Source organism: Salvelinus fontinalis, chromosome 25, assembly GCF_029448725.1.
Source record: "Salvelinus fontinalis isolate EN_2023a chromosome 25, ASM2944872v1, whole genome shotgun sequence".
Classification (NCBI taxonomy): Eukaryota; Metazoa; Chordata; class Actinopteri; order Salmoniformes; family Salmonidae; genus Salvelinus; species Salvelinus fontinalis.
In genome coordinates, this window is record NC_074689.1 from 15,321,005 (window position 1) to 15,609,362 (window position 288,358).

The 288,358-nt window shown below is 43.6% G+C and overlaps 4 protein-coding genes across 13 annotated transcripts in view; 2 read left to right on the forward strand and 2 right to left on the reverse strand.

Moving 5' to 3' along the window:
* The first annotated feature begins 23,229 nt into the window (after positions 1–23,229).
* On the forward strand, positions 23,230–212,084 carry pde1ca (phosphodiesterase 1C, calmodulin-dependent a). 8 transcript variants are annotated; one of them, XM_055881372.1, is made up of 19 exons: positions 23,230–23,775; positions 36,785–36,835; positions 37,625–37,790; positions 148,586–148,699; positions 150,432–150,614; positions 152,207–152,273; positions 157,616–157,732; positions 158,214–158,354; positions 179,161–179,261; positions 179,729–179,857; positions 186,410–186,511; positions 189,623–189,743; positions 191,205–191,286; positions 191,735–191,855; positions 196,276–196,302; positions 200,986–201,161; positions 201,613–201,912; positions 202,454–202,531; positions 209,752–212,083. In XM_055881372.1, exons 1-19 carry the CDS (start codon positions 23,682–23,684, stop codon positions 209,931–209,933), a joined length of 2,352 nt encoding a protein of 783 aa, XP_055737347.1. In that variant the 5' UTR covers positions 23,230–23,681; the 3' UTR covers positions 209,934–212,083. The 8 variants fall into 8 exon arrangements, with proteins under 8 accessions (XP_055737347.1, XP_055737350.1, XP_055737351.1 ...); XM_055881375.1 differs by lacking the exon at positions 209,752–212,083 and adding an exon at positions 203,452–203,710; XM_055881376.1 differs by lacking the exon at positions 158,214–158,354 and having other exon boundaries at positions 209,752–212,084.
* A 1,523-nt stretch (positions 212,085–213,607) lies between these two features.
* Positions 213,608–215,465, reverse strand: ppp1r17 (protein phosphatase 1 regulatory subunit 17). 3 transcript variants are annotated; one of them, XM_055881382.1, is made up of 4 exons: positions 215,160–215,430; positions 214,619–214,733; positions 214,059–214,235; positions 213,608–213,795 (listed from the first exon to the last, which is right to left on the reverse strand). In XM_055881382.1, exons 2-4 carry the CDS (start codon positions 214,689–214,691, stop codon positions 213,725–213,727), a joined length of 321 nt encoding a protein of 106 aa, XP_055737357.1. In that variant the 5' UTR covers positions 214,692–214,733; positions 215,160–215,430; the 3' UTR covers positions 213,608–213,724. The 3 variants fall into 3 exon arrangements, with proteins under 3 accessions (XP_055737357.1, XP_055737356.1, XP_055737358.1); XM_055881381.1 differs by having other exon boundaries at positions 214,619–214,769; positions 215,160–215,281; XM_055881383.1 differs by having other exon boundaries at positions 213,724–213,812; positions 214,619–214,769; positions 215,160–215,465.
* A 12,423-nt stretch (positions 215,466–227,888) lies between these two features.
* On the reverse strand, positions 227,889–252,611 carry itprid1 (ITPR interacting domain containing 1). Its single transcript, XM_055881384.1, has 16 exons — positions 250,585–252,611; positions 246,131–246,176; positions 245,818–245,858; positions 243,599–243,652; positions 241,706–241,754; positions 240,610–240,687; positions 240,137–240,339; positions 239,184–239,704; positions 238,927–238,987; positions 235,018–235,130; positions 233,063–234,796; positions 232,041–232,168; positions 231,646–231,757; positions 229,671–229,973; positions 229,461–229,515; positions 227,889–229,160 (listed from the first exon to the last, which is right to left on the reverse strand). The coding sequence occupies exons 1-15, from the start codon at positions 250,703–250,705 to the stop codon at positions 229,468–229,470; spliced, it is 3,612 nt and encodes a 1,203-aa protein (XP_055737359.1). The 5' UTR covers positions 250,706–252,611; the 3' UTR covers positions 227,889–229,160; positions 229,461–229,467.
* Positions 252,612–286,798: 34,187 nt separating this feature from the next.
* neurod6a (neuronal differentiation 6a) overlaps positions 286,799–288,358 on the forward strand; it is a 3,360-nt gene continuing 1,800 nt past the window's right edge. Inside the window, exons 1-2 of the mRNA XM_055881385.1 lie at positions 286,799–286,932; positions 287,393–288,358. The exon at positions 287,393–288,358 is cut by the window's right edge and continues 1,800 nt beyond it. Coding sequence (XP_055737360.1) covers positions 287,397–288,358 — 962 coding nt within the window. The 5' untranslated portion in view covers positions 286,799–286,932; positions 287,393–287,396. The remainder of the gene's footprint in view (positions 286,933–287,392) is intronic.

Here is a 288,358-nt window from a genome sequence, read left to right on the forward strand (position 1 = left end):
TGACTTGGAAACTCGTTGAAAGACGAGCACAGATTTTCCCACTTGAAAAGTATCAGAATCAACCAATAGTAAGCTCTACACGAACAACATAAGCAAATTTAAACTTGGAGGTTCCGAGTTTCCGAGTTGTCTTGAAAGCACCAATAGAATTAGGCTCAACTATGAGGGCTAGGTTGATGTCATGTCAACCTTGTAGAAGGCTTCACGGGGTACAAACTAATTCCTCGTTCACCGGAAACTCTGACCCTATCAGAAACTCGGAACCTCCGAGTTAAAATGAACATACGTTATTTTTTCAGAGCTTCCTATTAGTTGATTCTGATACTATCCATTTGGGAAACTCTGGATATTCTTTCTACAACGAGTTACAAAGTCAGACATTTCTGAGTTTCCTAGTTCCGACTAGCATGTGAATGCCGCATTAGTATGGCTAGAATTCCCAGAACTCCACATATTTTGTGATGACCACTGCCTTAGTTTCAATCCTTTCAAGCCTCCTATTGCTGGGCCAACCTTATAATAGCACTCAGTAGGCCTAATTACAGTTCAAGGTATTTTATCACAGCGAGAATTATCCTTGATAGCCTGCCTCTTAAAATTACTAGTATAGCCTATGCAATCTTAATTGAGGGGGGGCATTGTTGAAGCAAGGAATACCAAACTGGCAACATTATGACATTGTTCTTCAAAAGTTCAGAAGTTGCAACCTTTTTATATCATCCTTCATCCACAATAATAACATAACAATTGCATTTATTTACTTGGATCTCTGGGAATAACAAAATAAAATACATTCACCTAATTTACTAATGTCTATAATCACGTTTCCATCCACAGTCATCCCTTAAAATAAATAAATCACTACAGCTGTGATGGAAACAGGACGTTTCGGTACAGTTTTATAAATGCTGACACGTAATTTGTTCTTTTGACATGGTTGGATCTTTTTGTGTCTGTAAGATTAATTATGTGAGAAATGGCAGTGGAAATGCCTTTATGCGCAAATATTGATATAATAACCATCATATGGAAGTAAACTTGGAGTGAAGTGATGACATGTTGTGTGGTCCTCCCACTACTACTCGGAAAAGCATGCAGTTTATTAGGCTACACATGAAATAAGTCATGATGAACTTCACAGGGTGGTGGAAGTGTATGGTGCTGAGCTTGATGCTGCTTTCCAATAAATATCGAGGGTCTTATTTTGGTTACTTGATGATCAATGCTTGGCTGCCATTTGACAAATAAAAAGAATATTGCTCTTATACATAATAATCTCATCATGTACTCATAGTAGTTTGCGCTCGTAGTTTGGAGGCAAACGAAAAATCCACTGTATTGCAGACGGCTATATCGGTCTGCTAATTAAATGTATTTTTATTTTTTCCCCACATTTTTCAGCGGGTGCTGCGGCACCATTACTGTCCGTGGCTATGCTGTAGGCTACTGTAGGTAGCCAATCTGTTGGCTAGAACGCATGTGCCAAGACTAGTCTGGGCACATTTGCTATATAACGCAATTTTTGGGGAACGAAACCACCAGTAGAGTTGAAAATGCGATGGAAACCCATTTAACTTGTATTTTTTATTCGGTAGACTTACATGGGAATTTAACTGCAAAAGTTATTTTTATGCCACTACGTCATCATGTACTGCCTTGTATCCACAACAGGTTAATTTGATGGAAACAAATCTCTGATGGGAAAGGTTTTATAGGTTTCATCCTGATTTTTTAATATTCGCATGAAATTCTGTCGCAAATTTGATGGAAACGTGACTATAAAGTGAATAATTGAACGTGTGGAGCTTTTAACCGAACTTGAACGATTCTGGTTGCGTCAGTTCCTTCCCCTAGGAGTTTTATGTGGAAAACCGATGGAGAACTTTAGTCTTTAGGCTATAGACTAGACTACATTAATTGACTTTTGCAAGAGAAGCCTTTAAAAACAACTAGTCAGTCAACAGAACAGTCTGTCTGACTAAAGCTCAGTTAGTTTGGTCTCATGAGTTGGACAGGAAGTTTTGGCATGACAATTTTCAAGTCGACGAAGTGAAAAGTACTCGGGAGACTTTGAAAGTTTTAGAAAAATAGGCGGTAGACTTATTAGGCTAGATTGCTGAAACAAGTTTATAAAGTTAACACTGCTGCCATGGGCTCCGTTACCTCGGCGTTGACAAAAACAAGCAACACCATCGTGCAGGTGTCTTCATCAGTAGAGCCCGAGCGAAGCCAGTCCGTCCGGAGCGGAAGCAAGCGGAGAAGTCTCCGATCAACCATGCCCCAGTGTCAGAGAAGTGGACAGAGCACGCGGAGGTCGCTGTCCGAGGTGCTGAACGCACAGGACAGTAGAGGAGCCGCGAGAGTTGAAGAGACCGTGTCGGAGACTTTTGGTGGTAAGCTAAAAAAACATTCAGCACGCGTTTATGCATAATGAATAAGAATCGGATGTCTTGTCTCTCTGTAATGTTGTCTTTTGGTATATGAGTATTGTATTATTCATACATGTTTTTGTTGTCAAATTCTGCCCTTCTTGTCACTATGAAATATGCATTTTCCCAGAAAAAAAGACCATGCTACTTTGTTTTTGGAATGAAAAGGAAGGATGTCTACTAAATTCTGTCTGTGTTACCACCACCCTAACTAAGCACATTACATTAATGAACACATCCATTCTGAGAAAAGGCAATAATCAATGGTGTGAACCGTACAGATTATTCCAGGTTCAGCGCTTTTTGAGTCTAATTTCTGATTGAGATTTTAATTTTGGACAACGAAAATATGATAACAAGCTTAAACTAAAGTGTTATATGGGTATGCTATATAAAATAAAAAAAACTCCAGGTTGTTTTGCTGCAGTTGTAGTTAAGTAATTGTGGATTCTGTGAAGTCCTGCCCAATCAACCTGACAACTCTAGCAATTGATAGAACCCACAAGCTATCTGCAATATTAAAGCTGATCTAGAAAACAAAAGCCTTTATGGGGCAAAATTCCACAGACTCTGTTTCTCCTTTTCATGGAATGTTTCCAGTTTTTAACAACAGATCTAGCGTCCTGCTGCCTCCCAAGACAAACACCAAAATATCCTCTATCTGTCCCCCATGATGTTCTCACCAAGGTTACGTTAATGCTTCCCTTGGAACATAAGTGGGGAGAGAGGGGCCTTGTGGTGTTGTGCTGTGTGCCTGTATTCGCTCAAGTCTCTCCTGTAGGCTACAGTCCTCAGATCATATTGTATTCACAGTATGGGGCTGTTGTCATATTAGAGATGAAGTATTGTGTTGATAATTGTATAAAGATTGATAGATGATACTGTACATGAACAGTGAAAACAGAGAGTACGCTTCCAAATACTGTAGGACAATTATCCAAAAAATCATGCTCTTTTCTGGGTATTGCACAGTTTAGTCAGCTGAACAATTGCAGGAAGTGGATGTTTAAGCCCAGTGGGGTTGATAGATTGTAGAGGATTGTAATTACACAGCATTTCATCAGCATCTGGTTAGTTGTTCCACACTCAATCTTATCATCAAACCAGAGGGCCTGAATAAGACAAACACTGCTCTAGCTGTCCTATTTGGCCCCATGGAGATGGTTGGTGGCCATTTTGCAAAACTGCTGCCTTAGAGTGTAATCGGTTTAATCTGCAACGGTGCAATAGCTGGACATCTTTATTGAGACATATCCTGGCTTTTTGTAAAAGTTGTGTGGTCTCACCATAAAGGGATTTTGCTAAAATGGCTTACCCCTGTCCCTGCTGGACATTCCTATGGGATTTTAGCTAGAGTGACGTGTACAGAGCAGGTTTCCTGTCACAAGTTTCTCATAAGTAAATAACATCATATTTCATAGAATTTTAATCAGTAGACGTCAGGGAACACTTATAAATATTTTTAGAGTGTCAAAGGTAACTTTTTATTTAATACATCACTTCGAAAGGGAAAATATCAACATTTTACTGCAATTTCTGATATTTTTTCATAATTGTTATGATCATAAAGGACAAAACAAAGGTCATATGGTTTTGGTTGTTGGTTGAATGTGTTCCCCAAACATTTTAAGCAATTTTGGAGCCATGTAGACCCAAAACAGGGGAAGTCATTACCCAAAACGTCAACATAGTTAAAAGCATTTTTACCATTGGCCTGTAGGGGGCACTACAGGTCGAGCCAGGGCTTTGCTTAAATGGCACTCTATCGGCTTTTGCTCAGCATGAAAAATGATACAAGTGTGCCAATTTTCAACTTCTATACCAAATCAAACTATTTTAAAGCTTATCTACTGGACTATGATCTGATCCCAGCTGTGCAAGGCCTGAGCATTTACCCATGAGCCTGTGCACTGAGGAGCCATTATCGTAAACAGGAAATTGTAATGTGTTGAAATTACATGTATTACTCCAATAGCAGTTTGATGACTGCAAATTAGATTGTCACAAACCCACTTGTTTACATCCTAATCCTGGCTGAATGGAGGCGTTTCATGTGTAATGGGGTGAAAAGTCACATACTGTGTAGTAGGAACATGGCAGTTTAGCCAGCAGGAGAGTGGCTTCAGACTAGTCACATAGTGATAAAATACTGTATATCACTCTACATCAGCATATGACCATGGTGCGTAATCTAACATACAGTAATGAATGTTACAATAATACTGTATACAGTTGAAGTCGGAAGTTTACATACACTTTAGCCAAATACATTTAAACTCAGTTTTTCACAATTCCTGACATTTGATCCTAGTAAGAATTCCCTGTCTTAGGTCAGTTATGATCATCACTTTATTTTAAGAATGTGAAATGTCAGAATAATAGTGGAGAGAATGATTTATTTAAGCTTTTATCTCCTTCATCACATTCCCAGTGAGTCAGAAGTTTACATACACTCACTTAGTATTTGGTAGCATTGCCTTTGAATTGTTTAACTTGGGTCAAACGTTTCGGATAGCCTTCCACAAGCTTCCCACAATAAGTTGGGTGAATTTTGGCCCATTCCTCCTGACAGAGCTGGTGTAACTGAGTCAGGTTTGTAGGCCTCCTTGCTCGCACACGCTTTTTCAGTTCTGCTCACACATTTTCTATAGGATTGAGGTCAGGGTTTTGTGATGGCCACTCCAATACCTTGACTTCTCTGTCCTTAAGCCATTTTGCCACAACTTTGGAAGTATGCTTGGGGTCATTGTCCATTTGGAAGACCCATTTGCGACCAATCTTTAACTTCCTGACTGATGTCTTGAGATGTTGCTTCAATATATCCAAATAATTTTCCTGCGTCATGATGCCATCTATTTTGTGAAATGCACCTGTCCCTCCTGCAGCAAAGCACCACCACAACATGATGCTGCCACCCCTGTGCTTCACGGTTGGGATGGTGTTCTTCGGCTTGCAAGCCGCCCCCTTTTTCCTCCAAACATAGCGATGATCATTATGGCCAAAACAGTTCTATTTTTCTTTCATCAGACCAGAGGACATTTCTCCAAAAAGTACAATCTTTGTCCCCATGTGCAGTTTCAAACCGTAGTCTGGCTTTTTAATGGCTGTTTTGGAGCAGTGGCTTCTTCCTTGCTGAGCGGCCTTTCAGGTTATGTCAATATAGGACTCCTTTTACTGTGGATATAGATACCTTTGTACCTGTTTCCTCCAGCATCTTTACAAGGTCCTTTGCTGTTGTTTTGGGATGATCCAGACTTGTGGAGGTCTACAATTCTTTTTCTGATGTCTTGGCTGATTTCTTTAGATTTCCCCATGATGTCTAGCGAAGAGGCACTGCGTTTGAAAGTAGGCTTTGAAATACATCCACAGGTACACCTGCAATTGACTCAAATGATGTCAATTAGCCTATCAGAAGCTTCTAAAGACATGACATCATTATTTTCTGGAATTTTCCAAAGTGTTTAAAGGCACAGTTAACTTAGTGTATGTAAACTTCTGACCCACTGGAATTGTGATACAGTGAATTATAAGTGAAATAATCTGTATTAAAACGATTACTTGTGTCATGCACAAAGTAGATTTCCTAACAGACTTTCCAAAACTATAGTTTGTCAACAAGAAATTTGTGGATTGGTTGAAAAACGAGTTTTCATGACTCCAACCTAAGTGTATGTAAACTTCCGACTTCAACTGTATATGAATTGCAAATAATACCAAGATATGGTATCGCCGCAACACGATATTATAGGAAAACATCATCTTGGCATATTTTTGCTAAAAGGTAAAACGTCACAGTAGCTGACATTTTTCTCAATACATTACAGTCAATGGGAAAAGATGAGTGTCACAGGATTGATGTTTTTGTCAATACCTTGCAGTCAATGGGAAAAGATGAGTGTCACATGGATGACGTTTTTCTCATTTATCTCATAGCTCTCTACCTCCATTTTATATCTTCTATCTCCCTCCCCTTATTCCCTCCCATCCTCTCTGTCACGTTCGTCATAAGGAATGGACCAAGGCGCAGCGTGCGTAGAGTTCCACATATTTTAGTAAATAGAAACTCACCATACAAAACAAACTAGCACAAATGAAACGCCTTTTGGGCTACTCACAGGCAGCTACACAATCACAAGATCTCACAAAGCACGAAGGGGAAATGGCGCCTAAATATGATCCCCAATCAGAGACAACGATAAACAGCTGCCTCTGAATGGGAACCATAACAGGCCAACATCGACATATAAACGCCTAGATGACCCACCCTAAATCACACCCCGACCTAACCAACATAGAGAATAAAAGCTCTATATGGTCAGGGCATGACATACACCCCCCCCCCCCCCCCCCCCCCCCCAAAGGTACGGACTCCGGCCGCAAAACCTGACTCAATAGGGGAGGGGGGCGGCTCCGGTGCGGGGCGAAGTACCCACTCCACTCGTGGACACGTCATTGGATGAATCGGACAGTGGCTCGTCGCCGGAGGAACCGGACCGTGGGTCGTCACCAGAGGAACCGGACCGTGAATCATCGCCGGATGCTCCGGACCGTGGATTGTCGCCGGGAGCTCTGGGCCGTGGATCGTCGCCGGAGGAATCGGACCGGGAATCGTCGCCGAATACTCCGGACTGTGGATCGTCGCCGAGGGCTCCGGGCCGTGGATCGTCGCCGGAGGAACCGGACCGTGGATTGTCCCCGGGGACTCCGGACCGTAGATCGTCGCCAGAGGCTCCGGACTGGGAACCCTCGCAGGAGGCTCCGGACTGTGGACCGTTGTTGGAGGTTCCGGACTGTGGACCGTCGTTGGAGGTTCCGGACTGTGAAACGTCGCTGGAAGCTCTGGACTGGGAACTGTCGCCGGAAGCTCTGGACTGTGAAGGCGCACTGGAGGCTTGATGCGTGGGACCGGTACAGGTGGCACCGGGCTGATGACACACACCTCAGGGCAAGTGCGGGGAGGAGGCACAGGACGTGCTGGACTGTGGAGGCGCACTGGAGGCCTGATGCGTGGGGCCGGTACAGGTGGCACCGGGCTGATGACACCCACTTCAGGGCGAGTGCGAGGAGGAAGCACAGGACGTACTGGACTCTGGAGGCGCACTGGAGACCTGATGAGTGGGACTGGTACAGGTAGCACCGGGCTGATGACACGCACCTCAGGGCGAGTGCGGGGAGGAGGCACAGGACGCACTGGACTGTGGAGGCGCACTGGAGGTCTAGAGCACAGAGCTGGCACAACCCGTCCTGGCTGGATGCTCACTCCAGCCCGGCAAGTGCGGGAAGCTGGCACAGAACGCACTGGGCTGTGAAGACGCACTGGGTATACAGCGCGTAGAGCCGGCGCAGGATATTCTGGTCCGAGGAGGCGTACTGGAGACCAGGAGCGCTGAGCCGGCACAACCCGTCCTGGCTGGATGCTCATTTTCGCACGGCAAGTGCGGAGAGCTGACACCGAGCGCACCGGGCTGTGAATGTGTACTGGAGACACAGTGCGTATCACCGCATAACATGGTGCCTGAACGGTCACACACTCCTTAAAGCGAGTGCGGGGAGTTGGCTGTGGTCTGAAACCTGGCTCCGTCAACCACCCCGTGTGCCCCCCAAAAACATTTATTGGGCTGCCTCTCATGCTTGCGTCTTGGTTGCGAACCCCGGAGTCTTCGTTGATCCGCCTTCGCTGCCTCCGTCTGCTTCCCCGGTCGGTTCATATCTCTCCAATACCTCCTCCCAAGTCCAGGCTAATCTCTCCTCAACCTCCTCTATAGACCAGGATGCCATCTTCTCCCGAGCACGCTGCTTGGTCCAGTTGAGGTGGTGGGATCTTCTGTCACGTTCGTCATAAGGAATGGACCAAGGCGCAGCATGCGTAAAGTTCCACATATTTTAATAAATAGAAACTCACCAAACAAAACAAACTAGCACAAACGAAACGTGACGTTCTGGACTACTCACAGGCAGCTACACAAACACAAGATCCCACAAAGCACGAAGGGGAAATGGCTGCCTAAATATGATCCCCAATCAGAGACAATGATAAACAGCTGCCTCTGATTGGGAACCATAACAGGCCAACATCGACATATAAGTGCCTAGATGACCCACCCTAAATCACACCCCGACCTAACCAACATAGAGAATAAAAGCTCTCTATGGTCAGGGCGTGACACTCTCCCTTCTTTCACCCTTCTGTCTCTCTGTTCCCTCTCTCCCCCTCCCTCACTCTCCCTCTTCTTTCTCTCTCCCTCCTCCCTCCTCTTTCCCCCCTCTATTATCTCTCCCTCTCCCATCCTCTCATCTTTCTCTCGCACTGTCCCTTGTCTCGCTCCCTCCTCGCTCTCCCCATCCCACTTTCACCATCTCCCTCTCTCTCCCCCCTTTTTCACCCTTCCTCACTCTCCCACTTTTCTTTCACTCATTCCCCATCATTTTCTCTCCCTCTTTTCCCTGCCTCCCCCTCCTCTCATCTCTCTCCCCCTCTCCCTCCTCTCTCTCTTCTTCCTCTCTCCTTCCTCTCTCCCACAGACAGGCCGACAGACAGACAGGAACAGACACACAAACAGACCGGCAGGTAGGCAGTTAGGAAGTCAGACAGACAGACAGGTAAGCAGGCAAGCAGGCACTTAGACAGACAGACAGACAGGCAGATCCAGAGAGCTTCAAGTTTCAAGTCAATCTAAAGAAATATATTGATTCAATAATTCATAACAAGGCTCTTAATTTCTAGAACTGCAAGACCATTGTGTACCAATGGAGGTTGATTGACTTCAAATTTCATATGCCATATCCCCCAGTCACAAATATGTACAATTTGGGAAGATTAAACCTTTTTAACCCTTCGACCCTATGACCCCCCTATTAAGTCACTTCCTGTAATTGCAGGAAGCTGAAATTCTGTGTCCTGGGGACACTCTTTAATGATGCCCTGAGTTTCAGACAGTGCAGGAAGAGAATGAAGGACCATGTTGAGGATTAATTAGGAAGCTGAACCTCAACACAGAGCATCGCTATAAGGCCACGATTGGTTGTGGGCAAGGACGGTTAGCTAGCTCAATCGCAGTCAACAGGGGCGTCATGGTTATGTGAGAACTGTAGGTAATGTTTTTCTATAGAAGAAAAGCCTTGTTCTCTGTGGGACCAAATTTTCATTGTGAAGAGTTCACATGGTCAGATGTAGGTTTGCGTTCATCGGGAGCGTCTGTTGAATGATCCCATGCGTGAGTTTTGTCAACCGTTCTGCCAATGTCACTCAAAAGCACAATAACTCCAGCTTAGGCTTCAAGTATACCAGCAGCATACCACCCTGCATACCACTGCTGGCTTGCTTCTAAAGCTAAGCAGGGTTGGTCCTGGTCAGTCCCTGGATGGGAGACCAGATGCTGCTGGAAGTGGTGTTGGAGGGCCAGTAGGAGGCACTCTTTCCTCTGGTCTAAAAAATATCACAATGCCCCAGGGCAGTGATTGGGGACACTGCCTCTGTGTAGGGTGCCGTCTTTCGGATGGGTCGTTAAACGGGTGTCCTGACTCTCTGAGGTCATTAAAGATCCCATGGCACTTATCGTAGGGGTGTTAACCCCGGTGTCCTGGCTAAATTCCCAATCTGGCCCCCAAACCATCATGGTCACCTAATAATCCCCAGTTTACAATTGACTCATTCATCCCCCTCCTCTCCCCTGTAACTATTCCCCAGGTCGTTGCTGCAAATGAGAACGTGTTCTCAGTCAACTTACCTGGTAAAATAACGGTAAAATAAAAATAAATAAATAAAGTGGGGGCTACTTTTCTGCCTCCTAGTGGTGGGAGGGGGGAATTAATTAAGGTTAGGGCTAGGTCTGGGGTTGAGGCCCTAACCCCATGTCCATTCCCAGCTCAACCCTAACTCTAAACCTAAATCTAGCTTCAAGTCCACATCCCGGCTCAACCCTCAAACTATCCTCAACCCTAACCCTAGTTTCATATCAACTCCCGGCTCAACCCTAACTGTAACGCTGACCCTAACCCTAACCTTAACCCTCGCTTCGTCTCCACAATCTTGCTCAACCCTTCTGCCGATGTCACTCAAAAGCACATTAAGTGTAGGTCAGGCTTCAAGTGAGGCCTACCTTTCATGTAGTGGGGGGAGGGGCAAAATCATGAATTGTTAATTGGATTAAGGTCAGGGTTATGTCTAGGGTTGAAGCCCTAACCCGAAACCTAGCTTCACGGCCACTCCTAGCTCATCCCTAACCGTAATCCTAACCCTAACCCCAACTCTAGCTTCATGTCCATATCCTGGTTTAACCCTAATCCTAGCCTCAACCCTAACCCTATCTTAATATCAACTCCCGGCTCAACCCTTGCTTCATCTCCACATCTTGGCTCAACCCTAACCTCATTGACTGTAATGTGTTGAGAAAAACGTCAACCCTGTGACATTTGACTGCAGTGTTTTGAGAAAAACGACAGCTTCTGTGACATTTGACCTTTTTGCAAAAATGTGCCAGGATGACGTTTTCAGGCTGATAATGGGCTGATCACCATTAATATGATGTTGCATTTTAGACCATGGCCTGTATTGACAAAGCATGTCAGCGTAGCAATGCTGATCTAGGATTGTTTATTCATTATGATTTCAAATGCAACTTCAGTTTCCAACAATTTGGTTAGAATGCTGTTCGTGGTTGAAGCAAAAGCTGATTCTCTCATTCCACATGATTGAGATCCTGTTTTGGATAACATCTGTGCCCCATGGCATTGTATGCCAAGAGGAGGAGAGGGTGTGTGTGACAGGGCAAGCCTTATCTGAAAGACCCCCCTGGACTTGCAGACACATATAAATATTTACATCTGAGCTCAGTTCTATCAGAGTGTAATCTGTTCAAGTATCTGCCAATGTGTGGTAGTCTTATCCATGAGATGGTACTTTGTTTTTGTGGTCATAGCTCATGCGGTTACTTCAGTGCCTTCCTTTTGAGAGGAAAGACTGCTATCTAGTGGTGTATAAGGTGAACTGCAGGACAATGTTTTTCTTTCATGTAGGGGAGTGGGGTAAGTTCATAATTTCATGGAGTCTTTGAAAAAAGAAACCACATTGAAAAAAAAAGAAAAGAGGTTTCAAGATGTTTGTATCTAAACCAAAGTAGATCATTTAAAGATTGTTCTATACATTAGTTGGGGTCTCTATAAGCTTCGATATGAGGTCCTAAACCTAGCATGAAAGGCGGGTAGAAGCGTTGGGCCTGTAACTGAAAGGTTGCTGGATCGAATCCCCGAGCTGACAAGGTCAAAATCTGCTGTTCTGCCCTGAGCAAGGCAGTTAACCCACTGTTCCCCGGGCGCCGTCAACGTCGATTAAAGCAGCCCTCCGCACCTCTCTGATTCAGAGGGGTTGGGCTAAATGCGGAAGACACATTTATGTTGAATGCATTGAGTTGTACAACTGACTAGGTATCCCCCTTTCCCATCCTTGTAGCTGTTTGGGCTAAATAATGAAAATGTTTGCCTTGGGGTAAGTTGAGCCAATGGCCATGTAGTAAGTTGCCCCAATGGTTGAGTCAATGGCAAGTTGAGCAAATGTAAGTGTTTTCTTCCCATGCGTAATGCAAGGCATTATCACTGGGATTTAAAGTAACAACAGGGCCTGGCCTATGTTAGCAGTGTTTAAAAAAGTAAAAAAGTGTTTGTTAGGGATTAAACCTGTGTTTTAACGATGCTTAAATGAATTAAAAAACAAACAGCAGCTGTGATTGTGTTTGGGATTTTTTTTATTTTTTTTATTTAACCAGGTAAGTTGACTGAGGGCAGTGCCCCTACACAGGGCAGTGTCCCCAATTACTGCCCTGGGGCATTGGGATATTTTTTTTAGACCAGAGGAAAGAGTGCCTCCTACTGGCCCTCCAACACTACTTCCAGCAGCATCTGGTCTCCCATCCAGGGACTGACCAGGACCAACCCTGCTTAGCTTCAGAAGCAAGCCAGCAGTGGTATGCAGGGTGGTATGCTGCTGGCAAAAATTACAGACATGGTTTTAAAAAGATAGTGGTAATATTTAATTCAGTACAGAAATGTATAGGCGGCTTAATTTACTCCGTTACACAGCTCAACTTACCCCATACCCTGGGTAACCTGTGCCGAGACCACTTTATTTTGGACAAGCTACGTTTTCAAAACTGTAATGTTTACGTGAATTCTGATTATTTCCCGGGATACACAACACCCTGAAATATATGTAGATACATTTGTTAGAAATAATATTATATTTCCCTTGACAGAGTGATGCTGAATGTACAAAATGGCTCAACTTACCCCACTCTCCCCTACTGTTACAGCAGTGTAGTTCTCTTGTTGAGTGATCCACTTGTCAATCGCTCTACTATGTCATGGGCTATTCCTTATATCCTTAGACCTTTACCCTCACCATATTTCAGGCTGTCATGATTGGCATGATTCTAAGACTGCACAGCATGTGGTTGGTGGCTGCTCATACAATCACACTACCATTATGCAATCTTTTGCATGCCCTTGTGTGTGTGTGCATGCCTGAACCTGCTTTCACAAGGTCAGAGCCTTTAGCAGTAGAAGTGGAACGCTGGCATGTCTTCTCTCTCGCCCACTAAGCCAGCCCAGTGGCAATGAATGGTGGACGAGAGGAGACTGACTGTAAGGGTTGAGTTAATTGCTACGGTCAACAGAGCTACCTCAAGGCCATTAGTATGCTAACTCAGGAACAATAACAACATATACAGTATATCCCCTAGTCAAGTCTGTTCCATCCACACTGTGGAGTGGACATCGGTCATTGGTTAGAGGTTAAAGGTGAGGGTCAGGCCAATGCTCTGGGCATCTGGTAGGGGAAAGCATTGTGATGCTGAGTGTACTGCACCACACTCTAGTGTATTCTCTGTCAAACTCCGCCTGGCTACATAACCACTGTGAAATGCAATATTTAAACATAAATTACTGTGCGGTAGGTATTACTCTTGAGATGAAAATTAACCGTAGATGGAAAAAATTATTCAGTATTGCAAATGCAGACGGAAAATATTTGAATATTCAAGCAAAGATCATGCAATTCAACCTTTTGAAAAAGCCCCTGGTAGTGACATTGACAAGAGACGTCACTATGAAGGTAGTACTGCTCTCTGGTGACCGAAGCCCAAATCAGAGGGGGAAGGAGAGAGAGTCCGAGAAAGAGAAAGAGGAAAGAGAGGGATATATAAACATACATAATACTGTATATATATACATATACACTGCTCAAAAAAATAAAGGGAACACATAAACAACACAATGTAACTCCAAGTCAATCACACTTCTGTGAAATCAAACTGTCCACTTAGGAAGCAACACTGATTGACAATACATTTCACATGCTGTTGTGCAAATGGAATAGACAAAAGGTGGAAATTATAGGCAATTAGCAAGACATCCCCAATAAAGGAGTGGTTCTGCAGGTGGTGACCACAGATCACTTCTCAGTTCCTATGCTTCCTGGCTGATGTTTTGGTCACTTTTGAATGCTGGCGGTGCTTTCACTCTAGTGGTAGCATGAGACGGAGTCTACAACCCACACAAGTGGCTCAGGTAGTGCAGCTCATCCAGGATGGCACATCAATGCGAGCTGTGGCAAGAAGGTTTGCTGTGTCAGTCAGCGTAGTGTCCAGAGCATGGAGGCGCTACCAGGAGACAGGCCAGTACATCAGGAGACGTGGAGGAGGCCGTAGGAGGGCAACAACCCAGCAGCAGGACCGCTACCTCCGCCTTTGTGCAAGGAGGAGCACTGCCAGAGCCCTGCAAAATGACCTCCAGCAGGCCACAAATGTGCATATATATATATATATGGAATCATGTAGTAACTAAAAAAGTAAAACATCTAAATATATTTTATATTGAAGATTCTTCAAAGTATCAACCCTTTGCCTTGATGACACCTTTGCACACTCTTGGCATTCTCTCAACCAGCTTCATGAGGTAGTCATCTGGAATCCATTTAAATTAACAGGTTTGCCTTGTTAAAAGTTCATTTGTGGAATTTATTTTCTTCTTAATGCGTTTGAGACAATCAGTTGTGTTGTGACAATGTAGGTGTGGTATACAGAAGATAGCCCTATTTGGTAAAAGACCAAGTCCATATTATGGCAAGAACAGCTCAAATAAGCAAAGAGAAGTCAATCATTAATTTAAGACGTGAAGGTCAGTCAATGCGGAAAATTTCAAGAACTTTGAAAGTTTCTTCAAGTGCAGTCGCAAAAACCATCAAGCGCTATGATGAAACTGGCTCTCATGAGGACCGCCACAGTAGAGGAAGACCCAGAGTTACTTCTGCTGCAGAGGATAAGTTCATTAGAGTTAACTACACTTTAGATTGCAGACAGAACGCGTCTCCTTCCTGAGCGGTATGCCGGCTGTGTGGTCCCATGGTGTTTATACTTGCGTACTATTGTTTGTACAGATGAACGCGGTACCTTCAGGTGTTTGGAAATTGCTCCCAAGGATGAGCCAGACTTGTGGAGGTATACAATTTCTTTCTGAGGACTTGACTGATTTCTTTTGATTTTCTCATGATGTCAAACAAAGAGGCACTGAGTTTGAAGGTAGGCCTTGAAATACATCCACAGGTACACCTCCAATTGACTCAAATGATATAAATCAGCCTATCAGAAGCTTCTAAAGCAATGACATCCTTTTCTGGAATTTTCCAAGCTGTTTAAAGACACAGGCAATTTAGTGTATGTAAACTTCTGACCCACTGGAATTGTGATACTGTGAATTATAAGTGAAATAATCTGTCTGTAAACAATTGTTGGAAAAATTACTTGTGTCATGCACAAAGTAGATGTCTTAACCGACTTGCCAAAACTATAGTTTGTTAACAAGAAATTTGTGGAGTGGTTAAAAAACAAGTTTTAATGAATCCAACCTAAGTGTATGTAAACTTCCGACTTCAACTGTATACAGTGCCTTCCGAAAGTATTCAGAGCCCTTGAATTTTTCCACATTTTGTTACGTCCATTCTAAAATGGATTAAATAAAAAAACATCTCAGCAATCTACACACAATTCCCCATAATGACAAAGCAAAACAGATGTTTAGATTTTTTTTCAAATGCATAACAAATAAAAAACAGAAATACCTTATTTACATAAGTTTTCAGACCCTTTTCTATGAGACTCAAAATGGACCTCAGATGCCTCCTGTTTCCGTTGATTGCCCTTGAGATGTTTCTACAACTTAATTGGAGTCCACATGTTGTAAATAATTGATTTTGACATGATATGGAAAGGCACACACCTTTCTATATAAGGTCCCACAGTTGACAGTGCATGTCAGATCAAAAACCAAGCCATGAGGTCGAAGGAATTGTCCGTAGAGCTCCGAGACAGGATTGTGTCGAGGCACAGATCTAGGGAAGGGTACCAAAAAATGTCTGCAGCATTGAAGGTCCCCAAGAACGCAGTGGCCTCCATCATTCTTAAATGGAAGAAGTCTGGAACCACCCAGCTCTTCCTAGAGCTGGCCACCCGGCCAAACTGAGCAATCGGGGGAGAAGAGCCTTGGTCAGGGAGTTGACCAAGAACCCGATGGTCACTCTGACAGAGCTCTAGAGTTCTTCTGTGGAGATTGGAGAACCTACCAGAAGGACAACCATCTCTGAAGTACTCCACCAATCAGGCCTTTATGGTAGAGTGGGCAGACGGAAGCCACTCCTCAGTAAAAGGTACGAAAGAAACAAGTTTCTCTGGTCTTTTGAAACCAAGATTTAACTCTTTAGCCTGAATGCCAAAGGTCACGTCTGGAGGAAACCTGGCACCATCCCTACGGTGAAGCATGGTGGTGGCAGCATCATGCTGTTGGGATGTTTTTCAGCGCCAGGGACTGGGAGACTTGTCAGGATCGAGGCAAAGATGAATGGAGCAAAGTACAGAGAGATCCTTGACGAAAACATGCTCCAGAGCGCTCACAACCTCAGACTGGGGTGAAGGTTCACCTTCCATGTTCACCTTCCATCAGGACAACGATCCTAAGCACACAGCCAAGTCAATGTAGGAGTGGTTTCGGGACAAGTCTCTGAATGTCCTTGAGGGACCCAGCCAGAGCCCTGACTTGACCCCGTTCAAGCATCTCTGTAGAAACCTGAAAATAGCTGTGCAGCAACGCTCCCCATCCAACCTGACAGCGCTTGAGAGGATCTGCAGAGAAGAATGGGAGAAACTCCCCAAATACAGGTGTGCCAAGCTTGTTGCGTCATACCCAAGAAGACTCGATGCTGTAATCGCTCCCGAAGGTGCTTCAACAATGTCCTGAGTAAAGGGTTTGAATACTTATGTAAATGTCATATTTCTGTTTTTTATTTGGAATAAATTAGCAAACATTTCTATCAACCTGTTTTTGCTTTGCTATTATGGGGTATTGTGTGTAGATTGATGAGGGAAAAAAACTATTTAATCCATTTTAGAATAAGGCTGTAACATAACAAAACGTGGAAAAAGGCAAGGGGTCAGAATACTTCCTGAATGCACTGTATATACAGCAAAGAGAGAGGAGAGAGAGAGAGTCAAAGAGCGCAAGAGACAGTGAGAGGGTTAAGAGACAGGGTTGTGTATTAAGAAGTGAAGGATGCCAGGGGCTTTTCTGCTCAGAAGAGGAAGGTCATAGCATAAACTACCAATTAAACTCAAGTCATCCGAGCAAGTCATCCATGACACGTCTTAGCCCTTTTGTTATTGAAGGAGTAGCCATACCACTGCACCGCTTTGCTCTCTCTTTCTATCCCTCTCTCTCTCTTCCTCTCCCTCTCTTTCTCCCTCTCTCTCTATCTCTCTCTCGATGGTAAGGCCTAATTGCAATTACAAGAAATGCTTGTAAATACCCTCATTTTACATACAGGTCTCCTTTTGAATCTTGAAGATTCTTAAGCACAACAAAATACATAACATTTTGTACGAATTGGATCCTTAACATACAGTGTCAAACGAATTGGATCCTTAACATACAGTGTCAAACGAATTGGATCCTTAACATACAGTGTCAAACGAATTGCAAAAAAAAAAAAAAAAAAAAAGATGCAGGGTGTAACATATCAAATTAAATGGATGGCATAGTACACAATTGGATGAAGTTGTACACACAAAACAGGGACGCGTTTTGCCTCGTGAGCACCACTTTCAAAACTACTGGCAAAAAAATTGAATGTAAACTTCTGGAGCATCACTTTACGCGTTAAGAACTGATTTAATTGCTATAGCACTGTCGGAAGAGCAATTTTCTAGCTATTGTAAGTGACATATGGTTGAGAGCTGGTGTCAGATAGCCTTACACAGCAAATCACTTGTCTTTCGGTTTACATTATAGCTCAAGATGGAGCCTTCACCTCCTCTCTCTCTCTCTCTCTCTCCCTCTCTCTCTCTCTCTCTCTCTCTCTCTCTCTCTCTCTCTCTTTCTTTCTCTTTCTCTTTCTCTCTCTCTCTCTCTCTCTCTCTCTCCCTTTCTCTCTCCCTTTCTCTCTCTCTCTCTCTCTCTCTCTCTCTCTCTCTCTCTCTCTCTCTCTCTCTCTCTCTCTCTACACAGTATGTACTTAAAGACACGGTAAAAGGACACTAAGCATTCCTGATACTGTGTCTCTCCCCCTCCACGTAGAAGAGAGTAAAACTGAGTCTACAGAGTGCTTTTGTAAATAGTACTTAACCCACTTGGTCGTTGGTGTCACTTCCATGTTAAAATAGTCCCATTACATTTTTTGGTCCCACACAAAACCCTACACTGTTTGTATGTACAATACCCTGTGTACATTAACCAGTGCTGTTCACTGTTATCAATGGTCTAATGTATTAAATATTGATTCTGCCAAGCCTCCATCCTAATTTCGCTTTTAAAGATTGTCATTCTTATCTGTGTGGTGTACTAGCTAGCTGAACACATGGTTCCTATGGTAACCTGAGCTGAGAGAGTTAGCGAGAGAGAGTGAGAGCACCCAGGAGGCAATACAGTACAGTGTTGAAGGACCCTGGCCCTATTCAATAAGCGGCAAGCGAGAGGCACAGGATTGAATGGTGAGAAAAGGCAAAGAGTTGTCTTTGTGTTCCCACTCCTACTCATTCCGAGAAAAAGTTAGTGCTGCTGAATGGTCAAGCTAGCTGCCTGAAACTTGTCCTTGAGTTCCTTTTTTCTCTCTCTCTCATTACTCCTTCCCCTGCTGTGGAGCGGGGGATGGGTGGATGGATGACAGTTGGTGTGGTATTTACCTGGGCTCTTTAGATCTGGGATGGACAACTGGCCTGCAGCCCCCCTTGTGTAGGCCCGTGGACCAATTTCAAGGTTTTAAGAACTCAGTCGGGATCTCAACTTACTGTTGAGAGTTAAAATAATAGAATACACAAGGTGCAATTTAGATATGCGGTTGTGCATCAGCAGCCACTCAATTAGCCTATGTCAACAACAACAACAACAATTAAATTGGTAATTAGTCTAGTGGCCAGCTATCTAAACTTGTAGTAAGCATGGTCAATTTACCGACCAGGGTGGGGCCCGTTGATTATCAGTTATCATATTAAAAACTGAAAACATTTGCCTCCACCCTATGGCAAAATGTGTAGAATTGCAGGAAGTTAGTTGTAAAACTGCACAAAAAGGGGCATTGCAGCCCATCATGATAAGGTATGTTTTTTTTGTGGCCCCCACCCCATCAAAGTTGCCCATCCCTGCTTTAGATGATTGTTTTCTAGTATTTGTTCCAGTTTGTGGAAGGGTTTCTGAGAACAGTAATTTCCTATTGATGGTGATGGAGTGGTTGGTGAATGGTATGATTAAGAGAAGTTTAATGGTATGAATTATGCATGATTTGTAGAATTCTAATACTGTGATGTTTCCTCTTAACACATGGCATTATTCTGATAAACAACTGTCAAATGTTTCACAATGCATTACACCTTCTTTTCCAAGAGGCACAAACAACAAAAACTAAATCTAAGATGATTATGCATGACTACCAGACCTGGGTTTCAATACAGCTGTTTTGCTATTTTAATATTTACTTTCTGTGTATTTGAGTATTTTCAAATAATGTGGCCATAATCAACTACTTCTATTGGAAATATTTGAAAGTATTTTCAAATAGCTACAATAAATAGCCTACTATTAGATTTTTTTCTCAAATACATATTTACATTTTTACAGTTTTTTCAAAGACTCCTAGGACCTGGGTTCATATACATGGGAGTATTTAATTGTATTTGAAAATACATTGTGTAATGAGTATTTTAAAATACCTGCCAATATTCAACTACTTGTCTTTTCAAATACCAAATATCTGAATATATATGTGAAAGTAATTGAGATATTGTAAATAATATTTGAACCCAGGTTTGATGATCAGTTGACTAACAGCTATGTTTGTGAACTTTGCTGATTGGCTTCCAAGTAGTAATAGCAGCATATGCTACTGGCGAAAAAGCTCATAGTCCCTGCCCATATGTCATAGTGTGTTTTGTTAATTATGTATGTTTAGGATATGTAGGATATCAGAACTATCCCTTGTTATATTTGACTGTGTTGGATTCATATGCTGTAAGCATGAAGAGGAGGAGGCCCAAAGCCTGTTCTCTGTAAAAGCAGGGGCTGTGCTGGGTCAGCTGTGCCAAGCATTAGTTAATGGTCCTTGTTCCAGACATCTGTGATTTAGTGCAACATTCATGAACTGCATTTAAATGTGATGACCCATTTTGTATGTTTGTCCTTTAGTTAAAAAGAGGTAAAGTGCTGGTCACATGTTTCATGAGCTGAAATAAAAGATCCCAGAAACTTTCCACGCGCACAGAAAGCTTATTTCCTTCAAATGTTGTGCACAAATTTATTTACGTCCCTCAAAGTGAGCATTTCTAAATTGCCAAGATAATCCATCCTACTGACAGGTGTGGCATATCAAGATTCTAATTAAACAGCATGATCATTACACAGGTGCACCTTGTGCTGGGGACAATAAAAGGCCACTCTAAAATGTGCAGTTTTGTCACTACATAATGCCACAGATGTCTCAAGTTTTGAGGGAGCATGCAATTGGCATGCTGACTTCAGGTATGTCCACCAGAGCTGTTGCCAGAGAATTTACTGTTAATTTCTCTACCATAATCCACCTCCAACATCGTTTTAGAGAACTTGGCAGTATGTCCAACTGGCCTCAGAACAGCAGACCACGTGTATGTGTGGGCGAGCGGTTTGCTGATGCTAACGTTGTGAACAGACTGCCCCATGGTGGCGGTGAGATTATGGTATCGGCAGGCATCAACTACGGACATCAAACACAATTGCATTTTATCAATGGCAATGTGAATGCACAGAGATACCGTGACGAGTTCCTGGGGCCCATTGTCGTGCCATTCATCCGCCTCCATCACCTCATGTTTCAGCATGATAATGCACGGCCCAATGTCACAAGGATCTGTACACAATTCCTGGAAGTTGAAAATGTCCCAGTTCTTCCATGGCCTGCATACTGACCAGACATGTCATCCATTGAGCATGTTTGGGATGCTCTGGATTGACGTGTACAACAGCATGTTTCAGTTTCCGCCAATATCCAGAAACTTCACACAGACATTGAAGAGGAGTGGGACAACATTCCACAGGCCATAATCAACAGCCTGATTAAATCTATGCGAAGATGTGTCTTACCATTTACCTGCTGCATGAGGCAAATGGTGGTCACACCAGATACTGACTGATTTTCTGATCCAAACCCCTTCCTTTTCCCAGGAATCCATAGATTAGGGCCTAATGAATTTATTTCAATTGACTGATTTCGTTATATGAACTGTAACTCAGTAGAATCTTTGAAATTGTTGCATGTTGCATTTATGTGTTTGTTCTTTACAATTCAAATCTGTTCTGGCCATAGAGTCTCTATTGTAGATGAAACTGCATGCGCCCATTATCACATATACAATTAAACCCTCTGAGCTGTTGTTCTCAGCTGTTGGAGTCGTAGCACAGACATTCGTCTCAAGGTCGCTCTTCCAACACAGAACAAGAGGAACTATTATACAATATGTCCTGTAGTAACAACAGAACCCGTCAGTTCACTTACATTGACATGGTCATCTCAACAGATAGTACTGTGCTATAGCGGGAGGTAGGAGATCTCAGAGGAGAGAGTTGTTTCACTGGTTTCACAGGTGCCACAAGACAGGTGTTTAAGAGACTGGATTTAGAAGGGTGACGCACTGTTGACGCTCCTGTACTTCACACCTTCACTCACTCTGTGGGGATGGTTGCAAGAAATACTTGGTTCTGAGGAAACTGCACTGTCTGGACGTGCCCGTGTGGGGTATTTTTTACGTAGACACATTCAATTCAATTAAACTGGATCACGTTATTAGTATTCCCTAGTAGTTATTCAACAGACTGTGAAAACCACCCTATAGCCTGAGAACAACTCTCTCCTCTGAGATCTCCTACCTCCCGCTATAGCACAGTACTATCTGTTGAGATGACCATGTCAATGTAAGTGAACTGACGGGTTCTGTTGTTACTACAGGACATATTGTATAATAGTTCCTCTTGTTCTGTGTTGGAAGAGCGACCTTGAGACGAATGTCTGTGCTACGACTCCAACAGCTGAGAAGAACAACATCTTTTGTGAGGCTGTAGTCTGTATTGATGCTGTGAACAATGGTGTCCGATAACTATTTTTTATTTTTTTTTAAACAACACACAAACACACACCTTTTCAGAAATAATTGGTGAAACAGGAAATCAGAAATGGCACTAGACGAACAGTAGTGAGTAGTGGTGCAGACTGTGTTTACATTATGGATGTCGGGGGAAATGATACAAAGTCTTTACTGAAACGTGTAATTGTTCTACAGTCTGCGGTTGTCTGAGGCACTTTCATGTAAAAACATTTAACAGATTCTTAAGGACTTCTTCAATGTAATCAGTATACTAGAAAATGATAGCACAGCCCCAGTGTACAGGATATCTTCCCCAAGAGCCTAGTCAATCATTGCACTTAATCAGGATACGGACTAGCAGTTGATATATTAATGGGATGTAGTCCAGTTGACAGAACCTCGTCGACTACTATCAGTAAAGTAACTTCCAATGTAAAAGGAGCAATGCACCTGCAGACCTAGTTGACTAAGTGGCGTGAAATTGCATTAAAGAGTAATCATGTATGTGTCCCTGCACAGCAACAGAGCAGTATGTGGGTGTGTGTGTGTGTGTGTGTGCATTCAAGTCTCGCAGGTCAGCAATTACAGTGTTCTTAGCGATGAGGCAATGTAAATATTTTGGTGGATCAGCGACAAGGGACTAATGCAACCAAACACAAATAAACACACACAGACACTCATGCACACACCCATGCACAAATACACACTGACACTCATGCACACACCCATGCACAAATACACACAGACACTCATGCACACACCCATGCACAAATACACACTGACACTCATGCACACACCCATGCACAAATACACACAGACACTCATGCACACACCCATGCACAAATACACACAGACACTCATGAACGCATGTACACAGCAAGAAAAACATCAATATTAGCAAACCTACAACAGGGTGAAGAGAAACATGCACACATCTGATAGCAACTTCATGCAAGGATGTTGAGAAGGAGAAAGGGAGGGAGAAAGAGAGAGAGAAGGGGAGAGGTGACAGAGAGAGGGACTAATCAACTGCTGTAGGAGCAGAACAGTGTGGAGGGTCATAGAGATTACCACAGAGGAGGGAGGGAGGGAGGGGGGAGAGAGAGAGATTTATATCTTCTGTATTCTCCCACATGGGTTGCTCTGTGGCTGTGGTGAGTGGTTGTGCCAGAGATAGCTGGACAGAGAGAGGGAGAGCTGGAGTAAGAAAGAGAAACAGAGAAACAGAGAGAGAGAGAGTTAGAGCTATTGACTCCTGAAGAGCTCTTAGCGGGCCTGAAGTAAGGATGCACAGTGAGACTGGACGACGCTAAGGCTCTGTCCCTAGTGTCGCCACATCTTAGTTAGCACTAGAGCTTTAGCCTTTATCCGCTATCTCTCTCTTACAACACCTACCTGGCTCCACCACCATCACTACCCAGGGGAGAGAGTCTCTGGTGATACCCCCACGCAGTGCACTTCTCCTGGGGGACGGGCTGAGGGGGGACCCCTTCTCCTCACGGAGCCTCCACGGAGGGAGAGGGAAAACACAGGAGAGGGAGAACAACAGGCAGCAGAGAGAAGAGTTTTGATAAAAGACAAGTGCAGTGACAGAGTGAGGAGTTGAGGAAAGATGACGGAGCCTAGCTCCAAGAGCTCCAAGAAGCAGGGATTTAAAAAGTGCCGGAGCGCCACTTTCAGTATCGATGGGTTCAGCTTCACCATCGGTGAGTGAGAGAGAGAGAGTGTGTGTGTAGGGGATAGTTGAGTGCTGCTGTGTGTCTTTGCAAACTGAACTGAACATATGGTGTTCTTTACCGCTGGCTGAGGCTGTCTTTGCCATAGTTGAGCATAAGCTTCAGTCACATAATATATGTATCTCTAGAGTTTTCTATATAACGATTATATATTCTTTGTTTGAAAGTTAAATTGCAATTTAACAGTGTGATTTTGTTGTGTGATATCACAATGTAAATGACCTACAGTGTGAACATTCAGAGAAATCATGTTTGTATGTTTCCCCTGCATCATTAGCAAGTTTATTCATTGTCTGCACAGTCTTTCACTGTCTGTACACAGTCTGTCAAGACAGAAACAGAGACAGACACAGAGAGAAATATATCTCTATTCTTCTATTGCGGAAGAAAAACAAAAAACAAAATAGCCTGTCTATATAGTTTATGCATCTTGGTGGCATCTTCATTTTCCTCTCTTTGTTTGTCAAGTCCCTGTGTGTGTGTGTGTGTGTGTGTGTGTGTGTGTGTGTGTGTGTGTGTGTGTGTGTGTGTGTGTGTGTGTGTGTGTGTGTGTGTGTGTGTGTGTGTGTGTGTGTGTGTGTGTGTGTGTGTGTGTGTGTGTGTGTGTGTGTGCTGCATGGAGAGGGGGTGATAATGAACAGAAATCAGTGAAGTGAACATTTGTCTCATCCAGTCAGCTAGTTCTCTGTTGAGTAGAGGAATATTGCAGTGTCGTCTGGACAAAGCAGATAACAGAAGGAGGCTGTAACACGTCTCTTTTTTCAGACAAAACGTCTCACATCTGTACAATTACTTTCCGACATCCCATTTATTTCATCCCCAAAGTTTGTTCTCTTTTATGGGGCAATTCCACGTTGACAGGGTGATGCCGAGACTCGTCACTTTAAAATGTATGCCAAACAAAAACCAATGATTGTGAAGTTATACAAACCATACATCTCTATGCACAATGACTAATTATAACAATTTCCACAGAAAATGTTACACACACACATTTACTTGAAGAACAGTGCAGATGCAAATGCTGGTAACACGGTGACTGCACAAACAGCACAAACCGTCATATACAGTAAACTTGTTTTTGTACGATTTTGAGTGGAAGTTGATAGAAGTAGTCATTGTGCATATTGTTTCATGGTTTGTTTAACTTTGCAATAATTTTAATTTGTTTGACATACATTTGAAAGTGAAATGTGAGTTTCATCGTTCTCTTATCGTGGATTTGCCTATGGCTGTTTCAAATGTCGAGAACTGAGACTGCTGAGAGAAGAAAGGGTTTTGTTTTACTGTGTCAAGCCAGAGGATAGGGAAGTAGCTAGCTGTTGAAGACGGCAGAATTATTTGCATTTAAAGTAAGAATTCAAACCTACAGTTTGAGGGGTGGAAGAGAGGAGTGACATGAGCATTGTGTGTGTGTGTGTGTGTGTGTATGTGTGTGACTTTGTGTGTTTGCAGAGAAACAGGGCAGTAATTGCAGCCTTTCAAAGGTCAAGTGGTGCATCTTATGTAACCTTCCTCCTCTCCTCTCCATGTTCTGTCGTTCCTCTACTCTCCATGTTCTCTCGTTCCTCTCCTCTCCAGGTTCTGTCGTTCCTCTCCTCTCCATGTTCTGTCGTTCCTCTCCTCTCCAGGTTCTGTCGTTCCTCTCCTCTCCAGGTTCTGTCGATCCTCTCCTCTCCATGTTCTGTCGTTCCTCTCCTCTCCATGTTCTGTCGTTCCTCTCCTCTCCATGTTCTGTCGTTCCTCTCCTCTCCATGTTCTGTCGTTCCTCTACTCTCCATGTTCTGTCGTTCCTCTACTCTCCATGTTCTGTCGTTCCTCTCCTCTGTTCTGTCGTTCCTCTACTCTCCATGTTCTGTCGTTCCTCTCCTCTGTTCTGTCGTTCCTCTACTCTCCATGTTCTCTCGTTCCTCTCCTCTCCAGGTTCTGTCGTTCCTCTCCTCTCCATGTTCTGTCTTTCCTCTCCTCTCCAGGTTCTGTCGTTCCTCTCCTCTCCAGGTTCTGTCGTTCCTCTCCTCTCCATGTTCTGTCGTTCCTCTCCTCTCCATGTTCTGTCGTTCCTCTACTCTCCATGTTCTGTCGTTCCTCTCCTCTCCATGTTCTGTCGTTCCTCTACTCTCCATGTTCTGTCGTTCCTCTACTCTCCATGTTCTGTCGTTCCTCTACTCTCCATGTTCTGTCGTTCCTCTCCTCTGTTCTGTCGTTCCTCTCCTCTCCAGGTTCTGTCGTTCCTCTCCTCTCCAGGTTCTGTCGTTCCTCTCCTCTCCAGGTTCTGTCGTTCCTCTCCTCTCCAGGTTCTGTCGTTCCTCTCCTCTCCATGTTCTGTCGTTCCTCTCCTCTCCATGTTCTGTCGTTCCTCTCCTCTCCATGTTCTGTCGTTCCTCTACTCTCCATGTTCTGTCGTTCCTCTCCTCTGTTCTGTCGTTCCTCTCCTCTCCAGGTTCTGTCGTTCCTCTCCTCTCCAGGTTCTGTCGTTCCTCTCCTCTCCAGGTTCTGTCGTTCCTCTCCTCTCCAGGTTCTGTCGTTCCTCTACTCTCCATGTTCTGTCGTTTCTCTACTCTCCAGGTTCTGTCGTTCCTCTCCTCTGTTCTGTCGTTCCTCTCCTCTCCATGTTCTGTCGTTCCTCTACTCTCCATGTTCTGTCGTTCCTCTACTCTCCATGTTCTGTCGTTCCTCTCCTCTGTTCTGTCGTTCCTCTCCTCTCCAGGTTCTGTCGTTCCTCTCCTCTCCAGGTTCTGTCGTTCCTCTCCTCTCCAGGTTCTGTCGTTCCTCTCCTCTCCAGGTTCTGTCGTTCCTCTCCTCTCCATGTTCTGTCGTTCCTCTCCTCTCCATGTTCTGTCGTTCCTCTCCTCTCCAGGTTCTGTCGTTCCTCTACTCTCCATGTTCTCTCGTTCCTCTACTCTCCATGTTCTGTCGTTCCTCTACTCTCCATGTTCTCTCGTTCCTCTCCTCTCCATGTTCTCTCGTTCCTCTACTCTCCATGTTCTGTCGTTCCTCTACTCTCCATGTTCTGTCGTTCCTCTCCTCTCCATGTTCTGTCGTTCCTCTCCTCTCCATGTTCTGTCGTTCCTCTACTCTCCATGTTCTGTCGTTCCTCTACTCTCCATGTTCTGTCGTTCCTCTCCTCTCCATGTTCTGTCGTTCCTCTACTCTCCATGTTCTGTCGTTCCTCTCCTCTCCATGTTCTCTCGTTCCTCTCCTCTCCATGTTCTGTCGTTCCTCTCCTCTCCATGTTCTGTCGTTCCTCTACTCTCCATGTTCTGTCGTTCCTCTACTCTCCATGTTCTCTCGTTCCTCTCCTCTCCATGTTCTGTCGTTCCTCTCCTCTGTTCTGTCGTTCCTCCCCTCTCCATGTTCTGTCGTTCCTCTACTCTCCATGTTCTGTCGTTCCTCTCCTCTCCATGTTCTGTCGTTCCTCTCCTCTCCATGTTCTGTCGTTCCTCTACTCTCCGTGTTCTCTCGTTCCTCTACTCTCCATGTTCTGTCGTTCCTCTACTCTCCATGTTCTGTCGTTCCTCTCCTCTCCATGTTCTGTCGTTCCTCTACTCTCCAGGTTCTGTCGTTCCTCTCCTCTCCATGTTCTGTCGTTCCTCTCCTCTCCATGTTCTGTCGTTCCTCTACTCTCCATGTTCTGTCGTTCCTCTACTCTCCATGTTCTGTCGTTCCTCTCCTCTCCATGTTCTGTCGTTCCTCTCCTCTCCATGTTCTGTCGTTCTTCTACTCTCCATGTTCTGTTGTTCCTCTCCTCTCCATGTTCTGTTGTTCCTCTCCTCTCCATGTTCTGTCGTTCCTCTCCTCTCCATGTTCTGTCGTTCCTCTCCTCTCCATGTTCTGTCGTTCCTCTACTCTCCATGTTCTGTCGTTCCTCTCCTCTCCATGTTCTGTTGTTCCTCTCCTCTCCATGTTCTGTCGTTCCTCTCCTCTCCATGTTCTGTCGTTCCTCTCCTCTCCATGTTCTGTCGTTCCTCTCCTCTCCATGTTCTGTCGTTCCTCTACTCTCCATGTTCTGTCGTTCCTCTCCTCTCCATGTTCTGTCGTTCCTCTCCTCTCCATGTTCTGTCGTTCCTCTCCTCTCCATGTTCTGTCGTTCCTCTACTCTCCATGTTCTGTCGTTCCTCTACTCTCCATGTTCTGTCGTTCCTCTACTCTCCATGTTCTGTCGTTCCTCTACTCTCCATGTTCTGTCGTTCCTCTACTCTCCATGTTCTGTCGTTCCTCTACTCTCATGTTCTGTCGTTCCTCTCCTCTCCATGTTCTGTCGTTCCTCTCCTCTCCATGTTCTGTCGTTCCTCTCCTCTCCAGGTTCTGTCGTTCCTCTCCTCTCCAGGTTCTGTCGTTCCTCTCCTCTCCATGTTCTGTCGTTCCTCTCCTCTCCATGTTCTGTCGTTCCTCTCCTCTCCATGTTCTGTCGTTCCTCTCCTCTCCATGTTCTGTCGTTCCTCTACTCTCCATGTTCTGTCATTCCTCTACTCTCCATGTTCTGTCGTTCCTCTCCTCTGTTCTGTCGTTCCTCTACTCTCCATGTTCTGTCGTTCCTCTCCTCTGTTCTGTCGTTCCTCTACTCTCCATGTTCTCTCGTTCCTCTCCTCTCCAGGTTCTGTCGTTCCTCTCCTCTCCATGTTCTGTCTTTCCTCTCCTCTCCAGGTTCTGTCGTTCCTCTCCTCTCCAGGTTCTGTCGTTCCTCTCCTCTCCATGTTCTGTCGTTCCTCTCCTCTCCATGTTCTGTCGTTCCTCTACTCTCCATGTTCTGTCGTTCCTCTCCTCTCCATGTTCTGTCGTTCCTCTACTCTCCATGTTCTGTCGTTCCTCTACTCTCCATGTTCTGTCGTTCCTCTACTCTCCATGTTCTGTCGTTCGTCTCCTCTGTTCTGTCGTTCCTCTCCTCTCCAGGTTCTGTCGTTCCTCTCCTCTCCAGGTTCTGTCGTTCCTCTCCTCTCCAGGTTCTGTCGTTCCTCTCCTCTCCAGGTTCTGTCGTTCCTCTCCTCTCCATGTTCTGTCGTTCCTCTCCTCTCCATGTTCTGTCGTTCCTCTCCTCTCCATGTTCTGTCGTTCCTCTACTCTCCATGTTCTGTCGTTCCTCTCCTCTGTTCTGTCGTTCCTCTCCTCTCCAGGTTCTGTCGTTCCTCTCCTCTCCAGGTTCTGTCGTTCCTCTCCTCTCCAGGTTCTGTCGTTCCTCTCCTCTCCAGGTTCTGTCGTTCCTCTACTCTCCATGTTCTGTCGTTTCTCTACTCTCCAGGTTCTGTCGTTCCTCTCCTCTGTTCTGTCGTTCCTCTCCTCTCCATGTTCTGTCGTTCCTCTACTCTCCATGTTCTGTCGTTCCTCTACTCTCCATGTTCTGTCGTTCCTCTCCTCTGTTCTGTCGTTCCTCTCCTCTCCAGGTTCTGTCGTTCCTCTCCTCTCCAGGTTCTGTCGTTCCTCTCCTCTCCAGGTTCTGTCGTTCCTCTCCTCTCCAGGTTCTGTCGTTCCTCTCCTCTCCATGTTCTGTCGTTCCTCTCCTCTCCATGTTCTGTCGTTCCTCTCCTCTCCAGGTTCTGTCGTTCCTCTACTCTCCATGTTCTCTCGTTCCTCTACTCTCCATGTTCTGTCGTTCCTCTACTCTCCATGTTCTCTCGTTCCTCTCCTCTCCATGTTCTCTCGTTCCTCTACTCTCCATGTTCTGTCGTTCCTCTACTCTCCATGTTCTGTCGTTCCTCTCCTCTCCATGTTCTGTCGTTCCTCTCCTCTCCATGTTCTGTCGTTCCTCTACTCTCCATGTTCTGTCGTTCCTCTACTCTCCATGTTCTGTCGTTCCTCTCCTCTGTTCTGTCGTTCCTCTCCTCTCCATGTTCTGTCGTTCCTCTACTCTCCATGTTCTGTCGTTCCTCTCCTCTCCATGTTCTGTCGTTCCTCTCCTCTCCATGTTCTGTCGTTCCTCTACTCTCCGTGTTCTCTCGTTCCTCTACTCTCCGTGTTCTGTCGTTCCTCTACTCTCCATGTTCTGTCGTTCCTCTCCTCTCCATGTTCTGTCGTTCCTCTACTCTCCAGGTTCTGTCGTTCCTCTCCTCTCCATGTTCTGTCGTTCCTCTCCTCTCCATGTTCTGTCGTTCCTCTACTCTCCATGTTCTGTCGTTCCTCTACTCTCCATGTTCTGTCGTTCCTCTCCTCTCCATGTTCTGTCGTTCCTCTCCTCTCCATGTTCTGTCGTTCTTCTACTCTCCATGTTCTGTTGTTCCTCTCCTCTCCATGTTCTGTTGTTCCTCTCCTCTCCATGTTCTGTCGTTCCTCTCCTCTCCATGTTCTGTCGTTCCTCTCCTCTCCATGTTCTGTCGTTCCTCTACTCTCCATGTTCTGTCGTTCCTCTCCTCTCCATGTTCTGTTGTTCCTCTCCTCTCCATGTTCTGTCGTTCCTCTCCTCTCCATGTTCTGTCGTTCCTCTCCTCTCCATGTTCTGTCGTTCCTCTCCTCTCCATGTTCTGTCGTTCCTCTACTCTCCATGTTCTGTCGTTCCTCTCCTCTCCATGTTCTGTCGTTCCTCTCCTCTCCATGTTCTGTCGTTCCTCTCCTCTCCATGTTCTGTCGTTCCTCTACTCTCCATGTTCTGTCGTTCCTCTACTCTCCATGTTCTGTCGTTCCTCTCGTCTCCATGTTCTGTCGTTCCTCTACTCTCATGTTCTGTCGTTCCTCTCCTCTCCATGTTCTGTCGTTCCTCTACTCTCCATGTTCTGTCGTTCCTCTACTCTCCATGTTCTGTCGTTCCTCTACTCTCCATGTTCTGTCGTTCCTCTACTCTCCATGTTCTGTCGTTCCTCTACTCTCCATGTTCTGTCGTTCCTCTACTCTCATGTTCTGTCGTTCCTCTCCTCTCCATGTTCTGTCGTTCCTCTACTCTCCATGTTCTGTCGTTCCTCTACTCTCCAGGTTCTGTCGTTCCTCTCCTCTCCATGTTCTGTCGTTCCTCTCCTCTCCATGTTCTGTCGTTCCTCTACTCTCCATGTTCTGTCGTTCCTCTCCTCTCCATGTTCTGTCGTTCCTCTACTCTCCATGTTCTGTTGTTCCTCTCCTCTCCATGTTCTGTCATTCCTCTCCTCTCCATGTTCTGTCGTTCCTCTACTCTCCATGTTCTGTTGTTCCTCTCCTCTCCATGTTCTGTTGTTCCTCTCCTCTCCATGTTCTGTCGTTCCTCTCCTCTCCATGTTCTGTCGTTCCTCTCCTCTCCATGTTCTGTCGTTCCTCTCCTCTCCATGTTCTGTCGTTCCTCTCCTCTCCATGTTCTGTCGTTCCTCTACTCTCCATGTTCTGTCGTTCCTCTACTCTCCATGTTCTGTCGTTCCTCTCCTCTCCATGTTCTGTCGTTCCTCTACTCTCCATGTTCTGTTGTTCCTCTCCTCTCCATGTTCTGTCATTCCTCTCCTCTCCATGTTCTGTCGTTCCTCTACTCTCCATGTTCTGTTGTTCCTCTCCTCTCCATGTTCTGTTGTTCCTCTCCTCTCCATGTTCTGTCGTTCCTCTCCTCTCCATGTTCTGTCGTTCCTCTCCTCTCCATGTTCTGTCGTTCCTCTCCTCTCCATGTTCTGTCGTTCCTCTCCTCTCCATGTTCTGTCGTTCCTCTACTCTCCATGTTCTGTCGTTCCTCTCCTCTCCATGTTCTGTTGTTCCTCTCCTCTCCATGTTCTGTCGTTCCTTTCCTCTCCATGTTCTGTCGTTCCTCTACTCTCCATGTTCTGTCGTTCCTCTACTCTCCATGTTCTGTCGTTCCTCTCCTCTCCATGTTCTGTCGTTCCTCTACTCTCATGTTCTGTCGTTCCTCTCCTCTCCATGTTCTGTCGTTCCTCTACTCTCCATGTTCTGTCGTTCCTCTACTCTCCATGTTCTGTCGTTCCTCTACTCTCCATGTTCTGTCGTTCCTCTACTCTCCATGTTCTGTCGTTCCTCTACTCTCCATGTTCTGTCGTTCCTCTACTCTCATGTTCTGTCGTTCCTCTCCTCTTCATGTTCTGTCGTTCCTCTACTCTCCATGTTCTGTCGTTCCTCTACTCTCCATGTTCTGTCGTTCCTCTCCTCTCCATGTTCTGTCGTTCCTCTACTCTCATGTTCTGTCGTTCCTCTCCTCTCCATGTTCCGTCGTTCCTCTACTCTCCATGTTCTGTCGTTCCTCTACTCTCCATGTTCTGTCGTTCCTCTACTCTCCATGTTCTGTCGTTCCTCTCCTCTCCATGTTCTGTCGTTCCTCTACTCTCATGTTCTGTCGTTCCTCTACTCTCCATGTTCTCTCGTTCCTCTACTCTCCATGTTCCGTCGTTCCTCTCCTCTGTTCTGTTGTTCCCTCAGTGCTCAGAGATGAGAGACAATTAAAAGATAGAGGAGGGAAAGTAGAAGGGAAGGAAAGGGGTAGGGTACTATTTACAGTAGATTTGACAGGGGTCCCTCTGAAATATTTGACTCTCCAATTGGGAAAGGAAATCACATAATCATCACTCCGAACATGCATGTGAAGTATGACAACCAATGTCAAAGGAGTTGGCTAAAGCACGTACATATCTGTGACGGCGGTAGCCACAGCACTATGCAACCAGCTAACCTAACCGTCTACAACCGGCTGCGATCTGCTGTTAATGTACAGTAAACAGGTGTAGCTTAATACTTCCCCATCGCATAGACTATATAGTTGATGATGAAGACCCATGTAAGTAAACAGACATGTGATGGAGCTCAGAGTTCCAGCTGCTTCTATGTGGTCTGTAAATGAAAGGTGCATAACCACCCTCACGCTTTGACTTGCTGATAAGGGTCTCCCTCTCCCTACCTCACACTTACATTACCTGCCCACGTCGCACACACATTACCTGCCCACGCTTGCCGTGTGTGATGATGACTGATTACTGTTACTATGGGAACGGGGGACGAGGGACGGGGGAGGATATGACATTGCTGTGTGTGTGTGTGTGTGCGTGCGTGCTTGTGTGTATTTGTGTGTGTACGTGTGTGTGGACATGTGTGTGTGTGTGCACGTGTGTGCGCATGTGTTTCAACTTTCATAGTTTATTTGCCACGCACACAGGATACAACAGGTGTAAAACAGTACATTGAAATTCTTATCTTGAAAGCTCTTTCCAACAATGAAGTGATATCAACAATGATATAGATGATAATAGATCATAGAATTTAAAAAACACACAAGAAGCATAATGTGAGAGAATGGAAGGGTAGAGGAGGGAAAGTGTGTGTGTGCACAAGTGCGTGTATGTGTGGGTTTGTGTGTGTGTTTGTGGTAAATTAGCCTGTCCCCTCCTCTATCAGTGGAAGGGTAGTCTGTGGAGACCTCATTAACACACACACCTGTTTGGTAATCTCTGTGACTCTGGTTTGTCGGGGCATGGAGCAGGGGGGGGTTATGGGATATCACCTTTGGTTACCTGGGGCACCGCTTTGGAGACATGCAGAGAGAGGTAGGTGGGAGAGAGATGAGTAAGAGGGAGAGACGGAGGAGGGATAGGGAGAGAGGTAAAAGAGAGACAGGTAGGAGGGAGAAAGACAGGTAGGAGGGGGAGAGAGGGGTAGGAGGGAGAGAGAGAGGTAAGAGGGAAAGAAGGAAGGAGAGCGAGTTCAGAGGGAAAGGAAGAGGGAGAGAGAGGGAGGTAAGATGGAAATAATAAGGGGTGAGGGAGGAGAGGGTCTGACGTGTATGTAGTCAATGTATTGTCTGGGCGACAGTGATGGAGGAGGCCACTTCATTAGTGGTAATGACTCCCCCTGCTCTGTTCCTGCCCGGGGACTACTCTTCTATCGTCGTGGCGACTGAGACCACACAAATTACGTGAACAAACACACACGGTCTCTCTACCTCGCTCTCTCTCTTTATCTCTCCCTCTCCTACCTCTCTCTTCCCTCGCTCCTTCCTCGCTCCTTCCAGCAGATTATCTCTCTTCCTCTATCTCTTAATCAATCACTCCTCCGTCCCCTTCTATTCTTCCTCTCTCTCACCCTCCCTCCTTCTCTCTCTCTAGTCATCCTCTCTCACCCTCCCTCCTTCTCTCTCTCTAGTCATCCTCTCTCACCCTCCCTCCTTCTCTCTCTCTAGTCATCCTCTCTCACCCTCCTTACTAAGGGGAGCCTCTCCTGGAGACCCTCTGATTTCTCCTAATTACCTGCTGGCCCCTGTGGATCTCCTCTTACCCAGCTCCTCCTGAGACCCGCTCACTGGTTTGTTCACTCGACCCCTTCAATCCACCCCTCTACCAATCTGTCACTCTCAATGTCTGTTTCAGATTATTTGCTTTTTATTGCACCTTTTTCCTTGTTCTCTCTCTTTGTTCTATCTCTTTTCTCTGTCATTTTCCATTTTCACCTGCTCTCTCTCTCTCTCTCTCTCTCTCTCTCTCTCTCTCTCTCTCTCTTCTCTCTCTCTCTCTCTCTCTCTCTCTCTCTCTCTCTCTCTCTCTCTCTCTCTCTCTCTCTCTTTCTCTCTCTCTCTCTCTTTCCCTTCTTTCTGACCTGTAGATGTCTTTGAGGTGGTGGTCATCAGTGGGGTAGGTAGAGCAAAATGCCATGGTAACCCAGAGTAGCCCATTATAGGTGTAATCCCATGTAATGACCTAACCACAGCACAGTCCAGCACTGCAATGATTCTCTATATCAGCGGTCTTATTCCCGTCCTCCTCATCTCTTACTGTCTGTTTCATTGCCAATACATAGGCTGCACTATCTGAATGAGGACAATATAATTTTTTGTAAAATTGAAAAGCTCTTGAAGGACAGTCGTTTTATTTAATTGTACCTTTATTTGACAGGCAGGTCAATTAAGTACACATTCTTCTTTACAATAATGGCCGCGCATGCTGCTTTGGTCCTACAAATTCCTAACTGAACAGTGAATCCTTGTAATTAATTGTTCTTGATGATATCGATATTGGTCAGCCAAATATATCATTACATAAAACATATTTTAATATAAACATAAATATTCATTGCTTTTGCTTATACTGTTGCCAACACGTTGTGAATCTAAATTCCTTATGGCATAGTCTTTATAACTCATCAGTTAGTCCATTAGTCTCAACGGAATAACATCTATTTAGACTTTCAAATGAAGACCTTTCAAGACCATCAAATACATAGTTGTGCATTAAAGTAATGTACTAACGTAATAAAAATTCAGTTTACAGTATTTCCCACACTGTGTAAACACCACTTATGACTAGAAGATCTGTGACCTCAGCAGGAGAATCGGCTTACCATCTCTGTCATGTTGGTTGACATTCTGTGCTTGTTTCTCGCTACCATAAAGGGACAGATATGTGTCGGTTGGAAAAGGAGCTAGCTCACTAAAGAACTAAACTGTTGAAGGTGTATAGTCAAGTGAGCTAGCTAGCTACATGTCTCCTGGCAACTGGGGTAGAACTGCAGTGTGTGTGTGTGTGTGGATAGGTCTCCAGTGCATCAATGAGCCTTTGGTATGTGACATGGCACGTGTTGATTTGATCTTGCAGAATACAATTGCTACTCATTGTGCTAAAGTAAGGTGACTACTCTGTGGAATCACATAGCTAGTAGTAGAATAGTTGAGAACTGAAGGTAAATGAAAAAATATAATCTATACTGAACAAAAATATAAAAGCAACATGCAACAATTTCAAAAGATTTTACTGAGTTACAGGAAATCAGTCAATTTAAATCAATTCAGTAGGTCCTACTTTATGGATTTCATATGACTGGGAATACAGATATGCATCTGTTGGTCACAGATACCTTTAAGAAAAGGTAGGGGCGTGGATCAGAAAACCAGTCAGTATCTGGTGTGACCACCATTTGCATTATGCAGCGGGACACATCTCCTTCACATAGAGTTAATCAGGATGTTGATTGTGGCCTGTGGAATGTTGTCCCACTCCATTTCAATGGCTGTGCAAAGTTGCTGGATGTTGGCGGGAACTGGAACACGCTGTCGTACACGTCGATCCAGAGCATCCCAAACATGCTCAATGGGTGACATGTCTGGTGAGTATGCAGGCCATGGAAGAACTGGGACATTTTCAACTTCCAGGAATTGTGCACAGATCCTTGCGACATTGGGCTGTGCATTATCATGCTGAAACATGAGATGATGGCGGCGGATGAATGGCGCGACAATGGACCTCGGGATCTCATCACGGTATCTCTGTGCATTCACATTGCCATCCATTAAATGCAATTGTGTTCGTTGTCCATAGCTTATGGCAGCCCAATACCATAACCCGCACCTCCACCATGGGGCACTCTGTTCACAGCGTTGATATCAGAAAACCGCTCGCCCACACAACGCCATACATGTGGTCTGTGGTTGTGAGGCCGGTTGGACGTACTGCCAAATTCTCTAAAACGACATTGGCTTATGGTAGAAAAATTAACATTAAATTCTCTGGCAACAGCTCTGGTGCACATTCCTGCAGTCAGCATGCCAATTGCATGCTCCTACAAAACTTGAGACATTTGTGACATTGTGTTGTGTGACAAAGCTGCACATTTTAGAGTGGCCTTTTATTGTCCCCAGCACAAGGTACACCTGTGTAATGATCATGCTGTTTAATCAGCTTCTTGATATGCCACACCTGTCAGGTGGATGGATTATCCTGGTAAAGGAGAAATGCTCACTAACAGAGATGTAAACACATTTGTGCCCAACATTTTAGAGAAATAAGCTTGTTGTGCGTTTGGAAAATTTGGGGTATCTTTTATCTTCTAACTCGTTGATGGATTAGTTCATTCATTATTTCATGTGTATTCATAATTTATTCAGTAATTCACACATTGTTTTCCGCTTGTCCTGAACTTCAACAGGAAATTGGTCAGTCAGTCATGCCCATGAAAAAGCATGTTTGTAAACAAATAAAATAAGATGAATAGAATGCATTAATTTCTACACTCATTAAAACCGCCTTCTCCGACCTCTCCTCTGCTCAGATCCTCTCCTCCCCCTCTTCTTCCCTCTTTTGTTAATTCATTATCTCGGTCTCTGTTTTCACAGTTGCCAACAAGGCTGGGGAGACTAACCCTCCACCACTGAATCGCTTTGCACGTGAGTCAACACAGTCCAAAAAACACACACACACAAACACACACACACACACACACACACACACACACACACACACACACACACACACACACACACACACACACACACACACACACACACACACACACACACACACACACACACACACACACACACACAAACACACACACAAACACACACACACTATGAGAACACATGCTCATCGGGTGGAACCAGCTACTTCAAAACTTTTTAAACACATCTGGCATATGACAAATATAATTTTCTTCAGAGTCAATAGCTGTTTAATTGAATAGCTTTGTTGCAATGCTCATCAACAACTTTGACACCTTTGCCTTTTGATAAATCCATACATAGGCTAGATGGCAGCATCACACCATGTGTTTATACACCACAGACGCGTGACAGAGTGTTACGCACTCCTCCTGTTCCAAGTGGAATCTGAGTGCATTCTAGAGACCTATCAACAGAGGGCGACAGACACCCACAGCCGCAGCAGTGTTTCGTCATGGAGTTGTTACGAACCCTCACCGCCTCCCTGCTTAGCCTGACTGACTGACTGGCGTGTTACATCTATAGTCTAGCACAATAAAACACACTGAGCTGCGTCTCACCATCTGGAACATTATGGTCTTTACTCATTGCATTACATTTCTCAGATCCAAGTATTCTTCTCCATTTGTAATGCCCAGAGTTTTTCCTGGTTAGGTCAAAATGTGATCAGGGTAAAATTCCATGCCCTACCCATTATATGAACCCTGAACTCTGTCCCTTGACCTTCCTGTCCAGGCTCCAAGTCCCAGAATGCCTTGTGGAACGCCATCACTGCAGGGATCGGGATCAAGGATAAGGATAAGAGAGGGATTCTTATCGATCCCCGCAGTCCAGAGGAGATTCTGGCTGACGACCTGCCAGTCGTGGACGGGCCAGATGCCATGGAGAAGACTGCCATCAGGTCTGGAGTTGTGTGGCCTCGTACACACACACACACACACACACACACACACACACACACACACACACACACACACACACACACACACACACACACACACACACACACACACACACACACACACACACACACACACACACACACACACACACACAGTACATACACAGAACATACACACACATGCATGTGCGTGCACATACCCACACACACACACACACACCACAAACACCACACACACCACACACACATTTGTACTGCATCGTTAGGAGCGAGTAACACAAGCATTTTTTGTGTTCTGCAATAACATCTGCTACAATGGGTACGCAACCAGTTCACTTTGATTTGATTTGAAACACACACACACACACTTTGTTCTGGTGTGTGCTCTCTTCGAACAGAGGTTCTTAAAATGGGGTCGTGGAGGCACTGTAATTTAAGCTTTTAAAATTTTTTTCCTCTGCCTCATGGCAAAATGTGTATAATATATATAAAGCTGCAACAACAAAACATCTCTCTGCAACCTTGCCAAAATATGTACAATTGCAGAAAATTACAGTGAACCAAAATATAAAACACAACACGCAACAATTTCAAAGGTTTTACTGAGTTGCAGTTCATTTCAGGAAATCACTCAATTGAAATTAATTCATTACGCCCTAATCTATTGATTTCACATGACTGGAAAGGCAGATTTGCATCTATTGGTCACAGATACATTTAAAAAAAGGTAGGGGCGTGGTTCAGGAAACCATCTGGTGTGACCACCATTTGCCTCATGCAGTGCAACACATCTCCTTCGCATAGAGTCGATCAGGCTGTTGATTGTTGCCTGTGGAATGTTGTCCCACTCCTCTTCAATAGCTGTGCGAAGTTGCTAGATATTGGCGGGAACTGGAACACGCTGTCGTACACGTTGATCCAGAGCATCCCAAACATGCTCAATGTGTGATATGTCTGGCGAGTATGCAGGCCATGGAAGAACTGGGACATTTTCAGCTTCCAGGAATTATGTACAGATCCTTGCGACATGGGGCTGTGCATTATCATGCTGAAACATGAGGTGATTGTGGCGGATGAATGCCATGACAATGGGCCTCAGGATATCTCTGTGCATTCACATTGCCATAGGTAAAATGCAATTGTGTTCGTTGTCCGTAGCTTATTCCAGCCCATACCATAACCCCACCGCCACCATGGGGCACTCATTTCATAACGTTGACATCAGCAAACCGCTCGCCCACATGAAGACATACTGTCTGGTACAGTTGAAACCGGGTTTAATCCGTGAAGAGCACACTTCACCAGCGTGCCAGTTGCCATTGAAGGTGGGCATTTGCCCACTGATATCAGTGACGACGCCGAATTGCAGTCAGGTCGAGACCCTGGTGAGGACGATGAGCACGCAGATGAGCTTCCCTGAGACGGTTTCTGACAGTTTGTGCAGAAATTCTTAGGTTGTGCAAACCCACAGTTTCATCAGCTATCCGGGTTGGTGTGTCAGACAATCCCGCAGGTGAAGAAGACGGATAAGGAGGTCCTGTGCTGGCGTGGTTACACATGGTCTGCGGTTATGGGGCCGGTCGGACGTACTGCCAAATTCTCTAAAACAACTTTGGAGGCGGCTTATGGTAGAGAAATTAACATTAAATTATCTGGCAATAGCTCTGGTGGACATTCCTTCAGTCAGCAGGCCAATTAGTACCTGGGGCGGCAGGTAGCCTAGTGGTTAGCGTGTTGGGCCAGGAACCGAAAGGTTGCAAGATCAAATCTCTGAGCTGTCAAGGTAAAAATCTGTTGTTCTGCCCCTGAACAAAGCAGTTAACCCACTGTTCCTAAGCCGTCATTGTAAATAATAATTTGATCTTAACTGACTTGCCTGGTTAAATAAGTAAAAAATGATTACACGCTCCCTCAAAACCTCAGACACCTGTGGCACCTGAGGATGGATTATCTTGTCAAAGGAGAAATGCTCACTAACAGGGATGTAAACAAATTTTCTCTCTGATGCCAAGAGGTGGGCCTTCCCAGGGCCCGAGACTTGTTTCGTACAGCCATGCACTGTTGAAGTAATAGCAAAACTCTTTGTGTGCTACTTTTTTCTCACTAGTGTTATGAGTTATGATGAATTTTCTATCACAAAACGGGTCCCCGAGCCGCCAAAAAATGTAGAACCCCTGTCTTAGAATCCAACCACCGTCCTAAACTCAGCAAAAAAAGAAACGTCCTCTCACTGTCAACTGTGTTTATTTTCAGCAAACTTAACATGTATACATTTTTGTATGAACATAACAAGATTCAACAACTGAGACATAAACTGAACAAGTTCCACAGACATGTGACTAACAGAAATTGAATAATGTGTCCCTGAACAAAGGGGGGGTCAAAATCAAAAGTAACAGTCAGTATCTGGTGTGGCCAACAGCTGCTTTAAGTACTGCAGTGCATCTCCTCCTCATGGACTGCACCAGATTTGCCAGTTCTTGCTGTGAGATGTTACCCCACTCTTCCACCAAGGCACCTGCAAGTTCCTTGACATTTCTGGGGGGAATGGTCCTAGCCCTCACCCTCCAATCCAACAGGTCCCAGACGTGCTCAATGGGATTGAGATTCAGGCTCTTCGTTGGCCATGGCAGAACACTGACATTCCTGTTTTGCAGGAAATCACGCACAGAACAGCAGTATGGCTGGTGGCATTGTCATGCTGGAGGGTCATGTCAGGATGAGCCTGCAGGAAGGGTACCACATGAGGGAGGAGGATGTCTTCCCTGTAATACACAGCGTTGACATTGCCTGCAATGACAACAAGCTCAGTCCGATGATCCTGTGACACACCGCCCCAGACCATGATGGACCCTCCACCTCCAAATCGATCCTGCTCCAGACTACAGGCCTCGGTGTAATGCTCATTCCTTCGACGATAAACGCAAATCCGACCATCACCCCTGGTGAGACAAAACCGCGACTCATCAGTGAAGAGCACTTTTTGCCAGTCCTGTCTGGTCCAGCGACGGTGGGTTTGTGCCCATAGGCGACGTTGTTGCCGGTGATGTCTGGTGAGGACCTGCCTTACAACAGGCCTACAAGCCCTCAGTCCAGCCTCTTTCAGCCTATTGCAGGCAGTCTGAGCACTGATGGAGGGATTGTGTGTTCCTGGTGTAACTCGGGCAGTTGTTGTTGCCATCCAGTACCTGTCCCGCAGGTGTGATGTTCGGCTGTACCGATCCTGTGCAGGTGTTGTTACACGTGGTCTGCCACTGTGAGGACTGCCACTGTAGCGCTGTCTTAGGCGTCTCACAGTATGGACATTGCAATTTTTTGCCCTGGCCACCTCTGCAGTCCTCATGCCTCCTTGCAGCATGCCTAAGGCACGTTCACGCAGATGAGCAGGGACCCTGGGCATCTTTATTTTGGTGTTTTTCAGTCAGTAGAAAGGCCTCTTTAGTGTCCTAAGTTTTCTTAACTGTGACCTTAATTGCCTACCGTCTGTAAGCTGTTAGTGTCTTAACGACCGTTCCACAGGTGCATGTTCATTAATTGTTTATGGTTCATTGAACAAGCATGGGAAATAGTGTTTAAACCCTTTACAATGAAGATCTATGAAGCTATTTGGATTTTTTGCAAATTATCTTTGAAAGACAGGGTCCTAAAAAAGGCATGAGTTTATATGCAAGTATATGCTGTATTCTGTTTAGTGAAACATATCATATACGTTACTCGGTAACAGAGTGAGCTAAAGGTAAAGGTGTGGGGCTAACATGGGGCTTTAGCAGGTGTGTTTGTACAGTAGATATACAGCCGGCTGATTGAGGATCATTGATCTGCCATATCGATGTTTTCCTAAACTTTGGTGTAATCTGTTATGTGCCTCTGGTGATAGGGTTGGTGTACTGGTAGGGAAAAAAGTTCCCAGTGAATATTTACAGTAAAGTACATATTTTGTCGTTCTGTAACATAATCTCCTGGTGACAGTCATTGAAATAGGCCTAACCTTGCTCTACATATGTTGCTAATCAGTACTATCCTTACACAATATGGTTGTATGGTCCAGAAGGGGATAGTTATGATTATGGAACAACATGTGAGAAGAGTGCTTTATTTCTACCCAGTGTAAGTGTGTGTCGTGTCACTTTAGGATAGCCAGGTAGATCTGTTCCGCCGTCAAAAAGCCATTCAGCAGAATCAGGAATGGAGCCATCAACAGAAAATGGGAGATATTTCCTAAGGCAACCAACACACTATCACTGAGCCCTATTGGTCCTGGTTTAAAGTAATACACTATATATGGAATAGGGTTCCATTTGCGAAGAGACTCATTGTTTCTGAATGTCAAATAAAATTGATTATTCCAAAGATTTGCACAACCTGTTCTTCAGTCAGTGGAGCATGGCGTCTAAGGTTCAAATGAAGACTGTGTGTGTGTGTGTGTGTGTGTGTGTGTGTGTGTGTGTGTGTGTGAGTGTGTGTGTGTGTGTGTGTGCGTGTGTGTGTGTGTGTGTGTGTGTGAGTGAGTGCGTAGCCAAGATGATAATTGGGAGTTTAAAGGTCCTAGTGTCACTATGACAGCAGTGTCAGGTACACTCTATTCCTGCCACAGAGGAAAGGCTAACTTCAAAAATTTTGACGTGGCCTTTCACATAAAAAAATATGTTTTTACTGGCAACTGGTTGATTGGAAGATCTTGTTTGACACGTGGCAGGAGTGTGTGTGTGTCCATGCACGTATGCTTGAGACTTCGTTAAGGTTGATATTTGCATTGAAATGTATACATGTAATGTATCTGCATATTAAACTCATTCCAAATAAGATACAGTGCCTTTGGAAAGTATTCAGACCCCTTGACTTTTTCCACATTTTGCTACGTTACAGCCTTTTTCTAAAATTGATTCAATTGTTTTTTTCCTCTTCAATCTACACACAATACCCCATAATTACAAAGCTAAACAGATTTATAGACATTTTTGCAAATGTATTAAAAATAAAATATTGCATTTGCATAGTATTCCGACCCTTTACTCATTACTTTGTTGAAGCACCTTTGGCAGCGATTACAGCCTCAAGTCTTCTTGGTTATGACGCTACAAGCTTGGCACACCTGTATTTGGGGAGTTTCTCCCATTCTTCTCTGCACATTTCATTTGTTTAATTTATTTATTTCACCTTTATTTAACCAGGTAGGCCAGTTGAGAACAAGTTCCCATTTACAATTGCGACCTGGCCTAGATAAAGCAAAGCAGTGCGACAAAAACAACACAGAGTTACACATGGGATAAACAAACGTACAGTCAATAACACAGTAGAAAAATCTATATACAGTGTGTGCAAATGTAGTAAGATTAGGGGGGTAAGGCAATAAATAGGCCATAGTGGCAAAATGATTACAATTTAGCATTAACACTGGAGTGAAAGATGTGCAGATGATGTTGTTCAAGTTGAGATACTGGGGTGCAAAGAGCAAAAATAAATAACAATATGGGGATGAGGTAGTTTGGGTGGGCTATTTACAGATGGGCTGTGTACAGGGGCAGTGATCGGTACGCTGCTCTGACAGCTGATGCTTAAAGTTATTAAGGGGGATATAAGGCTCCAGCTTCAGTGATTTTTGCAATTCGTTCCAGTCATTGGCAGAGAACTGGAAGGAAAGGCGGCCAAAGGAGGAGTTGGCTTTAGGAATGACCAGTGAGACATACCTGCTGGAGCGCGTGCAACAGGTGGGTGTTTCTATGGTGACCAGTGAGCTGAGATAAGGCGGGGCTTTACCTAGAAAAGTCTTATAGATGATCTGGAGCCAGTGGGTTTGGCGACGAATATGAAGCAAGGGCCAGCCAACGAGAGCATACAGGTCACGGTAGTATATGGGGCTTTGGTGACAAAACGGATGGCACTGTGATAGACTACATCTCATTTGCTGAGTAGAGTTTTGGAGGCTGTTGTGTAAATAACATCGCCAAAGTCAAGGATCGGTAGGATAGTCAGTTTAACGAGGGTTTGCAGCATGAGTGAAGGAGGCTTTGTTGTGTAATAGGATGCCGATACTAGATTTAATTTTGGATTGGAGATGCTTAATGTGAGTCTGGAAGGAGAGTATACAGTCTAACCAGACACCTAGGTATTTGTAGTTGTCCACATATTCTAACTCAGAACCGTCCAGAGTAGTGATGCTAGTCAGGCTGGCGGGTGCGGGCAGCGATCGGTTGAAAAGCATGCATTTAGTTGTACTAGCATTTAAGAGTAGTTGGAGGCCACGGAAGGAGTGTTGTATAGCATTGAAGCTCGTTTAGAGGTTTGTTAACACAGTGTCCAAAGAAGGGCCAGAAGTATACAGAATGGTGTCGTCTGCGTAGAGGTGGATCAGAGAATCCCCAGCAGCAAGAGTGACATCATTGATGTATACAGAGAAAAGAGTCGGCCCGAGAATTGAACCCTGTGGCACCCCCATAGAGACTGCCAGAGGTCCGGACAACAGGCCCTCCGATTTGACACACTGAACTCTATCTGAGAAGTAGTTGGTGAACCAGGTGAGGCAGTCATTTGAGAAACCAAGGCTGTTGAGTCTGCCGATAAGAATGCGGTGATTGACAGAGTCGAAAGCCTTGGCCAGGTCGATAAAGACTGCTGCACAGTACTGTCTGCTATCGATGGCGGTTTTGATATCGTTTAGGACCTTGAGTGTGGCTGAGGTGCACCCATGACCAGCTCGGAAACCAGATTGCATAGCGGAGAAGGTAAGGTGGAATTCGAAATCGTCGGTGATCTGTTTGTTAACTTGGCGTTCGAAGACTTTAGAAAGGCAGGGCAGGATGGATATAGGTCTATAACAGTTTGGTCTAGAGTGGCTCCCCCTTTGAAGAGGGCTTTCCAAAGCTTTCCAATCTTTGGGGATCTCAGACGATATGATCGAGCTCTGTCAGGTTGGATGGGGAGCAATGATGCACAGCCATTTTCAGGTCTCTCCAGAGATGTTCGATCAGGTTTAAGTCCGAGCTCTGGCTGGGCCACTCAATGACATTCAGAGACTTCTCCCGAAGCCACTCCTGCGTTGCCTTGGCTGTGTACTTAGAGTCGTTGTCCTGTTGGAAGGTGAACCTTCCTGAGAGCTCTGGAGAAGGTTTTCATCAAGGATTTCTCTGTACTTTGCTCCGTTCATCTTTCCCTTGATCCTGACTAGTCTCCCAGTCCATGCCACTGAAAAACATCCCCACAGCATGATTCTGCCACCACCATGCTTCACCGTAGGGATGGTGCTCGGTTTCCTCCAGATGTGATGCTTGGCATTCAAGCCAAGGAGTTTGATCTTGGTTTCATCAGACCAGAGAATCTTGTTTCTCATGGTATCAGAGTCTTTAGGTGCCTTTTGGCAAACTCCAAGCGGGCTGTCATGTGCCTTTAACTGAGGAGTGGCTTCCGTCTGGCCACTCTACCATAAAGGCCTGATTGGTGGAGTGATGCAGACATGGTTGTCCTTCTGAAAGGTTCTCCCATCTCCACAGAGGAACCTATCAGAGTGACCATCGGGCTCTTGGTCAACACCCTGACCAAGGCCCTTCTCCCCCGATGACTCAGTTTGGCCGGGCGGCCATCTCTAGGAAGAGTCTTAGTGGTTCCAAACTTCTTCAATTTAAGAATGATGGAGGCCACTGTGTTCTTGGGAACCTTCAATGCTGCAGAATTGTTTTGGTACCCTTTCCCAGATCTGTGCCTCGAAACAATCCTGTCTCAGAGCTCTACGGACAATTCCTTGACCTCGTGACTTGGTTTTTGCTCTGACATGCACTGTCAACTGTTGGACCTTATATAGACAGGTGAGTGCCTTTCCAAGTCGTGTCCAATCAATACAATTTACCAATCAAGTTTTAGAAACATCTCAAGGACAATCAATGGAAACAGGATGCACCTGAGCTCAATTTTGAGTATCATAGCAAAGGGTCTGACTACTTATGTAAATAAGCTATTTCTGTTTTTAAGTTTTAATACATTTGCAAAAAATCTAAAAACCTGTTTTGGCTTTGTCATTATGGGGTATTGTGTGTAGATTGCTGCGTATTATTATTTTTTAATCCATTTTAGAATAATACTTTCCGAAGGCACTGTATAAGCTTCATGTAACGGCGTTCCTCTCTCTCTTCATAAGAAGAGGAGGTGTAGTGATCGAGCCAAGGCGCAGCGGGTTGTGAAAACATGATGAGTTTTATTTATAAGACAAAACGAAACAAACTATACTTGAATAAACTAACAAAATAACAAAACGAAACTAGACAGACTTAGTACGACGAACTGACATAACACACGCAGAGCGAACGAACAAGTACTTACTACAAAAAACGCACGAACAAACCGAAACAATCCCGTATGGTGTAACATCGACACAGACACAGGAGACAATCACCCACAAACAAACAGTGAGAACACCCTACCTAAATATGACTCTTAATTAGAGGAGAACGCAAAACACCTGCCTCTAATTAAGAGCCATACCAGGCAACCAAAACCAACATAGAAACAGATAACATAGACTGCCCACCCAAAACACATGCCCTGACCTAAACACATACAAAAACAACATAAAACAGGTCAGGACCGTTACAGAACCCCCCCCTCAAGGTGCGAACGCCGGGCGCACCAGCACAAAGTCCAGGGGAGGGTCTGGGTGGGCAGTTGACCACGGTGGTGGCTCCGGCTCTGGACGCTGTCCCCACACCACCATAGTCACTCCCCGTTTCTGTCTTCCCCTCCCAATGACCACCCTAAAACTCACATCCCCTAAATAAACGGCCAGCACCAGGAGAAGGGGCAGCACCGGGACAAGGGGCAGCACCGGGACAAGGGGCAGTACCGGGACAAGGGGCAGTACCGGGACAAGGGGCAGCACCGGGACAAGGGGCAGCACCGGGACAAGGGGCAGCACCGGGACAAGGGGCAGCACCGGGACAAGGGGCAGCACCAGGATAAGGGGCAGCACCAGGATAAAGACCAGCACCGGGATAAGGGGCAGCACCGGGACAAGGGGCAGCACCGGGACAAGGGGCAGCACCGGGACAAGGGGCAACACCGGGACAAGGGGCAGGTCCCGGCTGATATACTCTGGCAGATCCTGGCTGAGGGACTCTGGCAGGTCTATGCAGGCTGACGGCTCTCGACGCTCATGGCGGGCTGACGGCTCTCGACGCTCATGGCGGGCTGACGGCTCTCGACGCTCATGGCGGGCTGACGGCTCTCGACGCTCATGGCGGGCTGACGGCTCTCGACGCTCATGGCGGGCTGACGGCTCTCGACGCTCATGGCGGGCTGACGGCTCTCAACGCTCATGGCGGGCTGACGGCTCTCGACGCTCATGGCTCTCTGACGGCTCTGGCTGCTCATGGCTCGCTGGCGGCTCTGGCAGATCCTGTCTGGTTGGCGGCTCTGGCAGATCCTGTCTGGTTGCCGGCTCTGGCAGATCCTGTCTGGTTGGCGGCTCTGGCAGATCCTGTCTGGCGGGCGGCTCTAGCGGCTCCTGTCTGGCGGGCGGCTCTAGCGGCTCCTGTCTGGCGGACGGCTCTGTAGGCTCATGGCAGACGGGCGGCTTTGCAGGCTCATGGCAGACGGGCGGCTTTGCAGGCTCATGGCAGACGGATGGCTCAGACGGCGCTGGGGAGACGGATGGCTCAGATGGCGCTGGGGAGACGGATGGCTCAGATGGCGCTGGGGAGACGGATGGCTCAGATGGCGCTGGGGAGACGGATGGCTCTGGCCGGATACGGCGCACTGTAGACCTGGTGCGTGGTGCCGGAACTGGAGGCACCGGGCTAAGGATAAGCACCTTCCTACTAGTGCGGGGAGCAGGGACAGGGCACACCGTATTCTCAAAGCCCACTCTATACCTGATGCGAGGTACCGGCACTGGTGACACCGGGCTGAGGACAAGCACATCAGGATTAGTAGGGGGAGAAGATACAGTGTGTTCAGGGCTCTGGAGACGCACAGGAGGCTTTGTGCGTGGTGCCGGAACTGGAGGCACCGAACTGGATACACGCACTACAGAGAGAGTGCGTGGAGGAGGAACTGGGCTCAGGAGACGCACTGGTAGCCTAGTGCGTAGTGTAGGCACTGTAGGTACTAGGCTGGGGCGGGGAGGTGGCGCCGGAAATACCGGACCGTGGAGGCGTACTGGCACTCTTGAGCATTGAGCCTGCCCAACCTTACCTGGTTGAATGCTCCCGGTCGCCCGACCAGTGCGGGGAGGTGGAATAACCCGCACCGGCCTATGTAGGCGAACCGGGGAAACCATGCGTAAGGCCGGTGCCATGTATGCCGGCCCGAGGAGACGCACTGGAGACCAGACGCGTTGAGCCGGCCTCATGACACCTGGCTCAATACCCAATCTAGCCCTACCAGTGCGGGGAGGTGGAATAACCCGCACTGGGCTATGCACTCGTACAGGAGACACCGTGCGCTCTACTGCGTAACACGGCGCCTGCCCGTACTCCCGCTCTCCACGGTAAGCCTGGGAAGTGGGCACAGGTCTCCTACCTGCCCTTGGCCCACTACCTCTTAGCCCCCCCCCAAGAAATTTTTGGGTGTTACTTACGGGCTTTTTGGGCTTCCGTGCCAGACGTGTTCCCTCATAGCTCCGGTTCCTCTCTCCGGTAGCCTCTGCTCTCCTCAGTGCCTCCAGCTGTTCCCATGGGAGGCGATCCCTACCAGCCAGGATCTCCTCCCATGTGTAGCAACCCTTTCCGTCCAATATATCGTCCCATGTCCATTGCTCCTTCTTTTCCTGTCCCTTACTCCAATTACTCCGCTGCTTGGCTCTGGAATGGTGGGTGATTCTGTAACGGCGTTCCTCTCTCTCTTCATAAGAAGAGGAGGTGTAGTGATCGAGCCAAGGCACAGCGGGTTGTGAAAACATGATGAGTTTTATTTATAAGACAAAACGAAACAAACTATACTTGAATAAACTAACAAAATAACAAAACGAAACTAGACAGACTTAGTACGACGAACTGACATAACACACGCAGAGGAACGAACAAGTACTTACTACAAAAAACGCACGAACAAACCGAAACAATCCCGTATGGTGTAACATCGACACAGACACAGGAGACAATCACCCACAAACAAACAGTGAGAACACCCTACCTAAATATGACTCTTAATTAGAGGAGAACGCAAAACACCTGCCTCTAATTAAGAGCCATACCAGGCAACCAAAACCAACATAGAAACAGATAACATAGACTGCCCACCCAAAACACATGCCCTGACCTAAACACATACAAAAACAACATAAAACAGGTCAGGACCGTTACACTTCAGTGTAACATATGGAAATGCAAATACAGTGTAGTGTCTCCACACTCAAATGGTTAGGATGGCTAGGATGGCTAGGGTTTGACTCAAAGTTGTTAATCCGTGTGTCCGTGATCGGTGCTGAACACTCAGCAGCACCTCAGCGCCGCAAAACAGCTGGAGAATTAATGTCCACATAAAAGGGACATATTTTCTGATTTTTTATTCTATGACCAATTTCAAAACACAATCTGGGTATCCAGCTAGGCTGCTCACCACAGTACGAGGACAGAAACACTGGGTTTTCATCAAGAGCCCTGCAGGCTGCACAAATAGTTCACTATAACTGTATCCCAAAATGTCACGCTATTCCCTATGTAGTGCGGTACTCTGTGCACTGACCTACTCACTCTGTAGTGTAAGGCTCACAGGGCTCTATTCATGAGTAGTGCACTATGTAGGGTAAATGGTACCATTTGGGACACATAAAGTAGGTCCCTAAGACTAAGTTGTGCTACGGTAGCAGAATGGGAGTCCACTTTGGTTCCATTACAGTCCCTAATACCAGACCTGTCTTTTACTGCATGGACGTTCTGCAAGTCGTTTGCACGTCATAATCCATAACACTTACTATATCACGAAGCTTTTAGACAGAGTGGTAAGGCAATAACAAATTAAATGGCTGGCTTGTATAATATTCACGTCATTTCACACCTAAGTAGGGATAGGGATGGATGAAGGGAGGGGGGAGTTATCTTTCTGGGGGAGAGGGAGGGATGAAATGACTGGCTTTAGTCAGGGAGAAGAACATGTCAGAGTTCAGAAAGATTTTGATCACTGAGTGACTATTGAATAAAACTCTGGCTGATTATATGTCCATGAGAGATGGGTGTTTTCTGCATGAAAAGACAGAGAAATTAGTAGGTGTCAAACTGCTTTCATTTTTTGTGACCGACATACAAGCACTAGCACGCACGCACACACACACACACACACACACACACACACACACACACACACACACACACACACACACACACACACACACACACACACACACACACACACACACACACACACACACACACACACACACACACACACACACACACACACACACACACACACACACACACACACACGCTTCCAACCACCACTACCCCACACACACACTCCCCCCTGTCACATCCAGTCCACCATACAGACAGACGGTTAGGAAGGTAATACAGGAAATATGTTTCCTCCTGACAGCCTCCTGGCCTCAGCTGCTCATCAATCTGACTAACTGAACCTATAAAGAGTGCAGACAGCGGCCTCAGCCTTCCGCCTGCCTCCTCCATATGGCATGACAGTCTGACGTCAATGCAGCGCACTGGCCTCCTATAAATATCCTCGTAAACAGCGCTCCGTTGAATTCCCTAATGTTCCATTAAGGCTTTATTGTCGGCAGGTGATGGTCGTGATGGCACGCGCGGGACAGTGTTGCTGTGGTGCCGCCTCTGACTGGGGTTGGGGAGGGGGCACCGAGGCATGTTAGTAGGTAAGGAGGGTGTGTGTGTGTGTGCGTGTGGGTGCATAAAATGTATGCACTCACTACTGCAAGTCACTGGATAAGAGCATCTGCTAAATGACTAAAATGACTAAAATTACATAGGAGCTGTGGTTACCTTAATACCTCACATCACAGAGAGAGAGAAAGAGAGAAAGGGAGAGAGCAAGAGAGAGCGAGAGAGAGCGCGTGAGAGAGAGCGCGAGAGAGCGAGAGAGCGAGAGAGCGTGAGAGCGTGAGTGAGAGAGAGCGAGAGAGAGACCAGTTAATCCAAAAGCAAAAAATGTAAAATACATGTTTCAAAATTGCCCTTTGAATGTAGTATGCTACAGTATTGTAAATTGCAGTGCATTACACTGTTTTCACATTTGACAATACACTTTCACCTATTATAAATGACTGAATAAAATTTAGAATCGATAATTTCTATCCCATGTGTGATCAAAGGTCTTCTTTCACAATGTAATCAAATTAAATAAATGAAAGAAAGAAACACAATTATTAGCATGCACTAGTTTTCATCAAGCCTGTGTTGAGCATTTGGCCATATGTTCTCATCGAAATCGCATAAATATCTTCATTGTTTATGCACCTGGAGAAAAACCTTTTGGCAAGGCGAATCCAAGCCTGACATAACTACATGACCAAAAGTGTGTGGACACCTGCTCGTCAAACATCTCTTTCCAAAATCATGGGCATTAATATGAAGTTGGTCCCCCATTTCGCTGCTATAACACTTCTGGGAAGGCTTTCCACTAGATGTTGGAACATTGCTGTGGGGACGTGCTTCCATTCAGCCACAAGAGCATTAGTGAGGTCGGTCAGTCGGTGTTCCAATTCATCCCACAGGTGTTCGATGGGGTTGAGGTCAGGGCTCTGTGCAAGCCAGTCAAGTTCTTCCACACCGATCTCGACAAACTATTTCTGTATGGACCTCGCTTTGTGCACGGAGGCATTGTCATGCTAAAACAGGAAAGGGCCTTCCCCAAACTGTTGCCACAAACTTGGAAGCACAGAATCGTCTAGAATGTCTTTGTATGCTATAGCGTTAAGATTTCCCTTCAATGGAACTAAGGGGCCAAGCCTGAACTATGAAACCATGAAACCAGCAGCCTCAGACCATTATTCTCCTATGGGGACAGCCGAAGAACCCTTTTCGGTTCTAGATAGCACCTTTTTTTCTAAGAGTTTAGGATAGGGCTGAACCAGGTTTATTATTTAATTGTTCAAACTTTATCTATATTCAAGACTGAAATGTATTTTTGGCCTAACTTTCGGAATTGCATTACTGTTAGCGTGATTAGTAGTTATATGAATACTGTAGATCTGGTCTCATGAACACACATGCACAAATACACACCCTCGCTCATGCACGCAAGCATGTCCACACACACACCAATACACACACAGTAGAAATGTCACCTCAGTGGGGACAGAGCAACTGCTCAATGTCCCTATGTAAGATGAAAAGGTTTTAGAAAGCCAGTTGACAGGTCCCTCCCTCCGTCCCTCCCTCCCTCCCTCCCTCCCTCCCTCCCTCCCTCTATCTCTCTCTCCAACATCATTCACTCTCTCTTTCTAAGAAGAGCAGAGAGTAGAGGTGAAATGGTGTACAGATCATTTGAGACCTCACAGATAAGAATTGAAAAGCCAGTCAGTCCTTTCAGAGAGTTCTACTGTGTCATGACTTGGACAAGGACTGGCCAAATAGATAGATAGTTCAGGTCCCTGGAGTGTCTCTAGACGGTGTGATAGAAAACCCTTCAGTTACAAACTGAGGGGTTCAACCAGACAATGACATGGCACTCCTACTGTAATGTATAAAGCTCTTTGATTTTTACCATTATTTTATTACCATGGCTTTCTAGTATTCAAGGCTGTGGCTGTGAATGGATTGGGTAGAATTTGCAGATTGATAGCAGCACCCAAGGTTATGAACAGAAATGTTTTGAGCCATGCTGTGCTGAATGACTGGCACAACTCCATAGAGACCTTTAGGGGACCAATGATCAGAAAGGGCAGCCAGTGATCCCTACGGGCCACTGTACGACTGATGTGTCTGCCACACGGTGTGAGACATGTCACTTCGATTGACAGGGGTTCCCTTCAAACCAGAGTTAATTTGACCGTGGTGAATGTGACTGTGGTGGACCATGGTGTGTGTGTGTGTGTGTGTGTGTGTGTGTGTGTGTGTGTGTGTGTGTGTGTGTGTGTGTGTGTGTGTGTGTGTGTGTGTGTGTGTGTGTGTGTAGGTGTGTGTAGGTGTGTGTGTGTGTGTGTGTGTGTGTGTGTGTGTGTGTGTGTGTGTGTGTGTGTGTGTGTGTGTGTGTGTGTGTGTGTGTGAGTGTGTGTGTGTGTGACCATGGTGTATAAGTGGAACGGAGGAAGTCTGGATAAACCCTGAACCCTGATTGGGCTGATGGTCACACTGACTCAAAGCATTCAATTACTATGAAGGTGACTTTATCTTTCAGATTATGGGATTGACAATCCTAAAGACTCTATTGCTGTGATAATAGCCTATGGATAATGGATCATTTTATTTTGGAATACTTCTGGTTCGATTTATAATGGGAAAAGGGGTTTTATCATTCATTTTGAGACAAATGTCTTCTTACAATGTTCAACAAAGCACTAAAATCAATATTGATAGCCATCCACAGGACTGTATTATTCATTTATCTGAGAACATTTGCATGCCATTGTATGCAACATTAAATCTGTTAGCAGGATGCTTCATATTATAATAATATAATAATACACATTTTATTTTGAGAATACACACCAACACAGCACTACGTGTACATTCAGAGGGTGGCTGGTTTCTGTATTACAGTTTTACCAGGTATTTATACCATTGACAGCTCTTTAGGAGCTGCTTTGTGCATGATCATAGCTAGTTATAAACAATTATAACTGTAGGTGAGTATATTTTTATTTTATTTTACCTTTATTTTGACAGGAAGGTCATACTGAGACTAGGGTCTCTTTTACAGATGATCCCTGCATAAATCCATAAAATGCATACAATATACAAAATTACTAAACATATTAAGAAAAACTCTAAGTTGTTCCACATAAAGGCTGCAGATAACTAAAAGCAGCTTACCGAACTTTATAGCTTTATCCAAGCCTGAGACCGCAAGCTTTATCCAGGGCTGAGACTGCAAGCTTTATCCAAACCTGAGACCGCAAGCTTTATCCAGGGCTGAGACTGCAAACTTTATCCAAGCCTGAGACCGCAAGCTTTATCCAGGGCTGAGACTGCAAGCTTTATCCAAGCCTGAGACCGTGGGTTTTATCCAGGGCTGAGACTGCAAGCTTTATCCAAGCCTGAGACCGTGGGTTTTATCCAGGGCTGAGACTGCAAGCTTTATCCAAGCCTGAGACCGCAAGCTTTATCCAAGCCTGAGACCGCAAGCTTTATCCAAGCCTGAGACTGCAAGCTTTATCCAAGCCTGAGACCGCAAGCTTTATCCAAGCCTGAGACTGCAAGCTTTATCCAAGCCTGAGACTGCAAGCTTTATCCAAGCCTGAGACCGCAAGCTTTATCCAGGGCTGAGACTGCAAACTTTATCCAAGCCTGAGACCGCAAGCTTTATCCAGGCCTGAGACCGGGAGCTTTATCCAGGCCTGAGACCGGGAGCTTTATCCAGAACTATTTTGAGATATCACAATCTCTTTCAATAATGGCAGGAATGGAGGAGGTCTTTATTCTAGTGAGATTGCTACACTGACTGTGCTAGTGGCAGACTCCACTAAGCTGGCAGGCTGGCTAACAGCCTGCTGCCTGGCCTGCACCATATCTCATTGTGGATAGGGTTAGCCTATCAGAAGCTTCTATAGCCAATTAGCCTATCAGAAACTTCTAAAGCCATGACATAATTTTCTGTAATTTTCCAAGCTGTTTAAAGGCACAGTCAACTTAGTGTATGTATGCTTCTGACTCACTGGAATTGTGATACTGTGAATTATAAGTGAAATAATCTGTTTGGAAACAATTGTTAGAAAAATGACTTGTGTCATGCACAAAGTAGATGTCCTAACCGACTTGCCAAAACTATAGTTTGCTAACAAGAAATTTGTGGAGTGGTTGAAAACCGAGTTTTAATGACACCAACCTAAGTGTATGTAAACTTCTGACTTCAACTGTAGATAATATCCCCAGAATCTAAAATAAACTGACCATTTCCTTCCTAATAACGAAAGACAGACGTGCTTTGTTTCTGTGAAAGAAACCAACCTTCACCAGCTCATTGACGTGTTTTTAAATGACAGTTTCTCATCAAGCCAGATACCAAGATACACTATATACAAAACTTTGTGGACACCCTTCAAATGAGTGGATTTGGATATTTCAGCCGCAACAGTTGCTGACAGGTGTATAAAATCGAGCACACAGCCATGCAATCTCTATAGGTCAACATTGGTGGTAGAATGGCTTTATTGAAGAGCTCAGTGGCTTTCAATGTGGCACCACCTTTCCAACAAGTCAGTTCGCCAAATTTCTGCCCTGCTAAAGCTGCCCCAGTCAACTCTAAGTGCTATTATTGTAAAATGGAATAGTTTAGGAGCAACAATGGCTCAGCTGTGAATTCGTAGGGCACACAAGCTCAAAGAACGGGACCGGCGAGTGCTGATTTTTACGTAACGTGTAAAAATCGCCTGGCCTCGGTTGTGACACTCACTACCACGTTCCAAACTGCCTATGGAAGCAACACCAGGTGTTAGAGCCGATTTAGACATATTTGTATAAAATACAGAATATACAGAGCTTCATGTGTATATGAAATATTAGGTACATACCTTTATGAATTATATTTACCTGATTGATATACATTCCTTTGTTAGTAGTGTCACTTAGTTTTTGGCTTCCTCTTTTGCCCATTCATTGTACTGTGGTAAGTGTGTTAGCGATAGGATAAAGGCAGGAAGTTTGGCCTTCAGGGGGGGGGGGTCTGGTGGTCTAGATGTGGAATCGTCTTTTGACCATACAGACATACATACAAAAAGGCCATATTATGTATTTTTCATGTCAAGCAATCTATGCTCTAAGTTGATTGGAGATTCATTTTTTGTTAGATATAAGAATAATAAACATTTTTGTTACACCATATCCCTGGATCTCATTGAATATTTTTGCCGTTTGGGAACTTCGAATGTGGACCCGCTTCAACCCCGCTTCAGGCTTGGGCAGTGGCAATGGTCAATTGGTAAGGAAGCCACTACACCAAGCGTTGGCTGGAGTAGTGTAAAGCTCGCTGCCATTGGACTCTAGAGCAGTGGAAACCTGTTCTCTGGAGTGATGAATCACGCTTCACCATCTGGCAGTCCGACGGATGAATCTGGGTTTGGCGGATGCCAGGAGAACGCTATCTGCCCCAATGCATAGAGGCTACTGTAAAGTTTGGTGGAGGAGGAATAATGGTCTGGGGCTGTTTTTCATGTTTCGGGCTAGACACCTTAGTTCCAGTGAAGGGAAATCTTAACACTACAGCGTACATTCTAGATGATTCTGTGCTTCCAACTTTTTGGGAACTGTTTGGGGAAAGTGCTTTCCTGTTTCAGGATGACAATGCCCCCGTGAACAAAGCGAGGTCCGTACAGAAATGGTTTATCAAGATCGGTGTGGAAGAACTTGACTGTTCTGCACAGAGCTCCCACTTCAAACCTATCGAACACCTTAGGAATGAATTTGAACGTCGACTGCGAGCCAGGCCTAATCGCCCAACATCAGTGCCCGACCTCCCTAATGCTCTTGTGGCTGAATGGAAGCAAGTCCCCACTGCAATTCTCCAACATCTAGTGGAAAGCCTTCCCAGAAGAGTGGAGGCTGTTATAGCAGCGAAGGGGTGACCAACTCCATATTAATGCCCATGAACTCGCTCAATTTGTGTACCGTTCAAACAAAATCTGGGTTATGGGACCTAGCACTAACTTCAGATCCAATAGTGACCTCTGCAGTGCTTGAAAATCAGATTTCAAATGTGAAAAGGCTTGGTCAACCAATGGAGCAATAGAATACAAAACTGTATCATCTGCATACAAATTAATAATATTTTTTTACAGAATTACCAATGTTATTTATATAGATCGTAAAGAGTAGTGGGACGAGTATCAAACCTTGGGGCATCCCTTTATGTAACTCAGATTTGACCCCATCTACCTTGATGGCCTGAGTTCTGTCCTTGACATAATTATGAAACCATCGGCAAGCATCAGTACCCAACCCTATATAAGGTGCTCCATCTGTGCAGGTAATATGTTTCATGTCAAGAGCACCCCAACAGGTCCCCTTGTATATATAAGGTCATATTATGTTTCAGAGAAACCTGGAAACCTGGATTCAAATATTATTACTATTTTAATTTTTGGGGGGCCCTAGAATATCAACTTTTCAGAGAATACACCAGTACAACTCTCTGTGTACAGTAGATTCAGAGCTTATCTGAGTTCTGTTTTGCAGTTCTATCAAGTATTTATACCATTGGCAGACTTTGTATACCATTGGCAAATTTTTACATGCACACAAATACGGTAATTTTGATACGTGGTAGAAATGTACAATCTTAGGTGAGTACATGGGAAGCTATATCTCTGCAGGTGATCTGTCTATCTGGTAAAAATCACTGATACAGGTCCTCCTCCACCTCTGGTGGTGTGGATAACTTGTTATTATGTCTTCAGAGAAACCTAGATTCAAATAAAGGTCCTATCTTTTAAATTACTATAGGCAGGATGAGGTGTTTTTGGCTGGGGTCAGAATGACCCCAAAGGTCTTAAAAAATGTAAAGTCCATATTGATACTGAAACACTAAACAATGATTTAGATGTATTGAGAACTTTGATTGACAAAGTCATAAACCACCTTTGATCTAAAATATGCATCGGGTCAAAATGATCCCAGTCGGTAGTTTTAATGTTAAAAATAATCACAGACAAGGAAATAGATGGAGAGATAAAAGAACACAAATACAGCCAGGCCGCCTAATATAGAGTGTGTGAGATGAGATTCCTGTCTGTGTAATGTTGGTAAATGTGGCTGTGATAGATCAGGAGGAGATTCATCTCCTGTGGATTGGGTTATTACCCCTGAAGAGACCCGGTGCAGCAGAGAGATAGAGACAGAGTGTGTGTGTGTGGTTATTACCCTGGAAGACGTCACAACACACAGCCCCGCTCCATTCATCACATCATCACCAGATCCATTATAGACAGCTTTACCTGCTTACCCATTGATACACACTTAAAGATGATTTGACCTTTGCAAAGCCTTCCCCCCTGCCCCTCCCTATAGCGATTCAAAGATGTGTGTGTGTGTGTGTGTGTGTGTGTAACAGACAGCGAGAGACAGACTGTGTGTGTGTGTGTGTGTGTGTGTGTGTGTGTGTGTGTGTGTGTGTGTGTGTGTGTGTGTGTGTGTGTGTGTGTGTGTGTTTTTGCGTCTGTGTGTGTGTGCCCACTTGTGTTTGTGTGTGCAGGTGGTAATGCGTGGGATTCTCATCACGGTTATGTGCTAGAGACTTCCACTTCTTCTCTTTCCTTTTGATGATTTTTTTCCTTTCCCCCACTCCTCTGGACCTCGTGCCTCCACCGTGCCATCAGGGCCGTCGTGCTGCAAGCGCCAAGCTTATTTTAGTGGAGAAACCTCATTTTCCAGTTGAGTGGCGCCGGTCAGGGAAGATGAGGTGTGGAAAACCAGAAGATTAGCGTGAAGTGAGGGGATTCAGGACTGGGTATAAGGTAGACGACCACTGAGATGGCACACACACACACACACACACACACACACACACACACACACACACACACACACACACACACACACACACACACACACACACACACACACACACACACACACACACACACACACACACACACACACACACACACACACTGCAATGGGAGAATGACACCTGTGGTCAGGTAAACAACCAAAGCTTTGTGAATCTCGGGTAGTGAGCGAGTGAGTCTGGCTGCTCTGTTGTTGAAGTGACCCTACTTTAATTCACTAAACTGGCAAGTTACTGATAATGAACTGAATGCCTTTCTGATGCATTAATGGAGGATTTTGTAATGTGTAAGAAGGAATCATATGCCTATGGAGGTCTGAAATTATACTGTATACAAGACGCACACACACACACTGCACGCACACACACACATGCACCGTTTCTCAGTTTTGTGGGAACTACTCAGACACCAAGGGGAACAGCCTTAAAGGGATTGAATGTTGTCCAAAGGGTTTTATCTATTATTTAAACATGTCAGTAATGCATTAGTTCTGGATGAATGACTTAACCTCAGTAATTCGGGCAATTTCAGATTCTTAAACACAATTACAATGAGTGTATGGGGAAGTGGTGAACATTGGATAAAAGGGTGGTGGTGATGGTGAAAGTGGGGTTGCAAAAGTAATTCTCATTACACAAATGTTGAGAGCATTTACAACGTGGTAGAGGACATAGCCGTTTGACAGGAAGGGCACACTCACAGGGGAGGGACTGACCAGACAGTGGGTGTGATTGTCATGGCTACTTGATCATGTAAATGGAAAGGGAAAGGGAAAGGGGGATACCTAGTCAGTTGTGCAACTAAATGCATTCAACTGCGAGATTCATCGTCTTACTCGGCCGCCATTTTGTGCCTCAGGTGTCCAGTGTCACTGATGATGGCCACTGGTAAAATGGCCTAGCTGATTTATACAGAAGGTAAATGATATGACCTTTAATTGAGATTTGAACCCTGGGAAGCAGAGGTCATTGAGTCCCTAAATAGTTCCTACAGATGTAGGATCTAAATTTGATCACACTTTTGTTACATACTTGTTACATACTTGTGGTGTATTCGAGGTTTAAACGTTTTCTATAGTTTGTAATTTACACTTCAAAATGTCAGACTCGATTTGTCCTAGCAAAAAATGTATCAACCCATTAATTATATATAATCCACATAATAATTAACATTTCCTGTTGCTGCTGGATTATTATCCTGCTGTAGCAAGCTGGCTCAAATTAAGATCCTACATCTGTATCACAATGAATAAAAAATGTGTGATCTGGTGTGTGTGGGTGTGTCCATGTATTATTGCATTTGTGCGTGTGTGTCTGCAGGATGTGTGTGTCTATGATGTACTCAGAGGAGCATTCAAAGCCTGTTTTCCTCTCAACAGGAGCGACTGATAATCATAAATCAATTGGTTTATCTTTTTTAGAGTGAGAGAGAGAGAGAAAGACAGAAAGACAGGGACTTTTGCCTGTTCTAACAAAGCGAACAAAAACATACAGGGAAAACAAACGCAACATCACATTAGCCACTTCAAGGCTTGCTTGCATTAGGAACACACGTGGTGTTGACAGAAGCAGTTACATTGAGAAGGGAGAATGGGAAAAGGCTATTCTATCAGGTACTCTTCTGTTTGTCTCTATCCCTCTCCCTCTCTCTCTCTCTTTCTCTCTCTCCCTCTCTCTCCCTCTTTCTCTCTCTCCCTCCCTCTCTCTTTGCCTCGCTCCCTCTCCACCCCGCTCCACCTCTCTCTCTCTACCTCCCTCTCCAGCCCTCTACCCCCCTCCCTCTCTCCCGCTCCACCTCTCTCTCCCTCTACATCTCTTCCTCTCTCTCTCATCGGAGGTGTCTTGTGGTCTTGCTCTCTATTATCTCAGGGCCAGTGGTCGGTGTATTCCCTCTTAATGAAGGAGTGAATAGATAAAGAACTGTCAATGGTAGTCAGACATTAGCATGACAGTTAATCCTATGTTAATGAAGGCTCTTCAAAAAGAGGGATAATTCACTGTGCAGATCACAGAATGGTTGCTCGCCTCAACACCTGTCTCATTCCACTAAACAAACAAGAGGGTGTATGTGTGTGTCTGTTTGGTACTCATTAGTGTACTCATTACCTTCAGTTTGTCATTTTTTATCAAAAACAGAGGTGTTTTTTGATCAAAGTTCAGATAGTTCTAATCAAGATGTATAGTTCCCCAAAATATTGGGATTTCAGGAAAACATAGTAGTGATATCACTGCTGGAAAATTCACTGAAGTGAATGTACTATACATGTGTGAGTGTCTGGCTGGCTATGAGGGCGAAGCATTCATTCGTCAAATGTCTCCTTTTGAAGGGTGCTTGATGAAGTTAAGTCAATTAATCACTAGTAAGTGAAGCCATTGTCCTTTTTCCCCCACGTATTATTAGGCCCTTCAACGTTTAACAAAGCTCTCCCTAGAGAGCCCGTCTCTCTTTCCTTGAGCCCTGTAACTGTACAATACCCCAGGGAGGGAGGCTGCTCTTTTCAATGGGAGAGGAACCGTCATTCAGTATCACTTCGTCCCTGTCCAGACATATGACCTGGTCGCACACACACAGACCAAACTCTGTGTGGGTTTCATGAAGCTTAAGCAGGATTAAAAACGAAATAATGTATGAGTTTGAGTGGACCAGTAGGCTAACGAGCTTGTCCAATACAGAGCTTTTACTTTTTCCATTCAGGTGGCGTAGTCATGGCAGTCAGTCAGACCATGGGCTCTGGCCAAAATTGGTGCACTGTATAGGAATACTGTAGGTTGACATTTGGGACGAAGCCAGTGCCTTTTATTTTTAATTGTTTTGGTTTCGGAGAAGAGAGATTTTGAATATACAGGTGGTACCAGATGTTGTTACAGTGCCTTCAGAAATGATTCATACCCCTTGACTAATTCCACATTTTGTGTTACTACCTGAATTGTTCTCAACCATCTACACATAATTACACATAATGACAAATCGTAAACATGTTTTACATTTTTTTTCTCACATTTATTGAAAATGAAATACAGAAATAACTCATTTACATACAGTTGAAGTCGGAAGTTTACACACACTTACGTTGGAGTCATTAAAACTCGTTTTTCCACCACTCCACAAATTTCTTGTTAACAAACTATAGTTTTGGAAAGTCGGTTAGGACATCTACTTGTGCAGGACACAAGTCATTTTCCCAACAATTGTTTACAGACAGATTATTTCACTTATAATTCACTGTATCACAATTCCAGTAGGTCCGAATTTTATATACAATCCCAGAAAATGATGTCATGGCTTTAGAAGCTTCTGATAGGCTAATTTACATAATTTGAGTCAATTGGAGGTGTACCTGTGGATGTATTTCATGGCCTACCTTCAAACTCAGTGCCTCTTTGCTTGACATCATGGGAAAATCAAAAGAAGATACAAAATAGATGGCCTCATGAGGAAGGACAATTATATGGATATATTGGAGCAACATCTCAAGACATCAGTCAGGAAGTTAAAGCTTGGTCGCAAATGGGTCTTCCAAATGGACAATGACCCCAAGCATACTTCCAAAGTTTTGGACAACAAAGTCAAGGTATTGGAGTGGCCATCACAAAGCCCTGACCTCAATCCTATAGAAAATTTGTTGGCAGAACTGAAAAAGCGTGTTCGAGCAAGGAGGCCTACAAACCTGACTCAGTTACACCAGCTCTGTCAGGAGGAATGGGCCAAAATTCACCCAACTTATTGTGGGAAGCTTGTGGAAGGCTATCCGAAACGTTTGACCCAAGTTAAACAATTCAACGGCAATGCTACCAAATACTAAGTGAGTGTATGTAAACTTCTGACTCACTGGGAATGTGATGAAGGAGATAAAAGCTGAAATAAATCATTCTCTCCACTATTATTCTGACATTTCACATTCCTAAAATAAAGTGGTGATCGTAACTGACCTACAGGGAATTTTTACTAGGATTAAATGTCAGGAATTGTGAAAAACTGAGTATAAATGTATTTGGCTAAGGTGTATGTATACTTCCGACTTCAACTGCAAGTATTCACACCCCTTAGTCAATGCTTTGTAAAAGCACCTTTGGCAGTGTTTACAGCTGTGAGTCTTTCTGTCACGATCGCTGTCGTCGTGGAAATGACCGAACCAAGGTGCAGCATGGTGAGTGTACATTTCTTTTATTGATGAATGTCGCCAACAAAACAAAGAACAAGGAAACGACCGTGAAGCTTACTTCGGCTATAATGCCACTAACAAAGACAACTACCTACAAATCCAAAAGGAAAAAAGGCTGCTTAAGTATGATTCCCAATCTGAGACAACGATAGACAGCTGTCCCTGATTGAGAACCATACCCGGCCAAAACATAGAAGCAAAGAACATAGAGTTTCCCACCCGAGTCACACCCTGACCAACAAAACATAGAGAATAAAAAGATCTCTACAGTCAGGGCGTGACAGTACACCCCCCCCCGGACTCCGGCCGCGGACTCCGGCCGCAAACCTGACACTATAGGGGAGGGTCCGGGTGGGAATCTACTTCGGTGCGGGACGCAGACCCCGCTCCACCTCTGGCTCCCCCCACTTTGGTGGTGCCTCTGGTGCGGGGACCCTCACCGCAGGCCCCGGACTGGGGACCCTCTCCGCAGGCCCCGGACTGGGGACTGTCGCTGGAGGCTCCGGACTGGGGACCGTCGCTGCAGGCTCTGGACTCACCAGGCTGGGGAGACCTACTGGAGGCCTGGTTCTGGAAGCAGGCACAGGACTCACCAGGCTGGGGAGACATACTGGTGGCCTGGTCCATGGAGCAGTTACAGGTCGAACCGGGCTGTGGGGGAGCACTGGAGATCTGGTCCTTAAAGCTGGCACCACTCGTCCTGGCTGAATGCCCACTTTAGCACGACACATGCGGAGAGCTGGCTCAGAGCGCACCGGGCTGTGAACGTGCACTGGAGACACCATGCGCTTCACCGCAAAACACAGGGGCCTGACCAGTACCAAGCTCCCTACCGTGAGCCCGGGGAGTTAGCCCCGCCAACACCCCCGTGTCCCCCCCCCCCCCCCCAAAAAATGTTTTGGAGTGGCCTCCCGGTCTTCCTTGCCAGCCGTGACCCTGTGTAACGCTGGTCCCCTTTTCTCTCTGCTTCGGCACGTGCGGAGAGAAACGTGCGGAGCGCAGGCACAGGACGCACTGGGCTGTGATAGCGCACTGGAGACAGTGCGCAGAGCCGGCGCAGGATACCCTGGACCGAAGAGGTGCACCAGAGACCAGGAGCGCTGTGCTGGCACAATCCGTCCTGGCTGGATGCCCCCTTTAGCACGACACATGCGGAGAGCTGGCTCAGAGCGCACCGGGATGTGAACGTGCACTGGAGACACTGTGCGCTTCACCGGGGCCTCCAAAATGTTTTGGAGTGGCCTCCCGGTCTTCCTTGCCAGCCGTGACCCTGTGAAACGCTGGTCCCCTTTTCTCTCTGCTTCCGCCTTCCACGGCAGGCTCTCGTGTCCTGACATCTCCTCCTCCCAGGTCCATGATGTCCTCCACTCTGTCTGCCCCTCCTGGCCACGCTGCTTGGTCCGCTTGTGGTGGGTAGTTCTGTCACGATCGTCGTCTAGGAAATGACCGGACCAAGGTGCAGTGTGGTATGCGTACATTTTCCTTTATTTTTAAATGTCGCCAACAAAACAATAAACAACAAAAACAAACGTGAAGCTCCGTAAGGCTATACATGCATTAACTTCTCTAGGATAGGGGGCAGCATTTTCACTTTGGATGAATAGCGTGCCCAGAGTGAACTGCCTCCTACTCTGTCCCAGATGCTAATATATGCATATTATTACTATTGGATATAAAACAATCTGAAGTTTCTAAAACTGTTTGAATGATATCTGTGAGTATAACAGAACTCATATGGCAGGCAAAAACCTGAGAAAAAATCCAAACAGGAAGTGAGAATTCTGAGGCTGGTCGATTTTCAACTCATCGCCTATTCAAATCCCAGTGAGATATGGATCTGTTTGCACTTCCTACGCCTTCCACCAGATGTCAACAGTCTGTGAACATTGAATGAAGCTTCTACTGTGCTGTGGGGCCGGATGGGAGGTGTTTGAGTCAGTGGTCTGGCAGAGTGCCAGTTCCTGGTCACGCGCAGTCCACATGATATCGACTTGCGTTCCATTACTTCTATAGACACAAAGGAATTCTCCGGTTGGAATGTTATTGAATATTTATGATAACAACATCCTAAAGATTGATTCTCTACTTATTTTGACAAGTTTATTCGACCTGTAATATAACTTTTTGGAGTTTTCGTCCGACGTCCGTCTGGATCTGCGCGAGCGTTTGGATATGTGTACTATACGTGCTAACAGAAGTAGCTACTTGGACATAAATAATGGACATTATTGAACAAAACAACAATTTATTGTGGAACTAGGATTCCTGGGAGTGCATTCTGATGAAGATCGTCAAAGGTAAGGGAATATTTCTGATGTCATTTCGTACTTCTGATGACTCCAACATGGCGGAGAAATGTTGTTTATATCTGAGCGCCGTCTCAGATTATTGCATGGTTTGCTTTTTCCATAAAGTTTTTTTAAAATCTGACACAGCGGTTGCATTAAGAACAAGTGTATCTTTAATTCTATGTAAAACATGTATCGTTCATCAAAGTTTATGATGAGTATTTCTGTTATTTGATGTGGCTCTCTGCAATTTCTCTGGATATTTTGGAGGCATTTCTGAACATGGCGCCAATGTAAACTGAGATTTGTGGATATAAATATGCACATTATTGAACAAAACATACATGTTTTGTGTAATACGATGTCCTATGAGTGTCATCTGATGAAGATCATCAAAGGTTAGTGATTAATTTTATCTCTATTTCTGCTTTTTGTGACTCCTATCTTTGGCTGGGAAAATGGCTGTGTTTTTCTGTGGCTATGTACTGACCTAACATAATCGTTTGGTGTGCTTTCGCCGTAAATCCTTTTTAAAATCAGACATGGTGGCTGGATTCACAACATGTGTAGCTTTAATTTGGTGTCTTTCATGTGTGATTTCATGATTTTTAGTAAATCAGCCCAGGTGAAGCTGGTTGAGAGAATGCCAAGAGTGTGCAAAGCTGTCCTCAAGGCAAAGAATCTCAAATAGAAAATATATTTTGATTTGTTTAACACTTTTTTCGTTACTACATGATTCCATAAGTGTTATTTCATCATTTTGATATATTCACTATTATTCTACAATGTAGAAAATAGTAAAAATAAAGAAAAACCCTTGAATGAGTAGGTGTTGAAGAATATACCTTAGTTGATCTATGATGGTTAAGTGTAGTGTTACTATGCAATAATGACACTATTGATCTCACACTGGCAACGGGTAACAGATTTGTTTTTCTTCCTTTGTAATATTCAAGCTTTGGTTTCAGTGGATGAACAATATTAATTATTATTTAATGAACAATAAATATTCTTGTGGACCATCAATCTTGGAATGGGTTGGAGGGGAGAGCAGATGCTAGATTACATAGACCTGCCATGTTGATTACTAATGTACATACATGACTAATGTACATCCATGACTATTCCTCTCTTTCTGTTACTGGCTGAGAGTGCACCCCCTTTTCTCTCTCTCTCTCTCTCTCTCTCTCTCTCTCTCTCTCTCTCTCTCTCTCTCTCTCTCTCTCTCTCTCTCTCTCTCTCTCTCTCTCTCGTCTAATGTAATGCACAAATGCAAAACATTAACATAGGTTACCAATCTACAATGGGCAATGGTGTCAGTCACAGGCCTATGGGGGACAAGGAAGCCCTCAGTGAAGTTCTTCACATTCAAGCCAATGTTCCCTTGTCGTTAATCAGAATTTGGTGGGTGCTCATGCTAAGCCTTCATCTTTTATGACACATGAAACAAACTACATGTAGATTACATATTTTAATGTAATTAACTTTTTTGATGAAGTTCACACATTTGCTATTTGGTATTTTATTAGGATCCCCATTAGCTGTTGCAAAAGCAGCAGCTACTCTTCCTGGGGTCCACACAAAACATGAAACATGACATAATACAGTACATTAATAGACAACAGCTCAAGAACAGAACTACATAAATTATATACTTTTTTACAAAAGGCAAACGTAGCCTATATATCAATACATACACACAAACTATCTAGGGGTGAGGCGTGTTGACATGAGGTGTTGCTTTATTGTTTTTTGAAACCAGGTTTGCTGTTCACTTGAGCAATATGAGGTAGAATGGAGTTCCATGCAACAATGGCTCTATATAATACTGTACGCTTTCTTGAATTTGTTCTGGATTTGAGGACTGTGAAAAGATCCCTGGTGGCATGTCTGGGGTGGGGTGGGGGGGGGGGGGGGGGGGGGTGTAAGTGTGTGTGTCAGAGCTGTGTGTAAGTTGACTGTGCAAACAATTTGGGATTTTTAACACATTTATGTTTCTTATAAAAAGAAGATGTGACGCAGTCAGTCTCTCTTCAACTCTTACAACCAAGAGAGACAGGCATGCATAGTATTTATATCAGCCCTCTGATTACAATGAGGAGCAAGACGTGCTGCTCTGTACTGGGCCAGCTGCAGCTTAACTTGGTCTTTCCTTGCAGCACTCGACCACACGACTGGAAAGTAATCAAGATAAGACAAAACTAGAGCCAGCAGGACTTTCTTTTTGGAGTGTGGTGTAATTTAGTCGCCTCAACTTGTTCAACAGCCACACCATTCATTACCAGATTCAGCTGAGGTCTAGAACTTAGGGAATGATTTGTACCAAATACAATGCTCTTAGTTTTAGAGATGTTCAGGACCAGTTTATTACTGGCCACCCATTCCAAAACAGACTTGCAACTGTTTGTTTCAGTGACTTCATTAGGGTTTCAGTGACTTCATTAGCTGTGGTTGCTGATGCGTATATGGTTAAATCTACAGCATACATTGACACTCATGCTTTGTTTAATGCCAGTGGCAGGTCATTGGTAAAAATCAAAAAGAGTAGAGGGCCTAGAGAGCTGCCCTGCGGTAAACCACACTTTACTTGTTTGACATTAAAGAAGCTTCCATTAACGATTGTTAATTAGGTTCCTAAGTGACTCCTTACATAGTTTGAGTGATGAACAAAATGGAATACTTTTTTGTTGTTGTAATCCTCTTGTTAAACATAGTGCTTTTCATTATTAATTCTACACACATTCACCAATAAACCACAATGAAGTACAACAAAAATAAAGAACTAGCTTTTAAATCTCTTTTTCTATTGTGGCAAACATAAAGAGTTTGAGTGTCCATGCAGTAATGTGTTTAAAATGAATGGAGGGTAGAAAATGCCACCATGTAAACAGTATCCTGTGTGTGTATGTGTCCATTTATCCCCCCTGTGTCTCTAAAAAATGGCTGCCGATGTTTGTCTGCAGCTCTCGATTGATTACGCACCACTCTGTTTGCAGTTAGGAATGTAATTTCCATTGATTCCCTACTGAGGAACTCTCTCTCTCTCTCTCTCTCTCTCTCTCTCTCTCTCTCTCTCTCTCTCTCTCTCTCTCTCTCTCTCTCTCTCTCTCTCTCTCTCTCTCTCTCTCTCTCTCTCACACACACACACACACACCACGAACTGTAGCATGCATTGCACTTTACAAAGACATCTCAGCTTTATACCACCAAAAGGCTCAAGCTAGTCATGCTAGTCCTTCATGTGGCTCTGTTACAGTGGATGAGCCATCCTTTAAAGTGCCCAGCGATGTCACACAAAGATGGAGTAGGGTGAGGGGATTGGTTTGTGCAAAACTTGAAAGAGAGGAGATAGATAGAGAGATGAGGAGAGAGAGAGAGAGAGAGCAAGACACTCTTTGAGGTTGGCCCCTGGCATTATCCCTCTCTCTGCATCAGGTAATTTAAAGGGTCGATCTGAGTCACCCCTGAAAGAGACAGATATAGATGGAGAGTGAAAAAATAAGAGAGAGAGAGAGAGAGAGAGAGAGAGAGAGAGAGAGAGAGAGAGAGAGAGAGAGAGAGAGAGAGAGAGAGAGAGAGAGAGAGAGAGAGAGAGAGAGAGAGAGAGAGAGAGAGAGAGAGAGAGAGAGAGAGAGAGAGAGAGAGAGAGAGAGAGAGAGAGAGAGTTAGAGAGAGAGAGTTAGAAAGAGAGAGTTAGAGAGAGAGAGAGAGCATCAACATGGTCCATACTCTGAAGTTGGTGTTGCCTTCATTTTTTGGCTTCTGATCAAAATGTGTGTGTCTGAGGATAAATCATTTTTGTCTACAGGGGTTAAATTACATTTTGTCCTCAGATGGATGATGTGGTGCAGAATCAGAATGAGCTCAGGAGGTAGGATTGAAATACCCCACACCAAAATATTTATAACTATTTGCAAAAGGAGGATATTGTTTCCTAGGATTATTTTATTTTTTGGTCAACTTTGCAAATACTCATAATTTATTAACTGTTAATAACATATTTAACTAGATGGTAATTTTACAAGTAAATTTGTGGGGCATGCTTTAGCTCTTTAAAAGTATTTTTTGTGGTACTGGAAGTTTAAAAAGTGTTTCTTTGCTATGTAAAGCAAAGCAGTTACATGTACATATAGTAAAAGGAACATTTAGTTAAATAATTGGTATGATTACTTTAATAGACTACTATATCAACCTTATTACAGTTAAATCACAAAAATGTCTAAACTACAGTTGTTGTGTGTATAAATTGAAAGACATAGGACAAAGGAATCTTCTGTCAGAAGATGGGAATAAGAGGGAGGATCATGTGGACAACACCCTTACAAAAGCAAAGCATCTCTAAATCATTCATGCTGTGGGTTTCAGATAAATAGATGCACAATTTACTTTTGTAGAAAATTCAGTGTAAGTTAAGTTTGATTTTAGTTGAATGATGATGGAATGATTCGAACGTTTTAGACTATGATTTGGGAAAAGAAATACAGTGCATTCGGAAAGTATTCAGACCCCTTGACTTTTCCCACATTTTGTTACATTCTACAGTCTTATTCTAAAATGGACTAAATTGTTTAGTCTAGACACAACACCCCATAGTGACAAAGCACAGCTATTTTTAGGTCTCTCCAGAGATGTTCGATCAGTTTGAGGTCTCTGGCTGGGCTGCTCAAGGACATTCAAATACTTATCCTGATGCCACTCCTGCGTTGTCTTGGCTGTGTGCTTAGGGTCGTGGTCCTGTTGGAAGGTGAACCTTCGCCCCAATCTGAGGTCCTGAGCACTCTGGAGCAGGTTTTCATCAAGGATCTCTCTGTACTTTGCGCCGTTCATCTTTGCCTCGATCTTGACTTGTCTCCTAGTCTCTGTCTCTGAAAAACATCCCCACAGCATGATGCTGCCACCACCATGATTCACCGTAGGGATGGTGCCAGATTTCCTCCAGACGTGACCCTTGGCATTCAGGCCAGAGAATCCTTTAGGTGCCTTTTGGAAAACTCCAAGCGGGCTGTCATGTGCCTTTTACTGAGGAGTGGCTTCCGTCTGCCCACTCTACCATAAAAGACTGATTGGTGGAGTGCTGCGGAGATGGTTGTCCTTCTGGAAGGTTCTCCCATCTCGACAGAGGAATTTAAAAAATATATATTTTTATTTCACCTTTATTTAACCAGGTAGGCCAGTTGAGAACAAGATCTCATTTACAACTGCGACCTGGCCAAGATAAAGCAAAGAAGTGTGACATAAACAACAACACAGAGTTACACATAAACAAACAAACACAATAGAAAAGAAAAATAGAAAAATCTATGTACAGTGTGTGCAAATGTAGAAGAGTAGGGAGGTAGGCAATAAACAGGCCACATAGGCGAAATAATTACAATTTAATATTAATACTGGAGTGATAGATGTGCAGATGATGATGCAAAAGAGCAAGAGGGTAAGTAATAATATGGGGATGAGGTAGTTGGGTGTGCTATTTACAGATTGGCTGTGTACAGGTGCAGTGATCGGTAAGCTGCTCTGACAGCTGATGCTTAAAGTTAAAGCTGATGCTTAAAGAAATCTAGCGCTCTGTCAGAGTGACCATCGGGTTCTTGGTCACCTCCCTGACCAAGGCCCTTCTCCCCCGATTGCCCAGTTTAGCCGGGCGGGCCAACTCTAGGAATGGTCTTGGTGGTTGCAAACTTCTTCCATTTAAGAATGATGGAGGCCACTGTGTTATTAGGGACCTTCAATGCTGCAGAAATGTTTTGGTACCCTTCCCCAGATCTGTGCCTCGACACAATCCTGTCTCGGAGCTCTATGGACAATTCCTTGACTTCATGGCTTGTTTTTTGATCTGACATGCACTGTCAACTGTGGAACCTTATGTAGACACGTGTGTGCCTTTCCAAATGATGTCCAATCAATTGAATTTACCACAGGTGGAATCCAATCAGGGTGTAGAAACAGGATGCACCTTAACTCAATTTCGGGTCTCATAGCGAAGGGTCTGAATACTTATGTAAATAAGGTATTCATGTTTTTATTTGTTATATATTTTTATAACATTTCTAAAAACCTGTTTTGCATTGGCATTATTTGGTATTGTGTGTAGATTGATGAGGAAAACAACTGTTTTAATCCATTTTAGAATAAGGCTGTAACGTAACAAAATGTCTAAAAAGTCAATACTTTCCGAATGTACTGTATATGTTTTTTAAATGTCAAATGCCTAAGTATTTGTATTTGGGAGCACTTTCGATTGGAGTACCATCTATTGAGTGAACATATACTTAATCTGAAACATTCGTATGAGAGTTAAAAAACAAAATATTTGGTATTTTGTTTTGCCCGTATTAAATCAGCAAGGGATTCCTGCATAGCGTCATATTACAATCTGACTGTAGCTTTGAGACAGCCCAATAAACAGTCGGGGCAATATCATACATAATAGTATCATCCGCAAATGGATTCAGTCAAAAGAAATTGACAGATTGACCAATGGTGTTTGTATAAATAGTGAAGAGAACATAATCTACCCCTGTAGTACACATTTATGTCCTGTAATTCAGGAAATTCAGACTTAAACCCCATCAACCAGGATGGCTTGAGTTCTGTCACTAAGATAATCATGAAACCATGAACAGGCATCAGAGCTCAGGCCTGTCGAGGACAACTTACTCAGTAAAATAGTGTAACAGTCCTGACCTGTTTTATGTTGTTTTTATGTGTTTATGGTCAGGGCGTTAGTTTTGGGTGGGCAGTCTATGTTATTTGTTTCTATGTTGGTTTTGGTTTGCCTGGTATGGCTCTTGATTAGAGGCAGGTGGTTTGCGTTTTCCTCTAATCAAGAGTCATATTTAGGTAGGGCATTCTCACTGTTTGTTTGTGGGTGATTGTCTCCTGTGTCAGTATGTATGTTCGTACCACACTGGACTGTAGCGTTTGTTTGTTTCGTTTCGTTTCGATGTCGTCTGTTTCCTGTACGTAAGTTTATGTTTAGTTATGTAAGTTTATGTTCAGGTTTCGTCAACGTCGTTTTCTTGTTTTGTAGTTTTGAAATTGTTTTGTTTCGTTTCGTGTTGCCATCGTGTTTATAATAAAGATGGCTTATTTCCCACAAGCTGCGTTTTGGTCTGAAGATCCTTCTCTCCTCACCTCCTCCGAGGATGAGGAGAGCACAAGCCGTTACAGAATCACCCACCACGCTAAGACCAAGCGGCAAGGGAAAATTAAACGGAGTAAGGGACAGGAGAAAAACAAGGATTTCTGGACATGGGAACAGATAATGAATGGAGAAGGTCCCTGGGCTAAGGCAGGAGAAAATCGCCGTTCTCAGGAAGAGAGGGAGACAGCTAAAGCCCAGGAGCGGTGGTTTAAGGAGGCAGCTAGGAGACGTGGCTGGAAGCCCGAAAAGCCATGGGAGCAGCTGGAGGCACTGGGGAGTGCAGAGGCTACCGGAGAGAGGAACCGGAGCTATGAGGGAACGCGTCTGGCACGGAAGCCGAAAAAGCCCGTAAGTAATTCCCAAAAATTTCTTGGGGGGGGGCTAGGAGGTAGTGGGCCAAGGGCAGGTAGGAGACCTGCGCCCACTTCCCAGGCTTACCGTGGAGAGCGGGAGTACGGGCAGGCGCCGTGTTACGCAGTAGAGCGCACGGTGTCTCCTGTACGAGTGCATAGCCCAGTGCGGGTTATTCCACCTCCCCGCACTGGTAGGGCTAGATTGAGTATTGAGCCAGGTGTCATGAGGCCGGCTCAACGCGTCTGGTCTCCAGTGCGTCTCCTCGGGCCGGCATACATGGCACCGGCCTTACGCATGGTTTCCCCGGTTCGCCTACATAGGCCGGTGCGGGTTATTCCACCTCCCCGCACTGGTCGGGCGACCGGGAGCATTCAACCAGGTAAGGTTGGGCGGGTTCAATGCTCAAGAGTGCCAGTACGCCTCCACGGTCCGGTATTTCCGGCACCACCTCCCCGCCCCAGCCTAGTACCTACAGTGTCTACACTACGCACTAGGCTACCAGTGCGTATCCTGAGCCCTGTTCTTCCTCCACGCACTCTCCCTGTAGTGCGTGTATCTAGCCCGGTGCCTCCAGTTCCGGCACCACGCACTAAGCCACCTGTGCGTCTTCAGAGCCCTGAACATACTGTATCTTCTCCCCCTACTAATCCTGATGTGCTTGTCCTCAGCCCGGTGTCACCAGTGCCGGTACCTCGCATCAGGGATAGAGTAGGCTTTGAGAGTACTGTGTGCCCTGTCCCTGCTCCCCGCACTAGTAGGAAGGTGCTTATCCTTAGCCCGGTGCCTCCAGTTCCGGCACCACGCACCAGGTCTACAGTGCACCGTATCCGGCCAGAGCCATCCGTCTCCCCAGCGCCATCTGAGCCATCCGTCTCCCCAGCGCCATCTGAGCCATCCGTCTCCCCAGCGCCATCTGAGTCATCCGTCTGCCAGGAGCCTGCAAAGCCGCCCGTCTGCCATGAGCCTGCAAAGCCGCCCGTCTGCCATGAGCCTACAGAGCCATCCGCCAGACAGGAGCCGCTAGAGCCGTCAGCCAGACAGGAGCCGCTAGAGCCGCCCGCCAGACAGGATCTGCCAGAGCCGCCAACCAGACAGGATCTGCCAGAGCCGCCAACCAGACAGGATCTGCCAGAGCCGCCAACCAGACAGGATCTGCCAGAGCCGCCAGCGAGCCATGAGCAGCCAGAGCCGTCAGAGAGCCATGAGCAGCCAGAGCCGTCAGAGAGCCATGAGCAGCCAGAGCCGTCAGAGAGCCATGAGCAGCCAGAGCCGTCAGAGAGCCATGAGCAGCCAGAGCCGTCAGAGAGCCATGAGCAGCCAGAGCCGTCAGCCTGCCATGAGCGTCGAGAGCCGTCAGCCTGCCATGAGTGTCGAGAGCCGTCAGCCTGCCATGAGCGTAGAGAGCCGTCAGTCTGCCATGAGTGTCGAGAGCCGTCAGCCTGCATGGACCTGCCAGAGCCGTCCAGCCAGGACCTGCCAGAGCCGTCCAAACAGGACCTGCCAGAGTCCTTCAGCCGGGATCTGCCCCTTGTCCCGGTGTTGCCCCTTGTCCCGGTGCTGCCCCTTGTCCCGGTGCTGCCCCTTGTCCCGGTGCTGCCCCTTGTCCCGGTGCTGCCCCTTGTCCCGGTGCTGCCCCTTATTCCGGTGCTGGTCCTTATCCTGGTGCTGCCCCTTGTTCCGGTGCTGCCCCTTGTCCCGGTGCTACCCCTTGTCCCGGTGCTGCCCCTTGTCCTGGTGCTGGCTGTTTATTTAGGGGAAAGTAGTTTTAGGGTGGTCAGTGGAAGGGGTAGACAGAAGAGGGGAGTGACTATGGTGGTGTGGGGACAGCGTCCTGAGCCGGAGCCACCACCGTGGTCAACTGCCCACCCGGACCCTCCCCTGGACTTTGTGCTGGTGCGCCCGGCGTTCGCACCTTGAGGGGGGGGGTACTGTAACAGTCCTGACCTGTTTTATGTTGTTTTTATGTGTTTATGGTCAGGGCGTTAGTTTTGGGTGGGCAGTCTATGTTATTTGTTTCTATGTTGGTTTTGGTTTGCCTGGTATGGCTCTTGATTAGAGGCAGGTGGTTTGCGTTTTCCTCTAATCAAGAGTCATATTTAGGTAGGGCATTCTCACTGTTTGTTTGTGGGTGATTGTCTCCTGTGTCAGTATGTATGTTCGTACCACACTGGACTGTAGCGTTTGTTTGTTTCGTTTCGTTTCGATGTCGTCTGTTTCCTGTACGTAAGTTTATGTTTAGTTATGTAAGTTTATGTTCAGGTTTCGTCAACGTCGTTTTCTTGTTTTGTAGTTTTGAAATTGTTTTGTTTCGTTTCGTGTTGCCATCGTGTTTATAATAAAGATGGCTTATTTCCCACAAGCTGCGTTTTGGTCTGAAGATCCTTCTCTCCTCACCTCCTCCGAGGATGAGGAGAGCACAAGCCGTTACAAATAGCATCATCAACGGTATCAAAAGCTTTTGACAGGTCCACAAACAAAGCATCGACAAGATCATTAACAACTAAAGTGGTTGCTGTAATAGTGCTGTGCCCAGGTCTAAACCCTGATTGGTTTACATTCAACATACGTTCAACATTTCTCAGATAATAAAGAGTAAAGTTGTACATTAACCAAGGATTCAACAATCTTAAGAAGGAAGGAAATGGGGCGATAATTATTAAGAGCTGATTTCCATACTTTTTGTATATTTCCTGATAACAATGTTAAAATCAAAAATATGGTTTAATTGAGCCAAAAACGATGAGCACTGCACACTTAAGCAGACCAGGGTCCATTTGGTCGGCCCCTGTGGATTTCTTGTTGTCTATTGCTAGCAAAGCATCCAGGACTTATTTTTCTGTAAATAGCCTAAACGAAAAGCTTTGACTATCCTTCCTCTGATCATTTAGCAAGTTCCCCTACAGTATCAGCATCTATCCCAATATCATTGCGAATAGGCTTAGAAGTTCTTTCAAAGAGATAGCCCGCTGAAATAGAATTGTGATTAAATGCATCGATGACAGCATTTTACTTCGTAATGAGGTCGGTGTTTAAATGATTTTGTTGTGGCAGAAAGGAGGAAGGAGAACCCTTCAGGGATTGTGCAGTTTTCCAGAATTTAGCCTGGTTCCGATTACACTCCAGAAGTGCAGTTACATTCTAATCAGATTTAGGCTTTCTGATTTGTCTTACACAACAATTCTTCAGTTGCATAAAACCTTTTTAGTCCGGGCCTAATCCTTTGTTCCTGGTCTTGACCCAAGCATCATCTCTTTTATGAATTACTTCGGAGAATTTTTTTGTGTACTAGGCATTCGATCTACCTGATTGATTATCCACAATAGTATTGAAGACATCTGCAAAAAGGCTCAAAGCTAAGTCCAGTCAGGGATAGCTGAAATACAATCAAGGTCACTAAAATAAAAATCATAGAACAATGCCTGTTCACTGAAGTTTTTTAAGTTCCTCTTTGTGATGACACGAGGCTTAGGTTTTTGTATTTTAACATCTTTAACACAAACAACTGGGCAATGGTCACTAATGTCTTGGGTGAAGACACCAGTAGAAACATATTACTCTGGTGTATTCATTCAAATAAGATCAATCAGAGTTGACTTTGAAGGATCTTTACCGTTGGGCTATGTAGCCTTAGTCACAAGCTGGGTTAGGTTTAGATCGTTACAGATGTCTTTTAGATTGTCTGAAGCCTGCATTTCCCAATCATGTTTTATGTCACCCAGGATAATAACTTCTGATTTAGTGAAAGAAGACAGTAACCTAGTCACTCCTCGAGTGCCCCAAAGGTTAGGTGAGGCAGGGCGGTAGACCCCTATAACAGTCATGTATACATTTCCCCTCAGACAAAGGCTTAAAGATAGTAACTACATTTTTTGGCCAACGATTTTAGTAAAGAGAAGTATCAAAGTAAATGTAATTGCAAAAATATACTTAAGTATAAAAAGTAAAATCAAATTCCTTATATTAAGCAAACCAGACGGCACAATTATATTTATTTTTATTTATTTCGGATAGCCAGGGGCATACTCCAACACTCAGACATCATTTACAAACAAAGCATTTGTGTTTAGTGAGTCCACCAGATCCGATGCAGTAGGGATGACCAGGGATTGTCCCTTTAAGTGCGTGAATTAGAAAATGTTCCTGTCCTGCTAAACATAAAAAATATATTTTTGGGTGTAAGGGAAAATGTATGGAATAGAAAGTACTTTTTTTTTCTTCGGGAATATAGTGGAGTAAAAGTATAAGTTGTCAAAAATATAAGCAGATACCCTAAAAAAACAACTTAAGTAGTACTTTACAACAATGCCGGTAACTTTTTGTCTATCTTGTTGGGAAAGTGGTCAACATTTCAGTTTATAAAAAGTTACACAAAAGATTGTTTGGAAATGAGGATGTCACAATGGGACCTTGCGAATGTTGAGGAAATCCCATGAAAGTGGATGAAGATGGACAAAAAATGACTTAAAGCTTAATCATTTAAAAAGTATAACAGATATCAAAAAGTTATATAGAAGCACAGTGTTCCTGACTGCTCTGCACATTATAAAGTTTGACGGACGTTTCTAGCTTAAGCGGTTTAAGGGGAGTAGCATTCCAAAGAATTATAAGAAGAAGTATGTTGAAGATTTAAAGTGGGGACGCTTGCTTCGCAAGCCCCATTAACAACACATCCATGTAGCCCAGAGAGAGGGCACGTGCACAAATAGAGCCCTAAGGGTGCTGGAGCACCTGCCCTTTTGTCCTCCAATGAAAAAAAGGTATTTTTTCATTTTGAGTACTGGCCCTACCATAGGTCAGTGTACCACATGGGGATGTGAGTAACTCACTCCTCAGCCTGAAGTGTCCCCACTTGCATCTCTGAATAGCTAGCTCGGTATGAGCTGAATCAGGAGGAAGTGGTACTCGCTATGCATGTAGTATGACGTCCGTCACATGTGCACAGCCCTGCCAGAGAAGCAGTTATCAAAACATATTCTATATTGGTCGTAATGTAAGTAATATGGTGAAGTGCATGATGGTATACAGTGTTTACACATTTGGGATATGTGATGGGCCTGAAGTAAAATCATCCAGATGCTCTCTCCCTCTCTCTCTCTCTCTCTCTCTCTCTCTCTCTCTCTCTCTCTCTCTCTCTCTCTCTCTCTCTCTCTCTCTCTCTCTCTCTCTCTCTTTCTCTCTCTGCCTCTCTCTGCCTCTCTCTCTCTCTCTCTCTCTCTCTCTCTCTCTCTCTCTCTCTCTCTGTCTGTCTGTCTCTCTCTCTCTCTCTCTCTCTCTCCTCTCTCTCTCTCTCTCTCTCTCTCTCTCTCTCTCTCTCTCTCTCTCTCTCTCTCTCTCTCTCTCTCGCTCTCTCTCTCTCTTTCTGAACTATGTCCAAATCCTGCATTTTCCCTGCCTAGTGCACAGTAATGTGACGTGTTTTGATTCCTGTTATTATGATAAGACCTTCCAATTTCCTGTAGGGGCCGAATCATAACAAACAACGGCTACACTAACTACCCCGTTCTCGGAAATAAGGGAAGGCCTAATGGCACTTTATTGGTTATTTTTATTCCCCCTCCCTCACAATCATTGCAATTAGATAATAACAGCAATATCTGATGCTATTAAACAAACATCCACCAGCGTCTCTGTATCGTAGGATCCAAGGCTGCGTCCCAAATGGCACCCTATTCCCTATGTAGTGCACTTCCTTTGACCAAGGCCCTATCCATATGGCTCTGGTCAAAAGTAGTGTGCTGTAAAGGGAATAGGGTGCCATTTGGGACGCAGAGGAGTCGGGTTCATCTCATCTTGTCTTGTCGTACCCCTCCATTGGCCCCTGGGCTGAAGGAGCTCATCATAGAAGTTATTTTGATTGAAAGCGTGTGTGTAGAGATGTCACGGAAATGTTGTGTTTATTATGTAGCGAAGTTTAGACGCTCATAGCTTTTTTGTAGAGGTCAGCTTATTCATTCATGTTTCATGTTTGCCTGATGTTCTGTGATCTAATCCAGGGTTTCCCGAACTCGGTCTGAGTTTGAGCCCCAGGACTGAGTTTGAGCCCCAGGACTGACTGAGTTTGGGCCCCAGGACTGAGTTTGGGCCCCAGGACTGAGTTTGAGCCCCAGGACTGAGTTTGAGCCCCAGGACTGAGTTTGAGCCCCAGGACTGAGTTTGAGAAACCCTGATTAAATCTATCGCTGAACATTCAAGGGAATAAAGAAAGAGATAGACAGACAGGCAAAGAGAGAGGGGTAGACAGAGAGAAAGAAGGAAGGAGAGAGGGAGGAAGGAAGGGAGAAAGGAATATAGAGCGAGGGAGGGAGGAAGGGAGAGGGGATTAGAGAGAGGGAGAGAAAGAGAGAGAGGGGAGGTATAGAGAACGAGAAGGGAAACGAGAGGGGATGAGAAAAAAGAGAGGGAGAGAAAGAGAAAAATAGGCTTTTAGGAGTGCAGTTCGCTCAGCCCCTCCTATTCACACACTGAAGCACCTCCAATCATTACACAGCTATCCTCTTTCTCAGTGTCTCCCTCTCTCTCTCTCTCTCTCTCTCTCTCTCTCTCTCTCTCTCTCTCTCTCTCTCTCTCTCTCTCTCTCTTTTGCTCTCTCTCTCTCACACTCACTCAATATTTATCTGCTCACAGCAACACACTTGCATATACTCTATAACAGCCCTGTCTGTCTGTATTTCTCTTCTCTTTGTATCCTTCTTTCACACTCACTCTCTCTTATTCCCGGTCTTTGCTTCTCTCGACATCAACGTGAGCCTGTCCTCTCTATCTCTCTCTCTCTCACACTCTCTCTCCCTCTACTCCTCTCCCTCTCCTCCTCTCCCTCTCTCGGCCCCCGTCCCCCTCTCTGGGCTTACGGCAGGGCAGATATGAATGATAGTCGTAGCTGTGGCGTTAGCGGTGGAAGCGGCTGCTCTCTGATACTCTGTGCGACGACAGCAGCAGCCCGGTAATCTCCTCCCCCTCTCCCCTCCATGGGGCGGAGCGTGTTTGTGGACCCCCCCCCCCCCGCCTTCACCCTTCTGCCTCCTGAGCTGCACGCGCTCAGTGAGCACCTGAGAGGAGAGGAGCTGCTGGTGACTAAACCAGAGCACACACAGATCACAGCCAGGGGGCCCCTGACGCAGCTCCACCACTAGCCCCAGCTCCCCTGATGCAGCTTCACCACTAGCCCCAGCTCCCCTGACACAGCTGCACTGCTAGCCCTAGCTATACTCAACAGGACCTGATACAGAACAGGAGGATGAGGAGGGAAGAGAAGGATGAGGAACAGACTCCAGCTGTCACACTGCTGACAGAGATGGGATAGGGATCTGTATAGACAGAGGATTAAGGAACGGGGATAGCGAGATAGAGGACCACTCTGAAGCAGCACAACGCTCTGAATAAACTTCCACTTTTCCATCCTCTGATTTCGCTGCTGAAGTGGGCTGGCTCTGCAGACTTTAGACTTTAGACTTTCATGTCCTTTCGCCTGGTTAATATCTTAGACATGGAATCACCAACCAAGGAGATAGAGGATTTTGAGAGTAACTCTCTGAAGTTTCTGCAGCCAGACCAGATTGAGAAGATATGGCTGAGACTGAGAGGACTGTGAGTAACCTTTTCTGTTATTATTATTCTCACTGTTTGTCATTGTGTTAATGATTTGTCAGTGTTTATGTCTCTGCATACTTGTGTTTTAGTGTTTTGAGTGCAAGTATTTCACTCTGTTCACGCTTAACTTTGAGTGTACTGCAGCCTAGATTACCAATCCTGTCAATTTGGTACTTTTTTGGGGGCTCATTTTCAAACACATTGAAAGTTAAGAGTTAATGGTTGAAATGCCTTTAAAACCTCTGTGAAAGTTCCGTGGACAACATGTTTACAGAGGAATGTGGAATCAATACCACTCATGCAACATCAGCCTATTTTGTCATTTGATGGTTTCAACAAAATTCATTATGTTTGATGCTCGAAGTGCATATTTGTTTGCAGGTGCGTTTATTATGAATTTAAAAGCTCTTCATGACCAGAAAATGTTTAGGAATGACAGATGTTTTTTTTTACATTACTCTACACAGGCTTTGCGCTTCTGTTTTTCTATACATATTATCAGAGGATATATTTTATAAGGATTTGCCTTATCGAATGAGCCAGTAAAGTACATGCGTAATCAGGTTAATGTAGCAGAAAGGACCAAACATCCAGGGACCCAGAGGTTACAGAATACAACCAGGCAGTCAACACTGACACACAGGCAGCCAGGCAGTCAACACAATTACACACAGCTAACGATTAGCCACTCATAATTACTAATTGGCTGTCTGCTGTTTTCTGACTGTTTTCCCCTCTGCATCGAAGCTTCACATAGATAGAAATAAAGAGGGGAAAGATACTACATGTTACATTTTAGGATGAAGAAACGTGATGAGGAAGATGTTTGCACCCCAATGACGTAGAAATAACCCCCGAAGATACACATTTGATCCCCGCACATTATGTGTTTTAATGAAAGCACACGTGTTTGTGCATACTGTATGGATAGGTTTGTGCTTGTGTGTGTACATTTCCAATGTTCAGTATATGAACTCAAGGCAGTAGAAACGAACACATTGTTGTCTGCCTCTGTGTGTCATCAGAGAGTATGGATGGTCTCAGCTGTGATCCTGTCGCTCAGGCTGCAGTCCCTGATGTCCATCAGTGTTGCCTAATCTTCTGTCATTATGAGTGACAACATCACCCCAGTAGACCCTCAATATAGAATTACGAGATCAGGGGCTGTACGTTTTAAGCGTCTCAGAGTAGGAGTGCTGATTTAGGATCAGTTTAGCCTTTTAGAACAAGATTACAAGACCTGATCCTAGATCAGCACTCCTACTCTGAGATGCTTGATGCCTATGGGCCCAGCCCTGACCCTAGACCATAGATATACTATACTAGAAACCTCTCCATCATAGACAGATAATTGGCCCAGGCAACAACCATTTGTCCCGGTCCTAATCTCAGGGACCATCCGTCTCGTCTTGTCTGGTCATCATTCCTCACAGATGACATTGATTGACTGTTCCGACGTCAACATGAGCCTGTCCTCTCTCTCTCTCTCTCTCTCTCTATATATATATATATATATATTTTTTTAAATTTTTAATTATCTCCTCTATATATATATATTTATTTATCTCTCTCTCTCTATATATATATATATTTATCTCTCTCTCTCTATATATATATATATATGTATATATATATATATATATATTTATATATCTCACTAGTTATATCTCTCTTTCTATCTCTCTCTCTATTTATATCTATTTTTCTATCTCTCTCTCTCTATTTATATATATATATATTTCTATCTCTTTCTCTCTCTATCTCTCAATATCTCTGTCTCTTTCTCTCTCACACACACAAAAGGCGGGCGATCAGGAAGAGATGGGGAATGTGGTTTAATGTTTATATGCCCTATAAACCCTCTCTCTCATTGCTTTTACTGTGGCTTCACGGTGCCCTGGATAGCGTTTTGGGAGATGAGTCTAACTGGTGACTGACCACAGACTTACAGACATTGAAGTTTAGGCCTAATTAATCTGTAATTTGCTTTAGGAGAGTTGTATGAATTTCACCACAATCCAGGTGGGCTCATATATGAACGGTGGAGACGTAAAATGTGTTGTGGTTACGTGTGTATGGAGGAAAAGATAATTGTATGGTGATTGAACCCCTCTTAGCATATTAATAGTAATGCCAACAATAATATGTTGACACCATGAGGTCACAGCCTGCAGTCAGCTGCACACCTAAGAGCCAGAGGTCTATGGGGCTAAGAACAGACAAACTGATCGGCTGAACATGACCCAGGCCAGATCATGTAACCGGGTGTCTGGACCATAGAATTAGAATACATTCTGTTTCTGTGGTCTGTGTTTAGTTTTCTGGTCATTGTATCCATGATCTTATCTGTCCCATACACTTCCTGACTGGGACTGAGAGAGAACAGAGATATAAAAGAGAGAGGGAGAGATAAACAGAATGAGAGAGGACTGTTGATAATACTCTCCTGAGAATTGTTCACCGTGTGTTTAGGTATATACCATGTCAAATAACAGAAACATGTATTTCATATTTTTTCTGTTTTCTCATTTCCTTCCCATCATCTTTCGGTTTTCTTTCCTTTTATGGCCTTATCAAACGTCTGAATTTGCTAATAGAGAATCTGTCACCCAACTGTCACCCAACTGTCACCCTTTCAAGTGTCGGAGTGCTTGTGCAAAAACGATCCATTCCACAATAATTCTTTATCAATCAAATCACTTTCTGAACGGCATATTTGCTTGTCTCTACGAAGGTGGATGATAATTCAGTCCCAAAGCTAAACCAACATCACTGTTGACTGTCTGACATGCAGGATAGTGTTGCCTTTAGATTAAAGGGATCATCCGCTATAAATGTACCAAATGCACATCATCTCGATATGTGTCTATAGATATTAAAAGAGGATGAAAACCCAGAGGACATAGGTTGCGTCCCGAACGGTACCCTATTTCCTAATATGGTGCACTACTGTTGACCAGATCTCTTTGGGCCCTGGTCAAAATTAGTGTACTATAAAGCAAATAACGTGCGATTTCACACATCCATAATCTTTTTCAAGTTCATTCCAAGCATGTAGATGAATGATATAATGTATGACGTCATGTGCTCCACCTACGGTATAGAATTACATGTAACAAAATGGATTCATATATTGGATGGATTGATTCTTCTGAAAATTGCAATAGAACGTGGAGAATGATGCCATAAACATTAATGGTGTACTTGTTTTTCTTCCACAGAAGGAAATACAAGAAGACGTCACAAAGGTAAGCCTCAGACCAGGACTGGATCAGTTACTGGTTACCTATAAGTTGGACCCAGCTTCAAATTAACACTCCCATAAGCATGTATACTACACTTTTCATCTCCACAACTATGACGAATAATAAAAATAAAATAAAAATCCCATTCACGTCTATTATTCCAAGTCTACTTTATCTTTGTATTACATGTGATATTGTAGTATATCCTCCGACTCTTTATGTGAAACCCATTATTATTGTACAGGTCTGGGAAAGCTGTGTGTGGTCTGGGAAAGCTGTGTGTGTGTGTGTGTGTGTGTGTGTGTGTGTGTGTGTGTGTGTGTGTGTGTGTGTGTGTGTGTGTGTGTGTGTGTGTGTGTGTGTGTGTGTGTGTGTGTGTGTGTGTGTGTGTGTGTGTGTGTGTGTGTGTGTGTGTAATTAATGATGTCATCAGGAAGCTTAAGTCTGGCTGCTATTCAACTTTCATCCCTCTTGAACTATTGTCTCTCGCTCTCTTCTCTCTTGTCTCTCTCTTTTCTCTCCTTTCTCTCTTGTCGCTCTATTGTCTCTCTCTCTCTTTTCTCTCCTTTCTCTCTTGTCGCTCTCTCTATTGTCTCTCTCTCTCTCCATGTCTCTCTCCCTGTCTCTCTCTTGTCTCTCTCGTCTCTCCTTTCTCTCTTGTCGCTCTCTCTTGTCTCTCTCTGTCTTGTCTCTCTCTCTCTCATGTCTCTCTGTTGTCTCTCTCCTGTTTCTCTCTCTTATCTCTCTCTCTCTTGTCTATCTTGTCTCTTCTCTCTCTTGTGTCTCTCTCTCACTTGTCTCTCTCTCTCCTGTCTCTCTCTCTCTCTTGTCACTCTTGTCTCTCTTGTCCCTCTCTCGTCTCTCTTGTCTCTCTCTCTCTCTCTTGTCACTCTTGTCTCTCGTCTCTCTCTCTTGTATCTCTCTCTCTCTCTTGTCTCTCTTGTTTCTCTTGTCTCTCTCTTGTCTCGCTCATCTCTCTTGTCTCTCTCGTATCTCTTGTCTCTCTTGTCTCTCTCTCTTGTCTCATGTTTCTCGTGTCTATCTTGTCTCTCTTGTCCCTCTCTCGTCTCTCTTGTCTCTCTCTCTCTCTCTTGTCACTCTTGTCTCTCTCGTCTCTCTCTCTTGTATCTCTCTCTCTCTCTTGTCTCTCTTGTTTCTCTTGTCTCTCTCTTGTCTCGCTCATCTCTCTTGTCTCTCTCGTATCTCTTGTCTCTCTTGTCTCTCTCTTGTCTCTTTCTTGTCTCTCTTGTCTCTCATGTTTCTCGTGTCTATCTTGTCTCTCTTGTCAATCTCTCTCGTCACCCTTGTCTCTCTCATCTCTCTCTTGTGTCTCCATTGTCTCTCTCTCTTCTGTCTCTCTTGTCTCTCTTTCTCTTGTATCTCTTTCTCTTGTCTCTCTCTTGTCTCTCTCTCTTGTCCCCCTTGTCTCTCTAATCTCTCTTGTGTCTCTCTTGTCTCTCTCTCTCTTGTCTCTCTTGTCTCTTTTTTGTCTCTCCTGTCTCTCTTCTCTCTTTCTTTCTCTCTCTTTTCTCTCTCTTTTCTCACTCTCTTTTCTCTCTTCTCTCGTCTCTCTCGTCTCTCTTGTCTCTCTCTCTCTTCTCTATCTTGTCTCTCTTTCTCATACACACACACATACGTTTGTTTTACTATCTTGTGGGGAACAAACAACTGATTCCCATTCAAAATCCTATTTTCCCTAACCCCTAACCTAACCCTAACCTTAACCTAACCTCTAACCCTAAACCTAACCCTAATTCTAACCATAACCCTAATTGTAACTCTAACCCTAAACCTAACCTCTAAGCAAAATAGCCTTTTTCTTTGTGGGGACCGGCAATTTTTTTTACTATCCTTGTAAGGACTTCTGCCCCCCCCCCCCCCCCCCCCCCCCCCCACCCGTCCACCCACACACACACACAAACCAAGCTTGTACAATATTGGGAAGGAAGACAGCCAAAACTATCCCTGATACAGCCCAGAGACCAAACAAACCTAACAGAGGAAGTGCATTGACCACATGTCTGTCCAGCGCTGCCAGAGGTCTGACAGTGGAACATATACACCATGTAGCTTTCTCATCCTCAGTGGATATCTTTCTTTCTCTCTGTCTCTCTGCCTGCTTGGTGTTTTTGTTGTTTTTCTCATTGTTTGTTCTTAGTCCCATAGACCCCTGGCTCTTAGGTTTGTAGCATAGTAAGGTTACTAAGGTTTGTTGGCGTTACAATTAACATGCTAGGAATGGTTCAATCACCATACAATTACATTTTCCTACATTGTAAAACCTAGCTGTACTACATATTTCTATGAGAGTGAGGGGGATTTATAGCATTTAGAAAAATATTATTTGTATCTCTGAAATGAAACCATCATGAAAAACACACTAATCTCTTCCATAATTTCTTGAAAACATATATAAGCTAATTTACTGACATTTCTGAAAGTGGATAGATAAGGTTTTAGAATGAAACTTCAAATGTTAACAAATTGTAAAAAATGTTAAAAAAAATATATATAGTTGTTGCAAAAGTATTCACCCCTTTTGTTTAGTCAAACCTAAATTAGTTCAGAAGTAAAAATTGGCTTAACAAATAACACATAATAAGTTACATTATTTTTGAATGACTACCCCTTCCTCTGGCCCCCATAGATAAAACATCTGTAATTTCAAGCAGATTCAAATACAAAGACCCGGGAGCTTTTCAACGCCTCAAAGAAGGGCAGTGATTGGTAGATGAGTAACATGAACAAATCAGACATTGCATATCTCTTTAAGCTTGGTCAAGTTAATAACTATGCTGTGGAGGATGTATTAAACCACCCAGAAACAACAAAGATACAGTCGTCCTTCTGAACTGAGCTGCAGGACAGGAAGGAAACTGCTCAGGGATGTCATCATGAGGCCATTGGTCATTTTAAAACAGCTACAGAGATCAATGGCTGTGATGTTAGAAAACTGAGGATGGATCAACAACATTGAAGTTACTCCACAATAATGACCTAAATGACAGAGTGAAAAGAAGAATACAAATATACACAATCAAAATATTTCAAAACATGTATCCTGTATGCAACAAGGCAGTAAAGTAATACTGCAAAAAAACACGGCAACGGAACACACTTTTAGGCCTAAATGCAAAGCCTTATGTACAACACATCACTAAATAACTGCCTCCTTATTTTCAAGCGTGCTGGTGGCTGCATCATGGTATGGGTATGCTTGACATCAGCAAAGACGGGGGAGATTTTCAGGATAATAAGAAACTAGATGGAACTAAACATAGGCAAACTCCTAGAAGAAAACCTGCTTCAGTCTGCTTTACATCAGACACTGGGATTTACTTTTCAGCAGGACAATAAAGTACAACACAAGGCCAAATCTAAGCTGGAGTTGCTTACCAAGAAGACAGGGAATGTTCCTGAGTGGCCAAGTTAGAGTTTTGACTTAAATCTGCTTGAAAATGTATGGCAAGACTTGAACATTTCTGTCTAGCCATGATCCCCAACACCTTGACAAAGCTTGAAGAATTTAAAAAATAACAAATGGGCAAATATTGTACAATCCAGGTGTGCAATGCTCTTATAGACTTAACCAAAGAAGACACATCTGTAATCTCTGCTAAATGTGTTTCTGACATGTATTGACTCAGGTGGGTGAATATTTATCTAATCAAGGTATATTAGTGTTTGATTTTTCATTAATATTTTTTTTTAAATCCCACTTTCTAATTTCACAAAATGTGAAAAAATTCAAGAGGGGCGAACATTTATGATACCCAATGTAGATAGATTGTGGTTTAATGTCAGTGTCTCTATCAGTCGGCACTTGGCCATTTCATTATACACAATAAGCACCATAAATAGGGTCGCTCACACTTTCTCTCTCACATTCACAGTGTCACTCCTCACATTCCTCCTGTGCCCGAACACTCCGGAAGAGGTGCCAGAAGATAATTTGAATGAGAAGCTAAACTTGTCTATCAACACTGAATACTTTCTGTGACTGCGATTCAGTAAAAACCGGAACAGTTGACTAAGGCTACAGCAAACCCTGCTTGCACCTTGGCCATATGCATCATCACCCTAATGATATTATACCTTCTCCAGATAAGATAGTATTTAGGTAAAACTATGATGAGTCACTCTTTGTGGAGGGTATTTTGTTTGATTAAACTCTGGGTGTGCCACAATGACGAGCCACAAGGCCGTTGCAGAACTTTATTTCAACCTGGGAAGAGAGGCAGAAACGTAGCGAGAATCAGAGCATCTGTCATTTAATGGCTGGGTGTGAGAGTGAGATAGCGAGAGAGAGGATATTTGCCAACAGGGGTAATCAGGACTGTCTGTCTGGCATTGCTGGAGTTTCAATGAATTTCAATGTCTTTTATGACTGTGGTAGATTTTTCATTAGTTTCTGTGGTAATTAAAAGTCGAACTGCTCTCCAAAACTAGCCTAAAGCAATGTAAGTAATCATTGCATATTCCCCAAAATGACAATTAACAGCTTAGACGTCCTTTACCAGAATGTTATGCATGACGAAGACAAGAATATTACAAGGGAGGGATGCCCCCATTTCTAAACCCCAGTTCTCAAACTTAAAAACAACACATAATGGCTGTCTATAGTCGGTGATATGTTGTTAAATGCCATTAATGCAACATATGTTCAATACTAGAGTAATCTTATTTCTATTACGTCATTGCCTTGTGTCTAAAAAACAAATGCGTTTGTAATGACATATTTCGTGCCAAACTCTTCAACTGCAGTATTAGAATGCCAGTATGGTAGTATTTCCTTTGTGACTAACATAACGTTTGAATTATAACGTGACATTTGAGTGTGGGGGGGGGACTACTACGTGACTTTTTTTTGGGGGGGGGGCTAATAGTAAAGACATGTCATTTAATGGTAAACATGAATTACCTTTTAATGTGGCAAGAACGCAGTCATGCCTGATGATTTCATCTGATTGTCAAACAAATCACTTTAAAAAGGCTACCTGCGCAAGTTCGTCCACTCCAAAATTATTCCAGCATCCAAACTGTGTACACGCCATTTGATGAATGGACAGACAAATATTACAAAACACTGAAAAGTCACACTCTGCAATTGTCATTGGGCCTACACTCTTGAGGCCTGAATTAATTGATGCCTCTTACTAACAAATTTACCGTTTTTGTAAAAAGAAAAGTCAAGTAATACCAGACTATCCTGGGATGACAAGTGCAGCCACATGGGATTTGTTTTTTAAACCATGTGTAACGGTTGTCCTCCTCCTCTTCATCCAAAGAGGAGGAGCAGGGATTGAACCAAAATGCAGCGGATTTTGAAGACATGATATTTATTAAAGTAAAGACGGAAAAACACGAAAAACGAAATACACTTGACTAATAAACAAAATAACAAACGGAGTAGACAGACCTGGACGACGAACTTACATAAACACGAAGAACGCACGAACAGGGAAAATAGCCTACACATAAAATAACGATGAACAAACAAACCGAACAGTCCCGTATGGTGCGACAAACACAGACACAGGAGACAACCACCCACAACGAACACTGTGAAGCAACCTACCTAAATATGACTCTTAATTAGAGGAACGCCAAACACCTGCCTCTAATTAAGAGCCATACCAGGCAACCCATAAACCAACATAGAAACAGACAACATAGAATGCCCACCCAAACTCACGTCCTGACCAACTTACACAAACAACAAACTAACAGAAATAGGTCAGGAACGTGACACCATGACAGTTGGGGGTGATTGTTCCATTTGAAATAAGCTTTTATTTTCAATTTTATCACTGTATAAGTACAAAATTGTGTTTTAAAGAAATAGGAGAATGGTTAAATTAGTATTATTTAGACACTCCCCCAAAGTATGACTTTCGTTTAGTTTAGCAGGGGTCATATCTCTCATTCCCCTCCCTTTCCCCCGCGTAATTCACACTCTGGAACAACACATGAGTCATCCATGGTTTCCATCAGCAGAATGAAACTCCACAGAGTGACTTCACATCACAGAAGGACTTAAGCTTTGCGTCTTCAAAGACAGGCCTTTCAGACAGTCACTCCTCTGATATGTCATGGGACAACAACTAACAACTATACAAATGACATGCTGAGAGTTACCTGACATGAGCTTGGTCTGTTTTAGCTCTGTGTGTGTGTGGATGTGTGCGTGTGTGTGTGTGTGTGGATGTGTGTGGATGTGTGTGTGTGTGTGTGTGTGTGTGTGTGTGTGTGTGTGTGTGTGTGTGTGTGTGTGTGTGTGGATGTGTGTGTGTTCCATGTGGCTTCGGCTCCCTGACTGCGTATGTGGTTTGACGTGAGATGGAGGGGTTAAGAACAGCAGCCAGCACAGCTGTTCCCCATCGCATTAGTGTTCTGAGCAATGTTCACAACCATCAGCCAGCATCACTATCAACCATCAGCCAGCATCTCCTCCTGCATCAGCTCCCAGTTACAGATACAAACCAACAGCTCACTACCTTTCTGGGGCTCTGAAACTCAGACCCAACCAGAATACTATTTGATAGATATTCTATTCAGCCCTGGTCTCAAAATCTGCAGTGGTGTACTTCAAAGTATAGCAGGCTTCTCTCCCAGTCCCCTATCGATCGGTCCAGCTTCTGTCTTCAGGCAGCTTTTCAGGTATGGACTCCATCTCTTGATTGCATTATCGCTTAGCCATTGATTGGCCCAGGCGTCTGCAGTGCAAACTAAAAACTCAAACCTATTATTCCAGGTTGTTAGTGCTCATTTTCTCCTGGGAATCGGTGTCTTTCTTGAGACTGACCAGGCACAGAGCGTGGCTTCTATTCCAGCCGGCTGATTTAATGATTTGGATCCACTGCTTTGTCATTACGCTCAGTGATGAGGTAGCACCAGAAACACTTGCTGAACTATTATCATAGTCAGTCCCTTTGGGGAGAACTTTCTGCTATCTTTTTCATGATAGAGGACAGACATTTGTTGGATCAGTTTTTTGTCCAATGTCCCTCTTTGGTGGCACCTTGTGAGGGTGGTGTTTGTTACCCCAAAGCCACTAAGAGGACTGGAGTTTTAACGCAATGTCTCTGTCAATCTCTGACATTGTCGGACAAACAAAGCATTGGTGTATTAGTAATGGCTGGCTTCAAGTCAAGCAGGTGCACTGTGTGAATCAAATCAAATCAAATGTATTTATATAGCCCTTCTTACATCAGCTGATATCTCAAAGTGCTGTACAGAAAACCAGCCTGTAACGACCTGGGTGTCGGGGGGTGGGAAATCAGACGCAGGAACAGCAGAGCTTCAATGCGGTGATTTTTAATTTCCAACCGGCAAACCAAAATGTCCAACACGGACTTACTGGGTGTCAGAAACACCTGTCTACTAATACGGGAGACAAACCCAGTATACAATACAATACACCACTCCCGAAATCCACAGCTACAGACGAACAATCCCGCACAAATAAGCATACAGGCTGGCTGACTAATAAAGCCACACTAATTACCAATTAACTCAAACCAGGTGATACAAATAAACACATAAGGAGGGGGAGGAAAAAGAGTCAGTGGCAGCTAGTAGGCCGGTGACGACGACCGCCGAGCGCCACCCGAACGGGAAGGAGAGCCTGCCTCGGTTGAAGTCGTGACACAGCCTAAAACCCCAAACAGCAAGCAATGCAGGTGTAGAAGCACGGTGGCTAGGAAAAACTCCCTAGAAAGGCCAAAACCTAGGAAGAAACCTAGAGCGGAACCAGGCTATGAGTGGTGGCCAGTCCTCTTCTGGCTGTGCCGGGTGGAGATTATAACAGAACATGGCCAAGATGTTCAATCGTTCATAAATGACCAGCATGGTCAAATAATAATAATCACAGTAGTTGTCGAGGGTGCAGCAAGTCAGCACCTCAGGAGTAAATGTCAGTTGGCTTTTCATAGCCGATCATTAAGAGTATCTGTACCTCTCCTACAGTCTCTAGAGAGTTGAAAACAGCAGGTCTGGGACAGGTAGCACATCCGGTGAACAGGTCAGGGTTCCATAGCCGCAGGCAGAACAGTTGAAACTGGAGCAGCAGCACAGCCAGGTGGACTGGGGACAGCAAGGAGTCATCATGCCAGGTAGTCCTGAGGCATGGTCCTAGGGCTCAGGTCCTCCGAGAGAGAGAAAGAAAGAGAGAAAGAGAGAATTAGAGAGAGCATACTTAAATTCACACAGGACACCGGATAAGACAGGGGAAGTACTCTAGATATAACAAACTGACCCTAGCCCTCCGACACATAAACTACTGCAGCATAAATACTGGAGGCTGAGACAGGAGGGGTCAGGAGACACTGTTGCCCCATCCGATGATACCCTCGGACAGAGCCAAACAGGAAGGATATAACCCCACCCACTTTGCCAAAGCACAGCCCACACACCACTAGAGGGATATCTTCAACCACCAACTTACCATCCTGAGACAAGGCCGAGTATAGCCCACAAACATCTCCGCCACGGCACAACCCAAGGCGGGGCGCCAACCCAGACAGGAAGATCACGTCAGTGACTCCACCCACTCAAGTGACCCCTTCTAGGGACGGCATGAAAGAGCACCAGTAAGCCAGTGACTCAGCCCCTGTAATAGGGTTAGAGGCAGAGAATCCCAGTTGAGAGAGGGGAACCGGCCAGGCAGAGACAGCAAGGGCGGTTCGTTGCTCCAGAGCCTTTCCGTTCACCTTCACACTCCTGGGCCAGACTACACTCAATCATATGACCCACTGAAGAGATGAGTCTTCAGTAAAGACTTAAAAGTTGAGACCGAGTCTGCGTCTCTCACATGGGTAGGCAGACCATTCCATAAAAATTGAGATCTATAGGAGAAAGCCCTGCCTCCAGCTGTTTGCTTAGAAATTCTAGGGACAATTAGGAGGCCTGCGTCTTGTGACCGTAGCGTACGTGTAGGTATGTACGGCAGGATCAAATCGGAAAGATAGGTAGGAGCAAGCCCATGTAATGCTTTGTAGGTTGGCAGTAAAACCTTGAAATCAGCCCTTGCCTTAACAGGAAGCCAGTGTAGGGAGGCTAGCACTGGAGTAATATGATCCAATTGTTTGGTTCTAGCCAGGATTCTAGCAGCCGTATTTAGCACTAACTGAAGTTTATTTAGTGATTTATCTGGGTAGCCGGAAAGTAGAGTATTGCAGTAGTCTAACCTAGAAGTAACAAAAGCATGGATTAATTTTTCTGCATAATTTTTGGACAGAAAGTTTCTGATTTTTGCAATGTTACGTAGATGGAAAAAAGCTGTCCTTGAAACAGTCTTGATATGTTCGTCAAAAGAGAGATCAGGGCCCAGAGTAATGCCGAGGTCCTTCACAGTTTTATTTGAGACGACTTTACAACCATCAAGATTAATTGTCAGATTCAACAGAAGATCTCTTTGTTTCTTGGGACCTAGAACAAGCATCTCTGTTTTGTCCGAGTTTAAAAGCAGAACGTTTTCAGCCATCCACTTCCTTATGTCTGAAACACAGGCTTCTAGCGAGGGCAATTTTGGGGCTTCACCATGTTTCATTGAAATGTACAGCTGTGTGTCGTCCGCATAGCAGTGAAAGTTAACATTATGTATTCGAATTGCAACCCCAAGAGGTAGAATATATAGTGAAAACAATAGTGGTCCTAAAACGGAACCTTGAGGAACACCGAAATGTACAGTTGATTTGTCAGAGGACATACCATTCACAGAGACAAACTGATATCTTTCTCGACAGATAGGATCTAAACCAGGCCAGAACTTGTCCGTGTAGACCAATTTGGGTTTCAAATCTCTCCAAATGAATGTGGTGATTGATGGTATCAAAGGCAGCACTAAGGTCTAGGAGCACGAGGACAGATGCAGAGCCTCGGTCTGACGCCATTAAAAGGTCATTTACCACCTTCACAAGTGCAGTCTCAGTGCTATGATGGGGTCTAAAACCAGACTGAAGCATTTCGTATACATTGTTTGGCAGTGAGGCAGTGAGTTGCTGTGCAACAGCTTTTTCCATTTTTTTTGAGAGGAATGGAAGATTCGATATAGGACGATAGTTTTTTATATTTTCTGGGTCAAGGTTTGGCTTTTTCAAGAGAGGCTTTATTACTGCCACGTTTAGTGAGTTTGGTACACATCTGGTGGATAGAGAGCTGTTTATTATGTTCAACATAGGAGGGCCAAGCACAGGAAGCAGCTCTTTCAGTAGTTTAGTTGGAATAGGGTCCAGTATGCAGCTTGAAGGTTTAGAGGCAATGATTATTTTCATCATTGTGTCAAGAGATATAGTACTAAAACACTTGAGTGTCTCTCTTGATCCTAGGTCCTGGCAGAGTTGTGCAGACTCAGGACAGCTGAACTTTGGAGGAATACGCAGATTTAAAGAGGAGTCCGTAATTTGCTTTCTAATGATCATGATCTTTTCCTCAAAGAAGTTCATGAATTTATTACTGCTGAAGTCAAAGCCATCCTCACTTGGGGAATGCTGCTTTTTAGTTAGCTTTGCGACTGTATCAAAAATACATTTCGGAATGTTCTTATTTTCCTCAATTGAGTTGAGAAAATAGGATGATCGAGCAGCAGTGAGGGCTCTTCGATACTGCACGTTACTGTCTTTCCAAGCTAGTCGGAAGACTTCCAAAATTATGTGGCGCCATTTCCGTTCCAATTTTCTGGAAGCTTGCTTCAGAGCTCGGGTATTTTCTGTATACCAGGGAGCTAGTTTCTTATGACAAATGTTTTTAGTTTTTAGGGGTGCAACTGCATCTAGGGTATTGCGCAAGGTTAAATTGAGTTCCTCAGTTAGGTGGTTAACTGATTTTTGTCCTCTGACGTCCTTGGGTAGGCAGAGGGAGTCTGGAAGGGCATCAAGGAATCTTTGTGTTGTCTGAGAATTTATAGCATGACTTTTAATGCTTCTTGGTTGGGGTCTGAGGAGATTATTTGTTGCGATTGCAAACGTAATAAAATGGTGGTCTGATAGTCCAGGATTATGAGGAAAAACATTAAGATCTACAACATTTATTCCATGGGACAAAACTAGATCCAGAGTATGACTGTGGCAGTGAGTAGGTCCAGAGACATGTTGGACAAAACCCATTGAGTCGATGATGGCTCCGAAAGCCTTTTGGAGTGGGTCTGTGGACTTTTCCATGTGAATATTAACATCACCAAAAATTTGAATATTATCTGCTATGACTACAAGGTCCGATAGGAATTCAGGGAACTCAGCGAGGAACGCTGTATATGGCCCAGGAAGCCTGTAAACAGTAGCTATAAAAAGTGATTGAGTAGGCTGCATAGATTTCATGACTAGAAGCTCAAAAGACGAAAACACCTTTTTTTGTTTTGTAAATTGAAATTTGCTATTGTAAATGTTAACAACACCTCCGCCTTTGCGGGATGCACGGGGGATATGGTCACTAGTGTAACCAGGAGGTGAGGCCTCATTTAACACAGTAAATTCATCAGGCTTAAGCCATGTTTCAGTCAGGCCAATCACATCAAAATTATGATCAGTGATTAGTTCATTGACTATAACTACCTTTGAAGTGAGGGATCTAACATTAAGTAGCCCTATTTTGAGATGTGAGGTATCATGATCTCTTTCAATAATGGCAGGAATGGAGGAGGTCTTTATCCTAGTGAGATTGCTAAGGCGAACACCGCCATGTTTAGTTTTGCCCAACCTAGGTCGAGGCACAGACACGGTCTCAATGTGGATAGCTGAGCTGACTACACTGACTGTGCTAGTGGCAGACTCCACTAAGCTGGCAGGCTGGCTAACAGCCTGCTGCCTGGCCTGCACCCTATTTCATTGTGGAGCTAGAGGAGTTAGAGCCCTGTCTATGTTGGTAGATAAGATGAGAGCACCCCTCCAGCTAGGATGGAGTCCGTCACTCCTCAGCAGGCCAGGCTTGGTCCTGTTTGTGGGCGAGTCCCAGAAAGAGGGCCAATTATCTACAACTTCTGTCTTTTGGGAGGGGCAGAAAACAGTTTTCAACCAGCGATTGAGTTGTGAGACTCTGCTGTAGAGCTCATCACTCACCCTAACTGGGCGGGGGCCAGACACAATTACTCGATGCCGACACATCTTTCTAGCTGATTTACATGCTGAAGCTATGTTGCGCTTGGTGACCTCTGACTGTTTCTGACTGTTTCATCCTAACATTGTTGGTGCCAACGTGGATAACAATATCTCTATTGTATGCCAGCAGCATACCACCCTGCATACCACTGCTGGCTTGCTTCTGAAGCTAAGCAGGGTTGGTCCTGGTCAGTCCCTGGATGGGAGACCAGATGCTGCTGGAAGTGGTGTTGGAGGGCCAGTAGGAGGCACTCTTTCCTCTGGTCTAAAAAATATCCCAATGCCCCAGGGCAGTGATTGGGGACACTGCCCTGTGTAGGGTGCCGTCTTTCGGATGGGATGTTAAACGGATGTCCTGACTCTCTGAGGTCAATAAAAGATCCCATGGCACTTATCGTAAGAGTAGGGGTGTTAACCCCGGTGTCCTGGCTAAATTCCCAATCTGGCCCTCAAACCATCATGGTCACCTAATAATCCCCAGTTTACAATTGGCTCATTCATCCCCCTCCTCTCCCCTGTAACTATTCCCCAGGTTGTTGCTGCAAATGAGAACGTGTTCTCAGTCAACTTACCTGGTAAAATAACGGTAAAATAAATAAAATAAAAATACACTCGCCAGCACCATCTTCAGATTAGCCTTAACGTTGGTAGCCCTGCCCCCTGGTAAACAGTGTATGATCGCTTTTAAGTCTAATACTGCGGGTAATGGAGTTGCCAATGAGTAGACAAGAGAAGGCGCAGCCTCAGACTCCGACTCGCTGCTTAATGGGGAAAACCAGTTGAAAGTTTCTGTCGGCTGAATGAGCGACACCGGTTGAGCATTCCTACAGCATTTCCCTCCAGAAGCCATGAGAAAGTTGTCCGGCTGCGGGGACTGTGCGAGGGGATTTATACTACTATCTGTACTTACTGATGGCACAGACGCTGTTTCATCCTTTCCTACACTGAAATTACCCTTGCCTAACGATTGCGTCTGAAGCTGGGCTTGCAGCACAGCTATCCTCGCCGTAAGGCGATCGTTCTCCTGTATATTATGAGTACAGCGACTGCAATTAGAAGGCATCATGTTAATGTTACTACTTAGCTTCGGCTGTTGGAGGTCCTGACGAACCGTGTCCAGATAAAGCGTCAGGAGTGAAAAAGTTGAATGAAAAAAAAGTTGTAAGGGAAAAACAAAAAATATAAATGGTAATTAAAAAGTAAAAACCGTAAAGTTGTCAGGTAGCAAAGTAAGGTTGGCAACAAAACGCACAGCAACACGTTCAAGCGACTGAAATACCTCAGACAAATAGAAGACATCAACTCAACAGGCATTCCAACTGAGTTCTAATGTCTGTGAAGCTATACTTATGTAGTGTGTAACAGCTATTGCTGACGCCATGTACTTTGTGTAGTGTGTAGCAGATATTGCTGACGCCATGTATTTTGTGTAGTGTGTAGCAGATATTGCTGAAGCTCTCACTCAGGCGATTGCTGTATGATCTAAACTCATATCTGCCCGTTAGCAAAGTGAACACGTATGTGGTGTTGGATGTAATAGGCGTCAGTGTGGCCTTCCTTCCTGATGATCTAATTCAAACACACTGCCTAGTTGGAATCAGCTTAAATCTCAGGCCATTCCGGACTCCCCTTACCCTGCCGTAGTCGATCCGATCTGTTTTCTCACACCTGCTGGTGTATTCAAACAAACACACACACCGACACACACACCGACACACACACACACACACACACACACACACACACACACACACACACACACACACACACACACACACACACACACACACACACACACACACACACACACACACACACACACTGAGCAGAACGCCATCCAGATGCTTTTGTTTTTCTATCCTTGTCAGAATGTTGTATATGTTTTTGTTACAAACGTGTGTGCTTTTTGGTTTGATCATTTGGAATGCTCCTCAGCCTGTGGCCTTCCAGCTGAAATGTTTCCCTTTTATGCGTTTCATGGTTTGTGATGTGGCACACACACACACACACACACACACACACACACACACACACACACACACACACACACACACACACACACACACACACACACACACACACACACACACACACACACACACACACACACACACACACATATTTCATGGTTTGTGATGTGGCACACTCGTTTTCTCATTTCATGATTTGTGATGTAGCACACATGTTTGCTCCTTTCATGGTTTGTGATGTAGCACACGCGTTTGCTAATTTCATGGTTTGTGATGTAGCACACAAGTTGATCTGTTGATCTCATTTTCCTGTAGTCTATTTAACAACTTTTTAGTTTTATGTCAAATCTTTCATCATTTCACTTTTCTGAATGACTGAAAACTATTCACATTCACCTGACTACTTCTTCTCTCACAGTATTGTGCCTCCCTCATATTGATCAAATTTAAAATATACAGTACCAGTCAAAAGTTTGGACACACCTACTCATTCCAGGGTTTTTCTTTATTTTATACTATTTTATACCTTGTAGAAAAGTTGTGAGGTCATCAAAACTATGAAATAACATATATGGAATCATGTAGTAACCAAAAAAGAGTTAAACAAATCATAATATATTTTATTTGTGAGATTCTTCAAAGTAGCACCCTTTGTCTTGAAGACAGCTTTGCACACTCTTGGCATTCTCTCAACCAGCTTCATGAGGTAGTCACCTGGAAAGCATTTCAATTAACAGGTGTGCCTTGTTAAAAATTATATAGTAGATTTTTTTGCCTTCTTAATGCGTTTGAGACAGTCAGTTGTGTTGTGACTGGTAGGGTTGATACACAGAAGATAGCCCTATTTGGTAAAAGACCAAGTCCATATTAAGGCAAGAACAGCTCAAATAAGCAAAGAGAAACGACAGTCTATCATTACTTTAAGACATGAAGATCAGTCAGTCCGGAAAATGTAAAGAACTTTGAAAGTTTCTTAAAGTGCAGTAGCAAAAACCATCAAGCGCTATGATGAAACTGGCACTCATGAGGACTGCCACAGGAAAGGAAGACCAAGAGTTACCTCTGCTGCAGATGATAAGTTAATTAGAGTTAACTGCACCTCAGATTGCAGCCCAAATAAATGCTTCACAGAGTTCAAGTAACAGACACATCTCAACATCAACTGTTCAGAGGAGACGGCGTGAATCAGGCTTTCATGGTCAAATTGCTGCAAATAAACCACTACTAAAGGACACAATAATAAGAAGAGACTTACTTGGGCCAAGAAACATGAGCAATGGACTTTAGATCGGTGGAAATCTGTCCTTTGCTCTGATGAGTCCAAATTTGAGATTTTGGGTTCCGACCGTCGTGTCTTTGTGAGACGCAGAGTAGGTGAACGGATGATCTCGCATGTGTGGTTCTCACCGCAAAGCATGGAGGAGTGATGGTATGGGGGTGCTTTGCTGGTGACACTGTCAGTGATTTATTTAGAATTCCAGGCACACATTATGACTACCACAGTATTCTGCAGTGATACATTTGGTTGTCATTGAACAATGTCTGTCATTGAACAACCTCATACCATGATTAGATGGGGAAAAACACACTTTCATAAGCTCTTTAAACAATAAAAGCTAATTTACCAACATTTCTGAAAATGTATATAGTGTTTTCGGAATTAAACTATTCATATATTGATTGACATTATTGTTGCCCGGTGTTCAGAGAACAAGCCAGAGTGGAAGGAAAGATTTTCAGAGCATGCATAGACCTTAAATTGATGGATAGAAGCTGCCCTCGCTCTCTCCATCCCTCCATCCATCCCACCCTCTACTCAACCAAAAAGCTGAGAGGAAAGTGAAAGCAAAGGGTCTCTTGATAAGCCTCCCATCTACAGGGGCCAGGGGAGATTAAAGGGTTCCGTAATTGTGTGTGTGTGTGTGTGTGTGTGTGTGTGTGTGTGTGTGTGTGTGTGTGTGTGTGTGTGTGTGTGTGTGTGTGTGTGTGTGTGTGTGTGTGTGTGTGTGTGTGTGTGTGTGTGTGTGTGTGTGTGTGTGTGTGTGTGTAAGTGTGATGGACTTTGGATTGGTTTTGTGTGTGTCTATAATGGCAAGGTGAAGATGTGAGTCTCTATGCCCTCATCTCTCCTCCTCCCTCCTTCCCCCTTTCCCTTCCTTTCTTCTCCCCAGTAAGATGGAGGGGACTGAAATGAGTTGTGGTTTATCTCTGAGTGCAGGGTGGAGTGAGGGCTGTCGCCTGAACTTCCTGAGGTGCTTTTGGGGAACAAATGAGCAGTGTGTGTGTGTGTGTGTGTGTGTGTGTGTGTGTGTGTGTGTGTGTGTGTGTGTGTGTGTGTGTGTGTGTGTGTGTGTGTGTGTGTGTGTGTGTGTGTGTGTGTGTGTGTGCGTGTGTGTGTGTGTGTGTGTGTGTTTAGTGTGACTATCTTTGTAGCTCAAGCGTTCAGTTCACGTTCGCCCTCTGATAACCATCCTTACATAAATAGTTGCTCGCTGCAAAAATCTCAGAACCTCAAGGAAATAAATAAACTGTTCTTCCCTCTAAGCTATGTGTAATTTATTTCCACTTAATTTATGTCTGCCATAACTCAATAGTTATTCACTGTAATCTACAGTTGGTTGGAGTCTGACAGGCTATTGACGGTGACTATTGAGGGTGACTTGCAGAAACACTGTGCCGAGGGGGAAGGGAAAGAGAATGGTATGGGGAGTAAAGGGGGACACTTGGCCTGCTGTCTCAAATGGCACCCTATTCCCTATATAGTGCACTACTTTTGACCAGGGCCCTAAGTCTCTGGTTAAAAAGTTGTGCACAATATAGGGAATAGAGTGTCATTTGAGACGCAACTTGGTTGATAGAGTTGTAATGGTAAGTCTGGAGCCTTGAGAGGCTTGACACATCACAGCGTAGCTGTCGGTTAATAAACAGTAACACATTACTCCCCACTTCATTCCATCACCCCTGATGGAATGAAGTTTATTGAAGGTCTTGCTACTCGGGGGCTCGCATTTTGTTTGGGGCGCAAATAGAATGATTGATCATGGATCGTAGGCTGTTTTTAGGAAGGAAGGAAATGGATGGCTGATGTTTAAATTGTATCCCCCTCCCCATCCATCTGTGAATTACCCCCTCACCCCCCACCTCCAAGAGAGGTAGTTGGATGGTGGTGGTTCGTGGTCTGAACTGTTGAGAATGACCAGTTCTTACGAATCTGGAAACACATAGGAGTCCATGGCTTCATCATAGTAGCCTGACCACTCACACTAAATTCTCCCGCTGTCGTTCACTACATACTTTAGTCTGAGACATACTTTAGTCTGAGATCATTGAAGTCCCTTCACATTTGGTGATGGGTCAGGGAGGTACTCAGATCCAGACTTATTGAGGAGAAGAAACTAACATCCGTGAGGGTGGCGTAAACAACTAATTGACAACTAATTGTCGGTTCAATTACTGGAATTCCATTTAGTTCGTTTTTTTTGTGAGCCCAACGCACTGTTTCTCTAGAGAGAAATCAAATCATTCATGAGAAAAATCAACTCAAGAATGATGTTGTTTGGGGGGGGGATGCTGTGATTTTGTTATTCAGCGGGAGGGGGGTTTGCCCCACGCTGCAGATGGCTATATATCGGTCTACTAATGCAGGACTGGAAAACATTTTTTTAAACTTTAAAAAAATATTATATATATATATATACCTATATATATATATATATTTAATTATTAAATATTTTTTTTATTATGATTTTTCAGGGGGTGCTACTTCCTACGTTTATGTGTGGGACACTGGGCTGAAGGTAGTTGTAGTTTTTATTAAGCAAATATTCAATCTAGTTCAGTGCAGAAATGTGGTAATAAACTACAATGACCATAATCTATTGTGCCTTTTTTCCCAGCTCAGGCAGAGATGGATTCCCTTTTACTCCTGCTACTTTAGGTTAGATACACACAGACCGCATAGACCGCATGAGAGAGGAATGTACACAACACAATGATGAGAGCGAGGGAGAGAGACAGTTCGTGAAAATATGCCTTGTCTACTAGAAGAACTAGTAAAATGATTGTATCAGACAACTCTGAAGCTAGTCTGGCTAAATAGGATGATTTAAGACAGAACAGTATGAAGCGTACAGAGATAACATTGTCTGGCTGTTTGACTGCTACTGTCTGAGCAGAGATGAGATGATGACTTTAAGGAGTGAAAAATAATAAAGTAATCAAATAAAAAGTAATATACACAACTGAAATATTGTATTATTTCATAATAATTTGATGTTTACCCAATGTGGACCTGACAGAAACAATGGAATATTTTTAATGCTTTGTTCATTATTTTGGGCTTCAAAGTAATTTTTATGTCATTTTCAAAAGTAGTGAACTATTAGGCAATAGGGTACCATTTGGGATGCACCCTATTTCTTCCCCTTGGCCTCTTCTGTTGTGTTGTGTCTCTGGTTCTTTCTTCTTTCGATGAGAGCCTCAGCTCTCAAGCCCATCGCTCCCCATTTTGAAAGTGACTGTTTGAAATAGAAACGTAACCTTTGTATGACTCCAAATATTATCACTGAGAGAGGAGACCAAATGTAAACAGGCTTCTGTGTGTGTGTGTGTGTGTGTGTGTGTGTGTGTGTTTATGTGTGTCCGTTTGTGCTTGCGTGTGTATACATATGCGTGCTTGCGTGGGTGCGCATGCTTGTGACCATTAGTCAGTAGAGGCCCATAAAAGCACAGCTGTGATGGATTTGGCCGTAGCTTCGTAGCTGAGCGATCATATACAATCAGGCCACATCAAGGGCCTCAGCCTTGGGAGCCAAGCTGCCGACCCAGCCAAGGGAACAACTTATATTTATGGGATTACTTTGGCCAGAGTGCCCGGGCCCCTTAATATCTGTCTTAGCCAGCGATGGCAGGCGACTGTCTGTCGTTTTTCATTTACTCCGTTTCTCTACTTAAAACATTCACACGGGTTGTGTTTTAGTGTGTGTTTTTGGCATGAATATGAGTTTGGCTAAAAGGAATTGTTCAGATAGTACAAAAGATAAAGTTCACTGTGTAAACAATCACAATTTAACATCCATTTCTTAGCAGCTATACCTATGACAGGAAGGGCACTTTTGCCTTCGTCTGAGATGACAACACCCTATTCCCTAAATAGTACACTACTTTTGACCAAAGGCCTATTGAACCTGGTCAAAAATAGTGTACTATATAGGGAATGTGGTGCCATTTACGTTTACCTGTGTGAGACCATCCCATCTTCCAGATTAATCTATCTGTCATGCCTGTCAAAGAGGAGACACTTTATCATCTCATCAGCTGCTCACTTACAGGACCGGAGACCCTGTCAGTCTGTTAACCCCTCTGTTTCTCTGTCAATGTATCATCAGCCAATGCAGCTGTAGGGTTAATGGGCCATGGAAGATGGAAGTCGGCTTATATTGGCTATCATAAAGGCATTTCTCACCCAGGTCAGATTTCTGTCATTTTGATTGGCTGTCATAATGGTATTCCTCCGCCAATCACTCCCATGTCAGATTTTTATTTATTTTTGAACTAAGGCTGAGGTTGTGATGGGTATTTATGTGGTCTTAAAACGTGGAATAAAAACATTTGTTGTCCTTGCCTCACCTCCCTCCCTCCATTTCTCTCCTCTCCCCCTTCCCACTGGCTCTCTCTCTCTCTCTCCCCCTTCTCACCATCTCTGTCTCGATCTGCTACAATCTCTAATCCCTGCATGCAACAAATGACCCAGAAAAACAAACACACCGAGTAATTGTATTATAGCTGGACCAACACTAAACCCCTGTCCGTCCACACGTGATGCACTCATTCTCCTCTCCATGCAATGCTCCACCTGATGCCAATATGCCTGTGTGTGTTTTTTTGTTTATTTTTTACCTTTATTTTAACAGGGAGTCCCATTGAGACCAAGGTCTCTTTCACAAGAGAGCCCTGCATGAACACGATTTACAAAATACAATAGAATACAAATATACAAAATTACAAAGACACTTAAGAAAAACATTCACATTACTAACTAACTAAGTAACTACCTATTGAACTCATCCATATGCTTTTGAAAAGACAGCTTTTCATCAATGCAGAGGCCCAGATATTTGTATGCAGGGACCCATCCAAACTACATACTGTGTGTTTCAATCATTAGTCATTTGTACGTTCAAGAAACAACATGTACTTAGGTATACCCACATTCAAGAAACAACATGTACTTAGGTATACCCACATTCAATACTAAGGACAATAAAGGTGCCCTGTTAAACAATGAAAGCAGACTGTAGGTCAGATAGAGACTGTCTGTCAATACGTTTTTAACCAATCTTTTCATTTTGAAAGAGTGGTCAACAGTGGCAAAAGCCTTTAACAGGTCAAGGAAAAGGGCAGCACAATGTTGCCTGCTGTCCATTCAGTTAACAATGTCATTTAAATCCAGAAATAGTGCTATGACCTGGCCTGAAGCCTGATTGATGAACAAGTGTGTGTGTGTGTGTGTGTGTCCTTGAAATCCACATCCCGGTTTAACCCTAACCCTAACCTCAACCCTAACCTTAACCGTGTTGGGCTTGGTTTGAAAAAAGCATTCCCTGGTAGGCCGTGCTCTAACTCTGACCTTAACCCTGTGGGGGTGCCCGCCTGAATGTTAACCTTCGGGAGTCCACACCTAACCTTAACCCTATTGCCACTGATGTACGCCTCACCTTCACCGCTGGGGTCTGCCTCTGACCCTAACTCCTACCCTCATTATTTATGACTCGGCCTGATGGTTCCTCTGACTTGACAAATAATCTACTGGATAGCCTGTGTTGGTCACGCGAAGGGCTTGTCCGCAGGGTTTTGGCTCCCCGGCTTGTGGGTCACCTAGTGGCGCGCTTCCTCCCAGGGCTTGATGTGTTGGAGCGGACAAGGCTCAGAGCTCTGTCCCTCATGCCTAACCCTAGTTCAACCTTAACCCTATAGCCTCAACTCTAACCCTAGTTCAACCTTAACCCTATAGCCTCAACTCTAACCCTAGTTCAACCTTAACCCTATAGCCTCAACTCTAACCCTAGTTCAACCTTAACCCTATAGCCTCAACTCTAACCCTAGTTCAACCTTAACCCTATAGCCTCAACTCTAACCCTAGTTCAACCTTAACCCTATAGCCTCAACTCTAACCCTAGTTCAACCTTAACCCTATAGCCTCAACTCTAACCCTAGTTCAACCTTAACCCTATAGCCTCAACTCTAACCCTAGTTCAACCTTAAACCTATAGCCTCAACTCTAACCCTAGTTCAACCTTAACCCTATAGCCTCAACTCTAACCCTAGTTCAACCTTAACCCTATAGCCTCAACTCTAACCCTAGTTCAACCTTAACCCTATAGCCTCAACTCTAACCCTAGTTCAACCTTAACCCTATAGCCTCAACTCTAACCCTAGTTCAACCTTAACCCTATAGCCTCAACTCTAACCCTAGTTCAACCTTAACCCTATAGCCTCAACTCTAACCCTAGTTCAACCTTAACCCTATAGCCTCAACTCTAACCCTAGTTCAACCTTAACCCTATAGCCTCAACTCTAACCCTAGTTCAACCTTAACCCTATAGCCTCAACTTTAACCCTAGTTCAACCTTAACCCTATAGCCTCAACTCTAACCCTAGTTCAACCTTAACCCTATAGCCTCAACTTTAACCCTAGTTCAACCTTAACCCTATAGCCTCAACTCTAACCCTAGTTCAACCTTAACCCTATAGCCTCAACTCTAACCCTAGTTCAACCTTAACCCTATAGCCTCAACTCTAACCCTAGTTCAACCTTAACCCTATAGCCTCAACTCTAACCCTAGTTCAACCTTAACCCTATAGCCTCAACTCTAACCCTAGTTCAACCTTAACCCTATAGCCTCAACTCTAACCCTAGTTCAACCTTAACCCTATAGCCTCAACTCTAACCCTAGTTCAACCTTAACCCTATAGCCTCAACTCTAACCCTAGTTCAACCTTAACCCTATAGCCTCAACTCTAACCCTAGTTCAACCTTAAACCTATAGCCTCAACTCTAACCCTAGTTCAACCTTAACCCTATAGCCTCAACTCTAACCCTAGTTCAACCTTAACCCTATAGCCTCAACTCTAACCCTAGTTCAACCTTAACCCTATAGCCTCAACTCTAACCCTAGTTCAACCTTAACCCTATAGCCTCAACTCTAACCCTAGTTCAACCTTAACCCTATAGCCTCAACTCTAACCCTAGTTCAACCTTAACCCTATAGCCTCAACTTTAACCCTAGTTCAACCTTAACCCTATAGCCTCAACTCTAACCCTAGCATCATATATTTTTAGGGAGCGATTAGGTGTTATTTGGTTTGCTCTTCTACACTATGGTTATTAACCTTTGTTAACATTTACTTGATATGACAAGACTGACATGAATGTTCTTGTGCAGAATGCTATGAAACAAATTAATTCAGGAGCTAACGTGTTTTTCTCCTGTTGCCTGGAAACACCTCAACTATTCAATTGTGTAGAGAGTGGTCAATATACTGAGTTCTGAATAATATATGCTGTTTGCTGCCTTTAGGCATGGCTCCGGATGGTGGGATGGAGAGACAGAGAGAAAAAGAGCGAGAGAGTGAGAGGGGGGTTGAGGGCAAGCGAGTGGGGGGGGGGGAGAGGGGGGGGGTAATTATATATATATATATATATAGAGAGAGAGAGAGAGAGAGAGAAAGAGAGAGAGAGATACTAAGTGAACTGACATGGCTCTGGTTCCAATTTGTTATTTTTAATACATTTTTCAGATGTAAAATGTATTACTAAGCAACATTTTTAAGCCTACCGTTTTATTATTTATAAACAGATAGTCAGCAGTATTTTGCGGAAGGGACACACTGACTGGACCAGGTAACGAGTACCACACCCTATTCTCCCTAGTAAGTTATTCCTTCCAAGGTGCACCACAGAGAAAAGATATGCTAGGTAGGACGTTAGATACTGTAGTGTGTGCAGACAGTATCGTCAGTGGAGGAGGAGACAGCGTCGAGTGACAAACACAGGGTTTGATTTGATTTTAGCTGCAGGTGATGGGCATGCCTTGCAGGAGGTGTATTTGTAAATTAATTTGAACAAGCTATATAGCCTATTGATTCCTTCTTGATAAATAAATCAAATCGAAATGTTTAGTTGTTTTTGGTAATTCTAGCCAGTAGCCCCCTAGTAATTTTATTAAGTTGGCTTTAGCTAGCGTGCTAGATAGGTTCCCAATCTCCCAACCTCGTAACTAGCTACCAAGCAATTTCAGGCTATCAATCAAGTTAGAGTAGCTTGACTATCTATCGTAGCTGAAATGCCTACTGGCAAAGTTGCTAGACTTACTCACATTTATTTTTTTCAATTCGTATTTGGTAGCAAGCCTTTAAATTGTTTAACTTGGGTCAAACCTTTTGGGTAGCCTTCCACAAGCTTCCCACAATAAGTTGGGTGAATTTTGACCCATTCCTCCTGACAGAGCTGGTGTAATTGAGTCAGGTTTGTAGGCCTCCTTGCTCGCACACGCTTTTTCAGTTCTGCCCACACATTTTCTATAGGCTTGAGGTGAGGGCTTTGTGATGACCACTCTAATACCTTGACTTTGTTGTTCTTACGTCATTTTGCCACAATTTTGGAAGGATGTTTGGGGTCATTGTCCATTTGGAAGACCCATTTGTGACCAAGCTTTAACTTCCTGACTGATGTCTTGAGATGTTGCTTTAATATATCCACATAATTTTCCTTCTCGTGATGCCATCTATTTTGTGAAGTGCTCCAGTCCCTCCTGCAGCAAAGCACCCCCACAACATGATGTTGCCACCCCCGTGCTTCACGGTTGGGATCGTGTTCTTCGGCTTGCAAGCCTCCCCCTTTTCCTCCAAACATAACGATGGTCATTATGGCCAAACAGTTCTATTTTTGTTTCATCAGACAAGAGGACATTTCTCCAAAAAGTATGATCTTTGTCCTCATGTGCAGTTGCAAACCGTAGTCTGGCTTTTTTATGGCGGTTTTGGAGCAGTGGCTTCTTCCTTGCTGAGCGGCCTTTCAGGTTATGTCGATATAGGACTCGTTTTACTGTGGATATAGATACCTTTGTACCTGTTTCCTCCAGCATCTTCACAGGGTCCTTTGCTGTTGTTCTGGGATTGATTTGCACTTTTCACACCAAAGTACGTTCATCTCTAGGAGACAGAACGCGTCTCCTTCCTGAGCGGTATGATGGCTGTGTGGTCCAATGGTGTTTATACTTGCATACTATTGTTTATACAGATGAACGTGGTACCTTCAGACGTTTGGAAATTGCTCCCAAGGATGAACCAGACTTGTGGAGGTCTACAATTTTTTCTGAGGTCTTGGCTGATTTCTTTAGATTTTCCCATGATGTCAAGCAAAGAGGCACTGAGTTTGAAGGTAGGCCTCGAAATACATCCACAAGTTCACCTCCAATTGACTTAGATTATGTCAATTAGCCTATCAGAAGCTTCCGAAGCCATGACATCATTTTCTGTAATTTTCCAAGCTGTTTAAAGGCACAGTCAATTTAGTGTATGTAAACTTCTGACCCACTGGAATTGTGACACAGTGAGTAATAAGTGAAATAATCTGTCTGTAAACAGTTGTTGGAAAAATGTCTTGTGTCATGTACAAAGTAGTTGTCCTAACCGACTTGCCAAAACTATAGTTTGTTAACAAGATATTTGTGAAGCGGTTTAAAAACGAGTTTTAATGACTCCAACCGAAGTGTATGTAAACTTCCAACTTCAACTGTACCTGTGTGGCAGTTGTACTGACCTCCTAAGGCATAAAAATGCTTTGAGAATGAATGTGCATCATTAATGAAAATGACAATTGAACAGGTAAAGAGGTATGCTATGCAGTAAAATGGCCAGACCTAATCCCAATTGAGATGTTGGGGCAGGACTTGAAACGAGTGGTTCATGCTTGAAAACCCACAAATGTCGCTGAGTTAAAGCAGTTCTGCATGGGAGAGTGGGCCAAAATTTCTCCGCAGCGACGTGAGAGAGTGATCAACAACTACAGGAAGCGTATGGTTGCAGTCATTACAGCTAACGGTGACACAACCAGATATTGAGTATAAGGGGGCAATTACTTTTTCACACAGGGGAATTAGGTGTTGCATAATATTGTTAGTTAAATAAATAGGTACACATTTTTTAAAGGTCATTTGTAATCTCAGGTTCCCTTTATCTAATATTAGGTTTTGGTTGAAGATCTGATAACATTCAGTATCAAAAATATGCTAAAATAGAGAAAATCAGAAAGGGGGGCAAATACTTTTTCACGGCACTGTAGAATTAGGTATAATGTTTATGGCTCTAGCTTGCAGGAAAAAGCTCTTTCATGTGTTGGAAAAATGCACAATTCTCTCCCGCTCCATCCTCACATACTTCCTCTAAAATAATGGGTGCATGACGCCCCTGGTTCTGCCGATAGGCCCCAAATCAAATCAGCCAGCAGAATAGATGTTGTTCCACTTCCAATAACTCCATTAATATTCCAAGTCTCCAAGTTCACCAGCCAATCGCCTGCAGTCCACAAACAAATGCCAGTACGCTTGCAAAGATCCAGGCCCACTCAAAAGTCAAAACCCTGACAAGTGCTCTAGGGCTTTCTTGGCCTCCATGTTGAATTGAAACCCTGTTTTGGCTGAGGCTATCGTTAATGCATGAGGGTTAGCGTGGCTGTATTATAATTTTGGCTGCTTAGAGAGTCTCTGCTTCAATCCAGATATGCCCTTCCTCCATTTTGGTTCTCTGCCCAGGTGGGTGTTTCACCATTTTGGCCCTGGGAGGAGTATAGCTACACAGCCATCCAGATAAGGCTAAATGAGGTGAAACTGTTTATGTGTGCCCTTGGGTCTGCCAGAGAGACCAACATTAGGAGACAAGTCAGCTAACTACTAATATTGCCAGTCATAGTCGAGAAATAATGACTGTCTTAGAGAGGGAGAGGAAGAGGGAGAGGGATAAGTAGTTACCTACACCCTATGTTACTTTGCGATGTTTATAACCACTTTATAGTCTAAAGAAGAGTCAGAGATGGTATATTGGCTGGTAATTCTGTGCATACTGTATCTATCTGTTTTCTACTTGAAATCAAGGAAATGTGTTGTAGTGAATTGATGCAGAGCAGAACCTCTGTCCTCTATATCTCCACTGTGTCATGGCCATGCCACCTGTTGTAGAACAGACAGTAATTTATGGTCCCTCAGAGAAACTTCTGTATCTACCACCCATTTATCCTAGCATGAGGCCAATCCATTGGGCACTGATACATTACACACAGACACAAACAGACGCATGCACAGGCACACACATGCACGCACACACACGCACACATGCACACACACTCAAATGTTAGACCGTACTATCCCTCCAAGTGCACCCTTACACATCATCAGTCGTTTCTCATGGGGCTTGGGGGATGTGATGTGGAGTGGATGACTGGGGGTATTACTGTAGCACAGGAGAGCTAACTAAAGGACTGTGTATACGTGCATGTGTATTTGTTTGTGCATGCGTGTGTGTGTGTGTGTGTGTGTGTGTGTGTGTGTGTGTGTGTGTGTGTGTGTGTGTGTGTGTGTGTGTGTGTGTGTGTGTGTGTGTGTGTGTGTGTGTGTGTGTGTGTGTGTGTGTGTGTGATTCTAACTTTCAAACGTTTAGATCTCACGGGGCATGACCTGGTTGGTTGGTTGGTTGGTTGCACTGGACAGTTGGCACAGCCTAGCTACCCATAATCCTTTTTATTCAGACACTCCCTGGACAGAGCTACATTTACCACAGGATACAGAGATTGACACAGTCCTGCTCACAGTCCTGTCTTGTAGATCAACTCTATCTTTGATCATGACAATGGTGAGGAGGAGAGAGGCCAGGAAACTTACAGTGAAGATGCATTAGAGGAGAAAGTCTGTGATAAATAGCACAATATGTTTAATCTGAGTATTTGTTACAGTCAAAATAATCCATACATTATGCTTTTTTAAACTCAAAAACAAGTTGTATGAGCTCAGGTCAATGAGGCCTACAGGCCATAAATAGCAAATATAGTTCAAAACTTGTAATGTTCACAATAACTAAAGTTGATAAAAAGACCTAATACAACAAAGAGAGTAAATCCACATAAACCTGGTTAGATGTAGTGTAAAATGTTAAATATAACTGTCCATCACATAGAAATAAAGATGAAATAGAATTGTATAAAGTTGATTGATGTTTTTGCACATGATCAACAGGCTGTTGTGTATGAGGATAAAGAGGATTATGTGTAAGTGTGAGGGTTATGTGTAAGTGTGTTTGTGTGTGTGTGTGTGTGTGTGTGTGTGTGTGTGTGTGTGTGTGTGTGTGTGTGTGTGTGTGTGTGTGTGTGTGTGTGTGTGTGTGTGTGTCTGTGTGTCTGCTCATGATTCTCAGCGGCTTGCCAAGCGAGACAGGGACGACTAAAGGCTTTTAGTGACCTCTACAACCTCTGCTAACCTGCACCATAGAAACCATAGAAATGGAGAGAGAGAGATAAAACAGGAAGGAAATAGGAAAATGAAATGGAGGAGGAGAGAGATGAAGGAGAGAGAGAGCCTGGGAGAAGGCTGTGTATTTCCATAAAGAGGTAAGACACGGAGTATAAGAGTTTGTGTGTGTGTGTGTGTGTGTGTGTGTGTGTCCCCGATCACGATTCTCTGTGAATTGCAAGGCGAGAAAAACAGGGACGACTAAAGGCTTGTAGTGACCTCTACAAGCTCTGCTAACCTTCGAGAGAGAGAGAGAGATAAGAAAATGAGATGGCGGGGGAAGGAGAGAGGGTAAGAGGTAAGACAGATTTGTGTGTGTGTGCTCTCTTTCTGGTGAACCTACATCAATTAGAGCTGTTCAATCTAACTTCACACGGCACCAGTCAGACCTCTGAATATTTAAAACCACCTCCTTGACCTCATCCTACATGTCCAATCTCTCTCTCTCTCTCTCAATTCAATTCAATTCAATTCAAGGGGCTTTATTAGCATGGGAAACATGTGTTAACATTGCCAAAGCAAGTGAGGTAGATATTATACAAAAGTGAAATAAACAATACAAATTAACAGTAAACATTACACTCACAGAAGTTTCAAAACAATAAAGACATTACAAATGTTATATTATATATATACAGTGTTGTAACAATGTACAAATGGTTAAAGCACACAAGTTAAAATAAATAAGCATAAATATGGGTTGTATTTACAATGGTGTTTGTTCTTCACTGGTTGCCCTTTTCTTGTGGCAACAGGTCACAAATCTTGCTGCTGTGATGGCACACTGTGGAATTTCTCCCAGTAGATATGGGAGTTTATCAAAATTGGATTTGTTTTCAAATTCTTTGTGGATCTGTGTAATCTGAGGGAAATATGTCTCTCTAATATGGTCATACATTGGGCAGGAGGTTAGGAAGTGCAGCTCAGTTTCCACCTCATTTTGTGGGCAGTGTGCACATAGCCTGTCTTCTCTTGAGAGCCATGTCTGCCTACGGCGGCCTTTCTCAATAGCAAGGCTATGCTCACTGAGTCTGTACATAGTCAAAGCTTTCCTTAAGTTTGGGTCAGTCACAGTGGTCAGGTATTCTGCCACTGTGTACTCTCTGTTTAGGGCCAAATAGCATTCTAGTTTGCTCTGTTTTTTTGTTAATTCTTTCCAATGTGTCAAGTAATTATCTTTTTGTTTTCTCATGATTTGGTTGGGTCTAATTGTGCTGTTGTCTTGGGGCTCTGTGGGGTGTGTTTGTGTTTGTGAACAGAGCCCTAGGACCAGCTTGCTCAAGGGACTCTTCTCCAGGTTCATCTCTCTGTAGGTGATGGCTTTGTTATGGAAGGTTTGGGAATCGCTTCCTTTTAGGTGGTTGTAGAATTTAACGGCTCTTTTCTGGATTTTGATAATTAGTGGGTATCGGCCTAATTCTGCTCTGCATGCATTATTTGGTGTTCTACGTTGTACACGGAGGATATTTTTGCAGAATTCTGCATGCAGAGTCTCAATTTGGTGTTTGTCCCATTTTGTGAAATCTTGGTTGGTGAGCAGACCCCAGACCTCACAACCATAAAGGGCAATGGGCTCTATGACTGATTCAAGTATTTTTAGCCAGATCCTAATTGGTATGTTGAAATTTATGTTCCTTTTGATGGCATAGAAGGCCCTTCTTGCCTTGTCTCTCAGATCGTTCACAGCTTTGTGGAAGTTACCTGTGGTGCTGATGTTTAGGCCGAGGTATGTATAGTTTTTTGTGTGCTCTAGGGCAACGGTGTCTAGATGGAATTTGTGGTCCTGGTGACTGGACCTTTTTTGGAACACCATTATTTTGGTCTTACTGAGATTTACTGTCAGGGCCCAGGTCTGACAGAATCTGTGCAGAAGATCTAGGTGCTGCTGTAGGCCCTCCTTGGTTGGTGACAGAAGCACCAGATCATCAGCAAACAGTAGACATTTGACTTCGGATTCTAGTAGGGTGAGACCGGGTGCTGCAGACTGTTCTAGTGCCCGCGCCAATTCGTTGATGTATATCTCTCTCTCTCTCTCTCTCTCTCTCTCTCTCTCTCTCTCTCTCTCTCTCTCTCTCCTCTCTCTCTCCTCTCTCTCCTCTCTCTCTCTCTCTCTCTCTCTCTCTCTCTCTCTCTCTCTCCTCTCCTCTCTCCTCTCTCTCTCTCTCCTCTCTCTCTCTCTCTCTCTCTCTCTCTCTCTCTCTCTCTCTCTCTCCTCCCCCCATCTCATTTTCTTATTGAAGTGAATCTGTTTTGAATAGGTTGCCTGGAGAAGGGCTTTCAAAGTCAGCAACATATATATTATGGAGAGGCAAGTCAGGTCACAGTGGCTGCTTTTACCCCCTCATTGAGTATGAGCTATATGGTTATTAAGGGTTGTTAAAGCATTCTATTTGTGTGTATTTATTTGGATACTGTATAGATATCTCAATATGTGTGTCTGCATGTGTGTGTGTGTTTGTATGTGTGTGTGTATATATGTGCCTCCCTGGTATCTGTGACCTCATGGGCAGAGCCTGTTAATCCTAGGCCATGGAGCCTTGATTGCCCCAGTAGGGCCAAGGTGAGACCAGTGCAGGGAGAAGAGGGTGAGGGTGAGCCCTGTGCTACTGAGTCAGGTTACTGGCAGAATGATGACTGGAGAGAAAGAGAGAGAGAGAGAACAGGTGAATGAAGGAAGGAGGAAGGGGTAAGTGTCAGAGAGAGAGAGAGAGAAAGTAAGACAGGAACAGAGTGGAGAGTTGAGTGTGGCTGTCAGTAGAGAGATTGATTGATGGAAAGCCACCTGAGCTCCGTCTTTGTCTGTCTCTGTGACTCATAAAACCTTTGAGATGGGATCTCATCTCTCCAGCCTTTCTATGTTAATGACAGAGACATCCACAGACTGGGCTTCACAGAGAGGGAGACACAACAAAGCACCAGGACCAGTGAGACGAGATCAGACTGCATCAGACAGGAGGAAAGCCAGTAGCCTCCAAGAGGGTGCTACAAAACACATAACAAATGTGGTTGGTTTTTAGTATCCTTGAGCATGATTTTTGAGGATGACTGACTGACTGTTAAACAGTAGACATCTAAAGGGTAACATCTTTGCACCATTTGCAAACGTTTATCTGTTCCCTTTCTATTTAAATGGTTTGAGCTGTTTTGTTTCTATGCCTTCCTCCCTTCTCCAGACTATTCCATTGTTCCTGCTGTCCTGTTCCTGCTGTCCTGTAACTGCTGGCCAGTGTCCATGTCCCAGTTGGTGTGTTTGGCCCAGCCCAGGGATAGATTTGTGTGTTGTGTTGCCGTGGTGATCTGTGTGTTACTGCCGTGGTCGGTCACTCAGCTGGTCAGCTGGTGCTCTCTGGCCCTGTAATCCCTCATATAATCTCCACATCACCACCACTACTGGGGCTGTAATCCCTAATATAATCTCCACATCACCACCACTAATGGCCCTGTAATCCCTGATATAATCTCTACATCACAACCACAAATGGCCCTGTAATCCCTGATATAACAACACCTCAAGGAACAACGTGGACTGTGAAGAGACACACACACACACACACACACACACACACACACACACACACACACATTATTCTTTAGTTGTATTCGTTAGCTGCAAGAGCCTGACGTGTCAAGATATCAAAGCACTTAAATGTTTGAGATTAGTGGTCATTTCCTTCTTTTTTCTTTCTCTTTCTTCTTGTCACTCTTCTTCTTGTTATTTTGTTAAGTAGTTGTGTTGTTCTTTGGTCATGGTTTGAATTTGTGTTGGTGTTCTTGATCATTAATGTTCTGTATTTTGTCATGTTCTATGTTTTGTGCAGACCCCAGGAAGAATAGCTGCTACTTCTTCAATAAAAAAATCATATATACCACTACTGGCCCTGTAATGCCTGGTATAATCTCCACATCACCACCACTACTGGCCATGTAATCCCTGATATAATCTCCACATCACCACCACTACTACGGCTGTAGTCCAGATTAATCCAGCCACAACCCCATGTTAGCAAATTAGGAATTACAGTAGGGAGTAGGGGTCAGGGGTCAGATCTGTCCAGCAACTTCCAGTCATAAACCCACAACCCCAGCAGGGCAGGTGCCATGCTCTACCAACTGAGCCATACAGGACAACTATTGTAGTTTCTATTGAAATATCACATGATAATCTTTCCCCTTATTATTATTATATTTCTTTCCCCCCGACTTCTCCCATCCATGTTGTTTTTTACTGTCTGTTTCAATATGTGTCTGTACGATCAGTGAGACGTAGTTTCATCCTGACTATCCCACAAACAAGCAGAACAATGGGTATGTGTACATGCACACAATAATAGTTTGATTAAACAGTTTACATGCTTTGGAAGGAGAACGATTTCCCTAATAATCTTGTTTACATGGACACATCTGAAATCAGGCTACCTGACGGGACTTTGATCAAGGCAGAAAATCGCCAGTCAAAATAAACATTCTGCCATGCTATTTTTGGGAAGCCTATTTGATTCTGAGTTTGGACATATAAAGTTGGTTCAGCTTTTCTGAACTCACTTCACTTGTCAAAAAAAGGAAGCTTGCATTGGTGGTGCTAGCAAATGAGCAGACCAAATACACTGCTGGAACTGCTGTATCACATTAGTGGAAACCAAGACTGGTTTCAGGGCAGGTCTACTGCTTTTGACTAGGTGAAGTGACTTTTCGCAGCGAGTTTAGAGAATTATCATGGTAGGTTAGAATAATTCACTTGGTGGGTAAGGAGAATTAACAGAGAAGTTAAAAAAAAAATTATAACCAAATCTCTATTTTTGATGTGAATGGCATGTTATAGAAGGGTCCAGAGACACCGATTTCACATGTTTTTGAGAAACTGACCAGAAACCGCAAATCACTTCCTCATCCTAGTTGTGTAGTGTGGGGGCCTCGAAAAAACATGAACAAAGGAGCAGCCAAACTCCCAGGATAACGTCATGTGAAATATCATCACGTGAAGTGTACCAAAACCACAGGGTTTCACATGATTTCACACGTGGAATTTCACGTGAAGTCACAGGTTTTCATGACTACTGCCATATTCGGCCTACTGCCATAATCAGTTAAATATATCATTATTATGCATGTAAACATACTCAATGAGTAGCAATCAGCATTGACATTCTGCCATGGCATTTCAACCCACACACACATGTACACTGACATTATCCGCATCTGTGTTGACGCAGAATTACAAATGACAACATAATGAACTGTGTGTGTGTGTGTGTGTGTGTGTGTGTGTGTGTGTGTGTGTGTGTGAGCATACACGCAATCATTTGTGTGTGTGCTTATGTGCGTGCATGTGTGTGTGTGTGTTTGGGTGTGTCTGTTTATCCCCCTAGCTCATTGTGTGAGGTTTAAGTTAAGACAACCTAGTTCTTTATTGAGGGTGATGAGTTAATGCTCTCTGAGCTTTAGCCAGACCACAGGGTTAGTAAGGTTGATGCTTTATGTCTCAAGTCTATTGGGCTGGGATTCCCAATCAGTCAATATCTTGTTTATCGAAGTTCCAAAATGAATGGACATACCTAATACAGCTTTTTATCCCCCCGTGTTGATACATCTTTTGTCAGTTGTCGATTTGTCGTTTCCATGTGGATACTATAAACTATAAACAATGTAGTCCTTATTCAAATTGAATTTTTAAATTAGAGTTTAGATTACCCAGTTTTGAGACCCTGTTGAGGAATATTCTCTCTCCTCTGAGCTGTTCTCTCTCTCTTTCTTTTTTTCTCTCTCTATCAATTCAATTCAATCTCTCTCCTATCTCTCTATATTATATTCTACTTCTTTCATTAATGAGCGTTGCATAATGCCGTTAATGAGTTCATTAAGTAGGTAAATACTTAGCATGGCATTTTCCCCCGCCACCTCCTTGTTATCCCCCTCTCTCCCTCTCTACATGTTTTTCTCTCTGCTTTCCCCTCTCCCTTTTCACCCTTATCTATGTATCCATCTATTTATGACGCTTTCTCGCTTTGTCACTCTTCTCTCTCGCTCTCTCTCTCTCTCTCTCTCTCTCTCTCTATATGTCTCACGGTCTCTCAGTCTCTCAGTCTCTCTCAGTCTCTCTCAGTCTCTCTCAGTCTCTCTCAGTCTCTCTCTGTCTCTCTCTGTCTCTCTCTGTCTCTCTCTCTCTATGTCTCCTCATGCATCACAGTGTTATCTCCCTAATTGAGTGGTTAAATGAATCAGAGAGAACAGTCCTTGTTATGCTACTCTATGAGAAGCAGAATAATGAATGTCTACTCCCTGAGTCCCCCCCCCTCCATCTTTTTCTCTCTATCGCTCCCTCTATCTCTCATTCTCTCCGACCCTCCTTGAAAAGGCACTAAACGCCTAAATGGAGTTTAGGTGGAAAGCTCATTGGTCTCGAACCCCTACTTGTGTTGGACATACTCTTTCAGGCCACAAATTCCTAAATAAATGTTTATCCTATTTGTGTGTATGTGGGACCAGATCTATATTGCCAAATGTGACAATGACCATAGGAGTTGGCAAGGCAGCACAAACAGATCTGGGACCAGGTTGAGTCCTTGAGCTTTGTTAGGCTTTTGTCGGTCATCCCTGTGGATGTACTGGGGCTGTGTGTGTGTGTGTGTGTGTGTGTGTGTGTGTGTGTGTGTGTGTGTGTGTGTGTGTGTGTGTGTGTGTGTGTGTGTGTGTGTGTGTGTGTGTGTGTGTGTGTGTTGGTCATCCCTGTCGATGTGTGATGTCCTTCTCTCCCAGCGTGAATAATCATCTCTAAATCAAATTAGTGTAAGGGGTTAGAGCCGATTATAAAACGGGTTGATTGAATCCAGGATGCTGATTGGTTGATAGCAGGGAGTTATTCACGATAATCCCTGCAAAATGCCATAATGCCACAATTCCATTTCAAGTATCAATGCACATCCACTGTCCCGCAGCCCAGCAAGGCATTCATTAACTCCCCCAGAAAGAAAGAACCTAGACATTATTTCCCATGCTTCTTGCCTAGCATTTGGTTTGTAACAGTGGGGGTTTGTCTAAACCGTGTTGCCTGCTTCTACGACCTGTGCATCAATGTTGCAGTATCTCTCCCGTGCTGTAGTAGCCTAGGCTAGCCAAGAGAATGAACGTGAAACTAATAATTCACCATGGATACTGTGACCACTCAGAACTTTCACTCATAAACCAGTGTATTGGCTGAATGTGCATGCCCTGAAGCTTATAATTCACTACAAACAATGTAAACGTTACCTAGAGTTTTTGGTATTTTATTTAGATAATGAAGTTAAAATTACTTGTTTTAAGTTGATCCCGCTCACCAATAAATGCTTGTTTTTAGTTGATTTAGCCAGAAAATGCATCAAGATCATTTGTATTGTTTTAAGATACGACTTTTTTCAAGCCTTTTTTTAGGTTGAAGTAAGTGCACTGAGATAATTTATCTTCACAAGATGTCAAGTCAATACATTCTGTGGTCACACTTTCAAATGACTGGATTCTAGCATTAAAAACATGGAGTTCAGCATTCATTTCAATCTTTGGGGAAGAATGGATTTGAAAGAATGGCGGGAAGAGGAGATGGGAGGGGGCGACAATCCCCAAATAATGAGCTGGCACACTCAACTGGAAAAAACCACTCTGGAAGCCCTGAGCCGTAGTGAGGTGAACACAGTAAAACAAATAAACTGGGCATTGGTGTTTCCTGGACTGGATTAATGAAAAGAGGATAACTTTCTATTTTAAACAACAACCAAGGAAGCTTTTAATACTGTTCTCTGGGAGATTTATGGCACAGTTAGGAACAGCAAGGTATGGGTTGAGAAGTTACACAGCTCTCCGTGCCAGATTGAACCGCTAAATCAACAACCCTCCTCAGCCTGTCATGGTGTTTGATTAAAGATTCTGAGTTTCTGACATCTAACAATGTCTTCGTGGGCACTGTCAAGCAACTGCGGCGACAGGGAATGGACAAAATAAAGCACCATTCAGCCATCAGTAAACAGAACTACGGGAACATCTCAAAGTAAACAGCAGTAGACCCAGACACACCTGTGGGGCTGGTAAAAAAAAGTGTATTTGACATGCAACTGCACTTTGGAAGAAGATGCAACGAGGGAAACAGAAGTCTGAAGCCGGACTCGTTCTGCATAAAAAAACGAAGAGAATGGACTGAAGTATGAAACAATGGCTTTCAATGAGAATATGAAGTACCAGTAAGACCCCAATGAGAGGAACAAAGTGAGCGGGTGGGTGTTCTTGTTTTAGCAGCCCAGAGATCGCCTCTGTCAGGTGGCTTCACTGTCATGTGGAGACTTGCTCGTAGAACATCTCATTCCAAAAACATGTCCATTAATATGGAGTTGGTCCCCCCTTTGCTGCTATAACAGCCTCCACTCTTCTGGGAAGACTTTCCACTAGATGTTGGAACATTGCTGCGGGATCTTGCTTCCATTCAGTCACAAGAGCATTAGTGAGGTCGGGTACGGATGTTGGGTGATAAGGCTTGGCTCGCAGTCAGCGTTCCAATTCATCCCAAAGGTGTTCAATAGGGTTGAGGTCAGGGGGCTCTTTTCAGGCCAGTCAAGTTCTTCCACAACGATCTCGACAAACCATTTCTCTATGGCCCTCACTTTGTGCACAGGGGCATTGTCATGCTGAAACAGGAAAGGGCCTTTCCCAAACTGTTGCCACAAAGTTGGAAGTACAGAATCATCTGGAATGTCATTGTATGCAGTAGCGTTAAGATTTCCCTTCACTGGAACTAAGGGGCCTAGCCCGAACCATGAAAAACAGTCTCAGACCGGACTTTACAGTTGGCACTCTGTATTGGGGCAGGTAGCATTTTCCTGGCATCCGCCAGGAGATGTAGGATCTTAATTTGATCACTCTTGTGTTGCTGACGATATTCCTGCACAGCAGGAAATGCAAACTTGCAGTGTATTCGAGGTTTAAAAAGGCTTCTAAAGTTTGTAATTTCCTCTGTCAGACTTACTTTGCCCTAACGAAAAATGTATCAACACCTACAAAACAATATTCATTCATTATAATCCACATAATAATTCACATTTCCTGTTGCTGAAGGATTATTTTCCTGCTGTATCAAACTGCCTCAAATTAAGATTCTACATCTTTAAGTCACTCGAACTTGAGAATGATTGTGTGATAACTCTGCCTAAGGGCTGTGTCCCGGCCTCCTCCTTTAGCTTCTGAGCTGTATGCGACTACAGAAGCTGAAGAACATACGCTCCTCCAGGTACTGTACTTTCCGCAGGTGCTGGAGTTGTAGGCAAACTCATGGAAAACAGAGAGGAAACCGCTGCACACCGCGGATGCCTGATGAAGACCTAAGGGTCAAAATGTTGTTACAGTAACATCACCTGGGAGCCATCCCTGACTGAGGGCTCTATTCAATCCACATCACGGAAGTTTAGCTTTACAGCATCATTTCAGTTTACAGGCAATGTTCCTGCTTTAGTGGGGGCTGCATTCATGGTAAACGCTGCATATGTCGGCGCAATAGGAAATTACCTTTACATTTCTATCACAGAATCTGTAACGCTTCAGTTTTATAGATTGAATAGAGCCCTAAGTGATTCTTCTGGATTACACGGATAAGGCTAATTGTACAGATGTAAGATCTTCATTTCAGTCAGTTTGCTACAGTGAAAAAATTGTCCTGCAGCAACAGGAAATGTTAATTATTCTGTGGATTATAATTAATTGGGCGGTTTGTAGGGGTTGATATATTTTTCGATAGGGCAAATCAAGTCTGAAATTTCAAAAAGTGGAAATGACAAACTTTAGAAGCCTTTTTAAAACTCAAATACACTACACGTTTGCATTTCCTGCTGTGCAGCAACAAAAGAGTGATCAAATTAAGATCCTAGGTCTGTAGGAGGTATCGTGGTATTTTATTCTCTCTGTCGATGTCTTTGAGTTAGCTGTACATCTGTATTTGGTGATGATGAGATTAGTCCCAAACAGGCCCTGTATTAGTGTTATGTTCTGTCCAAACTTCCATGTCTCTGGCTGTGTCCCAATCACCCCGAAGTGTGCATTCGTGCACTCCTTCCTCAGCCCCTGTTTTCCTCCCCAGCAGGACTACGTAGTAATAATGATGGGACACAGGGCCCCAACCCTGTTCCTCTTCCTGTCTCTTACATTTGAACCACATTTACCCACAACCCTCCTCTCTCTTAGCATGCTGTAGTGCCAGAGACAGGAAGACGCATGCCCCCACCCCCCCCCCCCCCCCCCCCCCCACCTGACTCCACATATGTTCGCCCTGTCCGCACGCTCCAGCCGTCTGGTCTGACACACTTTCTGCACGCACTCACACATGCATTCACGCACACACACACACACACACACACACACACACACACACACACACACACACACACACACACACACACACACACACACACACACACACACACACACACACACACACACACACACACACACACACACACACCTGACACGACTACTGGAAGGGTGCAGTGGAAAAGATTGATGTTTTCCAATGTTTCTCTGAGCTATCAGCTCCAATAGGACTTGCTATTTGTCAAAAGCGGTTTGCAAATATGAACACTTGCCACACGTATTTAATTAGCACATCAACCAGTCAAAGATATGCACTTCTCCTAGTGAAAACCCTCTTTTTAAACAGAACATGTAGACTGAGAAGGAGAAAGTTAATTTCACACTGGAAATTGTTGTGAGATTAATGTAATCGGTCACAGAGACCGCATTTACGGTAAATGTTGTATGTGTTGACTCAATCGGAAGTGACCTTTAAACACTAGAGAAGCCTGGCCTCGAGCCATACCGTTCTGAGCCAATGACCAGTCATTTTGATTTCAACAGTCTAACAAATATTTCATCTGACTTGCCTAGTTAAATAAAAGTTAAATAAAAAATATATATGCTATCGAAAAAAATAATCATTTGGTTATGTTAATGAAGGTCTTGGGTAACATTAGCATTGTCATTAGTTTATGTTACTCTGTAGGCTATCTTTAAAAAATGAAAAACAGCTAAAACATCACAATTCAAGTGGTAAATCCATAAAAAAAACATTATAATTCTGTTTTGGCAGGTCTTAAGAAACATTATGGAACTAAGGAAATGCATTTCAAAAGAACAGAATAGCATATTTTAAGTTGTATTATGTTACTAGTCTTTGCTTAGTAGCCTGGGCTGTATGCTGGGCTATATGTATGCTCATGTGTGGCGTGCCTGAAACAGCTGTTATTCTTGGAAAAAGTAATGTTTTTAAATATAGCATCTCTCTTAAATTGTTTGAGTTATTTGGCAAAGGTAAGTGTTTTGGAAACCTCAGGATCTGCTCTTTCTGATACCATATAGAAATCAAAACGTCTTACCTGCATTGAACTCTGCAGGAGTATTTGAAAAAGTCCCTTTTTGCGATCTGTTTCCCTGCGTCTGTGTCAATTCCAAGCTGCGCTGGCCCATATTGTCATATATTTAAAAATGTATATATATATTTTACCAAGACCAGTTCAGGTCTTTTGCGAGGTCGACCTGGCAAGAAGACAAAACAGGGAAATAGCAGCATGTACATAAAATGTAAAAAAAAGAAATAAATACAAATACACACAAAATACAAAATGTCACAATTTACAAATGCAGTTGAAGTTGGAAGTTTACATACACTTAAGTAGGTGTCATTAAAACTCGTTTTTCAACCACTCCAAATTTCCTGTTAACAAACTATAGTTTTGGCAAGTCGATTAGGACATCTACTTTGTGCATGACACAAGTAATCTTTCCAACAATTGTTTACAGATTAATTCACTGTATCACAATTCCAGTGGGTCAGAAGTTTACATACACTAAGTTGACAGAGCCTTTAAACAGCTTGGAAAACTCAAGAAAATTATGTCATAGCTGTAGAAGCTTCTGATAGGCTAATTGACATAATTTGAGTCAATTGGAGGTGTACCTGTGGATGTATTTCAAAGCCTACCTTTAAACCCAGTGCCTCTTTGCTTGACATCATGGGAAAATCAAAAGAAATCAGCCAAGAACTCAGAAAATAATTGTAGATGTCCACATGTCTGGTTCATCCTGGGGAGCAATTTCCAAATGCCTGAAGGTACCACGTTCATCTGTACAAACAATAGTATACAAGTATAAACACCATGGGACCACGCAGCCATCATACCGCTCAGGAAGGAGACGCGTTCTGTCTCCTAGAGATGAACATACTTTGGTGCGAAAAGTGCAAATCAATCCCAGAACAGCAGCAAAGGACCTTGTGAAGATGCTGGAGGAAACAGGTACAAAAGTATCTATATCCACAGTAAAACGAGCCCTATATCGACATAACCTGAAAGGCCGGTCAGCAAGGAAGAAGCCACTGCTCCAAAACCACCATAAAACAGCCAGTTTGCAACTGCACATGGGGACAATGATTGTACTTTTTGGAGAAATGTCCTCTTGTCTGATGAAACAAAAATAGATATGTTTGGCCATAATGACCATCGTTATGTTTGAAGGAAAAAGGGGGAGGCTTGCAAGCCCGACGAACACCATCCCAACCGTGAAGCACGGGGGTGGCAGCATCATGTTGTGGGGGTGCTTTGCTGCAGCAGGGACCGGAGCACTTCACAAAATAGATGGCATCATGAGGAAAATTATGTGGATATATTGAAAATTCACCCAACTTATTATGGGAAGCTTGTGGAAGGCTACCTGAAACATTTGATCCAAGTTAAAGAATTTAAAGGCAATGCTACCAAATACTAATTGAGTGTATGTAAACTGCTGACCCACTGGGAATGTGATGAAAGAAATACAAGCTGAAATAAATAATTCTCTACTATTATTCTGACATTTCACATTCTTAAAATAAAGTGGTGATCCTAACTGACCTAAAACAGGGAATTATTACTAGGATTAAATGTCAGGAATTGTGAAAAACTGAGTTTAAATGTATTTGCCTAAGGTGCATGTAAACAACCGTAGCTATCAAAAACATTATCATTGATCAGTCTTAAGACAGACAAGAATAATAACTCCCTTAACTTTAATATATTTTGAAGCATGCTCCAGGAAGAAGGGGCATTATGGGAAAAATTGTTTCCCCATCTCAGTTCTAGCCTTATGAACAGACAAGGACAGTAGTGAATGTGATCAAATACTTTATTGAGTAACAGATCTGGTCAGTAAGGAACAAAGACAAAAACAGAGTTGCCCTATCAATGCTTTGCATGCAAAGGTGTACGAGCGCTTTAGCCTCCAGGTGGAGAGAGAGGTCCATTGCACCATGGCATACTAATCACAGTGATGGGCGAATGATCTAGCGTTTGTAATAAATCTTAAAGTACCATTAAACACTGTGTCCAGAGTTAAGGTACTTGCTGAGGCCTTCATATAGATTATCACCGTAATCCAGCACAGATTATTTTAAAGTGCTTTGAATAAGATCCTTTCTGACTGACATTGGAAATCAAGATTTGTTCCCAAAATAAAATCCCAATTTCAGTTTCTTGGTCAAATTATCAGTGTGCTGTTTACAATTCTGCTTTTCATCCAACCAACTCCAAAGATACTTACATGAGGTGACCCTATCAATTTGCTGACCTTTTAGAGTTAAAATCTACATGTGACGCCATCTGTCTGCATTCAAGAAGAGAAAACCATAATTTTTATTTTTTATTTTTTTTAAGGCCCTTTTTACATCAGCAGATGTCACAAAATGTTATACAGAAACCCAGCCTAAAACCCCAAACAGCAAGCAATGCAGATGTAAAAGTTTTCCTCGCAGTAAGCACAAGTTTCGATTTGAATAGTTGCTTTGAACAACATAAAAAGCCAACTGTAAATCCTGAAATGCCTTCTCAATATTGGATGCGCTAGAATAAATAATTGTGTCATCAGTATTCAGATGGAGATTTGCAGAGTCAACCGTCTTCCCTATATAATTTATATACAATGTAGAAAGGACCGGACCTAAAATTGAGCCCTGGAGAACTCCTTTCGTAAGCCTTTGAAACTCAGATATCATACCCTCCTGTGCTACTTTTGTCAATAAAAAGTCAAACACAATGATGTTTCTTCTCCTGAGCATCTAGAATATCACCTACAACTTTAGTTACCACAGTCATTTTTCTATGTGTGGCTCTAAAACCTGAATGGAATTGAGATAAAACTCAAAGTTATAATAAAGTTATAATAAAGAAAGTCTTTCAACTGTGAGTTCACTAGGTTTTCCAAAACTTTTGCCAGTGAGAACAGTTTAGATATGGGACAATAGATATCCAACTAGGATGGATCTCCCCCCTTATGTAAAGGGTTGACGTAGGCTGTTTCAGACTTTTGGAATGGTATTACTCGCCAATGAGTGAGAGGGGTAGCAATGCCTGCAACCATTTATTGAAAATAAAAGTTAAATTCGTCTGGGCCGACCACTTTCTTAATATCAATAGATTTGAGTGCCTTTACATCTTCTGAGAGCTCAATCTATGTTAAATGAAATAGATGAACCGTAGGCCGGCTTGTGGGAGTTTCATGCACAACCTCTTTTGAGATGTTAGTAGGGAGTTCATTATCAAATAAATGTTCAGTTTGATCAAAATGCTCATTAAACACGTCAAGCAGTTTATTCTTGTCCATCATGCCCATTGACTTTGAAATCAATTTCAGAGGAAGACCAGAGGAGTTTGTGTTAGCATTTATGGATTTAATGGTTTTCCATAACTCCGTCAGGCTATTGAGGTTTGCCATTGTAGATTCATAATAGAAGATAGATTTGCATTTCAGTATTAACAAGGTGCACTTATTTCTCAGTGCCCTGAATGACTACCATTTGTAATGAATACTCAGGGAGAAAAAGTTGTAGATTCACGCGCAGAGCGCGGCAGATGTTTATTAAGCACCAAGGGAGGCTCCTGATGAGGTCTGGCAGGCTGATTCGATGAGGTCGTGGACTGACCCGACGTTCTGCATCGAAGCTGATGTCCAGTGGGTCTGTTCAGGGGACGACCCAGACGGTTATGGTGAAATGCCTGAATCATCTCTGGGTCGAGGAGGTCTTGGTCGGGGACCATGACCGGCCTTCAGGCCCATAACCTTCCCAGTCCACTAGGTAGTGGATGCGACCTCTCAGGCATTTGGAATCAAGAATGGCCCGTATGGCGTAGGCAGGTTCCCCTCCGATTTCCAACAGTGGGGGTGCACTGTGGGTTGAGACTGGAGGATGAAGAGGACTGTAGGTGACCGGTTATAACAGAGACACATGGAAAGACGGGGAGATTTTATACTGATGGGGTAACAGGAGGCAGTACGAGACAGGGTTGATGTGATGGGTTATCTTGAAGGGACCAATGAAGCGAGGACAGAACATTTTGCAGGGGAGGCGGAGCCAGATGTCTCTGGTAGAGAGCCACACACACTGTCCGGGGTGATAAGAGTGGTGTAGGTCGGAGGTGTCTGTTGGCAAAGCGTTTCTGGGTATTGGAGGCTTCCTGCAGATGCCGGTGAGCTGTCTCCCATACCCGCTCACTACGCCGAAACCAGTCGTCGACAGCTAGGGCATTCCCAGGCTCCGCCTTCCAGGAAAACATAGGGGGTTGGTAACCAAGGACACACTGAAACGGAGTAAGGCGGAGAGATGAGTGAGTTTTGAGCGTATTTGGCCCAGGCCACATAACGACTCCAGTTGTGTGGAGAGGCAGAACATTGTTGGTGGAGGTACTTCCCTATTTCTTGGTTCAGGCGTTCCGTCTGCCCATTGGTCTGGGGGTGGTACCCAGAGGAGAGGCTAAGGGCAACCCCCAGTCAGTCACAGAAGGCTCACCACACCCGGGAGACAAACTGGGGCCCGTGGTCAAAGATGATGTCCTCCGGAATCCCATACAGACGGAACACCTGCTGGAACATACACTCCGCCAATTCCATGGTGTTAGGTAAATGAGGAAGAGGAACCAGATGACACATTTTTGAAAAACGGTCTCCTATGACAAGGATGGTGGTGTTACCAGAGGATTCAGGAAGGTCTGTGATGAAGTCAACAGCTATGTGGGACCAGGGTCTGTGAGGGATTGACAAAGGTTGAAGCTTCCCGGAAGGGAGATGACAAGGGCTTTTGGTTTGGGCGCAGACTGGACAGGAGAGTACGTAATCCCTTAAGGTCGGATGCCAGTGAGGACCACCAGAACATCCGGGTTAGAAGTATGGTGGTTCGTGTAATGCCCTGATGTCCTGACCCCAAGGACGTGTGACACCATTGCATCATTTGGGGTCTAACAGCTGCTGGTACGTAATTCTTCCCAGCTGGTGTCTCAGGAGGAGCCGGGTTTATGTATGGCAGAGTGAACCTCCCACTGTACCGGTCCCATGACGCAAGAGGCGGGAAGAATGGTTACTGGTCGGAAGGTCAAACTGGCGGGAGAGAGCATCAGCTTTTACTTATTTCTTTCCAGGGATGTAAGTAACATGAAAATGGAAGCGTGTGAAGAAGAGAGCTCAGCGGTCATGTCTAGAATTTAACCTCTTGGCCCCTTTGATATATTCCAGATTACGATGATCTGTTAGGACGAGAACGGAATGTGCGCCCTCCAACCAGTGGCACCACTCCTCGAGGGCCAGCTTGATGGCGAGGAGTTCTGTTCCCCACATCGTAATTCCTCTCAGCGCGTGATAACTTCCTAGAGAAGAAGGCACAGGGATGTGATCTGGGAGGTGTTCCCACCCGCTGAGAGAGTGTCTCCTACTTCGGAGGCATCCACCTCCAGGGTGAAAGGAAGGGTCGGATCAGTTTGGCGAAGGACAGGAGCTGAGTTGAAGAGGTGTTTCAAGTTGTTGAACGCAGTCAGGGCGGTATCAGTCCATTGAAGGGTCCTGGTCTTTTGGCTGGTAGGTGCAGTGAGGGGAGCGGCAGTAGAACTGAAGTTTCGAATGAACCAGCGATAGAAGTTGGAAACCCAATTAAACTCTGGAGTTCATTAACGGTGGTGGGTTTGGGCCAGTTACTGACGGCGGTGACTTTGTTCTCATCTATGCTGGACCATCCAGGTGTCAGTACGAAGCCGAGGAAGTTTAAAGAGGTTACATGGATGGCACTCTTTTGTCTTCACGTAAAGGTTTATGGTCAAGGAGCCGTTGAATAACCTTTTGCACATGCTGTATGTGTTCCTTCAGGGAGTAGGAGTAAATCAGGATGTCATCAATGTAGACGATGAGAAAGCAGTAGATTATATCCTGGAAAACCTTGATCATAAAGGATTGGAATATGGCGGAGGCATTAGCAAGGCCGTAGGGCATGACCAGGTATTCGTAGTGCCCTCTAGCGGTGATAAAGCCATCTTCCGTTCATTGCCATCACATATAGGGACAAGGTTATATGCACATTGCAGGTCGAATTTAGTATAGATGTTGGCGCGGCCCACTTGTTCAAGGATCGCTGGGATCAGAGGAAGAGGGAAAGGGTTCTTGACTGAGACGTCATTCAGGGAACGATAATCAATGCATGGACGGAGACCACCGTCCTTTTCCAACGAAGAAGAAGCTGGACGCAGCCGGGGAAGAAGAAGGATGAATGAAAACGTTTGAGTGATTCATCAATGTAGTTCTCAATTGCCTAATTTCCGGGCTAGATAGGGGGTAAACATGGCCCTTCGGTAGGGACACTCCAGGGAGTAAGTTAATAGCACAATCTCCTGGGCAATGTGGTGGCAGAGTGGAGGCCTTGGTTTTGCTGTAGACATTGCTGTACTGGGTGTATTCAGATTGTATGGTGGGTGGCACTGCAGAGGCAGAGTCCTCAATGGTGGTGGCTCTGCACGGTAGGCTGAGACAACTGGAGAAGCAGGTAGAAGACCAGGACAGTAGTTCACCTTGTTGCCACCAGATGACAGGGTCGTGACGACAAAGCCATGGGTGTCCGAGGATGAGTGGCTGTTTGGGGGATGAGAGTTCCATGAGATGAATGGTTTCGGTGTGGAAGACTCAAATCTGGACGGTGACGCTCTGTGTCAGGTGCGTGATGAAGCCCGTGCCCAATGGCTGCCCGTCCAGGGTGTTAGTCCTTAAGGGAGGGGTGACCGGTGTTAGATCAATGTCAAGCTCTTGTACTAGCTGGTGATCGATAAAATTACCTGCTGCTCCAAAATCTATCAAGCCTTCAACGTACTTGGTAACTTACTTGGTATTATCAATACTGGGACGGAGAATTGCTTCTGAGAGACACTCCCTACCTGCATGGCAGCGGGAGGACTCTTCTCATCTCTCCGTGGTTGGGCGAACAGGGCAATGGCTGAGTAGATGACCTTTCCCTCCACAGTATAGACAGAGCCCTTCTTGGATCCGGTTTTGACGTTTGATACACGGGAGAGGAGCCTGGCCAAACTGCATGGGCTCTGGAAGACTTGGACGGGATGACGTAATCATGGAAAGAGAAAGTTTCCGGTTCCTGGGTGGCAGAGTTCTTTGGCAGTCGGCGATGAGTTGGTTGATGGAGATGGACGTACGAATGTATTGATTTAAATTCTGAAGGTCACCTCTACAGGCCAGCGCCACCTGAAGTTCCCTGTTGAGCCCTCTTCAGTAGACAGTAAGTAAAGCAGCCTCATTCCTTCCACTCCCTGCAGCCATTGTGCGGAACTCGAGGGCATACTCGGCAGCTGAATTGCGTCCTTGTTGAAGTTCTATGAGGAGGTCTCCTATAGGATGACCGGAGGGAGAGTGATCCAGTACCTCTTTGAAGAGGGTGTGGAAATGGGTCTTGGATCCGAATTCTGTGCTGTTGGCAGTCCATATGGCGGTGGCCTAATCCAGGGCTTTGCCTGTGAGTAGAGACACAACAAAATCTACCCTGCTCTTGTTGGTGGAAAAGTTAGTGGGGTTGTGCTCAATGTATTTGCTGCATTGCATCAGAAATCACTGACATTTCCCAGGTGAACCGTCATACTTTCCAGGCATGGGTATGAACGAAGGAGTGCTATGGGTTACGATACCTGGCATTTGACAGAGTAGGGATAGGCTGGCGGAGAAGATGGCACATTTCCTCCATCAGCTCCTCTTCCTGGGTTAGGCACTGGTATAGCTCTGCTGAATCCATTCCGTTTTTGTGTGAGGTATTCTATAATGAATACTCATGGAGATAAAGGTGTAGATTAACGCCAGAGCACGGCAGATGTTTAGTAAGCCTTCGCAGAAGGCAGGACGTGGTCACAGGTAGGCAATGGTCAAACACAGGTAGGCAGTCAAAAACAAACAATACCTCACAACCATACAAACAGAAAGAACTGAACTAAATAGGGAGCTGATGAGACCAGGTGAGAAACGAACACAGGTGAAATCAATGAACAAAAATGAGACAGGGCTATGTTCCAGAACACAATGAAACAGGGCTACTTTCAAAAGCACAAAGAAAAGGAACACAAGGTTGACTGAGAAAAGAAAAGCCGAACCTTACACCATTCAGCCTAGGAGTTACCCTGGCTTTGGCCCATTGTGTATTTAATTTATGGACAAATCCAATAATTCCTCTGTAAACCAGAGATTGTCTCTACCTCTTACCCGGTACTTTTTGAGAAAGGAGTGTTTATCACAGATAGTAGAAAACATGGAATGAAAATAGAAGAATGCCACCTCGATGTCCATAAAAAAAGTTTAATCCTATCAAACTAGCTTTCACAGTCTCACGTCAGAATTAGACATTCATCCATGTTTCTCAAATGTCAAATTTCAATGTGTTTAAGGTTAAGTTCAGGCATTAACTCTGCGTTTTTACGGTTAGGGTTAAGTTTAGACATTAACACTAAACTCTTAATGTTAGGCATTAACTCAGAATGGTTAAGGTAAAGGTTAAGGTTTGGGATAGGCTTAAAACAAAAATATAAACAAAAACAAATTATATTGCTGGACTTGAATTTGCAACCTTTAGATTCAGAGGCAGATGCTTACTGTATGCCCATCCACCATCCCTGTCCACAACACCTTGGCAAAACCAAAACCTACTTGAAAGAAACAGTGCTGTTGCCTCTAGTGGCCAGTTTCAATGTCATCTCCCGACGTCCTCAGACATGGATGGACTTCGAATACTGACTTGTATCATGGGTGATCTGGTTGATCCTATCCCAGTAGCATGCGTAAAGTTCTTGCAGGAATGCCTGCTCACAGAACTGCTTAACATTTAGATTGACTATGAACCAATGGGCAATTTCAGTGTCTCTAATGCATGCAACTGCACAATGATCGGTAAATCATAAGGGGAAATAATCATGTGGATTGTTAGCTAGAATAACATCAATAAGTGTTGCCTTGGAAATGTCTTTTGGGTTGGATCTTGTGACTGCAGTGTTGCCTTGGAGATGTCTTTAGAATTGGGTCTTGTGACTGCAGTGTTACCTTGGAGATGTCTTTTGGGTTGGGTCTTGTGACTGCAGTGTTGCCTTGGAGATGTCTTTTGGGTTGGGTCTTGTGACTGCATTTATCAAATGTAGCCTCGGAGTTTGGAGATAACCAGTCCCAGTTTAAATTGCCCATGAGCAGAATTTTCATTTCCCCACCAACTACACAGTTCAGCCAGAGAATCCAGGGATTCTACTTTGTAGGTAACTGCAGTTTCAATGCTAAAACTCAAACTGCTTTGTTTTGGATAAAGACCTTAGTACAATTACCACATACTTGTCTTTAACCTGTCTAGGATGAGGGTGCCGCTAGCGGCACTCCCCCCCCCCACTGAAAAGGCAGAGCCGCGAAATTCAAAAAAAATATTTTTTTTAAATATTTAACTTTCACACATTAAAGTCCAATACAGCTAATGAAAGACACAGATCTTGTGAATCCAGCCAACATGTCCGATTTTTAAAATGTTTTACAGGGAAGACACAATATGTAAAGATGTACATCTATTACCTAAAAACACATTAGCATAATCCACCATCTTTTATTTGTCCACCAACACCAGTAGCTATCACCAATTCGGCTAAACTAAGATATTTATAGCCCCTAACCAAGAAAAAAACTCATCAGATGACAGTCTGATAACATATTTATGGTATGGGATAGGTTTTGTTAGAAAAAAGTGCATATTTCAGGTAGATGGCATAGGTTACAATTGCACCCACCGTCACAAATGGACTAGAATAATTACAATGAGCAACGTGTTTACCTAACTACTAATCATCAAACATTTCGTAAAAATACACAGCATACACTAATCGAAAGACACAGATCCTGTGAATACAGACAATATTTCAGATTTTCTAAGTGTCTTACAGCGAAAACACAATAAATCGTTATATTAGCATAGCACATAGCACATAGCAGCCCAGCATTGATTCTAGCCAAAGTGAGCGATAAAAGTCAACATCGCCAAAATATATTAATTTTTTCACTAACCTTCTCAGAATTCTTCAGATGACACTCCTGTAACATCATATTACACAGTCCATATAGAGTTTGATCGAAAATGTTTATATTTAGCCACCAAAATCATGGTTAGACAATGTGAAATGTAGCCAAGCTGGTGAGAAAATGTCCGTGCGCCACTTAGACAGTGATCTACTCTTATACATAAATACTCATAAACGTGACTAAAAAATATAGGGTGGACAGGGATTGATAGACAATTTAATTCTTAATACAATCGCGGAATTACATTTTTTAATTTATCCTTACTTTTCAATACAGTTTGCGCCAAGCGAAGCTACGTCAAAAAACATGGCGTCCTAAGCCACTAACATTTTCCGACAGAAACACGATTTATCATAATAAAAATGTCCTACTTTGAGCTGTTCTTCCATCAGTATCTTGGGCAAAGGATCCTTTCTTGGGAGTAATCGTCTTTTGGTGGAAAGCTGTCCTCTTGCCATGTGGAAATGCCAACTGCGTTCGGGATGAACTGGAAGCGTGCCCAGAAATTCACAGCGTTTCAGAAATAAATGTCCCAAAATCGCACTAAACGGATATAAATTGCTATAAAACGCTTTTAATTAACTACCTTATGATGTTTTTAACTCCCATAACGAGTAGAAACATGACCCGAGTAATATTACTCCCTCCACTAATGCTTGGAACAGTTTCGGGCCGGTGTCCTCTAGGCGCATGACGCAGCTCCAAAAGAGTGACTAGCCTCAGGGTTTTTTAATTTGTAGTGCCTGTGAACGCGCAATCGACCCCATTCAAATCGTCATCACGTAAAGGCATCCAGGGGAAGACGTAAGCAGTGTCCGTATACTCATAGCAATAACAGTGCCCTTTTAACTGACTCCAGATCAGGGGCCAAAATTTCTGAAATCTGACTCCATGTCAGGGAAATTGCTGTAGAATGGGCTCTGTTCCACTTAGAGACAAAATTTCAACTCCTATAGAAACTATAGACTGTTTTCTATCCAATAATAATAATAATATGCATATTGTACGATCAAGGATTTTGTGGGAAGCCGTTTCAAAAATTACACGATTAGCATAAATAGTCACAACAGCGCCCCCATCCTCAACAGGTTAATATAAATGAGTATACCTCCCCCTTACTCACTCAGGCACATCAATAAACATTATAACCAGACAAGCCTATAGGCTGATTTACAACAGATTTCTTAAGCCAGGGCAAAGCTAAGACACATAAGCCCAGACTTTTATCATGTCCATTTTCGTTTATCATGTCCATTTCCATTAGTTTTTAAATCATTTGGAGTCAGAAGTTCATCAATAGCCAATGGGTCTGTGTTCTGGGGAATGTTTCCTGACAACAAGTGCATAACAATAAAACACCTTAATATGTTGCTTCTTAAAATATCTCTACACTTAGAAGACTTCAAGTAATCCAAACTACAGTCATCTTTCAAACACAGTTTTTAGCCAGACCAAACACTGCAGATGAGTTTAATGAGCATGTCACAGTAGGAGTCAAATGGTAAGAGAATTAGATACAAGCTGCTGCACCATCAGTCAAGGTAGAGTTGGGTGGGATTTCTCGGGTAAGGAGATGAGATTGTTTTTAATAACAGTGAGCCATAACCCAGATAGGCAGCAATTAAAACCATTTTGTTAAAACATTTATAATATGCTGTCTTTTAAAACCTTAAATGCCCTAAAAAAATTCAGCTGTAGCCTACATGTATAGTTTAGTCAGAAACCCAGTGTGTGCCACAGTGTTGGTGCCTTAGCTACAGCCCCAGCACGTTCAACAGCTGCTAGAGGAGTGCACTGACAGGGAATTCCCCTGGTCTGTGGATCTAGTGAAAAGGCCCAGTTGCATCACAACACCGCAAAGTGAGGCAGCAGCGGGCCATGTAGACCAGCGAATCACCATTGGAGAGTCTACCCGGCTGGGGTATCCTGGTTTATTTTTTTACTTAACCTTTATTTATACAGGTTTTTTTCATTGAGATAACATCTCTTTTCCAAGAGAGACATGGTCCAATAGCAGCAGGAGGAATAACGTTTCAGACAAAACAACTTACACACACTAACACAACATTAAACAAAACTATAAACACACATACAGTACAACAATTACATATTACGTTAAAAAACACAAAAGTCTTGACTAAAAACAGCTGTCCTAAAGACAATTACACTCTTCTATGATACATACATCGATCAAGTGTTTAAACTCCACCAACAGAACGAGATCATCACATTTTTAAATGTTCAGGAGAGAATTCCAGTACCACGGAGCTGAGTAACTAAAACTATTTCTACCATGACCTGTTCTAATTTTTGGTATGTTAGAAGCAAATGAGAATGGGACAGTAATTTATATGTATTTAATGACCTGATTAAAAAAGAACAGAGATAAAATGGCATTTTCCCCAATATGGCCATATAAATCAGTATATCACTAAAATCTAAAACTGCAGTAATGTACATTGTACCAGCTCCTTCCTGGCCTCTAAAGAAAAACAAGCCTTATTAAAATAAGTAATAAAATAATAATAAAATAAAAACCTATTCTCAGCTTGAGCTGTCTTATCAAGTTATCTACATGCTTATCTACATGTTATCTACATGCTTATCATCAACCCACACATCCAAATATTTGTACACTTTGACCTGATCTATAGTATGTCCAGCCAATGTAGCAATGACATGATTAGTAACATGCCTGGCATGCATTTTGTTTTACCTGAATTTAGAACTAGCTTTGAACCATACAGATTCTGTTGTATGATGTTAAATGCTCTTTGGGCATTTTCAAAAGCTAAAGATAAACTACTACCACTTGAATAAAGAACAGTATCATCTGCATTAAAATGAACATCTGCTGTTTCAATAAGATCCCCAATGTTGTTGATATACAAAATGAACAACAGTGGGCCCAAAATAGAACCTTGCGGAACACCTGAGCACACGTCTATGGACTCAGATTTACAACCATCCGCCATTATATAACAGTATAACTTTAAACCGTCCCCTCGCCCCGACACGGGCGCGAACCAGGGACCCTCTGCACACATCAACAACGGTTGCCCACGAAGCATCGTTACCCATCGCTCCACAAAAGCCGCGGCCCTTGCAGAGCAAGGGGCAACCCTACTTAAAGTCTCAAAGCAAGTGACGTAACTGATTGAAATGCTACTAGCGCGTACCCGCTAACTAGCTAGCCATTTCACATCCGTTACACTCACCCCCCTTTCATCCTCCTCGTTTTCCGCAGCAACCAGTGATCCGGGTCAACAGCATCAATGTAACAGTATAACTTTACGTCGTCCCCTCGCCCCGACACGGGCGCGAACCAGGGCCCTTCTGCACACATCAACAACGGTTGCCCGCGAAGCATCGTTACCCATCGCTCCACAAAGGCCGCGGCCCTTGCAGAGCAAGGGGCAACCCTACTTAAAGTCTCAGAGCAAGTGACGTAACTGATTGAAATGCTACTAGCGCATACCCGCTAACTAGCTAGCCATTTCACATCCGTTACACTTATACATTGTGGACAATTTGATAGGTAATTTATAAACCAATCTAGAGGATGACCAGTAATTCCACAACATTTTAACCTTTGCACTAACACAGCATGGTCCACGGTGTCAAATGCCTTCGACAAATCAATAAAGACAGACACACAATGTAACTTCTTTTTAAGAGCACAGTGGATGTCATTTAAAACCTTCAATGTTGCTGAAACAGTGGTGTGGCCAGACCTAAAACCTGATTGCATTCCATTTTAGATGTTGTTTTCTTGGTAGTAGGCCTTTAGCTGCAAACTAACTAAGGACAATTTTGATATGGGTCGATAGTTGTCAAGTAGCGAAGGATCTCCACCTTTCAGGAGAGGCAGTACAAAAGCAGATTTCCATAACTTGGGGATTTCCTTAACATCAAGCTTAAGGTTAAAATACATGTTAAGGGGGAGCAATGATGTCTGCAGCTAGGTATAGGAAGCGGGGGTCTAGTTCATCAGGGCCAGGGGATTTTTTCCCATCAATTTCTTTCAGGGCTTTACGCACTTCTGAAACAAAGGATGAAAAGGAGAACCTGGTGAAGGAGTGCACAGGGGTGTCAGGTAAATTCATAGGGGGCTCAATTATACCTTTGACCTTTTCAAATAAACTACTTGCATCTAAAAAAAAAAAAAATTTATTCAAGGCTTTCAGAATGGAGGTTCTCTCAGTTACAATCTGTGTGTCTACCAACAATTGTTTGCGAAGCTGTGTATCTTTTTTGCACTCCAAACCTTTCACTACTTGCCAAAATTTGGATGGATTATTTAAATTATCTGAAGAAGATTTCAGGTAGTGGTCTGCTTTACATTTATGGATCATAGCCACACCCATATTTTGAAGACGTTTAAAAGCTTTAGCCCGCATAGCATTCCATTCCCTTATGATTTTAGTAAGTTCCATAGTAAACCAAGGGTTCTCTCTGCCCTTAATCCTGCATTTTTTAAAAGGGGCATGCCTATTGCATACATCCTGGAATGTGTTGTGGAAGTAAGAAAAGGCTAGTTCAACATCAGGGATTAATTCCATTCTATTCCATTCAATGCTAGACACATCATGTAAAAAACCTGGAATATCAAACCGCTTCCAGTTTCTTTTCGTAATGACACGTGGAGATTTCTTAGGAATTTTACCATCTCTCACACAGACAATAGCACAGTGATCACTTTTGTCATTTGCAAAAATACCAGAAGCATTAAAACGATGAGGAGTATTGGTTAAGATCAAATCAATCAAAGAGGATTTCAGAGGATATTTTATATTCAACCTAGTTAAACTGTTGACAATCTGAGTGAGATTATAGGTATTGCAAAGAATTTTTAGTTGATCAGAGCTGGATGTTAGCCAGTCCTGATTCAGATCACCCATCAGGACAAACTCACAATTGACATTCTGTGATAACAATTTGAAAATACAATCCAGAGAGCCAACAGTAACAGATGGAGGTCTATAACAACAAGATACAACAATATTTAAAGATAAGCCTAGGTTTAGGTTCAAAGACAGATATTCAAATTGCTTAGGTTTAGTAACATAAGTCACCGAGAATTTGTCTTTTACGTATACAGCAACACCACCAACCTTAGATTTACGATCTGTACGAAAAACATTGTAACCATTTATGACAATATTTTTGTCTGTAATAGATTTTTGAGCCAGGTTTCAGAAAGCATAAATACATCAGGGTCAGCAGTTTTTAACCATATATTCACAAGCTTCGGCAGAAGACTTCTTACATTCATATGCAAAAACTTCAGGCCACTCTGACTACTTAATTCAGCAGGGGGAAGAATGTCAGGACCTGGGTTAGATTGCACATTTCCAGACAATACAATCAGCAAGATAACGGCAAGTTTAGATCGGGTGTTACAACATTTGGATTTATAGACAGCACTTGAACGAAAATCCAAAGTCACCAGAATTTTTAACGCCACATATTTCAGGAGAAGTGTAAAGTCCAGAGACATGGTTAAGTACCAAGAGAACAGTTCTGATATGTTAAGCGCAAGAGTCCGATTTCTCCCATATTGTTTGGGAGAAATGTGCATAGTTCTCATGTGCATTTCTGGAGCAAGCGTGTGATTTCTCACAAAACCCAAGGGAGAAACAGTCATATATTTCCTCATTCACAAAGCAACAGGCTCTAAAAGTATCGCCAACATTGTAAAAGCCAAGGGTAGACACCAGCAAAATGAACAACAGCAACATGTTTGTTTATTGCCCTAAGAGTCACTAATCAAATAGTCTAACCGCAGATCAATAAAAAGTCAGCAATGTATGCGTATGATGTAGGCGAGCAAAGCTCAAGGGAGAGAGAGAGTGGTGAGGGCACCTGTACCAGAATGGGAGAGACAGACCAAGGCAGGCGAGGTGCAGGCAGGCAGGCAGGCCGGCAGAGAGATCAGTTCTCTGGCCAACAGCGCACATGGATCGCACTGTATCGATGTGAAATGGAACCGGTCCAGCAATGGCTGCAATGAAGGTCTATAATAGCCTCAACTGCTGGACTGATGAAACAAGCCCAGCGCATTTAGTTCCTTCACAGCGCAGATACGGACCTCTGGCTTCCACCACACAGCACAGCAAGGCAGGAGAGGACCCCTGTAGCTTGGCAGAACACAGGTGCAGAACCTGCCCATCAAGGAGTATCCAAGGCTAGTCAGCCCAGCGCGTCTAGACCAGTGGTTCCCAACCTTTTTTGGTTACTGTACCACCAAGTGAATTTTGCTCTGCCCAGAGTACCTCTGAAGTACCCCCTCGTGTACATTTTACCATTAGGCCTATGGTCTTATGAGTCTTCTCAAGTACCCGGAGTGGACAGATCAAGTACCCTCAGAGGTCCTAGTACCCCTGGTTGGGAACCATTGATCTAGACTCTCTGTCACAGCACAGATATGTCCTCTCATGGCTTTCAGGGAGGGCACCACCCCGACACTGTCTCCTCGTGTAGAAGCAGCAGACTAGGGTGTTAACACGGTCTTTGCTGCAATGCACACGGGAAAATCGGCAGTATGTGGTTGATGTGATGGTAGAAAGTTGTAGTGGATAGTGTGAGTCTGAATCACAGTTCCTTCTCACCGTCACTGTGTGGTTTACTCACAATTTTACCACTTTGATTTTTGCGTTCAGTGTTGTTCAATGACAAATCTCACAGCCTATGACGGTTTTGCTAATAAACACTTGTAACACTTGAAACAAACAAGCATAGAGACACACAACACGCTCAGCTGAACTGCCCTGCCGCCATCTTGAGCGAAAGTAAACACAATTTGACAATTGATAATACTGTCATCCATCAGACTATTGTCAATTTAATCTTGTCTTTAGGCTAATATTTAATATATGTGTGAAATGAGTTTAGATATAGTTATGGTGTAGGTTCTATTTATTTAACCTTTATTTAACCAGGTAGGCAAGTTGAGAACAAGTTCTCATTTACAATTGCGACCTGGCCAAGATAAAGCAAAGCAGTTCGACACAAACAACAACACAGAGTTACACATGGAGTAAAACAAACATACAGTCAATAATACAGTAGAAAAATACGTCTATATACAATGTGAGCAAATGAGGTGAGATAAGGGAGGTAAAGGCAAAAAAAAGGCCATGGTGGCGAAGTAAATACAATATAGCAAGTAAAACACTGGAATGGTAGATTTGCAGTGGAAGAATGTGCAAAGTAGAGATATAAATAATGGGGTGCAAAGGAGCAAAATAAATAAATACAGTAGGGGGAGAGGTAGTTGTTTGGGCTAAATTATAGATGGGCTATGTACAGGTGCAGTAATCTGTGAGCTTCTCTGACAGCTGGTGCTTAAAGCTAGTGAGGGAGATAAGTGTTTCCAGTTTCAGAGATTTTTGTAGTTCGTTCCAGTCATCGGCAGCAGAGAACTGGAAGAAGAGGCGGCCAAAAGAAGAATTGGTTTTGGGGGTGACCAGAGAGATATAGTACCTGCTGGAGCGCGTGCTACAAGTGGGTGCTGCTATGGTGACCAGCGAGCTGAGATAAGGGGGGACTTTACCTTGCAGGGTCTTGTAGATGACCTGGAACCAGTGGGTTTTGCGACAAGTATGAAGCGAGGGCCAGCCAATGAGAGCGTACAGGTCGCAGTGGTGGGTAGTATATGAGGCTTTGGTGACAAAACGGATGACACTGTGATAGACTGCATCCAATTTATTGAGTAGGGTATTGGAGGCTATTTTGTAAATGACATCGCCAAAGTTGAGGATCGGTAGGATAGTCAGTTTTACAAGGGTATGTTTGGAAGCATGAGTGAAGGATGCTTTGTTGCGAAATAGGAAGCCAGTTCTAGATTTAACTTTGGATTGGAGATATTTGATGTGAGTCTGGAAGGAGAGTTTACAGTCTAACCAGACACCTAGGTATTTGTAGTTGTCCACATATTGTAAGTCAGAGCCGTCCAGAGTAGTTATGTTGGATGGGCGGGCAGGTGCAGGCAGCGATTGGTTGAAGAGCATGCATTTAGTTTAACTTGTATTTAAGAGCAATTGGAGGCCACGGAAGGAGAGTTGTATGGCATTGAAGCTCGTCTGGAGGGTTGTTAACACAGTGTCCAAAGAAGGGCCAGAGTATACAGAATGGTGTCGTCTGCGTAGAGATGGATCAGAGACTCACCAGCAGCAAGAGCGACATCATTGATGTATACAGAGAAGAGAGTCGGCCCAAGAATTGAACCCTGTGGCACTCCCATAGAGACTGCCAAAGGCCCGGACAACAGGCCCTCCGATTTGACACACTGAACTATCAGAGAAGTAGTGGACCATCATCAGCTGCGCAGGCTGACTGGTGGTGAATGAGGTGGAAAATAAATGATGTCGCACCCAAAAAAATTATAACACTGCTTATAACACCAATTCTGTTTGTGATAGTGAAATTCTAACAACAAGCATGTGTTCAATAGACTTATTTAGGAAAAGTCAAGGACGGAGGGCCGCATCACTTTAAAAATGGTAGATATTTCCATTTGAAATTAATATGCAGTCATAATGACTTACTTGGCGCTTCTAGTGTTACATTTCAAACGCGTTATAGCACTGATCTTCGGCAGTACGGAATGAATTGAGCCCTTTGTCACACGGGTTGGAGGTTATTTGAAATATCAATATTCATTTAATGAAACTATTGGAAAACCTTTATTGGATGGTCGAATATGCAGCGTCTTGTTACCCGGCTCCATGGCTTGCATGTTAATAACTCTTACGCAGGGAGGTTCCTAGTGAAATCTATAAGTAAAAGGTATTCACAGCCTTACTTAGAGACAAGGGGCCTTCAACACAACCAGTCATGTGGCTCTGGTGTGACACTTTACTGCTGGGTACGATCAATACAGAGACAATGTGCATGCTAGGACATATGTGCGCACACACAAGCACTCACCCGCGCACACACGTACACACAGACGAACAAATGCATACACACAGGCATGCACTTATACTCAAACACGCTTGCGGAGAGGGACGGACACACGCACACACACATGTATGTCCAAATACATGCATGGACGCATACGTATGAATTCATGCATGTACACACACACACGTGCACTCACACACACACGCACGCACGCACGCACACACACACACACACACACACACACACACACACACACACACACACACACACACACACACACACACACACTGCATATACAATCAGAGACAGACATCACACACTCACCCAGGGTACTGTGGAGAGATAAAACACTGGACAGAGTTTTGTTCTCTTATCTGTGATCATTCTTCTTTCACTCAAAGCAAGATGATATTTTTAATACTCCTTTTTTCATATGCCTTGAGGTGAGATGACAGGAGGGATATAGATGTGTGTGTGTGTGTGTGTGTGTGTGTGTGTGTGTGTGTGTGTGTGTGTGTGTGTGTGTGTGTGTGTGTGTGTGTGTGTGTGTGTGTGTGTTTTGAAAGTAGGTCTGAACATAAAAGAGTAGCCGTAATGAACACGTCTTTCAGATATATTTTGATTCCCTCCATGTATTTCAAATGTTTGACATATAATTCTAAATGGAAAATCAATCTTAAAGGTCCCGAACAATGAAAATCATATTTTTCATCAAACTGGATGATATTTGCATGAAACTAGTTCAAAGTAGGGTACCCAAGTATGAACAATGACTGTAGCTGATACATTGATAAAGTTGAATCATAATGTTATTTGTTCCCTCCCCCTGTGTCAAACACTTGGATTCAGGAGGCAGGCATTACCAAGGATTTGCTTCCGGCTTTATGCAATGTCACATAAAGCCAGAAATGTAATACACCAATGGTAGTGTCATATCATCTTACCTAATTTAAATATGTACCACCTTAAAACTGTCATCACATGTGCGTCTATGCCTTGCTTTGGCTTTGTTTACAAACAGAAGGCTAGCTACTAACAGCTAGCTCAAGCAGAACGTACAACCAAAGATACCGGTAACCTTTCGTCTGTGGTGTGAATGTTAGCTAGCAAGCTACTTACCAGCATGCCGGAAAAAGCACACTGTGTTCTGACTGGATGCCATAGTGTAAAATTAACCTTACACTATTTTCCGAAAGATGAAGACATCCTGACAGCAGTGGCTGCTTTTCATTTTGGGTGGACAGGCTGCACTGAAAACTATGATCATGTCAAGCGTGTGCCGCGCAAATTTCGAGCGAAGTTGCTTTATCAATTGAGGAGAACATTTGATGGGTCTTGCCAGGAAGCTAACCTTGTATCATACTTGACATTAGATCTTGCAAGCGCTGAGCATAACCTAGGTATCAGAGTCTGACACGGTAGCCAACATTTTGGCGGGATTGGGAGGCTAACGTTAGATAATGCAACTGTGCCTATGGCTGCTTTGACTGGTGAATGGTATATTTTCTGTAACACACTTGATAGTCACTATACGGTTTTTGTTCTTTCATCCCTAAGCCCCCTACATTGAGTCTTAGAACTGCCAACATAAATATGATTATTTCACTTTCCACCTCATTACACCAAGCTGTAATGATAGACCAAGCTATAATTAGAAAATTCAACGTCTATTCTGTCTGCACAGCTTCCCAGGCAACCACCACAAAAGGAATGCTGTGATACAAAATCAGCTTTCCCAAGGCAAAGGATGGGGGATATGCTGTGAAGACTGTGAAGACCCAACATTGCTATTTATTGCATCAGTCGAGCATTTCAGTCACACACAAAAAAATGCACAACCAAGTATAGCATATTTCAAATTGAGTACCTCAGAAACATCCGAAAACACATTGTAGAATGAATAGATCACTTCATCATTGAATTGATAGTATCGTAATAGAAGAGTAAATAAAAGGAAATTAAATTCACTACCCATTTAACAAAAATGTACTTTTTCAAAAATATTACAGGCTACGTAGGTGGGCTCCTGGATCCAGTGCCGTATGTGGGGAAGCTGTGCGAGCTGTCCAGGACCCCTATCTGCTCAGTGTTAGAGGCCTGACAAGGAGGAACCCTATCTGGATTTGTCTCCTCAATGGGTCCTGCCCGCTGTGGTACCTGTATTAGGCTTATGGATCTAATATGACATTTTTTATGTCAAATGAGGTCTCTTATTTCAGAGTGTGTTCATGTTGATCAATGCTTGCCTATAGTAAATGTCTGGTCAAATAAATGTCTGATTAATACATACAATTCAGAAGATATTGTCATTTATAATGCTAATGCAGAGGCACCAATACATTTTCCAGTACACTTATTGTATACTGTTTTCATGTACATTCCCTTATGTCTAAGCTTCGAAGGTGACTCAGGCTTTACGAATTATTGTGAATAAGTGTATCAGTGAACTGTATTCTGTAATTAGTTACAAAACAATAGAAATTCCATTTGTCTGAGATCCAAAAGTCCATGATCAGCTGTGTTGATCATCAAAGCATTTTGCAGAGAAAATGGGTTGAAGCATACTATTTAAGCTGGGAATGACATGTGGCCCATTCTTTACCTTGTCTAATACCATGGCATTTTTGAATACTCGTATCTGATTGGCTTGAAGGGCATTCGAGAGCATTTTAAAAGGGATAATCAACTCAGGGCTCTATGCATCTTTGAAAAATAATGCAACTCTGTGGAAGGTCAGTTCCCCTCCGCTAGGGTTATAAACTTACTTAACTAAAACAATAAGTTTAGGCAGTCATTCTGAATGGTTCAGGTAAGGGTTAAGGTTTAGGATAGGGTTAAAACCATAAATTTAGGCATTCATTCTGAATGGTTCAGGTAAGGGTTAAGGTTTAAGATAGGGTTAAAACAATACGTTTAGGCATTCATTCTGAATGGTTCAGGTAAGGGTTAAGGTTTAGGATAGGGTTAAAACCATAAATTTAGGCATTCATTCTGAACAGTTCAGGTAAGGGTTAAGGTTTAGGATAGGGTTAAAACAATCCAAATAAAAATGACTGCCTAGCACTGGGATTAAACACACAATCCTCGGAGCCAGAGCTTGCGGTTTACGGAACAAAAATTAAACCAACCCTCTGAGCCCATCCACAACTCCCTAGCAAGCCGCAACCCTACTTGATGGTAATAGCGCTCACAGATGCCCATAGTGGCCGCTTTTGAAGGCATCTCACACCGTCCTGCGGACCCGGATGAACGTCGACTATCACCTTGGATCACGGGTGATCTGGCTGAAAGGAATAGAGTGCCATTTGAAACACATCCATAGTACCCAGAACAGGTGTCTATGACTAGTGATGAGGTACAATAATATAGGATGAATTCATATTCACATGATAACCCTTCTCACTATTGAAAGGGCATGTTATTGTTCAGTTGCAGGTTCCTCTGTAGTTATCGCCTGTTGCCTTTTCCATCTAATTTTCCCTCTTATCTTTCCCAATCAGAGAGGCTTCTGGTAAACTGTAATCATTTAATGGGATGACATTGACATGACTCATTGATTATGTGTTTGTCTGCTAGAGAGCAGACGGGAATCCTCTGGGAGATAGAGAGGGAAAGGCAGGTTTTTGACGCTTGGCTGATTTCAATATCATCATTAAAACGCCATGTTCTTTTTCCTTTGTGTGGGTGAATTTTATTAACGGTAAAATTATAAAACCGGTAGACTTATATCACCAGGGTAAAGAAGAGTATATAAATATGAGGACTAGTAAAAAGCATTTTGTCGAGGTGTGTGTGTGTGTGTGTGAGTTCTTTGATAGACCTCAGACTGTTTCATGTTACTAAGAAAGAACTGGAGAGTCTATGGTGTCGTTGTTTCTGTTGCTATGTTCTCCAATCTCCACCGTGTTCCGGCGGTAAAATGGATTCAAACGACTGTGTCTGGGAGTCAGGTTCTCTAACAGTAGGTTGTTCAGTCAACCTATTATGAACTTGACCCAGTGTTTTTCTACAGAACCGTGAATAGGGCAATTCATGTATTTTCATCTAGATATTGTGACGTGTTGAGGTTGGACCCAGGTGCAAAGAAGATACCAGACGAGGAATCGGTGGTTAAGGATTAACATAATACTTACTAAGAAACGGTAGCCGCAGGATCACAGTACACTTGAAAAAACAACAAACACTAAGTCTCGAAAACTCACTCAGTTAACAACCACACACAGTAAACAATTCAAGCTTCTGCAAAGGACAACAGAAAGCACACCTCTTTTAGCGGGAAAATCATATTGAGTAAATAGGACACACCTGAGGGTCGTTAATGTATCTAGAACGGTCTCTGCCGCCCTCTGCTGACAGGTGGAACCATGATAGATAGATATGTGCCTTATTTGCTAAAAGGTTTATCATACCAAATTACTGTGACCTTATGGATTATTCTGCCACAAGAGCTACCTTATCTACCCCTAGATCAAATAGGAGTGTAATGACTAGGAATTCTAGGTTCAAATATTCCTCTTAGTTTCTTCTCCTGTAATGGCAGAAGGAGAAGTGAATAACCACACAGTTAAATCCATGGAGTAGAGCATTTGTGATTTCACCCTTCATCTCTCTCCCCCGTCTGTTTGTACCTTGTGTGGCCCAAGCAGCTGTCGGAAGAATTGGGTCAAACCTGTCCCCATGTGTCCCACACACTCCCCTAACAAACACACACAGACATACACAGACACGCTTAAAAAACACATTTTGCTCATGTGCTCACATATTAGTCATGCATTTACACACAGACACTTTACCTACAATTACACTCTGATGCACTCGCACTCACACATTAGAGCCTAAACGTGCACACTCAAACACAAATTCTGCTTTCATCACCAGAGCTGGCATATAAACCCTTACACTGTGACATTGTGTCATACTTATTATGAAAGTGTGACTACAAACTAGTGACATTGACGACGTCAACAGACCAGCTGTCAACAAAGCACAGATACACACCAACCTGGACTCAGGGGCAGATAAAACATCTGGGCCACTCAAATTAGTATACTATGTTAAGTTTGCTATGCTATGTATTAATTTTCATGTGATATGTTACAAACTACAACTGGTATGATATATTACGAATTGTAATTTGTGCAGTATGTTGTGAATTTGCAATAGCTATGATATGTTACGATTTACAATTTGTTGTGGCCAACGTTAGCTAGGCGGCTAAATCTAATGTTAGGGTTAAGGTTAGAGTTGAGGTTAGGATTAGGGTTAGTAGAAAGGTTAGCTAACATGCTAAGTAGTTGCAAAGTAACTAAAAAGTAGTAAGTAGTTGCAAAGGTGCTAAAATGCTAAAGTTGTCTGTGATGAGATTCGAACACACAACCTTTAGGTTGCCAGACATTCACGTTATATGTCCCGGATTTACATTTACTATGTTACGTCTAGTCCATGAGACTAGCCTGTACACACTCACATACAGTACAAACACACACCTAAAAACTGCACAGGCAGGACAGCATGCATTTAAAAAGTCTCACCCGTATTCACAATCACATTTCGCATGAAGAAATAGATACACAACACAGTCATGCATTCAGACACGCACGCACGCACGCACGCACGCACGCACACACACACACACACACACACACACACACACACACACGCACACACACACGCACACACACACGCACGCACGCACGCACGCACGCACGCACGCACGCATGCACACACGCACACGCACACACACACACACATACACACAGTCAGTGCAATAATCAAGCAGAGGTGTGTAGAGGTGAGAGTCATTAGCGGCAGCTAATCTTTAGTCTAGTTAGGAAGAGTTATTATAGTGTCACATACTGCTTTCCCAGATGCTCCTGCTGTAAATACCAATCAGCTCTCTGCCTTACACCTGAGCTGCTTTTTACTGGGCTTTGTTTGCAGCACCATTATCACTGTTTGCTCTTTGTAGTTCCAATTTAGCTTTTTCTTTATCCAGGCAATTTTTTTCTTTCATGTCAGCTGGTGTGTGTTTGTGTATGTGTGTGCGTAAGCGTGTGTATGTGTGTCTTGCTAGTGTTGTCCCCTGTCTGTGTGCCAGTTCACAAGCCTGTGTAGTCCAAGAGGATGAGAAAGACTAGAAATAATCTCAGAGGACCTGTGGATTGTAGCGATGACAGTGTAGACCGCTGGCACCATAACAGCAATCTGTCAATCATCCAACTGTGTAATCGTATGATAGTTACGATGCTGTTTTGAGGAGGTGATCAGTATCCTCTGACCTCAGTGTTCTTGGCTGGGCATTCTGATTAAATGGGATTTTTCTCTTTTAAAAAGCATGAAATACCCCTGCAGATCTCTGCTCTATTCTCCTTAGTTTCCCTATATTATTGACTTGTGTATCAAATAGCTTAGAGTTCAGCCAGCACACCAGGGTTAGGAATTGTTGGAAAGAGACCAGGATTCTTAAAAAATGCTGAAAAAAGACCTTTATGCTGTGGCTGATGGTTAATGGTGATTTCAGCTTGAACTGACATCCTCAGCATTTACAGTGAACGTGATCTCGTGAATGTCAGGGAAATTGCTTTTAAAAGTCTATGGCTGTGTGCAGGGTGTTAATCTGTGTTGGATTGAATCCTAGCCTGAGTTCTCCTTTTACAAAACCTACATACAAATGGACTGTGACTTGGGCATTTGTGCCATTTGAAAGCAGCTGTGGCTTGTTGTATCAGGGCAGACTGGGCTGGCTCTTTAAGGGGATTCTGATTGCTGGGATTTAGACTCTGGCAGAGTGGGCTTTGGCTAGCAGGCCTCTATTGGCTGTTAGATCTGCGTGTGTGTATGTGTCATACTGCATGTCCAGCCAACAGTGTGGCATGCATGAATACACAGCTGAATAGCTTCCTCTCTCCTTAGTTAACCTGGCATCCTTCCTTATTTATTTAACTTGACCAAACATTCTGTTCATCTACCAGTTACTCGAACCTTCACATCCCTCAGTAAGGTGTCAAACACGTTAATTCATTGTTTAATCATGTTTTGTTAATATATTACAAACATGGTTAGCACAGGGCTAGTAGGGAAGCTGCTGTCTCTGTGCCATTGGTGGGTGTGACATGGAGGTGTACCAGGTGACTGTCTAAATGTAGATCTCTGTCTACCTTTACCATAACCAAATAGGATTATGATCCACATATGCCTTTTTACTTTCAGGACAGCAGTTTTTTGTATGTAGTCATCATGGCATGTGTTGTTTTGGTATTCAGCCACAGGACATTGGAATTAATGTATGCTATTGCTCTTTTTCAGGGTAGTGTGTGATGTAACAAGTCCACTTAATTCTGAAAAATAAGCCACGCTTAGTAGCACATGCATAAAAACACACGCATTACGGCAATTGTTCTGCCAGTACGGTGGCACAGTCTAACTTTTAGTGCCTGCAACTGTAAAAGCATGAAAACTCATGACATGTGTTTTTGTTGCCTTTCTCCAGGTTGCGATGCTTGGTGAAACAGTTGGAACGAGGAGAGGCGTCCGTCGTCGACCTCAAGAAGAACTTGGAGTATGCAGCCTCAGTCCTGGAGTCTGTGTACATTGAGGAGACACGGTATGGATATCTTATCATTGGCACAACTGTCCAGTAGATTGGTCAATACCACTATACACATTACATACAGTATCTGACATATTCTGTGTGAGCCGAGTTATTTCTCAATTGAATGTTATTTTCTCCTTCTCTTTCTCTATCTCCATCTCTCTCTTACTCTCCTGCTCTTTCTCTCTCCTTTATGGAAAAACCACATGAATGTAACACGTGATCTTAGATGAAATGAATGTCAAAACGTGACAACATGTAAAAGCAACAAGTGATAACATGAAACTACAGATATGATAACGTTGAGCACGTGAAAACATGATCTAATGTGAAGTACATGTGACAACATGAGGACCCACATTTTCAACAAGTGATACCATGAAACTACACATTTGACAACATTTTCACATGTAAAACTTCAAGTTAGATTTTCACATGTGAATGTTTTTCACATGAAAATTAAATTCCACATGTGAGATTTAGGTTTTCACATGTGAAAATGAAAATGATAATTTTCACATATGAAAGATTTAAAACATGTTATTCCCCTCACATGCGAAAAGGTGGTGTTATTAACATGTGAACTCTAATTTAAAAGATGTGAAAATGCGATTTCACATATGAAATTAGATTTTCATATGGGAAACATTTCACATGTATTTTTTGGGAAGGGAAGTAATGAAATGGCATGGGTGTTTTAAGGTAAGTGGTACGCTGTTCAGCTAAAATAGTGTAAACATCTTGAATCAATATGAATACACTTGACATGATCACTTAGTGCTGACTTTTCAAAAGGACCCCACCTGGGATTTAAACTCAAAACCTCTGGATTCGGGGTACGCTGATCTTTCTGATGCGCCACAAAGTTTTCTTTTTCAGAAGTCTCCTACAGATTCAGTACCTATAATACATCTCTGCACTTAGCAAAAGAGTCACATCTGCACTGCTATTTTAGTTAATCGGTTTATTCTCTCATTATTGATTTCATTGACTTATTTCAGCAATTTGTATTTTTGACCAAAGTGTTGGAATATAGTTGAAATTAGTTATTGACACCGACATGGTGACGTAGCAGGAAGATCGAAATGCCATGAACCAAGAGGTTGTAAGTTCAAATCCCAGATGAGGACATGTTGAATAATAATTACAGTATAAATAAACATAAAAAATGTAATCATGTGCCGAATATGTAAGTTGAAAACACTGCGACCACGTGACGTTCCGGGGACATCATAATGAATGTTTTATTTTATGTGAAAAATATCCACGTGAAATTTCATTTGAAATATCATCACATGTGAAGTGTTCCAAAACCATTGTTTCACATGATTTAACATGTGAAATTGTATGTGATCACGTGAAAATCCACATGTGAAACTTCATGTGAAATATCATCACATGGTTTTTCAGTAAGGTATCTCTATCTCTCTCTCTCTCTCTGTATTCCCCTGTCTCTCTCCCTCCTCTTTCTACACATATTTGTTAGAGAGAAAGAGAGCAGAATTAGGTTTTAATGAAAAACGTATCAAGTGCTCAAATCAAAGTAGTTATTTTAACTTGATTGAAACATTATTGATGAGAAGAGATGGTGTGTGTGTGTATGTGTGTGTGTGTGTGTGTGTGTGTGTGTGTGTGTGTGTGTGTGTGTGTGTGTGTGTGTGTACATGCATGAATGCATACTTGTGCGTCCATGCATGTATTTGCACATATATGTGTGTGTGCGTGTGTCCGTCCCTCTCCGCAGGCGATTGGTGGACACAGAGGATGAGCTCAGTGACATCCAGTCGGACTCCGTGCCGTCGGAGGTACGTGATTGGCTGGCCTCCACCTTCACGCGTCAGATGGGTCTGATGCTGCGCCGGACCGAAGAGAAACCGCGCTTCCGCAGCATCGTACACGCAGTGCAGGCTGGGATATTTGTTGAGAGGTTAGTTTGTCATCCAATGTTCTCCGAACATGTAGCATGTTTACTAAACTGGTGAGATCTGTGTATTTGTGAAGAGGTCGATTATCCTACAAATACACTAGATGGCCAAAAGTCGTCGAACATCTCATTCCAAAATCATGGGCAATAATATGGAGTTGGTCCACCCTTTGCTGCTATAACATTCTCCACTGTTCTGGGAAGGCTTTCCACTAGATGTTGGAACATTGCTGCAGGGGCTTCCATTCAGCCACAAGAGCATTAGTGAGATCGGGCACTGATGTTGGGCGAGTAGGCCTGTCTCGCAGTCGGTGTTCCAATTCATCCCAAAGGTGTTCGATGGTGTTGAGGTCGGGGCTCTATGCAGGCTAGTCAAGTTCTTCCACACCGATCTCGACACACCATTTCAGTATGGAACTCGCTTTGTGCATGGGGGCAATGTCATGCTAAAACAGGAAAGGGCCTTCCCCAAACTGTTGGTATTGAGTGAATCTTTACGTGCTATGCGCTTCAGCATTCGGCGATCCCGTTCTGTGAGCTTGTGTGGCCTACCACTTCACGGCTGAACCTTTATTACTCCTAGACGTTTCCACTTCACAATAACAGCACTTACAGTTTACCAGGGCAGCTCTAGCAGGTCAGGAATTTAACGAACTGACTTGTTAGAAAGGTGGCATCCTATGACAGTGCCACCTTGAAAGTCACTGAGCTCTTCAGTTAGACCATTTTACCCTCAATGTTTGTGTATGTAGATTGTATGGTTGTGTGCTCGATTGTATAAACCCGTCAGCAACAGGTGTGACTGAAATAGCTAAATCCACTGATTTGAAGGGGTGTCCACATACTTTTGTAGTGTATATGGTCGGTGAATTTCATACTGAATTAGGATATCCCACATTCAGCTCACTGTTAGTCTCTCTTGACAGATTGTTAGCAATAACAGCCCCCATAATCAAATCAAGTAGCTTACATTTAAGATTTGCTTCTGGGTCCCAAGGTTATCTCATGCTAGCAGTTACCCATAGACTTCCAGTCATTGCGCGAATGCTAGTTAGAATTGGCTCACGAAACTACTTCTAACTTCCATCATACTGGACACAGAGACATACAGATGGTATCCACGGGTTCATCTGCCTCTGGGAAAGTAGATTAAGGCCCTCGTTGTCAACATCCTGATGTATCCCTTTAATGGATGGGACTACCATATTTTGGCCTCCTGTCAATGGAGCCATCAAAGTATTTTCAAAGTCATTTTGTCCTGTAGAGAATGCCTTATCATAAAGAACCCTACATGAAAGTGTCTGCATCCAGCATCCAGCAATCTCTGCCCAAGCCCTGGGTGGGTGTATTTGATAGCATACAGTATGTATCAGTTTCACAGTAGAAGGGTAAACCCCAGCCTAGATGATAAGCATTGGGAAGGTCACCCATCACATCCCTGTTGTGAGGTATTTCCCCCAGAACCATCCTTCCCGTACCCTTGAAATGCTAATACCACGAGCCATCTCCCCACGTCCACCTCCACCAATCAGTGGTCCTTGGCTCTCTGGGTGTCCTAACATTGTGTGTGTGTGTGTGTTATCTCTCCCTGACAGGATGTACCGCCGGACGTCCAACATGGTGGGATTAAGCTATCCGCCCAGCGTGATCACGGTGCTCAAGGTATTATGAACCGCAGCCTGGCAAGGGCGGCGATAGGCCAACAATGCAGGGGGAAGTCTGAGATAGTCCAACAGGGTGGAGGGGAGAGAGGGTCAGGCCTGCGTTACGCCAAACAGGCCAGGGCAACCGAGATAAAACCCTACATCATTCACAACTTCACCCTATTTCATACACAGTATATGAAGGAGTAGATATGTGTAGAATCACAGTACATACAGGCCACATGCTTTCATTTCAAGTCATTCTCCTCCGATGCCAGAACACATGGGGGTAAAAGCAGCATTTGACAAAAATACAATTTATTTTGACTATTTTGACTATTTTTACTAATGGCTGTCTTGTAATGAGTAATCATTTGTGTCCCGGTTACTGAACGCAGGACCTATTCACATGCAAAAGAACACAAGGTATTAATACACTGCTGATCTTATAGAAGGGATTTTCATGTAACGTGTTGTTATTGCTGTGTAATAGTGGCGTAGTGTGCCATGTTTTCATGCCCATGACGTAATGACTCTTCATCTGCAGAGAGAGATGACCGAATTAGAGTTTTGTTTGATCTGTTTAATCTGGTGTGATGATAAAGTAGATCTCTCTCTTTCTCTGCTATCGTCACACACACACACAGACACACACACACACACATATGCTTGCACGGACACACACACACACACACACACACAGCACCTAACCATCTGGGTAACCCTAACCGGTTGCTCAGAGGCACAGAGGTCAATTAGAGGTCAATAGTGTGTTTTGTTTTATGCACATCATAAATTATGACATATGTGGTCTCTCGTGGGATTTGGGTTCAACACCCCGTCCCTTCCCCATCAGTAAGATGAACTTAACTGTCTCATGACATGCACTGCTTCTATTTCATAACTATACAAAACTGTACAACAACCGTTAACCTAAACCTCGACAGGTCAGAATCCATACCAAACCAGGAAAAGCCTGTAGAATAGAAAACCAGGACTCTGTGTCATAAACTTACTGGACCAACCCTGTACAGTTTAGACCAATGTCCTGATAGCATGGGGGATTGGCCATCTGGCAATTCTGGTAAATGCCAGATGGGCTGGAATTGTTTTGTTGTTGGGTGGGCTGGTCAAAATTGACACACATCCAAAAATGTTTATGTTATACTAATCAGTGGGCAACGGCCGGCCCCCCCTCTCCCACAATGAGCCAGCCTGGTTTTCTAAAAGAGTGAGCTGAGGTCACACAAACTCACTTTCAAAGTAAAATGCGGCATCAGCAAAAATACCTGCTCAGACTCTGTCATCAGACAGTCTAGATCATGGATCGTAAAAATAAAATGAATGGGTGCCTATAAACGTAGAAAGAGCTAATTCTACATTGTCACCTCACTCAAAACGTCCTATTTTTTGGGTGGCTAAAACTATGATCTGGTGCATTATCCTCATGATTCCTGTAATGAAAGTGTCTGCCCTGCCCCTGTGCCTGCGCTCGAGAGAAAGATGTGTTCTGACCATATAACATTTCAAAATGCAATTGAGGGAAAAACACACCGCTTGGGAGCTTCGTCCCCTTGTCCCTGCCGAAGAGAGGAGGGTCTCAGCTTTCTGTAGGCATTTTTTTCTCAACACTCAATATTCAGCTCAATAGCAACTATGTATTTTACACCCAAGATATTTGATATGTCTTTGGGATATGGAGTGCCGCGCCTACAACTGCAACGTTTCTTGTTTGGAAATAACATTTACTGTTGGATCAATACATGGGTATAAAATACAATTACATCTGTAGTCCTATTTTAACAGACTTGTTGGCTGGTGTGGATAAAATGCCAGGACCAAACTCTTGACCCAGGCCGCACCTGGCTGGCAACAATCCTTACCGATGATTTGATATTATCATGCCTCACCTTATGAATCATTCACTGGCTGGCTTGACTGTTATTAGATTTCTTCCAGCTATCTCACAAAGCTATTTTCTTCTTATTCTACTCTAAACCCGCTAAATAACACAGTGTTGAAATGAAAAGCTCTGTTGACTGCTTACCCCCGTTCCTTCTGTATTCAGCCTGCTGTCCTGACCTGTCATTGGTTGATTCACACGGAGACTGGACAACTTGGCTTAGTCATCTTTGAGCCCGCTCTCTTCCTCTCTCTCTCTCTCTCTCTCTCTCTCTCTCTCTCTCTCTCTCTCTCTCTCTCTCTCTCTCTCTGTCTGTCTGTCTGTCTGTCTGTCTGTCTGTCTGTCTGTCTGTCTGTCTGTCTGTCTCTCTCTCTCTCTTTCTCTCTCTTTCTCTCTCTTTCTGTCTCTTTCTGTCTCTCTCTCTCAGTTCCTTTCTCTCTTTCTCCCTCTGTCTTTTTCGCTCGCTCCAGCCCATCCCTCTTTCTCTCTCCATCTCCATCTCTCTCTTTCAGTATGCCTGCAGGCTGTGTAAGCCAGTGGCGGGAGACAGAGATGGAGAGCAGGCGAAAACTTCCAATTTAAAGATTTAAATCTTTAATGTGTTGTAATTCAAATGGCCCCTGCAACAGACATGTCAGAAGAACTCCACAAAACTTTGTTGGAAAGAGAGAGAGGGAGGGATTGAGGGAGGGAGGGAGTTGTATAGAGAATGAGAGAGAGAGAGATGGGGGAGTGAGGGAGGGAGAGAGAATGGGGAGAGAGATAGAGAATGGGGAGTGATGGAAAGAGAGGGAGTGAGAGGCAATGGGGGATAGAAGGAGAGAGAGAATGGGGAGTGATGGAGAGAGAATGGGGGAGTAAGGTAGAGAGAATAGGGAGTGATGGAGAGAGAAAGGGGGAGTAAAGTATAGAGAGAATGGGGAGTGATGGAGAGAGAAAGGGGGAGTAAGGTAGAGAGAGAATGGGGAGTGATGGAGAGAGAAAGGGGGAGTAAGGTAGAGAGAGAATGGGGAGTGATGGAGAGAGAAAGAGGGAGTAAGGTAGAGAGAGAATGGGGAGTGATGGAGAGAGAAGGGGGAGTAAGGTATAGAGAGAATGGGGAGTGATGGAGAGAGAAAGGGTAAGTAAGGTAGAGAGAGAATGGGGAGTGATGGAGAGAGAAAGGGGGAGTAAGGTAGAGAGAGAATGGGGAGTGATGGAGAGAGAAAGGGGGAGTAAGGCAGAGAGAGAATGGGGAGTGATGGAGAGAGAAAAAGGGAGTAAGGTAGAGCGAGAATGGGGAGTGATGGAGAGAGAAAGGGGGAGTAAGGCAGAGAGAGAATGGGGAGTGATGGAGAGAGAAGGGGGGAGAGTACGGTAGAGAGAGAATGGGGAGTGATGGAGAGAGAATGGGGGAGTAAGGTAGAGAGAATAGGGAGTGATGGAGAGAGAAAGGGGGAGTAAAGTATAGAGAGAATGAGGAGTGATGGAGAGAGAAAGGGGGAGTAAGGTAGAGAGAGAATGGGGAGTGATGGAGAGAGAAAGAGGGAGTAAGGTAGAGCGAGAATGGGGAGTGATGGAGAGAGAAAGGGGGAGTAAGGCAGAGAGAGAATGGGGAGTGATGGAGAGAGAAGGGGGGAGAGTACGGTAGAGAGAGAATGGGGAGTGATGGAGAGAGAATGGGGGAGTAAGGTAGAGAGAATAGGGAGTGATGGAGAGAGAAAGGGGGAGTAAAGTATAGAGAGAATGGGGAGTGATGGAGAGAGAAAGGGGGAGTAAGGCAGAGAGAGAATGGGGAGTGATGGAGAGAGAAGGGGGGAGAGTACGGTAGAGAGAGAATGGGGAGTGATGGAGAGAGAATGGGGGAGTAAGGTAGAGAGAATAGGGAGTGATGGAGAGAGAAAGGGGGAGTAAAGTATAGAGAGAATGGGGAGTGATGGAGAGAGAAAGGGGGAGTAAGGTAGAGAGAGAATGGGGAGTGATGGAGAGAGAAAGAGGGAGTAAGGTAGAGAGAGAATGGGGAGTGATGGAGAGAGAAGGGGGAGTAAGGCAGAGAGAGAATGGGGAGTGATGGAGAGAGAAAGGGGGAGTAAGGTAGAGAGAGAATGGGGAGTGATGGAGAGAGAAAGAGGGAGTAAGGTAGAGAGAGAATGGGGAGTGATGGAGAGAGAAGGGGGAGAGTAAGGTAGAGAGAGAATGGGGAGTGATGGAGAGAGAAAGGGGGAGTAAGGCAGAGAGAGAATGGGGAGTGATGGAGAGAGAAAGAGGGAGTAAGGTAGAGCGAGAATGGGGAGTGATGGAGAGAGAAAGGGGGAGTAAGGTAGAGAGAGAATGGGGAGTGATGAAGAGAGAAGGGGGGAGTAAGGTAGAGAGAGAATGGGGAGTGATGAAGAGAGAAGGGGGGAGTAAGGTAGAGAGAGAATGGGGAGTGATGAAGAGAGAAGGGGGGAGTAAGGTAGAGAGAGAATGGGGAGTAAGGTAGAGAGAGAATGGGGAGTGATGGAGAGAGAAAGGGGGAGTAAGGCAGAGAGAGAATGGGGAGTGATGGAGAGAGAAAGGGGGAGTAAGGTAGAGAGAGAATGGGGAGCGATGGAGAGAGAAAGAGAGAGTAAGGTAGAGAGAGAATGGGGAGTGATGGAGAGAGAAGGGGGAGAGTAAGGTAGAGAGAGAATGGGGAGTGATGGAGAGAGAAAGGGGGAGTAAGGCAGAGAGAGAATGGGGAGTGATGGAGAGAGAAAGAGGGAGTAAGGTAGAGCGAGAATGGGGAGTGATGGAGAGAGAAAGGGGGAGTAAGGTAGAGAGAGAATGGGGAGTGATGAAGAGAGAAGGGGGGAGTAAGGTAGAGAGAGAATGGGGAGTGATGAAGAGAGAAGGGGGAGTAAGGTAGAGAGAGAATGGGGAGTGATGAAGAGAGAAGGGGGGAGTAAGGTAGAGAGAGAATGGGGAGTAAGGTAGAGAGAGAATGGGGAGTGATGGAGAGAGAAAGGGGGAGTAAGGCAGAGAGAGAATGGGGAGTGATGGAGAGAGAAAGGGGGAGTGATGGAGAGAGAGAATAGTCCGATTTATAACTCACCTTTAGCTGTACATGGGGATTCTGTTCTTGTTCGTTATTACTGAGGTTCATGTTATGACTCCTAACAGCCCCTGGCTTTATTAAATTCATGTAACATACTGTATCATCAAACAAACTAGAAATAACGTCTGATGTAAAAACATGCCTACTGCCTTCTGACCCTTAATGTATTTTGATTTAGGCTCTATGCTTTTCAAATGGTCATGCAGGCTTTCAATAAGGTGAATTTATTGTGAAATAATACTTGAATATAGCAATATAAAGGAAAATAAAATGCATGAGATGCACACCATTTTCATTTGATCAGATACCCCTCCCTGCTCCTCCTCAGTTATTTCCTTTACAGAGACATTCAGATTTCATATTGTCTTTCAATACTTGTTCTGACAATGACTTCCTCTCACAGCACGTGGACATGTGGTCATTTGACGTGTTTGCCCTGAATGACGCGAGTGGGGACCACGCGTTGAAATTCATATTCTACGAGCTGCTCACAAGATATGACCTCATCAATCGCTTCAAGGTAAGCTGATCAGAACAGGACCGCATCTCATTCTCTCCCACTCCCTTATCTACCCCCCTGTGGGCATTGATGAGTGACGTTCTTTTCAGTCGATTTTAATTCCATTGAATCAGAAGGTCTCAGAGGTTGTATGACTATCTGGACCTGCATCACAAGGATATCAAAGTCTGTGTTGATAAATGCAGAGCAACAAATACCCATTTAACCATTTTTGCTCAGGGAGAAGGGAATCAATTGCTTAAATAAAAATGTTCTCTCCTCCTCCCCTTCATCTTCACTGATTGGAAAATACTTGGTGAACACAATATGGTTGAAGCTCATCATTAGGCCGGTCAACTATTTCAGATAGCTAAAATGAAGGACAGGAGGCGATGAGAGGAAGGAACTTTTTAAATGAGAAAAGCCAATCTGTGTAAGAGCCAGAATGAGAGATTTCCCTCAGGTCACTGGCTGAGCTCTGTTGTTTTCGTTTGTTGTTCAGATTCCTATCTCTGCCCTGGTGTCCTTTGTGGAAGCCTTGGAGGTGGGCTACAGCAAACATAAGAATCCCTACCATAACCTGATGCATGCTGCAGATGTCACTCAGACAGTACATTATCTATTGTTGAAGACAGGCATGGTGGTAAGAGACATTTTATTTTCATGTGTGTGTCTGCTTTCTTTACGTGCGTGTGCGTGTGCGTGCATGTGTGTGTGTGTGTCCACAGGAGGGTACCTGCAGTATTCTTGTTTGATTAAGTCTGACCCACACTCTATCAGCTGCATTTATGACGCCATGGAGGCAGTCAGTCAGCTGCCACCCTCCTGCCTTCAGGCCATATCGTTGAGTCAGTCAGTCAGCAGCTACCCTCCTGCCTGCAGGCCATATCGTAGAGTCAGTCAGTCAGCAGCTACCCTCCTGCCTGCAGGCCATATCGTTGAGTCAGTCAGTCAGCAGCTACCCTCCTGCCTGCAGGCCATATCGTAGAGTCAGTCAGTCAGCAGCTACCCTCCTGCCTGCAGGCCATATCGTAGAGTCAGTCAGTCAGCTGCCACCCTCCTGCCTTCAGGCCATATCGTAGAGTCAGTCAGTCAGCAGCTACCCTCCTGCCTGCAGGCCATATCGTAGAGTCAGTCAGTCAGCTGCCACCCTCCTGCCTGCAGGCCATGTCGTAGAGTCAGTCAGTCAGCTGCCACCCTCCTGCCTGCAGGCCATGTCGTAGAGTCAGTCAGTCAGCAGCTACCCTCCTGCCTGCAGGCCATATCGTAGAGTCAGTCAGTCAGCTGCCACCCTCCTGCCTGCAGGCCATGTCGTAGAGTCAGTCAGTCAGCAGCTACCCTCCTGCCTGCAGGCCATGTCGTAGAGTCAGTCAGTCAGCAGCCACCCTCCTGCCTTCAGGCCATATCGTAGAGTCAGTCAGTCAGCTGCCACCCTCCTGCCTGCAGGCCATGTCGTAGAGTCAGTCAGTCAGCAGCCACCCTCCTGCCTTCAGGCCATGTCGTAGAGTCAGTCAGTCAGCTGCCACCCTCCTGCCTTCAGGCCATATCGTTGAGTCAGTCAGTCAGCAGCCACCCTCCTGCCTGCAGGCCATATCGTAGAGTCAGTCAGTCAGCTGCCACCCTCCTGCCTTCAGGCCATATCGTTGAGTCAGTCAGTCAGCAGCCACCCTCCTGCCTGCAGGCCATGTCGTAGAGTCAGTCAGTCAGCAGCTACCCTCCTGCCTTCAGGCCATGTCGTAGAGTCAGTCAGTCAGCTGCCACCCTCCTGCCTTCAGGCCATATCGTTGAGTCAGTCAGTCAGCAGCCACCCTCCTGCCTGCAGGCCATATCGTAGAGTCAGTCAGCAGCCACCCTCCTGCCTGCAGGCCATATCGTAGAGTCAGTCAGTCAGCTGCCACCCTCCTGCCTTCAGGCCATGTCGTAGAGTCAGTCAGTCAGCAGCTACCCTCCTGCCTGCAGGCCATGTCGTAGAGTCAGTCAGTCAGCAGCTACCCTCCTGCCTGCAGGCCATATCGTAGAGTCAGTCAGTCAGCTGCCACCCTCCTGCCTTCAGGCCATGTCGTAGAGTCAGTCAGTCAGCAGCCACCCTCCTGCCTTCAGGCCATATCGTAGAGTCAGTCAGTCAGCAGCTACCCTCCTGCCTTCAGGCCATGTCGTAGAGTCAGTCAGTCAGCAGCTACCCTCCTGCCTGCAGGCCATATCGTAGAGTCAGTCAGTCAGCTGCCACCCTCCTGCCTTCAGGCCATGTCGTAGAGTCAGTCAGTCAGCTGCCACCCTCCTGCCTTCAGGCCATATCGTTGAGTGTGTGTGTGTGTGTGTGTGTGTGTGTGTGTGTGTGTGTGTGTGTGTGTGTGTGTGTGTGTGTGTGTGTGTGTGTGTGTGTGTGTGTGTGTGTGTGTGTGTGTGTGTGTGTGTGTAAGTAGAAAAAAAACAGGTTGACTCACCCTACTTGTAGAGAAGCGCCAATGCCATCCTCCTCTTTTTCATGTTGCTGAAACGGTCTATGTCATACAGTGCACGCTTTTAGTTTGTGTTGTCCTGAATCATATCAAATGTATTTATAAGGTCATTTTGACATCAGCAGATGTCACAAAGTGCTTATACAGAAACCCAGCCTAAAACCCCAAACAGCAAGCAATGCAGATGTAGAAGCACGGTGGCTGGGAACAACTCCTTAGAAAGGCAGGAACCTAAGAAGAAACCTAGAGAGGAACCAGGCTCTGCGGGGTGGCCAGTCCTCTTCTGGCTGTGCCGGGTGGAGATTATAAGTACATGGCCCTTAAGGCCAGATCGTTGGCGACTTGGCTAAAATGCTTACTCTCTAGCCTAGCTTCCTTTCATGGGTAACAATTAGCCAACTAGTTATTAGCCTATCAGAATTGGCACTATAATTATTGGCCAGTATGGAGAATTAAGTAAACTATTAAGTAAGTAAGTAATAGTTAAAATACTAAAGGGAAAATAAATAAACATAAATATCAATTGTATTTACAATGGTGGGTGTTTTTCACTGGTTTCCCTTTTTCTTGTGGCAACAAGTCAAAAATCTTGCTGCTGTGATGGCACACTGTGGTATTTCTCCCAAAAGATATGAGAGTTTATGAACATTTTTATTGTTTTTGAATTCTTTGTGGACCTGTGTAATCTGAGGGAAATATGAATCTCTAATATGGTCATACATTTGCCAGGAGGTTAGGAAGTGCATCTCAATTTCCCCTTACATTTTGTGGGCAGTGTGCACATAGCCTGTCTTCTCTTGAGAGCCAGGTCTGCCTACGGCAGCCTCTCTCAATAGCAAGGCTATGCTTACTGAATCTGTGTATAGTCAAAGCTTTCCTTAATTTTGGGTCAGTCACAGTGGTCAGGTATTCTGCCACTGTGTACTCTCTGTTTAGCGCCAAATGGCAGTTTTTTTGTTAATGATTTCCAATTTGTCAAATAATTATCTTTTCTCATGATTTAGTTGGGTCTAATTGTGTTGCTGTCCTGGGGCTCTGTTTGTGTTTGCGAACAGAGCCCCAGGACCAGCTTGCTTAGGGGGCTCTTCTCCAGGTTTATTTCTCTGTAGGTGATGGCTTTGTTATGGAAGGTTTGCGAATTGCTTCTTTTTAGGTGGTTGTAGAATTTAACTGCTTTTTTCTGGATTTTGATAATTAGCGGGTATCGGCCTAATTCTGCTCTGCATGCATTATTTTGTGTTTTACGTAGAACACTGAGTATATTTTTGCAGTCTCAATTTAGTGTTTGTCTTATTTGGTGAATTCTTGGTTGGTGAGCAGACTCCAGATCTCACACCAAAAAGGGCAATTGGTGCTATAACTGATTCAAGTATTTTTTGCCAGATCCTAATAAGTGTGTCAAATGTTATGTTCGTTTTGATGGCCCATCTTGCATTGTCTCCCAGATTGCTCACAGCTTTGTGGAAGTTACCTGTGGCACTGATGTTTAGGCTCAAGCTGCATCCCTGTCTCACCCCATGTCCCTGTGGAAAGAAATGTGTTTGTTGTTTGCCAATTTGAACCGCACACTTGTTGTTTGTGTACATGTATTTTTTATAATGTCATATGTTTTTTCCCATCACTGCTTTTCATCCATTTTTATAGCAGAACCTCATGCCAAATTGAGTTTTAAAAAACATTGAAATCAACAAAGCATGAGTGTCACAATGGCGTGTATAAGTGGCAGAGGAAGTCAGGCGCAGGAGAGTCAAATAGAGTGTAGAATGGAGTACTTTAATTAAAGTCCCAGTAATCTGCTCCATAACACTCACGGAAAAAATATAAAACAAATCTGGGTACGAAGACCCGTCGCACACCTATACACAATCAACACAACACTTGACAACGAACAATCTCTGACAAACACATGAAGGGAAACAGAGGGTTAAATACACAACAGGTAATGAATGGGATTGACAACAGGTGTGTGGGAAGACAAGACAAAACCAATGGAAAATGAAAAATGGATCGATGATGGCTAGAAGACCGGTGAAGTCGACCGCCGAACACCGCCCGGACAAGGAGAGGCAACGACTTCGGCAGAAGTCGTGACATTACCCCCCCCCCTGACGCGCGGCTCCAGCAGCGCGTCGACACCGGCCTCGGGGACGACCCGGAGGGCGAGGTGCAGGGCGATCCGGATGGAGGCGGTGGAATTCTTTTAACATGGAAGGATCTAAAACGTCCTCCACCGGAACCCAGCATCTCTCCTCCGACCCGTACCCCTCCCAGTCCACGAGGTACTGAAGGCCCCTCGCCCGACGTCTCGAATCCAAAATGGATCGAATAGCGTACGCCGGGACCCCCTCGATGTCTAGAGGAGGCGGAGGAACTTCACGCACTTCAGCCTCCTGGAGCGGGCCAGCCACCACCGGCCTGAGGAGAGACACATGGAACGAGGGGTTAATACGGTAATTAGTGGGCAGTTGTAATCTATAACATACCTCGTTCACTCTCCTCAGGACTTTAAACGGCCCCACAAACCGCGGACACAGCTTCCGGCAGAGCAGGCGGAGGGGCAGGTTTCGGGTCGAGAGCCAGACCCTGTCCCCTGGTACGAACACCGGGGCCTCACTGCGGCGACGGTCTGCGCCAATTTTCTGGCGCCTTATGGCACGCTGAAGGTGGACGTGGGCTGCCTCCCAAGTTTCCTCAGCGTGCCGAAACCAATTGTCCACCGCAGGAGCTTCGGTCTGACTCTGATGCCAAGGAGCCAGAACCGGCTGATACCCTAATACACATTGAAAAGGGGTAAGGTTAGTGGAGGAGTGACGTAGCGAGTTCTGGGCTATCTCTGCCCAGGGCACGAACTTCGCCCACTCCCCTGGCCGGTCCTGGCAATAGGACCGCAGAAACCTGCCCACATCCTGGTAAACTCTCTCCACCTGCCCATTACTCTCGGGGTGAAAACCTGAGGTAAGACTAACCGAGATCCCCAGACGTTCCATGAACGCCTTCCAGACCCTTGACGTGAACTGGGGACCCCGATCAGACACTATATCCTCAGGCACCCCATAATGCCGGAAAACATGTGTAAACAGAGCCTCCGCAGTTTGTAAGGCCGTAGGGAGACCGGGCAAAGGGAGAAGACGACAGGACTTAGAGAACCGATCCACAACGACCAGGATCGTGGTGTAACCCTGTGAAGGTGGAAGATCAGTCACAAAATCCACTGACAGGTGCGACCACGGCCGTTGAGGAACGGGTAAAGGTAAAAGCTTACCTCTAGGCAGGTGTCTAGAAGCCTTGCACTGGGCGCACACCGAACAGGAGGAAACATAAATCCTCACGTCCTTAGCTAAAGTGGGCCACCAGTACCTCCCATCAAGACAGCGCATCGTCCGACCTATCCCAGGATGACCAGAGGAGGGTGATGTGTGAGCCCAATAGATCAATCGGTCGCGGACAGCAGACGGAACGTACAGACGACCAGCTGGACACTCAGGAGGAGAGGGCTCTGCACGTGACGCCCGCTCAATGTCCGCGTCCAGCTCCCACACTACTGGCGCCACCAAACACGACTCTGGGAGTATGGGAGTGGGATCCATGGGTCGCTCCTCTGTGTCATACAGCCGAGACAATGCGTCTGCCTTGACGTTCTGGGAGCCTGGTCTGTAAGTAAGCGTAAACACAAAACGAGTGAAAAACATGGCCCACCTTGCCTGGCGAGGATTTAGTCTCTTCGCCTGCCGGATGTACTCCAGATTGCGGTGGTCAGTCCAGATGAGAAAAGGGTGATTAGCCCCCTCAAGCCAATGCCTCCACACCTTCAAGGCTTTTACGACAGCTAACAGCTCTCGGTCCCCTACATCATAGTTACGCTCCGCCGGGCTGAGCTTCTTCGAAAAGAAAGCACAGGGGCGAAGCTTCGGTGGCACACCCGAACGCTGAGAGAGCACTGCTCCTATCCCAGCTTCGGATGCGTCCACCTCTACTATGAATGGCAAAGAGGGATCCGGATGAGCCAACACAGGCGCCGAGGTAAACAGAGCCTTCAGTTTACCAAAAGCCCTATTCGCCTCGGCCGACCACTGCAAGCGCACCGGTCCCCCCTTTAGCAGTGAGGTAATGGGAGCTGCAACCTGACCAAAACCCCGGATAAATCTCCGGTAGTAATTGGCAAACCCTAAAAAACGCTGCACCTCCTTTACCGTGGTTGGAGTCGGCCAATTACGCACGGCTGTAATGCGGTCGCTCTCCATTTCCACTCCTGAAGTGGAAATCTGATGCCCTAGGAAGGAGATGGATTGTTGGAAGAACAAGCATTTCTCAGCCTTGACATATAAATCATGCTCCAACAGGCGACCAAGCACCCTGCGCACCAAGGACACATGCTCAGCGCGTGTAGCAGAGTATATCAAAATATCATCGATATACACCACTACACCCTGCCCGTTCAGGTCCCTGAAGATCTCATCTACAAACGATTGGAAGACTGATGGAGCATTCATCAACCCATATGGCATGACCAGGTACTCATAATGACCTGAGGTGGTGCTAAATGCCGTCTTCCACTCATCAACCCTCCTAATACGCACCAGATTGTACGCACTCCTGAGATCCAATTTTGTGAAGAAGCGGGCCCCGCGCATTGACTCCATTACTGTATTGATCAAAGGTAGCGGGTAACTATATTTTACCGTGATTTTATTAAGGTCTCGATAATCAATGCACGGGCGTAAACCGCCATCCTTCTTCTTCACAAAAAAGAAACTCGAAGAGGCGGGTGAAATGGATGGCTTAATGAACCCCTGACGCAGGGATTCAGAGATATAATTATCCATAGCCACTGTCTCCGCTTGCGACAGAGGATACACATGACTCCTGGGATATGCAGCGTCTACCAGGAGATCTATCGCACAGTCCCCCTGTCGATGGGGTGGTAATTGAGTCGCCTTCTTTTTACAGAAGGCGAGTGCCAAATCGGCATATTCTGAGGGAATGCGCACGGTGGAAACCTGGTCTGGACTTTCCACCGTAGTAGCACCAACGGAAACCCCTACACACCTACCTGAGCACTCTCGCGACCACCCCGTGAGAGCCCTCTGTGGCCAAGAAACAGTGGGGTTATGAGTAGTTAACCAGGGTAGGCCTAACACCACAGAATACGCAGGGGAATCAATAAGGAAAAGACTAATCTTCTCCTTGTGACCCTCCTGCGTTATCATAGACAAAGGTGCGGTGACCTCCCTGATAAACCCTGACCCTATTGGTCGACTATCTAAGGCATGAATAGGGAAAGGCATATCCACAGAAACAACAGGAATCCCTAAACTATGAGCAAAATTTTTATTAATGAAATTCCCAGCCGCGCCTGAATCTACTAGCGCCTTATACTGGGAATGCAGGGAAAAATCCGGAAAGGTGACAGAGACAAACATAAGTGCAGCAGAGGGCTCTGGATGAGTATGGTGCCTACTCACCTGGGGTGATGCCAGAGTGCCCTGCCAGCCTTCTCTATTCCCAGAGGAACCAACCCGGCACCGATCAGCAGTGTGATCTCTGCGATCATAGATGGTGCTCGAGCGGGTACCCCCTCCGTTCTCCCTGCGCACCATCCCTCCCAATTCCATAGGTTCGGGAGAGAGAGTGCGGGAGGATGGAACAACCAGACCCCGATCTAGACGTCCCCGAGTAGCCAGCATGTTGTCCAGCCTGATGGACATATCCACCAGTTGGTCGAAGTTGAGGGTGGTGTCTCTACAGGCCAGCTCCCGACGGACGTCCTCGCGTAGACTACAACGGTAGTGGTCGATCAGGGCCCTGTCGCTCCATCCAGCGCCGGCAGCCAAAGTCCTAAACTCCAACGCGAACTCCTGAGCACTCCTCTTCCCCTGCCTCAGATGATAGAGGAGCTCACCTGCTGCTCTGCCTTCGGATGGGTGGTCGAATACCTTCCGGAAATGGCAGATGAGCTCCTCAAAATGGTCCAACGCCTTATCCTCTCCACACACAGCGTTGGCCCACTCCAGGGCTTTCCCGGTGAGGCATGAGACGAGGGCGAAGCTTTTCTCACGGTCTGATGGTACTGGAGAGACCGTGGCCAGATACAAGTTCAGTTTTAGGAGAAAACCCTGGCAGCTGGCAGTATCTCCATTGTATCCCGTGGGTAGGGATAACTGGATCCTGTTCTGTTCCGGAGGATAAAAAACGTTCAAAGGAATTCCAGGTGGTGGTGGAAGTACTGGACAAGCTCCCTGTCTCTCCCAGCGGTCCATACTCTGGACAATGCGATCCATGGCAGCGCACAGACTGTCAATCTCCGCCGCGTGTTCCAGGACGCGTTTCTCAACCTCCATTAGCGAAGTTCCTCCTCCTGCTGACTTCATTTTTTATGGTCAGAGATTCTGTCACAATGGCGTGTATAAGTGGCAGAGGAAGTCAGGCGCAGGAGAGTCAAATAGAGTGTAGAATGGAGTACTTTAATTAAAGTCCCAGTAATCTGCTCCATAACACTCACGGAAAAAATATAAAACAAATCTGGGTACGAAGACCCGTCGCACACCTATACACAATCAACACAACACTTGACAACGAACAATCTCTGACAAACACATGAAGGGAAACAGAGGGTTAAATACACAACAGGTAATGAATGGGATTGACAACAGGTGTGTGGGAAGACAAGACAAAACCAATGGAAAATGAAAAATGGATCGATGATGGCTAGAAGACCGGTGAAGTCGACCGCCGAACACCGCCCGGACAAGGAGAGGCAACGACTTCGGCAGAAGTCGTGACATTACCCCCCCCCCCTGACGCGCGGCTCCAGCAGCGCGTCGACACCGGCCTCGGGGACGACCCGGAGGGCGAGGTGCAGGGCGATCCGGATGGAGGCGGTGGAATTCTTTTAACATGGAAGGATCTAAAACGTCCTCCACCGGAACCCAGCATCTCTCCTCCGGCCCGTACCCCTCCCAGTCCACGAGGTACTGAAGGCCCCTCGCCCGACGTCTCGAATCCAAAATGGATCGAATAGCGTACGCCGGGACCCCCTCGATGTCTAGAGGAGGCGGAGGAACTTCACGCACTTCAGCCTCCTGGAGCGGGCCAGCCACCACCGGCCTGAGGAGAGACACATGGAACGAGGGGTTAATACGGTAATTAGTGGGCAGTTGTAATCTATAACATACCTCGTTCACTCTCCTCAGGACTTTAAACGGCCCCACAAACCGCGGACACAGCTTCCGGCAGAGCAGGCGGAGGGGCAGGTTTCGGGTCGAGAGCCAGACCCTGTCCCCTGGTACGAACACCGGGGCCTCACTGCGGCGACGGTCTGCGCCAATTTTCTGGCGCCTTATGGCACGCTGAAGGTGGACGTGGGCTGCCTCCCAAGTTTCCTCAGCGTGCCGAAACCAATTGTCCACCGCAGGAGCTTCGGTCTGACTCTGATGCCAAGGAGCCAGAACCGGCTGATACCCTAATACACATTGAAAAGGGGTAAGGTTAGTGGAGGAGTGACGTAGCGAGTTCTGGGCTATCTCTGCCCAGGGCACGAACTTCGCCCACTCCCCTGGCCGGTCCTGGCAATAGGACCGCAGAAACCTGCCCACATCCTGGTTAACTCTCTCCACCTGCCCATTACTCTCGGGGTGAAAACCTGAGGTAAGACTAACCGAGATCCCCAGACGTTCCATGAACGCCTTCCAGACCCTTGACGTGAACTGGGGACCCCGATCAGACACTATATCCTCAGGCACCCCATAATGCCGGAAAACATGTGTAAACAGAGCCTCCGCAGTTTGTAAGGCCGTAGGGAGACCGGGCAAAGGGAGAAGACGACAGGACTTAGAGAACCGATCCACAACGACCAGGATCGTGGTGTAACCCTGTGAAGGTGGAAGATCAGTCACAAAATCCACTGACAGGTGCGACCACGGCCGTTGAGGAACGGGTAAAGGTAAAAGCTTACCTCTAGGCAGGTGTCTAGGAGCCTTGCACTGGGCGCACACCGAACAGGAGGAAACATAAATCCTCACGTCCTTAGCTAAAGTGGGCCACCAGTACCTCCCATCAAGACAGCGCATCGTCCGACCTATCCCAGGATGACCAGAGGAGGGTGATGTGTGAGCCCAATAGATCAATCGGTCGCGGACAGCAGACGGAACGTACAGACGACCAGCTGGACACTCAGGAGGAGAGGGCTCTGCACGTGACGCCCGCTCAATGTCCGCGTCCAGCTCCCACACTACTGGCGCCACCAAACACGACTCTGGGAGTATGGGAGTGGGATCCATGGGTCGCTCCTCTGTGTCATACAGCCGAGACAATGCGTCTGCCTTGACGTTCTGGGAGCCTGGTCTGTAAGTAAGCGTAAACACAAAACGAGTGAAAAACATGGCCCACCTTGCCTGGCGAGGATTTAGTCTCTTCGCCTGCCGGATGTACTCCAGATTGCGGTGGTCAGTCCAGATGAGAAAAGGGTGATTAGCCCCCTCAAGCCAATGCCTCCACACCTTCAAGGCTTTTACGACAGCTAACAGCTCTCGGTCCCCTACATCATAGTTACGCTCCGCCGGGCTGAGCTTCTTCGAAAAGAAAGCACAGGGGCGAAGCTTCGGTGGCACACCCGAACGCTGAGAGAGCACTGCTCCTATCCCAGCTTCGGATGCGTCCACCTCTACTATGAATGGCAAAGAGGGATCCGGATGAGCCAACACAGGCGCCGAGGTAAACAGAGCCTTCAGTTTACCAAAAGCCCTATTCGCCTCGGCCGACCACTGCAAGCGCACCGGTCCCCCCTTTAGCAGTGAGGTAATGGGAGCTGCAACCTGACCAAAACCCCGGATAAATCTCCGGTAGTAATTGGCAAACCCTAAAAAACGCTGCACCTCCTTTACCGTGGTTGGAGTCGGCCAATTACGCACGGCTGTAATGCGGTCGCTCTCCATTTCCACTCCTGAAGTGGAAATCTGATGCCCTAGGAAGGAGATGGATTGTTGGAAGAACAAGCATTTCTCAGCCTTGACATATAAATCATGCTCCAACAGGCGACCAAGCACCCTGCGCACCAAGGACACATGCTCAGCGCGTGTAGCAGAGTATATCAAAATATCATCGATATACACCACTACACCCTGCCCGTTCAGGTCCCTGAAGATCTCATCTACAAACGATTGGAAGACTGATGGAGCATTCATCAACCCATATGGCATGACCAGGTACTCATAATGACCTGAGGTGGTGCTAAATGCCGTCTTCCACTCATCAACCCTCCTAATACGCACCAGATTGTACGCACTCCTGAGATCCAATTTTGTGAAGAAGCGGGCCCCGCGCATTGACTCCATTACTGTATTGATCAAAGGTAGCGGGTAACTATATTTTACCGTGATTTTATTAAGGTCTCGATAATCAATGCACGGGCGTAAACCGCCATCCTTCTTCTTCACAAAAAAGAAACTCGAAGAGGCGGGTGAAATGGATGGCTTAATGAACCCCTGACGCAGGGATTCAGAGATATAATTATCCATAGCCACTGTCTCCGCTTGCGACAGAGGATACACATGACTCCTGGGATATGCAGCGTCTACCAGGAGATCTATCGCACAGTCCCCCTGTCGATGGGGTGGTAATTGAGTCGCCTTCTTTTTACAGAAGGCGAGTGCCAAACCGGCATATTCTGAGGGAATGCGCACGGTGGAAACCTGGTCTGGACTTTCCACCGTAGTAGCACCAACGGAAACCCCTACACACCTACCTGAGCACTCTCGCGACCACCCCGTGAGAGCCCTCTGTGGCCAAGAAACAGTGGGGTTATGAGTAGTTAACCAGGGTAGGCCTAACACCACAGAATACGCAGAGGAATCAATAAGGAAAAGACTAATCTTCTCCTTGTGACCCTCCTGCGTTATCATAGACAAAGGTGCGGTGACCTCCCTGATAAACCCTGACCCTATTGGTCGACTATCTAAGGCATGAATAGGGAAAGGCATATCCACAGAAACAACAGGAATCCCTAAACTATGAGCAAAATTTTTATTAATGAAATTCCCAGCCGCGCCTGAATCTACTAGCGCCTTATACTGGGAATGCAGGGAAAAATCCGGAAAGGTGACAGAGACAAACATAAGTGCAGCAGAGGGCTCTGGATGAGTATGGTGCCTACTCACCTGGGGTGATGCCAGAGTGCCCTGCCAGCCTTCTCTATTCCCAGAGGAACCAACCCGGCACCGATCAGCAGTGTGATCTCTGCGATCATAGATGGTGCTCGAGCGGGTACCCCCTCCGTTCTCCCTGCGCACCATCCCTCCCAATTCCATAGGTTCGGGAGAGAGAGTGCGGGAGGATGGAACAACCAGACCCCGATCTAGACGTCCCCGAGTAGCCAGCATGTTGTCCAGCCTGATGGACATATCCACCAGTTGGTCGAAGTTGAGGGTGGTGTCTCTACAGGCCAGCTCCCGACGGACGTCCTCGCGTAGACTACAACGGTAGTGGTCGATCAGGGCCCTGTCGCTCCATCCAGCGCCGGCAGCCAAAGTCCTAAACTCCAACGCGAACTCCTGAGCACTCCTCTTCCCCTGCCTCAGATGATAGAGGAGCTCACCTGCTGCTCTGCCTTCGGATGGGTGGTCGAATACCTTCCGGAAATGGCAGATGAGCTCCTCAAAATGGTCCAACGCCTTATCCTCTCCACACACAGCGTTGGCCCACTCCAGGGCTTTCCCGGTGAGGCATGAGACGAGGGCGAAGCTTTTCTCACGGTCTGATGGTACTGGAGAGACCGTGGCCAGATACAAGTTCAGTTTTAGGAGAAAACCCTGGCAGCTGGCAGTATCTCCATTGTATCCCGTGGGTAGGGATAACTGGATCCTGTTCTGTTCCGGAGGATAAAAAACGTTCAAAGGAATTCCAGGTGGTGGTGGAAGTACTGGACAAGCTCCCTGTCTCTCCCAGCGGTCCATACTCTGGACAATGCGATCCATGGCAGCGCACAGACTGTCAATCTCCGCCGCGTGTTCCAGGACGCGTTTCTCAACCTCCATTAGCGAAGTGCCTCCTCCTGCTGACTTCATTTTTTATGGTCAGAGATTCTGTCACAATGGCGTGTATAAGTGGCAGAGGAAGTCAGGCGCAGGAGAGTCAAATAGAGTGTAGAATGGAGTACTTTAATTAAAGTCCCAGTAATCTGCTCCATAACACTCACGGAAAAAATATAAAACAAATCTGGGTACGAAGACCCGTCGCACACCTATACACAATCAACACAACACTTGACAACGAACAATCTCTGACAAACACATGAAGGGAAACAGAGGGTTAAATACACAACAGGTAATGAATGGGATTGACAACAGGTGTGTGGGAAGACAAGACAAAACCAATGGAAAATGAAAAATGGATCGATGATGGCTAGAAGACCGGTGAAGTCGACCGCCGAACACTGCCCGGACAAGGAGAGGCAACGACTTCGGCAGAAGTCGTGACAATGAGAAGACTTTGCTTGTTTGTTTGTTTGTTTGTTAATTAGGGTGTGCAGGGTGAAAACGTGGTCTGTCGTACAGTAATTTGGTAAAAATCCAATTTGACATTTGCCCAATACATTGTTTTCACTGAGGAAATGTAAGAGTCTGCTGTTAATGGTAATGCAGAGGATTTTACTAAGTTTGCTGTTGACACATATGCCACGGTAGTTATTGGGGTCAAATTTGTCTCCAATTTTGTGGATTGGGGTGATCTGTCCTTGGTTCCAAATATTGAGGAAGATGCCAGAGCTGAGGATGATGTTAAAAAGTTTAAGTATAGCCAATTGGAATTCGTGTCTGCATATTTTATCATTTAATTTAGGATACCATCAACACCCCAGGCCTTTTTGGGTTGGAGGGCTTGTATTTTGTCTTGTAGTTCATTTAATGTAATTGTAGAATCAAGTGGGATATGGTAGTCTTTAATAGTTGATTCTAAGATTTGTATTTTATCATGTATATGTTTTGCTGTTTGTTCTTTGATATAGGGCCAAAAAGATTGGAGAATTGGTTAATCCATATACGTACATGTATCCCCGTTTTGGATAATAACTCTTTGTGTTGTTGTTTGTTTAGTGTTTTCCAAATTTCCCAGAAGTGGTTACATGCTATGGATTCTTCAATTACATTGAGCTGATATCTGACGTGCTGTTACTTCTTTTTCTGTAGTGTATTTCTGTATTGTTTTAGTGATTCACCATAGTGAAGGCAAAGGCTCAGGTTTTCTGGGTCTCTATGTTTTTGGTTGGATCGGTTTCTCAATTTCTTTCATAGTTTTTTGCATTCTTAATCAAACCATTTGTTATTGTTGTTCATTTTCCTAGGATGTCTGCTTTTTAAATATGATGGTGAAGCTGAGGGGCAAATATACTGCGAAGTTTACACCTTTACCATTACAGTGAAATGTTTGTCCAGGAAGTTGTTGCTTTCTCTCTCCCCGCATCGCTCTCTCTCTGACCTCATGATATGCTCCCCACTGAGACTTCATTGATCCTGGTCCTGAGTTAATCTCTCCTGACTGTTGGGTATTCATTTCTGTCACCTCCCTGCTACCCGGTCATTAACCACCCAGTGATATGTAACTGTGTAATGGTCTTTCGGATGATTCATGGCTGATGATGTGTGGATGTGTGAATGATGATGTGAGGGGCAAGGGTTATGATCCATGAAAGATGTCATAGTCACCCTTGTAGCGGTTGGATTCCCATTGGTTTGATTCCAAATGTGCCGCTTACACATTGCCCCATTGGATCCTCATTGGTCCAATCAATGTGCTGGCAAAAGCATATTTGTTTTTTAGTATGTCCCCACTCAGGGGTGGCATAGATTTTGTCCCAAATGGTGCCCTATTCCTTACATACTGTAGAGCAATACTTTTAACCAGAGCCCTATATGCCCTTGTAAAAAGTAGTGCACTACAAAGGGAGTAGGGTGTCATTTGGGAAGAAACCATAGCCTGGCTGGGTGCCCGAAATGACAGCTTGGTTTTTGGAGCTCTCTCTCTGACACCTTTAAATCCACAGGAAAGCCTGTAAAACTGTCAACAGGGTTTATGAGTTGCTGGAATCATCACTGTTATCAAAATGTGGATGCAGCACATTCATAATAACCATAAAGCCGCTGTCTCTGTCATAAACTCATTTCAAATTGCCAACAAATGCCGTAAAATCAACTTTTACTGCTTAGAGCCTGCATATTAAGACATGAAATCATGTAAAAGCAAGTGTGAGTTAATAAAGCTATGAAGGACAGTGTAAAAAGAGAAGAGTTGTAGTTTACAAAAAGGATTAAGGGGCAATCAGCAGTAGCTACATCATTTTTTACTTTCAATATATACTTATTGATTATTGAAGATTATAACTTAAAAATGTACCCTGTCAAAATCCAAAATCGAAGTTTGTTTTACTCCAATGTTTGGTAGCAAAGTAAATGTAAACAAACTCTATATAGCCTCAAAGCATGGTTAACACTAGAACCGCTGGGCCTCAGAGGGTCATTCTGACTGCAACATTCTAACAGTGTAATTAATACATTTCATATATGCTATCTTTCAAATAATAATTTGGTTGTGTTCATGAAGGTGTTAGGTAACATTAGAATGCATTTTCCCCCCATTTCAAATAACTAAATAGCATTTTCATTAGTCTATGTTACTGTAGGCTGTATGTAAAATAAAAAAAGTATTTGTGGAGTGCCTTTGTTACAACTATGAAACAGAAACCATATGTGTTTGAACATGGTAACAACCACAAAGACCCATGCTAGGTCAGCAAAATGCGTGGTCAAAGGATGAAAACAGTAGCCTAAACATCATCATAAGGGTCAAGTGTGCTTGATAAATAGTTCAAATCAGCCCAAATTATATTATAATGAACATAAGTTTCGATATGACAGCTTGTGCTTAAATGGTCTGTGTTTACACGCAATGGCATTAGTTGGATTTCATCGAGCGGTTATCCCTTGTCCTAACAGTAGACACAAATCTTTGCCACTTTTACAGGTGACACGGGTTTCTTGGTTTCTGTTCTTTCTGCATCTTGCCTCACGCAAAGGCTCGCGTGGAATCTTTGAATCTTTGTTGCTGCCTTGGCTCTCATATATCTCTCATGTAGCCCGTATGCTAGACTCATGTTCAAGTCTTTCCTGGGCATGGTGCTGTTCATGAACTGCTTAAACAGCTTAAACAATACACATGTTGATAACAGCTAAATCAAGCATGTTGTAGAACGCCGCAACAGGCCAGCGTGCCATCTGATCCAAAACATCCACACCTACTTAGGAACCAAAATAGAGTAGAAAACATTATGATTATTTTCCCATAGGAAAAACAACATGTGTTATACAGAAGAGCATAATGCATTGCATAAGGTTATCTACAGTATATTGGCCTATTGTCACGACCGTCGTTCAAGGAAGACCAAGGTGCAGCGTGGTGAGCGAACATACTTTTATTATAATGATGTCGCCAACAAAACAATAAACATAGAAACGACCGTGAAGCTTAACTTGGGCTATAATGCCCCTAACAAAGTCAACTACCCACACCCAAAGGAGGGAAAAAGGGCTACTTAACCTGTCTAGGACTGGGGTGCCGCCCCCCACATTCCACTGAAAAGGCAGAGCCGCGAAATTCAAAAAAAATATATTTTTTTAATATTTAACTTTCACACATTAAAGTCCAATACAGCTAATGAAAGACACAGATCGTGTGAATCCAGCCAACATGTCCGATTTTTAAAATGTTTTACAGGGAAGACACAATATGTAAAGATATAAATCTATTAGCTAAACTCATTAGCATAAGACACCATCTTTTATTTGTCCACCAACACCAGTAGCTATCACCAATTCGGCTAAACTAAGATATTGATAGCCACTAACCAAGAAAAAAACTCATCAGATGACAGTCTGATAACATATTTATGGTATAGGATAGGTTTTGTTAGAAAAATGTGCATATTTCAGGTAGATGTCATAGTTTACAGTTGCACCCACCGTCACAAATGGACTAGAATAAATATATAGAGCAACGTGTTTACCCAATTACTAATCATCAAACATTTCGTAAAAATACACAGCATACACTAATCGAAAGACACAGATCCTGTGAATACAGACAATATTTCAGATTTTCTAAGTGTCTTACAGCGAAAACACAATAAATCGTTATATTAGCATACCACATATGCAAACGTTACCAGAGCATTGATTCTAGCCAAAGAGAGCGATAACGTAAACATTGCCAAAATATATTAATTTTTTCACTAACCTTCTCAGAATTCTTCAGATGACACTCCTGTAACATCACATTACAACATACATATACAGTTTGTTCGAAAATGTGCATATTTAGCCACCAAAATCATGGTTAGACAATGACAAAAGTTGCCCAGCTGGTCAGACAATGTCGTGCGCCATATTAGACAGTGATCTAGTCGTATACATAAATACTCATAAACGTGACTAAAAAATATAGGGTGGACAGCGATTGATAGACAATTTAATTCTTTATACAATCGCTGATTTACATTTTTTAAATTATCCTTACTTTTCAATACAGTTTGCGCCAAGCGAAGCTACGTCAAACAAGATGGCGTCCTAAGCGATTAACATTTCTCGACAGAAACACGATTTATCATAATAAATTGTTCCTACTTTGAGCTGTTCTTCCATCAGAATCTTGGGCAAAGAATCCTTTCTTGGGTCTAATCGTCTTTTGGTCGAAAGCTGTCCTCTTGCCATGTAGAAATGCCCATTGCGTTCAGCATGAACTGGAACCGTGCCCAGAGATTCACAGTGTCTCAGAAATAAATGTCCCAAAATCGCACTAAACGGAAATAAATTGCTATAAAACGGTTTAAATTAACTACCTTATGATGTTTTTAACTCCTATAACGAGTAGAAACATGACCGGAGAAATATAACTGGCTACACTAGTGCTTGGAAAAAGTGCAGGTCGGTGTCCTCCGCGCGCCTGACGCACCTGGAAAAGAGTTCCTACCTACACGTGTTTTTGTTTTATAGGGGCTGTGATTGGGCAATCTATACCATTCAAAGCGTCATCACGTAAAGGCATTAGGGGAAGACGTAAGCAGTGTCTGTATACTCATAGCAATAACAGTGGCCTTTTAACTGACTCCAGATCAGGGGCCAAAATGTGTGAAATCTGACTCCATGTCAGGGAAATTGCTGTAGAATGAGTTCTGTTCCACTCAGAGACAAAATTTCAACGGCTATAGAAACTAGAGACTGTTTTCTATCCAATAATAATAATAATATGCATATTGTACGATCAAGAATTTAGTAGGAAGCCGTTTCAAAAATTACACGATTTACATAAATAGTGACAACAGCACCCCCTAGCCTCAACAGGCTAAGTATGGTTCCCAATCAGAGACAACGATAGACAGCTGTCCCTGATTGAGAACCATACCCGGCCATAACATAGAAATAAAGAAACATACCTAAAGACACCTATGGTGATGCATATTATGTAATATTGCCATACCTTTGGTTGTATTGCAAAATATGATCCGTTTTTCTCTTTATTGTGTCCCTGTCGATGGCAATTGTCGGATGCATGGTGATCGTGACAGATACATTCTTTCTTGCTTTGCATTGGTATAGTGTGAGTGTTGTCTTGTCACTGTTCACCGCCGTTTTAGGGGTACAATGGCTGTGCAGGTGCCTTATTTTGAAGAGGGAGCTCCCGTCTCGCTTTGTTCATGGTGGGGACTAGGCTTGTTTTTATTTGCTACATGACAGTGAAGTGAAGAAATTGTCCAAGGTGACATTTCTCCCCTTGCCAACGTAAGGTTCCACAAGCCTCATCACCACATTCTCCAACACTCGCTCACCTGCTGTCCCATTTAGATCTTTTTCCAAACGGTGCCTTCCCTTCCTTCCTGTCTCACTGTTTCATTTGGTGGTGGCACAACGTACAGTTCTGGCTTTTTTAGGCCTCCGGGGTGTAGGTTTAGGCTGAGGCTCAGAATCAGAAGAATAATCATCATGTTATGATGAATTTCTTCCCCACCATCTGAGTCGTTTTCATTCAGCTATTGTAGCAGCGCTAACACAGCATGGGCATCCATTCATCTTGGTCTTCTTACCATTGTAAATGATGTACGCTCTCACTGTGTACTACAAGTAGGTTGAAGTAGACTGATAAGACTGCTTGGATTTGGTGGACTGATATAGGGTACAGACCATTTTGAGATTATCATTTGAATATACCAATACAATAGAATGGCCACCCTTTTCTTCATTCATAATTGGTGATTACATAATTATGGATTCTCCGCTTCTCCTCGCTCATCAACTCACCCATTTTCCCCCTTTCTCCCCCATCATACTTTACCTAATTTATTTAAGCTGTTGTTTTATGTGTGAAATTAGTTTGGGTATAGTCTAGGTTCAGTTTCTAGGCAATTATCAGGGTGATTATGAACCGGACACTTTTGGGAGAATGAGCGGAGCAGGCCCTACTGTCTGTAGAAGGGACAAAGTGGAAAACATTCACATAACGACATGCCTTCCTAAAACTGGTTTTAACTTCAGTTCTGTTAATAATATTACGATTCTAATAAGGGCAGTGTTATATAGACTTATTCTGGAAAAGTTAAGGATGGAGGGGCTTGATAAATACATTAATTAATGAGCAGTCAAAATGACTGCTTTAGCGATTCTAGTTTTAAAACTATTATTTGGATATTTTGGATGGTCAGTCCTTGCATCCATAGCTCTATCTATGGGAAAATGTAAATTACATACTCCTTGCATCCTCTCTCCTCCTCTTCTTCTGAAAACCCATTGGAGGAGAAGGTCAAAGGGGAGGCACCTCTGGCTTTCTCATCTAATGAGTTTTGAGAAGGAGACGAGGAGAGAGGAAGCAAGGAGTTTGCAATTGAGATCTTCCTTATGAATCTGAGAGTGACTACAATTCTCCAGCCCATCCCTAACCTTTAAAAAAAAATCTATTTCATCACAGAAATATAACAACATTACTGCTACTGTTACTTCTGTACAACAGACATTTTGGAGTAATGGAAACAGTCAGGGAGAGAACCAAATCTAATATTCTTCTTGTATTACAGAACCAGGACAGCCTAGCAGAAAATGTTGCTTTGTGGGAAGGGAACTTTAATAAGTACTCAATTTAATTTATAACATTAGATATCAACTAATGTCTCTCAGAGGAGGCTGGTGGGGGAAGCTATAGGAGGACAGGCTCATTGTAATGGCAGGAATGGAGTTATTGGAACGGAGTCAAACGTGGTTTCTATATGTTTAATGTGTTTGATACCGTTCCATTTATTCCATTCCAGCCATTACAATGAGCCTGTCCTCCTATAGCTCCTTCCACCAGCCTCCTCCGATGTCTCTCTATGCAAACATATTCAATATTCAATTAAAGGGATACTTTGGGATTTTGGCAATGATGCCCTTTATCTACATCCCCAGAGTCAGATGAACCAGTGGATACCATTGTTATACCTCTGTGTCCAGTATGAAGGAAGTTAGAGGTAGTTTCGCAAGCCAATGTTAAGTAACGTTAGCGCAATGACTGGATGTCTATGAGTAACTGCTAGCATGCTAGTAAACACCCACAGACTTCCAGTTATTGTGCTAATTGCCAAAATCCTGAAGTATCCTTTCAAAGAGTAAAAACTGTTTTGTCTAGTTTTATGTATTGACTGGGGAAAGATTGTGAAGCTTACATAGATTTGTTTTTCTAAGGTGTGTGGCAAGCAGGCGACGTGAACATGTCACTTATGATTAACGTTACAATGCATCAGCATCAGCAGCTGCATCAGCTCCTGAAATGTTTTTCCTCGAGTTGTTTGTTCTCCTCCAAATTGCCTTTATCACTTCTTGCTTTCCTCGTTCTACAAATTGTATCCTTCTCTCTCTCTCTGTCTCTCTGTCTCTCTTCTCTCTCTCTCTCTCTCTCTCTCTCTCTCTCTCTCTCTCTCTCGTCTAGAACTGGCTGACTGAACTGGAGATCTTTGCCATGATCTTTGCTGCTGCGGTCCATGATTACGAACACACAGGGACCACTAACAACTTTCATATCCAGACCAGGTAATATACTATGACAGCCGTAACACAGGCAGAAAAATAGCACTCAGTAAGGGGAGAGAAAGCAGGCTGGGGCAGCGAAACAGGGATGGGAACTCATTGTTATGCATTTAGAGAGGGGATGATTAAAAACCGTGAATGGCAGTTCTATTCTAATTCCTCCTCTGCCTTGTGACGGCGACCATTGTTGAGCCTAATCCTCAAAGCACAACAAGTTCTAATTAATCGCAAACTCTCTGACATTTCTTTAGGTATGAGTTTTATTGCAAAACAGGTCATTATAAGCTACAGTGTATGTAAACTGCATGAAGTACCATATAGATCAACTCAAATGTGATGATAATAAACCATGTATTGGATTAGAGCAGGGGCTTTATATTTACCACATTGAAATATAATTACTAGAATGGACTTTCCCTTCTAATCAAACTATTTCTATGGTTTACCCTCTCCTAACTGTGTTGTCTCAGGTCAGGCACGGCCATCTTGTATAATGACCGTGCAGTTCTGGAGAACCACCATGTGAGTGCTGCCTACCGCCTCCTACAGGACGATGACGAGATGAACATCCTCCTCAACCTGTCCAAAGATGACTGGAGGTAGGCGAGACTCAGAGAGTCATAGGCCCTGCTGGTAGCAAGGCCGTGCACAGACCTTTTGGGTGGCATGTGCTCAAACAAAAAAAAGGGCACATCTCCTAAACAACTCCCAAAACCGCAATCAGAGATTTGTTGAGAAATTATTTGTTTGATTATTTCATTACATAAAAGCAATTGGCAAAATAGATGCTATTGTTGTATAATTGGCTAGGATTTGGTTAACATGCTTTGTGTGTCATTGAGAAGAGGGTAAAGCAGCACAATCTGATGAGTAAAGTATTTTGCAAAACTATTTTGGACTGTAATAAAGGCTGCCCTTATTAACAATAACCAACAGAATTCCAGTCAAAATAGAAGATTATAATAAATACTGTAGCCTACCATTACTATTTCCAACCCAACACCATTTTCTGACTCTATCGTGTATATCCTATACAGTCTGAAGATTTGATCCAGTGGAAGACGTTTTGAGGAGCAGGGAGGTTGGAGGTCACTTCAGGAATACATATTCTGCTCTACAGTATCTCTAAATATGACAGGAATGAGAGCAAAGGAATAGAATATTGTGAGAAATACTGTAGCCAACAATTACTATACCCTATATTGCTTTACTATAGCCTACCAATAACCCAGTAAAGAGAGCATGGTGATCACTGATAATGTTCTTAGCAAGCAGACTAATTAGGCTACCATATGCTACAGTTAACAAAATGGCTAGCTAGATTACTAGATTAGCCTTCTTTTTTTTTTACAGATTGTGATTTATCACCAATGCTCTTAAATAATAACTTCATAATCTAATATCCCTAATCGTATAACTTCATAGTATAATTTCATAATAATGTCATTTAAAAGTAATTGCATATTTCATAACTATATAGTTATGTAACACAGGTCTATTAGCTACATGCTTTGCTTAACATCATTAAAATATGTATTTTGTTTGCAAATAATTTATTGTCTTAACCTGTCTAGGATCAGCGTGGCGCTAGCGGCACACCCCCCCCCCCCCCCCACTGAAAAACCAGTGCCGCGAAATTCAAAAAAAATATTTTTTTAAAATATTTAACTTTCACACATTAAAGTCCAATACAGCTAATGAAAGACACAGATCTTATGAATCCAGTCAACATTTCCGATTTTTAAAATGTTTTACAGGGAAGACACAATATGTAAAGATGTACATCTATTACCTAAAAACACATTAGCATAATCCACCATCTTTTATTTGTCCACCAACACCAGTAGCCATCACCAATTCGGCTAAACTAAGATATTTATAGCCCCTAACCAACAAAAAAACTCATTAGATGACAGTCTGATAACATATTTATGGTATGGGATAGGTTTTGTTAGAAAAAAGTGCATATTTCAGGTATATGGCATAGTTTACAATTGCACCCACCATCACAAATGGACTAGAATAATTACAATGAGCAACGTGTTTACCTAACTACTAATCATCAAACATTTCGTAAAAATACACAGCATACACGAATCGAAAGACACAGATCCTGTGAATACAGACAATATTTCAGATTTTCTAAGTGTCTTACAGCGAAAACACAATAAATCGTTATATTAGCTTAGCACATAGCAATTAGCAGCCCAGCATTGATTCTAGCCAAAGTGAGCGATAAAAGTCAACATCGCCAAAAGATATTAATTTTTTCACTAACCTTCTCAGAATTCTTCCGATGACACTCCTGTAACATCACATTACAACATGCATATACAGTTTGATCGAAAATGTTTATATTTAGCCACCAAAATCATGGTTAGACAATGTGAAATGTAACTCGGCTGGTCAGAATTTGTCCTTGCGCCACTTAGACAGTGATCTACTCTTATACATAAATACTCATAAACGTGACTAAAAAATATAGGGTGGACAGGGATTGATAGACAATTTAATTCTTAATACAATTGCGTTATTACATTTTTTAATTTATCCTTACTTTTCAATACAGTTTGCGCCAAGCGAAGCTACGTCAAAAAACATGGCGTCCTAAGCCACTAAAATGTTTCGACAGAAACACGATTTATCATAATAAAAATGTCCTACCTTGAGCTGTTCTTCCATCAGTATCTTGGGCAAAGGATCCTTTCTTGGGAGAAATCGTCTTTTGGTGGAAAGCTGTCCTCTTGCCATGTGGAAATGTCAACTACGTTCGGGATGAACTGAAAAGCGTGCCCAACTTTTCACATCGTTGCAAAAATAAATGTCCCAAAATCGCACTAAACGGATATAAATTGCTATAAAACGCTTTAAATTAACTACTTTGTGATGTTTGTAACTCCTATAACGAGTGAAAAGATGACCGGAGAAATATAACAGGCTAAACTAACGCTTGGAACAGGAGAGGGTCGGTGTCTTCCACGCGCGTTACGCAGCAAGAAAAGACTTGCTAGCTAAAGGTTTTTTTCATTTGTAGGGCCTGTGAACGAGCAATCGAGCCCGTTGGAATCGTCATCACGTAAAGGCATCCAGGGGAAGACGTAAGAAGTGTCCGTATAGTCATAGCAACGACAGTGCCCTTTTAACTGACTTCAGAAAAGTGCCCAACATTTCTCAAATCTGACTCCATGTCAGGGAAATTGCTGTAGAATGGGCTCTGTTCCACTTAGAGACAAAATTTCAACTCCTATAGAAACTATAGACTGTTTTCTATCCAATAATAATAATAATATGCATATTGTACGATCAAGGATTTTGTGGGAAGCCGTTTAAAAAATTAGCCACATTAGCATAAATAGTCTAAACAGCGCCCCCATCCCCAACAGGTTAACCTGTCTAGCCCCCCCACCCCCACTGAAAAGGCAGAGCCGCGAAATTCAAAAAAACATTTTTTTTTTATATTTAACTTTCACACATTAAAGTCCAATACAGCTAATGAAAGACAGATCTTGTGAATCCAGCCAACATGTCCGATTTTTAAAATGTTTTACAGGGAAGACACAATATGTAAAGATGTAAATCTATTAGCTAAACACATTAGCATAATCCACCATCTTTTCTTTGTCCACCAACACCAGTAGCTATCACCAATTCGGCTAAACTAAGATATTGATAGCCACTAACCAAGAAAAAACCTCCTCAGATGACAGTCTGATAACATATTTATGGTATAGGATAGGTTTTGTTAGAAAAATGTGCATATTTCAGGTAGATGTCATAGTTTACAATTGCACCCACCGTCACAAATGGACTAGAATAATTACAATGAGCAACGTGTTTACCTAACTACTAATCATCAAACATTTCGTAAAAATACACAGCATACACTAATCGAAAGACACAGATCCTGTGAATACAGACAATATTTCAGATTTTCTAAGTGTCTTACAGCAAAAACACAATAAATCGTTATATTAGCATAGCACATGTGCAAACATTACCCCAGCATTGATTCTAGCCAAAGAGAGCGATAACGTAAACATCGCCAAAATATATTAATTTTTTCACTAACCTTCTCAGAATTCTTCAGATGACACTCCTGTAACATCACATTACAACATACATATACAGTTTGTTCAAAAATGTGCATATTTAGCCACCAAAATCATGGTTAGACAATGAGAAAAGTAGCCCAGCTGGTCAGAAAATGTCGTGCCCCATATTAGACAGTGATCTAGTCGTATACATAAATACTCATAAACGTGACTAAAAAATATAGGGTGGACAGCGATTGATAGACAATTTAATTCTTAATACAATCGCGGAATTACATTTTTTAAATTATCCTTACTTTTCAATACAGTTTGCGCCAAGCGAAGCTATGTCAAAAAAGATGGCGTCCTAAGCGATTAACATTTTTCGACAGAAACACGATTTATCATAATAAATTGTTCCTACTTTGAGCTGTTCTTCCATCAGAATCTTGGTCAAAGAATCCTTTCTTGGGTCTAATCGTCTTTTGGTCGAAAGCTGTCCTCTTGCCATGTAGAAATGCACATTGCGTTCGGCATGAACTGGAACGGTGCCCAGAGATTCACAGTGTCTCAGAAATAAATGTCCCAAAATCGCACTAAACGGATATAAATTGCTATAAAACGCTTTAAATTAACTACCTTATGATGTTTTTAACTCCTATAACGAGTAGAAACATGACAGGAGAAATATAACTGGCTACACTAATGCTTGGAAAAACAGTAGGTCGGTGTCCTCCGCGCGCCTGACGCACCTAGAAAAGAGTTCCTACCTACACGTGTTTTTGTTTTATAGGGGCTGTGATTGGGCAATCTATACCATTCAAAGCGTCATCACGTAAAGGCATCCAGGGGAAGACGTAAGCAGTGTCCGTATACTCATAGCAATAACAGTGGCCTTAAAACTGACTCCAGAACAGGGGCCAAAATGTGTGAAATCTGACTCCATGTCAGGGAAATTGCTGTAGAATGAGTTCTGTTCCACTCAGAGACAAAATTTCAACGGCTATAGAAACTATAGACTGTTTTCTATCCAATAATAATAATAATATGCATATTGTACGATCAAGAATTTTGTAGGAAGCCGTTTCAAAAATTACACGATTTCCATAAATAGTGACAACAGCACCCCCTAGCCTTAACAGGTTTTAATATCATTAAAATTTGTATTTTGTTTTCAAATAATTTATTGTCATAAACATTATGATGACGATGAACGTACACTATTTAATATTCATGATATATGGCTGACTGGCCAGTGGCTTTTCTGGTTATTTTAGTACGCTATCATTATATGCTGGCTAGCTAGCTACAGACTACATGTGTTGCTCCTTCCCTCCGTGACACATCTATCCCGGCTGAAGGGATGGAGTTGAATCTGAGGGTCGGTGATGCAGCCTCTTCTCTCTTTCTGTGTCTCTGCTGCACGTAAGCCTATCAGCCAACCAGACTGGATTGTTAGCAGGTCACTCACGCTGTTAAACTGCTCAATTATGCTGCTGTGGCAGTGGTATTGATATCCAAACTAGCTAGGTACACTCTTAGAAAAAAGGGTTCCAAACATGTTCTTTGGTTGTCCCCATAGGAGAACCCATTTTGGACAGCACAGAGGGTGTTACATGGAAGGGTTACACAGAGGGTTCTACATGGAACCCAAAAGGGTTCTATCTCGAACCAAAAATAGTTCTTTAAAAGGTTCTCCTATGAGGACAGCCAAATAACCCTTTTAAGTTCTAAGAGTGTAGCTAGCTATACAATGAACTCGAGCGGTGACCACAGGGGGCCAATTTAATGAAGACTTGCAGACAGCGGGTTCAGATCAGAAAAACAACGACAAAATTGTTTTGGGGAAATTATACCAACATACAAAGAGCACTTTGGAGACTGGAAGTGCAAAGGGACAGGTACTCTGCACAGGTAGTGCATTATCTGTGTACGTGCCTGGCTGATTGAGATGGTGTTGGCCACAGACATGGTCTGCTTCTCTCTCTAACCTACCTCTAACCTGTCTGTCCACTCCTCTCTCTAACCTACCTCTTACCTGTCTGTCTGCTCCTCTCTCTAACCTACCTCTAACCTGTCTGTCTGCTCCTCTCTCTAACCTACCTCTAACCTGTCTGTCCACTCCTCTTTCTAACCTACCTCTTACCTGTCTGTCTGCTCCTCTCTCTAACCTACCTCTAACCTGTCTGTCTGCTCCTCTCTCTAACCTACCTCTAACCTGTCTGTCTGCTCCTCTCTCTAACCTACCTCTAACCTGTCTGTCTGATCCTCTCTCTAACCTACCTCTAACCTGTCTGTCCACTCCTCTCTCTAACCTACCTCTAACCTGTCTGTCTGATCCTCTCTCTAACCTACCTCTAACCTGTCTGTCTGTCCACTCCTCTCTCTAACCTACCTCTAACCTGTCTGTCTGATCCTCTCTCTAACCTACCTCTAACCTGTCTGTCTGATCCTCTCTCTAACCTACCTCTAACCTGTCTGTCTGTCCACTCCTCTCTCTAACCTACCTCTAACCTGTCTGTCTGCTCCTCTCTAACCTACCGCTTACCTGTCTGTCTGATCCTCTCTCTAACCTACCTCTAACCTGTCTGTCCGTCCACTCCTCTCTCTAACCTACCGCTAACCTGTCTGTCTGTCTGCTCCTCTCTCTAACCTACCTCTAACCTGTCTGTCTGATCCTCTCTCTAACCTACCTCTAACCTGTCTGTCTGATCCTCTCTCTAACCTACCTCTAACCTGTCTGTCTGATCCTCTCTAACCTACCTCTAACCTGTCTGTCTGATCCTCTCTCTAACCTACCTCTAACCTGTCTGTCTGCTCCTCTCACTAACCTATCTCTTACCTGTCTGTCTGCTCCTCTCTCTAACCTACCTCTAACCTGTCTGTCTGCTCCTCTCTCTAACCTACCTCTAACCTGTCTGTCTGCTCCTCTCTCTAACCTACCTCTCACCTGTCTGTCCACTCCTCTATCTAACCTACCTCTAACCTGTCTGTCTGTCCACTCCTCTCTCTAACCTGCCTGTCTGATCCTCTCTTTTATCTACCTCTAACCATGTCTTTCCATCTGTCTGTCTGTCTGATCCTCTCTCTAAAATGTCTGTATGTCTCCCCCTCTCGTAGAGAGCTACGGGCACTGGTGGTAGAAATGGTCCTGGCCACGGACATGTCCTGTCACTTCCAACAGATCAAGGCCATGAAGAACTTCCTCCAGCAGCCAGAGGCGTGAGTGACTCTTATTTAGCTCTATAATTATCTAGACCAATATATCTAAAATAGCACTCTATTCACTATAGTAGACTATAGTGCCAGTTCAGATTACTCCCCACACATTTGTCCTAAACCATAGCCTGCCCTACCATAAATGCACTAATTGATACCAAAAATACAATAACCCCAAGCTGCTGTCTCTCTGATCAAATATCCAAAAGACCAATATTGCTGAGACATGTTTGTTGTTTTCTTAGACTTCTGTTGACTTCTGTTATAGTCTCTCTGGACTCTTGTTCCTTGCAATCTTCTCTGCTTCTCTGCTTGGTTGAAAGAATGACGCCGGAAGGGATGGCTGACGTTTTACGTGCTCCTAACCAATTGTGCTATTTTGTTAGTTTTTTTGCGTTGTTTGTAACTTATTTTGTACATAATGTTGCTGCTACCATCTCTTATGACGAAAATAACTTCTGGACATCAGAACAACGATTACTCACCTTGAACTGGACGAAGAGCTTTTCTTTAACGAGTCCGACACGAACGGGCCCAAATCCCAGTCATTTGCGTGAAGAAAAGATGGGGGAAAAGGGGGTAAAGGTCGGGCTGCCTTCTGAGAATTCATACAAGAGTGAGTAAACCTCCACTACCATCCGTTCTATTGGCCAATGTGCAATCATTGGAAAACAAAATTGATGATATACGATCAAGACTACTCTACCAACGGGAAAATAAAAACTGTAATATCTTATGTTTCATCGAGTCGTGGCTGAACGACGACGTGGATACTATAGACCTGGCGGGATTTTCCATGCATCGGCAGGACAGAGAAGCTACGTCTGGTAAGATGAGGAGCGGCGGTGTGTGTCTATCTGTCGATAACAGCTGGTGAGCGATGTCTAATATTAAAGAGGTCTCAATGTATTGCTCACCTGAGGTAGAGTACCTGATGATAAGTTGTAGACAACACTATCTACCAAGAGAGTTCTCATCTGTATTATTCGTAGCCATCTATTTTCCACCACAAACCGGTGCTGGCACTAAGACCACACTCAAGGATCTGTATGAGGCCATAAGCAAACAAGAAAATGCTCATCCAGAAGCGGCGCTCCTAGTGGCCGGAGACTTTAATGCAGGACAACTTAAATCCATTTTACCTAATTTGGTCACATGTGCAACCAGAGGAAAAAAACCTCTAGACCACCTTTACTACACACACAGAGGACCATACAAAGCTCTCCCTCGCCCTCCATTTGGCAAATCTGACCATAATTCTATCCTCCTGATTCCTGCTTACAAGCAAAAACTAAAGCAGGAAGTACCAGTGACTCGCTCAATACGGAAGTGGTTAGATGACGCAGATGCTACGCTACAGGACAGTTTTGCTAGCACAGACTGGAATATGTTCCAGGATTCATCCAATGGCATTGAGGGGTATACCAACTCAGTCATCGGCTTCATCAATAAGTACATCGATGGCGTCATCCCCACAGTGACCGTACGTACATATCCCAACCAGAAGCCATGGATTACAGGCAACATCCGCATCAAGCTATCGGAACATTAATCCGGACGCTTGCAAGAAATCATGCTACGCCCTCACACGAACCATCAAGCATGCAAAGCGTCAATACAGGATTAAGATTGAATCCTACTACACCGGCTCTGATGCTCGTCAGATGTGGCAGGGCTTGAAAACTATTACGGACTACAGAGGGAAACCCAGCTGCGAGCTGCCCAGTAACGCAAGCCTACCAGACGAGCTAAATGCCCTGTGTGCTCCCTTCGAGGCAGGCAACCCTGAAGCATGCATGAGAGCATCAGCTGTTCCGGACAACTGTGTGATAACGCTCTCGGCAGCCAATGTGAGCCAGACCTTTAAACAGATCAACATTCACAAAGCCGCGGGGCCAGACGGATTACCAGGACGTGTACTCAAAGCATACGTGGACCAACTGGCAAGTGTCTTCATTGACATTTTCAACCTCTCCCTGACCAAGTTTGTAATACCTACATGTTTCAAGCAGACCACCACAGTCCCTGGGCCCAAGGAAGTGAAGGTAACCTGCCTAAATTATTACCGTCCTGTGGCACTCATGTCGGTAGCCATGCGCTTTGAAAGGCTGGTTATGGCTCACATCAACAGCATCATCCCGAATACCCTACCCCTAGGGCCTAGACCCACTCCAATTTGCATACCATGCCAACAGATCCACAGATGATGTAACCTCAATTGCACTCCACACTGCCCTTTCCAACCTGGACAAAAGGAACACCTACGTGAGAATGCTATTCATTGACTACAGCTCAGCGTTCAACACCATAGCGCCCACAAAGCTTATCACTAAACTAAAGACCCTGGGACTAAACACCTCCCTCTGCAACTGGATCCTGGACTTCCTAATGGGCCGCCCCCAGGTGGTAAGGGTAGGCAACAACACGTCTGCCACGCTGATCCTCAACACCGGGGCGCCACAGGGGTGCGTGCTTATTCCCCTCCCGTACTCCCTGTTCACCTATGAATGCGGCCCACTGCATCACTGGGGCCAAGCTTTCTGCCATCCAGGACCTATATATACTACAGGAAAGTCCAAAAAATGGCCAAAGACTCCAGTCACCCAAGTCATAGACTGTTCTCTCTGCTACCGCACGGCAAGCAGTACCGGGGCGCCAAGTCTAGGACCAAAAAGCTCTTTAACAGCTTCTACCCCCAAGCCATAACACTGCTGAACAATTAATCAAATGGCCACCTGGATTATTTACATTGACCCTCGCATTTGTTTTTACACTGCTGCTACTCGCTGTTTATTATCTATGCATAGTCACTTTACCCCTACCTACATGTACAAATGACCTTGACTAACCTGTATCCCTGCACATTGACTCGGTACCGGTACCCCCTGTCTATGGCCTCATTATTGTTATTTTATTGTGTTACTTTTATTGTTTTTTACTTTAGTTTATTTGGTAAATATTTTCTTAAACCCTTTCACTTAAGCCCTTAACCAACTGCATTGTTGGTTAAGGGCTTGTAAGTAAGCATTTCACGGTAAGGTCTACCTATGCCTGTTGTATTTGGTGCATGTGGCGCATTTGATTTAATTTGCTCTACACTGTTTTTCTCTGTAGGATTCTCAAGCCCAAGGCCTTATCACTGATTCTGCACACAGCTGACATCAGCCACCCGGCCAAGAACTGGGATCTGCATCACAGGTGGACCACATCACTCCTGGAAGAGTTTTTCAGACAGGTCAGTCTATACTAACCCCTTACCCCAGATCTCTAACCCCTGACCCTTAACACCTAAAACTTCACCCTAGACCCTAACCACCACTTGCGCACCATTAAGAATGCTGATATAGATCAGGGGGACCTGATCCAAGATCAGCACTCTTACTCTGAGAGACTTCATGAATGTGGACCCTGGTCAGATAGGTGTGGGACAAGGTCCAGTGTATCTAGTCCGATACGTAGTGCTGGCATCTTCCTAATCCTACTACCTTCCCAAATAAAACAGTGTGATGATCCCACTATTGTAATCCTAATCAGTCTGGTTTTCATTCCTTCCTTGCTCAACACTAATCCCATTACTAGACTACCATTCCTCTCGCAAGACAAGAAGCAGATCTCCAAATAGTGAAACCTGAAAAATCTGCACTTCTGAATGTTACATTGTCGAGTCATTATTTATAAGAGATATTGGACAGTAATTTCACAAGGTATTTCACAAGGACATCCAATTTCTTTAAACAAAAGGAGGATATTACTCTTTATGAATTGCATAAATTACATCTGTCATCATTATGAATATAAAGTGACAATGAGTAATATAGCTGTTCTTGAAAATTCTAAACATATTAAAAAAATGGAATACATTATAAATTTGCATTGGATATTAACAAGAGCATGAAGAAATTTACCCGGAGTCAACCAACAGAGAATCCGATCCCGATTTTCTATTAGGTGTGATTTTAAAGTAGGGATATCCTCCCCATTACCATTACATGCTAATTAACACCACACTCTGTTCTGTGAAAATGAAATTAGCCGGTAGAGTGTGGTCTCTTTCTAGAATTTGAAAAAATGCTGCATCCCATAGGCCTCTGGTCAAAAGTAGTGCACTACATAGGGAACAGGAGGGTGCTATTTGGAACGAAGCCATGGTGAAATGTAATCAGTTCATTCCCAGGTGCTGCTCCACTAATCATATTAATAGAAATGTCAAGTATAATGAATGACCAGGACATACCAATATTTTTTTTTACCATACATAGATTTCCTTTTCTTAAATTGGCTCCTTTGATGTTGTTCTGTTCAGCCCAACTGACAAGGTTGATTTTTAGGGGAAGTGAACAGTACTGGGAGATAGAAGTAGAGTGGAGAGAACAAACTGGGGTGTAGTCACCTAGGATAGAGGCTGTTTAACATTCAAATGACAGTTGTAGTTTTTTTCTCTCTGCTGGGGCCAGTAATAAATACCCCTACTTAGGGTTGCAAAGTTCCCCAAAATTCCCAAGTTTTCCAGAAGTAATGGTAAGAGAATTCCGGATTCACTGCTTATTGTCTTCTGACTCCGGAAATCTAGAATTTTGGAAAGCATACCTCTACCCAATCTCTTTGGTATGAAGTACACTTACGCTGTGAGGGACTGCATTCCTCCATACATAAAGACTCAGAAGCAGTGTTCACTGTGGTCATGTTGTGTTCTCAGGGGGATAAAGAAGCAGAGCTGGGCCTGCCCTTCTCTCCTCTGTGTGACCGAAAGTCAACCATGGTGGCCCAGTCTCAAATTGGTGAGTCAGTGTAACATTGTTGTATACACAGTTCTAGATAGATAGATAGATAGATAGATAGATAGATAGATAGATAGATAGATAGATAGATAGATAGATAGATAGATAGATATTTATGCTTATTTATTTTAACTTGTGTGCTTTAACCATTTGTACATTGTTACAACACTGTATATATATAATATAACATTTGTAATGTCTTTATTGTTTTGAAACTTCTGTATGTGTAATGTTTACTGTTAATTTGTATTGTTTATTTCACTTTTGTATAATATCTACCTCACTTGCTTTGGCAATGTTAACACATGTTTCCCATGCCAATAAAGCCCCTTGAATTGAATTGAATTGAATTGAATAGATAGATAGATAGATAGATAGATAGATAGATAGATAGATAGATAGATAGATGATATATCTCAGTGGTTCTATATGTCTCTCATTCCCTCAGGATTTATTGATTTCATCGTGGAGCCCACATTCACAGTCCTCTCAGACATGACAGAGAAGATTGTGACGCCACTGATCGACGAGGCGTCTCGTTCCGGCCTGGCTGGGTTCAGACGCTCCAGGTGACACTGTCAACACACTGACCTTATTACACACACACACACACGCATGCATGCACACACACGCACTCACACATACTGTACACACACATTCCAAAATGTGATATATCAATTTCTTGAAATGTTTGTAAATGAACGTGAACACACATCTTGTGAAACAGATAGAGCTATTATTTGTTCATCTTACCATGTTTCAAATATATTGCAATATATTGTTTTGTGGCAAAACGCTATGTATCCAGAGGTAAATAAACACCATGTATCCAGAGGTAAATAAACGCTATGTATCCAGAAGTAAATAAACACCATGTATCCCGAGGTAAATAAACACCATGTATCCAGAAGTAAATAAACACTATGTATCCCGAGGTAAATAAACACCATGTATCCAGAAGTAAATAAACACTATGTATCCAAAGGTAAATAAACACCATGTATCCAGAGGTAAATAAACACCATGTATCCAGAAGTAAATAAACACCATGTATCCCGAGGTAAATAAACACCATGTATCCCGAGGTAAATAAACGGCATGTATCCAGAGGTAAATAAACGCTATGTATCCAGAGGTAAATAAACACCATGTATCCAGAGGTAAATAAACACTATGTATCCAGAGGTAAATAAACGCTATGTATCCAGAAGTAAATAAACACTATGTATCCAGAGGTAAATAAACGCTATGTATCCAGAGGTAAATAAACACCATGTATCCAGAGGTAAATAAACACTATGTATCCAGAGGTAAATAAACACTATGTATCCAGAGGTAAATAAACACTATGTATCCAGAGGTAAATAAACACTATGTATCCAGAAGTAAATAAACACTATGTATCCAGAGGTAAATAAACACTATGTATCCAGAAGTAAATAAACACTATGTATCCAGAAGTAAATAAACACTATGTATCCAGAGGTAAATAAACACTATGTATCCAGAAGTAAATAAACGCTATGTATCCAGAAGTAAATAAACACTATGTATCCAGAAGTAAATAAACACTATGTATCCAGAGGTAAATAAACACTATGTATCCAGAAGTAAATAAACACTATGTATCCAGAGGTAAATAAACACTATGTATCCAGAAGTAAATAAACACTATGTATCTAGAAGTAAATAAACACTATGTATCCAGAGGTAAATAAACACTATGTATCCAGAAGTAAATAAACGCTATGTATCCAGAGGTAAATAAATGCTATACAGCAGAGCTCCAATAGAAAAGGTATCCAGATTGGGTTTTAAACAGTTAAATGATCAATTATCACATAAGTAAATATTTTTTAAATCTATTTGTTTCAACTGTATTGTGCCTATCACATAGCCAATATATTGTATCCAGAGGGTGAACAATGTGTGTTTTCTTTTTGGACATTTAAGCAACTAGAATTTGTAACTGACATGTAGGCTAAATGCATCTAAATGCTCGTTATGTTAACGGGAGCTAACATGGCTGCCATATACTGTAATGTTGTAGCAAAGATTTTCATAACCAACTTAAGATAGACCCCAGCCTGTCGTTTCCAATGGGAGCAAATGAATCATAGTGGGCATAACAAGAAGGTGGGCAGAGCTAAGCACAAGCTAGCGAGAGCCTATTGGCCGTTCTAGCATGTATTTGCATAATTCCATTAGGGAACGTTTACTCTGTGAAGTGCACGTGTCCACAAAACTTAGTCCACTGTTCGTAGCAGATTTTAGTTTTGGAAACAGAAAAACTGTATTGAGATCAAATGTTTAATTGATGAGAAAATTAGCAGAATGTTGGCCAAAATCCATCTTGCTCCATCTTCTCGCACTCCCACTGCCGGCCACTGGGTTTCCTCTCACCACCATATTTGGAAGTGAGTGGAAACACCAACCAGATGCTTCACATTTATACATCTGGTGAAATATCTGTCTCATTGTTCTATCTGTGGTTGTAGTGTCGTGTAAATGCATAATAATGCAGAAACCTCAATGTCCCAACTCTCATGAAACTCTAAACAGATGGTACTGAATGTAGCACATTTTGGTCAGAAACTGTGTTGGATATCACGTTTTGCAAAGAAACACATTCTAAAGCATATATAAAGTAAATGTTTTAAAAACATGATAACAGCCATAACTCATACACATTGAAAGGGACCCATATACATTTATTTCAGATTTTTTTAAATGCAAACGTGAAAAATGTGTGTTTATCATATTTTGGAATCAAACCCTTCATGTTTACCCTGTACATCACGTGTATTGGTCAAGTGAGTGATGATGATATACTGCAGGTGAATCATACTGATGTTATCTAGAGTGCAACCAAGCAGACAGATGTGAAGATGACATGCTCATCATATGTCTTGGCGAATCTATAACATAATTTAAAATCTCATCCTTTATATGACTCCTAGGGAGATGAAAAAAACATGGAAAAACATATATTGACACATCAGAGACTGGGCTGGTTTTCAGATACAGATTACATCCCAAATTCCACTCTATTCCCTACATACTGTGTAGTGCACTACTTTTGATCTGAGCCCTATGGGCCCTGGTAAAAAGTAGTGAACTGTGTAGGGAATAAGGTGCTATTTGGGATGTGGACGCAGTGATGCTCTAAAAATAACAAGCCGGGGGTCCTCCAGTCGTCTGTCTAATGATAACTAAATGAAGCTGAACAACATGTCAGCTGGTATGAGTAATTATAATCTAATTTCCTGCCCGAGGCTCTATGGCTGTGTCTCCACTGACTGGTCTCTGTCACGTATGGCTGTGTGTGTGTGTGTGTGTGTGTGTGTGTGTGTGTGTGTGTGTGTGTGTGTGTGTGTGTGTGTGTGTGTGTGTGTGTGTGTGTGTGTGTGTGTGTGTGTGTGTGTGTGTGTGTGTGTGTGTGTGTGTGTGTGTGTGTGTGTGTGTGTGTGTGTGTGTGTGTGTGTGTGTGTGTGTAAGTGGCGGAAATAATAAAATAAAATACTTCCCGTCATGCAAAGTACTAGTAGTCTTATGGCTGTACACATCAGCTGTAGTTTCCTGGAATGAATTACTCCTTTTCATCTCTGTTTTAGTCTGTCTGAGTGAGACACACTAAGAGTCAACAGACACATTAAGAGAGACAGTGTTGTCAGTTAGAATAGAGTAAATGGTCTGGGATAATACGTCCATGGTGACTAGGTGACAGCCAGTGTCTGGTGGTTGAAGAGGACATGCTGATTGTAGCATTTAGTAATCTATCCATTCTCTTTATTCTCTTTATTCTGCTCTTTAATGGTCATCCATTATGGACCGTGTTGCTGTACTTTTTATCATGCAAACACTACATTGTGCCATTTATTCACACACTGATAGGCTTCATACTGAGTCCAGATCAGCTCTTAAAGGCCCAGTGCTGTCAAAAACATAATTTTGCTCTGTTTTATAGACACTCGCCGGCCAGTTTAATAGGTACACCTATCTAGTTACACCTATCTGAAATGCCCAGGAGGGCGTCTGTTTCTGAGATACTGGATCTGGCGCGCCTGGCACCGATGATCTTACCACGCTAAAAGTTGCTTAGGTCACTCGTTTGCCCGTTCTAATGTTCAATCGAACAGTAACTGGATGCGATCCATTTTTGTGAACGGGTTGTGTACCTAATAAACTGGCCAGTGAGTGTATATTTCCACACTATATGGTTGGAATAATACTGTTAAATTGTGAAAATTATAATAACGCTCTTTTAGTGTGAGAACTGTTAGACACAACAGCCTGTTTTTGTGGGATAGCGTTTTGGCCTGCCTGGTGACATTACCAAGCTGTTCATTTGTTAATAGAGCAATAATTTTAGCCTTTATTTAACTAGTTATGCCAGTTAAGAACAAATTCTTATTTACAATGATTGTCTACTGGGGAACAGTGAGTTAACTGCATTGTTCAAGGGCAGAATGATCTTGTCAGCTCAGGGATTCGATCCAGCAACCTTTTAGTTACGGGGCCCAATGCTCTAACCACTAGGCTACCTGCCGCCCCAAATAAGAAAGAGTGTTCCAAAGCGCTCTGCCAATTAAAGCTAGTTTTAAGTTTTACCCTCCCCACTGAGACAACTCCCAGACAGTCATAGCAAAATTCTTGCTTGAGAAATTTCTCTTTGCTAAGAAGCTACTTTTGTTTATTTTTTAAACAATTTTAATTGAAAACAAAAACAGCTGCATTGGACCTTTAACATTATCACCAGTGTCCTTTGATGGGCCTGAGCCCAGGTCAGCTCTTAACATTTCTATAGGCTCTAAAGACATGAGGAACAGTATTAACACGCATGTTCATGCACACCACTTCCACCGCACATGTGTAAATAACTAATATCATTACTTATATTTCTTTATTTGCCTCTTCTTTTTTACTGGATGCTTGTGTTATCTTTCTTACTAGATTTTTTATTTAATATTTTTTTATATTTCTTTTTAGTTGCTGTACTGAGAGGAGAGCTGGCAAGTAAGCATTTCATTGTACTTTGATTTGATTTGGCAATAACACAAATGTTCTTTCACACTTGCTTGCACAAACACACACACACACACACACACACACACACACACACACACACACACACACACACACACACACACACACACACACACACACACACACACACACACACACACACACACACACACACACACACACAGTCTTGTACAACTAACCTTGTGATGACACACAATTCAATCCCATTCAAAATCCTATTTTCCCAAACCCCTAACCCATATCCTTACCCTAACCCTAACCTTGACCCTAACCTTATCTCGAAAACCTAACCTTAACCCTAACCCGGAAATTCATTTTCTAATGGTGGTGGAGGAAATGGCTGCCGTTTTACAAGCTCCTAACCAATTGTGCTATTGTGTGTGTTTTTTGGAGTTATTTGTAACTTATTTTGAACATAATGTTTCTGCTCTTATGACCGAAAAGAGCTTCTGGATATCAGAACAGTGATTACTCACCTCGTACTGGACGAAGATTTTTTGTTTAACGAGTCAGACGGGAAGGATTTACTTCCAACACCGGACAGGGCACAAATCCCATTCGCATGAAGAACAAACAGAAATATAGGGGACGTAGGTCGCGGTGCCTTGTAAGAATCCGACGACGAGGGGGTAACCCGCCTCTACCTTCCGTACTATTATCCAACGTACAATGTTTGGATAAAACACTGGTTGAGCTCCGATCAAGACTATCCTAACAAAGAGACATTATAAACTATAATATCTTGTGTTTAACCGAGTCCTGGATGAACGACGACATGGATAACATACAGCTGGCTGGGTTTTTGGTCCATCGGCAAGATAGAACAGCTGCCTCCGGTAAGACAAGGGGTGCCTCCGGTAACAGGATTTGCTTGCCTGAGGTAAAATATCTCATGATAAGCTGTAGACCACACTATTTACCAAGAGACTTTTAATTGATATTTTTCATAGCTCTCTATTTACCACCACAAAACAATGCTGGCACTAAGACCGCACTCAACGAGCTGTATACTGCCATAAGCAAACAAAAAAATGCTCATCCAGAGGCGGCGCTCCTAGTGGCCGGGGACTTTAATGCATGGTAACATAAATCCGTTTTACCTCGTTTCTTTCTGCATGTTGTATCTGCAACCAGAGGGGAAAAAAACTCTAGACCACCTTTACTCCACACACAGAGATGCGTACAAAACTCTCCATTGCCCTCCATTTGGCAAACCTGACCATAACTCTATCCTCCTGATTCTTGCTTACAAGCAAAGTCTAAAGCAGGAAGTAACAGTAATTCGCTCAATACAGAAGTGGTCAGATGACACAGATGCTAAGCTACAGGACCATTTTGCTAGCACACACTTGAATATGTTCCGGGATTCTTCCGACGGCATTGAGCAGTACACCACATCAATCACCGGCTTCATTAATAAGTGCATCGATGACGTCATCACCACAGTGACGTACACACATACCCCAACCAGAAGCCATGTATTAGACGCAACATCCGCACTGAGCTAAAGGGTAGAGCTGACGCTTTCAAGGAGCCGGAGTCTAACCCGGACACTTCTAAATAATCCCGCTATGCCCTCCAACGAACCATCAAACAGGCAAAGCATCAATACAGGACTAAGTTTGAATCCTACTACAACGGCTCCGACGCTCTTCGGATATGGCAGCGCTTGGAAACTATTACGGACTACAAAGGGAAGCACAGCCGCGAGCTAACCAGTGACACGAGCCTACCAGATTAGCTAAACGACTTCTATGCTCGCTTCGAGGAAAACAAAACTGAAGCATGCATGAGAGCACCAGCTGTTCCGGACGACTGTGTGATCACGCTCTCCGTAGCCGATATGAGTAAGACCTTTAAACAGGTCAACATTCACAGGGCCGCAGGGCCAGACAGATTACCAGGATGTGTACTCAGAGCATGCGCTGACCAACTGGCAAGTGTTTTCACTGACATTTTCAACCTCTCCCTGACCGAGTCTGTAATACCAACATGTTTCAAGCAGACCACCATAGTCCCTGGGCCCAAGAACACTAAATGACTACCGACCCATATCACTCACGCCTGTAGTCATGAAGTGCTTTGAAAGGCTGGTCATCATCAACACATCAACACAATTATCCCAGAAACTCTAGACCCACTCCAATTTGCATACCGCCCCAGCAGATCCACAGATGAAGAAATCTCTGTTCCACTCCACACTGCCCTTTCCCACCTGGACAAAAGAAACACCTACGTGAGAATGCTACTCATTGACAACAGCTCAGCATGGGCCACCCCCAGGTGGTAAGTGTAGGTAACAACACATCTGCCACGCTGATCCTCAACACGGGGGGCGCTTCAGGGCTGCATGCTCAGTCCTCTCCTGTACTTCTTGTTCACCCAGGATTGCATGGCCAAGCACGACTACAACACCATCATTAAGTTTGCCGACGACACAACAATGATTGGCCTGATCACCGACAACAATGAGACAGCCTATAGGGAAGAGGTCAGAGACCTGGCAGTGTTGTGCCAGGTTAACAACCTCTCCCTCAATATGATCAAGACAAAGGAGATGATCGTGGACTACAGGAAAAGGAGGTCTGAGCATGCTCCCATTCTCATCAGCGGGGCTGTAGTGGAGCAAGTTGAGAGCTTCAAGTTCCTTGGTGTCCATATCACCAACAAACTATCGTAGCCGAAACACACCAAGACAGTCGTGAAAAGGGCACAACAAGGCCTATTCCCCCTCAGGAGACTGAAAAGTTTTGGCATGGGTCATCAGATCCATAAAAAGTTCTACAGCTGCACCATCAAGTGCATCCTGACTGGTTGCATCATCGCCTGGATTGGCCACTGCTCAGCCCCCGACCACAAGGCAATACAGAGGGTAGTGCGTACGGCCCAGCAAATCACTGGGGCCAAGCTTCCTACCATCCAGGACCTCTATACCAGGCGGTGTTAGAGGAAGGCCCTAAAAATTGCCAAAGACTTCAGCACCCTAGTCATAGACTGTTCTCTCTGCTACAGTACGTGGTACCGGAGCGCCAAGTCTAAGTCCAAAAGGCTTCTTAACAGCTTCTGTCCCCAAGCCATAAGGCTCTTGAACAGCTAATCAAATGGCTATCCAGACTGTTTGCATTGACCCTCCTATTTTTACACTGCTGCTACTCTCTGTTTATTATCTATGCATAGTCACTTTACCTCTATCTACATGTACAAATTACCTCAATTACCTCGACTAACCTGTGCCTCTGCACATTGACCCTGTACCGGTACCCCCTGTATATAGGCTCGCTACTGTTATTTTATTGTTGCTCTTTAGTTATTTGTTATTTTTGTAAATACTTTCTTAAAACGTATTTTTCTTAAAACTGCATCGTTGGTTAAGGGCTTGTAAGTAAGCATTTCACTGTAAGGTCTACACCTGTTGTATTCGGCACATGTGACAAATACAATTTCATTTGATTTGAACCCTAACCCTAATTCCTAACTCTAACCCTAAAACTGACATTAGCTCCTAAACCTGACCTTAAACCTAATTCTAACCCTAACACTAATTCTAACCTTAACCCTAAACCCCTTGAGAAATAGTATTTGACCTTGTGGGGACCAACAAAATCTCCCGAGGTGGTCACATTTTTGTTTGTTTACTATTTTTGTGGGGACTTCTGGTCCCCTCAAGTATAGTTAAACACGTCCACACACACACACAAATAGGCCTGACAACATCAGCTGGGATCAACAACTGTCCTGCTGTTACATCAACAAAGTCATGCCATTATCATCAACAGAATAGAAGGATTATTAACATTACTTGGAACGCTCATCCATCCCTCCCTCCATGTTCCTCCTCACCCCTGATTTGTCTCTTTCTCCCTGTCGTTCTCTCTCTCTCTCTCTTCTCCAAGGCATATCTGGATAAAGAGGCTTAAACACTTCCTCACTTTCTTTCTCTGTCATACACAAACAGTCATACACACACACGCACGCACGCACGCACGCGCACGCACGCACGCACGCACACACACACACACACACACACACACACACACACACACGCAAACACACACACACACACATACACACACACACGCAAACACACACACTAACACACACGCACGTTAGTTGTAAAGTGGTTGTAATGACGTCATTCCAACCAGCTTTGCCCGCTAGACACACACTTGCAGATCGTGTTTGCAAACAGCCACATCTGTCCACCTCCTCTTCTTACCCCAGCCTCTGCAACCCAGTCCATCTGTCTATGTATATAATGCTCATTATACACACGCATGGTGATTATAGTGGTACTAGAACCACTGGGCTGTAAACCCTCATTTCCTCAATGTTTCAAATTGAGGTTTTTCAGTTCAGACATCCATTAAGCATGGCTGTGATGTCCAATCACATGTTCTTATAATCCCTCTGTAGAATCTCAATAGATTCTCAGTAGTTCATTACGTTGTTTGGTGTATGACAGGTCAGTCACAGAAGTGTACCACGGTGGTGGGTTCAATTCCTGCAGGGATCATTTACAATGTATGCAACCACTGTTCTGTGGTTTAAGTCACTGTGGAATCCAGTGTCTGCTGTGGCCATATTCCCAGTAGGTATGTAAAGTGTGTGTTACAGGCCAGGTGAATGACATTCTCTGTCTCTCTTTGTATTCAGTCTAAACAGTATTCCAGTGGGGGATGGGAAGCGGTCCAGTGTGATCAGTACAGGCTCAGAGGGCAGCGGAACACTCAACTGTTCCCCGGGAACCATCGACTATAAGGGCTTCAAGGCCACCTGGAACGAAGAGGTGCACCAGAACAGGGAGAAATGGAAGACCCAGGCTGCTAAAGGTACACTGGGGCTAGGGCCCCTCAACCCCTCACAGGGAAAGGTCTGGCAGGTTTGGTGGGTTGGGGGAGTAGGGTATGAGACAGAATGAGGAGGATGAGAAGTGGAAGACATAGGAGGCAAAAAGTACAGAAGAGCCCCAGTCAGGGGAGGGCTTGTCAGGATGGGTTTGGTCCTGGAACAAAGAGGTGCACCAGAACCGAGAGAAATGGAGACCCGGGAAGCTAATGGTAAAGCAAAACAAAAAAATAGGTGAGTTATGGGAATGATCCGTCCAAGGCCATGAGGTGGAAGTATTGTCAGTCTTAGGACAAGAGGAAATGAAGACCCAAGCAGCTTAAATATACATTAGACACCCTACGCAGGATAGGGCTTGGCTGGGAGTTCGGTGGGTTAGGGAGTAGGTGGATTAGGGCTCTTTCACACATACAAAATATGTTTTTGTTCTGACAGATCTGGAGGAGAAAACCAAAAGGGAAGCAGAGGAGAAGGCTTCGCAGGAGGAGACAGAGCCTGGAACGACAGAAGAGAAGGAAGAAAAGAAAGGGAGAGATGAAGAAGGTACACAAGCAGAGGGAGAGAAAAAGGAAGTGGTGGAGGAAGTGCCCAAAGAGGAGGAAGGGAATAAGGACCCAGGGGGGGCCGTCGGGACCATAACAACATCAGGACCGGGACCGGGGCTGAATCACTTGGATCCCAAGGAGCCTGAAACCAGCAGCACCAGCACAGAGAAAAACCAGCAAGTGCAAAACGGTACGTGTTAGTTTACAGTCAGTTACAGGCTCCTACAGATATGCTCTCTATTTATAATACTTGGTTTAAAGAAGTTGTGAAAAGCATCTACTTAAAGTGCCAAGTAGTGATTAGAATATGGTGGACCCAAAGTTTGAGTCAGTTTGTCTGGTGGTCTTCTTGGTGCTCTCAAACTGTCGTTGCTATTGCTTCAGAAATGGTAGTGGAAGATAATGTCTTTGCTGAATCCTTGGCTGCTCTCCTGATGATTTTGTTGTAAAAGAGTGCCCTCTGCTGGTCAATTATGCATGTAAAATTATTTTGAAATTGCATTTTGAAACTGTTATCATATCCTCAGTGGTGTCAACATTTGTGACTACTATGAACATGTCACTTCCTTATTCTCTTCGATAAGTCTGTATTTTATATACTCGGTGACTATTTTGTTTAATCAGTGTTGTCTGTCTGGGGGATGTGTGAGGCACCTAGTGGACAGTGGTCTCTGGCTTGGTTTGTGCTGGGGCATTGTGATGGTTGATGACAGTGTTTTATTTGACTCCAGGGGAAGTCCCAGAGGACCTAGACTCACCTGACACTGACTCTGGCTCTGATGATGACAGTGAGAAAAACACCTCTGACGGTAAAACAGCATTTTCTTTCCCCTCAGGGCGAACCTTAGCTACGTTTCCACAATCAAATACACGTCTCCTCTTTTTAAAGCGAAGAATAGAAAACAAGCCGTTTCGGTTATGACAAGGAATGGAAAAATCACATTTAAACATTGTAGTTTGGTCCTGCAATTCGAGTTTCTATTCAGAAAAAAAAATGGATTCGACTAAGGCTATGATGTGACAGCACAGGACTGTGACTGACTCTCTTGTGGAAACATGTCTAATGTCACTCACACGCTCACTTACCCCTGCCATCCTCCACCACCTCCTCCCTCTCAAAGGCAACCTCTTTCTATCCTTTATTTCTTTTATCCCTTCCCCTGAGTCTGTCCTTCACGTTACTATGGTGACAGTGTGTTCAATGATCATTATCTACAGTCTTGTTCCAGCCTGACAGGGACTTTGTCATTGTCCCTCTATACATAACATGTTCTTTTGTTATCAGACTTATCTCTGAAACTCAAAGCTCTTCTTCCGAGCAAACACAATCGCTCTCATTTAGCTGTTAACACCCTTTGACAACTGACTCTCAAAACCATCACCCCCAACCTCAGTTACGAAACTGACCATGTACAATTTTGGGGGTCATAATGTACCTACAGCTTTCCTGTCATTTCGACATACTTCCCGAGCGTAGACGTTGCTGACGCCTGACAGATCTTATAACACCTTGATAGGTATTTAAGTATCAGCTAACCACATCATATGTTATAGCAATTTGCCAGTCGATGACGTGGCACGCAACCATTGGCTGTTGCGTCAGCCTCGCCTTAGCTGTGGATCACGGCCTACATTGTCATTAACCCCTCCCCCTTCCCAGCATGCCATGCAGCGGTCCAGAAGACCAGGAAGTTTTAAGTGTGCCATATGTCCTCTTCCCCTCCCACAGATACAGAAGAGGAGGATTCTGACGACAGTAACCATGACAGTTTACCTGCGTCTCTAGCGGCTGCAGCAGTGGTGGCTGCTCCTACGTCCAATCCAAACTAACTGCCCATTCAGTTCCCCAACAAAGACTTCATTTACCAGGGGACACCTCTCTCTCTCTCTGTCTAATGTTCCAGATTGCCCTCTGCTGGATGTGTACTGCTTTTATTTTGGTGTATTCTTTTTGTTCAACACTATACTCTTAGAAAAAAAGGTGCTATTCAGATCCTAAAAGGGTTCTTCGGCTGTCCCCATAGGAGAACCCTTTAATAACCCCTTTGTGGTTCCAGGTGGAATGCTGTTGGTTCCAGGTAGAACCCCTTTCCACAGAGGGATCTACATGGAACCCAAAAGGGTTCTACCTGGAACCAAAAAGGGTTATTCTATCTATGGGGACAGCTGAAGAACCCTTTTAGGATCTGAATAGCACCTTTTTTCTAAGAGTGTAGTTCCACTTATGTCTGTTTCTGGTGGAACCCTGCTTTTCCGTCCGCTTTTTTCTCCCAAATCAAAGCTTAACTTGCCGGTCCATGTGTTACCATGGTAAATGTGCTGGTTTCAAATTAGCACAAACATTGCGACCTTTGCCATTTCCTGAGCCATGATGGACTTATAGGCTCTTTCTTCCAACTGGAGAGGGGCAGGCACATGCACAGGCTGGTACATGAGAGGGTAAGGCTAAAGGACAGGACAGTGCTGCCCTGTGTTGCCCTGGCCTCCACACTAGCTAGGCCCTTCCAGAGGAGCTTTCAGTTTGCTCTGTGTATCTTCCTCTGCTCCTAATCATCAAAGCAAAGTTCTGGGTGATGGAAGAGTGGCCTGGTTTGCATTTGGACCTTCAGACCTCTCTGTGTTTGTACAGTATGTGCATCTGTGTGTGTCGAGCAAAATGTAAACAATGGCGAATTTAAGAAGGGTTTTGAAAGAATGGCGAATCTACATACAACTGTTATTATTATTTCCACCAGTGTAATTAATGAATAAAGTACAACGACATTTGTCTTGTTTATATTGCATACATAAACTATATAAGATAAACGATTGTTAGATTTGTTTCGCTTTTACATTTAATTTTGCAACTAGAATGCACTTTCTAACTAGCACACAACAAATAAAGTGAAATGAAGTCAGAGTTACCCGTTAACATACAATCTAAATATGAAGTCTGAAACGTATTGGTTTCATCGTGGAAACGTCTTCTTAGAGAGAAATAACACATATTTAGTAATACTAAGAAACAATATTGTGTACGGTAATGTATATACATATAATGATGTATTGTGTTGACCTATGATTCTCTAGCATTACAATTCCCATATGTTTATTGTAAATCTAAAGAAAAAAGTAACTTTGTCCAGAGAACCATGATTGATTCATAAGTTGTCTCTAAATAGTATGTAATGTTATTCTTTTTACAATGTACTGTAGGTGATTTATGTTTTCCACAGTGCAGGTTTGATTGATTTCCAACCATCCAAACGTTATTGTGATGACATCATACGACTGTTATTAAGCCAGGCACAACAACCATATTCATTTTTTCGGGGCGGAGGAAATCAACCGTTTATAACATGTTACAATGCCAAAATATACTGTATATGTGTGCTTAGGTTTCGTTGCATACTTTTCTCTCTAGTTCGTGGCAGTTCTAGCTAGGGGAGTTTCCTGGTTGCCAGAGTATAATATGTATTTATTGTACATATGTTATTTATGAATTATTGTGTATAGTTATAATTTTGAATGTCTTAATGTAGTCGACAGAGAGAAGTAACATGTTTCTAAGACTTCTGATGTACAGTGTCTCTGCTGAATCTGTGCTCCCCAATGACATGGATGAGTGGGTTAATGTTTCATTATTTCAAAGTAGTGTGAATCTATCCTTATGAGTTGGTTATTTGCGCTTTGCACTTCAACTCCAGGACTTCTTCTGACTTTGCTTTAAGACACTGCAGCTCAACACAATATCCTCATATCCTCAAGTCTTTCTTTATCAAATGCATTGGTGCATACAAAGCATGAGAGTTTTCCAATATGTGGATAAGAATTGGGTTGAGAGAGTCAGTTAATTCCCACTCAACGTTCAACTGTGATGTGAAAACTTTGTTGAACAAACTTGGAATCTGATTGATCCATCTTGATTTACCAATACATACATTTTATACAAATCATTCACAGCATGTAAATATAATTTAAAAAATTTGTGTTAATAAATTAATTTAGCATTAACAGAATTATTATATCTCAAAAACAAAGAAAAACACAGAAAATGAAACAAACAGAACAAACACTAGGTTACTACACGTAATGAAATGTAGAAAGTAAAGAATCAAAATATTTAATGTTGTGTTCAAGAAGCAGACTTATAGTACATGTACAGTATTGACTGGGTCATCTTTGGGGTTTTCCAAAATGGCCTCCAGGTTCACTGTGTAGAAATTCCTGTTGCCTTGACCAAAGATAGAAAAACAACAGATATTATAGATATGCTAGAGTTAAAACAAAACTCAATCTACAAAAGGGTAAATACTTCTGTTTAAGCTCCTCAAAATGATTTATTTTGCTCCAGAAGGAAGAATCTTTGCCTTAAAATAGATATGTCTTTACTCCTCACTTCAGTGTTGCCCTGTAGAACAGTCTATATGTCTCTATCTAGCTAGCTTGCAAGCTTTTGTGACATCTTTCAGCACAAGATCTTGTCAGTGTTTAGTGATTGTTAATACTTTGTGGCAGCTATCCCTTTCCATGATTTCTAGATGTTGTTTCTTGTGATACAAAGGGATAGGGTCTGTGTTACCGTTTCCTTTCTTTTTTTTACCATTACATATATTTGTATCTGACCGCTACCCTGTGGTACTAGTTCTGTCATTCAAAATCGTACTTAGTCATGCCTGTTATCTGGACTGTGGAACATTGTCATAGTGAAGAATCCCTGAAGAACGTAAAAACATGCACAGACCCATTTTTATGGCCCCATTCTCACGCCTTGATTTATTATTTTATGACATGCAATCTTTGTGAATTTGCTCCCTTTACTTCAACTCAAAACCAGCAATCTCATGCCTTCCTGAAACAGCGTCATATATTGTCAGATATTTACATTTTGATCGGTCAACATACTGTGTGTGAAGGGTTTAAATGGACATGTGTAAATGAGGATAAGCTGATAGGTGAGTATAGAATCTATAGATCATAGTTTTTTGTGAATTGGTGTGTGGGTTGGTATATGAAGTGCAGTATGCTTCTGTGTTCTATTGCTAGGGGTTAGTATAGGTTGATATCGAAATATGACGTTTTTGATAACAACCTATTGCCAGTACAGTAAGTTCGAGGCCCACGGTTTAGTAGTGCCAGTATAGTCATTTCTGTGACCCCCACTTTCTCTATGACCAACTCATCAGCAAACCCTGGGATGAAATCACTACAGACGAAACCATGTTCATCTTGTTTTGTTTTTTTTCGACATATATCCCCCTTATTTCAGTTTTTTTTACTGTGCCGTGAAAAAGTATTTGCCCAGTCTGATTTTCTGGATTATTGCACATTTTCAAATTGAATTTGGTCAGATCTTTTTGTGGGATGTAGTCACAGGAGGTTGGGGACACCTCAATTGGGGAGGACGGGCTCGTGGTAATGGCTGGAGCTGAATACGTTGAATTGTATGAAATACATTAAACGTGTTTGATTCCATTCCTTTTGCTCTGTTCCAGCCATTATTATGTGCCGTCCTCCCCTCAGCAGCCTCCACTGGTTGTAGTGGTATATAGAGGGAGTCTGAGAGAAAAGATGAGGTAACCAAACATGCAGTCTTCAGGTGTTAAAAAGTTATTGCCGCACCCCAGTTAATTCCACCCAATTAAAGGGATAATTACAGTCAGCTGTTTGAGTCCTTTGGTTAACAACCAGTCCTGATTAGGGCCAGCACTGCCTAATATAAATCTGACCAACTTTGGTCCTTACCATCAGATTGAATTTGTCAGAGCACAGGTTTTAGAGGCACATCATGCCACGATCAAAATAAATTCCTGAAGACCTCCAGAAAAACGTTGTTGATGCTTATCAGTCTACAAAGCCATTTCCAAGGCTCTGGGGCTCCACCGAACCACAATCAGAGCCATATTGTCCTAAAGGACAATGTTTGGGACAGTAGTGAATTTCCCAGGAGTGGCCGTCCTGCCAAAATCTCTCCAAAGAACTCTAAAAAAACATCCAGGGATTTCTAGGTCTCTCTCGCCTCGGCTAAGGTCAGTGTTTATGATTCCACCATCAGAAATACACTGGGCAAAAATGGGATTCATTGCAGAGTAGCAAGGTGGAAACCATTGCTCACTAAGAAGAACATGAATGCTCATCTCAAGTTTGCCAAAAAAATTGCCTGGATGATCCTCAAGAGTTCTGGAACAATGTTCTATGAACAGATGAGTCAAAAGTATAACTTTTTGGCTGACATGGGCCCTGTTATGTCTGGCGAAAATCAAACACAGCAAGAACCTCATACCAACGGTCAAGCATGGTGGTGGTAGTGTGATGGTTTGGGGATGCTTTGCTGCATCATGACCTGGATGCATTGCCATCATTGAAGGAACCATTAATTCTGTTTTATTTTATATTTTTTTACTCCTTTTTTCTCCCCAACTTTGTGGTATCCAATTGGTAGTTACTGTCTTGTCCCATCGCTGCAACTCCCGTATGGACTCGGGAGAGGCGAAGGTCGAGAGCGTCCTCTGCGTCCTCTGAAACACGACCCTGCTAAGCCGCCCTGCTTCTTGACACAATGCCCGCTTAACCCAGAAGCCAGCCGCACCAATGAGTTGGAGGACACACCATACACCTGGCGACCGTGTCAGCATGCATTGTGCCCGGCCCGCCACAGGAGTCGCTAGTGCGCGATGGGACAAGAACATCCCTGCCGGCCAAACCCATTGAGATGTGGCAGGACCTGAAATTAGCAGTTTATGCTTGAAAACCCACACGTCACTGAGTTGAAGCAGTTCTGCATGGAGGAGTGGGACGAAATTCCTCCACCCACTGTGAGAGACTAATTGATAACTACAGAAAGCGTTTGGTTGCAGTTATTGCAGATAAAGGTGACATGACCAGTTATTGAGTATAAGGGGGCAATTACTGTTTCGCACGGGGGCATTGGGTGTTACAACTTTCTTTAATAAATAAATATATCTAAATGGTTTGTTATTTGTTCACTCATGGTCCCTTTTATATAATATTAGGTTTTGGTTGAAGATCTGATAACTTTCAGTGTAAAAAAATATGCAAAAATACAGAAAATCTGATGTGGAAAATACTTTTTCACAGCACTTACTTTATGTATTTGAAGCCATAACAATGTTTACTTTTTTGTGAGTATTGCTTCAAGGGGTTTCATTTGGTAATCATCAAACCGGTTGTCCTCATGTTTTTTCACACTTTTTTTGTCTTATTTTGTTTGAATTGAAGATTTTATTGATCACACACCAAGAACAAACTGTGCAGCAGGCCATGTGGTGGTGTTTGTTCCAACGCTACGTTAGTGCACTGTTGTGACAATAAATCTGAACTCAAAGGGCTCAGATCACGACTCAGTGTCTTCATTGTGTCCAGTTTAAAACTTTTTGTAAAACCTATTATGAATTAAGCACACAAAATGTTTGTATTGTCAGTACTGTATGTGTGAGGTCTAACACCAGACTACCTATAACAGAATAACCCATAAAAGTACTCTACAATGGTTTACAAAATAATAGAATAAACAATAGATAGCACCACATCAGATCTGGATTCAAATACATTTGTATTTCGTTATTTGTTATTTAACAAATTATTTGCTGTGATTTTGAGTATTTTCAAATAATGTGGCCTGAATCAACTGCTTATATTGGAAATATTTGAAAGTATTTTCAAATAATTTCCTATAAATAGCCTGCTATTTGAAAGTATTTTCAATTACTTATTTCAAATACTATTTTCAAATGTCTGGATTTCAAATACTTGGGAGTGTATTTGAGTCAGTGTTTTTAAGTATTTTCTAATACTTTCCAAGTGTACTTCCAAATACATTCCAGTATTCAACTACTCAAAAATATAAAAATACTTGAAAGTAATTGAAATACCTTAAATAGTATTTTAACCTAGGTTTTCACCACATACACATATACTGTATCTGCATATGAGGATAGAAATGTGACCATGTATAAAAAAGATAAACAAAATAAAAACCTTGACGATGGTTTTCCCCTGACAACTGACATGGTGACCTTTTCTCTTGCAGACTTGTCAGGCTCGGAGGGCTATGACCTGATTCGCTACTACAAGAGACCGAGCTACTGTGCCAACTCTCACCTGGCACTACCCTCAAGAGAGAAAGAGAGGGAGAGAACCGAGGGCAGGCTCATTGACCCCAGGAGCAGAGTCAGGAAGCTTCAGGGCATCTCCCTGCGCCGGAGTAAGTGACATCACAAGAAGTGACCTCACAGGAAGAGACCTCACGGGAAATGACATATGTAGACGTTGCAACCCACATTGTTCTCACTTATACTTACACTGGTGACAACAAGGCAAAGCTGTTCCCAGACAATAGATTAGTAAATTATGATTTTATATATAGTAGTTAAAGAGGAACTGACAGTGTTTTAGACCCATTCAATCTTGTTAAAATATGTTTATCAACACCCCCTCTGGAAGAATATGGCGCATTTGTTTTGACATTTTGTGACAAGAAGCATTTTTCACGTTTTCATGTTTGGGAATGACGTTGAGTTGGGTATTTGTGAAAATTTGGGCAATTAATAGACTCCCCTGTAAATAAAAAATAATAAAAACGTGTCAGTCTTGTCCAGGCCCAGACTCTACACAGATCTGTGCACCATAACCAATCTGAGCTACAGTCGGCCTATATGCAAATAAGCCATTGCCATACGGGGATGTGCCAATGAGGGGATTCGATTAATGCCCCGGGCATGCCCCGGCCCCCTGGGTGAACCGAGTTAGCATTGATTGCAATCTATTTGGAACTGGGCTTCCTCCCGGGCATGAGCCATGTGAAAACAAAAGTGACATAGGTTAACTAGAGTCGAGGCCCGCGCAAAAATCTAATTAGCATAATAAAACAATCCCTGTCGCAATCTGTCTGTTTAAGCTAGATAAATCAGTTTTTTAGCATGGGCGCGTCTCAATCCACCACATCCACTGATGTTGGCCTTCCGCTTCTGCGGTGGAGGGTGGCAGAGCTACAGTAGTGTTTATCAGACCAGGAGACATCCCGTAAATCTGTCTTTTCATGGAAACGTCTGCAGAGTCCAAACGGTTTAGGCTAGAAACAAATGTACACCACTATGGAAAGCTGAGACACTCACGAAAAATGATGGTGCCCACTGGGCAAAAACTTGCTGAATCAATGTTGTTTCCACGTTATTTCAGCAACAAAAATGCAATGTGTTGACGTTGAATCAATGTGGAAGACTGATTGGATTTGAAACAAAGTAAATCAACATAAGGAAATTATGGCTTTTTTTCACCCACCTTTTAACCTAAATCCAATGACATGGTGAAATTCTTTGTGGATTTCACATTGAATTAAGGTTATTTGTAAATCAAAACTAGACCTGTGTTCTCTGTTTTGCTCTAAGACAAGCTTAAAGGTACCACAATGTGCCAACTTCTGTCTGTAGTGTCCGAACTGTTTGGGCTACCCCACCATTGAAAGCTGAGACTTTCACAAACACGTACAAGCCTCACAAGACACGACTTAAGGGAACCCAGTTCAGTTCAGAGCCAAAAAATGAATGGAAGTCAATAGGGCATTTCCACATAAAAAAATAATCCTGAGCTTTCTTATATCTCTCAGATATAAGACAGACACTTCAAAACATATTTCCTTTTCATTTATCTGTCAATGCGTCTCTATAGGCTAATAGCAATAAGGACCAGGGCTGCTACAAAACATGTGGTGAGCTGGCATTTGCCCCAGCACTTTTAAATCAGATAGGGCAGCGCTCAGTAACTTTTCATTTAGTTTAATATTGACAAAATAGGCACAAAGTGCTGTTTTTTTTACAGATTTTTGCTTCATGGTTTTTCTACTCATGCACAATTTGTCCTTCACATCGGAGCGCTGCGTGCCTGTCTTGACCAATCAGATTCAAGAAAATTGCAAGGTCGCGCTGGCCAGGCACAATGCACAAAGCTTAAAGCACTCTCCACTTTCCTCCGGTATTTATTTAGCAAAGGGGATACCGCATCACTCCTGACAGACACAAGCAAAAACTCTTTACAAAAATGTTGTATCTGCCTACACCTAAACATTAGCGATCTGACATGCTGTGTTGCATGCATGCTGTGTTGCAGTCTGATCAAATGTAGGCTACTAACAATACCAACTGCATACCGTCGTCTACTATGCCCTGTCCCTCTGGCCAGGGTAAACTAAGTGGGAATATTGTCTATTTATAGCTCATTTGTTTGTGTTACAAAGAAATGTTAATGAGATCAAATTTGGTAAATATTCAAACTTGGGCTGACTAGGCTACCTAGACTTTTTCCCCGAATTAATATTAACTGGAATTAATCAATAAACATAATAGCTGGCATATACTGTGAGTATTTTTTTTATTGGGCCTACAATTGAATAGTGCAAGCCTACACAATGCAAATCTGTATAAAGCAAACTCAGCCCTGCGAGTTCTATTGTCCAATTATGTTGCTGTCTCTGTGTCTGTATCAGTGACGGCTGGTGGGAGGAGCTATAGGAGGACAGGCTCATTGTAATAGCGGGAACGGAATCAATGGAATGGTATCTAACACATCAACCATATGGAAACCATGTTTGACTTCGTTCCATTTATTCCATTCCAGCCATTACAATGAGCCTGTCATCCGGTAGCTCCTCCCACCAGCCCTCCACTGGTCTGTATGGAAGAAACCCCCCTGTTCGTCTAGCTTTAGAGGCACCCACCAGATGAAATTCCTGCCCTAGACAAATATTGTCTATTATATTGACAAGACAGTCAAGTGATCGCTCTAACAATGGAAATATATGTCCTCAAAGATGGAACACATGTGGGAGGGGAGATAAGATGGGACCATTCTAGCCAATGAGAGGTCAGATAAGTGCATGAACAATAGGCCATAGAGGACTCGTCTTTGCATCTGTGCCTTTATAGCATCTGGGACAGTATGTGCAGCACCATTGAGGCTCTCTCTATTTTAAAGTAATACATTTTCTTCTTCATTGGCTGATTTCTCTGGCTCGGAATACCAACCCAGTTGACTATTTTAAAATTGTGGAAGTCCTCAATGGCAATATCCATGCTAAAACGGCTAGATCCATAATGAGTCCTCTATAAACTGTATCTCTATGACAACAAGCACAACTCTGATATTAACATTTTTTTTCCAAAGTGGCCTAAATCCCACATCCACTTACATCAGTGCATTCATAACAACCTAACCATTATGACATTTCTATTAGATCAAATAAGCCTCTTGTAGCAAATTAGCGATGACATTTTTTGTTGTCCAAATTTGATACTCTTATTGACTACCATACAAAAGTTATTCAGTTCGTGGGCTTATTTATGTAAACAGATTTGGGCAGATTTAAACCTCTCGCTTTGCCTCTTCCTCTGCCCTAGAGCAAGAATGCTTGTTTAGGTTGCACTTCTGATGAATGAGGCAGGCTACTTATACACGTTTAAGAATTGGGGGTTGGAAAGAACGTCATGGTGATTTCGACGTGGACTGGAGAAACATCAACAAATAGGGAACTGACAGCTGTCAGTGTAGATAGCTAGCATGCTAAACTTATCTAGCTAGCTAATATCATCTGTTGTTGCTGTTTTTTTTAACTACACCATATTCAAAAGAATAGCCAGCTGGCTAGGCTGGTTCTGGAGCTGGATTTGTCATAACCATTAAGGGAAAACTTTGCCACAGATGGAAACCAGTAACTTTGACTTTGCATTCTATTGTTTTCTCTGACGTTTTGGCATCTTCCATAAGAGATATGCTTTTTTTCTACATTGTAATGGCCACGATGCAACCTTTGGCTAGATACAGTATATTACATTGAATGTATGCATTGACGTCAGCATCTTTATACCTTGTTTGTAAATGAAAGATAACAGCCACACATTGTAGAGCTACTTTTAATTAACATGTATACGCTACATATTAGTAATATGACAACTGAAAACAACAATGTCAACAACAAAAAATGTAGGCAAGAAACTCTCCTCCAATGACTTCTAGTTCTGTCCATCCTTCTCTTCATCCTCCATGTGAATCATTCTCTTCTCTCCTTTCACCATCCTCACACCTGATGAAGGCAAGTGACTCAACACATAAAAAAATAATGGTAAAAGATTCATACTGAGAATCTGTTACGCCACCAATATCAATTTATGAGGTCACAATGTACAGAATGTCACTCGTATAAATACATTACTGTCCATAATTTAAGCATAGAGGTTACTTACACATCTTGTTACTGTACATTACATCAACATATTAAGCCAAACCACTATTTTACAGTTTACTTCAATTTGTCTCTAACAGTAACAACAAGGGAGTGAGACTGACCTGGTATGAGTGGAGGAGTGTTGAGGACGGGCGTGTCTTTCCTGCGTGGTTTCTTCAGTTCCTGCTCATCTGGCTGCTCCTCGGGGTGCACTGCCTCAGGACAGTGTTTCCCCTGCACAGCTCTGGTCATCCCTGCCCCCTCCTCTAGCAGGATCCTCACAGGCTCCACCATCTGATCTGTTACACAGAATTATAACATACATGTTATTTATATTTATACAGTAACTATGAGATGTGTTGTTTGTTGCTATTGAATAGTTGATCACAAAAATGGAACGGAAACTTGTGGTTTCAAAGAAAAGTATTGCGTATAATGCAGTATGTGGTGGTGTAAAGTGGTGGTATTTCATAGTGTGTGTGTGCGTGCATGTGTGCATCTACACATACGTAATCCACATCACGAATACACAAAGGCATTGTGTGACAGTAAGCAGACCTGGCTGCTGTCTTACCATCTGTCACTGTGTTGGTTGGTCCCAGTGGAGATCTGCTCTCTCCCTCTCCTTTTCTCTCCTTCTTTCTGTTTCCCTCCCCATCCCCTCTGTCTCTCAGATACTCACAGTGGTGTTCCTGTTCACCCGTCAGTCTGTGTTCCGCTGTCTCCGGGGGCGACCTCACACAGCCTGTAGACATCTTCTCCTCCTCTTCTCTCTCTCTTATCCTCTTTCTCCCAGTCTGGACCCAGATCAGATAACACAGCCCAGTCTCAGTCTGGACACACATAGATCCATTATTTATGCTCATGTCAATAAGGGACTTCAACACATCAGGGAAACTGTAGTCAGATTGTCTAGCTTTGAATTTTTCAGTTAAAAGTTGATTTTGACTGATAAAACCCCTTTCTGTTAATGCTGTGTTTTGCTCTAGTTCAACTGACTGTTGCAAGTGGATAAATTGGTAAACTGGCATAAATCTCCTTGCCAATTAGAAACATGAATAGAAATCACAATTGCATAAATACATCTGTAATGTTATAAGAGACTCACTAAAACTTTTCACAAGCGCTACAAAGCAATGGTAATGCCATTCGGAGGAGAGAGTAATAAACACAGAATAGACAGACAGACATCGACAGATAGAGATGTAGAGTGTATATCTCACCTCAGCTGTGCAGTGAGCCGACAGGACAGAAGGAGTGAGTGCCAGGCCAGATCAAAGCCATGGTGTTAAGTAGCTCGGAGGAGGAGCATCATCACCACCCATCCGCCCAGTCCGGAGGAGGAGCATCATCACCACCCATCCGCCCAGTCCACAGTCTCCATTAGTGCCCGTTGTCAGGGTGACGGGAGCCCTCTTATCCTGTGTCTGCTGGACCGCTGTCCAAATGGTATGATGAATTTGAAATGGGATCTTAATTAGCAAACTTCAACAGGTTCAATGACAGCAGCAGGGCTCGTGGGGGGGCTCTATGTAGGAGAGCGAGGGAGGAGGAGGAAGGTGGAAGGAAGAGAGGGGAAGAAGACAGAGAGCAGAAGAAACGGAGAGAGGAATAGGAGACGGGACAGTGGCAGAGGAAAGAATGAGACAAAATAAGAGGAAAGGGAAAATTAGGAGAATAAAAAAGGATGACATGGATAGGTGGAAGGGCAGATAAAAAAATCTGCTCTTCATTTAACCTATTTAACTAGGCAAGTCAGTTAAGAACAAATTCTTATTTACAATGACAGCCTAGGAACAGTTAACTGCCTTGTTCACGGGCAGAACGACAAATTTTTACCTTGTCAGCTCAGGAATTCGATCCACCAACCTTTCGGTTACTGGCCCAACGCTTTAACCACTAGGCTACCTGCCACCCCAATGGAGAGCAGATAGGTTAAAGGAAAATCCCAGATGTCATGGAGTAAGCTTACGCTACCCGTTCAACCATCCCCTGCTTTTGGATATTGATATCTGCTCTATCTTCTCTGTCATCCCATGATATTATCTTTCGATATGAGATCAGTGATATTTCACCTGGGCACAATACTACATGTGATATGACTAATATCCAGTGTCTAATTTCACAGCGCTAAACTATTCAATTTGATTGTTTTAGTCAACTTTATTTTACAATATCTTGGTGGCATTTTGATGAAATGTATATAATAGTTCTCAATTTCACCCAGGTTTCAACTAAATATCTGCAACAGTGCTTTAATGTTTGTATTTAGTATTTTATTTGGATCCCAAATTAGCCGCTGCCAAAACACAACAAATAAAATACTTGACACTACATAATTCAATACATTATACAATGCTAAATACAATACAAAATTCACACAAAAAAGATATAAAAATACAGTATATGCAATTTATGCACATCTAGCAAGTGGACGGGTTATCTTGGCAAAGGAGAAATGCTCACTAACAGGGATGTAAACAAATGTGTGCACAAATGTTTGTTTTTTGTGTGTATGGAAAAGTTTGAATGGGACCAACATGGGACCAGAACTACTGCGTTAAAATATTTTGTTCAGTATATATATATATATATATATATATATAAAAATAAATGTCTGTCTCTTCACCGTCCCCGTCGTGCCTTAACCTCTCTGGGATATGTGGGACGCTAGCGTCCTGCATGGCCAACATCCAGTGAAAATGCAGAGCGCCAAATTCAAATAAATTACTATACAAATTACACTTTCATGAAATCACACACGCAATATACCAAATTAAAGCTACACTTGTTATGAATCCAGCCAACGTGTCAGATTTCAAAAGGCTTTACGACGAAAGCACACCAAACGATTATGTTAGGTCAGTACATAGCCACAGAAAAACACAGCCATTTTTCCAGCCTGAGAGGAGTCACAAAAAGCATAGAGATAAACTGAATCACTAACCTTTGATGATGTTCATCAGATGACACTCATAGGACTTCATGTTACACAATACATGTATGTTTTGTTCGATAATGTTCATATTTATATCCAAAACTCTCAGTTTACATTGGCGCATTACGTTCAGTAATGTTTTGCTTCCAAAACATCCTTTGATTTTGCAGAGAGCCACATCAATTTACAGAAATACTCATTATAAATGTTGATGAAATTACAAGTGTTATGCATGGAACTTTAGATACACTTCTCCTTAATGCAACCGCTGTGTCAGATTTCAAAAAAGCTTTACGAAAAAAGCAAACCATGCAATAATCTGAGTACGGCGCTCAGAGCCCAAACAAGACAAAAAGATATCCGCCATGTTGTGCAGTCAACAGAAGTCAGAAATAACATTAGAAACATTCACTTACCTTTGATGATCTTCATCAGAATGCACTCCCAGGAATCCCAGTTCCACAATAAATGTTTGTTTTGTTCGATAATGTCCATCATTTATGTCCAAATAACTCTGTTTTGTTCACGCGTTCAGTACACAATCTAAACTCACGCAGGTCCAGGCAAAAGTTCAGACGAATAGTCATATTACAGTCCGTAGAAACATGTCAAACGAAGTATACAATCAATCTTTAGGATGTTTTTAACATAAATCTTCAATAATGTTCCAACCGGAGAATTCCTTTGTCTTCAGAAATGCGATGGAACAGAGCTCGCTCTCACATGAACGCGCATGGTCAGCGCATGTTCAGCTCATGGCAGACCTTACTCAATCCCCTCTCATTTGGCCCCACTTCACAGTAGAAGCATCAAACAAGGTTCTAAAGACTTGACATCTAGTGGAAGCCTTAGGAAGTGCAACATGATAAATATCTCACTGTATCTTCAATAGGGAATGAGTTGAAAAATGACCAACCTCACATTTCCCACTTCTTGGTTGGATTTTTTCTCAGGTTTTTGCCTGCCATATGAGTTCTGTTATACTCACAGACACCATTCAAACAGTTTTAGATACTTCAGAGTGTTTTCTATCCAAACATACTAATAATATGTATATTCTAGCTTTTAGGACAGAGTAGCAGGCAGTTTACTCTGGGCACCTTTTTATCCAAGCTACTCAATACTGCCCCCCTGTCCCAAAGAAGTTAAGGTGTTATGTTATCTGGTTTTTGAATCTTGTTTTATTGCTAATTTAAGTTACCTGGGGTGACAGAGAATTCCATCTAGTCATGGCTCTTTTTAATACTGTGTGTTTCCCAGCCTCTGTTCTGGACCTGGGAACTGTGAAGAGACATCTGGCTGCATGTCTTGTGTGGTACAGATGAGTGTCTGAACTGTGTGCCAACTGCTTGAACAGACAGTTCAGTACCTTTAACACATCAACACCTAGCACAACGACCAATAGTGATGCAGTCAATCTCTCCTCAACTTTGAGCCAGGAGAGATTTACATGCATACTACTGACATCTAAAGTGCAATACGTGCTGTTCTGTTCTGGACCAACTGTTACTTGCCCATGTCCTTTTTTGCCACACATGGCCACAACTGGGCAGTAGTCCAGGTGTGACAAAACTAGGGCTTGTAGGATTTAGATCTCAAGAAAGCAGAGAAATGCCTTATCATGGACAGACCTCTTCCCATTTTAGCAACCATTGAGTCTATATGTTTTGCCCATGACAGCTTGCTATCTAGGGTTACACCCAGCAGCTTAGTCTCCTCAACTTGCTGAATTGCCACATTATTCAAATATACATCTAAATGAGGTTTAGGGTTGTGTGAGTGATTTGTCCCAAAAACTATGCTTTTAGTTTTTTAGATAACACCAGCCCACTGATAGTTACCCATTCTAAAACTGGCTGGATCTCTATGTTAAGGGTATCAGTGATTTATATTACTGTTATAGCTGACATGTATACAGTTGAGTTGTCAGCGCACATAGACTCACAAGCTTTACTTAAGGTCAGTGGAAGGTCATTAGTAAACACAGAAAACAATAATGGCCCAAGTCAGCTGCCCTGTGGTACACCACACTCAACTGAATTTGCTTTAGAGAGGCTTCCATAAAAAAAGACTGTGTTCAATTAGATAGGGAACTCTCAATCCATGATAAAGAAGATGTAAATCCATAACACCTACGTTATTTCAGTAATGGGTTATGATCAATGATATCAATAGCTGCAATGAAATCTAACAAAACAGCTCCTACAATCTTCTAATAATCAATGTCTTTCAGCCAATCATCAGTAATTTGTGTCAGTGCCGAGCATGTTGAGTGCCCTTCCCTATAAGCATGCTGAAAGTCTGTTAATTATTTCTCTGTAAAATATCATTGGTTGATTGAACTTCAGCTTATTTGTAACTAAATCTAAAAAAGTAATGGACATTTATCTGACATAGTTGCCCAGTTATGAAACACAAATGGAAATGGTAGGTTGTGCAACATGACCCAACATAATCCTTCTATAGGGGATACCATTGACTACATTACTAAGTTGCTGAGAGCATAGAAGCCTATTCTATTTCTAATAAATTAATTACATAACCTGTGTTGTCTGCTTATCACAAATAAACCACTCATGTTTCAATCAGGCGGGGCCCTTTGAAATCTGATGGGAGACTGGGTTGTTGATGTGTTCTTGTCGCATAGCATTTTCTCCTCTAGTATCAAGCACTGTGCAACTATGAAAAAAAATCCCCCAGATAATAGTAATGATAAGGTGTCGCTGTACCATTGTTTCCGAGCTCCCTAGAAAAACACAGATTTGTTAACGTCATTCTTGTACCATTACTACAGTAAAAATAGATTTAGTCTAGCCCAACAAGGTAAAACATATATATATATATCGTCCTATTAGAGACATATAGTAATTGCATCTTTTTGTAGGCACCAACTCCACCATGGTTTGTTGAACAAAGCCTATGTAGAAATGAATGGCGTTTTTGTAGGGTTTTTGGATAAATGCCAAAAATACAGTCTGTGGTTAATTAACACGGGCTTAGGAGTTTTTATACAGTTTGCTCAATCAGATAATCGTCATCAACTAACGCCACTTTGTGAATTTTTAACCATTTATGTAATAATAAAAAAAGCACATGAAGGCTTCATAATTCATAAAGGTCAGGTTAACTGACTGATATTCTCTCATGGAACAAAACACAATATCTCCTAAGATTGGTGTTAACCTCAGAACCTTATTTTCTGTGTTTCTCTCTAAACCCTATTATCGAGTTTTTAAAACCTGAGGCGCAACATCGCGAGACTTCCGGGAACACGTGTGTACCGTAGACCCAGGGAGTCAGGAAGCAGGTGCATATGGTGAGTTTAATAATAACGAACATGGAGAGTTACAAAACGAGAGAAGCATCTGGACATGAAAACGGAACCAATACTACCTGACGCTAGGGAGTGCTAGATAAAGGGAAAGTAATTAAGGGTAGTGATGAAGTCCACGTGTGCATAATGAGGCACAGGTGTGCGTAATGAGTGTTGCCAGGTATGCGTCTTGATGGGTTGCCAGTACCGGTGGTTATTAAACCGGCGACGTCGAGAGCCGGAGTGGGATTAGACGTGACTTCTCCCCCCCACCCCCTTTCCCACCGATGTGCAGCTCCAGCCACAGGACAACATAGGCCAGGGAGAAGTCCACAAGGGCGAGGAGCGGGCCGGTCCGCACAACGAATGGAGATATCTCGGATGATGTTGGGATCTAGAAAGTTGTCCACTGGAACCCAACACCGCTCCTCTGGACCGTACCTCTCCCAGTCCACCAGGTACTGGAGCCAACCCCCATGACGTTGGGAGTCCAGGAGGGGAGGGGTGGCGGTCTGCCTGATCGTTCTAATGGCAGAAGGCATGCTGGAGCCTCAGGTGGGTGGCGTTCAATACCTCCTCTGGTACCACTCGTTAACTGCAGGGGCCTCAGTCTGGCTCGGAGTCCATGGAGCCAGGGCCAGTTGATATCCCAGGACGCACTGGAAGGAAATCAGCCCGATGGAGGAGTGACAAAGTGAGTCCCTCCTCAGCCTGCCGGTCCTGACAGTGACTCCTTAGGAACCTCCCCAGCTTCTGGTTGGTCTTCTCCTCCTTCCCGTTAGACTGAGGCCGGTAACCAAATGTGAGGCTGATCGTGGCCCCCAGCTTCTACATAAAGGCTTTCCAGACCCTTGACATGAATTGAGGACCACGGTCGGAAACAATGTCCTCCGGAAGGCCATAGTACTAGAAGAATAGTGCTAGAATAGTGCCTCAGCGACTATTATTGGGTAGACCAGAGAGGGATAAAACGGCAAGATTTTGAGAATCTGTCAACAACCAGAAAAGTGGTAAACCCATCAGAAAGGGCTAGATCTGTTACAAAGTCTATGGACAGATGTGACCAAGGCCACTGATGGAGGGGAAGGGGGAGTAGTTTACCTGCTGGAGCAAGTCGGTGAGATTTGGATTGAGTACATACCAAACATGAGTTGACATAGTGGGCAACGTCCTGCGCCAAGATGGGCCACCAGTATTTATCGGAGAGGGATTAGATGGTGCAGGTGATACCTGGGTGTGCCCAGGTCAACGGCAAGGGATGTGTGCGCCCAGGTCAACAGCCGATCGCTCACCCCGTGGGGATGTAGATGCGCTCTAGAGGGCAGCAGTCGGTTCCCTCTCCAGAGTCTGGCGGATGTCAACATCCCTAAACACGGGGCCAATGATATGTGAGGATTGCTTGTGGGCTGGAGGACACTCACAGGACCCTCCACCAATGTTGAACTACAGGGTGTGGGAAAGCAGTTCCTCCGGCATCCTGGTCCCCAGGCGGTGAATCTCATCTTTGACCAGGAGATGGTGGAATTATTGAGTTGGAGCCATGGGAGGCCGAGGATGACTTTGTGTATGAGTGTGGCAATGATGAAGACGGGAAGGGTGTCCTGGTGCTTGGGTCCCATGGTGAGGGGTGCTGTGACGTGAGTAATTGTGCCGGATCCCAATGGCCGCTGTGGTATCCCGGGAGGTCTGCCCCGGGGGTTGGTGATAAAGGACAGGTATGTGCTGCGACGTTGGCTCCCTCTGCTGGGAGTACACAGGCTGAGCACCCCTACGCTGATGGCTCCAAGTAGAGATAATTATGGGAGAGTGCCAACCAGCCATGTAGGCCACATATAGGGAGCACCGTGGCACACCGCGAGGAGAGACAGACACAGAGCAGAATCTGAGATGAAGGGCTGAGCCAAACCTACATTATTTTGATGCTACGTTTATTTTGTTGTCTAGTGAAGTCGTGTTTTCTGACTAGAGCCTCCCTGTCTCTGTATTAATCTCTGTGCACTTAACCCAACACCCCACGGTTTACCACATCGCATATCCAGAGCTTGGACAGGAAAAGGAGACCAGAGCAGGTATGAAGTTGTTCAGCGAGGTGGAGAGGGCCGGGTTGATGTAGTTCCCAGCAGCACCGGAGTCCACTTGAGCTATAGAGACAACAGATAAGGGACAGCCAGTCAGTAAAATTTACACCAGAAGGGGTTTGGCAGAAAGTGATGATGGAATACTCACTCCTACCCTGGGAGATGGAAGGTCACGGGGCCACCCCTCTGCTTTAGTGGACCCCGGGTTAGGACGCACCGGCACCGCTGAAGCCCCTCCTGGCCGCAATAGGAACAGAGCCCCAGCTGTCTCTGGCAATGCCGCTCTACCGCAGAGAGGTGCATGTCCTATGCTTCAGGACAGCCAAAGGAGGGATGGCCATCGAGATGACAGCGTCCAAGGCTAGGTTGTCATCTCGACATGCCAACTCCATCTGAACCTCCTTGCGCAGTCCACTGCGGAATAGAGTGCGGAGCTCTGGCTCATTTCATCCGCTGGAGGCTGCCACAGTCCGAAAGGTAAGGGCATACTAAGCAGTGGTCTGGGCACCCTGCTGTAGTTGAAAAAGTTGCCCACCTCCCTCTCTGCCGTCTGGAGGATGGTCGAAGACCGCCCTGAACAAAGCCATGAACCTCTCATTGGAATCCAACTCATCCTCTCCTCTCTCCCAGACGGCCGTAGCCCACTCCAACGGCCGTAGCCCACTTGGACCTCTCGGTGGTGGGTGGGAACTCCCGTCTGAAAGGCGAAAAAGAGGGAGCACTGGAGTTTGAAGCCACAGCATTTCAATGGAGTACCGTCATACTTCTCCGGAAGGGAAAGTCAGGCTTCGCTGACTTGGTTGGAAGGCTGGGTATGCTGGGGGACTGGCTCACTGTGACAACCCATGGTAGGAGGCTTTCCGTCAGATGTATGGAGAACCTCACTGGCGGTGGAGAACGCGGAGGACCTCCTTCATGGTCGTACATAGTAGAGCCAGCTGGTCGTGGTATTGATGGAGTAGATTAATCAGTTCCTCGACCATCTGGAAGATGGTGTAATCATCTGCTGCTTCCATCATTTCTGAGGCAGTATTCTGTAAACGTAGACGCAGGGAGTCAGGAAGCAGGTGCAGATGGTGAGTTTAATAATAACAAACATGGCGCGATACAAAACAAGAGAAGCGTCTGGACATGAAAACTGAACCAATACTGCCTGAAGCGTGATGCTAGGGAGTGCTAGATGAAGAGGAAGTAATCAGGGTAGTGATGAAGTTCAGGTGTGCCTCATGATGAGGAGCAGGTGAGTGCAATGAGGGTTACCAGGTGTGCATCGTGATGGGTTGCCAAGACCGGTGGTTAGTATACTGGCGATGTCGAGTGGGGGAGCGGGAGTAGACTTGACAGCTTGCGAAGCAGACCAAGCCGGGGTTTGGGGTTGGAGAGGTGAAATGTTCTTCCTTAGTTGTTCATTCTTCTTGAAATCTAAAGGCACAAACTAGATTCGAGCCAATGTCTTAAGTAGTTAGGTGAACAAAAATCTCTGCTCTCAAAAATATTTACTGCATGCAGAAACGCAGTTCTGCTCGCTCAGTCACACTCGCAAGCTCTCAAGTTTAATTTGGTCGCACCATGCTAGCCTGCACTCGCGTCACCCGTCCTCTGCTCACTCGACCACAGTTCTCGACTCAATTGTTTGCTCCCACAATTGTTTTATTTTGGTCACGGGCGCCATATCGCGGCTGTTCGACTTTTGAATCTGAATTAACACCATATATACCAATATGGTTACAGGAGTGTGGGTGCATCGAATGGAAAGAAGTGCAAGTGTGAAAAGGAGTGGGTTTGTCGAAAGCACCTTGTTATTTTCCCTTCCGTTTCTTACCACGCAACTAATATACATTGAGGTACAGTACCACTAGAGTTTAGACTTCTGTTTAAGCCAGAGGGTGAGTTTGAGTCGTATTTCAGCTTCCAGGAAGTGTGTACAAATCACATTTTATTTGTCACATACACATGGTTAGCAGATGTTAATGTGAGTGTAGCAAAATGCTTGTGCTTCTAGTTCCGACAGTGCAGTAATATCTAACAAGTAATCTAACAATTCCAACAACTACCTAATACACACAAATCTAAAGGGGTGAATGAGAATATGTACATATAAGTATATGGATGAGCGATGGCCAAGCGGCATAGGCAATGAGAAATGGTATAAAATACAGTATATACACGTGATATGAGTAATGTAAGATATGTAAACATTATTAAAGTGGCATTATTTAGAGTACATTGTATAAAGTGACTAGTGATCCATTTATTAACTTCTTATGGCTGCAGGGGCAGTATTGAGAAGCTTGGATGAAAGGTGCCCAGAGTAAACTGCCTGCTCCTCAGTCCCAGTTGCTAATATATGCATATTATTATTAGTATTGAATAGAAACCACTATGAAGTTTCTAAAACTGTTTGAATGATGTCTGTGAGTATAACATAACTCATATGGCAGGCAAAAACCTGAGAAGAAATCCCAGTTTGCACTTCCTACGGCTTCCACTAGATGTCAACAGTCTGTAGAACCTTGTCTGATGTGGGGCCGAAGGAGAGTGGGGCCGAAGGAGAGGGGAATGAGTAAGGTCTACCATGCTCTGACCATGCTCTGACCATGCGCGTTCACATGAGGGAGCTCTGTTCCATTGCACTTCTGAGACAATGGAATTCTCCGGGTTGGAACTTTATTGAAGATTTATGTTAAAAACATCCTAAAGTTTGACTCAATACATCGTTTAACATGTTTCTACTGACTGTTACGGAACTTTTCGACATTTCGTCTGCTTTTAGTGAACGCGCTTCCTGACTTTGGATTTGTTTACCAAACACGCTAACAAAAGTAGCTATTTGGACATAAATGATGGACATTAACGAACAAAACAAACATTTGTGGAAGACGGAGTCCCGGGAGTGCATTCCGACGAAGATCAGCAAAGGTAAGTGAAGATTTATAATGCTATTTATAACTTTTGTTGACTCCACAATTTGCCGGGTAACTGTATGGCTTCCTTTTGTGGCTGAACGCTGTTCTCAGATTTTTGAATATTGTGCTTTTGCCATAAAGCTTTTTGAAAGCTGACACAGCGGTTGCATTAAGAACAAATGTATCTTTAATTATATGTAAAACATGTATCTTTCATCAAAGTTTATGATGAGTATTTCTGTTATTTGATGTGGCTCTCTGCAATTTCCCCGGATATTTTGGAGGCATTTCTGAACATGGCGCCAATGTAAACTGAGGTTTTTGGATATAAATATGAACTTTATCAAACAAAACATATATGTATTGTGTAACACGAAGTCCTATGAGTGTCATCTGATGAAGATCATCAAAGGTTAGTGATTAATTTTACCTCTATTTCTGCTTTTTGTGACTCCTGTCTTTGGCTGGAAAAATGGCTGTTTTTCTGTGATTTTGCGGTGACCTAACATAATCGTTTGTGGTGTTTTCACTGTAAAGCCTTTTTGATATCGGACAATGTGGTGGGATTAACAAGAAGTGTATCTTTAAAATGGTGTGAAATACTTGTATGCTTGAGGAATTTTAATTATGAGATTTCTGTTGTTTGAATTTGGCGCCCTGCACTTTCACTGGCTGTTGTCATATCGATCCCGTTAACGGGATTGCAGCCATAAAAAGTTTTAAAGTGTCCAGTGATTGGGTTTAATGTAGGCAGCAGACTCTGAGTTAGTGATGGCTGTTAAGTCTGATGACCTTGAGATAGAAGCTGTTTTTCAGTCTCTCGGTCCCAGCTTTGATGCACCTGTACTGACCACGCCTTCTGGATGGTAGCGGTGTGAACAGGCAGTGGCTCGGGTGGTTGATGTCCATGATGATCTTTTTGGCCTTCCTGTGACATCGGGTGCTGTAGCTGTCATTGGAGGGCAGAAAGTTTGCCCCCAGTGATCCGTTGTGCAGACCGCACCACCCTCTGGAAAGCCTTGCGGTTGAAGGCGGTGTAGTTGCCGTACCAGGCTGTGATGCCAGCCCGACAGGATGCTTTGATTGTGCATCTGTAAAAGTTTGTCATGGTTTTGGGTGACAAGCCCAATTTCTTCAGCCTCCTGAGGTTTCTTCACAGCACTGTCTGTGTGGATGGACCATTTCAGTTTGTCTGTGATGTGTACGCCAAGGAACTTAAAACTTTCAACCGTCTCCACTGCTGTCCCTTCGATGTGGATAGGGGGGTGCTCCCTCTGCTGTTTCCTGAAGTCCACGATCATCTCCTTTGTTTTGCTGACGTTGAGTGAGAAGTTGTTTTCCTGACACCACACTCAGTGCCCTCACCTTCTCCCTGTAGGCTGTTTCGTCGTTGTTGTTCTGCAAACTTGATGATTGAGTTGGAGGCGTGCATGGCCACGCAGTCGTGGGTGAACAGGGAGTACAGGAGGGGGCTGAGCACGCACCCTTGAGGGTCAGTGAAGTGGAGGTTGTTTCCTACCTTCACCACCTGGGGGCGGTCCGTCAGAAAGTCCAGGACTCAATTGCACAGGATGGGGTTGAGACCCATGGCCTCCAGCTTGATGATGAGCTTAGAGGGTACTATGGTGTTGAATGCTGAGCTGTAGTCAATGAACAGCATTCTTGCGACATGAGGCTGTGCATTATCATGCTGAAACATGTGATGGCAGCGGATGAATTGCGCAAAAAATGGCCTCTGGTTCTCGTCACTGTATCTCTGTGCATTCAAATTGCCATCGATAAAATGCAATTGTGTTCATTTTTCGTACCCTATGCCTGCCCATACCATAACCACACCGCCACCATGGGACAGTCTGTTCACAGCGTTGACATCAGCAAACCGCTCGCTCACACAACGCCATACACGCTGTCTGCCATCTGCCTGGTACAGTTGAAACCGGGATTCATCCATGAAGAGCACACTTCTCCAGCGTGCCAGTGGCCATCGAAAGTGAGCATTTGCCCACTGAAGTCGGTTATGACGCCAAACTGCAGTCAGGTCAAGACCCTGGTGAGGATGACAAGCACACAGATGACCTTCCCTCAGATGGTTTCTGACAGTTTGTGCAGAAATTCTTTGGTTGAGCAAACTCACAATTTCATCAGCTGTCTGGGTGGCTGGTCTCAGACGATCCCGCAGTTGAAGAAGCCGGATGTGGAAGTCCTGAGCTGGCGTGGGTACATGTGGACTGTGGTTGTGAGGCCCGTTGGACATACTGACAAATTCTCTAAAACGACATTGGAGAGGCGGCTTATGGTAGAGAAATTAACATTAAAAAATGAATGGTGGAAAAATTATTGAAACCATTTACCTGTTTGACCACTATGTTTTATGGGTATTATGACACCTCCACTGTGGGGTTCTATTGGGCTGCAGCTACCATACTTACTTTCCAGAGCTCTGACTTGAAGATCACTGATGTCATGATTAGACTTGGTGCTTTCAAGACAACTGGGGAAAAAACTATGTTAAATGACAGATCTCTTGAACTTTGCCATCACAAACCTGACCTTTTTAAAGAGAAAGTGTGCAATTTATGTAATGCATCTCTACACAATGTAGAAACCTAATATTTCACAAATGACTATCAACATTTTATAATAAACTAATGTACATATTACTTTCTAGGGCACAACATTTGCTTCAAAAGTAACTAGAATTCATAGGCCCAATAGAGTACCACAGTATGAGTCATAATACCCATAAAACCTAGCAGTCAAACAAGGAAATGGTTGCAATCGTTTTTCCACCATTCATTTTTCCTATAGGGGATTTTACAAACACTTAAAATAAGAGCTGTGTTGTGTAGGCTTACCCTGGCGTGGCATTTTGATAACCATCTAAATCTCTCTATGACAAGGTGACTCCCTGTTTGACCGTTAGGTTTATGGGTATTATGACACTTCCACTGTGGGGCTCTATATACAGTAGGCTGTATTGCAATAAAACATTTGTTTTTTAATCTTATTTTCTGGTGTTCCTAAATGGCATGTGGTGCTCTTACATTAAAGTTGGGAGCACCAGTGGAGGGGGTCATTAAATGCATCAGGCTCGGAGGCTGGAATGGTACTTCACAGCTGCTAATTGGGGTCTGAAGAGGCAGGAGACGTGAGCTAGACCACCTCTTGTGCTAATAAGGACATAACCCAGAGCAGGGGGGTGACATAGGCGCTACTCTCTATAGCATACACATACTGCATGGATCTCATGTGGATGGGGATCCGTCTTACCCAGAGCATTGAAGCAAGTAGGTAACAGTAGGAGACTTCATGTCACAGTAAGGTTTGAGAACACATCCTTAGTTGAGACGAATGCTGTTGTTGATACGAAGGGAATAACAATACACACACAAACTCTTTGTACAGTATGTTATGTATTGGATTGGCACATTATAGATATAGAACAAGCACACATGATTTCATGCATTCATGCTCTTTATTCATCATGCCGACACTGGACTACTTTAGTAGTAATAGAATCCATTGATTACACCAGCCTGGTTTCATAGACTAGACATAGTCAACGTAAATCCAGTACACTCAAATTAATATGATATGGTATGTTTGTTAAGGTTACATAAGGCAAAAACGAAAGGAGGGTGGTGGGTCGGGGTGGAGAGGTGGGCATATAAACTTACTACTTTTTGCAACTACTTAGCATGTTAGCTAACCCGTCTCCTAACACTAACCCTTAGCCTAGTTAACGTTAGCTACTTAACTAATGTTAGGGATACTTAAAATCGCAAATTCGTAACATATCATATGAATTGTTATTCATAACATAATGGATGATGGACATCCACAAAGAAATACATACCTTACCACACCTAACATATCATACGAAATGGAGGGAGACAGATTTACGTTTATTATGTTACATCTACCCGAGTCCAGGTTGATTGGACACACTATAACTTAGACAGCAGATCATCTTCAGTTAGCTGCAGCATCTGTAAGACAAAAAAACAACACACGGTTTGGTGAGGACACAGGCAGTGTTTTTTTCAGTAAAGTTTAGAGAGTATAGGTCAGGTATTCACGCGAAGACGTGTTACAGAGCAGAGCACTATAAGACTTTTAAAGGTAATTTACGTCTGAGCCGACATGCACAGCGTTTACCATGAATGCGATCTCTGGGAATGTCAGGGAAAATGCCTTTGAAAGGCAAATTGTCGCCTGTATAGTACACTGCCCTATGAAACGCTTAGGATTGAATCCCGGCCTACATCTGTCAGTCAGGGCTACCCCACCTCTCTTTTACTCCAGTGAGTCAGTATTGACAGAGTGGCGTATGGACTCCTTCAGCTGAAAAATAGTAAAGAGATGTGACAACATGTCATTATCAAGACAAAAATGTAAAGCAACACGCAGTCAATACAATTGTGTATTTTCGTCCAGTAAACCTGAAACTACATTTTGATATGTGGTTGTGTATGTACCAGGGGTCAAAGGTCCCTTACTCTCTGGATGAAACCCACAATGTCCAGTTTGTCTGGCTTGGTGCCTGTAGAACCATGTTTTAGCATCTGGCCCATAGAACTGGAATCTGGCAGAGTTGATCTGGACTCCAAATCCCAGGTGGCCTGCGATGAGGGGCGTGGCCTGGAAATGTCCGTCAAAGGCAGCCAGGGCAGCAGGCAGCACTGAGTGGCCATGCTCCTGGAGGAGGCGGAGCCAGGGGTGGATGTGGTTGTGGGGATCAGTGGGAGGAGCCTTAGCTGGGTGTAGAGGTGAGATTGTTCATCGAGTAGTCTGTGCATCTTCTATGGAACCGAACAACATCACAATTCAATATCAGTTCTCAGATATTTGTTTTTATGCCCATTTATGCTGTCGTCCATGGCTTTGAAATGCTTATTCCTTTGGATATTGATTCCGATCTCTAGTTTCCATCACATGCAGTACACAATAACACATTTTTACTAACTGCTGTAATAGAAGGAAAGTGTAAAGGGGGTTATAGTTCTGAGACAAAGTAGAAAAACGTAGCTAATGTTTTCATTTCTCACTAACTTATTTGGGGTAGGAGGCAGTATTTTCACATCCGGATGAAAAGCATGCCCAGAGGAAACGGCCTGCTACAAAGCCATAAAAGCTAGAATATGCATATTATTAGTAGATTTGGATAGAAAACACTATTAAGTTTCTAAAACTGTTTGAATGATGTCTGTAAGTATAACAGAACTCATATGGCAGGCAAAAACCTGAGAAAAAATCCAACCAGGAAGAGGGAAATCTGAGGTTGGTCGATTTTCAACTCAGCTCCTATTGAAGATACAGTCTTTAGAACCTTGTCTGATGCGTCTACTGTGAAGTGGGGCCAAAGGAGACAGGATTTAGTCAGGTCTATCATGACCTGACCATGTGCGTTCACATGAGGGAGCTCTGTTCCATCGCACATCTGAAGTCAATGTAATTCTCTAGTTGGATCTTTATTGAAGATTTATGTTAAAAACATCCTAAAGATTGATTCAATACATCGTTTGACATGTTTCTACTGACTGTTACGGAACTTTTTGACATTTCGTCTGCTTTTAGTGAACGCGCTTCGTGACTTTGGATTTGTTTACCAAACGCGCTAACAAAAATAGCTATTTGGACATAAATGATGGACATTACCGAACAAAACAAACATTTCTTGTGGAAGTGGGAGTCCTGGGAGTGCATTCCGACGAAGATCAGCAAAGGTAAGTGAAGATTTATAATGCTATTTATGACTTTTGTTGACTGCATAATATGGCGGATATATTTGTGTCTTGATTGGGCTCTGAGCGCCAACTCAGATTATTGCATGGTTTGCTTTTTCCGTAAAGCTTTTTTGAAATCTGACACAGCGGTTGCATTAAGGAGAAGTGCATCTAAAATTCCATGCATAACATTTGTATCTTTTAGCAATGTTTATTATGAGTATTCCTGTAAATTGACGTGGCTCTCTACAAAATCAAAGGATGTTTTGGAACTTCTGAACGTAAGGCGCCAATGTAAACTCAGATTTTTGGATATATATATGAACTTTACCGAACAAAACATACATGTATTGTGTAACATGAAGTCCTATGAGTGTGATCTGATGAAAATCATCAAAGGTTAGTGATTAATTGTATCTATATTTATGCTTTTTGTGAATCCTCTCTTTGGCTGGAAAAATGGCTGTGTTATTCTGTGAATAGACACTCACCTAACATAATCGTTTGGTTTGCTTTCGTCGTAAAGCCATTTTGTAATCGGACACTGTGGCTGGATTTACAACAAGTGTATCTTTAAAATGGTGTAAAATACATGCATGTTTGAGGAATTTTAATTATGGGATTTCTGTTGTTTTGAATTTGGCGCCCTGCAGTTTCACTGGCTGTTGAAGAGGTGGGACGCTACCGTCTCACGTACCCTAGAGAGGTTAATATAATCCACAGTCAGGGGTGTGTCTGTGTAACCTACCATTTTGAAGCTGTCGTCATAGCGATGAACCAGGTCAGTGAGCTGAAGTTCCAACTCTCCTGCTTCCTGTTTCACAGCTTTCCTCAGCTCCAAGATGTCTCGCACTTCCTCTCTGAGACAGGACACAGGCGTAGGGACACAGAGGACACAAAAAGGTGACACCATAATATGTCAAATCTAAACCATTAGCCAACAAAACAGGGATGAGTTCAATATCATTTCAATTAAGTCGTGACATGGAACTGACTCCAACCCTGCAGCATAAACATAACACTAAAAACATCAGTCTCAAACTGTCCTCATTATACCCAAGCCTGCTCAATGCTCACTCTAAATGAGATGGTATGAGTGAGGTGAGGTAGCCCAAAATGTCCGCTAGAGGGGGTATTATCTACCTGTCAGTGTCAGAGAGTGAGCTGTACACTGAGGCCTGGTCTTCTGACAGCTGTTCCTCGATGTCTGTCAGGACACAGCGGAACTTCCTCATACAGTGCATCATCCCCTCCAGCTCATCCAGGGAATACTGCACAGAGGATTTATACAGAATAATATCATGAGAGAGGATAGAGATAACACAAAGTCAGGAATACTGTACAGTGAATCAGCGCATAAGGGAGGAAAGGTCTGTATTTGCCTGTCAAAGAAATTACAGTGGTTAGCTCGAAGAGGTTGATTATTAAACTAATTAGAACAACCAAATGGACTCAATACAAATATGAAGGCCATAGATGTTTAACTCAGATGAACGCCATAGTGTAGATGTTCTTTTCTCAGAAGTATCAAATTCAGCTGTTCACAAAGATAGATTACAGTAGCCTACTCAACACATAATTTCCATCAGAGCACAATGGTGGTCACCTTCATAAAACAGGCATTACGTGAGAGACAAAAAGGGTCTACTAAAGACTCAAGTAGCAACCCCAATCCTATTGACCCTTCTTGGTGAATAGGACCTTTCATATCATTTTCTTTTATTAGAAGTGAGCTGTGCTTGAGGCCACTAAAGAGCCAGAGAGAGAGAGAGAGTGGTGAACTTCCTCCTCTACTGCTGCTCATCATGCAAAACAGGCATTCACATGCAAATGACCACTGCTGCGTATGAAACCAAACCACCATCTTTAGAAGGGCCAATAAAGATTCTAACATGCAAAGAGGATTTGTTCATCATGTCAACAGGAAAAACACATGTGATGTGCCTCAATGCCTCCTTATCTAATATTCTATAAATATACAGATATGGAATTTAATAACTCTTTTAATGATCGGATGTAGCCATAGAAAGGGCACTTTTGTTGCAGACATTTTGATGAGTGAGGCTGCATTATCATTTAGTCTTGTATTTGTCCAGATATTATCCTGTGTGAATCAATTTAAGGTTTGCCAAAGGGAGAGTAACTGAATTGTGTGTGTTACTTACAGGGAAAGCTGAAACGGAGGACGGTTTGAGGCAATTGTTCTGAGAACAGCAGCTACAGCGGTGATCACAGGAGCAGCAGCAGGAAAGCCCAGAGAACAGGGCTCGTTCCCACCGTCTATCCTCATCCCCCACATCTTCCCCCTCTTCCTCCTGCCACAGCCCCGTGTCCAAGGAGGTGGACTTCATCTGGAAACTTCCAGATCTCCGTGAACCGTCGCGAGACAGCCACCGATTGGACGATGACAGGGAGGGGGAGGGGCAGGGGGACGGGAGGGATATCGTCTCAGGTGTCATGACTGCCTTTCCCATGGCAACCGCAGTGTTTCTGTGTTCTGCAAAGTGGGAGACATCAGCATCTGACCACGCCTTCCTGGAGAAGGAGTTCCGCCTCTGCCGGAGCGTCAGGTCAGTCAGGGGGCGGGGCTCGAAGGAAGGGCCGAGCGGGGAGGGGGTGTGTGGGACGCCACCTCTCCGGAGGGCAGAGTGGGAGACAGAGGGCAGGGAGGAGGGCATCTGGACAGACACAGACCGGCCTGACCTGAAACCACCACTGTGGGGGACGAGTGGGGTTGGGGCTTGAGATGGAGCTACGGTTAAGGAATGGGCTGATGGTGAGTTTGGAATTGAGGATGGGGTTGGTGTTGTGGTTAGGGCTGATAGAGAATGGTTTTGGATTGGGGAATGGGCTTGGGTTGGAGATGAGCTGGATGCTGCCGGAAAAGCTGAGGCTGGAGGTTGGTGTGGGCATGAGGCTGGAGATGGTGGTGGGGAAGAGGCTGAGGATGGAGATGATGGTGGAGATGGAGGTGACACTTGCTCTGAAGGTGAGGTTAAAGCTGGGCTTGGAGGTGGGTTTGCTGGTTGATATAGTGGTGGGACAGGCTCTTGGACAACCAAGCTTGAGGATCCCTCTGAAATCTCTGAGCCACCTGTTTCCCAGTGCACTGGAGGGGAGGAGGCAGAGAGAGGTTCTGCTGGGGGGAGAGAGGAGGCAGGGCTTAGCACTGCTGAGAGGTTAGGGTCAGATCCTAATAGAGGATCTTCAGAGGACCGGTCCTGACAAACAGATCCAGTCTCAGAGCTTTGATCCACCACCTCACCAACAGCAACAGGACCCAACACTGGACCTTCCAAACCAAAACTAATCTGTACTTCTGTCTTCACCTCTTTCTTTATCTGCACTAGAGCCACCGAGTCCATCAGAGAGCCTTCATGTGACCCATAACAATCGGTGTCCTGATCACCAACAGCCTCTGTTCCTGTCTGAACATTGCAACTTTGTTCCGCTATGGCCTTTTCCTTTCCTCCTATTGGAACAGCTTCCTCTGATTCCAGAGTAAAGTGTTCTGTTTCTTTATCGGTTTTCATGATAATAATAACGTTCCGTAACGGAGAGTCTGGCTTATGACAAGGTGCACCGCAGGCCGAAGAGAATCCATCTTCCTCAGTGACAGTGTTTTCCATTAGGCTTGGCCTGGCTCCAAAAGCAGAGTTAGTCATCTCCAAGGCATCAGAGAGGAGGGAGTGGGGTGTGGGGGAATCCTGGTGTCTGGGTGTCTCCTCTGTAGGGCTTGTTGTCTCTGGTCTGTATAGAGGAGACTCTGGTCTTGGGTGGCACGTGGTGAGGGAAGGAGGGGAAGGGTCCAGGGAAGTGGATGGGGGGGACAAGGGGGGTGAAGCTCCTTTTACAGTGATCTGGCTGTCAGTGCTGCCTCCAGATATTCCCGACAAAGCCTTAAACAACAACCAAACACTGTCAGTTTAAATTAATGACCTTTTAAATTGTGCACCATGAAATAGACAGAATATCAATTCAATAATATATTTTAATATTTTGGGCTGGTGAAGTATCTAAGTTAGTAGCAATAACTTAAAGTAAGTTTAAGTAAGTCAGTAGAACTAACTTAAAGTAACACGCCTAAATTGTTGCACTTCTAGAATGTTATCCGTGTAACCTTCATGAGCTCAGGTCCAGGTGAGGGATGCGGGGTAATGGACGGGATGAAGGGCTCTTCCAGGAAACCACTGCTGTCAGACTGGCAGCTGTTAGTCCTCATCACACACACTGCTACAGAGGGAAGGGGGAAGAGAGTAGAGGGAGGGGAGAGAGGGAGAGAAAGAAAGAGTTCATGGAAAATTACATCACTTTAATCATATCCTTCAATCAGACTCATCATCTGGAGTATAAAGGAGAACTATGACTCAGGGCAATAAACAGAACTTTACCTTTGCCTGGTGAATCAACTAAAAGTTATGACACAATTTGCTTATTCAGTTAGCAGTGGAGGCTCCTCAGAGGATGAAGGGGAGGACCATCCTACTCAGTGAATTTCAGAAAAACATTTTAAAAAGTTATCCTTTTTAGATAAAACTACACTAAATATATTCACGTCACCAAATAACTGATTAAAACATACTGTTTTGCAATAAACAGGTCTACAGTAGCCTCAACAGCACCCTCTGGGGTAGCACCATGGTGTAGCCGGAGGACGGCTATTTTTCATCCTCTGGGCACATTGACTTAAATACAAAGGGTTCTCACACCCTTCCATACACTTACACAGTAATTATAACAACTTCCGGAGGACTTCCTCCAGCCTATGAGAGCTCTTGTAGTATGAACTAACATCTTGTCCATTCAATGAAAGGATCAGATAGTGAGTCTAGTACTGAAAGCATAAGCTACAGCTAAGTGTGGTGAGTAGGTGACTCAAAGAGAGAGAATTTCTTAAAAAATGAAGGAGAAGCAGCAGAGAGAGAGCTACAGTGGCTTGCGAAAGTATTCACCCACCTTGGCCCTTTTTCTATTTTGTAGACTTACAACCTGGAATTAAAATAAATGTTTTGGGGGGGGTTGTATCATTTGATTTACACAACATGCCTACCACTTTGAAGATTAAAATATTTTTTATTGTGAAACAAGCAAGTAATAAACATGCCTACCAAAGTCAATACTTTGTAGAGCCACCTTTTGCAGCAATTACAGCTGCAAGTCTCTTGGGTTATGTCTCTATAAGCTTGGCACATCTAGCCACTGGGATTCTTTCCAATTCTTCAAGGCAAAACTGCTCCATCTCCTTCAAGTTGGATGGATTCCGCTGGTGTACAGCAATCTTCAAGTCATACCACAGATTCTCAATTGGATTGACGTCTGGACTTTGACTAGGCCATTCACGACATTTAAATGCTTCCCCTAAAACCACTTGAGTGTTGTTTTCACAGTATGCTTAGGGTAATTGTCCTGCTGGAAGGTGAACCTCCGTCTCAAATCTCAGGAAGACTGAAATAGGTTTCCCTCAAGAATTTCCCTGTATTTAGTGCCATCCATCATTCCTTCAATTCTGACCAGTTTCCCAGTCCCTGCCGATGAAAAACATCCCCGCAGCATGATGCTGCCACCACCATGATTCACTGTGGGGATGCTGTTCTCGGGGTGATGGGAGGTGTTGGGTTTGCGCCAGACACAGCATTTTCCTTGATGGCCAAAAAGCTCAATTGTAGTCTCATCTGACCAGAGTAACTTCTTCTATATGGTTGGGGAGTCACGCCCATGCCTTTTTGCGAACACCAAATGTGTTCACTTATTTTTTTCTTTAAGGAATGTTTTTTTCTGACCACTCTTCCGTAAAGCCCAGCTCTGTGGAGTGTACGGCTTAAAGTGGTCCTTTGGACAGATACTCCAATCTCTGCTGTGAAGCTTTGCAGCTCCTTCAGGGTTATCTTTGGTCTCTTGGCTGCCTCTCTGATTAATCCCCTCCTTGCCTGGTCCGTGAGTTTGTGGGTGGCCCTCTCTTGGCAGGTTTGTTGTGGTGCCATATTCTTACATTTTTTTAAATAATGGATTTAATGATGCTCCGTGGGATGTTCTAAGTTTCTGACCTTTTTTCATAACCCAACCCTGATCTGTACTTCTCCACAACTTTGTCCCTGACCTGTTTGGAGAGCTCATTGGTCTTCATGGTGCCGCTTGCTTAGTGGTGTTGCATACTCTGGGGCCTTTCAGAACAGGTGTTTATATACTGAGATCATGTGACACTTAAATAAAGTCCACCTGTGTGCAATCTAACTAATTATGTGACTTATGAAGGTAATTGGTTTCACCAAATCTCATTTAGGGGCTTCATAGCAAAGGGGGTGAACACATATTCACGCACCACAAAAAAATAAAAAAAATCATTTCACTTCACCAATTTGGACTATTTTGTATTTCCATTACATGAAATCCAAATAAAAATCCATTTAAATTACAGGTTGTAATGCAACAAAATAGGAAAAACACCAACGGGGATGAATACTTTTGCAAGGCACTGTATATTTCGTGGTATATTTTTTTCTTCTTTGTTTACCTTTCACATACTTAGCTAATGCAGCTAATTTAGCTTACTCAACAACCTGACTCAGAGAGGAATGCTGTTTATGTTAGCTAGCTGGCTAAGGCTATCCAACACTAAACTCTTCCAAGTCAAGGTAAGCTTTCAGTTTTATAAATGTATTGCCACCACGGGGGCCACCGGTGTAACTGCTAAACTGTTTGCTGTACTGCATGATTGTACACATGAATTGGATTGTTGGTTAACTAACACGTTAGTTCTAGTCTGACTATAACGTTAGTATGGTGACTATGTAGGTTGTGTAGTGGTTGTGGTATGAAGGTTTGGCTTGGAGAGGTTTTTGTGCCTTGTCACAGACAGCTGTTGTGTACTGAAGGGGAAAATGTGAGCGGAGGGGAGCTGGTAGATGCGAGAAGGAATAATGCAATGAGAAAAGTGATGATGATGCTGTATGTGGCTGCTATGAAAGTGAACTCTGTGCGCGGATGAACAGGGGTGTATTCCTTCCTCCTATTCTGTTGCAAAACGTTTCTTAAACGAACGAGGTGTGTGTGTGTGTGTGGGGGGGGGGGTCGACCTCAATTTGTCCAATAGAAACTAAGTTTTACAACTGTTTGGACTAATGACTACACCCCAGTTTAGCTATTTGCAGACAAAAGTGTGCAAGGCCATATTGAATGTGTAACTGCCTGTCACAAATTGGAGTAATCAAGGTCTCTCAACCGGTGCACATTAAACTTTCATTTGTAGGCTAGGTTGTTGCAACCTCATGATGGGTATAGGGAACATTTGAGTATATCATTTAACTAGGCAAGTTAGTGAAGAACAAATTCTTATTTAAAATGACGGCCTACCCAGGCCAAACCCAGACGACGCTGGGCCGGTTGTGCGCTGCCCTATGGGAATCCCAATCACGGCCAGATGTGATACAGCCTGGAGTATCAGGTAGTAGCCTAAACCTATCAATGTTACATTGAGCTGGGTAAATGGAATATGAATGACAGTCATCCAATATCCTGTAATAGAAATAAGCCATGCTCAAAAAAATTCAATCTCCCTAATGTTAAACGGCACCAACCGCCACTGCTGGTTGGTATCGTATTTTAAAACCCCTTATGAAAATGATGGCAGTCTAATTGCTACAGAATATTTGCATTTCTTCACCATAGGAGATTGTTCCATGCTGAAGGTAGAGAAAACTGGCATCAGAGTCAGGGCCAACAGAGTTTAAAAATAAACCTAGACATTGGATAAAGAGAGCTTTTATCTGGTCGAGAGAGAGAATTGTGTTTATAAAGCTAGAGGACTGTTTTAGTAGGTTACCTTTTAACACTTAACTCATGAGAGAAACATCCACAGCAAGGCAGGGGAACACTTTCCATGTCATTAGCGCTCTTTGAAATATACACTAATGAAAGACAAGCTACTGTTTAAGATCTTAGTTGTAAACCTCACATAAACCACTGACAAGAACTATAGAAACCAGAAAAATGGACTGGAGAAATGTGAGTGTTAAAACAGTGGTGCCCATACCTGTGGTGTCAGATGCTCCCATGTAGCTCCCAGAAATACTGCCCTCATCAAAGCTCTGGATCTGACATGGAAGAAAACACAAATATATAGCTCAATATACATATGTAGTACAACTACAGTTACACAGTTTAATCTGGAAGATGAAGCAATACAATGCAAGAGGTAATTCAAGACGTTTCAGTATATTATACCCCTTTCCACAAACATTAAACCACCATTTATTTTTTTTACTTGAAGTGACACTTTCTGACATTTACCTCCTCCATCTCAAAGGACTCCCTGGCCTCCCCAGGACTTTTCTTTCTGGTTGGAATACCACTGGAGATCAGGGGTTGATACTCCTTCACCACCTCCAGCCTGAGCGCACCCTCCTGGGGGACCAAGTGGGGCTCTGGTGCTTCCGAGGCTAGGCCTTGCTCCTCTGCCAGTGGGGTCAGACATATACTCTCAGCCAGGCCTTGTCTGGCTCGTTTCAGCGGTGTCCGCCTGTCAGGGAGGCCGGCCAGGGGCTGCTGTAAGTGGGCTACGGGACTGTGGGGAGTTGGGTTTGTGTCCTGGGAGTCCTGGGTCTGGATTTGGGTCTGAAACTGGGTCTGACTGAGGGTTTTTCTGGAGACCCGGCGGAGCAGCATGCCCATCCTCTTCCTCTTCTCTCTGGCCTCGGCTGAAGCTAAAGCTGGAACTCCGCTCTCGGAGAGGGAGTCTGTAGACGCACCACCAACCAGGGATGAGAACGCAGTGGTAACTTGCTGCAGCACCTCCAACTGCCTGAACCTATCTGTTAGTGAGTGAGTGAGTGTGGTGAGAGAAGGAGATTGTTAACATTTATCTGTGGTTGACAGATGCAAAGTTGGCAAACCAGCTAACCATGTTATCATTCTTATAGGACTGTCTCCGTCAGGTGGAATAAATGCACGGTGTTCTCACCAGTGACAGAGAGGACACTGGAAATACAACAGTTTCAACACAAAGCACAAAAAGAATCCCATGGCCATGTTCATGCCAGTCGTTGCCAAGGTTCCTGGAGGTAGAACATGTATGTGGCTAGCTTAAACATCCTATGACAGCACATGACATAACTCCAGTACAGTATTTGTTAAGTGTATAAAGAGAATGACAGCATGTCAAGGTATCTACAGTATGTTTTCAGTGTATTAAGAGCATATGACAGAATGTCTGAGTAGTATATTTACAGTGTGACATCACTTACTGCTGACATCAGGGTTCTCTATGTCCATGCGGTTCTTCTGGGCGTCCAGGAACACCTGGATGTTGATTCCCCGGGCGCTGGACTGGTTGTTGATGAAGCGGGCTGGGATCCGTCCAGAGATGTCAGGCTCGTCACAGCCGAAGCCCAGATCTAGTAGGACCTCCTCTGGGTCATCACTCCACAGATTCAGCACATCCATTACACTGGGATAACACACAAATGCACACATTCATATAAATACACATGCACATGTGCTTGCAGACACCAACACACAGGCAGGCAGGCATGCAAACGCACGCACACACACAAGCATGCACGCACGGAGGGATGCACACTTTCTGTAAACGTACATCACCTCACGCAAGTTATTGCTTAGTATGTTGCAATTGCAATCCAGCCTCAGATCCTCACCGCTTCAATTAGGATAAATACTGGTTAACAAAAGAGCGCCTGGAGTTGGCAACATGACTAACCTGAGTGGAGCTGACTGTGCTGAGAAGGCTGAGGTTAAGCTGTTCCACCTGGTGAGAACTGGGTTGGACCTGGAACTCCTGGACCATGACGGAGACACAGACATGATCATAGATGGACAATTCTCTGAATCTAGACTCATATCTTAGGTATGTGTTCCTTTAGCCATTTATTCTTCCAAAGGTGAAGACATGATAGAACACCGCTGCAAACAGTCTGTCATTCTCGTGTCTCCATACAAGCTAGCCACTCATCCTTCTACAGACAGACATGATAGAACGCTTTTCTGCATAATACTACAATGCACCATAACAGAATGGAACAATCTGTATTAACACTGGTCTCCAAATCACACTGTCATCTCCACACACAAATTCCTTCATCTAAACCCTGTTTAGAGTTGTCTCTACTGTACACTACAATAATCTCATATTATTCTCCTCCTCGTCGTGTTATATCTATGTCTATGTCATCACTCTTGTTTCATGCAAACCATCCCTTCATCCATATCTGCGTCTCAAATGGCACCCTATTCTCTACTTAGTGCCCTATGGGCCCTGGTCAAAAGTAGTGCACTGTATAGGGAATAGGGTGTCATTCGGGATGTATCCCATCTGTTTCTATGAAGGTCAGGTGAGTCTCTTATATTTGCATGGTGAATAGGAGTCACTGGCAGGTGGGCATGTATCATGTGAACATTATCCATAACTTATGACAACATCTGTCAATCAAGCCAGCTCCCTTCACTACCAGTCAGTTAATGACAAGTGACTGAAAATTATCCCTGGGGGAGGGTGTTCAGAGTTTAAACACATTTCATTTTTGATCACATCAATCTAACCTCACTTTGAGAGAAATGTTAGCATTTTTATGGGGTCAATAAAAAAATGTAACCCATTTATGCATAGTAAGTTATCCATAGTAATCATATATGCAAGTTATATATTGGATAACATAACATCAAATGTGAGAGACACAAATTATTTATACATGGATGTGTAATCTCGCCATGTATAGACCCTCTGTTGAAATTCATTTCAAAGCGCCAAAAGTTTGACAGCAACCAGCCGACAGGACAGTAGAGGGAAAATTCCTTACCTCAGAAATTCCTGGACGGTCCTCACTCCCTGTTTACCAAATAAAGATGCTGAGGAAGAGAAAAAAATAACAAATAATCTAGACCTGAAAGCAAACGAGGCTGAATATTTGGAATATCTTGCTATGAATGACAATGAGCTAGTTATCAAGTGTGTCTCTGCTAGTCACAACTGCTATTTCAGCACATCCTGTCTCTGGGATGGCTCTGTTTAGTAGCTATATTAGGCATTAGTGTTCTTTCAGTCAGTGTTTTCTCTTGGCTGTCCTCTCTACCTCTATTCAAGGTTGGGACTCCATTTTACCCTGGCATGGTGACAGGGACAAAGTGGTCTGTGCTGCCGGCCGAACCTTTATTTAATTTCATTACACAGGACCTTTTTATGTCCAAGAATGTCTCCAAGATTCCAACATCCAACTCTTATTTTCTATCACGTCTCGTTCCGCAAAGTTCTTCCATCTGAAGAGGAGTTCTAAAATGAGTGTTTGGAAAGTTGGTGATGATGCATGCCATTCCATTGGGTCCTGTTCTGTTCCGAGCTGACTCCTTAAAGTGCCATGTCATTTGGTGTTACATAACCAGGTCTCCTGATCCACAGATAAGGTGGTGCTTTTCAAGGCCAAGGGGTACTGAAATGTATATTCCCATCTAACATCGGAGTTTGGTGTAGCGTTCTTTTCAGTTGACTTACCTTTCTGTTGAGTGCACTGGCAGTACCTTGGAGGAGATAGAGTAGTCTGTGGGGTGGTCAATCTTTCCTTAGAGTTTGGGGCAGCAGTCCCTTTTGGTTGACTGGCCTTTCTAAGTAGCCAATCCCTTTAATATCTTGAGTAGCCGGACCTGGGAGGAGATAGTGGACAGCCTTGACCAATCTCTCGTTGGGTCAGTGTCTGGAATTGACCCCCTGTCCTCTCTGTAAGGACAGGTTCTACCTGTGCTCTCTGCCTCTGAGGAGAATACAGTGGTTCATGCCAAATGTCCTTGGCTGTCCCTTCCAAGACATCCTGTCTCCTTCTGCTTCGCCACTTTCTTCTCTTCCTTTTCTGTCTCACTGCAATTTTATTAGATTCTGAGGCCGGCCTAAGTGATGGCTAAGAAGGGATACTGTGGAAGTAATGCTACTGTACACGGATACGGGAACTCACACGCGGGTGCGTGCGTGCGCGCACACACACACACACACACACACACACACACACACAAACACACACACACACACACAGCCCCAAGTAGGTGTCAGTGAGGACTGGTGAGCATCAGATCCTAGCTGTGTTTGTATAAGATTTGCTGTGGTGTTTGCCAAAGCTAAGCAGCGTGATTTTCCTTAGCCATGTTTAGGGTGAACTGCCTGGAGGTGTGTATAGTCCAGACCTGGGCTGAAATACTAGTTAATCATTTCAAATACTTTATCCGTACTTGATTGCACTTGCCTGTCTTAATGAACCAATAGAATAGTCCCAAAGCCAGAACACAAGGCATTCCAGGCAGGCTAGAGCAAACGCTCAAAGTATTTTGAAGGTTTTCAACCACTATTTGAACCCAGGTCTGGTATGGTCTTCTCCCTGTCTCTCTGAGACTTTCATCCTGGTCTTAACTGTCCCTCCCTCTGTCTATTGCTGGATGCTCAGCCCTGAGATTAGCAAGAAGTACAGACACCACCTCTCCTCTGCCAGTATTTTACCCCCTCGCCTATATACACCAGCCCTCAGCAACATTTTTCTCATTGTGTACCCACTCTCAGACAGCTCAAATGTTCCTCTGAGCACACAGTGGATAAATCATTGTGATGTTTTAAAACCACAGAACCTGTTTTTAACTTACTCCTCTGTCCTCGGTTCTACCTGGTGTTCATGTCACCCTAAAAACAACGACTACAAGATGAAAGATCTATTTACCTTCGACTCCCAACGCTAAGTCATCCTCACTGCTGGCGTTCCTCTTTAGAAGCCCTGTAATATTTTAAACATAAAGACAGAAGAGATTCAGAGAAAACACCAAAGTGTACTATACTTTATATTACACTGAACAAAAATATAAAAGCAACATGTAAAGTGTTGGTTCCATGTTTCATGAGCTGAAACAAAAGATCCCAGAAATGTTCCATTGCACAAAAAGCTTATTTTTCTAAAATGTTGGGCACAAATTTGTTTACATCCCTGTTAGTGAGCATTTCTCCTTTGCCAAGACAATCCATCCACCTGACAGGTGTGGCATATCAAGAAGCTGATTAAACAGCATGATCATTACACAGGTGCAGCTTGTGCTGGGGACAATAAAAGGCCACTCTAAAATGTGCAGTTTTGTCACACAACACAATGCCAGAGATGTCTCAAGTTTTGAGGTAGTGTGCAATTGTCATGCTGACTACAGGAATGTCCACCAGAGTTGTTGCCAGAGAATTCAATTTTCATTTCTCTACTATAAGCCTCCAACGTAATTTTTGAGAATTTGGCAGTATGTCCAACTGTTCTCACAACCGCAGACCACGTGTAACCACACCAGCCCAGGCCTCCACATCTGGCTTCTTCACCTGTAGGATCGTCTGAGACCAGCCACCCGGAAACTGAGGAGTATTTCTGTCTGTAATAAAGCCCTTTTGTGGGAAAAAACTAATTCTGATTGGCTGGGCCTGGCTCCCCATTGGGTGGGCCTGGCTTCCAAGTCGGGGGGCCTATGGCTGCCTCCCAGGCCCACCCATGGCTGCGCCCCTGACCAGTCATGTGAAATACATAGATTAGGGCCTAATGAATTTATTTCAATTGACTGGTTTCCTCATATGAACTGTAACTCAGTAAAATCGTTGAAATTGTTGCATGTTGCATTTCGATTTTTGTTCAGTTTACTTTCGACTAGGGCCCTTAGGAAATTGGGTGCCATTTGGGGGACACCCTTACTGTAAAATAGAGATTAGACAGAGCACAAACACAGAACGAGATAACAAACATCACTGTCTGATTCTTGAAATACCAAGTCTGACAAAAGAGGCAGACTTGGTATTTCTGTACTCAGCTTCTAACAGGTACAAATGACCTCAGAAGAAGAAAGTGAAAGAGGAATCAACAATAGCAGTCTTGTTTTGTGTGACATAATAAACTGGTGATGGCTAAGACCAACAGTAAAGGGCATTTAATGGATGTTTAGGGGCTGGTTGGTTACAGCACAGAGTTAATGTCACACCCTGATCTGTTTCACCTGTCCTTGTGCTTGTCTCCACCCCCCTCCAGGTGTCGCCCATCTTCCCCATTATCCCCTGTGTATTTATACCTGTGTTTTCTGTCTGTCTGTGTCAGTTCATCTTGTTTGCCAAGTCAACCAGTGGGTTGCCAAGTCTCTGGTTGTTCTTGTTCTGCTGGTTCTTACTCTGTGCCCATCTGACTGCTGCCCTGTACCGTTTTGGATCTGACCTGGTTATGAACTCTTGCCTGTGCCTGACCTGCCTTTTGACTACCCCTTGGACTATAATAAATATCAGAGCTCAAACCATCTGCCTCCCGTGTCTGCATCTGGGTCTCGCCTTGTGTCATTATAGTTATAACAAGATGCCGTTCCCATGGTTTTCACAGTCCTAGTTTGCATGTCGTTTGAATCTATCTGCCTTGCCGAGTCTCTGCCTTTCTAGCTACACAACCTCTTCATTACCCAGAGACAACACCCATGTATGGTGAATATGACAATTCCAAGTTACGCATACAAATACATTTCCATATATCATCTCTGTTATACTAATGCTTGATTTTTAACCTTTACGTTACAGGATGAGTTGATTGGTTTTGTAATGACTTGTAGTGTATTGTGGTATAACATTTCTTACACTCACATTTTCCAACAGTTTCAATCTAGCTCAACTGTTAGTATGTCATGCACAGGTTTAAACTTGACTTAAATCCAAACGTCTTTCAGTAACTACTGGTCTATGGCTAATATTGAATGTACTTCAATGTGTTAAGCTGAAGTGTCACCAAAATAACCGTAATGAGCAACTACACTGTAGATAGAACTACTACTGTACCAGCACTAACAACAAATGACTCATGAGAAATTACTCAAACATTTTAAGATGAACCTTCTTGGTATTAAACTCCAGTAAATCAAAGTAAATGTTTATGTGCCGTACCTGCTGCAGCTTCTCTGGCGTGGTCTGGTTTTGCATCCGCCCTGCAAGTCAACGTCAAGCATTATTAGGAGGGGTAGTCAGGAGGCTCACACCAACCCAAACAGCACACAAAGATGTGGAATATAAACAGGCAAGGAGTGAGCTATGAAATCCCAATCAGTTATCTGCAAATGAACTCTGTTCAATAAAACAAAAAATACAACTCTATTAATTCGAAGTCCACCGTGTAGATATTGGTGGAAATGAATTCTAGATATTTTCCATCGACAAAGCAAAACATCTGTCATATGTAAGTAGACTTCCTAATACTCACTCGTGACTTCTAAGCCACTGCCGGACGTTGTTCTGTCTACAGATTCCTGTACACAAGGCATGGAAACACACATCAAGACTCATCCAAGAAACGTTCATCAGCTTTATATAGGATGTGAAATCATGCCTGGGATAAGTACACTCTTAGAAATAAAGGTTCCTTAAACCAAAAAGGGTTCTGTCGCTTGCTTCATATATGGAACCCCTAAAAGTTCTATACGGAACGCTTTTATAGGGTTCTTTGATCAGAATCCTAGAGGTTCTTCTTCACTGAACCAAAATGGTTCCATATAGAACTCTGCATTGTGCCTTTTATGAATTATGGTTACTCATAGCCTCGTGAAGTAGGGGTGCTGATAAATTAGGGGGTCGACAAAAAATATGCAGCACCCCCATCCCTAAACATTTTCCTGTGGCCATGTAGCAACTACAATTAATTAAATAGTCATATTTATAGCTACGAATATAATTCAATACACAATTAAACAATGGACAAAAGAATACCAGCATACTTTTTAGAATTTATTGGCATTATATGCAAACATATTTTGGAAATATGCACTGGTATATAGCTTACTTTGTCATGTTCTTCTTATTTATATTTCTTGTGTTTTTGTTCTACTTTACTTTATAGCACTATATTGATATTGATTGCCGCATTGTTGGGATAAAATCTTGCAAGAAAGGCATTTCACTGTACTTGTGCATGTGACATTAAAACCTTGAAGTCCAGGAAGACATCTCTTTATTTGAATGATGGCCTATGTCAACAGTGACTGACTTTACAATACAGTCCATTAGTTACAGCAAACAACAATGTGTCTTGGATGGAGAGCATGTTGTGTATTTTTTATTGTTTTTATTATTTGAAGGGACTTCAAATCAAGGGCCCAATGGTAGGGGAATGTTTTGAGGATGTGAACCCAGTAGCCCTTCAGTTTTCAGAACCCGGCCCAGAACCGGACACTTTTCGGCACCAGGTACAACTCCTTAGCCGCTGGGCCACTATTGAAGTACCTGCACCTTTCACGTGTTCTACTGCAAACAGTCATAAACAAATCTCACAAGTATCAGACACCACAAGCTCCCAACTACTATGTAATAGAATACCACAGTATGAGTCATAATGCTGATAAAACCTAGCGGTCAAACAGGGAAAGGTTCCAATTGTTTTTCCACGATTCATTTTTCCCATGGGGTTATTTAGAAACACTTAAAATAAGGGCTGGGTTTCATGTAGTCTTACCCTGGCCTGACGTTTTAATGACTGTGTAAATCTGTGTAAAGCCAGCAGCATACCACCCTGCATACCACTGCTGGCTTGCTTCTGAAGCTAAGCAGGGTTGGTCCTGGTCAGTCCCTGGATGGGAGACCAGATGCTGCTGGAAGTGGTGTTGGAGGGCCAGTAGGAGGCACTCTTTCCTCTGGTCTAAAAAAATATCCCAATTCCCCAGGGCAGTGATTGGGGACACTGCCCTGTGTAGGGTGCCGTCTTTCGAATGGGACGTTAAACGGGTGTCCTGACTCTCTGAGGTCATTAAAGATCCCATGGCACTTATCGTAAGAGTAGGGGTGTTAACCCCGGTGTCCTGGCTAAATTCCCAATCTGGCCCTCAAACCATCATGGTCACCTAATAATCCCCAGTTTACAATTGGCTCATTCATCCCCCTCCTCTCCCCTGTAACTATTCCCCAGGTCGTTGCTGCAAATGAAAACGTGTTCTCAGTCAACTTACCTGGTAAAATAAAAAATAAATAAATAAATAAAAAAATCTCTCTAGGACAAGGTGACTTTTATCAATATAATCGCCTGTATTTCCCCCCCCACCCCCAAAAAATATGGCTATCATAAAGAACTACAAATGCCATGACGATCTGGACAAGGCCGCCAAATAGAGGTAAAGGTAAGAATCTCTGGTTGAACTATTTAATGTCAGCTAGTAATAAATAAATTGGCCACATTTGTTTAAATGGACAATTCTGTGAACTTTCTTGCGCAAGTTTTAAATTGACACAATACCTGTTTGCAAATGTGTCAGCTCGAGATGGCTTGCAGGGATTTGTAGTTTTGCATTATATCCAAGTTGATGCTAATTATCCTTTTTAAATCTGAGTAAAAAGAGCTCAATATATTGATGAAAGTCACCTTGTCCGAGAGAGATTTAGATAGTTATCAAAACGTCCCGCCAGGGTAAGCCTTCGAGAAACACAGCCCTTATTTTAAGTGTTTCTAAAATCCCATATGGGAAAAATGAACGGTAGAAAAACGATTGGAACCATTTCCCTGTTTGACCTCTAGGTTTTATGGGTATTATGACACCTCCACTGTTGGGCTCTATCAACTCAACATTGACAATATCCCACCCCTGGTTAGCCACTATTGGCTTAAATAGCCAAGTCTAACACAATATCTGCCAGTTAATTTCCAGCAATATTGCCCATCTGTGTGGTGCGTTCATTTGTCTATCACTCTGTGTGTAGCCAGTTTATATGATAAGCGTTCTTGTGGGTCGACATAAATACTTTCCCCAAAACCTTCTCAATTAAATGTTAACTGCAAAGTAGGCTTACCTGGCAGAAGTATGTCATGAGTAAGTATATCGTTTGTATCTATTATTTGTTATTTGCAAACTTTGCCATGAAACGAGCAGCAGCGGTACAGAACCATCACTAGACCGGCACAATAGATGCACATTCCTCACTTGCTAGATGCACAATTAAAGGGCCAGATGCGCAATTAAAGGGGAATTACTCTCAAAATCTAAATTTGTTCCAGACCTTCTTCCAGACCTAAAAAAATGTATTATGTGATTTAAGCATTGACATGGACTTAGAACATGCAATTTCATTGTTTCTCTATGAACAATTGTAATTTTAAGATTGAAAAATATAGATTGGGAAAAAATAAAACATTATTTGGGGGGGAAATTTTAGATTTTTAGGGCCCTTCTTAGAGTTGTTTATGAACTATTATTTTACCAGGAATATTGACAGAAAACACAGTGCACTACTTTCTCTTGTACACTAAGTACAGCAGGGAAGAGTTGCAAGGGTGAGGAGAAGAGAAGAATGTACCTATTTGAAAGTCTAAAGCTAGAAAAAAAATTGTAGCTTGCCAGGTTTATTTTTTGTAAGTAGCTCCCATGCTAGAAAAGGTTGGAGACCCCTGTTCTATATAGAACCCCTTTTTATCTAAGAGTGTCTGCTTTAATTAAACACAGCATTTCCTCTTTCTTCCAGCTAGCATTTAGTTTGCAACAGTACAGGTTTGTATGAACCTTGTTGTTTGCCACTCAGACCTCAACAACAATGTTAATAAAATATGAATTTGATCTTCCCCCACCAAAAAGAGCGGTGTCGGATGTCAGCTAGCCATCATACAGCAACATCATTCATATGGATATAAATGTCAATGCGAAATAGCTGAAACAAATTAAAAGTGAATGTTAGCTGTCATTTCAGAGTTTGATATGACTGGGTTAGCTCTTGTTAGTGGTTGTTTTCAAAAATTCCCATTAAACTCTGGGGTAGGGATAGAACCCTCAAGGTTCTTTGTTTTCACTGGTTGTACAAAACATTAGGAACACCTTCCTAATATTCTGCCCTCAAACAGCCTCAATTTGTCGGGGCATGGACTCGACAAGGTGTCGAAAGCGTTCCACAGGGATGCTAGCCCATGTTGACTTCAATGTTTCCCACTGTTGTGTCAAGTTGGCTGGTAGTGGATCTCTACTCAGAATAGCTCATTCCATTTCATCCCACAAAAGCTCAATTGAATTGAGATCTGGTGACTGGGCAGGCCACTGCAGGAAGCTGAATTCACTGTCATGTTCGTGGAACCATTCCTGGACAATCCTAGGCTGCAGTGTGGCAGGCCCTGATCGCAAAGATACTATACTTTAATAAGAACTTTATGTCAAGTGTTATTGAATTACCTCATGTCTCACTCATTATGAAAATATTTTTGTTAATCATTTTGAAGCTGCAAAAGTGGTCTACTCTAATGTTGAGGTGATTCCATGTCCCTCGTGAATTTAATTCTAGGCTATAGGCTATAGGCTATATTAAGATTCCTATCTAAGAGCCCTCCAAAACATGTGGTTATGATCATTTATTTAAACTAATTCAACTAACTATTGTACTTTTTGGTTCTTTTTGAAATATTTGTCAGCCATCAAATATTATTTGTTTTTTTGAGACCTATATTTGAATATCAAAGAAAATAGTTGTATTTTAGTTGAAACTCTATATAAACTATATTCGACTACATTTAGTATTTGAAAAGCTGGTATTTTCTGCCAAGGTCTGAGTCAAATACATAGATATAGAGATTCTAGACAGTTCCAAAAATGTAATCTACAGTCTCTAATATCGCAGTTTTCTTAACAGTGTCATATTCCTCAATTTGAAAATCTGCAATCTACAGAACAATAGACTATAGGAAAGAGGTCTTACCAGCTCTGTCACTGCCATGTGACCGTTCTGGTGCTGACATAGGTACGTCATCCCTGTTACTCCACATGACTTTAGATGCCACCAAGTTGGCTCTCTTCTCTGTGGCCCCTTGAGCTGCCATCCTGGTGTCTCTCTCTTAAGATCAGAACCACAAAACACGGTCCGTCAGTCAACCTGAAAATCCACTGCAACATGAGGCTCAAGCAAACACCACAGGATCGGGTTGCACCCAGGCATCCAGGATACACTATCTACACTAGTAAACATGCCAGTTATGGAAGAGATGCAAATGATGTCAAAACTTCAACAGCGAACACATCACAGCTCACCCCTGCTTCTCTGACACACACAGAAATATTGTTTCCTGCTTGCTTATTTTAATGCTTTCATCGTTTCCTGTCCCAGTGTTTATCGGTTACGAGCAGCTCCTGCCAAAGGGATGTGCTTTTTCAGGAACTATATCTCAAGTTCAACCTCCGCCTTCTATTCCCAGCAGGAAGTAGAAGTCAATCAGTCAGACTGGATGGTCTATTTTCTGGCATAAGCTATAGGTGATAGTCAGAAGCCTCAGTCAAATCTATAGAAGAAAGAAAATCATATTACATGTATGTTATCAATTTATATGACAATTTCAATTATTTCCTTTTTATCACATGGTTCAAATACCATTTGGTGGTTTGTCTTACTGTAACTGGGTCAGTATTCTGGACACTGTGAACCGTAAACTGCATTGGCAAATACTTGATACATGAAACAGACTCATTTGAAGACATATTCCAGGAGGATTTTGGGCTTTTATAATGTAATTTATACTCAATGTGGATTATCATGTTTCAATAAACTTTTTAAACATTTGAGTTACTAAGAGGAGATTATATTTGAAATCCAACACTTGCAAATTGTCCAAAACACCACTGACATTCATAACGTAGGCTAGACTCACTTCCTTCAACCAAGACACATCTAGCAAAAACTCTGTAAAGAGAAATTGGTTGACACAGTGTTGGCTAAGTCCTTACTATGGTTAAAAGAATACTAAATATACCCTAGGTCTTCATAAAGTTTATAGTACCTATAAAAATGATAGCTCAATTTCATTCAAACTGTGACAGTCAAAATAGATTACCAATCAGGAAATAGTAAAATAGGTGCAGAACAAATCTACACATCATGATTCATTGGAATGAAAGGACTCACCTTTGAATGAAAAGACTTACATGATGTATCCGTGGCTGTGACTGCATTCAAACTCAGTGCACCGATGACAACAGTCCCTGTTGTCCGCAGTTTGTACTTTGCATAATTGTATGCTATACATTACAAGCTACAGTTCAATTTGGTTTCTTAAATAAAAGTCACATGCAAATAGGAACTCGCCTTTAATCCTCGATAGATTTTCTGACAAGGCACATTTTAGGACCTACGTGACACTGAAAATCATTAAAGAGGAAATTACAGTCATGCACAAAAAGCTAAAGCTTGATATTTGCTGCATAATGGCACGACAAGGAAAAACTAAGGCCTAGAATGAAACACCAAAGTGAACCCCTTGTTGGTTTCAGTGTGTGTGCACAGCAAATTATCCAGGGTTAAATCAACACTGACACTAACCAGGTTTCCATCCAACTTTTATAAGTGAGTAAAGTACGTGTCGGGTAAAAACTTTTATGACATGCCTGATAGAAACATAACATTTTTCGGTAAACTTTCCAAATGTTGATAAAACAAAATATACTAGACAAGGTGTGATTTTTTTGTGTCAGTAAAATGAATTATCCGAGAAATATAGGTGGAAACGCTTTTATGCGCAAATGTTGATATAATAACTTGGAGTCATGACATGTTGTGTGGTCCTCCCGCTGCCACTGGTCAGGAAACCATGCAGTTTATTAGGCTACAGATTAAACAAATTATGATAAACGTCACAGGGTGGTGAAAGTGCAAGGTGATGAGCGTGATGCTCCTTTCCAATAAATATCGAGGGTCTTATTCTGGTGACATGATGATCGATGCTTGGCTGCCATTTGATAAATAGAAATATTTATATTTATAGAAGAAAGAAAAAATTGATGTTATCAATTTATATGACAATGATTTCCTTTTTATTGCATGGTTCAAATACCATTTGGTGGTTTGTCTTACTGTAACTGGCTCAGTATTCTGGATAATATACATGCGCTTCAGCCAACAGTGCCCAGACAGAGTAACTGAATACATTTTCCATTTCTATCTGTGCGCTGTTGACTGGAGAGCACATGTCAATATCGAAGTGGGCACACTCGCTTTTATCTGCAACAAGTCAATTTGATGGAAACATCTCTGGTGGGAAAATGCACGTTTTGTTTTTATGCAGATTTTAGAATATTGGCATGAAAATCTGTTGCCAATTGGACGGAAACCTAGCTAGTGTTAACTTTAACGCTGGTCCAGTGTGTCACGCCCTGGCCATAGAGAGGCTTGTATTCTCTATTTTGGTTAGGCCAGGGTGTGACTAGGGTGGGCATTCTAGTTTCTTTACTTCTATGTTTTCTGTTTCTATGTTTTGGCCGGGTATGGTTCTCAGGACGGATGGTGCCGGCTCAGCGCATCTGGCCGCCAGTGCATCTCTACGGCCCAGAATATCCTGCGCCGGCTCTGCGCACTGTGTCTCCGGTGCGTCTGCACAGCCCAGTGCGTCCTGTGCCAGCGCCCCGCCTTTGCCAGGCGAAGGTAACCATCCAACCAGGACGTGTTGTGCAGGCTCTACACTCGAGACCTCCAGTGCGCCTCCAAGGCCCAGTGTATCCGGTGCCTACTCCAAGAACCAAGCCTCCTGTAAGTCTCCCCAGCCTGGTGAGTCCTGTGCCTGCTCCCAGAACCAGGCCTCCTGTATGTCTCCCCAGCCTGGTAAGCCCTGTGGCAGCTCCACACACCAGGCTGTCCATACGTCTCCTCCCTCCAGTGATGATCCATGGCACGAAGCCTACAGTGATGATCCATGACACGAAGCCTCCAGTGATAATCCATGGCACGAAGCCTCCAGTGATGATCCATGGCATGAAGCCTCCAGTGATGATCCATGGCACGAAGCCTCCAGTGATGATCCATAGCACGAAGCCTCCAGTGATGATTCATGGCATGAAGCCTCCAGTGATGGTCCATGGCCCAGAGCCTGCAATGACGATCCATGGCACGAAGCCTCCAGTATTGACCTGCGGTCCAGAGCCTGCAGCGACGGTTTCCAGTCCGGAGCCTGCAGCGACGGTCTCCAGTCCGGAGCCTCCAACAACGGTCTCTCTGTCCGGGGCCTGCAGCGAGGGTCCCCAGTCCGGGGCCTGCAGCGAGGGTCCCCAGTCCAGGGCCTGCAGCGAGGGTCCCCAGTCCGGGGCCTGCAGCGAGGGCCCCCAGTCCAGGGCCTGCAGCGAGGGTCCACAGTCCGGGGCCTGCAACGAGGGTCCCCAGTCCGGGGCCTGCAGCGAGTGTCCCCAGTCCGGGGCCTGCAACGAGGGTCCCCAGTCCGGGGCCTGCAGCGAGGGTCCCCAGTCCAGAGGCGCCACCAAAGTGTGGGGAGCCAGAGGTGGAGCGAGGTCTGCGTCCCGTACCGGAGCCGCCACCGAAGTAGATGCCCACCCGGACCCTCCACTATAGAGTCAGGTTTTGCGGCCGGAGTCCGCACCTTTGGGGGGGTACTGTCACGCCCTGGCCATAAAGAGGTTTTTATTCTCTATTTTGGTTAGGCCAGGGTGTAACTAGGGTGGGCATTCTAGTTTCTTTATTTCTATGTTTTCTGTTTCTATGTTTTGGCCGGGTATGGTTCTCAATCAGAGACAGCTGTCTATCGTTGTCTCTGATTGGGAATCACACTTAGGCAGCCTGTGTTTCCACCTTAGTTGTGGGTAGTTGTCTGTGTTAGTGGCCTGTATAGCCCTAGTCAGGTTCACGTTCGTTTTGTTGTTTCTTGTTTTTGTTGGCGACATTCATAAATAAAAAGAAATGTACGCTTACCACGATGCACCTTGGTCCGGTCATTTCCACCCTGACGACGATCATGACACAGTGTCTGTACAGGTCAAAACTTTTCAGTGTTGAATTAACACACTGAGGGGGTTTGTTTATCTAGCCCACGTTACTCCGGTGGGAGGAGTTTGAACCAGGTTTAAAAGTGATTGCATTTGTTTTGGAACATAATTAAGCACTGGGAATGATGAGTAGGATTATGTGTTTTCACATGTAAAAGTGATTGTTTTAAATAAAAAAATGCTTTATCTGCTTTCCCAATGAAACCTAGTTTGAATATTCAAACATTTACTTTATGTAAAAGAAATGTACTGTACATTTCTGGATGATGCACCATGCTGCCTTCTTGACAACATGACAGAGCGGTGCAGATTACTGTTTGATTTGAGAAGGGCTCTCCTCCCACTCCGCTTTCGCCCGATGACGTGATGGGCCACTGCCCTGTACAACCCGGGCCAGCGTAATAGAACTCCCTGCCTTATTTGCATATTTCCCAGAGCCTTTCAAGTGAATTCTAGAGATACCACTCATGACTATATTTGTTAGGAACAGAGATATTGTCGTGACAGGTTGTTGCATTTATCCATTTTCAGTCCTGTGGCCTCCACAAAGTGAGATCCTAAGTGAAAATGTTATCATTCAAATTAAATTATTTAACAAAATACAAAAAGTATTTAATAATGCCTTATTTTGAGGGCCTAGTTTTACCCTAATACAGTGGCTTGAAAGTCAAGGTTGTCAGACTTGCAAGTCACATTCTGATGTCTTGCAAAGTGATGTGTAATTCCTATTGGAATCCAGCCACAGTGGGGATATCCAACATTTGGAATTTTTATTCACCTGCATCCTGCATTCAGAATGACTGCCAGGTTGGGAAGATTAAGATATGAAACTACTTAAAGTTCTAACCATGTAAGCTGGAACAACCATTTCAGTAATGGGTGCAACAGTGGTGTGTGTTCATGGAAGCCAGGCTTCCCCAAATTTTTGACCAATAAAAAATGTATTTTTAATTTTTTTAAATTATCTTTCATCTCTCTGTGTTTTCATAATGTTCCGTCAAACGAGGGAAACAGCACCCCTCTGTCTCAGTATGTGTAGCCCATGTCTCTGATGCTGTCTGGAACAAACGAGTATGACATCTTGCTGCCATAGCATTTAATTGATGCCAGTAAACATTTGGCCTCCCTTGATAATTTAAAAAATAATAATTAGCCAATCAGCATTGAGCTCAGCTCAAATTATTACATTGTGCCACTGGCCAGAGATGATTGAAGTTCAATATGTAGCCTAGATGTAGCCTAGTAGGCGCACGTTAACTAGCTAGCAAACTTAACTGTGTCACGACTTCTGCCGAAGTCGTTGCCTCTCCTTGTCCGGGCGGTGTTCGGCGGTCGACTTCACCGGTCTTCTAGCCATCATCGATCCATTTTTCATTTTCCATTGGTTTTGTCTTGTCTTCCCACACACCTGTTGTCAATCCCATTTCATTACCTGTTGTGTATTTAACCCTCTGTTTCCCTTCATGTGTTTGTCAGAGATTGTTCGTTGTCAAGTGTTGTGTGTTTTGTGTATAGGTGTGCGATGGGTCTTCGTACCCAGATTTTGTATTATATTTTCCGTGAGTGTTATGGAGCTAATTACTGGGACTTTTATTAAAGTACTCCATGCTACACTCTATTTTGACTCTCCTGCGCCTGACTTCCTCTGCCACTTATACACGCCACTGTGACAGAATCTCTGACCCTTAAAAATGAAGTCAGCAGGAGAAGGCACTTCACTAATGGAGGTTGAGGAACGCGTCCTGGAACACGCGGCGGAGATTGACAGTCTGTGCGCTGCCATGGATCGCATTGTCCAGAGTATGGACCGCTGGGAGAGACAGGGAGCGTGTCCAGTACCTCCACCACCCCCTGGAATTCCTTCGAACGTTTTTTCTCCTCCGGAACAGAACAGGATCCAGTTATCCCTACCCACGGGATACAACGGAGATACTGCCAGCTGCCAGGGTTTTCTCCTAAAACTGAACTTGTATCTGGCCACGGTCTCTCCAGTACCAACAGACCGTGAGAAAAGCTTCGCCCTCATCTCCTGCCTTACCGGGAAAGCCCTGGAGTGGGCCAACGCTGTGTGTGGAGAGAATAAGGCGTTGGACCATTTTGAGGAGCTCATCTGCCATTTCCGGAAGGTATTCGACCACCCATCCGAAGGCAGAGCAGCAGGTGAGCTCCTCTATCATCTGAGGCAGGGGAAGAGGAGTGCTCAGGAGTTCGCGTTGGAGTTTAGGACTTTGGCTGCCGGCGCTGGATGGAGCGACAGGGCCCTGATCGACCACTACCGTTGTAGTCTACGCGAGGACGTCCGTCGGGAGCTGGCCTGTAGAGACACCACCCTCAACTTCGACCAACTGGTGGATATGTCCATCAGGCTGGACAACATGCTGGCTACTCGGGGACGTCTAGATCGGGGTCTGGTTGTTCCATCCTCCCGCACTCTCTCTCCCGAACCTATGGAATTGGGAGGGATGGTGCGCAGGGAGACTGGAGGGGGTACCCGCTCGAGCACCATCTATGATCGCAGAGATCACACTGCTGATCGGTGCCGGGTTGGTTCCTCTGGGAATAGAGACGGCAGGCAGAGCACTCTGGCATCACCCCAGGTGAGTAGGCACCATACTCATCCAGAGCCCTCTGCTGCACTTATGTTTGTCTCTGTCACCTTTCCGGATTTTTCCCTGCATTCCCAGTATAAGGCGCTAGTAGATTCAGGCGCGGCTGGGAATTTCATTAATAAAAATTTAGCTTATAGTTTAGGGATTCCTATTGTTTCTGTGGATATGCCTTTCCCTATTCATGCCTTAGATAGTCGACCAATAGGGTCAGGGTTTATCAGGGAGGTCACCGCACCTTTGTCTATGATAACGCAGGGGGGTCACAAGGAGAAGATTAGTCTTTTCCTTATTGATTCTCCTGCGTATTCTGTGGTGTTAGGCCTACCCTGGTTAACTACTCATAACCCCACTGTTTCTTGGCCACAGAGGGCTCTCACGGGGTGGTCACGAGAGTGCTCAGGTAGGTGTGTAGGGGTTTCCGTTGGTGCTACTACGGTGGAAAGTCCAGACCAGGTTTCCACCGTGCGCATTCCCCCAGAATATGCCGATTTGGCACTCGCCTTCTGTAAAAAGAAGGCGACTCAATTACCACCCCATCGACAGGGGGATTGTGCGATAGATCTCCTGGTAGACGCTGCATATCCCAGGAGTCACGTGTATCCTCTGTCGCAAGCGGAGACAGTGGCTATGGATAATTATATCTCTGAATCCCTGCGTCAGGGGTTCATTAAGCCATCCATTTCACCCGCCTCTTCGAGTTTCTTTTTTGTGAAGAAGAAGGATGGCAGTTTACGCCCGTGCATTGATTATAGAGACCTTAATAAAATCACGGTAAAATATAGTTACCCGCTACCTTTGATAAATACCGTAATGGAGTCAATGCGCGGGGCCGCTTCTTCACAAAATTGGATCTCAGGAGTGCGTACAATCTGGTGCGTATTAGGAGGGGTGATGAGTGGAAGACGGCATTTAGCACCACCTCAGGTCATTATGAGTACCTGGTCATGCCATTTGGGTTGATGAATGCTCCATCAGTCTTCCAATCGTTTGTAGATGAGATCTTCAGGGACCTGAACGGGCAGGGTGTAGTGGTGTATATCGATGATATTTTGATATACTCTGCTACACGCGCTGAGCATGTGTCCTTGGTGCGCAAGGTGCTTGGTCGCCTGTTGGAGCATGATTTATATGTCAAGGCTGAGAAATGCTTGTTCTTCCAACAATCCATCTCCTTCCTAGGGCATCAGATTTCCACTTTAGGAGTGGAGATGGAGAGCGACCGCATTACAGCCGTGCGTAATTGGCCGACTCCAACCACGGTAAAGGAGGTGCAGCGTTTTTTAGGGTTTGCCAATTACTACCGGAGATTTATCCGGGGTTTTGGTCAGGTTGCAGCTCCCATTACCTCACTGCTAAAGGGGGGGCCGGTGCGCTTGCAGTGGTCGGCCGAGGCGAATAGGGCTTTTGGTAAACTGAAGGCTCTGTTTACCTCGGCGCCTGTGTTGGCTCATCCGGATCCCTCTTTGCCATTCATAGTAGAGGTGGACGCATCCAAAGCTGGGATAGGAGCAGTGCTCTCTCAGCGTTCGGGTGTGCCACCGAAGCTTCGCCCCTGTGCTTTCTTTTCGAAGAAGCTCAGCCCGGCGGAGCGTAACTATGATGTGGGGGACCGAGAGCTGTTAGCTGTCGTAAAAGCCTTGAAGGTGTGGAGGCATTGGCTTGAGGGGGCTAATCACCCTTTTCTCATCTGGACTGACCACCGCAATCTGGAGTACATCCGGCAGGCGAAGAGACTAAATCCTCGCCAGGCAAGGTGGGCCATGTTTTTCACTCGTTTTGTGTTTACGCTTACTTACAGACCAGGCTCCCAGAACGTCAAGGCAGACGCATTGTCTCGGCTGTATGACACAGAGGAGCGACCCATGGATCCCACTCCCATACTCCCAGAGTCGTGTTTGGTGGCGCCAGTAGTGTGGGAGCTGGACGCGGACATTGAGCGGGCGTTACGCGCAGAGCCCTCTCCTCCTGAGTGTCCAGTTGGTCGTCTGTACGTTCCGTCTGCTGTCCGCGACCGATTGATCTATTGGGCTCACACATCACCCTCCTCTGGTCATCCTGGGATAGGTCGGACGATGCGCTGTCTTGATGGGAGGTACTGGTGGCCCACTTTAGCTAAGGACGTGAGGATTTATGTTTCCTCCTGTTCGGTGTGCGCCCAGTGCAAGGCTCCTAGACACCTGCCTAGAGGTAAGCTTTTACCTTTACCCGTTCCTCAACGGCCGTGGTCGCACCTGTCAGTGGATTTTGTGACTGATCTTCCACCTTCACAGGGTTACACTACTATCCTGGTCGTTGTGGATCGGTTCTCTAAGTCCTGTCGTCTTCTCCCTTTGCCCGGTCTCCCTACGGCCTTACAAACTGCGGAGGCTCTGTTTACACATGTTTTCCGGCATTATGAGGTGCCTGAGGATACAGTGTCTGACGGGGGTCCCCAGTTCACGTCAAGGGTCTGGAAGGCGTTCATGGAGCGTCTGGGGATCTCGGTTAGTCTTACCTCAGGTTTTCACCCCGAGAGTAATGGGCAGGTGGAGAGAGTTAACCAGGATGTGGGCAGGTTTCTGCGGTCCTATTGCCAGGACCGGCCAGGGGAGTGGGCGAAGTTCGTGCCCTAGGCAGAGATAGCCCAGAACTCGCTACGTCACTCCTCCACTAACCTTACCCTAATACACATTGAAAAGGGGTATCAGCCGGTTCTGGCTCCTTGGCATCAGAGTCAGACCGAAGCTCCTGCGGTGGACAATTGGTTTCGGCACGCTGAGGAAACTTGGGAGGCAGCCCACGTCCATCTTCAGCGTGCCATAAGGCGCCAGAAAATGGGCGCAGACCGTCGCCGCAGTGAGGCCCCGGTGTTCGTACCAGGGGACAGGGTCTGGCTCTCGACCCGAAACCTGCCCCTCCGCCTGCTCTGCCGGAAGCTGTGTCCGCGGTTTGTGGGGCCGTTTAAAGTCCTGAGGAGAGTGAACGAGGTATGTTATAGATTACAACTGCCCATTAATTACCGTATTAACCCCTCGTTCCATGTGTCTCTCCTCAGGCCGGTGGTGGCTGGTCCGCTCCAGGAGGCTGAAGTGCGTGAAGTTCCTCCGCCTCCTCTAGACATCGAGGGGGTCCCGGCGTACGCTATTCGATCCATTTTGGATTCGAGACGTCGGGCGAGGGGCCTTCAGTACCTCGTGGACTGGGAGGGGTACGGGCCGGAGGAGAGATGCTGGGTTCCGGTGGAGGACGTTTTAGATCCTTCCATGTTAAAAGAATTCCACCGCCTCCATCCGGATCGCCCTGCACCTCGCCCTCCGGGTCGTCCCCGAGGCCGGTGTCGACGCACTGCTGGAGCCGCGCGTCAGGGGGGGGGGTACTGTCACGACTTCTGCCGAAGTCGTTGCCTCTCCTTGTCCGGGCGGTGTTCGGCGGTCGACTTCACCGGTCTTCTAGCCATCATCGATCCATTTTTCATTTTCCATTGGTTTTGTCTTGTCTTCCCACACACCTGTTGTCAATCCCATTTCATTACCTGTTGTGTATTTAACCCTCTGTTTCCCTTCATGTGTTTGTCAGAGATTGTTCGTTGTCAAGTGTTGTGTGTTTTGTGTATAGGTGTGCGATGGGTCTTCGTACCCAGATTTTGTATTATATTTTCCGTGAGTGTTATGGAGCTAATTACTGGGACTTTTATTAAAGTACTCCATGCTACACTCTATTTTGACTCTCCTGCGCCTGACTTCCTCTGCCACTTATACACGCCACTGTGACAAACTGGTTCATGCGAGAAAGCTAGCAAGCATTTTAGCTATGTGGACTATGACAACCAAAACCTAAAGTGTACTGTATGACAGAGCCATAAACCATTTTGCCAACATGAAAGAGAGGAGGAGGGCATTGACGTTCAACTAGTCTACAAGTAGGTTGGGTTTAAAAAAAATACTTGCGCACATACACACACAGAAAGAATGAAATCAGTACCATGGACAGCCACATTATATTTAGCAACATTGATTGGACAATTTTGTTTTCAGTGTATACACTAAGCATATATAGCCTTGTTGATTTGATGATGTTTAAATGTTTAAGTTGAAATGGTTCTGGATAGCAGATGCAGTGCTCCTGTTGTCTTTGTGCTGACTTGCGGTAACTCTGTGGTTCTAAACCAGTAGTTGTTCAGTAAACTGTCGAAAACATTAACTTGATTGACCATGCTGCAGGTCATATAACTGTTTGTTACATGCAATATTTGCTTTGTGGATTTCACCGGACAGATGTTGCTCCCCGGTTTTGTGATTGAACAAGCATACAGTATGTGTAGTTGAATCTATTCCGCCACTGTGTGTGTTGTCTTTTTGTTGTCATTGCCTTATTGTATATCACGGTGGCACATGAACGAATGGGTTATAGCGCAAGCAACGCAAATAGTACAACATAGGTTGTAATATGGCTTTTTTTGCTGGCTTGGCTTCCCCAGTGATTTTTCATTTGTATCTTATTGCACCGCTACTGGGTTGCATTAAGTTCAAGTAACAGATGGGATTAGTTTCGATAAATGTATGTTATTTATATTTGAGTAGCATAAGATTAATCAATCAATGTACATACAATTTAAAAAATCAACATGCAATGGAGCATGCTGGGAAATATGATAATGATGGGTGTGTTTTGGGTTAACACTGGTTATTAAAAACAACACTGGGGTTCTTTTACACTAACAAGTGTAAATGTAACACTTAGAGGCCATTCAACATCTGAATCAACGCAAGAAATGCTGCACTGAAAAATCAACACAATTTTCTGTTTGTGTTACTTGTGTGTGTTTCGTGTGTGTGTGTGTGTGTGTGTGTGTGTGTGTGTGTGTTGACTCATAACCCACAGTCCCCTGTGAAAGGAGAGTTGAAAATAAAGAGAATAGAGGGACAGAAAAGTAATGTTTGGAAAATATTTGGTGAAGTGGTAAAAAAGGATGAAAGAAGTGCTTGCTATGTTATGTGTGATGATTGTGAGGCGTTATACAAAATCGAGACGGGACTTCAAATAGGCCTATGGCATGTCAAGGGAACTGTAGACAATTATTTAGACGAGTTAAATGTACATTGACTAACCAGAATAACCTACAGTTTTTGGGCAAACTCCAAAGTCCTTTGCTAATACTAGTCCCATGTGAATCAACATCCCTGTGTTTTGAGAGAAATGTCTGAGTTTGACAGGTATAGCTCGCCGGTTAGAGAAACAAAACAATAACTGATTCAATTAATTGAACAAAGTGATGCGCATTGCCTACAGTTGAAGTCGGAAGTTTACATACACCTTAGCCAAATACATTTAAACTCAGTTTTTCACAATTCCTGACATTTAATCTGAGTAAAAATTCCCTGTCTTGGGTCAGTTAGGAACACCGCTTTATTTTAAGAATGTGAAATGTCTTTCATACTTGGAAAAGGTCTAATTCAAAGATGCTAATGTAACTAATATGATGATATGATGATGAAGGTATGAAGTGCACTGTAACTGCCAGATCATTTTTGTTCTTTTATTTTACTTTATTTGTACTTTCTTTGTGTTCCTACAATAAAAACAAAGTATAAAAAAAAAGAATGTGAAATGTCATAATAATAGTAGAGAGAATGATTTATTTCAGCTTTTATTTCTTTCATCACATTCCCAGTGGGTCAGAGGTTTACATACACTCAATTAGTATTTGGTAGCATTGCCTTTAAATTGTTTAACTTGGGTCGAACTTTTCGGGTAGCTTCCCACAAGCTTCCTACAATAAGTTGGGTGAATTTTAGCCCATTCCTTCTGACAGAGCTGGTGTAACTGAATCAGGTTTGTAGGCCTCCTTGCTCACACACCCTTTTTCAGTTCTGCCCACAAATTTTCTATAGGATTGAGGTCAGGGCTTTGTGATGGCCACTCCAATACCTTGACTTTGTTGTCCATTAAGCCATTTTGCAACAACTTTGGAAGTATGCTTGGGGTCAATGTCCATTTGGAAGACACATTTGCGGCCTACTGATGTCTTGAGATGTGGCTTCAATATATCCACATAATTTTCCTGCCTCATGATGCCATCTATTTTGTGAAGTGCACCAGTCCCTCCTGCAGCAAAGCACCCCTACAACATGATGCTGCTACCCCCGTGCTTCACGGTTGGGATGATGTTCTTCAGCTTGCAAGCCTCCCCCTTTTTCCTCCAAACATAATGATGGTCATTATGGCCAAGCAGTTCTATTTTTGTTTCATCAGACCAGAGGACATTTCTCCAAAAAGTACGATCTTTGTCCCCATGTGCAGTTGCAAACCGTGGTCTGGCTTTTTTATGGCGGTTTTGGAGCAGTGGCTTCTTCCTTGCTGAGCGGCCTTTCAGGTAATGTCGATATAGGACTCATTTTACTGTGGATGTAGATACCTTTGTACCTGTTTCCTCCAGCATATTCCAAAGGTCCTTTGCTGTTGTTGTGGGATTGATTTGCACTTTTCGCACCAAAGTACGTTCATCTCTAGGAGACAGAACGCGTCTCCTTCCTGAGCGGTATGACGGCTGCGTGGTCCCATGGTGTTTATACTTGTATACTATTGTTTGTACAGATGAACGTGGTACCTTCAGGCGTTTGGAAATTGATCCCGAGGATGAACCAGACTTGTGGAAGTCTACAAATCTTTTTCTGAGGTCTTGGCTGATTTATTTTGATTTTCCCATGATGTCAAGCAAAGAGGCACTGAGTTTGAAGGTAGGCCTTGAAGTACATCCATAGGTACACCTCTAATTGACTCAAATTAAGTCAATTAGCCTATCAGAAGCTTCTAAAGCCAAGTCATCATTTTCTGGAATTTTCCAAGCTGTTTAAAGGCACAGTCAATTTATTGTATGTAAACTTCTGACCCACTGGAATTGTGATACAGTGAATTATAAGTGAAATAATCTGTCAGTAAACAATTGTTAGAAAAATGTATTGTGTCATGTGTAACAGTTAAACTTTACGTCCGTCCCCTGGCACGAACCAGGTACCCTCTGCACACATCAACAACAGTCACCCACGAAGCATCATTACCCATCGCTCCACAAAAGCCGCGGCCCTTGCAGAGCAAGGGGAACCACTACTTCAAGGTTTCAGAGCAAGTGACGTCACCGACTGAAAGGCTGCTGGCGCGCACCACCGCTACCTAGCTAGGCATTTCACATCGGTTACACATGCACAAAGTAGATGTCCTAACCGACTTGCCAAAACTATAGTTTGTTAATTAACAGGAAATGTGTGGAGTGGTTGAAAAACGAGTTTTAATGACTCCAACCTACGTGTATGTAAACTTCCGACTTTAACTGTATATATGAAGGGCCTACAGTACATGTATCAACATTCACAGTAAATGCTTTTGTTTAATACGTTTTGTGTGAATGAATTGAACATCGCCAAATGCATCATTAAAACATATTGCGCCTATTTAATGCAACCCTTGTTAATAGATCGCAAAACAGCATACAACAGTAGTAAACATTTGGAACAAGTTAACTTTCTCATCCATATCCTAAAAACGCATAACAAGGGCAGGTTAACTGAAGGCTGGGGGGCATTTAGGACGTCTTCAACTGCAGATCGCTAACACATCCTAATTATCATGAACACACTTGCTTCAAATTAAAATATTATGGCGACACTATACCAAAGATGTTTTGGTATGGATTTGAAACTTGGGAACCAAACTCGAGTTATCAGTGCAGCTTGTTACGTCCTGGACTTGTTGAAATATCTTCAAGCCTAGAAAAAAAAAACTCAGGCTCCCGAAATAACTGTCAAATTATAGAACAAAAAGAGAGAAGGTTCTCTAGTAATACTAGTCCGTTGCGAATAGGGCTATAGCCTTAATAATAACTCATCCAGAATTAAGCATTTCTTGCAGTAAAATTATACACCAAATGTAGGCAAAATTTGGACTTGGGAACAGGAGCGGAGAAATATGATGTATTTATTTTTGCATCTTGAGACAATGCAATGCTAGCTAGATACCATTTGTATAGGTGCTGTCTTTATAATAAAAACATCATAAAATACAATATTAGGTCTATTTCAACAACATAAAATATGCATCGAAGCCGAACTGAACACTTATCAGAAACATTTGGGTGGTTTTCACAGCTTTATTTTCCCTTACAAACGGCCAAGCTGATGCCATTTGGACATTTCCCGGACATTGTTTTTCGCGTTATCTTATTTTCTCCCTATTCCCTAAACTTCTTTGCTCCCGAAAGATGACCGAGAAAACTTTACCGATGTCAACTAGATTGAATAATTAATTATATCGATCTATTACATTATTCTGTTGAGCAAGGGTTTGTTTAGTCTTGCAGGGCAGCATATAATGTCAAAAGAGAAGCTACATGTATCTAATTATAGACAATTGACAAACAAATACCTACCAAAATGTCGGAAATTATAAGCAGAAACATATTTAAATCAGGCAACAACAAAAAATCCTGCACCACCTGTCAAAACATCCTTCTGCTGACTTTGACTGTAGCCAATAGCGCATTTTCTATTATTACGGATTTAGCTTGGGTGATTTTCACTTTATCACATAAAGTCGGGCGGTTCCGAATGGGTTATTAGCAATTGCGGGTGAACATACAGCTGACCCGCGCACCACTATTGCATACAGTTATCAGGAACTGTATAAACCACGCCACACTGAGCAAAGTTGCACCCACACAACTAGAATGATTCTATTAATATGGTTGCACCACTCCCTTTACACCTGTAGGTGTCACTGACAGACTAATCTCATTGAAATATCCCCAGTGCTGAGATGCTAACCCTAAAAGGCGTAATGCAGAGGACGTGCGAATGTATATAAAATCCCCTATTTGGATCAAGTCTATTTGTATTGGTGATGGTACAGTTTCTTAAAAGCAGCTAGATTAACTCACCTAAATGAATTGTGAATAACTAACACCTATCGACCAATCAGATACCTGGCATGCTATTACCCTGATTTGGGCCTATATGTGCAGATAAAAACAGCATATATTACCTGTAGCCTAATTAAGCGGGATTCTATTAGGTTTACGTTTAATGGTATACATTCTCCACGATGAATAACTAAGCAGCTAGCAACCTGACAGTCTAATCACACAACATCTGGTGCGGTTAATTCAGGCTTAAAAACACATCCTTTTAGATATACCACTGTAGCTGTTAATCTACATCAGCAGTAAGCCTATAGGAAAGAGGGATTTGCTTAGGATAGGTGTAGGATGTTCAGGTAGTTATTTGTATGAAGACATAATACAGCTGAGAAATAATATGTATCGTTTACAGGCCAAGTTGGCCTTTTCTTTCTTTTACTTTTTAAACACCAATGCTCAATTCTGAGACCTGGGCCTGTATTCATAAAGAGTCTCAGAGTAGGATCAGTTTAGCTTTTTAGATCATAATAATATGGACATGTGAAACCTGATCCTTGATCAACATTCCTACTCTGAGACGCTTTATGAGACCTGCAGTAGGTATCCAGTAATAACAACCGAATACAAACTAGTTATTTGTCTCAACGGCTCATTATGGAATGCCATTTTGGGTCTTTGCGTGTTAAAAAAGATACACATCAAATAACGCTATTTATTGCGTCAAATAAGCTTGTTGACCAATCAGGACTTGAATATGACTGTCATGTCACATAATAATTTAACACGTTCATTAATTTTTTACGTAGTTCTTTAAGCAATAAGGCCCTAGGGGGTGTGGTATATGGCCAATATACCATGGTTAAGGACTGTTCTAAGGCACAACGCAGCCCTTAGCCGTCGTATATTGGCCATTTATCACAAACCCCCGAGGTGCCTTATTGTTATTAGAAACTGGTTACCAATGGAATTAGAGCAGTAAAAATAAATGTTTTGTCATACCTTTTTTAGTGGAGATCAAGTTTATAAATTGGTGGTAACTTGTGGAATAGACACCGGCTGGAATGCTGTTTTAACTAATCAGCATTCAGGATTAAACCCACACGTTGTATATAATACACATTATACAAGGGGTGGGTCAAATCCTGAATACTGATTGGTTAAAACCTCATTCCAGCCAGTGTCTATTCCACAAGTTACTACCAGCTAAATCTATGATGTTAAAATGCCTATTTACTCGGTTCCATCTGACTGTGCAATCCACTGTCTCATCAGCCCAGCCAGGCAATTTATATCTCACTATAAAAAGCATCTAGACATTATCTCACATTTCTTTTAGACTAACATTTCATTTCAACAGTGGAGATTTGTATAAACCTTGCTGTCTGTCTCTCGAACTTTTGCAACATTGTTTCAATGTGCAAACTGTCCCATAGTAATGAAAGAGTGGAGAGTCGGGACAAGACAGAAAGCAGACAGGCAGACAGCGTTTCTCAGCCAGTCAAAATGCTGAATCAAATGGCATCATTTTTATGGATATATACAAAGAAATTTAATTTGATAAAAGGTCAAACGAAATTAAAACCTGTTATGGCTGCAGCCCGACGCCGGTACACCTATGACAACATCCCGCTCAAGTGCAGGGCGCGAAATTCAAAATCTATTTTTTTTTAATATTTAACTTTCACACATTAACAAGTCCAATACAGCATTTGAAAGATAAACATCTTGTCAATCCAGCCAACATGTCCGATTTTTTAAATGTTTTACAGAGAAAACACCACATATATTTATGTTAGCTCACCACCAAATAAAAAAGAGGACAGACATTTTTCACAGCACAAGTAGGATGCAAGTAGCATGCACAAGCCAACCTAACTAACCTAGAACCAACCTAAATAACCTAGAAAAAACTACCTCAGATGACAGTCCTATAACATGTTACACAATAAATCTATGTTTTGTTCAAAAAATGTGCATATTTTAGCTATAAATCAGTTTTACATTACTGCTACCATCATAGCTACAGTAAGAAATCGCACGGGAGTAGCCAGAGTAAATACAGACACCAACGTCAACAACCTAATTACTCATCATAAAACATTTCAGAAAAATATATGGTGTATAGCAAAATGAAAGACAAAGATCTTGTGAATACAGACAATATTTCCGATTTTTTAAGTGTTTTACAGCGAAAACACAATATATCGTTATATTAGCTTACTGCAATGGCTAACACACAACAACATTGATTCTAAGTAATCGGTAGCGATAGCACAGCTCGACAGATATATTAAATAGCATCCCAAATTGGGTCCTTATCTTTGTTGATCTTCCATCAGAATGTTGTAAAGGGGTTCATTGTCCAGTACCTTCTTTTTTTGGATCCAGAACGAACTATTTCCCTCTTGAATTAGCAAGCACACTGGCCGTGCGGCACTAACCTCTCCTTCTTCAAACAATTCTTCCAAAGCATCACGTTTAAAGTTAGCATTTTTTATTTCTGGGTGTCGCCAAATTAAACTGCCTCGTGCTCAATTCTTGCTCGTACAATATGCATATTATTAATTCTATTGGATAGAAAACACTCTCTAGTTTCATAAACCGTTGGAATTATGTCTGTGGGTGACCCAGAACTCTTTCTACAGCGAAATCCATGACAGGTACTGCGATGGTCTGAGAGCGAAGCTCTGGTTTCAGATCAGTTTTAAAAGTCTGTGTGTATCCTATGGAACGACATGAACTGCACCCGCCTTCCCCTGGATGTCAGTAACCAATGAGAAGTGGAATGGGCTTGCTACGTAGCTCTCAGAGGTTATAAAAGGCCAAGGAGTGAGGGTAGCCTTCCTTTCGACGCTGAGCATTACGCAGAGAGGGACCTCAGGATGCCATTTTCAAACGCTCAATTATCAACGTCAGATGTATCCGTCTGTAATTTAATTAGATATAGGTGTTAGAAGCATCATAACGAAGCTATTTTAAACCGAGTTATATCAGATTATGCGAGTATATTGCTATTTTTCGGAATTTCCTCAGTATTGCGCCTTGAGGATTTGGACACGTTGGGGCAAAATAGCTATTGTTAGCTATTGTTAGCTGCTATATCAGAAGTTGAATGCAACGTTTTACAACCAAGCAACGATTCTTTTGGACAAAGGACCACCATGCCAAGATTCTGATGGAAGCTCGTCGAAAAGTAAGAGCTATTTATGATGTTATTCCGTTTTTATGTGGAAAAATGTAAACTCCATAATGGCGATTAGTGACGCGATTATTGCAGCACTAGTCTGGCTGTAACGCACACTGTATGTCTAGTAACGTTAATTTTAAAAATCTAACTCAGCGGTTGCATTAATAACTAATGCATCTTTCATTTCATGTCCAACCTGTATTTTTTTAGTCAAGTTTATGAATAGTTTTTGATAAAAATATTTGTATTTTCAAAATGGCGCGGGGCAGATTGCTTGAGTAGTTGAACACTATTTCCATTGTGTAAGCACGATTTGTGCCGCTAAATATGCACATTTTCGATCAAACTCTATATGGATTGTGTAATATGATGTTACAGGAGTGTCATCTGAAGAATTCTGAGAAGGTTAGTGAAAAAATTAATATATTTTGGCGATGATTGCGTTATCGCTCTCTTTGGCTAGAATCAATGCTCTGGTAACGTTTGCATATGTGGTATGCTAATATAACGATTTATTGTGTTTTCGCCGTAAAACACTTAGAAAATCTGAAATGTTGTCTGAATTCACAAGATCTGTGTCTTTCCATTGCTATGTGCTGTGTATTTTTAAGAAATGTTTTATGATGAGTAAATTGGTAATACAAGTTGCTCTCTGTAGTAATTATAGGAGCTTTGGTGAGATTTGTGATGGTGGCTGCAATGGCAAACTATGACTTATACCTGAAATATGCACATTTTTCTAACAAAACCTATCCTATACCATAAATATGTTATCAGACTGTCATCTGATGAGGTTTTTTATTGGTTAGTGGCTATCAATATCTTAGTTTAGCCGAATTGGTGATAGCTACTGGTGTTGAGAAAAAATGGTGGACAAAGAAAAATTGTGTCTTTTGCTAACATGGTTAGCTAATAGATTTACATATTTTGTCATCCCTGTAAAACATTTTAAAAATCTGAAATGGTGACTTTATTCACAAGATCTGTATCTTTCATTTGATGTCTTGGACTTGTGATTTAATGATATTTAGATGCTACTATTTAAATGTGACGCTATGCTAGCGATGCTAATCAGTGTGGGGGGGGGGGTGGGGGGGGGGGGATCCCGGATCCGGGTTTCTGAGGCAGTAAAAGCTAAAGTCCCGAATAAATTTAAATAACATAATTAAACTATATTGAAAAAACATACTTTAGGATGATATTGTGACATGTATCAAGTCAAATCTAAGCCGGAGGTTATATTCACGTATAACGACAGTTTTCCAGGAGGCAATACAAAGTCCAACTTCGCGTCTTGGAGAAAAGAAATTATGGCGGTCCTCTCACTCCAAGAGGCTGTATTCAATCCCTGAACGAGATATTCAAGTCCTTTCTGCTCTCACTTCCGCATGACACCCAGGGAAAGGCGTATGACGTGTTTCTATGGTCCCAAGTGTCATGCCCTTTTATAGACAAGCTCTTGAAAAGAGACCTCGCATTTGAAAATCTCACTTCCGGATAGGAAATGGGCTGCAGAAAGAGTTCTGGTTCACTTAGAGAAATAATTCAAACGGTTTAAGAAACTAGAGAGTGTTTTCTATCCAATAGAAATGATAATATGCATATTGTACGAGCAAGAATTGAGTAGGAGGCCGTTTGAAATGGCCACCTATTTTCAGGTTACTCAGTGCTGCCCCTTGCAGCCATAAGAAGTTAAGTGCAGCTAATTTGCAGTCTTTCCAGCTTCAATTTGAAATAATTGTGTTAGCTGTGTTGTTGGCTAGTGAGCACATTTTCTATGCCAGGTGAAATCATGCCTCAATATCTCATTGCTATGGATGTGTCCAAATAAATTTCACTAGAAAACAGCTTAAACAAACGCAAATGCGGCTACTTTGCTGTTATTTTTGCTGCACTTTAAAGAAAAGTGCCCCCTTTTCCCGATCTTGTCTCGTCGCTGTAACTTTACAACGGGCTCAGGAGGCAAAGGTCGAGTCATGCGTCCTCCGAAAACATGACCAGCCAAACCGTGCTTTTTAACACATACCCGTTTAACCCGAAAGCCAGCCGCAACCAATGTGTCAGAGGACACCCCCGAATACGGCTAGTTGTGATACAGCTCAGGATCGAACCCAGGTCTGTTGTGACGTCTCTAGCCCTGCGATGCAGTGCCTTAGACCTCTGCACCACTTGGGAGGCCCCTGGCTACACTTTTTTATGTGACTAAGCTAGCTGTAGTTGGCTAGCTAGCAAGCAAGGGATAAGAACATTTAGAACTAACGACTGGGTCCGTCCATAGATACAGAACAAAAAGACTGAAGGACTGGGTCGCTTCTCTAGCAACCGAACCGATTAAAGAACAACTAGCCGGCTTGGGTAGCAACCCTAGATTTGTGTCGGGACTATATATTGTGGAAGGATGAAAGTATGAAAACATTTATAAAAATAACGTTTTTAATGAAAATATGCCAATCATTATTTGAATATGTTGGTAACCCTGTTGTATAAAAGTTATAATGCCCGAGAAGCTGGTGTTTGAAGGATATATTGGCACGGTTTGACGGCCCTCGACCAACAACACTGCCGATATATCCTCCAAACACCGGCTTCTCGGGCATTATTACTTAATTGATTACACTATCACTGGTATTTCATATGTCACGGCGATTCACCTACACGCTATGGCGCTAAAAAGTTTTGTCTCGCGCACCCGCCGCTGCCGCACTTGAGCACAGACACACTTCTTCAAGCTCTGGGACAGTGCCGGTCTTTTAAAAAAACTATCTAGCTGATGGATGCAAAACAAATATTCCCCTAAAACATAGCAAAACGACATAATCTGTTTCAGTAGCTAGAGTTAGCTAGCTAACTACATAGCTAGGTGTCATAATCTAAAATACCCCTAATTTATAAAACAGTTATTTGATTAACGGTCGGACCCACCTATGTGAAGCTAGATACAATAAGGATTAGCTACAATAAAGGAATTTGCAGTTCGCCTTCAAAATAAAAGTCTCATTGAAAGTGTTGCAAATTAATACAAATAGTGACATAATGGAATAGATCATTCTAAACAAGATCCAACAAAAGACAATAATTGGTTAATTTAACAAAAAATCTGTTAATCACAATGTGGATGTATTAGAATTTAGAATTGCATTGGGGGCATACTTATCTCAGTCTACAGCCTTACCTATGGATTGTGGATCAATGACATGGGGTGTCAGTCTACTCAGTGACACCCACAGAACATTAGCTCTCATTGCGGGACTATGAAACCACTGTGAAATGAGCCACATGTATTGTACTAATCAACCTACTGAACTCAGCAAAAAAAAGAAACGTCCCTTTTTCAGGACCCTGTCATTCAAAGATAATTTGTAAAAATCCAAATAACTTCACAGATCTTCATTGTAAAGGGTTTAAACACTGTTTTCCATGCTTGTTCAATGAACCATAAACAATTACTGAACATGCACCTGTGGAACGGTCTTTAAGACACTAGCAGCTTACAGACAGTTGGCAATTAAGGTCACAGTTATGAAAACTTAGGACACTAAAGAGGCCTTTCTACTGACTCTGAAAAACACCAAAAGAAAGATGCCCAGGGTCCCTGCTCATCTGCGTGAACGTGCCTTAGGCATGCTGCAAGGAGGCATGAGGACTGCAGATGTGGCCAAAGCAATAAATTGCAATGCCCGTACTGAGAGATGCCTAAGACAGTGCTACAGGGAGACAGGATGGACAGCTGATCATCCTTGCATTGGCAGACCAGGTGTAACAACACCTGCACAGGATTGGTACATCCGAACATAACACCTACGGGACAGGTACAAGATGGCAACAACAAATGCCCGAGTTACACCAGGAACGCGCAATCCCTCCATCAGTGCTCAGACTGTCTGCAATAGGCTAAGAGAGGCTGAACTGAGGGCTTGTAGGCCGGTTGTAAGGCAGGTCCTCACCAGACATCACCGGCAACATCGTCGCCTATGGGCACAAACCCACCGTCGCTGGCCCAGACAGGACTGGCAAAAAGTGCTCTTCACTGACGAGTCGCGGTTTTGTCTCACCAGGGGTGATGGTCGGATTCGCGTTTATCATTGAAGGAATGAGCGTTACAGCGAGGCTTGTACTCTGGAGCGGCATCAATTTGGAGGTGGAGGGTCCGTCATGGTCTGGAGCAGTGTCACAGCATCATCAGACTGAGCTTGTTGTCATTGCAGGCAATCTCAACGCTGTGCGTTACAGGGAAGACATCCTCCTCCCTCATGTGGTACCCTTCCTGCAGGCTCATCCTGACATGACCCTCCAGCATGACAATGCCACCAGCCATACTGCTTGTTCTGTGTGTCATTTCCTGCAAGACACGAATGTCAGTGTTCTGCCATGGCCAGCCGAAGAGCCCGGATCTCAATCCCATTGAGCACGTCTGGGACCTGTTGGATCGGAGGGTGAGGGCTAGGGCCATTCCCCCCAGAAATGTCCAGGAACTTGCAGGTGTCTTGGTGGAAGAGTGAGGTAACATCTCACAGCAAGAACTGGCAAATCTGGTGCAGTCCATGAGGAGGAGATACACTGCAGTACTTAATGCAACTGGTGGCCACACCAGATACTGACTGTCATTTTTGATTTTGACCCCCTCCTTGTTCAGGGACTCATTATTCCATTTCTGTTAGTCACATGTCTGTGGAACTTGTTCAGTTTATGTCTCAGTTGTTGAATCTTGTTATGTTCATACAAATATTTACACATGTTAAGTTTGCTGAAAATAAACGCAGTTGCCAGTGAGAGGACATATCTTTTTTGCTGAGTTTATGTGTATTTATCCTCCAAAAGTTCTACAGCTGCACCATCGAGAGCATCCTGACCAGCTGCATCACCGCCTGGTATGGCAACTGCCATAGGCGCTACAGAGGGTAGTGCGTGCGGCCCAGTACATCACAGGGGCCAAGTTTCCTGCCATCCACAAGCCATGAGCTGAACAGTTAATCAAATGGCCACCTGGACTATTTGCATTGACACCCCCCCCCCCCCCCCCCTCCTTTGTTTTTGCACTGCTGCTACTCACTGTTTATTATCTATGCATAGGCACTTTACCCCTACCTACATGTACAAATTACCTCGACTAACCTGTACCCTTTCACATTGACTTGGTACCTGCACCCTCTGTATATAGCCTCACTATCATTATTTTATTGTGTTACTTATTTATTTTTTACTTGATTTTATTTAGTAAAACTTTTCTTAACTCTATTTTCTTAAATATGTATTGTTGGTTGACAGCTTGTAAGTAAGCATTTCACGGTAAGGTTGTATTCGGCACTTGTGAAAAATAAAATAACATTTGATTTGATTTGAACACTATTCTAGAGGAAAAACAATACAACGTGGTGTTTTGGAGTCTGATAACTCCGAGGAGGACTTTGGGAAAGAAGCACTTGGGTACTGAGTAGACTGATACCCTATTTAATTGATCCAAAAATCCTTAGGTAAGGGTGTACAGTGCAATATGAATGTCAAAATATGCACAATAGGCTGACTGGGGAGGCAAAGTCCCACCGCCAAAGCCCTGCAATGAGTTACTTTGCTAATATTTGCGTAAACTCTGCACAGTTGTATTCTGTGGGTGTCACCAAATAGACTGATACCCAATTTCATTGCTCAACATTCCAACACTCCAACCTTGTACCTCTTACGGATCTAACCCTTTTTTTCAATTTTCGCCTAAAATGACATACCCAAATCGAACTGCCTGTAGCTCAGGACCTGAAGCAAGGATATGCATATTCTTGATACCATTTGAAAGGAAACACTTTGAAGTTTGTGGAAATGCGAAATTAATGTAGGAGAATATAACACATTAGATCTGGTACAAGATAATACAAAGAAAAAAAACTGTTTATTGTTTTTTGTTTTTTTGGTTCCATCATCTTTGAAATGCTAGAGAAAGGACACAATGTATTATTCCAGTTTAGGCACAATTTATATTTTGGCCACTAGATGGCAGCAGTGTATGTGCAATGTTTTAGACTGATCCAATGGACCATTGCATTTCTGTTAAAAATATTGTATCAAGTCTGCCCAAATGGCCTAATTGGTTTATTAATACATTTTCAAGTTCATAACTGTGCACTCTCCTCAAACAATAGCATGGTATTATTTCACTGTAATAGCTACTGTAAATTGAACAGTGCAGTTAGATTAACAAGAATGTAAGCTTTTCTTGTTACTTACAACCTCATGCTAATCACATTAGCGCAAGTTAGCTCAACCGTCTTGCGGGGGGACATCAATCCCGTAGAGATTACCATTATCTAGTCTAAATATGGCATGATTCCACCAATTGTAACCATTTGCATCACTTTCAAAGAGGGACTTATTTTGAAGGCCAAATGCTAATTCCACTATGGTGGTTAATCCTTATTGTGGCTAGCTTCACAACACATAACCCGATCCAGTCAAGACTCACTAGCCAGATGAAGCTAGCTGGATGCTTATAACGTTAGCTTGGGCAACAGGGTTACGTAGCTGGCTAGCTAGTTATTTTCACGAACTGAAGTTTGAGTTTAATAGGTGAACAACAAGTGGCTACCTAGCTAATACTTACTCACATGTATCCCTAAATAATTTCTGAGAATATTGAAAATGAATGCAGTTTCTGCTGGTCATTGTTTTCAGGCTGGTTGCATTGGTGCTGGCTAGGACGGTACCAAGCTAAAGCTAGCTAGCTACCCCAAAGTTTCTAATGACATATTATTATATCTAATAATGTAGATATTTGCACAATTTTTTATCATGCTCGTTTGATCTTGCTCTTATTTCAAATGCTCACACAGACGGTGTGTTGTTTGCAGACTTTTTTTTTTTTTACATCTTTGGCAGTGCTACTGATCGTAGTGGTGGCGCCTGGCTTGCTTGCGCAAATTGAATAGTGTATTTGACTTGTATCTTTTTTTGCATGCAAAGACCCAAACAGCGTTCTATAGCTCATAGTGTAGTTAATCTCCTTCAACACCATTCTTCCATCTGTCACGCCCTGGCCATAGAGAGGTTTTTATTCTCTATTTTGGTTAGGCCAGGGTGTGACTAGGGTGGGCATTCTAGTTTCTTTATTTCTATGTTTTCTATTTCTTTGTGTTTGGCCGGGTGTGGTTCTCAATCAGAGGCAGCTGTCTATCGTTGTCTCTGATTGAGAACCATACTTAGGTAGTCTTTTTTTCCACCTGTCTTTGTGGGAAGTTGACTTTTGTTTAGGGCACATAGCCTTTATCTTCACGGTTTGATTGTGTAGTGTTTGTTGTTTTGTTCGGCTCACCATGCTGCACCTTGGTCCTCTTCTTTTCACGGCCTTGACACCATCCATATTCATTAGCCTTATGGCACTGAATGCTTTTAAAACTGAAGGGCCATATGTGACTTATTGTTGTTCAACTTCTTGCTGTTATTCCATATTCCATGGTGGTTCACGGTGTTCCTTCACAGCCACACAGTACGTCCCTTCATCCGTCCGGCCGCTCGGGCCTGGCTCAACTGGAAAAGGCTGGGCAGTGGGCACAGCAGCCTGTCTGTGGGTGGCATGAACACTGCCGACTGGACAGACCCCAGAGAGACAGGCTGGAGGGTGGGCAGTGGGCAGCAGTGGACATGGCCGGGCCAGGCCATGACTAACGCAGCAGCAGCCCCAGAGCAGGCTGACCAGATGGGTCTATCAGATCTCAGATTGGCTGAGAACAGAGAGAGAGAGAGATAACGTTCCAATGGGCACGACAATAACAAACCCATGCAGCTCACTGGCTGCTTAGTGTTACATCATGTATTTACTCACAAAGTGAGCAGCATTTATTAGGGGATTAATGGAGACTATGTTAGCATTTTGCCAGGTAGCATCTGTGATAAGGGATACTCTGAAATTATACAGTCAGCTTTAATTCATGGTGTTTTTATTTTGAGACAATGTGTAGACAAGTAGACACAGATGACGAACCTTTAACTTTTAAAACTATGCTGTTGCTTGTTTCAGATGTGTAGTGTAGTTATACCAGTGGAGGCTCCTCAGAGGAGGAAGGGGAGGACCATCCTCCTCAGTGAATTTCATAAAAATGTAAATTGTGAAACATTAAAAAGCTATATTAAACTATATTAAATATATTCAAATGCCACCAAATATTGATTAAAACACACTGATTTGCAGTGTGTTTTAGAGGAGGACAGTTAGTTTCCTTCCTCCTCTGGATACATTGATTTCAATACAAAACCTCATTGTTCTCACCCCCCTTTCATAGACTTACACAATAATAATGGCAACTTCCGGAGGACAATTTGTCCACCCAATCAAAGGATCAGAGAATGAATCTAGTACTTAAAGCATAAGCTACAGCTAGCTAGCACTGCAGTGTGCATACAATGTGGTGATTAGTTGACTCAAAGAGAGAGAAAGACAATAGTTGACAATAGTTGAACAGTTCTTAAACAAATACATTTCTTCAAAAAGGAAGAAGCAAGAGAGAGAGGGAGAGCTATCTATATTTTGTAGTATTTTTCTCACTTTAATTTACTTACTTTACTAGCTAGTTTAGACTACTCAAACACCCAGCTCGAACAGAGAGGGATGCTATGTTAGCTAGCAGGCCATGGGTATCCAACGCTGGAACTCTTCCAAGTCAAGGTAAGCGTTTGGTTTTATTAAGTTATTGCCAGAGGGGCCCGCCGGTGTAACTGCTAAACTGCTTGCTGACTGCATGATTGTAACGGGTTTACTATTGCGTTAATTCTATTAGCTATGTTGACTATGACGTTAGCTAATATGATTACAATAATGTAGGCTGTGTGTAGCGGTTAGTGGTTATGATATGAAGGTTTGGCTTAGAAAGTTTTTTGGGGCTGGTCACAGACAGCTGATGTGTTGTGCACTGAAGACCGCAAGCGAAGGGAAAAGGTGAGAGAGGAGGAGAGCTGGTAGATGTGCGAAGGAATTACATAGAGAAAAGTGGCTGCTATGAAAATGAACATGTGTTTGTGTATGATCAGGGTTGTGTTAGTTCCGTCGATTCTGTTAAAAAACATCTTAAATGGAAGCAAACGGAACGAAATGGGGATAAACATACCTGAATTTGTCCAATAGAAATTCTCGTTTGCAACTGTTGGACTAATGAGTACACCCTAGATCAGCTAGATGCAGGCAAGAGTGTGCAAGACGGTATTGAATGTGTTACTGTCTGTCACCTTGATTACAAAAAATTATCTCGAACTGTGCACCTACGTTGTAAACGTTCATCCTTAGGCTAGGTTGTAGCATCGTCATGATGGGAATAGGAAAATGTGAGTATCATGTAGTAGCCTAAATCTATCAATGTTACATTGAGCTGGGTGAATGGAATATGAATGACAGTCATCCAATATCCTGTAATAGAAATAAGGCCATGCTCATAAACATTTTTATCGTCCTCCCTCATGTAATAATGTATTGTCCTCCCTTAAACAGCACAGACCATCACTGAGATAAATAGTGCATTTAGAAAGTATTCAGAACCCTTGACTTTTTCCACATTTTTGTTAAGTTACAGCCTTATTCTAAAATGGAAGAAATAAACTATTTCCCGCACCAATCTACACACAATACCCCGTAATGACAAAATGTAAGCAGGTTTTTAGACATTTTTGCTAATAAAAAATATAATAAAAAAAATACCTTATTTACATAATTATTCAGACCCTTTGCTATGATATTCAAAATTGAGCTAAGGTGCATCATGTTTCCATTGATCATCCTTGAGATGTTTCTACAACTTGATTGTAGTCAACTTGTGGCAAATTCACTTGATTGGACATGATTTGAAAAGGCACACACACCTGTCTATATAAGGTCCCATAGTTGACAGTGCATGTCAGAGCAAAAACCAAGCCATAAGGTCGAAGAAATTGTCCGTAGAGCTGTGAGACAGGATTGTGTTGAGGCACAGATCTGGGGAAAGGTACCAAAAAATGTCTGCAGCATTGAAGGTCCCCAAGAACACAGTGGCCTCCATCATTCTGAAATGGAAGAAGTTTGGAACCACCAAGACTCTTCCTAGAGCTGACCTGACGGCCAAACTGAGCAATTGGGGGAGAAGGGCATTGGTCAGGGAGGTGACCAAGAACCGGGTGGACAATCTGACAGAGCTCCAGAGTTCCTCTGTGGAGATGGGAGAACCTTCCAGAAGGACAACCATCTCTGCAACACTCTACCAATCAGGTCTTTCTAGTAGAGTGGCCAGACGGAAGCCACTCCTCAGTAAAAGTCACATGACAGCCCACTTGGAGTTTGCCGAAAGGCACCTAAAGACTCTCAGACCATGAGAAACAAGATTATCTGGTCTGATGAAACCAAGATTGAACTCTTTGGTCTGATTGCCAAACGTCACATCTGGAGGAAACCTGGCACCATCCCTACGGTGAAGCATGGTGGTGGCAGCATCATGCTGTGGTGATGTTTTTCAGTGACAGAGACTGGGAGACTAGTCAGGATCGAGAGAAAGATGAACGGAGCAAATTACAAAGAGATCCTTGATGAAAACCTGCTCCAGAGAGCTCAGGACCTCAGACTGGGGCGAAGGTTCACCTTCCAACAGTACAACGATCCTAAGCACACAGCCAAGACAATGCAGGAGTGTCTTTGGGACAAGTCTCTGAATGTCCTTGAGTGGCCCAGGCAGAGCCCGGACTTGAACACAATCAACATCTATGGAAAGCCCTGTGCAGCAATGCTCTCCATCCAACCTGACAGTGCTTGAGAGGATCTGCAGAGAAGAATGGGAGAAGCTCCCCAAATACAGGTGTGCCAAACTTATAGCATCATACCCAAGAAGAATCGAGGTTGTAATCGCTGACAAAGGTGCTTCAACAAAGTACTGAGCAAACAGTCTGAATACTCATATAAATGTTATATTTTCATTTTATTTGTAATACATTTGTAGAAAAATATATATAGAAACCTGGTTTTGCTTTGTCATTATGGGATATTGTGTGTGGAGGAAAAAAACATTTTATCCATTTTAGAATAAGGCTGTAACGTAACAAAATGCGAAAAATGTCAAGGGGTCTGAATATTTTACGAATGCACTGTACATATTTCTCTTCCCCAGTCTCTAACACACGGCCCATCCTTTAATGGCTCAGGAAATTAATCTCCACAACCATCCCAGATCAAAGAGTCAAGTAGTGGTCCGAGTTCCCTCGGTGGCAGCACTGCGGCTGGATAGATTAGTTTAGTCAACAAGGCGGGGGAGTGGACGTGGTGCCAGGCCCTTGTTTCCAGTCTATGAATGCATCTCATCCACCAGACTGGAGGGAGAGGAGGAGAGGGAGAGGAGGGGAGGGAGGAGAATATGAAATTAGAGTCTAAGTAGGGACAGCTGTCTGTTGAAACCAAGGACATTTAACCATGTCCTGAGGGTCCAGAGACCCAACTAGACCAGCACGCCTCTCTAACCAACCCCACTCCAAGTATCAAGTCTCCCAGCACTGGTACCATTCAACAGAGGTGAAATGAGTTAAATCAAGCAACTCATTAGTACAAACCAACCAGATGGTATTTGTGCTTTTATTTGACATGTGCATTAACTTTCTGTAACGTTGAAAGGTGTGTTGGTGTTATTATGAGTTATGTGTTTGAGCTTGTTTCACTGTTTGTTTGTGTTCATGACATACTGTACATAGCTACATCCATATCTCTGCGCGTATGTATGTGTACATTTTACAACCCAACTCCATTTTCCTTTTCCCATGGCACACCAATCTTTCTTTACAGGAAGAGCAACATGAGTAAACAGTATGTGTGCGTTCAGTACAGCGTCTCGACAGCCATTAGCGTCGTAGCAAGCTGTGTCATTTGCATCTGATCTCTCTCTTCTCTGCCGAAGCTCCTCTGTTTTCACACGGGTCATTAGCAACCACTATTAGAATGTAAGAGTTCTATTAGTGTTAAAGTGCTCAGCGATATTATACACTTCCATTGAAGAACACATGCAGATGCCACCGAGATGGTTTCTGTTCGGGTTATAGAAATGGCAGCAGTGGTTCGTATGCATGTGCCTATGCATTTCCATCCATATCCATCAACTATCATGTCCATCCATCCATTCAGGTATTAATGTGATCTTGATGTGATTTTTTGTAGAGGATTTCCAGGAAAGCGTCCAAAACAATATTTGCCTTAGTGCCTCGCTGTACAATAGGGTGCCGTTCCATTCCAGTTTAGACAATTAGATTGGCTTTGGAACAGAGGTTTGATGGCACGTGATAAAAATGACATTCCCACAACCAGCTGGGGCCCCACTAACTAAGCCATAACCTTCCTCTAACATTACTGAAATGCCACAACAACATGTAGGTCATATTACTGTATTTTAACTACAGTATCCAGTAAATATTGGACTTGGCCCAATACCACCCAAAACTGTACAAGCAACCTAGTACTGTCAGTGCTCTATTTGATTTATTAAACTAAATGTGCTGAAATTGTCCATATCTGGTAATATCTATGCTTACTTTGAGTACAATTTAAATGCTTCTTCTCCTCCAATCAAACTTGTATCTAATTATCAGTGACAGAACATGTACTTAACACTCATTAAATGAATAAAAATTACATTTCAAATGTCAAAGGTGTTGCACGGTGAGTGACAGATTTGTGAAATAAGAAGTGTCATTCCTGAATCCTGGCACGTGTCTTACACAGAGGAAGCCAACACCTCCGTTGGAGAGGTAATCACGGGGCTCAAACTATATTCCCTTTCTATTTCAAAGGTTGCAATTTGTTCATTTGTTTACACCTGCCAGCGGGGACACATGAAGGTGATTTTCATCATCTGAGAAACTGGGCAGAAGTCCAAGTTTCACGCCACAAAATAACAACCTTCATTGTGATGCCCTTTCCACCAACTAACCAACCACCCACCTCATATTATGAATAATAATGGCAGGTGATGTGACTCACCTCTGAGGATGCTGTGTTAGTCAATAATATAAACCTGTCTATACCTCCACTTATGAAATTGAATTTCCTTTAGGGATCAATAAAGTATTAGTCTATCTAATCTTGGCACCAAGACCCAAGTCTATCCATCTATTGTTGTTTATTTGTCATTGTGAGCAAGTCCACTGGTATACTTGTGCCAGTGATAGACTCACATTCAGAAGCTGTCCTGTCTTCATGAATAGCCAAGCAGCTTAACTAAGAACAAACCTTCCAAGCTCCAGAGCCAGAGCCTGAGGAGGCAAGGTTCCCTAATCTGGACTGGGCATCGCCTGCAGGGAACTATTGGCTAGAGAGCTGCCTCGGGCAGGTGGGGAGATTATTTATTTAAACTTCATTTTACCAGGTTAGTCAAGAGAGACCTGGAGGAGGCAGGGGAGACAGAGGGAGACAGGGGGAGGTGGGTAGGGAGACAAGGGGAGGTACACTGGGGTAGATGGAGATGGGAAGGGTGGCAGGGGGAGACAGGGAGTGGCAGGGGGCTGCATATAGGCAGGACCGGATTACCGAACAGGCACGCAGGGCACGTGTCCTGGGCCCCCCGAACTCCAGGGTTGGGGCCCCCCTGGAAGTCTGGAAGGCTCTAGATAGCAACATTTGTAGAATTTCAGGAAATTAGCCATAAAACAGCAAAAAATTCATCCCTGCCCCATGGCAAAAAGTGTAGAATTTCATTATAGAGTTATAAAAGGGGAAGGCACTGGAGGCAGGGGGAGACAGGAGGAAATAGAGGGAGACAGGGGAGGCAGGGGAGGCAGGAGGAGACAGGGGGAGGCAGGGGACTTAAGTGGTATGGAGACTGTAGGAGGCAATGGACGTAGCCAGATCCCTTGCCAAACCCCCCTCCCCAGTCCCCGAGTCCCCAGACTCAGTCTCTGCCAGCCAGTCTCCCCACAGCAATAACCACCAGAGGTAAGATGTAGGGTGGCTCAGGGATGTTCACACAACATGCATCCTGCAGGAACTCAGGTGAACTAACAGCCAGAGGGCTGGAGCGAAGAAAACCCTGGCCTGATCTCCAATTCTGGCACTGCAAAGATATTAACAACACTCAAATCAACATAGCTGGCATCCACTCACCCTCTGCTCCTCCCCGGTCTCAATCCCTTGGTGACATCGTTGGCTGAATTCAGCAACAAAATGTAAAATAATTTGACACATCAACCCTGCTGGAACTGAACAATACTTCATTTTCATAAATTATTGGAAGTCAAACCTCTGAATCCCTCCTAATATCTGGCATAACACGGAAAGGTTATGATGAAAAATAAATATTATGCTGTGGCCAGAATATGCATCAAATGTTGTTTGCACGCTAAATGACATGGGGTCAAATAGAGTTTGAATTTATGAAAATACCTCAGTAGATAGGAAATTAGCTCATTCTATAAAAGCCTAAAGTAGAATGTTAGATATTGATCGTAGTACTTCACCAATTCCACCCCTTACTATTAAGATTAACAACAAATAATCAGCGAACTATTAGGTTACAATGTTAAAAATGTTGGTCAAATAGAGTAAAACACACATTTCTTTGAAACAGTTCCCATTGCACCAGAGCTTCCCACCAAGGTAACCAATTAGCATTCTGATTTCTAAAACATTAATGAATTATTCACAGCTCCATATTTCCATACCATTAACAGGCTATGTGTCTTACACCTGGGTACCTTTGTATGTCAACACTTCTGTTTATTTTTTATCCAAGTTTTCAACCTGAGACAGAAGTAAATTAATATTTTCACACAAGGGATATAGAAACAGACTCTTTAAGCAAACTACAGCTCTGAAATGAAAGTGTGAAAAGTCTTCACTTTTCCAGGGCTGGGCCTTTTACATTTGGTATCCAAGCTTTTTGTATTCTATTACAATTGAACATTTAAATATTTAAAGCATTGATATCAACATAAAACAGACAGTCAGTAAGAGAGACACCAAGAATACCTTTGATTCTATTAGAGATCTCAATGACATTCTTTGTTTGCACCCTGTCTGTCTTAAACATCTAATAATTAAAACGCTGGATGACATTCTACACCAAGCATGGTATAAATACAAAGGATGATATGTTCCCTTTTAATAAATGTTTTTTAATCACAACCCCTTAATTTAATTATTCTTCTTTACAACAGTAGTGAGCAAGCGTCTTTTTATATATATATATATTTTTTTAAATTTAAGTAAGCACGTGCACTATTTCGGAGCTGGGGTGTGTATTAAATGTTTTATGTGAAATGGGATGGGTCTAGTCTCTCTCCTTTCTCCTGCACAATGATTTATGGCCCAAAAAGACCAGAGAACTAATTAACAGAGTAATTAATTAATATAAATTTGCATATTTGCATTTGCAATTAGTGCAGTCAAGTGATTAGTCTGAAATGGGAAGTTTGACTCATCAGATGTTGGTGTGTGTACTGGACCGGAAAGCTTGTCGCCAGCTGAGGCATATATAGAGGGGGGCGAGGTGGGCAGGCTGAGATGGAGGTGTGTGTGTGTGTGTGTGTGTGTGTGTGTGTGTGTGTGTGTGTGTGTGTGTGTGTGTGTGTGTGTGTGTGTGTGTGTGTGTATGTGTGTGTGTGCGTGCGTGCTTGCGTGCGTGCGTGCGTGCAGACTCATAAACATGAGCATGGACTGATACATACCAATCAAGCATGAAACATCTAGTCAACCACCAACCAGAGATGCCACCCACTCAAATGTTAGTTTTTCCCCCTAAATCCCGAATGTAAATACTAGTGAATCTACGATGCTCCTTAACGAGTATAAAAATGTTATTAGGTAGAAGCATGTGGCTTTCTTGGTGTCTCTGAGTTGATTGGCACCAGTGAAATTGTTCCTCATAACCCTCATTTTCCACAGACCACCAACAGACGTATCATTTTAATGTTTTCATCTTTCACAAGAGATTAGCAAATGAGTGGCTTGTTCATCATATCTGATAGGACAAAAGCAGCTATGGAGGCAGCCCGGTCCCTAACTGGTATTTGAATGCATGGGAGTCATATGTCCTTCAAATTAACAGAAGAATACAGGCAGATGTACAAGTCACCTCCCAGATTAACCCCAAATCACAGGATAAGGAACAAAAGTGTTAATGCTTGGTCATCTGGTTCAATAAAGGTTAAAGGTATAACAATCTAGTATGATGGATATAGGGCAAATATAAAGACAGGCTATTCATATTGTCAACTCATATACATGAGCATGGACTGATACATACCAATCAAGCATGAAACATCTAGTCAACTACCAACCAGAGATTCAGAGATGCCACCACTCAAATGTTAATGTTTCCCCTAAATCCAGAATGTAAATACTAGTGAATGTAAATACTTGTCTCGATGACCACAATGGAAATAAATTCAAGACGTTATTGTGGATTATCCTCAATGATTTTACTCATGTATGGCTTTTTCAAGTGTTATGTGTGCTTGCTTTTGTTAAACGGTCAAAATTAATAAACTAAACTAAACTCAAAAAACCTTTGATCTCAATCAACCCTCCATTCTCAGTTATCAAATAACAATTGAGTTTACTCTACGGTAACAATAAACAGTTCATATTGAAAGATGTTGTGTGCAACTATGGAATGAGGCACACTAGTATTATGATTGGCCTCTGGAGGCCTATTGGTATGAAGCTGTATTACTCAACACATCCATAACCGGTGTTAGTGTATATTAATGCTAGCTAATCGCAGGGTATTATTTTTATGACGCTCCTCTCCCAAAAAGTCTACATTTAGGAGAGGCCTTGGGAATCTCCTGATCAGTGCAAACTCAGCCAATTGGCAAACGCCCTTGACAACATGACCCAAAAGACAGGAGCTATCAATCATGTCACTCTAGCTGTCACTCATTTGTATAACCTAAGCAACTTCTGAAGTGGGTATTTCTGGCTTGTATGCATTACATGCATTTCATGTAATGTTTTATGTACATTCAACATAGCATGTCATCAACATTGAATTCAATACAATTGCTTAAAACAACATCCTTAATTCCCACGTAATTGCCTTGCTTTTATCATTTACAATCCACGCATTACCATGCCCTGAGACAGTACATGGATATTCACATTGAATACATCTATTCTCTGGAATTTACATGCATCTGTTGTGTTATCTGTTCTTTGTGTGAGGCCCCTACTGGTTTCCTCCCGTTCCTAAAGAAGCCATAGGGAAGCTTTGCGATGTTTCCCAGAAGCAAGAAGCATGCCAGATGATCAGGGAGAAATTCAACAGTCCCTCGAGACCACACCACGTGGCCAACGCTGCCAGGTGACGTCATCAGCAGATGGCATGGGTACCAGCTCCGGCGGTTGGCATCGGTGTCATTTCTCAAAGAGAGGGGGGGAGAGAGAGAGAGAGAGAGAGAGAGAGAGAGAGAGAGAGAGAGAGAGAGAGAGAGAGAGGGAGAGAGAGAGAGAGAGAGAGAGAGAGAGAGAGAGAGAGAGAGAGAGAGAGAGAGAGAGAGAGAGAGAAAAGACAAGGAGAAGAAGGAGAGTAGAACCACTCTGGTGCTATCTCCCATCGTGATAACAAAAAGGTGCTGGCGCGTAAAGCTACCTGGAAGGCTATTGAGAAGATGTGCACTGTTTGACACAGGATCCAGGTGAGGGAAAAAATGCATGTAGACTGAGTGTGGGGGGAAAAGGAATGAATTGGTGTCATGTTGTGGGATTGAAATTGAATTGAAATCAAAGTATCTAGCAAAAGGATCGTTTATAATTGGGGTTTAAAAGGATGCTCAATTGAATTAATGAATTAGTTAATGGTAGGGTGTCTAGGCTACTGTCCTTATCATTTGATTATTTCCAGTAATAGGCTAATCATGTAAAGATGTATACTAAAGTCATACAGATGCATACCATCTATATGATATAGACCTTTATAGATATATTTCAAGAAAATTTAATGATTATAGCCTATAATATTCAATTCGGTTGGATGTCAATTTGTCCAGATAAGGCCATGGGTAAAATATAATGCTAAGAATGTTAATAAATGTCTAATGATAAAATAACGGATAACGTCTGACTAATCAGCCGTATCTTCCCTCTGTCACGCTGAAGAACGATGTTGACCTTACCGTTTGATGAGCCAGCAATGAGGCCAGGGACCGGGACCCAGTTTGGGGCCAACTTCCCTCTAGACTGCGTGCGCGAGATCAAGGTCAGTAAACAAGAACCTTTCCTAAAAGCAGCCGATACCATCTCCATCTCCCAGACCCACATCAAAACCACGGAGGATGAGTTAGACTCGGAGAGGGATGAGGACGAGAGAGAGGAGCTAGGCCAAGAAGACGAGGACGTGGACGGTTTACCAGGAAGGAGGAGAGGCCCACGTAAAAAGAAGATGACCAAGGGGCGCGTGGACAGGGTGAAGATTCGGCGCCAGGAGGCCAACGCGCGCGAGCGGAGCAGGATGCACGGGCTGAACGACGCGCTGGACTGCCTGCGCAAAGTCGTGCCCTGTTACTCCAAGACGCAGAAGCTGTCCAAGATTGAGACTCTCCGACTGGCCAAGAACTACATCTGGGCGCTGTCGGAGATCCTCAGCACCGGCAAGAGACCCGACCTATTGGCATTTGTCCAGGCGCTCTGCAAGGGACTGTCTCAGCCAACCACCAACTTAGTGGCGGGCTGTCTCCAGCTCAATGCCAGAAATGTCATCACGGACCACAACGGAGAGACATCTTTCACTGGTAGGTCCCCATTCGACGCTATGTACCCTGCGCCTTATCACAGTTCCACCGAGGCTGTAGCGTCTTCAGGCCACGGCAGCAGCACCATGGACAGCGCCAAACCTTTCAGACCATTTAGCTCCTACTGCAGTGCCTACGAGTCCTTCTACGAGAGCACGTCCCCAGAATGTTCGAGCCCTCAATTCGACAGTGGTGCTCTGAGCCCTCCAATCAACTTTAACGGGATATTCTCCCTAAAGCACGAAGAGCCAGCGGACTATGGAAAGAGCTGTCATTACGGTATGCGGTACTGCGCGGGGGTTGCGGGTCGCAACTCCATCGGTCAGAACTCAAT

What these genes read in the sequence shown, in the direction of transcription:
- pde1ca (XM_055881372.1), top strand. Translation starts at nt 23,682, where the DNA reads ATGACGGAGCCTAGCTCCAAGAGCTCCAAGAAGCAGGGATTTAAAAAG. An exon ending in GCGTGATCACGGTGCTCAAG is followed by an intron (nt 152,274 to 157,615) that starts GTATTATGAACC and finishes TTCCTCTCACAG; the next exon opens with CACGTGGACATGTGGTCATT. An exon ending in TGTTGAAGACAGGCATGGTG is followed by an intron (nt 158,355 to 179,160) that starts GTAAGAGACATT and finishes TCTCTCGTCTAG; the next exon opens with AACTGGCTGACTGAACTGGA.
- ppp1r17 (XM_055881382.1), bottom strand. Translation starts at nt 214,691, where the DNA reads ATGTCTACAGGCTGTGTGAGGTCGCCCCCGGAGACAGCGGAACACAGA. An exon ending in GGGTGAACAGGAACACCACT is followed by an intron (nt 214,236 to 214,618) that starts GTGAGTATCTGA and finishes TCTGTGTAACAG; the next exon opens with ATCAGATGGTGGAGCCTGTG. An exon ending in CACTCCTCCACTCATACCAG is followed by an intron (nt 213,796 to 214,058) that starts GTCAGTCTCACT and finishes TGCCTTCATCAG; the next exon opens with GTGTGAGGATGGTGAAAGGA.
- itprid1 (XM_055881384.1), bottom strand. Translation starts at nt 250,705, where the DNA reads ATGGCAGCTCAAGGGGCCACAGAGAAGAGAGCCAACTTGGTGGCATCT. An exon ending in TCACTCTCTGACACTGACAG is followed by an intron (nt 231,758 to 232,040) that starts GTAGATAATACC and finishes GTCCTGTCTCAG; the next exon opens with AGAGGAAGTGCGAGACATCT. An exon ending in TTGTGGGTTTCATCCAGAGA is followed by an intron (nt 229,516 to 229,670) that starts GTAAGGGACCTT and finishes ACTATTTTTCAG; the next exon opens with CTGAAGGAGTCCATACGCCA.